We start from the raw sequence: 288,358 nt of genomic DNA on the forward strand, positions 1-288,358 counted from the left end.
GGGGAAACTCAGAGTTCATGCTGATGAGACACACAGGAGACAGTCATCAGCACACAGAACATCAAAATATAAGAAGAACAAGGCCCTTACTAGAATATGGAAATAGGGAACGACAGGCTATGCGGGGTAGCCATGCAGTCTGAGGCGCCTCACAGCTCCCCCCCCCTCGGAGGTTCGAGTCCTTCCTTGGGCTTGGGTGAGTGTGTTGTCCTTCGCATAAGTTATTTTAAGTTAGATTAAGTAGTGTAAGCCTAGGGACCGATGTTCTCAGAAGTTTGGTCCTATAGGACCTTACCACGAATTTCCGAATGGGGAACAACAGCAGTGCTCATAGTGGCCTGGCAATGAACTTTGAATATGAGGAAATGTGGCGCAAAAATCCGAGTTTTTAATTCGAAATACACTATTTAGATGGCCCTATTTTTCATTTGCATGAAGTGGGTGGGCACTGTAGCCCAGCAGTTAAGTGCATTTCTGGAAACTGAAAGGTTTTTGTGACCTTTCAAAGTAATATGTTCGAGAAATCTCAATCAAAAATAAGGACTAATTTTCTTAGCTGGAGTTCACAGCCAAAATTTTGTAAATGACATAGTGATCGTCTTTTGATTGTAAAAATATTTATTTGTAAAACCCAATATCGCAGTTTCAACCATGAGGCTTCTATCAAGTGGAAATAATTGTGTCTTATCACAAGTCAAAACTTAAAATCATTTGACATGAAATGTCACAAAAGCTGGTTACATCATATTGTGTGCCTGATTACGACTCTTTGTGTGTACTGCACTCACTGAGTTGTATTGTCAGTGTGATCCATTATTTTTCCATTTGTCTTTAATACTATGTGAGTAAATGATTATACATTTGTATTTGTTTCATATAAAACAGGAGGTGGCTTCGTCGTAAAGTGGTCTGTGGACGTTGTCTTTTTTTTTTCTACCTACGAATCCTTGTGTGAATCGCTTTATTTAAGGATGAAAACAGGTAAACCAGGAACAAACAGAATATACACTCCTGGAAATTGAAATAAGAACACCGTGAATTCATTGTCCCAGGAAGGGGAAACTTTATTGACACATTCCTGGGGTCAGATACATCACATGATCACACTGACAGAACCACAGGCACATAGACACAGGCAACAGAGCATGCACAATGTCGGCACTAGTACAGTGTATATCCACCTTTCGCAGCAATGCAGGCTGCTATTCTCCCAGGGAGACGATCGTAGAGATGCTGGATGTAGTCCTGTGGAACGGCTTGCTATGCCATTTCCACCTGGCGCCTCAGTTGGACCAGCGTTCGTGCTGGACGTGCAGACCGCGTGAGACGACGCTTCATCCAGTCCCAAACATGCTCAATGGGGGACAGATCCGGAGATCTTGCTGGCCAGGGTAGTTGACTTACACCTTCTAGAGCACGTTGGGTGGCACGGGATACATGCGGACGTGCATTGTCCTGTTCGAACAGCAAGTTCCCTTGCCGGTCTAGGAATGGTAGAACGATGGGTTTGATGACGGTTTGGATGTACCGTGCACTATTCAGTGTCCCCTCGACGATCACCAGTGGTGTACGGCCAGTGTAGGAGATCGCTCCCCACACCATGATGCCGGGTGTTGGCCCTGTGTGCCTCGGTCATATGCAGTCCTGATTGTGGCGCTCACCTGCACGGCGCCAAACACGCATACGACCATCATTGGCACCAAGGCAGAAGCGACTCTCATCGCTGAAGACGACACGTCTCCATTCGTCCCTCCATTCACGCCTGTCGCGACACCACTGGAGGCGGGCTGCACGATGTTGGGGCGTGAGCGGAAGACGGCCTAACGGTGTGTGGGACCGTAGCCCAGCTTCATGGAGACGGTTGCGAATGGTCCTCGCCGATACCCCAGGAGCAACAGTGTCCCTAATTTGCTGGGAAGTGGCGGTGCGGTCCCCTACGGCACTGCGTAGGATCCTATGGTCTTGGCGTGCATCCGTGCGTCGCTGCGGTCCGGTCCCAGGTCGACGGGCACGTGCACCTTCCGCCGACCACTGGCGACAACATCGATGTACTGTGGAGACCTCACGCCCCACGTGTTGAGCAATTCGGCGGTACGTCCACCCGGCCTCCCGCATGCCCACTATACGCCCTCGCTCAAAGTCCGTCAACTGCACATACGGTTCACGTCCACGCTGTCGCGGCATGCTACCAGTGTTAAAGACTGCGATGGAGCTCCGTATGCCACGGCAAACTGGCTGACACTGACGGCGGCGGTGCACAAATGCTGCGCAGCTAGCGCCATTCGACGGCCAACACCGCGGTTCCTGGTGTGTCCGCTGTGCCGTGCGTGTGATCATTGCTTGTACAGCCCTCTCGCAGTGTCCGGAGCAAGTATGGTGGGTCTGACACACCAGTGTCAATGTGTTCTTTTTTCCATTATCAGGAGTGTAGTTAACAACGAATCATAAGTGCAAACATAAGCACTAAACAGTTACACACCATATAACAACAGGTGAAATTATCTCGTACTGTCATATAGCAAACAATATTGTTTGATGTAGAACATTTAGGATTCTAACATGAACGGAAGCCAATGGTTACATGGTTCAGCAGGAAGAAAATGTGACGTCAGAGATGTGTGATGCCCTCTATTGAGGCACCAACGAATAATTGTCTACTTGTTGTCTCCAATGGAGCTGTAATTCACAAAAATTGTATAGAGGTAACTTCTTCGACTCTAGTTTCATCTATGAATATATCTATGTTATCTTCCACTTTTGTAATTGTGAACATCATGAATGGCGTCTTTTCTAGATTTATAATTGAGTCGTGCTTGGGTAGCTCAGTTGGTAGAGCACTTGCCCGCGAAAGGCAAAGGTCCCGAGTTCGAGTCTCGGTTCGGCACACACTTTTAATCTGTCAGGAAGTTTCAAGTTATTCTGTATGAGCCACCGTATATGAGATTCACTCAAGAGGGCCCATATTATGTTCTGTAGAGGGGGAGGGGGGGGCAAGACCTGGGTGTATGGAGCATTTTCAGTAAGTTAGAAGATGAATGGCGACTTTGAGTACCCAAAAAAAATTTCCAGTTCCAACCCTGTTATAACGCTGCATAATGCAGACTTTTAAATAATTTTCTTGAGAGAAAAACTCCTGATTACACTGCAAGAAGTCGGCTTGCCGAAATACTGTATCGCTCCTTTTGAACTACGCCATCCAGCTGAATACCTGATTCAGAAGCTTTGCTTTGACGTGCAACGAAACGTCAAATCTGGAAGTCCGCGTGTCCCTTTGACAGTCGTGCAATGTATGTTATCATATTGACGACTCTAACAAGCCAGCTTATGGCCTTGTAGCTTTTTTAGAGAAGGCCATGGTTTGAGTTTCCGCTGTGTGATTCCATATTTGAAAAGAGAATGAAAATAGACTCTATGAACACTTTTTACTGTTCGGTTTTCTTTGCATCAAGAATTCTATGTACAGAATAGAAGACAGATTTTTTAAACAAATTTTTCATTCCTATATTCTGTGTGCTTATCTTATTTCAAACTGGCTTGCGCTCTGATTCGTTTCCTGACGGAGCTCGGAAGCCAAACAATTTGCTATATAAATATTTTTAAACCATTCTAATTTCGTACCATTTTAATTTAATATGTTGATGTGCGTACCTGACGCGTCGGTATTATTGGGAGAAACTTTGTGTGTGGTGACATGCATCTTTGCTCCGCGTGTTGTTTGGTTCGATGACGGAGTTTGACAGTAAATTGACAATGGATTCTGAATTGCGGAAAGAAGGCATTATGTTACAAATTAGAGAAAAACTGAATGAGGACAAGATAAAATTATGGTTAACTCCATTTTATAGGGAAGACCAGGGATGTGTTGAAGCTGAAGTGCAGGTAAAGCTTTGTTATTGTATACTATTTCTTATCCTTGTAGTTTTGCGCTGTTTTCAGCTGTTGTCCAGGATAAAGAAGAAAAAGGGCGAAGAGGGGAAGACATCCTTAATTACTAATGTTAAGTCTATATAACTATATCGTAACGTCCAAATGCTAGTAATATTTGGCTGCGTCATTGATACTTTGAGAAGATACTGTTTAAAGCCTCTGTACGTGCTTTACGTAGAATTTTGGTGTCTTATTGAAGTTAGTATTAATTTAGTACTGTTAGAGATGTTAAATTAACTACCGACATAAGTTTTAATTTTGGATATGAATTTCATTCCATAAATCTCTAAAACGCAATGAGTTTAGTCAGTTTCCCAGGATTCTTCTGTGTTTCGGTTCTGTATTGCATATTTAAGTTAAATGTGAATGAAATTGGCATTAAGTTGTATTTTTCTAAACAATGTGGATATGATATGACTTTTTCAAACAAAATGTTTTGAGATTGAAAGAAATTTATGAAAAAATTTCCACTGTAATTCGGATAACTTTTGTCCACATTGTGAGTGCTGTGTTAATACATAACTTTTCTGTTCTCGTATAATGTTACTGAGGCTCCATATGTGGCTGAATGTATACTGAAAGGAGAGATTATGTGCCAGTCTCCCAAAAGTTAGCTTTATTGGATAAAGTACAGAAATTTATAGCAAATAACTGCTAAGTGTTAGCTTAGAGAGAAAAGTTAGCATTTACGAAAATTAAGTATAATAATAAACAAATCTCATAGCAGAAAAAGCAGTTGTTAAAAAACTAATTAATCCTTTTTACTCAGCCCACCATTAATATCCAACTAAGATGAATTTGATTCTGATATGCTGTCATTCAACTACAGAGGTGTAACTTTCTGGTTATTTGCTACCATTCACGTACTAAAGAATTTTTCTTTAGTGTGCAATTTCCTGCTTCTTCCAAACTTTCCCACACAGCTTATATCAAGTCCTTTCTTGTCTGAACAATCCCTGCGTTATTTTCTTCGTTATGACAGTGTCACCCGTTTTAACTCTTTCTTCTGTTCTAATGTCAAATACAATTAGAGCCTTTGGCCTAAAGCACAGTGTGTAACATTTTTTTTTTTTGTTGTGCCTGGAAGCAACTCAACATGTTATCTTTCTAGTGAGTAGTAATCTGACCTTATCTAATATTGTTTATATTCCAACCTGGACTTTCTGTTGTCTGATTTAATCTTATAGGTGTTCTAGAAATGCATGCCCTGTGGCATGCATGTAACCTCTTCATACCTCTGAAATTTATCCAGAAGTTCTTATTTATTCAATGAATATGTAGGTTTCATGTAACCTGAAGTAGTTCTGCTCCATATCTGTGAATACATTTTGCCTCCTAAAAGATTTTTTTTCTTTTGTAGTGGGGCTCTACTACACTTGTCCCAGAATTGAGTAGTGGAGAGATTTCTCTTATCAGATGTAGTCTCTATACAGAGAAAGCAGCACATTTCAGCATTGCAAGTGAATCGTCCACAGCCATTGACTTCACACTGCTAATGGATGCTGTCTTCTGGCAAGTGGTGGATTACTTGCACTCTAGTGACTTATTCCCCACATGGATCTACCTGACAGTTACATCAATACATGTCACCAAACCACCAAAACTGATGTTAAAAAAAAGTAGCTGACATTTTACAGCAACTTATATATATTTAAGCATCAGTTCAGCATTCAGGATGTGACAGAATATGTCACTACCAGGGCTGCTGAAATCTCTATCTTAAATCATCTGTTAATCCTGTTGCCAGATAGCCCAGCCCATGGTAGAGCAAAGAGTGCCATTTAGCCATTTTGGAGGGGGGACAGCTCTGTGACAGTTCCATCATACTGATAATTCATTTGCTAACTATCTTGCAGCATTTCACATTGCTTGCGTAAATGTTGATGCATTAGCCCTGTGCCATGCACTTCAGTGGTTTGCAGAGTTTCTATGTCAATAGCAAAAAATAGTTCAGAGGGAATTTTTACAATCTGTTCACACCATCAACTAAGGTATGTAGGTGAATAAAGATCTCTGGGATAGGCAATTCATGCGACACAATACCACACTAGACAGTGCTATTTTAATAACTGCACCAAAAGCTATAGGTCAGATAATGGCGAAGTACTTCAAGCAAATTGTGTCGTGCCATTTGAGAACCTACATTCCAATGCAGATGGAAATGAGCTAAGAGGACATGGCTAGATTTCTTAGAACAAAGCAATCCTGATGCTCTTCTTCAAGCCCAGGAAGGTTCAACCAGCCCAAGTAGTTATCACATTGTAGCACTTAGCATTTCTATGAGGATGAGGACATTGGAACCACAGTGGACAGTGTATTACTTCTGGAAGCAGTGGTGCAAGAGGTATGTCATTATATGACTACTGTGTATGAATCGGGCTTCTGGGGTTGTCTTTCCATCATAGTGCAGTATTTTAGCTTCAAAAGTTGGCAGAGCACTGTCAGACTGACATACCCAAGAGAATTGTTTATTCAGGAGAGTTTGGTGAATGTTGCTCCTTTTGCAGTAGTTATTAACAGTACAGGGTCCACAGTCAGAAGCCCTCCACGATGCTCTCCTTTAGTGAAAGCTGTCTTTTTTTTGCCTTCTACTCTTGGGCCCTATGCTTGACAACTGCAACAAACAAAAAAAGGCTAGAATTATAGTCTAAAATCACAAGCCTCAATTTTTTCCCAGGTGAATGCATGTGCATAAATTTCAATTGTCTGTCATGTGTAACCTACCCAAACTGTAACTGGAGGACACCATTCTTAATTTCAAGGGATCATAAAAGTTCCTGGGCCTCATCTTTGTTGAGGTGCTCCCTTGGTTGCCACATCTTGATGCAGGATCTCTAAAGGCTCTAAACACCTTGAAGTGCCTTAGCGGCAGATACTGGGGGAGGGGGAGGAGAGATAACTTACATGTTGTTATTTTAGAAGGCCTTTGTTCAATCATAGCTGGATTAGGGCTGTGTTGTCTGTGTTTCTGCCCAAACACCCTATTTAAAGACCATGGTCTCTATTCACTGTTAGGACATTAGACTGGTGATGGGAGCCTTCAAGATGAGCCTTACACCCAACTTATATGCTGAGGCTGGGGACCACATCTAACCATCTGAAGACAGTTCCTCATAGTGTGATATGCACATAAGTTCTGGTCAATCCCACAGTCTTGGAACTTTAATCTTCTTGTCCGACAATCAACAGAATATGTATGCAAGCTGTAGAACAACACCAGTGTAGTTTGGGATTAGAGTAAAGGAGCAACTTGCAGTGTAGTGGATCTGAATGTCTTAACACAGGACTGGAGTTAATATTGTCCCTGGCTAGTAGTGAGGCAAAGGTTGTGATTCCCTAAATGCTTTACACAATTGTTTCTGCATCATCGTTTTAAAATTTTGACTATGTTGTCCATTTCTATTCTAAAATCAGGTGTGGCAATTGTCACACCATACAATGGTTACAGAATATGAGTCATGTGGCAAGAATATATTACTGTCACAAGTAAATGTGACGAATAGTGAGAAAATCACAAGGAAGATTCGAACATGAATCTCCCCCGTCACAGTTCTTCAACACCAGCTGTCCAATCACGCTCAATGTAAAGCATTTTGAACTTAGATCATTCACTGTTTCTATTTTTCTTCTTTTTTCACAGTTCAGCACAACCTTTTCCTGTTTTCTTGCTTGATCTGTGTTCAATTTTTGACAGGCTAACCACTGGACCATCTTATCGCTACATTTGGAGGGGGGGGGGGGGAGTGCAATGGGGAGGTTCCCTTGTTAGTATTTTATTTTTATGACTAAATTATTAAAGTGTGAGGAAAGGGTGAGAATGTGCACGTAGGCATGCACACTGTAATATGCGAGTTTTATTAACCTTTTGAATATATTGATAAGTAGTCACTGTCTGTGTTGTCATAGCCAGACAGTCTTTAAAGTCTTTGTGTGCCTTTAGAAAATGGTGTAAGAGGAAAGACATCGTTCATCTCAGTTTTTTAGCTAGTATTCTGCAAGGCCACTGATAACTATGGCATTGAGTGGCGTGAAACATGCGTCATCATCATAATGAAGGGCATTAAGCCCTACACCAAACCTTTTTGATTAGGCTGGCTAACCATCCAACATAAGTTTCTCATGGTGTGACTTGCATATAAGGCCTGGTCAGTCCCCTAATCTTAACTTTATTGTTAATACATAATACAGAAGAAATTTCTATAGTTTGTTTGTCTTTTGGAAATGTCGACCCCGACATATTTCACATCCCTAAAGGCTCATCCTCATAACATGTGATTTACATAGCATGATGTGTAAAGGAATACCCACATGTTTCTTGGTGTTAGTTAAACTGATTTAATATCTTTATGGACATACCTGGTTGATGTTTCACATTATAAAAAAAGAAGAGATAATAAAAAATAAAGGTACATAGTCTGTAGATGTTTTTTGTATTTAGATTTTTGTTTTGTTGCAGAGACTGGCTGAGAAGTACAGCAAATCCACGGGTTTGGATCAAAATACTTGCTTAAGTGTGATAAAAGAACTACAATCCCATGCTTTGCAGAAATTACAAGAGAGAACTCAATTTCAAGAAAGTGGTATAGCCACATTGAAAGTACGTGTTTCAAAAAATAGAAAAATCCATTCTGTTAAAATCCGATTGACAGACACTGGGCACCAGCTTTTGGAAGCTGTTGCAAGTGAACTACAGCAGCCATTGGAAAGGTATTCTGTGATACTGCTGTACTTTATCCTTATTGGTTGACTGACAAGATGTCAGCTTTGACCTATGACATAATGATTTTGTAGCTTGTCATGCCATTTGTGTGCATAGAGAAAAACATAATACTGGTAATATTTATTTTCCTTCAAACAATGGAAAAACTTCACTTTGAAATATAAATAATATAAGGTAAAGAATAGATAGCTACTCACCATAAAGATGACACATTGAGTTGTAGACAGGCACAATGAAAACACTGTTACACATTTAGCTTTTGGGCAAAACCGTCTGCCGGCACACAGCGAGCATGAAGGGATGAGAATAGGGTAGTGGTGATACGACAGAGGGGGGCAGAAACTGTTGCATGGAGGATGTGGGGACAGTGGGTTACTGTATGTTTAGTCTGGTATAATTTCAGGAGTGGAGTATACAGTATGTTGTAAGGATAACTCGCATCTGCACAGTTAAGAAAAGCTGGTGGTGGAGGGGAGGATCCTGGTGGCCCGGGTTGTGAAGCAACCATTTAATGTTCTGTTCAGCTGCGTGTTGTGCCACAGGGAGATCTACTTTGCTCTTGGCCACAGTTTGGTGGTGGGTGTTTATCCTGGTGTACTGTTGGTTGCTAGTCATACCGGTATAAAAAAACTGCAATTATTGTAGCAGAGCTGGTAGATGACACGACCCCTTTTACTGATGACCTGTTTTTGATGAGTTAGGATGAGCCTGGGACAGGACTGGAATAGGAAGTAGAATGAGATTTCCACTCTGCAGCGGAGTGTGCCCTGATATGAAACTTCCTGGCAGATTAAAACTGTGTGCTGGACCGAGACTTGAACTTGGGACCTTTGCCTTTCACGGGCAAGTGCTCTACCAAGACTTGCCCATGAAAGGTCTGTCACACAGTTTTAATCTGCCAGGAAGTTTGGAATAGGAAGTGCTGAGTGGGTGGATTGAGCAGGTCTTGCACATGGGACTTCCACAGAGATATGATCACAACATGCTTGGCGAGGTTCTGGGTCTCTCTTCAAACCAGGCAACACAGGGAGCACATGGTGCTTGAGGAATAACTGCTGTTCAAAGTAGATTATTGTTTGGAATGTTGGTTGTGGTGACAGTTCGATCTGTACTGTTGACCAAGGTCTAGACAAGGTTGATTGTGACAGTTAAGAGTTGGAAAAGTCAACAAATGTGATACTATGACAATTACTAGAACTCCCGTTGTGGAATATATTTAATGCACATTGAATTTCAAAGAGTAGTTTATGTCTACATGGATGGATGTTATTGGTGGATTCAGTATTTCCCTCTATTCTTCTGCTGAACGTCACTTTCTTAATCTATGTAATTGTCAATACTTGTGCAGAATTGACAGCAGTGGTGGGGGGCATGGCATGTGAGAAGTGTCATTGTCCTATTGTAATTTTTCTAATTTAAGAAGGCAGATTCTTTTCTGAGACATTACTATTGTGGTGTCTAGTAGCATTGCCTGTAAAGTATTGAGGTCTTAAATTTGAATGTAATTTAAAGTATTTCTTGCAACAATCTAAAACTATCTTCATCTGCATACAGAATAACATTTTGATAATAGTCCATAAAGAAATAGCAATACTTGCTTGTGTATGACAACATTTATACCAAAATAATCCTCAGCATGGCAGATCATCCAAGAATAATTTAAATTACAAATTTGCTAGAAAAATAACCAGTTACTTAGCACTGTTACTATTTAACTCAAATAAAAACTTGTATTGTGGAAAGCTAAGTTGCACTAAGCCAAAATTGAAGATAAATTGTGGGGAATAGGAATTATTGTGGGGAATAGGAATATCATTTCCTTTTTTTATTTGTACACATTTCAGTCTATCATTGTGGCATGAGTGCTGTAGTTTCTTTGAATGTTGGGACAAAATTGCTGTTGAGTAAAAGATCTTGATTTGATGACATGGATTATTGAATAATTTTAAATGCCATAGATGTTGCTGCTGATGGGGATTCAATGTATAGCAATCATTCCCCTGTTCAAGTACAGCAATGGAAAATCCTGCATTTACTTTATCTGTCTGTCTGTCTATGTAACAATGGAAACTACAGGTAGGAATATAGGAAAAAGACAGATTGCTGCTTACAGTAATGAAGACACGTCAAGTGACAGACAGGCACAATTAAGGTACTCACTTGCAGCTATTAGCCACAGCCAAAGTAAAGCAAACACACACACACACACACACACACACACACACACACACACACACAGCAAGCAAGCACACATCATGCGCACATGGATGCCAACTTCAGCATATTGAGCCACGATGCTGGAGTTGATGGGCGGGCGCACGCACCTCTGTCTCTGTGTGTGTGGTTTTTTTTTTTTTGCCCCCTGATGAAGGCTGTGGCCAAAAGGTATATGTGAGTGTCTTTTAATTGCACCTGTCTGCAACTTGACGTGTCTTCTTTATGGTAAGTAACAATCTGTCTTTTTCCATATTGTTGGTATCTGTCTGTCTATCTTTATTCATCTGCTGATTATTGCACAATGATATGGGATTTGTCAAGGTAACACAGTCCAAATCATTAGGGAAAAATATTCAACACCCAACATACATAACTTCCTTTGAGGATAGGATAAGTGGTTTCCATGGCATTGGCTAAGGACTTGTCCCGGCATTTGTCTTAGTGTTATATACAAAAACCTTAGATAAACCAAATCAGGGTGGTCAGACAGAGTAACGCCATCCTCCCAAGTATGAAGACAGTGTAATACATAAGTATGAGGAAAAGCAGAAACACATGAATAATAGTGTTCTAGGCTATTTGGTAGACAGCTGTGTGTAGAGAGAGAAAGCAAGAGTGTTACTTCTTCATAAATATGCATAACGCTTTTGTTTTTAGGGAATAAACTCCATATTCTGTTAATAGCAATTTTAAGAGAAAATGGTGGCTAACTGAAACTGGGCAGTTTTCGTGAGCAAATTCCACATTAACATGTAACAGTTCAGGCTGTGGATGTGTACACAAAAGCTGTGCTGTGCTGTGCTGTGCTCTCATCCTTGTAAATAATGCATCTGCTGTCAAAGGGAAAATGAAATATTGAATAAATGTATTACCCTAAAAGTTACTGGATTGTATGTCTTAACTACTAACTGGGTAAGAAAAATATTTAGTTTCTGAATATAAAATAAAGATCATATTTGAAATATTATGAGGGAGAATCAAAGGAAAACTTTAAAAATGTAATTAAAAATCGACATTTCGCTTCATTGATCTGTTAATTGGCAGCACTATTACCACTGATGTAAGGTATGCCTTACAGGAGGCAACAGCTAATTCAGCTGTGTGTTAGATTCTAGCTGACATCCATCAAGTCAGCTCAGCACTTGCATGCCCAGGAAATGATGTCACTAACTCCGGCAGCACGGCGACTGCCTAGCTCTAAGCAGTTCTTGCACCGGCTGCAGAATGTTCTCTGCCTCACTCCATATTTTACTATGACCCTTAATGACCCATCTGTGATTTGCATGGTGTTGGTTGTCCTGTGGTTGGTTGATCTCCTCCCTACACCCCCTTGGTAGGTTTCAGCACTCCAGGGCGCGTGCGTGTTGAACAGAAATGTGGACGACAAGAGGCCCTGTTGCTGACTTGCTGTTGGCAACACTCTGCAATATGGTGTTGTTGGAAGACAGTTAGTTTCTATATCGGTAGATGGTAGGTTGGGAGCAGCATGAAGTTCATCCAGTGAAGGCCGTCATCTTGAGTACATTTTCGGCTAGTTCATAGGCTGTGCTGGAGCATGTAGGACATAGACTCATTACAGTTTTGTAATCATGGATTAAAGTGCTATTAGTGTGAATATCATCAATCCCAATGATCAATACAGGACAAGTGCAGGAGTGTTTAAAGGGAGCTAGCACGAGGCTGTGATGCAAAGCTCAATATTTAATGACCAAATGTGTCCTCTTTATTCTGCCACATTCACTTACAGGCTGGTAGCTGCTGTCTGTCTCCCCCTATATGCTCTTATGAAATAGATACAGTTTCTTGCAACATGCCTTACGAGCTGATGAACATGCTTGTCACTTCCTTTGATTTTCCATCCTCTTTTCTGCTGAATTCTTATTCCTTACTTGGCAGACAGTGTCATCAACCTGATCATTTTGTGACATAATGGCTCACTTCCTGCTTGTGCCTCTGTCATGATTTTAATTTGCCTGATGCAATGTGAGAGAGTTTTAATAACCTTTTTTTTCTAATTTCTACCCTTTACTATTCTGTGCTGTAGCATATATTACATTGCCAAGAGCACTGGCAATGTGAACATCACTAATACCATATAATCTCTATTGGAGCTAATACTAATGTCCATTAACAAAGACCAGAGCCCTCCATTAAATCGATCTGTACAGTCAGATATAAAATTTAAAGTATACTTTCACTCCACAAAAATAATACATAGTATATGAATGGGAAGTACTTCGGATGCAAAGTGATATCAAATCATTCTTAGAAGAACATAATAGAGATAGTTCACCGTTCCCCGATTTGTCAGTGGTTTGCTAAGCAGTAGGAGGAACATGTCAGTGACTAATGAGTGTACCTATTAATCTGTGAAATATATCTCTCATGATGGAATCTGCTGAACACATTGTGTGAATGAATTAATGACACCCATGCTGTGTATATTCTTTTTCATTTTACGGAATGACTACTGAATTTGAGAAAGAGAGACTGTCAAATTCAGTGCTGATGCACAAAACATTGCTATAAAAATGTGTCGTAGGGTCTCTTGAATATGTTACCCTCATATGAGCCTTGTTTTACAACCAAAAATGCCACATGTTCTCATTTCATAAAATAATGCAGAATTAGAGTGAAAGTTACGTTGATTCACAGTCTGTGAAGAGAAATGGTACACCACAATTTCTGCTACATGTGTTGGTCAGGTTGCTACGGTGAACATTTCTTCTTTTACTTGAATCTGAAACTTCTATACTTGTCATCACAGTGCCATCAATTAATGACTAAATGAAATGGCACAGTAGGATAATGTGTGTGAATATGTGACCAAGCACAGTGGTGCATTAGTAAAAAACTATACTTGAGTTTAGAAGGCTGACAGATCCCAGTCCTGTTCAGCCATCCAGATTTAGATTTTCTGTGTCTTCTCTTAATCATTTAAGACTAATATCAGAGTGGTTCCTAAGAAAAGGACATAGCCTCTTTCCTTACATATCCTTCCTAATCTGAGCGTGTGCTCAATTTCTAATGAACTCATTGTGTATGGAATATTAAGCCTTAATGTTCTTTCTTACTTCCCTAGGTGTGCAGTTAAGATTCCCTCTTAGAATGTAAAACTGAGGTTTGCCATGGCTTCACTAGATAACTTCAGGGTTAAGCAAGGTTCAGTCTTTACTGTGAAGTATCTGTATATAAGAATCAGTCTGTACCTACCTTCTTATTACATTGAATCAGATGCAGCTCTTAACTCTATAGAGTGGGAATACTTTGTGCACATGTAAATAATAGCTGTCTTTTTTACCAAGGTGAACATATATGATTGCAAAATCACAGAATGTTCAATCTTAGTTTAACTTACATTACATGAGCCAAATCACTGTCTAATTAGCCAGTAATAAAATAAACTTTTCATTATCAGTCTGTTGTTGTATACAAGTGTTACCCCACGATAATGACCCACTCAAAGCATTAGACAACACAGCTGTATCAGATCCCTGCTAACCGTTTGTTTGATTACTAATTATCCCATAGATAACTGCCTCATTGTGAGTGTATGCTGCTAGCTTTGAATCTGGATCATTTTCTTGTATGGATCATAAATTTTCTTCAGTTAGTGTGCTGTCTGTTTTGTATTACTGCTGCTCACTTGGACATATGACGACACAACTAATTACTGTGTTAGTGAAGGAATACATACGGATTCAGAATTGTTAAACATCAATGGAACAGTAAAAGATGGTATTATTTATGATTGCCACATATTGTATATAAAAGTGTCCGCTTGAGCATTAAATATCTTTTCACTTATTTGCAAATTGATTCTCTGTTAACCACTTACAATTACACATGAAACAAATTAATTGTTCCATTTTCCCCATTGTAATTGTTCTGCAAATCAAGAAAGCTTTTTACAACTTGCATTTCACATTATTGATAAGGTTTCCTCGGTGTTGATTACTATGGAGTGAAAAACATGTTTTGCTTCTGACTTGATGTATCTATTAGTTACATAAAGTGTTACTTATGACCATCCAGACATGGCCAACAGCACAAGATCGAGGATATAAAGTCAATACATAGTAAATGTCAAATGTATGTAGGCTACAATATTTGACAATCACTTTCTGATTATAGCAGATGAATTAAATAAAAATGTAGTTTCTACAGGGGATCAGATAACACTCTTAGGAAGTGGATTTTCAAGGTTTCCATCTGAAACTCACCTCTATGATACTGACAAGGGGACAGATTGACTCAATAATTAAACACCTGAAGACTTAAGAACTCTCACAGACTGGATAATGTGTCTAGTAGGAGACTAAAGAACTGTGCTGTAAATGTTAGCCCACTACTTAGCTACATTTATAGTTTTTTCTTTAGGAATGGTCAGATTTCAAATGATGAAAATACTCAGTAGTAAAACTTCATTATAAAAAAGGAGAAAGGGACAATGTAGACAATTTTTAGACCTATTTCTTTATCATCAGTGTTTGCAAACGTTATTGAAAGGCTGTATGTATAAAGGTAATTAACGATTTCAGTTCATATAATTTGCTATTGAACATACTTTGGTTTCAGAAGAGGCTTAATAACTGGAAACACTATCAGAAGTTGGATCATTATGGTATGAGAGGAGTTGCTCACAGCTGCTTCCTCTCATACTTCAAGAACAGGCAGCCAAAGGTTATTTTCCACAGCAATAAGAATGGCATGAGGTGGCATCTGATTGGGGCATATATATGTGGTGCCTCTCCCAAGAATTGTCAGATGTATTTTCTCTGGTCTTTCATTAGATATTTGCAATTTAGTCTTTGCACCATGTAGCTGGAGTCAGCCCAAACAAATAGTGCTCATCACATCTTTCATGTAACACAGTCATTGTATAACATTGGTTTGTTTCCCATTACGAACAAAATGATTTTTAAAGTGAAATTTTACGTGCCCTTTCATTAGTCTTTTCAGAGTAGTCTAGTGCAGTGTTTGTTTTATTGATATGTATTAACAGGGCCAGTGAAACACGAAGAATAACCAGTACTCCAACAGTGACAACACAGTCCTGGTCTGTGCTCACTGATGTCGCCAAGCATGTAGTGCTGCAGAGTTGCTGCTGGATTGCTGTTTATTCTTTGTTTTACAGTCCCTGTTAATACATATCGATAAAACAAGTATTGCATTAGACTAATTGGGGACTGCTCTGTTAATTGGGTGCACAAAATTACACTTTAAAAATCATTTTGTTTGTAATGGGGAAACAAACCAATGTTTTCCAACAACACTAGGCATCTCATGAAAGACATGATGTGCACTATTTGTTTGGGCTGACTCCAACTGTACAATGCAAAGATGAAATTCCAAATATCTCCTGGAAAACCAGAGAAAACGTGCCGGACAACTCTTAGGAGACACACTGTGTGTGTGTGTGTGGGGGGGGGGGGGGGGGGGTGGATAATGATTCTAAAATATTTCTGTTTGCTGATAACACTAGGTTGGTAGTGAAGGATGTTTAGTGCGACATGAGCGTTGTATCATGCACCACAGTTAGAGACTTAAGTTCATGTTTTGTAGAAAATAAATTGATGCTACATCACAGTAAGATTCAGATTCTAACACACAGTTCAACTAAGAACGATATTTTGAGTGTATAGAAAGGGCATATGATTAGTGAGACTGAATAATTCAGATTTTTCGGTATCCAGATACATGATAAATTGTAATGGAAAGCCCATGTTCAGGATCATGTTCAAAAACTGAATGCTGCTATATTTACCATCGGAACTGTATCTGTGATAAGTGAGGGTCCAACGCAAAGTTAGTCTGCTTTGCTTATGATATATGGTATTATATGCTGGAGTCAGTCTTCCCATTCAAAAATTATATTTTTGGCTCAGAAATGGACAACTGGAGCAGTAGGTGGTATAAGTTTGCGAAACTCTTGTTAATCTTTTTGAGGAGTCTGGGAATTTTGAAATTGGCCTCTCAGTATATATTTTCTTTAGTATTATTTAACTGGATAGTTTAAAAAATCTATTCACCAAGCGGCAGCAAAACACACACATAGCCGACTGTTGTGAGCAACAAGCTTTTGGAGCCGGTGGCTCCTCCTTCAGGCAAAAGAGTTGAAGGGTGAAGAAAATGGACTGGAGAGGTCTAGGAAAAGGAGCAATTTTGGGAAAGTCACCCAGAACCGAGGGTCAGGGGAGACTTATCGTACGGGTTGAGAAGGAAAGACTTGCTTCTCATCCCATACAGTAAGTCTCCCTTTCTATTTCTGTGTTCTGCCGCCACTTGGTGAGTAGATTTTTTATCTACCTAGTTAAATAATCTTATCAGAAATTGTTTTGTTTAATATTGCTGTTTGTTAACAATGAGCTTTTTTCCAAGAATTTGCAGCTTTTACTGTGGTAATGCTATGTAGAAATCATATCTGCATGTGGATTACATCATCTAGACACTTATACAGAAAGGCATGCAGTATTCTGCTGCATACATTTTCAGTTGGCTCTACAAAAATTTAAAAAATGTAGTGGTAATCCTTACACATTCAAGTGTAAACTGAAGAATTTTCTTTTAAATCACTCCTATAGTGTCAGGGAGTTCAGAGAAAGAATTAAAGCTAATTACTGTGGTATTTTGTTGATTACGGTAATATACATTTGCAGCTTGTCATCTTCATAGGATTTGTCTGCATTTTATTTTGCCTATTTGTGTTAATTTCACGTACAGATGCGTTTCATGACCAAGTAGATTTACTCTTCAGTTTGTCCTACAGAATTAGAACTTTAAAATGAAATTTAAAAAATGTCATTAAACAAACCATCCATGTAGCTGAGATCTTTGCAAAAATTTTCTCTCTATGGTTATATAGCAGACTTCTTGCTTTGCAAGCTTTGTAATTAAAATATTCTGTATCTGCAGCGAGGCTTGCTCAATTGTCTGATATGAGTAAAGTTGAGATAGAGTAATTGAGGGCCTACGTGTGCACAGTGTCAATTTACTACATAAATGCAAAAGTGTTCAGAGCCATGGTACTTTATCATGTTTCCCTTTCCATATTGGAAAGCTGTTTTGAATTAGAGATTCAGCTGGTGGAAATGGGCAGTCTTTCGTAGAATTATCACATCACTAAGATGATTATCATTACTCATTTAAAAGTAGTGTTTTGAAGTGCAGATTTGTTTTTGAAAGTGATTGACAGCTGTCAGCCACTGTACTAATTGTAGATCCTCTACTGCTTTTCCTACATTTTACTAATCTTCTGGCATTGCTACCTACCTACAGCTATCAGTGTAGTCTGCAATCTGCCTCAGGTGGCATCCGATACTCCCGTTGTGTGGTATTTCATTATTTTCTAATTATATATAATTCATGTCGTCTTTGAACTTCACAATATTCTTTCAGCATCACTTTCATTATAAAGAACTGAAAATTCATGATTGTGCTGAATCAAGTATGCCAGCTGGCAGAAATTCGAAAAATTATAGTAGTCAGTTAAGCAGTATTGCTTCTTAGATGACAGTACAAAGCTGCCATAACTGCTTGAAGCAGGTAAATAATTGCAGTGATCGGTTTGTACATTCATTCATTCATTCATTCATTCATTCATTCATTCACACACATCATTCCATAATTTCCTTTATGAAGGAAAACCTGCAAGGACATGGAACATGTCACAGAGCATGTATTACTTTGTGAACATACAAAATTTTAAAAATATTAAGACACTAACTATAAATTATTTTTTAACTTTGTAATAGAAACTTGTAATATACCTTAACTTCATGATTATTACAGTAGCGCTTTTCCATTTAATGCTTAATAACAGTTCATTCAGGGACATACATACTTGATACTGAATGTTTTCCGTAAATATATTCTTTTGTTATGCATTCACATGTTGCGCCCTGTTAATACCATCATGAACGAGAACCTACAGGGATGGGAAACAAGTCAGGTTACACATTAGCAAGCTGAAGCAGCCATTACCAACTACTTCTATACAGCATATTAACAATAATTTAAATTAATGCTAATATACTCACACAGTTAATTACAGGAACAACTTCGGAATAACTCTTTTTTTTTATTACTACTAAGGAAAACCCACTGCTGTTTGTCTTGAGCTACTCAGCTGCTGTTTTTATTACTTCTTCATACTGAGCATTTATGTAACATCACTGATTTCAGAGAGTGCTATCAGCTGTTTGTGTGTTGGAAATGTTAAAGATCTTGAATTGAATTGAATTTTATTTGATCCTGTAAGATTACATTGTGTACAGTAAATGTATAACGAATAACAATATATACAAATTTAATGGCATAAGCATTCTGCAACACTGTAAAACTCTTTTTCAATGAGATAGTCTTTAAGTTTCTTTGGAAAGACATTGTCAAGTACACTATCATGCAGGCTTTTAGGCAAACTTCTTAGTAGTCTGATACCAGAGTACTGGCGTCCTTTTTCTAGCATTGCCAGTCGATGGGGTCTGCTCAGTACTTCATTCTTCCTTCTAGTATTGTGAGTGTGTACACTAGCATTTGTAATCCAGTCCTCACTGGACCCTTCTGCAGTGCCCCAAAAAATTAACTTGTTGAACAATGTTGAGTGAAAGAATGCAAAATAGGTCAGTATGTCAAAATAGAGAGAGAGAGAGAGAGAGAGAGAGAGAGAGAGAGAGAGAGAGAGAGAGAGAGATGGTTGCACATTATATAGATCTGCCATACAATATACCTGAGTGCAGTGAGCAAGAAGTGAGATTGGCTGCAAGATTTTAGGACCACCTTTCTTCCCATTCTCTGTGTTGCATATGATGAGATGCCATGGGTTACAGCACCTTATAGTGTGATAAGCATTTAAAATTTATGCTGTACCCGAAGTGTCTGCATTTCATATCGTATATTATTTCACTTCTCCCAGTTGGTGGGCAAAAACCCCTATTGTTACTGGCTGTTGTTATTGCTTCACACCAAGTTTGGTATAAATAACAATCTTGTCTTGTTAGGGAACTTAAAATTTTAGGCTTGATGAAATTTAGAAAATAAAGTGCCCCATTATGTTGTGTGCTGATCTTTGTTTACTAATACCAGATGTGCACCAATGTTTCAACATCATGTACTTCCACAAGTTAAAACAATGGTGTCTGATTGGGCTTTTCAGTTGTTTTCCTTGGTGTAGCCTACAGGATCCATTTACCAGGGTTATTCACTGTGTACAATTCTTAGTCATTGGCAATGTCGATAGCACTGCTTATGAAGTGGTGTAACCAAGTAAGAAATTTTGCACATTTTCTGAATCATTTTGTGAGATCCAGTGCTTCTTCAAGTGTACTCAGGCCAGAAAATGGCCTGGGATGTGGAGTACTCCATTCTGTTGTGACAAGAGAAGGGGAGAAATTATGTGACAATTTTCTGGGTACTGAGACAAATGGGTGTATGGGGAAGTAAGGAAGCTGACAAAGCAGTCAAGAAGGACTATTGAGATGACGGGAGTTTAACAGTCTGCCGTTTCCATGCAAGCTTCCATCTCATAGCTGGATCAGAAGGTCATAAAAGATTGGAAGGAAGAGTGACTGCAAGTTATGGACAGCAAGTTGAGGATAGGAAAAACAGTAATCCAGCAGGGATTCTCCTTCCAGTCAAAGTGCTTTAAAGTTGTATACCTCCATGTTGGGCATAGCCTCCATATATGTGGCTTTTTACTCGGGCAGGATGACTTGTTTGTCTGTGGTGCCTGTAGTCTGTGTATTTCAGTAAGCCAGTTGTTAGCAGACACTCTCACATTACGATGAGAGAAAACAGCATTTTTCAGTGGAACGTGCCCTCTGTTTTAACTGGCAATGAGTCTAGTATCACATGCATTTAAAATTTTGAGTGTTGACTAGGCTCGAGACTTTTAGGTTGATGATTCTAATGTGTTTTAAGGCAACTATCTCGTCTATTTTTAGCAGTCAACCAGTCATATGTATTTTCATCAGCATAGCGTAGTTCTTTTCTGTGTTGCCATTTTTCTTGTTTTATCATAGGTTCTGAGAACTGGTAGAAGTAAGTTTTCATTTGTTGCTGTTTGTTTGTTTGTTTGTTTGGTTGTGTGGGTGTGCGTGTGGGTGTGGGTGTGTGTGTGTTTCTGGAATAAGTTTAATATTTACCTTACCTAAAGTTTACCATTTTAATCACTTTTGTTTCTGTGTCTTTTATTGTAGGCAGAATGTTGGGTGTCCTAAAGTTTGTCACCATCCTGTGCTAGGTATTGATAACAAGATCATTTAATCTTTCAATATTGAACATCACTATTCGTTGTTTTGAGGTTCTTTCCTGATGAAGACAATGATATCGGATATAATTGCATTTAGATTTCTGTCATTGGAGCTCACTGTACTAGGCCCTGGTTGTTTAACTTTCCCCTACATTTGATGTTATGGCAGGTTTTTGTTAATGTTATTGTGAAACATTATAATACAGAAAAACTCTTAATATCAAAAACTTGTATTCTGTGATATTCAATTTGTCAGGCAATTGGGAGTAAATAATTATATCTATAAGAACCTGCAGAAGTTCTGCACTAACTTATCTATTTTATTAAATTTTTTTAGATTGAAGCTTATATCCAATGGTCGTATCATACAAGAAAATCGTGTACTGAGTGAACAAAGCCTTCAGAATGGATCCATGTTATTGTGCCTGCTGCTTGAACGGACTCCTGCAGAGATCAAGGTATGACAAAAGATATTTATAAATAATATTTACACTCCTGTTAGTAAAATGTGCAACATGAACTAAATATGTATTGATACGAAATTTGGAAGATGTTGAAGCAAATATTTTCTGAACAACTATGCATGCATGACTGTATGAGGAGTAGATAGCAAAACTTAGGTAGAGTTCAACAGTGTTTATTATTCTGTGGCAGCAGTAAACATAGTTGGATCTGCTAATGGCACTTAATGCTATAAAACCAAGCCACAGACCTTGAATGGTTGCGCTGTTTGAAAGTGAGTCCTTGTATTGTGAATTTGCAACCATACACGTAAAAATCTTGTGTAAATATATCTTAGTTAATTTCTTAACCAGTAGCCATACAACCCTCCTAATACCAAGTATTTTTTGTTACACTGAGTACTGCTAGGATCTCTGGTGACCCCAATACAATATGTTTTCTATTAAGCATAATTTTTAATAAGTGTTGAAAGTAATCACATTCCATTTTCCTCCTTCAAGAACTTGGTGATAGTGGCATGAATGTGAATGAAAATTGCTTTTTATAATTTATTTCAGTAAAAGTTATATACAGTTCTTATGACATTACAGATATTTGTGGTCACATTCCAAAGTGACAATCATAAGGCCTTGCATTTAAGGCAAGAAATTGCTGAGTGGCTTTTACACACATACATACACATTTTGAAGACTTACGGTGTATTTCTATCCACAGATCTTTCGCGGAATGGACACTGGCCTCCTATTTTCGTCTGTGGGGTTGATGGAAGTACTAGGGAACTACTATTGTCTAATTTTTATAAACATATGGGACATAGTGGTGATGACAACAGTAATAAAATATTATATAGAACATTCATCACACTTTTGTTCATTAATGGTTTTAAATAACAGTGTTTTTATGTGGTCAGGAGTGTTCTATTTAATATTTTATTAATGTTGTGTAATTTTCTATCAGTCAGTTGCTTTCAACATCAATGTCTACATCTGCATCTATACTCTGCAAATCACCATGATGTGCATGGCAAAGGGTACATCCCAGTGTACCAGTTATTAAATTTTCTTCGTATTCCATTCACGCATGGAGCATGGGAAGAATGGTTGTTTGAATGCCTCTGCGTGTGCTGTGATTAGAATCTTGTCCTGACAATCCCTTTGTTAGTATTACATAGGAGATTGTAATATATTCCTAGTCATTGTTTTAAGCTGGTTCTTGAAATTTTGTTAGCAGACTTTCTCAGTATAGTTTACAGCTACCTTCGAATCTGCCAGTTCAGTTTATTCAGCATCTCTATGACACACTCTCACGGAGTGACCATTTGTGCTGCCCTTCTCTGTATATGTTAAATATCCCCTGTGAGTTCTATTTGGTATAGGTCCCACACACCTGAGCAGTATTCTAGAATGAGCAAGATGAGTAATTTGTAAGTAGTCTCTTTGTAGACAGATTGCACTTTCCCAGTATTCTACCAATAAACTGAAGCCTACCACCTGTTTTACCCACGACTAAGCCTGTGTGATCATTCCATTTCACATCCCTACAAAGTCTTACACCCAGGTATCTGCACGAGTTGGCTGATTCCAACTATGACTGAGAAGTATTATAGTTTAGGGATACTATGTTTTTTCATCTGTTCTTTACTTCATTATAATCTAGATTCATCATTGGCTTGGTTTCTTCATGACCTCTCACTTCATTGAATGCGTTTGTACTGCATAGAGTTAAAACTTCACCCTCTTTTGAACAATATGAAACCATTGATGCATGCTCTTGGAAACTGAACATGAATGAATATTTGACTCGAGCTTTGGTCTCAGTGAAAACTTCTGGAGTTCTCCTTTATTTCTTCTAATTATTGCTAAAAGTTTAAGATCGATTTTCAAAAGTGCTCCTGCCAAAAGAAGGTTTGTGAAAAAATTGTCAGCTATTAAACTTTTGCAACTGTTTTCTAAGCCTTCCACCGTATCTAAAGCAACTCTCTTGCCTTGACCAACTTCATATGATTCATTTTATTGTCAACTAATGTAAAAGTGAAGATTGAAAATGTAAAATGTTGCACTATCACATACAGTGATAACTTCAGTCCTGGTTTTGAAGGAATATATTACTGAAATGGGCATCTACCACCAAATGTCATAAGTTGTTTATCAATTGTTACATTGCTGTAAAGAACATAAGCATCTGGAATGTCATTACCCACATTTCAGATATTTATTTGATGGGAGCCAGCTTGTTAGAAGCATGGTTGTGACATCTTGCATCCATGTTGTCAAATCACATACATCTTGAAATTTAGGTAAAAATATTTTCAGCCATTTCTTCACTGAAAATGGATCTACCATCATCTTTATTCCGTGGATGCACAATTGCTCCATTATGGGCCTTGGAAGCACCTGTAAGGATCATGGCACTGATAAAGTGCTTCAGTTTGCTGCCGCATCTATTGGATTCTATCTACTACTGTAAACAGGACTTCCTTTGTTAGTCCCCTTTAGTATGTCATCAACCATGTTCTTCCTAAGAAAGAATGTAAAAATTGATTCTATGGTGTCCACATTTTTTACTGTGAATTTTGTTGGGCCTGGCTTAACTCAGATTATGGCACATTATGTTGCATCTTTCCTCTCTTCAATTTCTTCTCAACTTCTGTGTGTCTTTGTTTTTTGTCCTATACCAAACAGACAAAAAGTACATATTTAGCAACACATACTACCACTTTTATATAGTAACTTATGATAAGTACTTACCTTTAAAGTCAGAAGTATGTGCCACTTCCTTTACAGGCTGAACATTTGTACTACCCAAATCTTCTTCTGAACTTCCATCTGACTCAGAAATATTCTCTTCTAAGATGTCTATTTCTGTGTCACTACACGAGACTTCAGAATCTATGTAGCTGATATCACTGTTTTATATTCCAGGGAGAGGATTATCCTGTAGTAATATTTTGAGCACTTCCTCTTTGGAAAGGTATAGCCATTTTCAGTTCAATGCAACAGACACGGTACTAGACTCCACAAGCATGAAATGAATAACTGATAGCATATGAAGCCATATCAGCAATTGTAATTTCCAACATTTCCAAGAATGTAACAAAGCAAATATGGCAACAATTATAGATTATAAAACACCATCAATGTATTATATAACCCCAAGAGAGAAGTGGAGTCGCACATAATCCCTGTGGTATTCAGTGGTTCCATCATAATTTTCCTGTGAAATTAAATATATTCATAAATTGTGTTACTGCATTATGAAATTATTACTTATTCCATGAAAAGTCCGTCTTTCATCATTTTGAGGAATGTAGGACAAGGTGTATTGTAGAGAAAATTATGCTCTGGAATCACTAGAAACCCCATGGTATTAAAGTTGTAAGGAAAATTTGGTCTGCATTGTTAGAAACTAGCTAAGTCTTCCAAAGAAAGGTTGAAAGTGAAACAATTGACCGTGAACCATTTGTGAACTTTGCTTTTTATTATTTCTGTTGAAACCCTCAATACAGTTTCAAATCACCAATTTAAGTCAATCATCAGTCATCAGATCTAGTAAAAGGAACATGAAAGAAATGTTGTATTTCAGACTGGTGTCTAGTCTGATAAAGTACAATCAAAGTCTGAAATATATTGTCCTCCATATTGAATGAAATAACATACTTAAATACCATTTGTTGTGAAAGGTATGAGTTGTTGTGAAAGGTATGAGTCGTCCACTGATTTGAGCAGTTGGTTTCCTAAATTTGTTTGTGCCACAAGAAAACAAAATTACATGTTATGTGCCTGTGTAGCTTCCTTTATAGAATATGGAAATCACTTGGACATGTGGGAAAAAAACTTAGTTTATAAATACAGGAGATGTAATAGCTGTAAGGGAACAGCCACACACAGTAGGTCAGTGCACTTAGAGCTGCAGTAGTGAGACAGCCACATTCCATCTTGTTCGACTCAAGCAGCTGTTCAAAATGAGTACTGGAATTGAAAATCCTTCAAAATGTGAAATCCTTCCTGTAACAGGATTTTACATACAAAATTTTTGTAATTGTTGACATTTTTTGAAATTTGTGCTGTATGCAGACTAAACGTCAGGAGTGAAAATCTTTTTTGTCATCGATGCTATTTCTTTAAAAAGCAAAGATGAATGTTCCTGATGATTGATGTCCATCTGTAGTCAGCAACTAATTGGTTCAGAAAACTGATGATGACATTCTTGAAAGCCAGTGCTTCACAATATCTCAGCTATAGGAAAACTTTCTGCAGATTTCTCATGATCTGATATTGTACATGCCCAATATCATATGTTTTCTTTCTTTGTGTCATAATGCTTTCTCTTGCAAATTTGTCTGTAACATAAATTTTTCCAACCAACAAAAGCTTCATGTGCCGAGCTAGGTGGCGCAGTGGTGAGCACACTGGACTCTCATTCGAGAGGATGATGTTTCAAACCCGCTTCTGGCAACCTGATTTAGGTTTTCTGTGATTTCCCTAAATGCTGGGATGGTTCCCTAATCCAGTGGGACCAATGACCTCGCTGTTTGGCCCCTCCCCCAAAACCAACTACCAACCAAAAGCTTAATACCTGAATTCTTTAGCCATAGTGATTATTTCATGACATATCCTGTGACAACTCAGTAAGACCATAATTTTTCCCCAAGACTATGAAAACTTTCAATATACAGCTGAAATTTCTATGCCTTCTCATTTTATGTGACTGTTTTCTCTTCAGTCAATGAAAATTCACAAGTATAATTTGCTTCATTTCTGATCAGTGCTTGTAGTTTCTCTGATGAATTCTAGGGTTTTACAAGGCAGCCAAAAGAAAACTGGCCTTGCAAACATTTATAATTCAGATTCAGCACGGCTAACTAGCACTGAGATTTTATTGGACTTTTCTTCAGTGTGTATTTCATTTGCGCGGTTTTTTCTGTATTTGAACTCAGCTCTAATTATTTATTTGCTCTTGGAATTGTGTTATCAAATGTCAGAAATGCTTTTTGGGCCACTTGTATTTTGGATGCCCTTAACAACAAAGAGCTACTGTGTACAGTGCCACCACAATTGCTGTTCTCATGTTATTTAGTGCTGGTCTTGTATTGTGGTTGGCATCTTTTGTAAGAACAACCATCACCAATGCTGGTAAACTATTTGGCCACCAAACATTTATTTCACCTGCAGACTCCTTAATCTGATTTTTCATCTAAATGTGCAATTTCAGGAGGCACAAATCGAGAGACTGGAGCAGAACATAATGTGAATACTCCTGCATCAACATTCTTTATGACTCCATTCTTTCTTCCCTGTATCCCTACTCATTTGTGATGACTGTTTCCTACTCTGTGCCTACAAGAAACTGAAAGTGATTTGTTTCCCTGAGCCATGTGTCTGTACTGCTTCTGTGCATCACAGGCAAAATTAAAGATAATGGTCACTTACCCAGCATAATTGTGGAAACCACTGGGAATACGATACAGGCCAGCCATGAACGTAATACAGAGGTCTTCAGCAATATCTTGACACTAAGGAAATTAAATCTAACCTGTTAAAATACTGGAAATAATTTGAAGTGAGCGGGAAGAAAGTAGTTCTTGAGATACGGTTATCAAGTCTTTAAGTGTATTTCACATTGAGAAGTATATTTCATGATTATGTATTTAATGTTACCCATAAAAGGAAGTCAGATTTATTCTTGACCAAGTATGCAGAGTTATATAATTACCCATACAGCAATAAGTGATTAAACATAGTAGTTAACTATATTCTATATGCATGTAAAAAAATTCCATAAAAAAAATCATATAAATGGTCTGTGTGTCTGTTGTAACGAGACTGGAATAGAAGGGAGAACCGATAGAGGTACTCAAAGTACCCTCCGCTACACACTGTCAGGTGGCTTGTGGAGTATGGATGTAGATGTAGTAGATTTATTTTTGTCCTCTGAAAATGTGTACCATTATTGTAAGACTGTGTGGCTTGGTGGATAAGTGGGTAAATGATAAGGTGGCAGACTACAAATCTAAAGGTCTCATGTTTGATCCCCAGTCAATCCTAGGATTTCTGTGTCACTTATCACTTATTTCACCTCTGCCAATGTTTCTTGATGTGAAAAATACAAAGTTGCACTGTGGTTCGGAATTTGTGTAAAACTGTAAATCCCTCTATAATTGGCTGGATAAATCAGTTCAAATTTCAGAGAAAGGCAACAGCTTATCACCTCGAACAGGACCATACTTAGTAAAGCACTGTGGTGTTCAAAACAATCTTTGGATTGATGACAGCTGTCCTTTTTTTATTGTAAAGCCAAATTGTTCCATATCACAAAAGAGGTCATAATTATGATCCATGGAGTATGCAAATGCCTACCCAACTAATATCGCTTACATTATGAGTGTGATATCCAATTACTTGTACTTACAAAGTACTCACAAAAACTTCACTCATTCTTTCATTTTATCTGTGATGTTGATTTCCTGGTAATGAAGACAGTTTTATTTTTCTGTATTAGCCATAGTTTTACGCTTTAGTGAAGTATTACCTCAAATGTGAGTGTGAAACCAACTCTTTGACTTGCAATGATTCTCTCAGAATAATTTTTATGATATTCTCAAATGTTTTAATGATTACTTTTCATTCTTAGGAACTGGAATCAAGACACACATTACTGGAAACAACAAAAGCAGATGCACAGCTCCTTGCTGGCAGAAGTAACGATGAGGACGACTACTATGTTCAGGTAATTCTTCAGGACAATTTATCAGGTTTGAGATCAACAAATCATTGTACAGTTTTGTTTCTAACGTTGGCTTGAGATAACATTTTATTGTATTAATACATATACTGCTTCAAAAGCTTGTGACATTTTTAAACTTTGTGCCAGATTGGGTTAGACAGTGGACATCTGCTACAGACAGTGACAACCCTACTGAGCCATGTGGACATCAGCTTTGTTCTTCAAACAAGTGAGGTGGCATAGTGGTTAGCACACTAAGTTTGGGAGGGAGGGGGGGACAATAGTTCAAGTTCCCCTCTGGCCATCCAGATATTTAGGTTTTATGTCATTTCCATAAATTGCTGCAGGCAAATGCCAGGGTGGTCCCTTTGAAAAGAGTATGCCCAATTTCCTTCCCATTCTTTTTTTAATCTGAGCTTGTGTTCCTTTTGTAATAACCACGCTATTAACGTCACATTAAACTCTTAATCTTCATTCCTTCCTTCGTATTCTTCAGCTTGTCATCACATCTGTTCCAGTCCTAACTTTATCAAGGCTCTCCCGTGAAGATGTGTGAGAAAGGATACAGTGGGGAGCTTAGCTTTGCTATCGTATGCTAGTTGTTATCGAAATAGAATGTTTTTATGTCCTGGTCACTTTGAACATTTGTGGAAAGTTCAACTTGTGCTTGAAATTTACTCAATCTCCATCACAATAGCTCATAATTGTTACTACTAATTTCTCATTACACGTTTTCCAAGTCATTTTCGTAATTGTCAGACCTGTTATCCATTTAAGTCTTCACTATAAAATAAATAATACTGGGTAGTACTTTGTACGATACAAGTTATCAGAGATGTTTTTGACATGTTACATGTGTAATAAACACAGACTATGATCTGAAGATGATTAGGGGTTATTTGATTCCTACTGTTATGAAAGTAACAGAGGGGGATATTGTGATCAAATTTGGTATATGATTATAAAACATTCAGTGTGATACTACTGATTCTTGAGATTCTACTTCTTCACTGTATCCTTTTTTTTCTTGGTGGTGTTAATTCCACAGAATCATTGGAAAGTCTTCGTAGTGACTACAACAAATGAAGAGGAGGTGGTGGCAAGGTGGAACTCTTATTTGAGCGGGGTGTATACGCAGCAGGAAATCCAGGAAAAACCCGAGAATTTTTTCACCAGGGAGAAAACCGGGGATTTTTTTAGAATTCCAGGAAATTTTCATTGTTGTAGACTTTAAATTTTTGTAGTTATGACTGGTAAGAACTGATAAACAGCAAAATCTGTCAAAGGCTTTAGGACGAATACTATGGAATACTTCACACCAATAAATTGTTGCCGATGAGCGTGTCATAACTATTGTTTACATTAAGTTTGTTAAAGCAGTTGCCTGTGGGCTCATGCACAGTTGAGAGCTGTGTATGGGCAGTACCTTCTCCCACTTCTGGCTACTTGAGGTGTGGCTGTTAGCTGTATCAGCAGTAGCAACAAGCAGCCAGATGCTACCTGAAAAATTTTTCTGGTGCACCCAAGCTGCCAGGTTGCTGCATGCGCAAAGCTGCCTGCCGCCGGCTTTAAACGACTAATTTTTTCAGCATATCAAGGGTAGTCTCCACGTGAGCCATATTTGTTTAGTGATTTTGCTGATTCCTCATTTTTATGCTTCTCACATCAAATGAAAACAAAATAGATTTCTGTAGTTGGGAGCAAGTAAATGTATTAAAATACACTCCTGGAAATTGAAATAAGAACACCGTGAATTCATTGTCCCAGGAAGGGGAAACTTTATTGACACATTCCTGGGGTCAGATACATCACATGATCACACTGACAGAACCACAGGCACATAGACACAGGCAACAGAGCATGCACAATGTCGGCACTAGTACAGTGTATATCCACCTTTCGCAGCAATGCAGGCTGCTATTCTCCCATGGAGACAATCGTAGAGATGCTGGATGTAGTCCTGTGGAACGGCTTGCCATGCCATTTCCACCTGGCGCCTCAGTTGGACCAGCGTTCGTGCTGGACGTGCAGACCGCGTGAGACGACGCTTCATCCAGTCCCAAACATGCTCAATGGGGGACAGATCCGGAGATCTTGCTGGCCAGGGTAGTTGACTTACACCTTCTAGAGCACGTTGGGTGGCACGGGATACATGCGGACGTGCATTGTCCTGTTCGAACAGCAAGTTCCCTTGCCGGTCTAGGAATGGTAGAACGATGGGTTCGATGACGGTTTGGATGTACCGTGCACTATTCAGTGTCCCCTCGACGATCACCAGTGGTGTACGGCCAGTGTAGGAGATCTCTCCCCACTCCATGATGCCGGGTGTTGGCCCTGTGTGCCTCGGTCGTATGCAGTCCTGATTGTGGCGCTCACCTGCACGGCGCCAAACACGCATACGACCATCATTGGCACCAAGGCAGAAGCAACTCTCATCGGTGAAGACGACACGTCTCCATTCGTCCCTCCATTCACGCCTGTCGCGACACCACTGGAGGCGGGCTGCACGATGTTGGGGCGTGAGCGGAAGACGGCTTAACGGTGTGCGGGACCGTAGCCCAGCTTCATGGAGACCGTTGCGAATGGTCCTCGCCGATACCCCAAGAGCAACAGTGTCCCTAATTTACTGGGAAGTGGCGGTGCGGTCCCCTACGGCACTGCGTAGGATCCTACGGTCTTGGCGTGCATCCGTGCGTCGCTGCAGTCCGGTCCCAGGTCGACGGGCACGTGCACCTTCCGCCGACCACTGGCGACAACATCGATGTACTGTGGAGACCTCACGCCCCACGTGTTGAGCAATTCGGCGGTACGTCCACCCGGCCTCCCGCATGCCCACTATACGCCCTCGCTCAAAGTCCGTCAACTGCACATACGGTTCACGTCCACGCTGTCGCGGCATGCTACCAGTGTTAAAGACTACGATGGAGCTCCGTATGCCACGGCAAACTGGCTGACACTGACGGCGGCGGTGCACAAATGCTGCGCAGCTAGCGCCATTCGACGGCCAACACCGCGGTTCCTGGTGTGTCCGTTGTGCCGTGCGTGTGATCATTGCTTGTACAGCCCTCTCGCAGTGTCCGGAGCAAGTATAGTGGGTCTGACACACCGGTGTCAATGTGTTCTTTTTTCCATTTCCAGGAGTGTAGATTCACATAATTATGGGAGGCTAACATATATTATTAGTTTCAATTTTCTGATTTTTATTTTATTTCCACAGTTTTGACAGTCAATCGCCTTGCAGAACAATGAAGTTCTTTTTGTTGGTTTGCTAAATAACTGTGGCTTTTATTAATCTTTTCCCCAGAGGTAGTCAATTTATTTGAAACGAATTTTCATTCTGCCCTGTTGGCTAGTTTCAACATTCACTGAAATTCAAGTGCACATTTTCATCTTCTGGTACAAGTGGCAATCTACCCTTGATATGCTGGAAAAATTAATCGTTTAAAGCCGCCGGCAGGCATAAAACGTCATCTGAAATTGCACTGATGCTTTCTCAGAAAATTATTTTGAACAATTAGTTCATGAGCCCACTCGAAGCGTAAATTGTTGTGAAAACATACTTGACTTCTTAGCAACAAATAATCCTGGACAAATAGGGAGTATCATGATGAATACAGGGATTAGCAACCAGAAGGCAGTTGCTGCTATGCTGAATACCATAACACCCACAACCACCAGAAAAGAAATTTGAAGTACATCTATTTTAAAAAAAGGTGATAAAAATGCTCTTAACACCTTTTTAAGAGACAGTCTCCACTCCTGATCTTATCATCTAAGCGTAGAAAATATGTGGAATGCTTTCAAAGAGATAGTATTGACGGCAGTTGAGATATAAATACACCACATAAATTAATAAGTGATGGTACTGATCCCCCATGATACACAAAATGGGTCAGATTGCTGTTGCAGAAGCAATGAAAAAAGCATGCCAAATTTAAAAGAACACAAAATCCCCAAGATTGGCAAAGTTTTGCAAAAGTTTGAAATATAGCACATGCTTCAATGCAAGATCCTTTTAATAATTTCCTCTACAAAACTCTGTCTCAGAATCTGGCAGAAAACCCAAAGAAATTCTGGTCATACATAAAGCACACCAGTGGCAAGAAGCAACCAACACCTTCACTGCGGAATAACAACAGTGAACTCACTGATGAGAGCGCCGCTAAAGCAGAGTTATTAAACACAGTGTTGCGAAGTAAACATCCTAAATTCCAGTCAAAAATTACTGCCAAGATGAGAAACATAGAAGTAGATATCCTCGATGTAGCAAAGCAGCTTGAATCACTTAATAAAGGCAAGGCCTCTGGTCCAGATTGTGTACCAGTCAGGTTCCTTTCAGAGTATGTTGATACAATAGCTCCATATTTAGCAACTATATACAACCACTCTCTCATAGAAAGATCCGTACCTAAAGACTGGAAAATTGCCCAAATCACACAGATACCCAGAAAGGGAAGTAGGAGTAATCCACTGAATTACAGGTTTATATCACTAAGGTCGATTTGCAGTAGGGTTTTGGAATATATACAATGTTTGAACATTAATAATTACCTTGAAGAAAACGATTTGTAGACACATAGTCAGCACGGATTCAGACAACATCGTTCTTGTGAAACACAACTAGCACTTCATACTAATGAAGCAATGAGTGCCCTCAACAGGGGATGTCAAATTGAGTCCATAATTCTAGATTTCCAGGAGGCTTTCGACACCATTCCTCACAAGCATCTTCTAACCAGACTACAAGCCTGTGGAATATTGCCTCAGTTGTGTGACTGGATTCATGATTTCCAGTCAGAATGGTCACAGTTCATAGTAATAGATGGAAAGTCACAAGTAAAACAGAAGTAATATCCGATATTCCCCAAGGAAGTGTTATAGGCCCTCTGTTGTTCCTGATATATATTAACAACATAGGAGACAATCTGAGTAGCCATCTTAGATTGTTTGCAGATGATGCTGTCATTTACTGTGGCTTGTAAAGTCATCAGATGACCAAAACGAATTGCAAAACAATTTAGATAAGATATCTATATGGTGCGAAAAGTGGAAATTGACACTGAATAAAGAAAAGTGTGAAGTTACTCACATGAATACTAAAAGAAGTCTGCTAAATTTCGATTATGCGATAAGTCACACAAATCTGGAGGCTGTAAATTCAGCTAAGTACTTGGGGATTACAATTACAAATAACCTAAATTGGAACAAGCAATTGTGGGTAGAGCAAACCAAAGACTGCGATTCATTGGCAGAACACTTAGAAAGTGCAACAGGTCTACTAAAGAGACTATTTACATCACACTTGTCTGCCCTATCCTGGAGTATTGCTGTGCGGTGTGGGATCTGCATCAGGTGGGACTGATGGATGACATTGAAAAAGTTCAAAGAAGGGCAGTCCGTTTTGTATTTTCTTGAAAGTGGGAGATAGTGTCACAGATCTGGTACGTGGCTTGGAGTGGCAGTCATTAAAACAAAGGTGTTTTTCATTGCAGCATGATCTTCTCATGAAATTTCAATCACCAGTTTTCTCCTCAGATTGCGAAAACATTATGTTGGTACCCACCTACATATGGAGAAATGATCATCACTAAAATGAGAGAAATCGGGGCTCGCACATAAAAACTTAAGTGCTCTTTTTTCCTGCACATCGTTCGAGAGTGGAACAGTAGAGAGACAGCTTGAAAGTGGTTCATTGATCTCTCTGCCGGGCACTTTATTGTGAAGCGCAGAGTAATCACATAGATGTAGATGTATGCAATAATAAAGAACCAAACATGAGATAATACAGTACGGGTACTCGAAGAAAATTTGCACCCCGAAAACCAAACTGAAATCTTAATATCAGATTGGGGCCTTCTTCACTGTGAATCTGGGCATATGACTTTGTACTTTAAGCTGAATTATACATTTTAGTATGGTACACGAAATTCCTCTGCTCCTGTTGACGTATCCTATTTCTTTTATGGTGTTAGATAAGATCTCTTAAAACTATGTTTGTAGGAACCTGTGGGCTTCCCACATTATTATAGCTGCCCACGCATAGTAACGCTTGTTTTCTGGCGCCTCTGGCAACTGCTGAAACAAAGCTATTTCTAATAGGTCTCAGGAAAATATTGCGAATGATGCTTTGAAAAGTGTTAGTTTCAAAGTAAATTTCCTTGTTGCAAGATGAATCATGTTAAGAGTGTGAATGTGCAATGAATTTATTACTTCACAGAGCATTTGACTCTCATTTAAAACTTAACCAGGGTTGCCACAAGTTCTTGAAATCAGGGAATTTCAAACATATCAGGGAAATTTGAAGAAAAAAAACTGTGGAAAAATCTCATTTTTTGTCTCAGTAGCATGAAATTGTTTGTTTACTGAGATGTCGTGCTTTGTCGCTGGCTGGTCACAACTGAGTATGTGCGATGCTTTCTGACTCTCATTCTTATTGCTTCTCCCCTTCCCAACCCTCTCCTCAACTTGGAGTCAGTGCTGGCACCACTGCTTGCTGCTAACCTAGCAGCTGCCAATGAGAGGCAGGGCGGCGTGAGGAATGGTTTGTTTGGATCTGATCCTCAAAGCTTGTTGACACAGTGGCTGGGTACAACGGTCATGTGTGCATGACTTGTGTCTGAGTGATTGTATGAATTTGTGCGTGCTCTTGTTTTCTGACAAAGGCTATGGCCAAAAATTTAGTTGTGAGAGTGTGATTGTCTTTTCTGTGTGCCTGTCTGTGGCTCAGCGATCATCTTTATGGTGAGTTGCTACCTATCCTCATTAGTATTGATTCTCAGAGTATTTGTGAAAGTTATCTATGGGCGATCACCACGGTCTCATTTCAACAACATGGTGTCTGTGACACAGGAATAGCTGACCACATGACCAGAATTCCATGACGGGCCAAAACCACAGGCCATTTCTGTGGGTATCTCTAACGAATCGGCAGGCCAGAGGCCACAGGCGAGGGATTTCAGGAATTGCGACCTTATCACTGCAAGTACATTGTACAGTGCGTCGTTTTATTGACATTTTATTTATTCTAGTACATTTTGGCACTTTGAAAGTAGTTTATATATTAGAAAGGTGGATGGTCGTAGGGGTAGGAGCCAATAGGGTAGAAAGATGGGTGCAGAAGGAGATGCTAGTCTCGTCTTCATTGAAGGCCAGTTACACACTTCTGTCCACATCAAGCCCGCTAATGAACAACAGTACTTCCATTTCGACAGTTGCCATCCTTTCCAAGTCAAACGTGATCTCCCAAACAGCCTTGGTATTCGAGGCATATGTAAATGTTGAGATGTAGGCTCTTTACAGCAATACACCACCACTCTCACTTCAGCATTCACTGGACGTAACTATTCCAACAGCCTGTGGCAGGACAGATCAGTTCGTCCCTCGTATTTCTCATATTAAAATGTCCACCTACCTCAGTACGGCTTCCGCTCCCTTACTTAATAGGCAATGAAAAAGCAGTGTTGGAGAAAAATGCCACCTAATACCTACACTGCTGAGGCCACATAACTCTAGTAGTGAAAAACTGTTCCTGCAAGTTCATATTTATCGAGATTTTGGGCAGTAATATGGGGTATTTTTGACTGAAATAAGCATCTGAAAATTCCAAGACCAGTATTTGTGTTGTTTAGAAAACAGGGAAATGACTACAAAGTCCTTATTTAGTGAAATACAACTCAGTCACAACTACAGGTTTCACACACAAAAGCAGTCATATTCTATATCAGTCTGACCCGATCGAATACTCAATCTCACAGTCACTGATCCACTATTATAAGTGAGTTTCACATTCAGTCTTATCAGTGGGCATTTATAAAAGAAATGCTCGCCAAATATTGCATAATGAAATGCGGAATATGCCACGCAGAATTTTCAATAGAGGCCGAAATCTCACACGCTCACAACTATTCAATCAATAGACTCAAACACATCAAACTTTATTCAAATTGTTCGTAACTGAAATCTCCCCTGTTACGACTAGTCCTAAACGCAACGAACTCACCAATTGTTTATTTTACACATAATTTTCACTGTGACATCTAACATGACCTTTCACGTCCGATGGCTAGCGAGTGACTATTTCGATGCTACCCCACTCTCTGCCTATTTGCTTTCAGTATGCAGGACCCTCTTAATTCTGATTGGTTGATCAGTCTGACTGACCAGCCAGAATGATCCTTCTAGATCATTCTCGTGGCAAAACTTGCCTAAGCCAATTGCTCTTCAGAAAATAATTTGCCTCATTCTAAAATGCAAATATTAATATAATGTTTAATAAAAAGACCGAAAAGAAAAATAATTTCAAGATTAATTTAGAAATCGATTGCACTTCAAAATGATATTCTGGCTGCCTTCTTACAAAAGCAATCCCACCTTGAAATAAGTCATCAGCAATGTGGGTACAATACAACTTTCCCATGATCTGATTGCGTAATGTTTTACAGAAAGTAATATCAGATTTTAGGTATGTCCCACATACACACACACATTCATTCCCATTTATTCCCACCACAACATAATAAACAAATATTAATTTTTCATAAATTTCATACTACGAAATGTGAAGTAATTAAAGTTTTTTGAAAATAAAAATCCCAATTAAATAATTCGACACATTCAGAACTTTGGTATGATTTCAGTTGATAACAAAAGACAAATAGTTATGGTTCCTAACTGAATTTTACACCTTAAGTGTCGGTTTTATGGTTGTTAGGTGATTTTCTCAATCTCCAAAACAAGCTGTAATTTTTATGAGGTCTTCTATTGAATAACAAAAAGTAGTATACCAAGTTTGAAAACAACTGGTTAATATTTACTATGATTTATTTAGATTCATAGGGGGTATGAATATACGGTTGTACTAGGTGACACGGTAGCCAGTTCACACAGCCACAGTGTGTCAGCTGCGCGGTGATTCATAGCTAAGGTGTCTTCCTGCAGCTTCCTCACAGCTACGGGCTCCACATCTACTTATCTTACTGCAGTAAATGTTATCCCATAATAACTTGCAACGTCACAAGCCTGGTCCAAAAGCAGATTCCCAGGTCATCACATCCAATCCTGGTACTGCTGTTCCCTCCAAAAACCAACTTTACAGCACACCACTGCTCACTCACTATTATCCTCATCTGGAATGTATTAATCAGCTACTTCAACAAGGCCATGACTTGCTAAAATCTCGCCCTGAAATGAGATCCATTCCGTCTGAGATTTGCCCACCACACCTAGAATAGCTTTTCGTTTCCCTCTCAATTTCCGCAATATCCTTGTCAGACCCTATCTTCCTCCTGTACTCATCTCCAAACCATATGGCTCCTATCCTTGTGACCATTCCCAGTACGAGACTTGCCCTATGCACTCTCCTACCAACCACCACCTATCCCAGAGAACAGGCAAGACATGTACTATCAAAGGGATAGCCACTTGTGAAACGACACGTCATATACCAGCTGTTATGTAAACACTGTTCAGCCTTTTACATCAGCATGACTACCACTCCTTTAACTGTCAGGCTGAATGGGCATGGACAGAGGGTGTAAACAGGAAACACACAAAATCCTGTTGCAGAGCATGCTATACAACTGACAGTCATCACCTCAGTGCCTGATTCACCACATGCACCATCTGGATTCTTCCCCCAGACACCAGTTTCTCGGAATTCCTCAGGTGGGAACTGGTACTACAACATGTTCTTAGTTCTCACCACCTACCTAGCCTTAATTTATGTTAATTCCTTCTGTCTAAGTATTTATTCACAGTAACTACTCCTGTCTTCACTCCATTTCAGTTTTCTACATCTTTCATTTCCTGACTTGTCTATTTTTTTGCTGTCCCCCTCCTACCTCTGTTACATAAAGTGCACCTAGCTTTTCACTCTTATTAACTCATGCACTGTGTTTTAGCATTTATCTCTGTCTTGCATATTACCCTGTATTCTACCGTTAAGCTCTCAGGTTTTCAAATCTCGTGTGGTGCGGTCCCCAACAATCAGTCCTTCCTTCTCATCCCACCCGGTAAGTCTCCCTTGACCCAGGGTTCTGGGTGACTTTTCTTAACTGTACCGCTTTCCCTAAGCTTCTCCAGTTCTTTCACTTCACCCCTCTTCCTTCCCCTGCAACTCTCCCACCAGGAGGAGGAGAGAGTGGCTCAGAAAGCATGTGAAAGTTAAATCCTTTTGTGTGTGTGTGTGTGTGTGTGTGTGTGTGTGTGTGTGTGTGTGTGTGTGTGTGTGTACTGCTGTTGCTTGGAGAATAGATTTTTTACCTGTCCATTTACATTTTACTATCAATAATTGATTATTTTTGTTGTTACACTTAAGAAATTTGTTAAATCAATACATTAGAATTTTCCTGATGGGTTTGCTTTATGTCACCGTTGCATAGAAGTGTTGAAGTTGTTATGAGATGCACAATTGCATTTGTTATTCATCAAAAAGCAATAACTAATAATTTCATATTACATCTTTTAAACAGATTTATTTATTATCCATAAAAAAATCATCAATACATGGTTTGCATAGATCAATTTATCTGCATCTTGACTTAATATTTTAGATAATACATTGAAACTATATCATATACTATTTTTTTTTTTTAATTGAGTAGTTTTGTGAATGTGTAAACATTATCCAGTTTTCCATTCCAACATTCTCACAACTTTGTCTCCCTCTTTACTTTCTTCAGTCTCAACCCCCCCCCCCCCCCCCCCCACACACACACACACACACAACATTCTTAAACAGTGGCTGTCCCTAATGAACCAAAAGCCAAAAGCTCATATCATTACTCGTATTTTGTTTATATTCAGAAAATAGCACCTTTGTTGTATCTGAAGTTTGACATAACTGCCAAAATGTCTTGGTTTTCTTTTGCTGCATAAAAAGAATGTACAATCTAACAATAATCTTCTAGTTCTTATGGTTATTCTGTGTTTGTTTTTAAAACTGAGATGATGTTTGTTTCAGTCTGTCTGTCCAAGTCTTCTCCAGAATTTTTCCTTTTTTAATAATTGTTCATGTTGTTGCCGCTTTCCTCCTATTAATGATTCCAGATACTGATAAGATACTAATTTCCCAGCATAAGCTGTGGTAAATGCCCATCTTTTGCAACAGATATTACATTATTCAAGCACTTTATTAGTAGTACTTGACAGAAATGAAAAATACAATTTCATCTTCAGCAAACTTGCCGAGCTTTATTACTGCCTTATATATGTTTATTTAAGTCTTCTTCATCTAATATGCAAATGCATCTTCAGCGTTTTGTTAAATTTGTATCACATGCTTGGCTTCGTCCCACACAATTCATGCTGGCCACAACCTACTCACATTTCTTCATACCATTGCATTTCAGGAACTTATATACAGTGGTTCTGCACCCAATGGCTGTGCTGATGTCAGTCCTTCAATTCTGAAGAGAACAGAAACTACTACTTAGATGGTCACCAGTTACACAGCCCTCTTGTGATGTCTCCAGATGACAACTGAAGAATGTCACTGGCGATTGCCTTCAGGTTTAATTTCTGCTGTCATTCATATTTACTATAGGCTCTTGAATCTGAATAGTACAAGGATCATTGTACAAACGAATCTTGCAGGTTTGTCGTTATGCTAGTCATTTATACACTGAAGTGCCAAAGAAACTGTTATAGGCATGCGTATTCAAATACAGAGATGTGAACAGGCAGAATATGGCACTGCGGTCGGCAAAAACTGTATAAGACAAGTGTCTGGCGCTGTTGTTCGATTGGTTACTGCTGTTACAATGGCAGGTTATCAAGATTTAAGCAAGTTTGAACATGGTGTCATAGTCGATGCATGAGCGATGGGTCGCAGCATCTGTGAGGTAGTGATAAAATGGGGATTTTCCCATACCATTTCATGAGTGGAGCATGAATATCAGGAATCCTGTAAAACATCAAATCTCCAACATCACTGCAGCCGGAAAAGATCCTACAAGAACAGGACCAACGACAACTGAAGAGAATCGTTCAGCGTGACAGAAGTGCAACCCTTCCACAAATTGCTGCAGATTTTAGTTCTGGGCCATCAACAAGGGTCAGCGTGAAAACCGTTCAACGAAACATCATGGATATGGGCTTTCGGAGTTGAAGGCCCACTTGTTTTACCTTGATGACCACACAACACAAAGTTTTACGCCTCACATGTGCCAGTCAACACAGACATTGGACTGTTGATGACTGGAAACATGTTGCCTGGTCGGACAAGTCTCATTTCAGATTGTATCAAGCAGATGGACGTTTACGGCTGTGGAGACCACCTCGTGAATCAATGGATCCTGCATGTCAGCAGGGTACTATTCAAGCTGGTGGAGGCTCTGTAATGGTGTGGTTCGGCAGTTGGAGTGATATGGAACTCCTGATACATCTAGATATGACATTGGCAGGTGACACGTATGTAAGTGACCTCTCTGTCACCTGCATCCATTCATGTCCATTGTGCATTCTGACGGACATGGGCAATTCCAGCAGGACAATGTAACACCACACATGTACAGAATTGCTACAGAGTGGCTCCAGGAACACTCTTATAAGTTTAAACACTTCCGCTTGCCACCAAACTCCCCAGACACAAACATTATTGAGCATATCTGGGGTGCCGTGCAGCGTGCTGTTCAGAAGAGATCTCCACCCCCTCATACTCTTACGGATTTGTGGACAGCCCTGCAGGATTCATGGTGTCAGTTCCCTCCAGCACTACTTCAGACATTAGTAGAATCCATGCCACGTCATGTTGCGGCACTTTTGCGTGCTCACGGGGCCCCTACATGATATTAGGCAGGTCTACCAGTTTCTTTGGCTCTTCAATGTAGGTTTGGTGAAGGACGCTCATGGATCAGATGAGATACAACACGTTGTATTCCCTTCTTTCAGCAACATGGAAGCAGTCCCTGATTTATTTATTTATTTTGACATTATGGTAACCTCAGTTCTTTTCAGTTTATGTAGATATGCATAAACCATAAAACATATAACATAGTGTATCATTATTTCAAAGATGCTTGGGAGTATGGTCTAGTAAGATAGAATGAAGTTGCATGTTTATCAGTAGCACAAGAAGTGGGGCAAGTGACAGTAAGAGACAAGGATTTTAACACTTTTATGCTAGTGCTTGTAAAAATAAGGATGCTGATGGCCTGCCTGAAAATTTGACTCTCATAATTTTATGGATATGCTTTATTGATGTTTCCCTTTACTCCTGTGTGTGTTCTTATTTTTGTCTGAGAGTCTGGGCTTCTCACTAGATACTCTAGATGTTTTTATTGACTGCTAGATGGGTTGGGTGCACAGATTAGCATGATGAGCCTGAGGTATAACTGATGATAAAATAGCCTGTTGTCTCATGATTCCAAAGATTTTTCAGAAGATGTTGCAGACAACTCTGTGTTGACTATGCTCAAAATTAAATTTTTGGAGATTTCGGTGAATAATATTGGGAAGGTAACGCTTGATGTTTTTATTGATATTTCGTTGAAAATGCTTTAGTATGCAATTCCAAAGTACTTTTATTTTCAAATATGGCCTTTTGTGATAGAATCGGAAGAGGAAAGTGAACATCAACTCACGTCAAGGGCAAGGAGTGGCATTATTCCTCTGGATATCATGCTTGAAGAGTATAGAAGACAAAGGTTAGGGCAGACTATGAGGAAAGCAGGACAGGCACCGATCATGTTCAGCTACTGCTGTATTTTCAAGACAATCCAGTGCAATTGACGTACAAATGAGAGTAGTTTACCGCAGTGTAGTTACATGTTTCCAAACGAAAAGCACAAATTCCCGTCTCCTTGCTCACAAGAGCAATATGCTCTTAGAGGAGCATGAAAGTTGTTTGAAAATTGTGACACAAAGACACAAACAGCCAGTTTAGGGAGTGCAAAGTTGCACCTTGTAAATTATAGAGCTACAAAATTTAAGCAGAAAATTGTTTCATTAAAGTTCCTCAAAAATGAGCAGTGTACTCAAGACAAGCTGTGTTCACCATTAAGGAGCACTTTCCTGTAAATAAGTGTATAACTTTCTTAAAAGTAGTGTGCATGTATCCTTGACCAATTCTTCTTCTTCCTTAAAAAGCTTTATTATTTAAAAAAATTGCTTCTGGAAGTAGATACTAATTAAAGAGTGAAGTTTTATGCATCAATTTAAATTAGAAAGTAAATTTTTATTACTGGAAATGCTGTTACTATATTGTGAACTTCACAAGAGTTAGTTGAGCTGAAAAAACAGTAAAAAGTCAGATTTTTCGACGTAGGCTACTATTATAGCTCAGGATCCAAAACATTTAACTTCTGGAAAAAAAAATTGAGTTGTATGCAGGTTTGGAGAGCTTTATAACTTGAGCTTACATTTATTTACAATTCACAAGCAGTAGTTCTGAGTTTATGTCTTGGAAAGGAAACTTTCTTGTCTCTTGATTGATCCAGCATCCTGAGGATCCATAGGAGCAGAATAAGAATTGCCTTTCTGATCATATTATGAACATCGAAAGGTCTTGGCAGATCAGGGCCCTTTGTGTAGTCCGTAGTTTGTGCACTATCCTTAAAACAGTTAATTTTGTAATCCACTGTAAACGGGTCCTTGTGGCATAATGTATACCAGACATTTTAATACCTTCTCATCAGTTAAAAGTTTAATTTAAAATAATTTTTGTCGCAGTTACCTGTATCACCATGATGCATGTTGAATCACAATTTAACAGCAAGCCACAAGAAGAGCCTTTCGACAGAGCGCCGTTGAGTGTTCAATCAGCGTACAGTTGAAAATACTGTTATTACAATACAGTTATTACCAAATGTTTTACAGCCACTAGCAGTTGTACCCTGTGCATGTGACTTGGTTGATTACATAGTTTAATTAATATACGTGTGTTTGTTTGTGTATCTATCGACCTGCCAGCCCTTTTGTTTGGTAAGTCTCACATCTTTGTTTTTAGATATATTTTTCCCACGTGCATTGTTCTGCCCCCCCCCCTCCCTCTCTCTCTCTCTCTCTCTCTCTCTCTCTCTCTCTCTCTCTCTCTATATATATATATATATATATATATATATATATATATATATATATATATATATATATATATATATGATGAGACTTACCAAACAAAAGCACTGGCAGGTCGATAGACACACAAACATACACACACAAAATTCTAGCTTTCGCAACCAACGGTTGCCTCGTCAGGAAAGAGGGAAGGAGAGGGAAAGACAAAAGGATATGGGTTTTAAGGGAGAGGGTAAGGAGTCATTCCAATCCCGGGAGCGGAAAGACTTACCTTAGGGGGAAAAAAGGACAGGTATACACTCGCGCGCACACACACACATATCCATCCGCATATACACAGACACAAGCAGACATTTGTAAAGGCAAAGAGTTTGGGCAGAGATGTCAGTCGGGACGGAAGTACAGAGGCAAAGATGATGTTGAAAGACAGGTGAGGTATGAGCGGCGGCAGATTGAAATTAGCGGGGATTGAGGCCTGGCGGATAGCGAGAAGAGAGGATATGCTGAAGGGCAAGTTCCCATCTCCGGAGTTCTGACAGGTTGGTGTTAGTGGGAAGTATCCAGATAACCCAGACGGTGTAACACTGTGCCAAGATGTGCTGGCCGTGCACCAAGGCATGTTTAGCCACAGGGTGATCCTCATTACCAACAAACACTGTCTGCCTGTGTCCATTCATGCGAATGGACAGTTTGTTGCTCGTCATTCCCACATAGAACGCTTCACAGTGTAGGCAGGTCAGTTGGTAAATCACGTGGGTGCTTTCACACGTGGCTCTGCCTTTGATCGTGTACACCTTCCGGGTTACAGGACTGGAATAGGTGGTGGTGGGAGGGTGCATGGGACAGGTTTTACACCGGGGGCGGTTACAGGGGTAGGAGCCAGAGGGTAGGGAAGGTGGTTTGGGGATTTCATAGGGATGAACTAAGAGGTTACGAAGGTTAGGTGGATGGCGGAAAGACACTCTTGGTGGATAACGGGAAGAGAGGATATATTGAAGAACAAGCTCCCATCTCCGGAGTTCGGATAGGTTGGTGTTAGTGGGAAGTATCCAGATAACCCGGACGGTGTAACACTGTGCCAAGATCTCAGGCCTCAATCTCCGCTAATTTCAAGTTGCCGCCACTCACACCTCACCTGTCATTCAACAACATCTTTGCCTCTGCACTTCTGCCTCGACTGACATCTCTGCCCAAACTCTTTGCCTCTGTATATGTCTGCTTGTGTCTGTATATGTGTGGATGGATAGGTCTGAGAAATAACCTATGATTATTGCGAATTGTGCCTCCAGTTGTTGGTTTGATTGGGTAGTGACCATAATTTTGGTGTATCCTTTTATGTACATTCTTCCGACGTAAGGTTTGGCAAGACAAGAAACGTTGCTATTTATGATCATTGAAGGGCCGACATTGGTTTCCGATGTTCCGCACCCAACCATAATCTTGTACCCTGTACCTTGGGTGCTTATTTGGGTTGAGAGAGTTGCCTATTCTGAGGCGCGCCACTCGCTATCTCTGTTGGAACCTGCATTGCTCGATCCCCGGGAACTTGGCCTAGCCCTCCCACTCTCAGTACTACGAGGGTCACTCCAAAAGAAATGCACACTATTTTTTTTTAATCCATATTTTATTCTACATGTTTGAAAGTTTTACAGTGTGTAGATACATTCTTTAGGAACAATATTTTCATTTCTCCACGTAATTTCCATCCCTCTCAACTGCCTTACGCCATCTTGGAACCAGCGCCTGTATACCCGCACGATAAAATTCTGGACCAACCTGTTGGAGCCACTGTTCGGCAGTGTGCACAAGGGAGTCATCATCTTCAAACCTTGTTCCACGAAGAGAGTCTTTTAGTTTTACAAAGAGATGATAGTCACATGGCGCCAGGTCAGGATTGTAAGGTGGGTGCTTCAGTGTTGTCCATCAGAGTTTTGTGATTGCTCCCATGGTTTTTCGACTGACATGTGGCCGTGCATTGTTGTGAAACAGCAAAACATTCTGCTTTTGCCGATGTGGTTGAACATGACTCAGTCGAGCTTGAAGTTTCTTCAGTGTCATCACATATGCCTCAGAATTTATGGTGGTTCCACTTGGCATGATGTCCACAAGCAAGAGTGCTTTGGAATTGAAAAACACCGTAGCCATAACTTTTCCAGCAGAAGGTGTGGTTTGGAATTTTTTTTTTTCTTGGGTGAATTTGCATGATGCCACTCAATTGATTACCTCTTCGTCTCTGCTGAAGTGATGGAGCCATGTTTCATCACCTGTCACAATTCTTCGAAGAAATTCATCTCCACCTTTCTCGTACTGTTCCAAAAGTTTGCTGCATACCGTTTTTATTGTTTCTCTGTGAGCCACTGTCAACATCCTGGGAACCCACCTGGCACAAACCTTTTTTAACACCAACACTTTCAGTATTCTGCAGGCACTTCCTTCCCCTATCCCAGTGTAGCGTGACAATTTGTTCACTGTGATGCATCTGTCAGCAGTCACCAATTCATTAACTCTCTGCACATTGTCAGGAGTGTGTGCAGTATGAGCCTGCCGCTGCGAGGACAATCCTCAATATTGCTGTGCCCACTTTCATCACGTAACCTGCTTGCCCACCGACTAACTGTACTGCAATCGACAGCAGCATCTCCATACACCTTTTCCAACCTCTTGTGGATGTTTCACACTGTCTCGTTTTCACAGCACAGGAATTCTATGACAGCACATTGCTTCTGATGAATGTCAAGTGTAGCAGCCATCTTGAAGACATTCTGTGATGGTGCCACTCACAGGAACAGATTGAACTAAGTTTGAAAACAAGTGGGAAGGATGTATCTATACACTGTAAAACTTTCACATGTGCAGAATGAAAACTGTATTTTTACAAAAATGTGTGCATTTCTTTTGGAGTGACCTTCGTACTTAATGATAAATCCTGACTTGAGTAGGACCATATCAGACCAGCGGACAGGCACCTTTAATACACACCTACTATGGGGTGTATACAATCCGGGACAACCGGGAGATCTGGGAAAAACCCGGGAATTTTTTCATCTGGGAGAAAACCGGGAAAAACCCGGGAATTTTTCATTGTTTTAGTTTTCAGTTAAATTTTTGCAATTTTGACTGGTAAGAATCAATATTCTAACAAAGGGTATTACTGTATCCCGCTACTGCAGAATAATACTGCAACAATAAAAACGAAGATAAAACATCAATTGCAAAGGAAATGTGCCGTATACAACAACAAAACACATTGCTGATACAAGCGTTTGCCAACAGCAAAATGTGTCAAAGGCTTTAGGAAGACTGTGCAATGCTTCATAACAACAAACTGCCTCCGATGGGCGTGACATCACAAATGTTTACTAGATTCATTTTAACAGTTACAAGCAGGCTCATGCACATGCGCAGTTGAGTGACATATGAGTGGTACCTTCTCCCGTTTCTGGCTATATAAATGTGGCTGTTGACTGTGTAAGCAGTTGCAGCAAGTAGCTAGATGCAACTGGGCAAGATTTTATTGCCGCACCTGAGCTGCCAGATTCACGCATGCGCAATGGGCCCGGATCTAGGATCTATGAGGGGCGGGGGGGGGGGGGGGGGGTGCCAAATTCATATTCTTGAGGAGAAAAAACCTTGTTCCACAAAGCGTCTAGCATCCAGCACACATTGGTCTATCGATTACTCGTATGATTTTGATGCGCATCTCTGTTGGTTTTTGAACACACTCTGTAAGTTGATTTCTGTATGAATCATAAGCCGGGCGCGGTAGCCGTGCGGTCTAAGGCGACTTGTCACGGTTTGCGCAGCTCTCCCGATCGGAGGTTCAAATCCTCTCTCGGGCGTGTGTGTGTGTGTGTGTGTGTGTGTGTGTGTGTGTGTGTGTGTGTGTGTGTGTGTGTGTGTGTGTGTGTGTGTCTTTCACGTAAGTTAGATTAAGTAGTGTGTAAGCCTAGGGACCGATGACATCAGAAGTTTGGTCCCACAGGAAAAAAAAAATCATAAGTTGATTTTTGTATGCATGCATAATGTACTTGATGTCTCTGTCAGGGGAATCCTCGTCGCATCTAGAAATAAACTTTCCTGCGGACAAAAGGGGACCAGGCTACACAAGCTGAGCAGAGTAAAGCCGAACAAGTGAATGCCAGTTGCAGTCTGATTATGTCGTCGTTTGGGTTTGCAAATGATCAGCATTGTTATAATTACTAGGGAAATCCGTAGATTCAGACTACAAGAGTGGAAATAAACGACTAGGAGGAACAACAGGTAAGAAAGATTATGTATTATCTTCTCGGTGTATCCAGGAAAATGAAATTTGGACAGAAAAATTTTAGCCAGATCGCTACACTAGTCCCCGTCTAGCAGTTCCTAAAGTTCTATTCTGGAAGTAGCGCAGAAAATGGTTTGTAAGAACATAACACCACCTAACTGGATAATAATCAGGGATAACTAAACCGGTGATTCTGGCAGGGTTAGTAAAAGTCAACTGGCAAATAAGTTTTGGCAAAGGCAGGAATAGTTCCAGAATTAGTCATGACAAGATTGTTAGGTTGAGGAAGAAGAAATGGGGACATCACACAAATTAGGGAAGAATATGACAATTTCAAATTTGTATAAAAATCTCGTACGACTGCTTTCTGATCTCATGCTCTAGGAACTGGAGCGTGTGAATGAAATATGAAACTATTTTCTAACATTAAGCTCTTTGCTTGTGGTAGGCCTAATAGGCGTTTTATGTTGGTCTTTGTGAATTATATTCTGTCATGTTATAAAAATGACTATTAGTGCCAAAACAGTCTCATTTATTTGGTGTGTGTGTTACAATTTCTGCAGTGTTAGAAAGGCCTATTTTGTTTTATCTAGCAGACAGTTACAAAATAGACGTAATCAGATCGAGAAACCACACCAGTCTTGGGTACTATTCGTATTAACAGCTTACACATTATTAGACAACGATATTTTGATTTTTCATGTAGCAAAACATTAGACGAAATTTGATGAGGTAATAGATTCTTTCATAGAAAGGAAAGCACGCCATGTAAAGCTTTAGCAAGATTAGAGAGAAAACAATGCTAGGAGCTAAAGCTTGAAGAAATGTGTACTGTATTGCTTGTCTCTTGTCTTTAGTGGTTTCATGTATCGTATATTTAATTTTATGTCACCCAAAACAGTAAGTTATTAGCTAACAGGCAATAAAGAGTGCAAATTTTCTGAAGAGTTCTTGTTCTCCCGATTACAAATCATCCCATCCATTGCTAGTTTTTTATTTTATTTTTTGTAAAAAAAAAGAGGGGCAGGATGTCAAACCGGGCGACTGAGAGCAGGAGAGGTGCCTCAGGACATTTTAATTTCCACTGTCATGAATATAGTTTGATGACATCCAATACAAAATATACACGTTTCAGTTCCACGGAGCGAAATACAGTGACATGCAATAGAAGAATGCTGTGTGAAATGGGGTGTCGCTGCACTCTGGCACACCTAAGACCAAATAACATGTCTTACATTTCCTCAAACACACGTTTTATGTATCAGACTCACTATTCAGACAGCTGTGCGCTACAAAATGGACATATTTTTGAAAATTCGATTTTTAAAATTTTTTACGTCTTATCTCAAATGCTCGAGGGAGCGGGTTGGTCGAGGTGGGGTGGGGTGGGGGGCACTATCTTAGTATTGCCCTGGTTCGTAAATATCGTAGATCCGAGGCTGATGCACAGAGCAGTCTGAATTATAGTGATAGTGGGGAAGTGTGTAATCTCCAGGTTTACATTTAGTGATTTTGCTGTTTCCTCTTCGTTTACTGCTCTCACGTCAAATGAAAACAAAATGGATTTCTGTGGCCGAGAGCTATCAAGTGAATTAAAATACATTCACATAATTACGGAAGGCTAATGCAGGTTATTAGTTTCAAATTTTATTTTATTTCCACTTCTCTGACAGTCATGCATTAATCGCCTTGTAGAACAATGAAGTTATTTTTGTCAATTTGCTAAAGAAATTTGATTTTTATTAATCTTTTATGCTGAGGCAGTCAATTGTTTGAAACAAAATGTTTAGTTCCACACTATTGGCTAATTTCAACTGCTCGTTGCATTTCAAGTGCACGTTTTCATCTTATAGCATGTATGGCATTATGCCATAATAAAGAATCAAAAATGATTTAATACAGTACTGGTACTCCAAGAAAATTTACATCCCAAAACCAACACTGAAACGCTTAATATCAGGTCAAGGCCTACTTCATTGGGAATCTGGACATACAAATGTTCTTTTAAAGTATACAGTTTAAATGTGCCATTTTAATATGGTTCGCGAAATTCCGATGTTCTTGGAGTATCCTCTGATGTCTTTTTTTTTTTTTTTCTTTTATGACATAATGTAAGATCTTTTAGTGTTTTACACGTACAAACATACTGGCTTCCTGCATCTTAGCAGCTGCCAAAGCGCGGAGGCACCTGTTATCTGGCACTATCTGACTACTACTGAAATGAACCTATTTCTAACAGGTCACGGGAAAATATTGCAAATGGTGGTTTGAAAAGTGTTACTTTCAAAGTAAATTTCCTTTTACGCAAGTTGAACTATGTGCGAGAATGTACAATGAATTTCATAAATCACAGTGTGTTTGATGATGAGCCATTTAGAAGTATTTCGAGCCCAGAAGATCATACGTTCATGTTGCTATTATGAGCAAATTGATGTAGTGCTACGGGAAGCTCTCTCTCCTCTGCGGTAGCTAATTTATTTGTGGAAAACTTGGAGGACAAGTCACTGGACTCGGCTAAAAGTTTTACTGGCACATTTGTGCGATATATCCTAAAGTGTAACATGTGCAAAAAATATCAACATTATATGTGAAAGCTTAGCTTCTCTTGCAGCTTATTAACCCTAGAGACCAATATTATAAATGAAAGCTTTGCTTTTCTTGTAGCAACACTATTTATATTAATTTAAAACATTAACTTTTCCTGTTTGTGTGTCCGCACTACTTAACATTGATGTTGCTATTAGCTGACTACATCACGTGTCCTGTGGTCTGAATATCCGCTGTCTTCGACTAGCGGGCTCACATGACATGAGCTATGACTGGCTTACAAAAGCGCATCGCAATCTTGATTACAATGGTTCAGAAAATAACATGAGGTGTTTGGTGGAATTTGAGTTTATACTTTGGTAAATGAAAATATACAGCGTACATGTTGCTGCATATCAAAAATCTTTCCAAAAGGAGTTCTCTTCCCTGAGTTTCGTTTTCTAAAGGGCCGGGAAATTCTACTCCCATGTATAAAAACATAACCATTCAAAGGATTGATAAGTTTTGCAGTTCCTAGGGAAAATATACTGTCAGTTAATAACACGGAAAAAGTGTGTTTTCATCCGGGAGAAAGTGTATTTTTAACCGGGAAAAATCTGGGAATTTTTTTCTACCATTCTTATTACGCATGTGACAATATATTTACCTCCAAATGATATTTATGGCTAACAGTAAACATGAATTTGGGATAAAATGTGAAATTCACAAGTGCAGTTCCGGAAGTGAGAGTAATTTCCTTATAGGTTGTACGTGTCTGGCTGGGGTTCAGGATTGTTTTATATTGTGGTGCAGAAGTCTATTACAAGGCATTGGAAGACAATAGGTAGGAAATTAGAAATCCCTGCACATTAAAAAAGAAGTAAAAAGTATGTTATTAGTCACTCCTATACAACTGGCATTAAATTTATAACAGGAAAGCAGATAAAGGTATTTTAGATATTGTGCATATGTTAGGAAAAATACATAACATTTTTAGGTGACTTAGTCTGTATGGGAAGTGAAATTTAGTATATCAAGTTGCTATGTCTGCCAGCAGCAGTGAGTCTGATCTGGCTGGGTACAGAGTTGAACTGAGCTAGGGTGATAGGTACAGGTACATCATTCCATGCTGCTTCCACTCTTTCAAAGTTTGATAGTCATAATGGCTTACGAGAGGTGGTGTGCCAGTCTCTCAGCAACCCATGATAAGTTGTTTTTAATGGATTAGGGATGTGGAGATGATGATAGCCAGGACATTGGTTGAACATGCTCTGTACTGAGGTAAGTCAGGGCTGCATGGGTAGCATGCAGTCTTGCATTATGCTGTTGAAGGAGAACATCATGGAGACCTAAAAGGCAGAGATTGGCCACCACCTTTAACGCATCAGAAATGTAATGTCTGCTGGCTGTGTGAACCAGACGAAATCATGTTATGTACCCAGTGGCACTCAACACTGTTGAACTTTCCATGTGAATACTTGTCATTCTCCTAATAAGCATATATATATATGGAATGACTCCTTACCCTCTCCCTTAAAACCCACATCCTTTCGTCTTTCCCTCTCCTTCCCTCTTTCCTGACGAGGCAACAGTTTGTTGCGAAAGCTTGAATTATGTGTGTATGTTTGTGTTCGTTTGTGTGTCTGTCGACCTGCCAGCACTTTCATTTGGTAAGTCACATCGTCTTTGTTTTTAGGTATATATATATATATATATATATATATATATATATATATATATATATAATGATGATGTGACTTACCAAACGAAAGCGCTGGCACGTCGATAGACACACAAACATACACACAAAATTCTAGCTTTCCCAACCAACGGTTGCTTCGTCAGGAAAGAGGGAAGGCGAGGGAAAGACGAAAGGATGTGGGTTTTAAGGGAGAGGGTAAGGAGTCATTCCAATCCCAGGAGCGGAAAGACTTACCTTAGGGGGGAAAAAAGGACGGGTATACACACACACACACACACACACACACACACACACACATATCCATCCACACATATACAGACACAAGCAGACATTTGCCTTTGAATATGTCTGCTTGTGTCTGTATATGTGTGGATGGATATATATATAATAGAGGGAAACATTCCACGTGGGAAAAATATATTTAAAAAGAAAGATGATGAGACTTACCAAACAAAAGCGCTGGCAGGTCGATAGACACACAAACAAACACAAACATACACACAAAAATCTAGCTTTCGCAACCAACGGTTGCCTCGTCAGGAAAGAGGGAAGGAGAAGGGAAGACAAAAGGATATGGGTTTTAAGGGAGAGGGTAAGGAGGAGTCATTCCAATCCCGGGAGCGGAAAGACTTACCTTAGGGGGAAAAAAGGACAGGTATACACTCGCGCACACACACACATATCCATCCGCATATACACAGACACAAGCAGACATTTGTAAAGGCAAAATATATATATATATATATGTGTGTGTGTGTGTGTGTGTGTGTGTGTGTGTGTGTGTGTGTGTGTTCGCGCGCGCGAGTGTGCGAGTGTATACCAGTCCTTTTTTTCCCCCTAAGGTAAGTCTTGCCGCTCCTGGGATTGGAATGACTCCTTACCCTCTCCCTTAAAACCCACATCCCTTCGTCTTTCCCTGTCCTTCCCTCTTTCCTGACGAAGCAACCGTTGGTTGCGAAAGCTAGAATTTTGTGTGTATGTTTGTGTTTGTTTGTGTGTCTATAGACCTGCCAGCGCTTTCGTTTGGTAAGTCACATCATCTTTGTTTTTAGATATATTTTTCCCACATGGAATGTTTCCCTTTCTGCTTGGGTTACCTGACATGGCTGTACAAAACTAGATGGTCGACCGAGTAATGTGCCTGTCCTCTAAGATGCTAGTACTGTGGGGCCACTATGATCCTGCATGACACTGAGTATGCCCTCCTGAACTCATCAGTTCTATGTTCACATGACAGTTGAGAGATCCCGAGGAACATGCGTAGCAGTATTGCAGAATGATAGAAAAAAGTCTCGAGAAGCAACATGTCAAATTTGGATATGTGCTGATAGACATTTCTTGTCGGTATGGAGCACATGGAGTGCTAATCTTCTGCATTTTCAAGCATGTAGTAAACTTCTTGCCAACTTGACATTTTTTGCTCGCCATTATCATTTTGTTGCAGTTTTAATGATCAGGCACCTCTTTTCCAGCCATGATCATCTGAAAAACATAAATCATAAAATATTAATAACAGTGACATGGAGGGTTAAAATTTAGAAATGAAAATCATAGTAAAGTTAACTTTGACTATATTATTAAGGTACATTTTAACATAAATTCATACAGAAAGTCATGACAATGCGCCCGTACCTAATCAGAGCGGGAACAGAACAGAACAAAAACCAGCGGATGCTAGACAAAAGAATTAGACATAAAAATGACTAATGAAATTAAACAGAGGGTGTACGTCAGCAGGTACATCGATAAGTACACACAGGTGAAACTATAAGACAGGATGTAATATGGAATCTCTGACTCTATAAATGTCGGAAATAATTTTAAAAGCAAAATAAATACTATTAATTAAAAAGTAATACTACTAATTTTGGTTAACAATTATGTTCATATTAAACAGGTATTAAACTTTTCCTACCTACAGATAACTGATAACAGTTCCTGAAATCATTAATGACGTGCACGTGCACATGCGCGCGCACACACACCCACTAACGCACGCACACACACTTAGTATGGAGCAGTAGTTAAAAACAGCAACTGAGTGTTGTAAGAGGAACATCAGTCTTCTCTTGATATTATGTGCAAACATAGAAATAATTTCCATAATTGTCAGTGTAACTAATTTAGCACTTGTCATAAATTGTGGCTGTTTATGCCTGTTAAAGCTTGACACATTCCTACTCCCTGTATGTTCCCATTCATGACAAATTTACAGAATACGGTTTCTGAATGTATGTTTGAATGAATGGTTTCCCTTTTATTTTCCTGTTTGATTTGTCTGATCAATTGATTATTAAAAGTTCTGATTCAAAATAGGTTTTAAGCTGTAGCAATGTCAGTCCTATTCTATTACTCATTTTCTGTAAGATAGTGGTAAGTAGATTTCCTCTTCTGTCAAAAATTTAAGTATTTCATTAAGAAACTCGATATTTTAGTCCATGACAGTCCAGTCTGCCACTCGATCACGTCCTGTAAATCCCTTAATATTTCTTCAGGGCAGCTGCCTGATATTGAGAGGTAGTGGGTGCTGATTATTTCTGGCCAAACAACTGTTACTATCTGCACTGCGATGGTCTTCATATGTTGGCCTCATACAAAAGTTGCATATCTGTAATCAAAATGCTTTGACACTGATGATGGTAGCATGTTCTGAGGTCCTTACTGGGAGTCGAGCTGTGGACTTTCACGTATAGACCCAGTCATTGGTGCTGCTGCCTAGTGTCGCTGTGGCCGGGAGCCAAACCAAAATTGATATCTAGATGGATGTTCCACTATGTTGCAGTGGAACTATCAGCAGAAATTCTTATTTTGCTGTATATCACATGGTAGGAAGTGTGGGGTTCCCAACTGTATTGAATTGGAAACATTAGTCCATGTTTATTAGATTATCTTCTGTGTGGATAAGACAAAACTGAGGTCATAATCTTTATCTTATCATATATCATGCAGTGTCTTGTACTAAGCCAGTGCTCTGTTATTGCAGATTTATTTGGATAAATTTAATCAGAAATACTAGAGCTTTGCCTTAGTACAATACACCTCGTGAAGTATGAGAGGACAGATTACATCCTCACTTTCATCATTCTGGGATTCAGCCAGTGCTCTGCTGATGACGACGAGCAGTTTTCTTGAAGAAATTATGTGAGATTTACAGAACATGGTCCAGCTGTACACCCAAGAACCATATATTGTACAAATATTGTGGGAAAGACTGAAGAGTTACAACTTGTCAATGATGGTACGCAACAATGTGTATTGTTTGATACAGTGGGTATGCAATCATATAAATAATGTCATTGAGGGGGATAAAACAGTTTAACTTTAGTAATAAACATTCTTACCTCTGTCTTGAATAAATTGATGGGAAAGTGTAAGCAATATACCTACTGGAAAACACGATAAAGGTAAAGAAAATTCTGCAAGTATCATTCTGTTTAATTTGTTTCATCTCCTGGTAACAGTTTTTCACTTTGGCACCGGTATAATCTTGCACATACTTATAATATATTCTTTACCCACTGTTATTTTGCATTATATTGTAACCCGTTATTGTTTTCTGTATGTAATTTCAGTAACACTTAGTTTTTGTTTCATCAAATACTATCTTAGCTATTACAGTTGAGTGGTTCTCTGTATGCGTAGTATTCCTTGTTTTTATTGAAATGACTTCTGCTTTTGATTGTTTTTCATAATATTTCATTGCTACTATTAAAATGTCCCATTGTTAATTTATCTGTAATTTCAGATAGCTGATCAGTCAGGCAACATGCTTAAATTGCCAGCTTCAGAACAAAAAGCTTTGATTGTAGCAATGTCTCTACATGAGAAAGGTAGAGCTGCATTGAAAGAGTCAAATTATTCATTGGCATTATTGTTACTGCTAGAGGCTGACAGGGAATTTAGGTAATATTGCACCTATTTTAAATTTTTTGTCATGCAACTGCTGTAAAAATGAATAATATTTGTGTGATAACTCACACAATAATAAGGTAATATTATAAATACTGCTTCATTAACTTAAGCTGATGCTTTGGAACATGCCAGTTGTCTTTGTACATAGCTTAAAAGTTATTTTCTTTCCAGCAGTCTGTGTTTGTTTACCTGCTTGCATGTTTGCTCATTTTCACGCATGCTTCCAGGCTTGAGAACATCAGGCTTTAGCTTGCTCTTTGGAGCTCCTTCCGAAAGCAAGGGGCTACATAACTCTGATCGAGAGAGCATCAAACATTATCTCATTCTTCAGAACCTTTTGCTCAGAGGCTTGAAGTTACTTCTCTCCAACATAACATCACAGAAGCATAATTTGTGATGGTAAATGGTGCAGGCAAGAGTGTTTTTGTACTCCAAACCCTGCGTATTCCTAACAATTTGCCATATCACTTTAAATGTGTATAATTCCCAGTGAGCTTACGTTGTGCCATAACCATAAACAAAACACAAGGGCAGACAGTGTGTGTTATGGTTATGGGCCTTGGTGTCAGCTGCTTTTCGCACGGCCAGCTCCACATGCTCTCCTGTGTTAGCGAAGCAGATGAGCTCTTCTTTTGTGTTCCCAATCATCCTGTTTCCAACACTATATACAGAGAAGCTTTAGAAATCAAAAACAAATTCCACACATTTGAAATCTTGTGCATAGTTATAGATAAATAGCCAAGAATTTCTGGGTTTCTCAATCAGTCAGTAATATTTATAGAATGAACGCTGCTTACTTCGTAAACGTGTCTCTGAGGCAGGACAGCTGTATCCCAGTATATATTAACACAGATCAGGTGATAATCAAACAAATTTAAAGGTTGTTGACTCAACTAAATACCTATGGATTACAATTACTGGAATGATCACGTATATAAGTGTTTGGAGAAGGCAAACTAAAGACTGCATTTTATTGACAGAATGCTTAGCAGATGCAACAAATCTATTACACTTGTCTGTGGTGTTCTGAAGTACTGCTGTGCCTTACCATATAGGATTGAGGAAGAACATTGAAAAAGTTCAATAAACGGCAACTTGTTTCATATAATTGTGAAATAAGTGAGGGAGTCTGCCATAGAAAATAAGGCTGCTAAACAAGTAAACTTTTGGCTAAAAGGCATCTTCTACACACACACACACACACACACACACACACACACACACACACACACACATTCATGCAAGAATGACATTCAAACACATGACCACTGTCTGGCAAAAGCGTACTTGTTTAGTAGTTTTTTTGTTGTGCCTGTCTTTGACTCAGCATCTCCACCATATGGTGGGTATGGATCTATCCTTCTCATAATATTATTGGTGTGTTGTAAGCAAGTTACAATGGCAGTCATTAAAACATAGATGTTTATCATTGTGACGAGATATTTTTTCATAATTTTAGTCACCAACTTTCTCATCAGAATGCGAAAATATTTTTTTTTGCTCCCACTGACATGGGAGAAATGACAATTGTGATCAAATAAATCAGAGCTTGCACGGAAAGATTTTCCCCACATGCTGTTAAATAGTGGAACGGTTGAGAAATAGTCTGAAAGTGGTTCTGTGAACCCCCTGCCAAGAACTTAAGTGCAGGGTAGTTGTGTAGATGTAGGAACCAGTTTCAGTATGGACATCCTCATAGAGTCTGTTTGTTGCCATTTGGTCTAATACAGTACCATGATGAGAGGGCTCACGAACTCTCTTCTTTTTAGTTCTCAGAGAAGGTATTTATTAATGTTTCGCAAGACGTCTCATCATGTCCAACAGTTGCAAAAATGTAATTATCCTAATTGATTGTGAGTGATTCAAGTGTCTCTCAATGATGACTGTATGATTGGGAAATGTCCTAATGAACTAAGGTTTTCTCTTAAATTTTCGCATACATCTGAGGGTAATTTTACTCAATAGGAGGATTCACTTATACATGGATACAGTGGAAATCATACCATTTGCACGACAAAAGTTTATTCACGAGACGTAACACATGAGGACGTAGGATATCTAGGTACTGTTGTGCCGTCAGAGGTCCCTCAATCACTACCACCCACCCATGACCGTAGGTCATACCCTGTATCTGTTCACGTCATGACACTAGGAGTAACAATCCTGTGCCTCTCCAAAATGTTGGAGAGTTTCCCCAGGTCACCCCATGAAGGTCATCTAGGATAATGTGAAATCAGCATTCATCACTAAACACAATACGACACCAATCAACCTCAGTCTGTGTTTCTGGCAATGACGCCACTCCAAACCCAACCTACCCATGGGATAGTACCGTATTTACCAGACTATAAGGTTATTTAATTGGTAGATAAAAAATCTATTCTCTTAAATGGCAGCAGAACACACACACACATAAGACTGTTGTGATTAACAAGCTTTTGGAGCCAGTGGATCCTTTTTCAGGCAGAAAGGTTGAAGGGGAAGGAAGAAGGGTGAAGGAAAAGGACTGGGAAGGTCCATGAAAAAGGGTAGATTTCGGGAACGACACCCAGAACCGTGGGTCAAGGGAGACTTACCATACTGGATGAGTCTGACCTGTGGTTCTGGGTGATTTTTCCGAAATCTACCCTTTTCCTAGACCTCTCCATTCCTTTTCCTTCACCCCTCTTCCTTCCCCTTCAATCCTTCTGCCCGAAAAAGTGTGTGTGTTTTGCCACCTCTTGGTGTGTAGCTTTTTTTATCCATCCAATTAAATAATTTTATCAAAAATTGATTGTTTTTGCTGTTTTAGTCTATAAGGTTAGTTTTTTCCCAAATTTGTCATTTGAAAAATGCAGGGCCATCTTTTATTCGGAGATTAAACTATTGCAGCTTATGTCAACATTTTTACATTGTTTAATAGATTGATGTATGACCATCCTGTATTTATAGATTAAGCTTCAGCTATTTGGGTCACATGCAGATTTATTCTGAAGAATTCGTAAGGGTAGGTTGGGCAGACAATACACACACTTGAACAGGCTTCAGATTTCCCAGTAACTGAAGTACTTGATACAGTATTGACCTTTTTTGAACAATCAAGTGACATTTAATTTGCACAGTCTAGTGCAAGGGATGTGCAAGGAACTCTGAACCAGCTACTACAACATTGTATTGCTCTGATTAAAATTCGACAGTTTTTTGAAACAGGAGGACACAGCATTAAATTCTGTCATCTTACCAACTCTAGTTGTATTTTAACATGTGTGCAATGAAAGTTCCATACATATATGGCTATTGTATGCAAACATTTATGCTGCCTTTTAAGGAAAGGTAACATAGAAAGGCAAAAATGTTGTCCCCCCAAACATTACTTGATTCTTAACCCAAGTTAGTATTTTATTTTATTATGAGATACTGTTATGATTTACCAAATTGGTATTGTAAATGAGAAATTCAGTTACTGTTCACGTGTTAGGATACAGAGTAAAAATGTTACCAGTTTTTAATCAGCTTTAGAGCAAGATGGTGACACATGAAAAAAGAAAAAAAATAGAATTAAATGTCTAAAAAATGAAATAAATCATAATAAATTGACTGTAACTGATACCGAGAGAATGAATTACAGTGGCAAGACCCTTTGTGGAAGTAGTACCAGTAATACATGACTAGATCACGGAACAAGTGGAAGTTTCAGAATTGAAATAAATCGTGATAGCAGTCCTTTATTTGTGTGTTAGCTGGTGTTACATATGACCTGCACCATAGAACATACTGCAGCTAATATTTCAGTTATTCAAGCACAGCACTACAGAAGGGTTAGAGGATAACAGTGATTAGAGGAGAATAGTGACACTAGCTTGGCTGAGAATTGGGATGAGTTGGGAGGGGAATAATGGGTGCATGGCATATTTCATCGTGCTACCAACAAAGGGAATCTGTATCACATACTTTGGCTTTTTATGAACATCTACCATGTTTAAACAAGTTTGCCCGAATCCATTTCTGCAGGAGACTGTAAAAGTCTAGATAGAGGCCAATGGTGTACTTACATGTTTTCTGCAGCAGTGTTGTCAATATTCATCACAAGGTATGACAGGAACGAAAGCTGGTGCATCAACTGCTGGTTCTACACAGCCAATGAGTGAGCAGCAGGTAAACAAAATGTTTGGAAGCAAGAAACAGTGTAACATTGTCACGTCAGTTTAGTAGTGAAATCCACTATGTATTTGAACTATATTCTCAGGTCCTATTGTAACTACTCCAGAAATCACAACATATTTGGAAGAGACAGGCAAATATTTGTGACAACAAAGATATAAATTTCACAACTGTGCTATTAGGATGATGATGATTAAAAACAGTGATACCACAAACCACAGACTTAATACACAAAAAAGTTAGTGAAGATAAAAATTAATAAACCACTGCTTTTTGTTTACTATATGTCTCCTCATATCAACAAAATTTAGACAGTCAGTAAATGGGCAAAGTTTAGAACATCATAATATTCACATTTTAGACATATATTTTGTCGGTAATATAGTATGTAATTTTGATTAGTCAGAATATGTTAAAAATAAACTTCTCTCAAGGAGCCTCTTCAGAAAATAAGTGGGTTGTTGTATATCCGTAGTAGTTTTATATTCAGGTAAGTATCATAATTACCTAAGCCAGCTGCTGCTAGTCCCTGGCCAATGTGCAGAATGACACAGAATATTGCTAGGAGTCCATTACTAGTTTTCAGATGGGAGGCACAGATGTGAAGTGATTATGATGTGTCTTGTGCACAGTATGGTGATTCTCCCTTGAAGTGGTCAGAAGTGATTGACAAGAGCCTTGGTGAGAAGTATATCTGCCATCATGCTTCCATGCAGTCCAACATTGGGCCACTGTCACAACCAAATGCAACATGAATCTGGATATTGCATGATTTGGCCATCCGGACAAATGGAGGTCCACAATAATGCCCCTTTCAAAATCTGTCAGATGCTAATAGTGATGTCTTACATGAGTAAATGACATGTCCTTCTCCTTCACAGTGATCGCTCAACGTCTGATGCTGTTCAGCCCACTCATGTATCCTATCCGACCTGCTAACAACATTAAACTTGAACAATACTAATGCACTCTGGTGGCTGTTCCACCTGTCACAGAGAATTAAAATTCTATTTATTTATGTGCTTGCTGAGTGTGTGTGTGTGTGTGTGTGTGTGTGTGTGTGTGTGTGTGTGTGTGTGTGTGTGTGTTATATATGTACAAAAAGATTGTGAGTGAAACATGTAGTTGTTCACTTATTTTCTAATATCTCCGTTGATGCAACTTGTATTGCTGTTGGGCAGTTAACCATTTATTGGCTGTTAGGGCTGAGTGCCTTGCGTCCCAGGCCTGACAGCAGTGGTGAATGTATTGCACACCTGGCTGGTGGGCTGCTGAACCAGCCCAATGACTGTTGTTGGTTGCAGTCATTGTAAGAAAATTGTAGATTTCAGTGCACATAGAACCATTCTTCCATGAAACTTCTTTATAAAATCAGTATCATACTGTGTGGTCAACTGTGCAGTTACAGTGATCGCAGTTTATGATAATTACAAAAGAGGACTTCAGAAATAATCCAAGCTTTCTGTTATAAGTTTATTCTGGAGTGAGAAAAAAATAGAAAAAATAAGAACTCTTTTTATTGATGATTGAAAATTTCTGTAGCTTGAGATTCACACTACCAAATATGTGCTTATAACTTACTAAAGATGCCCGAAACTCAGATCGCCTTGTGTTCTGCACAGCAGTGAGTGCTGCTGAGAAACTGCATGTATTTTGCTGCATTGTTTGCAATATCTGATATGTCAGTTGGATAATTCATGCCCTTTCAGATTATATGTATTGTATTGTGTGTACTTTGTGGATTAGGAAATTTATCGTTGGTGTGATGTCGTGCTGGACTGCTGTTCAAATTGCTTGCCAACATTTTTATGAAGTTTCAGATACTTATTTTAATGATTATTGGTGTTAACATTTGCTGTAAAAGTAATTTGTTAGTGGATTTTCATTCATCACAGTCTTTCTTTTTGTGTTATTGATTTGAGTGGTGTGTTATTTGTGTGTGTGCTTACGTCGTTCATCGAAGTCTCAGCAATGTGGTTATTTTCGCGGCATGCACTTGCAGCTGTAGTGGTTCTAAAGTACTGACAAAGTTTTTATGCACTGTATTCAGTTATTAAATTTGGTCGTTTTAAATTGTTCATCCAAATATTAACAGGTGCAGTCGCAGCTGTAGCAGTTCTAAAGTACTGACAAAGTTGTTTGTGCACTGTCATTTGGTTATTAATATTAGTAGTTTTCAACAGTGTCTCGTGCTGTTTCTGGTGAAATAACAGTTTAATTTATTTAGTATGGTAGTTTCCAGTCAGGATTTCTTATTGTTTCGGGTGAATTATTTCAGTAAAAGCTATTGCTCACTGTGTTCAGTTTTGTTAAGTGTTCCAGTGGAGACGTGAATTTTTTGTTTTAAATACGAAATTGTGTGAAGTTTTTGTGGTGTTAGTATTTGTCTTGGTTTACTAGTATTAATAATAGTAGTTACTCTCTTAGTAGAGAGTGAAATTTGAGATCACTATTGTTAGTGCTTTAAATCATTCTATTATAGTAATTGAACTTACGTAACGTAGACATTTAGTTTTTTCAGTAATTGTTAAGTTTGTTAGTAGTGGGTTGCAGTATGAGATTTGTTCAAAGTATTTTCATTTGGGGGTGCAGTGGGCAAACCAATGAGCATTCTAGCAAGATACTTTCCAAGAAATGCAAGTTTTTTTAACAGAAATAAGTTAATAGAGGAGCAGGAGCATAAGATCTGCACCCTTCAGTTGCAGTTGCAAAATGCAAAGGATGATCTAGGTAGGATGAGGAGGGAGAAGGGGGCTGAGGAATGGGAACTGGCAGTTGGTAAGAACACCAATAGATTTGAGCAACTGTCAAGAGTTTAGTGGCTAGGAGCATCTTTTAGCAATAGGTGTAGGAAAAATGCAGCAGACCTCAGTAGTTGAGGACCCTAAAACAGTTGCAGTTTCAGATAAAAAGGAGGAGGTTCTGCTGTTTGGTGGTTCGCATGGCAAAGGTGTTGGCCAGCAGTTGCAGGAAGTGTTGGGAGTGAGTATCGGGTCACCAGAGTTGTGAAGCCTAGAGCAGGGTTGCGCAGGTGACTGTTAACTTAGGAGAGCTATATAGCAATTTTTATAAAAGAGGATAAGGTAGTGATTGTGGGTGGAGCTGGGATTAGTCTTGATAGGGTTGGAGAGAATGTTGTAGGTGGTGCGTTGGAGTAGATAGCTACTCAAACTGGTGGCACAAATGTGCACTTCATGTAACTGTTTCAGCGTCATAATAGATTTCATCTTGATGCTGCTATTACGAGGTGCATTCAAGTTCTAAGGCCTCCGATTTTGTTTCTCCGGAAAGAGATAGAAACATGCGCATTGTTTTAAAATGAGGCCGCGTTCATTGTCAATACGCGACGTTTTCCTTACTTGAACAGCGTGCAATCATTCGTTTTCTGAATTTGCGTGGTGTGAAACCAATTGAAACTCATCGACAGTTGAAGGAGACATGTGGTGATGGAGTTATGGATGTGTCGAAAGTGCGTTCGTGGGTGCGACAGTTTAATGAAGGCAGAACATCGTGTGACAACAAACCGAAACAACCTCGGGCTCGCACAAGCCGGTCTGACGACATGATCGAGAAAGTGGAGAGAATTGTTTTGGGGGATCGCCAAATGACTGTTGAACAGATCGCCTCCAGAGTTGGCATTTCTGTGCACACAATTCAGCATGACGACCTGAAAATGGAAAAAGTGTCATCCAGGTGGGTGCCACGAATGCTGGCGGACGACCACATGGCTGCCCGTGTGGCATGTTGCCAAGCAGTGTTGACGCGCAACAACAGCATGAATGGGACTTTCTTTTCGTCGGTTGTGACAATGGATGAGACGTGGATGCCATTTTTCAATCCAGAAACAAAGCACCAGTCAGCTCAATGGAAGCACACAGATTCACCGTCACCAAAAAAATTTCGGGTAACTGCCAGTGCTGAAAAAATGATGGTGTCCATGTTCTGGGCGTAATCCTTACCCATTGCGTTCCAAAGGGCACTACGGTAACAGGTGCATCCTACGAAAATGTTTTGAAGAACAAATTCCTTCCTGCACTGCAACAAAAACGTCCGGGAAAGGCTGCGCGTGTGCTGTTTCACAAAGACAACGCACCCGTACATCGAGCTAACGTTACGCATCAGTTTCCTCGTGATAACAACTTTGAAGTGATTACTCATGCTCCCTACTCACCTGACCTGGCTCCTAGTGACTTTTGGCTTTTTCCAACAATGAAAGACACTCTCCGTGGCCGCACATTCACCAGCCATGCTGCTGTTGCCTCAGATATTTTCCAGTGGTCAAAACAGACTCCTAAACAAGCCTTCGCCGCTGCCATGGAATCATGGCATCAGCATTGTGAAAAATGTGTACGTCTGCAGGGCGATTACGTTGAGAAGTAACACCAGTTTCATCGATTTCGGGTGAGTAGTTAATTAGAAAAAAAATCGGAGGCCTTAGAACTTGAATGCACCACGTATCTTTCTTTGCAATTTGTCCAGGAGTTTAGCATAGTATTCTCCAGTAATTGTTTGCCCAGTGGGGAGATAATCTACAAACAGAATCCCCTTTGCATCCCCGAACACTGACGCCATGACCTTCCCCACTGAAGGAATTGTCTTTCCTTTCTTTGATGACGGAGAATAAGCATGTTTCCACTGCTTTACTGTTGTTTTGTCTCTTGCGTATAGTAGTGCACCCAAGTTTCATCTCTGGTCACAAAACGGTGTAAAAAATCTTGTTCGTTTCTCCTAAAATGGGCCAAACGTTGTTCTGATATGTACATTCTCATAAGTTTTTGATCAAGTGTCAAGTCGCAGCACCCATCTTGCAGATAATTTTTTCATTTCTAATTCTTCAGTTAAAATGTGATAAACCCTTTCAGATGACATCTGGCAAGCGTGAGCAATTTCATGCACTTTCAAACGGCGATCCTCCATGGCCATTTTGTGCACTTTTGCAATTATTTCTCGAGTAGTGACACATCTTGGCCATCCACTTTGCGGATCATCATCATCTAAGCTCTCCTGACCAAATTTAAATTCATTTGTCCACTTGGCAACAATTGAATATGAAGAAGCAGAGTCCCCCAGTGTATTCTGGAAATCAGCATGATGTCCTTTGCTTTCATTCCTTTCTTTACAAAGTACTTAATCACTGTTTGAATCTCTATGCAGGAACAACAACAGAGCCATGTCATTGCCACAGCTCTCTTCCAAGAGCAATGACGTGGCATGTGTTTACAGGCAACAGTCCAATGAATATCACGTGAGCAGCTCATTGCGCTAGCGCTGACTTCTCGTGCTGATTCCAAGAACTTTAAAACCACCCTCGTACTTCTAGACACCTTGGGGCTACATGTCAATAGTAATAATTGAAAATGATGGAATTAATTTTAATAAATGCTTCCAAGGGCTACTTACACAAATGAAACAAGACATGTGTTTATGATAGCTCTTGGTTTGAAATGGTGTGTTGTTTTTTACTCCTGTATGCGTATTTTTGAAAATAAGTCCCAATTTTAAATTTGTAGCTCTTTCTGTGTGTTGCTATTGTCACACACAACCTCCAACGTCAACTACCTTCATGGCAGAATACTTGTTTTAAGTGTCCAGATACATTCAGTTCACATTAGGATGAGAATGTGATGATAGAAGCTGGGTCTGAGACCATTCTTAGTTATTTCTCGAGACTGGCGGAAGTAGTGAAGACAGTTAGACTCACTCGTGAGGTCTCTGCACTGGTGCCAATGTGCTGGCATCATTCTCAGGACTAATTGGGGTCGTCTGGTCAGGGGCTGAGTAGAAAGTATAAACCTGAAGCTTCATTGTGTGTATGATATCAGCTGTAGATTCCTTAACCTTCACTACTAATTGGAGACTTGTAAAGTCACCCTGCATAGGTCAACCACTCAGCTGGAAGAGTGTGTGTGGAATGCACTTTTTATTTATTTGACAAATCTTGAAGGCCCCCAGGAGAAAAAAAAAACACATTATTTCAACAGTCTGTATAGCAAATTCAGAGACTGAGAAACTCTCATTAGGAATGAGAGTTAGTTGAAACCGGACATAAAGAATAGAGCAATATTAGACAAAACTTGGAACGTGTATTGGAAAGTTAGATTGGACTCTCCGGGGGGAGGAGGAGGAGGAGGAGGAGGAGGAGGAGGAGGAGGAGGAGTGTTCATAGCGATAAGCATAAGCATTGGGTCTAGTGAGATCCAAAATGAATCCAAATGTGAAGTTGGCAAGAGTAACCATGTTTGGTGGGCTTAAATTGATAATCATATGTTTCCACTAACCTCAGTATTGTGAAATACACCCAGGAGAGGGATACTTCACCTTGGAGCTGATTTGATTGGACACTGTGATCCCTGAGTGGTAAGCCACTGAGCTCTTCCTTGTCAAAATTTGTTTTAACACAAAGCTAACAGTACATATACTGATAATAGAGCAGTACCAGAAGATTTATACGTAAGTAAAGCGTTTCCATCCTAAAAGAGAACGCAAAATAAACACTATTAATATTAGAAAACAGCTGGAATTAAAGCTCTTGTATTAGAAAATACAGTTTCAATTAAATTTGTTCTTACATTGAATTCACCTCAAGCAAATTCAGAGCAATTACTCTTTCCTTAAAGATTTAAGTTAATTAATTCCAGAGAGCAGTCTCAATTATATCTTTAAACAGACATTCCAAACTGTTAGTTTTCCCAAACAGCCATGGCTGACCAGCAGTAAATGGAACAAGATAAATTAAAGTAGTCATTAGTAGCCAAGATGGCCACAGTCAACTCAGATTCTGTTGAGAAAATCTAATTAGTTTCAAAACACAAAAATCTTACTCACCTTTATGAGAGCAACAGTCGGATCTGTTAGTAACAGAAATTTCTTCAGAAAAAGGCTGGGACACAGAAACAGACCAGTAATTTCAACAGAATACAAGGCATAATTTTTCTGAGAGAATGGCTGTGGCCAATTGGTGGTATCAGCTTATAAATATGCAAATTTTTCAATAAGCAAGGATGGCTGTGACTGAAGTAAAAAGATTAAAGTAAGATTAAATATTTAAAAGGGAAGTATAAGATAGCATTAAGCAAGCCACTGTTAGTGTCGAGTAGCTAAGTAAATTAAACTTCTTGGGTAAAACGGCTCTGACCAGCCATTGCCAAAAACACAATAATTTGAGCGACATAAGACTGAAGCTTTAAGCAACAGTGATCGCAATGGTTGGAACAAACTATTGGTTAGACAAATCAGGAAATGTCGGGTACAATTTACTTTCTGAATGATTAGGCTTGATGAAACATTTACTGTTACAGTTAAATACAAATCTTTTACAATCATAAATAAGAGTGGCTGGTAATAAATCAAGGGAGTCCAAAACCAGTTAGTCACTTTTCTTCACGAACACAGCCTTGAACAACCAAGGGAAAACAAAGAGCAACACAGTTAAATGCAAGGCTTGAATTATATTTAAGCAAGTGACAACAGTCTTAATAATATAGAACAACCTCCAGAAAAGACAGATGAGCTTTTCATACAGTTACCCAGCAGTACTCATACATGGCACGCCAAACTGTCAGTCAGCTTGTGCACAGTAAATGGCGCCATTATAATGTAACTTTTGCAACTGCCAGTGCCTCTGCATGCTGTAAAGGTAATTTCAGGAAATAACCAAATAGCACACAATACTATGACAGAGGAATGCAATTATCTCAGCATAAGTTACATCACCCTATTGCCACAAGATGAAATTACCAAATGACACTGCACACAGCTGAACTCGACATAGAAGCTCCCAGTCAGATGGTGTCTTTCAAAATTTCAACAGTTAATTCAAATATGAGAATACAGAGCATACACTCACCTTCATGCTTGCTCCCACAGTCCAAAGTGGAACTTTAAGTCTTAAGCATAGAGCAAAGCTATGGTGAGCTGGGTGAAAAATCAAGGATCTTGTTTATGGAGTTCGGGAATGCCCATCCTAGTTCCACAGGCAAGGTGTAATCAAAGCCAAATGCAATATGAGAGGACATCTTGATTTAATAGTAACTTTTGAGAATGTTGCGGATACAGAGACTACTACTCTCTCACTACAAAAGAGTGCTGGAAAACTGAGAGAAAAAGTTAATATCAACTCAAGCGTCTACAAGAAGGGCCAAATGGGATTTGTACAATGATTTTTCAGTCAGATCCTGATGAAAGATCTATCATAAAGTCTTAAGAAAGTATTGGTCATATGTAAAGTAATGTAGAGATCCAAACTTTCCATTCCATCTCTCATGGATCCATCTGATGTTGAAACTGAAGACAACAGAGAAATAGCAGGAATTTTAAATTCTGATTTAAAAATGTATTTGCGCAAGAGGATACTACTGTACCACTTTTCATCCACTGCACTGACTCATAAATGAGATATCGATATTAGCACCCTGGGTGTTGAAAGCGAATTAAGACTACTTAAAGCAAATAAGTCCTCTAGCCCTGATGGAATTCCAGTTAGATTTTACATTGAATATGATACAGAATTAACTCATTTCATAACTCATATTTATTGAGAATATCCTGCACAACTTTTTGTCTCATGTGACGGGAACAGAGTAGAGGTCACCACTCTTCAAAAAATGGTAAAAGATCAGATGTACAGAATTACACTCCAATATCCAACTGCTGGCAAGAGAAAATTTTAATCAAAGAGGGTGTTGGAGGAAAATAAGCTTCTCTCAGAATATCAGCACAAATTCAACCAAAACCACTCTGGTGAAAACTAGCATGCATTATTTGTACACATCATCTTGTAAACAATAGATGCAGGTTGACAAGTAGATTCCATCTTTGTAGATTTCTAAAAGGCATGAGACATTGTACCACATTGTCAGCTACTAACCAAGATATAGTTGTATTATAGAATACCTTAGCCAGTATTTAATTGGTTCAGTAAATATTTGGTTAAAACGGCCTAGTGTGTTAGTAGATAGAAAATATTCCACAGACAAGAAAGTGACATCAGATGTGCCCTGAGGAAGCATAATATACCTCTAATGTTTTCAGTACGTATAAATGATTTATCAGACAGAATCAGTAGCACTTTGATTCTTTGCTGATGATATATTTGTGTACTGGAAAATATTGTCATTCGATTATTGTAAAAAGAACTGCTGAAAGACTACAACAAAATTTCCACTTTGTGGTGTGAATGGGAGCCCTCTTCATGTGAGTAAATGCAAAATAATGCCTGCAACAAAGGGAGAGAATCTGGTAGTATCTGATTGAGGGATTGGTGGTGAATGTCTTGAGCAGATCTCGTCACATCTAAGTACGAGGGATATTCCATATTGATTTACTTAATTTTTTCCCATCATTCATGTTGCACCATGTGACTTCTCATTACAGCTGCAAGTATGTAGCACTTTGGTCTAACTGTAGATGGCAGTAATAGTCACTAAAAGTGTGATCTCTGTCCAATAATGCCAAATTTCCCAGCTGGTATCATCACAAGAGCAGACAAAATGGAGTGTGGTCATCAAGAATAATGCAGGATGACATGGTTTCTATGGAAAGAACAGTGTGAACACTGCAAACACTGCAAATATTCAGAATGTTGGTGGCAGTGTGTGGAGTGTGTGCACTGTCACGAAAAATGCTCTTGCAAGACAACAGTGCTCATCCGCCACAAGAGTCGGAAAACCATGGTTGCCATCACTGAAATTGTGTTGCATATACTGCCACACCCACCGTATTCTCCTGACTTGTCCCTTCTGATTATCACCTTTTCGGGGCTATGAAAAAACCTCTCTGCAGACCATTTCACAGACTTCCAGGAACTATGAGCAGCTGACCTGTGGTGAGAGTAACAGGCTCCAGAAAAGTGGTTCGAGGAAGGCCTGCAGCAGATAAAGGCCAAATTGGAATACAGTGGGTGAGACAGTGCCTGGAACCCCATTTCAGCAATAGCACTTATGGTTTTTCTGACTCGTACGGGGATGAGCTTTGTCGTAGATGGCAGTAATAGATGGGGGATGAGCACTGTTATGATGTGCACTCTTCGCACACCACCATTGATCACCAGTGAATAACCAGTGTTTACTCTGTTCTAGCACAGAAGCCACTCTATCCTGTGCTATCATGGATGATCACACTCTGTTGTCCACTCATGTAATGGGAGCAGTTGGAAAATTGGGCTGTAATATGCAGGGATTACACTTATAGTGATTTTCCTACCACCTACAGTTCAACCAAAAGTGTTGCATCCTTGCAGCTGTAATGATTAGCCAAATGGCACATTATGAATGATGGGAAAAGACAAAGTGTAAATCAGTATGGAGTGCCCCTCGTATTTAGGAGTAAGTGAAATGAAGTGGGATGATAATGTAAAATCAGTGTTGGGAACATGAATTAAATGATTCTTGGGAAAATTCAATGCATCTGTAAAGGAAATTACATACTGTACACTAGTATGACAAGGTCTAGAGTATTGTTCTAGTGTCTGGAGCCCTTATCGAATAGGCATTGACATGAGCCAGGACAAGGGATAGCAAAGACATGGGTCCGAATGTGGTGAGGGCAGGTTAGCCAAATCTACCTATCTTTCACACATATTACACAGTTTATTTCCTATAGTCATTTTTTCTTTTGTTTGCAAAGAAAATTTGCCATGATGCTAAATTTTGCATTAAAGCAAACCTTCGTAATGTTTCCAGCCTAAGTAATTGAATTAAGAAAAATCTGGTGCCCTTAATGGAAATGGACTGTGCTGAATTTTATACATTCAAAATTTAATCTTACATAAAACTTAAGTGACCAGATAAAATTTAAAAATTTCTTTCAGTTGAACGTTGAAAAAAAAATTACAAACTTCTGATACAATCAGAAAGACTGTAAAAGACATCTACAACATGGCATAAGAACTGGCTTCCATACAAGAGACCTGAATGGCCTCCTGCTGCATGCACCTTAAAAACTTGTCCAGCCTTTAATGGGAGCCAGCTTAATACAGACAACAAATCATTCAAACAACCAAAGTTACCAAAATACCAATCACAGCTCACCACAGATGCTGCACAATTGTGGGAGCCCAACAGATAATAATAATTTTACATGTGCTCTGTACAAATTGATATAAGAAAGGATTATCTGATGCTGAACACATGTTTGGAAACTGCCTGCTTGGAGTACAGTCACATTATACTCAAAACAGAGGAAACTAGTTCCTTGGCTAGCCCTCAGGTGTATACAATACTTTACTGAGATAGGGATTTGCATCAGAAATTGAATAATTAGAGCATGGCCAGGGGCATTACAAGAACTTACAGGTCGGAACACAGTTACAAGGTTTCCTCTGGAACAGTTGCTCACCAGATTTAATTAATGATGTCACAAGTCCAATATGTAATTGTTCGAAACCCTTTCTTGGCAGCGACCGTGCGTGAACAGTAGCATAGCATACACCACACTTAGGAGTGATTTGGTCTGACAAGTTCCATCCAGTCCCACAGCTAATAGTTCACCCCCACATGAAGGAGTGATGCTGCAAGTCATCTGCTGCCTCAGTCACGTCAGTGTACTCAAAAACAGTCCTGCTGTGCTAAAGGCAGTTGAGGATGTCTGCATGTAGGTGCAGCTGGAGTTAAATACTCACTTGCTACTGTGACCCAAGTGCTCTCTTGTGAGCCAGGGAAAACATACAATAGCAAGTACCTTTGAATGCCACTCAATGGCTCAGGCCTGGCAAGAGGCGACGAACAATTTCAGAGGTGACCTAGGATTTTAACAGGTCAGTAAGCCCATACAAAAGTGTAACAAAATGCTCAGGAAACTGAAATTAGAATCCTTGGTAGAAAGAGAACATAGTTCTTTTGAAACCCTGTTGTAAATTGTAATTTAGTACTGTGCAAGTGTTTTACTGTCACTGTTGTACATATCATGTAGGTATCATGAGAGTAAGATAAGAGATGAAGTTGTGTACAGAGGCATATAAACAGTTGCTCAATATCCAAACAGAAAAGAATAATACTGCGACAGTGTATCCTATGCCATGTATTGTACAGTAGCTGGTAGACTATATATGTAGGTAAAGATCTTGAAAGAAAAAAGAAAATATAAATGTTGCATGTCTGCAATGGATGATGGCTTGAAGTTTTATTGAATCCTATACGATGTTTCATTTTTAATTATTTTTTGTGGTCTGCATGCAAAATGCTAAAGCATCTTTAATCAGTGGCACAAGTTCTTGTTAACAGTGACTTTTCCTAAATAAGTCCAAAGCTGAAATATCAAGTTGTCTGAACTCATTTTATGCTTTTTGTGTGTGAAGATACAGCAGAGGTAGGTAGGTAAGTAAGGAAGTAATTCCATGAGAGTATTGCAAAGAAAACTGTTTAATATGTACCACAGTTATGACCACACAATCGAAAGCTTTTATCCATAATGTACATACGAAAAGATTTCACTCCCAGAAAATTGTCATACAGCAGTTGTAACCTATGAAGAAAAAGAGCTACTAGCCGATGCCCAACTGCCTAGAAATATTTCATGATTCTTCAAATAGCAAAATGTGCCCCTTGTATTTCAGCTTTCAAAACTAATATGTTAGGAACAAATGTGATATTACAGTTTTCTGTGACGCATGCGAAATAAGCTCATGATTTCATCTTTGTTGCCATTAGTATCCACTCATAATACTGTTTAACACAGTTCTTTCCTGCTCACATCAAACAAACAATACAGCTCAGATAAGATGACTTAACGTTCATCTTGTGATATTTGGCATTGTGGGCATATCAAATAAGTGTTATATTCACTGTGAATAGAGGCTCACACCTCTGTTTATGACTCGGTCTACTGGCCTACTCCACAAGAGTATGGGTCTGTTTCCTTCAGTTGGAGTGCAGCGGAATCATTATATTCCGGAGAGCCTCACAAGGCATGCTTTACGAGAAGCGCAATGAAAAATTCTTGAATGCCTCTAGACAAGTGCCATCACTTCCCATTCCTACATGCATTAAAAGAAAAGTAATAAATAGAAAAACTGTAAAATGTGGTGGATAGTGTGTATGTGAAATGAAAAGTAAATAAGTTTAAGACAAAAGAAAGTAATCTAAACGAAGAAATGATACACTCATAGAAAGTGACACAGTCTGAACAATATGAGGAATTGTGCAGGGTTATTCAAGATGGTAAGAGGAGCGGAAACGAGGAGGAGGAGGAGATTCAATAGAACAGGATCAACTGAAGTGAGTTTTGGTGTGTATCCTCCAGTGCTATGTGCTACAGTATTAGCCAGTACGCAAATCTGTCCTGTAGTGGACACCAGGTAAAACATTTAGGGCAAGCTAGTTTTGTTATAAGAATAAATGCCTACTTTGAGGACATATGACATACAAGATAATACTCTACTTGAAATTTTGTATGGGTCCCCACATACATTGTGCAGGCATCTGTTTAAGCAGAGCATTTGGGAATGTTAACCACAACCTTTTAGTGTATTTAAAAATTTATTCACCGATGCTTTTTTTTATTTCTTTTTTTCCAACAGTCCACTGAAGTTGAAGAGTAATATAAATATTAAAAAGTACATTCTTAGTAAGGGAAGTAAATGATCTGGGTGTTCCTCTAGGTGTTCCTCTAGTGAAATGGACTTTGGCCCAAGAAAACATGAAATACGAGGGTCACTCCAAAAGAAATGCACACTATTTTTGTAAAAATACAGTTTTCATTCTGCATGTGTGAAAGTCTTACAGTGTTTAGATACATCCTTCCTGCTTGGTTTCAAACTTAGTTCAACATGTTCCCGTGAGTGGGCGCCATCATAGCATGTCTTTAAGATGGCTGCTACACTTCACGTTCGTCAGAAGCAACGTGCTGTCATAGAATTACAGTGCTGTGAAAATGAGACAGTGTGAAACATCCACGAGAGGTTGAGAAAGGTGTATGGAGATGCTGCTGTCGATCACAGTACAGTTAGTCGGTGGGCATGGCAATATTGAGGATTGTCCTCGCAGCGGCAGGCCTCGTACTGCACACACTCCTGACAGTGTGCAGAGAGTTAATGAATTGGTGACTGCTGACAGAAGCATCACAGTGAACAAATTGTTACGCTACGTTGGGATAGGGAAAGGAAGTGTTTGCAGAATACTGAAAGTGTTGGCGTCAAAAAAAGGTTTGTGCCAGGTGGGTTCCCAGGATGTTGATAGTGGCTCACAGAGAAACAAGAAAAACGGTGTGCAGCAAACTTTTGGAACAGTACGAGAATGGTGGAGATGAATTTCTTGGAAGAATTTAACAAGTGATGAAACATGGCTCCATAATTTTTCACCAGAGATGAAGAGGCAATCAGTGGAGTGGCATCATGCAAATTCACCCAAGGAAAAAAAAAATTTCAAACCACACCTTCTGCTGGAAAAGTTATGGCTACGGTGTTTTTCAATTCCAAAGGACTCTTGATTGTGGGCATCATGCCAATTGGAACAACCATAAATTCTGATGCATATGTGACGACACTGAAGAAACTTCAAACTCGACTTAGTCATGTTCGACCACTTTGGCAAAAGCAGGATGTTTTGCTGTTGCACAACAATGCACAGCCACATGTCAGTCAAAAAACCATGGAAGCAATCACAAAACTCAGATGGACAACACTGAAACACCCGCCTTACCGTCCTGACCTGGCTCCATGTTACTATCATGTCTTTGGGAAACTGAAAGACTCTCTTCGTGGAACAAGGTTTGAAGATGATGACTCCCTTGTGCACGCTGCCAAACAGTGGCTCCAACAGGTTGGTCCCGAATTTTACCGTGCGGGTATACAGGCGCTGGTTCCAAGATGGCGTAAGGCAGTTGAGAGGGAAGAAAATTATGTGGAGAAATGAAAATATTGTTCCTAAAGGATGCATCTACACACAGTAAAACTTTCAAACATGTAGAATAAAAGATGGATTTTTTAAAAAAATAGTGTGCATTTCTTTTGGAGTGACCCTCGTACATAGCCATAAAATTCCTTGACAATCTGTCAAGGGAAATAAAATCTCTTGACAGACAGCAGAAGTGTTTTGTAATGTACACACATCAAAACAAGTTTTGCATCATGCCAGTTCCCAGAACTCCTGAAGCTAGACATTGGCTGTGGATATTGTGTCACAGACAAAGTCCCTTTGACTGTTCAGAGATTTCACTAAACCTGCCCAAAGATGAAAACAATCATGCTTGAGCGACACCTATTAAATGGGTGGGGTCTGACAGCTGATCATTTCCTGTCATTCCGCCAGGAAGGAGGTACACGTCTCATGTTGTCTGTAGTTGAACCATGCCTAGATAGTCAATACCATGGTTCTATTGCGACCACATTCGTACTTTGTGCCAGGAAGGGCTCTCAACAAGGGAAGTGTCCAGGCGTCTCGGAGTGAACCAGTGATGTTGTTCAGACATGGAGAATATACAGGGAGACAGGGCTACTACTGCAGTGGATGACTGCTACCTACGGGTTATGGCTCGGAGGAACCCTGACAGCAACGCCACCATGTTGAATAATGCTTTTCGTGCAGCCACACATCACAGGATGTTGTGTTATGACTCAAACTGTATGATGCGCAACTTCTCCCGACGTCCATAGACAGGTCCATATTTGCAACCACAACACCCTGCAGTGCAGTACAGATGGGCCCAACAACATGCTGAATGGACCGCTCAGGATTGGCATCACATTCTCTTCACCAATGAATGTCGCATATGCCTTCTACCACACAGTCGTCGGAGACATGTTTGGAGGCAATTCGGTCAGGCTGAATGCCGTAGACACACTGTCCAGCAATTGCAGCAAGGTGCAGGTTCCCTGCTGTTTTGGGGTGGCATTATGTGGGGCCTATGTACACCGCTGTTGGTCATGGAAGGTGTCGTAACAGCTGTACGATACATGGATGAATGCTATCCTCTGAATGATAGTGTAACCATATCAGCAGCATATTGGCGAGGTATTAGTCTTCATGGATGACAATTCGTGCCCCCATCGTGCACATCTTGTGAATGACTTCCTTCAGGATAACGACATCGCTCAACTAGAGTGGCCAACTTGCTCTAAAGGCATGGACCCTAACGAACATGCCTGGAATGGATTGAAAAGAGCTGTTTATGGACGACGTGACCCACCAACCACTCTGTGGGATCTACACCAAATCGTCTTTGAGGAGTGGTACTGTCTGGACCAACAGTGCCTTGATGAACTTGTGAATAGTATGCCATGACGAATACAGGCGTGCATCAATGCAAGAGGATGTGCTACTGGGTATTAATGGTATCTGTGTGTACAGCAATCTGGATCACCACCACTGAAGGTCTCTCTGTATGGTGGTACAATATGCAATGTGTGATTTTCGTGAGCAATAAAAAGGGTGGAAACAATGTTTATGTTGATCTCTATTCCAATTTTCTGTACAGGTTCCGGAACTCTCAGAACCTAGGTGATGCAAAACTTTTTTGATGTGTGGATGTTAAAGTCGTTTCTCCTTAATAATTCCTCTACCATATAAGTCTTGAATAGTAATCAGTTACATATATATATCGTTCTCTTTCTTCTTCTTCTTCTTCTTCTTCTTCTTCTTTTTCTTTTTCTTTTTCCTCTCTAGTGATGTGCCACAGTGCAAATTTTGTTGTGAATATAATCTGTGGAATATGTAACTAATTCTTTTGAGACTATAAATGATTTTTGTCTGTTATTGATGTTCATACTGGTAAGATATTGGACCCAGCAGTTCCAAGACCAAATCAAAATCTCAACAGTAGTTCCTTCCTTACTGAAACATGACTACAGCTTTCATTTTACGTCTGCATGCAGCAATGTTTGTCTGTAATGCTTTGGACGGATGATGAATGCACTGTTTTTAAGTTCAAATAGCAAAATATTTTTTATGCGTATATTTACAGTTTAACGAGTTTGCAATTTTTTACTTTACGTGTAGTGTGAAACCTTGCACCCTGCCCGAATTTCATGATGTTATGTCAACATGGAGTACCCTATAGATTTTGATGAGTGAGTTTGCAAGTATCAAAATATGTGACACAGTGACCAAATATTTTGATTGCATTGACTTAGAAGCTTAAGTTTTTTACACTGCCTAGTGACTGTAGGCTTAAGTATGTACATAAATTTGAAGTTGATATGATAAATCGTTCCAGAGAAAACGTTGTGAAAGAGACAGACAGATAAAAAATGCAAAGTATTTTTTGTGTAACATAATTATAAATTACCACTTTTCAGATTTTCTTCCCTTTACTTGTACTGTGAAACCTTTCTTCTTGCCAAATTTCATGATTCTACATCAGGGGGAGTACCTTAAAGGTTTTAATGAGTGAGTTCTTGAGTGTCAAAATATGACTTCTGGTGATATCTTTTGATTACATTGACCTAGAAGCCTACAATTTTGACACTGCCAAGGGACCATAGACCTTAGTGTGTGACATAAATTTGAACTTGATGCACCAACCTGTTCCAGATAAAAAGGGTCTTAATAGACAGATAGATAAAAAAAGACAAATAATAGGTTTTCATGTTATATAATCACAAATGAACAGTTTTCATATTTTTTTCCTTTACTTGTGTGAAAATTTGCTGCCTGTCAAATTCCATGGTTCTAGGTCAGTTGGAAGTGCTCCTTATAGGGTTTGATGTGCGAGTTTTTTTTTAGTTTGAAAATATGTGAAATAAATGGTCACATCTTTTGATTGCATTGACTTCGAAGCTTAAAATGGTTACACCACCAAGGGACCATAGACCTCAATATGTAACATAAATTTAAACTTGATACATCTATCAGTTGCTGAGAAAAAGGGTTTTTGACAGATGGACAGACAGGTTGTTTAAAAAGCAACCAATATCTTTGTATTTGATGTAACTACGAATTAAGAATTTTTGGATTTTTTCCTTTGGTTATAGTGCGAAACCTTGCTTCTTGCCAAATTTCATCATTGTAGGTCAATGAGAAATATCCCACCTATTTTGATGAGTGAGTTTTCAAGTATGAAAATATGTGACATAAATGGCAGTACTATCTTTCGACTGCCCATTGTTTTAGAAGCTTACAATTTTTACACTGGCAAAAGACCATAAACTTTAGTATGTGACATAATTTTGAACTTGGCACATGAACGATCTACTGAGGAAAAGTGTTCTTATCGGGCAAATGCCAAGGGACCACAAGACAACTGGGGAACAAAGTGATCCTATAAGGCTTCCCTAAAAATGGAAACAATGAGTATACATATATTATGACCACCCAAAATATCCTCATACTGAGTACAACAGGAAGCATTTTGAAATTAATACATAGCGTTACATTTTCCTTGTTTGGTGGAAGTTGCTAGTTGCTGAAAGTACCAAGAAAGTCAATCCCATGGATTAATATGGAACAGTTCAAAATATTTCTTCCTTATATATAACCCATATGTACCTGATGAATAGGAATTGTGCAGTAATTTATCATTACACAATTTCTAGCTCACTGTGATGACAAGTATCTGATATATCAGATTTCATTTCCTGGGTTCTTGCATGTTGATATTTAGTCACATATTTATGTTGCTCTTTGTTGCAGCTATCAAAGCTTGTATCATGTAATTCTCATAATTTAGTTGTATTACTGTGATATCAACTGAGCTGCCATGAGCTTTGTGTGTCTTTTGATTTTATTTATTCGTTTATTTTCCAGAGTATTGTAAATTCACATTTTTGCTTTCACCTCATCAACCTTCTGTTGTTTACAGCAATTGCCATTCACAGATTTTACAGTCTGTAGATAATTATGCACTGCTGAATCTCGACATAGCTTGGTGCTATTTATGCTTGCAAAATGTCACTCAAATTCCTGATGCTGAAGAAAGACTGAAAAAATGTGAACAAAGCTTCCATAAAAGTTACGGTCCAAATCTTGAACGCTTAATGTTGTTGAAGGGAACAACAGGTAAGCAGTTTTTCTATACCTTTTTATTCTCCCTCTCATCCCACTCCCACACTTCCTTTTTTTATTTTGAAAACCTGAATGTCTCTAAAATTTACATTCAGACTTTCAAAACAATATTTAACATCCAAACTGTAGTTACAAATGCTACAACAAAACTGGTTATTTGCATGGTCATTAAAGAAATGTTTAAAATCAAAAGGAATAATAATAGTATGAAAAGTTACATTCTGACGTGAAGCTTTTTCGCAGAACATGTTGTGTTCTGTTCCATGCATGAATGAAGATAGTCATACTGCCTGAAACATAGCAGCTGCTTTAAAGTAACAGTATTTTCATGCTGTGTTATGTAACAAGTTTGCTATTTTAATTGCTCATGCTTAGGAATAGAAATTTCTGGCTATTAGTGGATGCGAGAAACATTAATTTTATTTTTGAATCTATAATTTTGCAGGAACTGAAGCTGTTCTCTTCATGCGTTTACATTTGCTTCAGGCAATTGTTTTGTATCATAAAAATAAACGAACAGCAGCAGCTGCCCTTCTGAAGAGAGTTGAAAATGAGATCTCAAATTTAAAAATCGATGATGCCAGTCTTGGCACCCTACTTGAATTGGGTATGAAATCATGGTTTTTACATAAATTTCTTTCAAAGAATTTAGTAAGGAAGTGTGCCTTATGTTTAATTTGCTGAATGTTCCCTGGATGTGTGTTGGAAATTGTAATGATGGTTTAGAACCTATACCCTAGAAAATAACTATCTTATAGTTATGTTCTGTTTTGTTGGGAGCCCAGCACTGATAATCTAAGAAGAAATGGCGGAATGAAACTGAATTCTCTTTCAGCACTACCTCCTGTCTTGGTAATTGCTAATCACCATAGCCATGATGGTGTACATTTGTGTATTCGTGGGGAGGGGGAGGGAGGCCTGTTTGTACATTTTCACTGGTGAGAGGTAGCTCACTCAATCTATAGTGCAATTTCTGAGCTGTTACGTGTATTTTTATGCTCCATCAGCCAGTCAACTACAGGTGAGTGGTTACTTACTTCAATAAGGCTGACTCACATGGAAAAGTATCTTTCCCTTTCAGTTCTCCGCAACATGTCCAACTTTCCTTCCAGAGGAAGGGATTAGCAGTTCCAAAAGCTAGAAATGGTTTTTTCCCTATTTGTAATGTGTCTATTTTTCAATGATCAGCATAGTGAACGCTTTATCATAGTTGAGGTAGTCAGCACCCAGCCACACTGTACTACAGGTTTATATGCTTTAAAAGTATGTAGATGGTGAAGAGATTGAAAGAATGTATGATGAGGTAAAAGAAATCATTCGAATTGTTAATGGAGGTGAAAATTTAATTCTGTTGAGAATGAGGAATTCAGTGAGCTAGAGGGGGGGGGGATAATGGCAGAACATGGGTTCCAAATAGATTGTATAATGCTATGACAGATTTCAAAACACAATTGCAGAATATTTCCAGTGCTCAGTGTAGACTCTAACCGTAATTTGTTGGTTTTGAACTACAGATTAATAGCTGATGAAATTGCAGAAAGACGAGAAATTGAGGAAGTGATACCTGAATAAACTGGAAGAACCAGTGGTTGTTGAGAGTTTCAAAGGGGACATCAGGCAACAACGTACTTCAACAGGGCAAAGGAACACAATAGAAGACACAACTTTGAGTGATGCTATACTGAAGGCAGCAGAACCACTGGAGGGGGAGGAGTTGAAATCTATGGATAACATAAAAGCTATTGAATTTAACTGATGAATGGATGAAATGTGAAAACACATTATGTGAAACAGGTGAAAGGATAACAAAGGCATCTAAAAAAAATTAGAGGCACAGGAAGTGCAAAATGTCAAAGCAGCAGTGGCTAAAAGAGAAGAGTGAAAGAGCTAAGCTGTAGAAGCTTACATCATTGTGGGAAACATGGATACGAACTGTAGGAAAATTAAACAAACATTCACAGGAAAGGGAAGTGGCTCTATGAATTTCAAGAACATAGATGGCAAACCAGTACTAAGCAAAGAAGGGAAAGCTGAAAAATGAAGAAATATACTGAAGAAGCCTATAAAGGATACAAATTTGTAGAGAATATTATGGAAAGAGGAGAGAAACTGAATTAATATAGGATTGGAGATACAATTGCTGAGAGTAGAATTTGACACAATACTGAAAGACTTTACTCCCAAATTATTGAGATCCTTGGCAGAACATATAACAAAACTATTCCATCTGATATGCTCGATATGAGACAGGCTAATTACCCTCAGACTTCAGGAGGAATGTAATAATCACAATATCAAAGGAGATACTTGCTGACGAATGTGAATATTATCAAACCACCAGTTTATGGAGTCATGGTTGTAAAATACTGAGGCAAATTATTTCTGAAAGAATGGTAGAAACTGACCTTGGGGAAGACCCAGGCAGTACTGACCCTACGACTTAACTTGCAAGCAAGACTGAAATGAGATAAATCCATATTTATAGCATTTGTAGAGTTGGATAAAAGTTTTTGATTATGTTGACTGGAATATACACTTCGATATTATGAAAGTACCAGATATAAAATATAGGCAGCTTAGGTTATCTACAGAAACCAAACTGCAGGTAGGAGTTAAAGGATATGAAAGGATAGCAGTGGTTGACGAAGGAGTGAAACTGGGTTCTACTGTATCCATTTTGTTGGTTAATCTGCACACTGAGCAAGGTGTGAAGCAAACCAAGGAGAACTTTGGAGAGGGGATTAAAATTCAGGGAGAAGAAATAGAAAAGCTTTGAGTTTTGCCGACCACATTGATATACTGTCAGAGACAACAAAGGACTTTGAAGATCAGCTGAATGGAATGGATAATGCCTTGAAAAGAGATCTTCACTAATATTGGCAAGAGTAAAACAAGGGAAGTGGAATGTAGTTGAATTCTATGAAGTGGCACTGAGTGAAATAGATTAAGAAGTGAAACACTAAAAGTAGGAGATGAGTTTTGTTATTTGGGAAACAAAATATTTCAAATGGCCAAATTAAAGGAATATAAAAGGTAGACTGGCAATAGCAAGAAAAGCATTTCTGCAAAAGAGAAATTTGTAAACTAGAAATATTCCTCCTGTCTATAGTCCTCACAAGTCTAATTCTGCAAAATCATGTCAGTCATGCCCCAACCTCTTTACACTACTTTCTCTTCATCCATGAAATTCTTCTGCTCTGCTGTTCCAAATTCCTGTACCCCATCTCCGAGATACAAACTCTTCTCCTCCAGGAACTAGAGCAGCATGCACCATGCAAAAAAAAAAAAAAAAATAATTTATTCCACTAACCACCACAGCCACCACCACCACAAAAGTGCCATGAAGCCTCTCACACATCCCCTCATAACTGCCAAAACCTACCTTGCAGAACTACTGCAATTACAACCACCCCAGAAATGCCCTCCCACCACTGTACAGAACCCAGAGCCTAAACAGACCTGCAACACAGTAATTAACCTGTCCTCCAAAACGCTGAGTTCCACAGAAATATCAGTCCTTTACAAAGACCTTACCTTGTGCCGCACCCCTAATCCAGTATGATGGGTGTATTAAAGACCTCCTCTCCTTCTCCCGATCTCTACAGTGGAAACACTTTTTCACCTCTTACTCTGCCAGTCAGCCCAACAATCCACCTATCTCGATGTCGACATCCACCTACGGATGGCTACATCAGTACCTGCATCCACATCAAACCTGCTAACCACCAACAATACCTCCACTTTGAAAGCTGCCACCCATTTCACACCAAGAAGTCTCTTCATAGGGCCTAGCCACCCATTGTCATCACATCTGCAGTGATGAGCAGTCCTCCTTCAAATATACCAAGGGTCTCAATGAGGCCTTCTAAGACCAAAATTACCCTCCCAACCTTGTCCAGAAACAAATCTTCCTTTCCTTTCCCACCATTCACCTCCTATCTCCCAAGTGCCCATCATCTGGCCACAAAGCAACACTCTTCTCATGACTCAGTACCAATCAGGATACATTCTCCGTCAGGGTTTCATCTAATCTCGTCCTGCCCTGAAATGTGACATATCCTCCCCACCCCTCTCAGAATGGTATTCCATCATTCACCCAACTTGAGCAATATCCTTGTCTGCCTCTACTCTATGCCTCACGTCGTCCTGCTACCACTTACTCCTGTCCTGTTACCACCTACTCCTGTCCTGTTACCACCTACTCCTACCCCTTACTGGCATCTCCTACCACATCAAAGGCAGGGCCAGTTGTGAAAGCAAGCACGTCACCTTCAAACTCAGCTGCAACCACTTTACTGGATTATGTGTGGGCATGACAACTAACAAACTGCCTGTGTAAATGAGTGGCCACCACTAAACTGTGGCCAAGAGACAGCTGGACCACCCAGCTTCTGAACATGCCAAACAGCAAGATGTGCTTCACTTTAATGATTACTTGAGAGCCAGTGCCATATGGATTCTTCGCACAAACACCAGATTTTCTGACCTGCGTGGGTGGTAACTCTCCCTACAATATATCCTTCATTTCCTGTATCCCCCCTGGCCTCAACCTTCACTAATCCCTGTCCTCCACATGTCTATCCTCTTCCCTGCTTGCACTTCAGCACAAACATTCCTTTTAGCCTGCCAGTGCACCTTCAAGTCCTTTCTTCTATTGTACTTCTCTTCCTTTCCCGCCTCCCCTCACTCCCACTGAACAGCCACCCAATACTGAACCTAGCAGCACTGGCATGTTCCCAATACCTCATTGCATGCTCTCAGAGGCAGTACTGCCATCTTCCCCACCCATGCTGTCGCTCCCCCTCCTTCTCTCTCTCTCATCTTTTGCTTTCCCCTCTTTGGGGAAGTGTGAGGGGGAGTCTGTAGCCTTTAGGCTTTTACTCCCCTGTGAAAGTGTGTGTGTGATTTTTCTGTAGTTTTTGGTGTCTGTGATTTGTGATGATTGTTGTGAGTGTGTCTGGTACTTGCCTGAGGTGGGCGAGAAGTTTGTTGTTATATGGGGAGGAACAGGATGATGGATTTGGTGTAGGGATTTTCTCTTCGACTTAGTCGTCGAAGATCGTCATAGGGCGCTTGTGCTTATCGCGGGACGTGTCATACCGACCTAGGGAGTGGATGAGTGCGTTTCTGGATCTGGAAGAACCCTCATAGAAGGCCCTTGCCAGATCCTGGAAACGCTCTCTCAGGAGTGGGATTTCGGCTGCGGCGTGCAAGTCGTCTGTAGGGAATCCAAGAGGTAAGCGCAGTGCCCTTCTGAGGGCGCGGTTCTGCAGCCTCTGGAGTTTGTCCAGGTGCTGCTTCGCCGCGTATCCCCAGACAGGGCACGCATACTCCATTACTGGCCGGATCAGGGCCTGATACACGTTTAATGCTAGTGGGCTCCCCCTCCTTGCTGCATGCTGCCTCCTTATCCCAATCCCCCACCCCAGCAGATTGCGCTGACATTAGACACAGTCAGAGTTGGGTCTTTGTGCCCAGGAACGGTAGCCATGTGTGCGAGTTGTGTCTGTCTGTCTGTGTGTGTGTGTGTGTGTGTGTGTGTGTGTGTGTGTGTGTGTGTGTGTGTGTGTGTGTGTTTTGTTTTTTTTCTCCTACTTATGAATTATGAGGAAGGACTTTGTCCTAAAGCTGAAGCATTTTTAGTTTCCATTTTCATTGTGCCTGTCTGTGACTCAGTGCTGCCTCTATGTGGTGAGCAGTAGTCTATCCTTCCATATTGTTATAATTATTGCTGTGTATATTATTTCCACCAACATAGTTGAAGAGGGGAAAGTGTTGTATTGCTACTAAACCATCATAAATTGTAGTGCTACAATTTTATTCAAAAGAAGCCATAATTTATAGCTTACTCACTAGTAAATTATAATAACTATATCTCCGAATGGAATTTGACACACAAATAGGTATTAAATGTCCTGTTTTATATCCTGTACTGACTATTTTACTGATCAAAATGTTACTGGAAAAAAGACATAATTTATGTTATGCACTATTTACAAATTATTGTAATTATTAAAACTCCAAGAGTAATGTACAAACAAAATGAGTAGATTATGCTGCTGTAGATACTATTATTACAATCTTAGCAAGACCTAGCTCAATCTTCCATGGTCAGCTGGTATTTTTCTTCAGATTCCTCGTTTTCCTCATTTTCTGCTTCAAAGTCTGGGGTCTACATCACTGTCATCTGTACACACAACCTTATTCAGGAAAACCTGCCTCTCCACTAAATTCACCATTGTCTTGTCTTTATCAGCTTCTTCAAGCAAATCACACATTGCGTGTAGTTGTAGGTATTAGTAGTAACCTCAGACTTTCTGAAGATGACTCAGTTATTTATGATGGAGTACTGTCTTAAAGAAGCTGCATAAATATTCAGTCAGCTTTTGATGAAATTTCAGTATGTTGCAGAGATTGACAACTTGCTGTAAATGTTGAGAAATGGAAAATTTTGCAATTCACAAAACAAAAAAGCATGGTATCCCTATGACTGTAATATCAACAAGTCATTGGCGAAATCGGTCAACTTATACAAATACCTGGTTGTAACACTTTGCGGGGATATGAAGTGGAATGATCACACAGTTTCAGTCTTGGATAAAGTAGTTGGCAGACTTTGGTTTATTGGTAGAATATTGGAGAAGTGCAATAAGCATACGAAAGAGATTGCTTTCAAATCACTTGTGTGACCGATGCTAGAATATTGCTCAAGTGTGTGGAAATTATTTCAAATAGGAGTAACAGGAAATGCTGAATACAAACACAGAAGGGCAGCACAAATGGTCACACATTTGCTTGTTCCATAGTGTGTGTCACAGAGATACTGAAGGAATTGAACTGGCAGACTCTTGAAGATAGTCAAGCACTATCCCAAGAAAGTCTATTAACAAAGTTTCAAGAACTGGCTTTAAGTATTTACTCTAGGAATAGACTACAACCCCCTACATATCACTCACATATGGGTCATGAGGATAAGGTTGGAATAATTACTACATGCACAGAGGCATTCAGATGAGCATTCTTCCCACACTCCATATGTGATTGGAACAGGAAGAAATGCTAATAACTGGTACAGTGGCACAAACCCTCAGCCATGCACTTCATGGTGGTTTGCGGAGTATAGATGTAGATACATTAGTGTCAAAATCAAACTCAGCACCATCCATATTGTGCTAATTTGGGTAGATAAAGACGCGATTAGTACTGAAGAGTGGCAGTGTGATGCAAACTAATTCTTGTCTAATGGTGATTGCTTGATATTTCACCTAAGATGCCATGTTAAGATAATTTCAAAGAGAGTAAACAAACATGCCAACTATTAGAGAAAAAGCACCATTACTAAACATTCGTAATACTTACAACAAGAGCACCAGTTTCACAAATTGCTGGAATTAGGCAATAAGTAATACAGCCATTGTTAACAATGTTTGCTATTAAAGTACTCATGTCGCTCATGATTCCAGATTGGCAGGAGCAGCAAAGGGATACCAGCCACAATCGAAAATTTTATGAAGATTTAGTAATCTAGGTTTAAATAAGTTTCAATTTTCCAGCTACAACTGTTCCATATTTTATTCCTATTAATTAAACCAGTTTATGACATATTGAATAAATTCATAGATTATAATGCTTTTCTTATTGGTACTGTCATAACTCATATGTTTTGCTTTGCTGTTTTAGCCTTCTCTCTCTCTCTCTCTCTCTCTCTCTCTCTCTCTCTCTCTCTCTCTCTCTCTTTTTTTAAGTTGTTGCTGCTTACATGATCACACTAAGCTGTGGGCGTTTCCAGACAGCTATCCAGTCTCCATTTTTACGTTGGCCATATCACTTCAGCCATTTAATCTTGTATAAGATTGTATTATTGCTTTTGTTTTACTGAGACACAGGGTACTGTGTCACTCGCCTTTCATATTAATACTTTGTATCTAGGACATACTTACAAAATACTTTCCCCAGCTGAGAATACATTGTTTTTTGGTTTATTACATCAGCTTAAAAAGCTGATGTGAAACTTGAATAGAAAGAAATTGTCACTGGTTGCACTCACAGACTATTCAGAAAGACATGAGAGAGAAAAATCATGACAAAATATTCTTCTGCATTAGAACTGTATGTAGTTATGTGGAGTGATGATATCAGTTTCTGGGTGTATGTTATTCATGTCACTTTTGTTAATGGCATTTCATATTTATTTATTTATTTTTTGTGACAGGTTATACAAACTATGAGGCTCGCCTTGGGTTGCGAGCCACATGTGGTAATGTTGCTGCTGCAGTGGAGTTTCTTAGTAATCGTAGAACTCAGAAGGAAGAGGTAAAAAAGAAAGAAGCTGCCGAGAGACAGTTAAACAGGTCAGTTATGTGTTGTGCATTTCATGTTAATTTTCATCAAGTGTGAAGAATTTGTATTTGCCTTTTCCCCAGTTTTAATATGTTATCAGATATTTGTGTTGCCTTCTTGTAGGTAATGTATGGTTTTGCAGAATTAAACTTCAATTCTGCAGTAATGTACACCGAAATGTACCTCCCTGGGAGCTGAACACAGTTTGAATCTGTGGAGAAGCTTCATTTTAGTGTACACTAATCTTCAGATTTTATTGTGGTGACACCTAGGCTATAATGGTGACACCTAGGCTGTGACTGTGTTTCTCCATTCTCTCAGGAATGCTGTTATGGCAAGGACTGGAGTTTTGAAAACTAGGAGAGAGATATTGGGTGATATATTTTTACTTTGCATGTGGCAAGGGCCTTATCAACCGTACACCTGCTCTATGAGCCTCTTCTACTTCTGCCTGTCCAATGCGCTGTTTGTCCAGTTGCTGTTGTTGTTCATCCTAGTTGTGTCCTCCCGAATGTTATCCTGCCATCTGATTCTGGGTCTCCCTCTTCCTCTTGTTCCATCTATTGTTCTGCTGAATGCCATTCTAGGTGGTCTATTCTCTGTCATTCTTGCTATATGGCCTGCCCAATTCAGCCTTCTTCTCTTGAGCACTTCGACAATGTTACGGTGTTTGTACAGCCCTCTTAATTCTTCATTTCTTGTCATTCTCCATTCCACCTTATTTTTGTTGTATACAGGTTCAAAAATTTTCCTTAGTACTTTTCTTTCGAATATTAACAGTTTTTCTTCATCTTTCTTTCTAAATAGTAATGTTTCACATCCTTATAATATCACAGGTGTAATGGTTGATTGATACAAGCGGATTTTGAAGTTACTGCTAAGTGATCTTTTTCTTAGAATTTTGATGAAACTAAAAAGTGTCTTGTTTGCTGTTGATAAACGGGCATCTATTTCTATATGTGTTCTGTTGTTATTACTAAAGAGCCTTCCTAGGCACTTGAAGTGGTAAACAGTCTTGAAATTGAATCCATCTACAGTCAGAGGTACATCTTTTCTGGTTTTCTTACATATGGGCAGGTATTCTGTCTTTTCTTCGTTAACATGTAATCCTGTTTTCTCAGCAATTTTGTAGTAATTTTGCATCATTCTGATTAACTCTCTTTTGGAACTACTTATGAGTGCTACATCATCTGCATAGGCAAGTCTTGTAATGTTCACATCCTGTAGCTGGATCCCTTGTGGACTGGTTTTAGAAAATTCTCTATCGATTTTCTCTAGGACAAGGTTAAATAAGATAGGTGAAATGGCATCCCCTTCTCTCAGTCCAGTGTACACATTAAAATCTTTAGTTTCTCCTACCGGTGTCCTTATGCAGCATAAAGTTTCGTCTATACACATTTTAACTAATCTGATAAATTTTGATGGTATTTTAAATTCCTTCCTTATATTTCAGAGTGTCTGTCGGTGTATGCTATCATAGGTGATATAAGGTTTTTTAACTGAATCATGCAGCATATTCAGATGGGTCACCTTGTAGAAAAGTGGCGTTGAAAGGCAAATGTTTGAACTTAAATCTCAGTCTGCACAAAACCATGAAATTTGAGAACATGTTTGTTAAGTTAATGCTTGATTATGATAATAGATATGTAATCACTGCTCTCACCATAAATATTAAAATAACTGATAACTCCAAGTCTGTGCAGTATTTTATATTCAGTTTAAAGTTTTTGTATGTAACTGAGGTCAGTATACAATTATTAAACTATTTGAAATAAAATTGTCATAACTTCTGAACAGTTTCTGTTAGGATGTTCAGACTGCATGGTTGGCTTCGGGACATGGTGGGAATTGTGTATGGTTTGGATTAGCAACAAAGCCCACTTTCATTTGGATGGGTTCATCAATAAGCAAAATTGGTGCATTTGGGGTGACTGAAAATCTGCATTTCATGACCGAGAAGTCTCTTCACCCTCAGTGGGCGACTGTGTGGTGTGCAGTTCCAGTCACAGAATAACTAGTGCGATATTCCTTGGCGGCATGGTGACTACCAAATGGTATGTGAAGGTTTTGAAAGATGATTTCATCCACATCATCCAGAGTGACCCTAATTTTGACAAGTTATGGTTCATGCAAAATGGATCTCGATTGTATTGAAGCAGGAGAGTGTTTGATGTCCTGGTGGAGCACTTTGGGGACCGCATTCTGGCTCTGGTACCCAGAGGCCACTGACATGGGCCTCAGTTGGCCACCGCATTCTCCAAATCTGAACTCTTGTGACTCTATTTTGTGGGGCTACATTAAATACAAGATGTACAGCAATAACCTCAGAACCATTGCTGAGATAAAAACAGCCATTCTGGAGGTCATTGACAGCATCAATTTTCCGACCCTTCAGTGGGTCATGCAGAATTTCACTATTTGTCTGCACCACATCATCGCCAATGATGGCAAGCATATCAAACATGTCATAACCTAAATCTGAATATCTCTAGTGATGTTTACATGAATAAAGTGTGTGCATGCTGTAGTTTGTAACTACTTTTTTTTTCATATAGTTCCATGATTGTCACTCTGTATAATTTTTGTTGCATTTTTGCCGTCTCATTTTCTCATCATCATAAGAAGCAAACAGCCAGCTTTAATAGCATATTATGTTTCATGTTTTTAACAGGAGGATATGTGTATCAGAGTTCCCTGGTTCTTCTTTGATAAACCAATGTAAGATTTAGATGTTATTTATTTTCATTCCATTGTTTTTAAAACTATTGACACCTTTGTTTAACACAACAGAGAGCGACGAAAATTGGGCAAGTGTATTGATGGAGAACAGTTTGTAGATCCTCAGCTTCACAAAAGTTTGATGAGCATGGGATTTGCAAGATCAACGGCACGGGAGGCTTTACGTCAAACAAATAACAACTTAACACTAAGTCTCGACCTGATAAGAGAAAAGCCTCATTTGTTTATGACTCCTTCTCAAGAAGATATACAACAGGTAAATATCCTTTAAGGGGTGCCCTGTTGTATTGTTACTTACATTTACTCATTGTATTATATGTAATTATAGTTTACCTTTCTGTGAAGTGTATAATTGGAGTATATCTCTTTCTCCCTCTTGCTGCTGCCCTCCACCCCCCTTCCTTCTCTCTCTCTCTCTCTCTCTCTCTCTCTCTATGATGTAACTTACCAAACGAAAGCGTTGGCATGTTGATAGCCATACAAACACACACACACACACACACACACACACACACACACACACACACACACGACACAACATTCAAGCTTTCGCAACCAACGGTTGCTTTGTCAGGAAAGAGGGAAAGACGAAAGGATGTGGGTTTTGAAGGGAGAGAGTAAGGAGTCATTCCAATCCCGGGAGTGGAAAGACTTACCTTAGGGGGAAAAAAGGACTGGTATACACTCGCGCGCGCGCACACACACACACACACACACACACACACACACACACACACACACATATTCATCCACGTGTGTGTGTGTGTGTGTGTGTGTGTATACTGTTCCAGGCGGGGTTCAATTTGGATAGTGTCTTGGGGAGTTGGATCATTAGGCGTAGGGTTAGGATCATTTTTCTTCGTGGCAAAGTGATATTTCCAGCAGAGAGCACGGGTGTAGGACTGTAAATCTTTGTCGAGGGCTGTTTGGTTAAATCTGGGAGTGGGGCAGAAGGTGAGGCCTTTGGATAGGACAGAGGTTTCGGATTGGGAGAGAGGTTTCGGATTGGGAGAGAGGTTTGGAGGAAAGGTTAACTACTGAATTGGGGTGTTGTGGTTCCAGATTGTGTTGATTGGAATTTTGAGGTTTTGGAGGGAGTGGAGCTGGAAGTGGGAGATTGAGGAGATGGGAGAGACTGGGTTAGTGTGCAATGAGAGGAGGTTGAGGTTTGCTGGAAAGGTTGTGAAGGGTGAGTGAGTTGCCTTTCCGGAGGTGGGAAACCAGGAGATTGGATAGTTTTTTAAGGTGGAGGGAGGCATGCTGTTCTAATTTGCGGTTGGCGTGTAGGAGGATGCTCTGAACAGCCGGTGTGGATGTGGGAGAGGAAAGATTGAGGACTTTTAATAAGGATAGGAGTTGACGGGTGTGTTGATTGGCTGAGTGGATGTGTAAGTGAAGGATTAGGTGGGTGAGGGCAATGGATTGTTCAGTTTGGAACTGGTATAGGGACTGATGGAAAGAAGGGTTGCAGCCAGAGATGGGAACTTTAAGTGTGAGGCCTTTGGGGGTGATGCCAAATGTCAGACAAGCCTGAGAAAATAAAATATGGGAGTGTAATCTGGCTAGGGCAAAGGCATGTTTGCGGAGGGAATGTAAATAAAACTTAATGGGGTCGTTGTGGAGGTGTTGTGAGGGTGACATGGTACTAGAAGGTGGAAAGTGTAACATGAGGCTGAAATGAAAGTAAATATAAAAATATATGGGGAGAGATAAAGGTGAACTAGAAAGCAAATGGAGATCTGGTGTGAAAAAAGGCGAAAAAGGGTTGGTTAGAGCTGGGCTATGTTGATCCTGTGGTGAACTTGTGTAGGTAGATAACGATGTGCATAAAGGTTAGGTGGTTGTGTTGCTGCCAAAACACGTTAAAGGATGGAGAAATTCGTGAAAATTTCGAAAAAAGATGTGAGGATGTATTAAAAGGAGTGGTTTAGTGGTGGCAGATTATGGAAATGAGGCTAACAATTGCCTGATGAAGAAATAATGATGTTAAAACCTGTGGGAAGCAGCTAAAAATGATCGCTGATGTGAGAAAAATGGAAATAGAAATAAAGCAAAAGTTATTAAAACTAGCCGAAAAGGTTGTTTAATAGCTGAAAGGAACTGTTTGTGAACTAGAAACTGTGGATTTTGTAGCAGCGGTAGTGTTGAAAGTCGATTTTTTTTTTTTTTTTTTTTTTTTTTTTTTTTTTTTTTTTTTTTTTTTTTTTTAATGGTTTGGTACTGGGTTACGTATTACTACGTATTATTGAGTTTATATCGGCGGGATAAAATTGTATAGTGGATTACACAAACAAACACACAAAATTCAAGCTTTTGCAACAAACGGTTGCTTTGTCAGGAAAGAGGGAAGGAGAGGGATTGGAATGACTCCTTACCCTCTCCCTTAAAACCCACATCCTTTTGTCTTTCCCTCTCCTTCCCTCTTTCCTGAAGAAGCAACCGTTTGTTGCGAAAGCTTGAATTTTGTGTGTTTGTTTGTGTGTCTATCGGCCTGCCAGCGCTTTTGTTTGGTAAGTCTCATCATCTTTCTTTTTAGATATATTTTTTCCACGTGGAATGTTTCCCTCTATTATATTCATATCATTAATTTGAACCCAACAATTACGTTTGTTATTGTCACTGTTACATTTCTAAGTCTTTTCTGTCATCTTATTTCCTCCTCCTGTTTTTGCCAGTAGTTTCACTTTGTATTCACCTTCTCCTTTTTACCGTAATCCAATATACAATTGTATCCCGCCGATATATATTCAATAATACGTAATAATACGTAACCCACTTCCAAACCATAACAAAAAAAAAAAAAAAAAATCGCTTTCACCACTACCGCTGCTACAAAATCGACCGTTTCTAGTTCACAAACAGTTCCTTTCCGCTATTAAACAACCTTTTCGGCTAGTTTTAATAACTTTTGCTTTATTTCTATTTCCATTTTTCTCACATCAGCGATCATTTTTAGCTGCTTCCCACAGGTTTTAACATCATTATTTCTTCATCAGACAATTGTTAGCCTCATTTCCATAATCTGCCACCACCAAACCACTCCTTTTAATACATCCTCACGTAGCTTTTTCGAAATTTTCCCGAATTTCTCCACCCTTTAACGTGTTTTGGCAGCAACACAACCACCTAACCTTTATGCACATCGTTATCTACCTACACAAGTTCACCACAGGATCAACATAGCCCAGCTCTAACCAACCCTTTTTCTCCTTTTTACACACCAGCTCTCCATTTGCTTTCTAGTTCACCTTTATCTCTCCCCATATATTTTTATACTTACTTTCATTTCAGCCTCATGTTACACTTTCCACCTTCTAGTACCATGTCACCCTCACAACACCTCCACAACGACCCCATTAAGTTTTATTTACATTCCCTCCGCAAACATGCCTTTGCCCTAGCCAGATTACACTCCCATATTTTATTTTCTCAGGCTTGTCTGACATTTGGCATCACCCCCAAAGGCCTCACACTTAAAGTTCCCATCTCTGGCTGCAACCCTTCTTTCCATCAGTCCCTATACCAGTTCCAAACTGAACAATCCATTGCCCTCACCCACCTAATCCTTCACTTACACATCCACTCAGCCAATCAACACACCCGTCAACTCCTATCCTTATTAAAAGTCCTCAATCTTTCCTCTCCCACATCCACACCGGCTGTTCAGAGCATCCTCCTACAGGCCAACCACAAATTAGAACAGCATGCCACCCTCCACCTTAAAAAACTATCCAATCTCCTGGTTTCCCACCTCCGGAAAGGTAACTCACTCACCCTTCACAACCTTTCCAGCAAACCTCAACCTCCTCTCATTGCACACTAACCCAGTCTCTCCCATCTCCTCAATCTCCCACTTCCAGCTCCACTCCCTCCAAAACCTCAAAATTCCAATCAACACAATCTGGAACCACAACACCCCAATTCAGTAGTTAACCTTTCCTCCAAACCTCTCTCCCAATCCGAAACCTCTGTCCTATCCAAAGGCCTCACCTTCTGCCCCACTCCCAGATTTAACCAAACAGCCCTCATCAAAGATTTACTGTTCTACACCCGTACTCTCTGCTGGAAATATCACTTTGCCACGAAGAAAAATGATCCTAATCCTACTCCTAATGATCCAACTCCCTAAGACACTATCCAAATTGAACCCTGCCTGGAACAGTTACGTCCTCCGTCACAGCGGGACCCACCTCCTCTTCCTCAAAATCACCCTCTCCTAACCTTCCAGGAATTTCTAACTTCCAGCCTTGCCTCTCAATCCTTCTTAAAAAACCTTAATCCTACTCCCAACATCACCACTGCTGAAGCCCAGGCTATCCGTGATCTGAAGGCTGACCAATCCATCGTCATTCTTCCGGCGGACAAGGGTTCCACGACTGTGGTACTTGATCGTCGGGAGTATGTGGCTGAGGGACTGCGTCAGCTTTCAGACAACACCACATACAAAGTTTCCCCAAATAATCCCATTCCTGATGTCCAGGCAGAGCTTCAATGAATCCTCAGAACCTTAGGCCCCCTACAAAACCTTTCACCTGACTCCATCAACCTCCTGACCCCACCAACACCCCGCACCCCCGTCCCATTGTAGCTGGTTACCAAGCCCCCTCAGAACGCATCTCTGCCTACGTAGATCAACACCTTCAACCCATTACATGCAGTCTCCCATCCTTCATCAAAGACACCAACCACTTTCTCGAACGCCTGGAATCCCTACCCCGTCTGTTAACCCCGGAAACCATCCTTGTAACCATTGATGCCACTTCCTTATACACAAATATTCCGCATGTCCAGGGCCTCGCTGCGATGGAGCACTTCCTTTCACGCCGATCACCTGCCACCCTACCTAAAACCTCTTTCCTCATTACCTTAGCCAGCTTCATCCTGACCCACAACTTCTTCACTTTCGAAGGCCAGACATACCAACAATTAAAGGGAACAGCCATGGGTACCAGGATGGCCCCCTCATACGCCAACCTATTCATGGGTCGCTTAGAGGAAGCCTTCTTGGTTACCCAGGCCTGCCAACCCAAAGTTTGGTACAGATTTATTGATGACATTTTCATGATCTGGACTCACAGTGAAGAAGAACTCCAGAATTTCCTCTCCAACCTAAACTCCTTTGGTTCCATCAGATTCACCTGGTCCTACTCTAAATCCCATGCCACTTTCCTTGACGTTGACCTCCACCTGTCCAATGGCCAGCTTCACACGTCCGTCCACATCAAACCCACCAACAAGCAACAGTACCTCCATTATGACAGCTGCCACCCATTCCACATCAAACAGTCCCTTCCCTACAGCCTAGGTCTTCGTGGCAAACGAATCTGCTCCAGTCCGGAATCCTTGACCCATTACACCAACAACCTGAAAACAGCTTTCGCATCCCGTAACTACCCTCCTGACCTGTTACAGAAGCAAATAACCAGAGCCACTTCCTCATCTCCTCAAACCCGGAACCTTCCACAGTAGAACCTCAAAAGTGCCCCACTTGTGACAGGATACTTTCTGGGACTGGATCAGATTCTGAATGTGGCTCTCCAGCAGGGATACGACTTCCTCAAATCCTGCCCTGAAATGAGATCCATCCTTCATGAAATCCTCCCCACTCCACCTAGAGTGTCTTTCCGCCGTCCACCTAACCTTCGTAACCTCTTCGTTCATCCCTATCAAATCCCCAAACCACCTTCCCTACCCTCTGGCTCCTCCCCTTGTAACCGCCCCCGGTGTAAAACCTGTCCCATGCACCCTCCCACCACCACCTACTCCAGTCCTGTAACCTGGAAGGTGTACACGATCAAAGGCAGAGCCATGTGTGAAAGCACCCACGTGATTTACCAACTGACCTGCCTACACTGTGAAGCCTTCTATGTGGGAATGACGAGCAACAAACTGTCCATTCGCATGAATGGACACAGGCAGACAGTGTTTGATGGTAATGAGGATCACCCTGTGCCTAAACATGCCTTGGTGCACGGCCAGCACATCTTGGCACAGTGTTACACCGTCCGGGTTATCTGGATACTTCCCACTAACACCAACCTGTCAGAACTCCGGAGATGGGAACTTGCCCTTCAGCATATCCTCTCTTCTCGCTATCCACCAGGCCTCAATCTCCGCTAATTTCAATTTGCTGCCGCTCATACCTCACCTGACTTTCAACATCATCTTTGCCTCTGTACTTCCACCTCGACTGACATCTCTGTCCAAACTCTTTGCCTTTACAAATGTCTGCTTGTGTCTGTGTATATGCGGATGGATATGTGTGTGTGTGTGTGTGTGTGTGTGTGTGTGTGTGTGTGTGTGTGTGTGTGTGTGTGTGTGTGTGGGGGGGGGGGGGGGGGGGGGGGGGGCGCGCGCGCGCGCGAGTGTATACCTGTCCTTTTTTCCCCCTAAGGTAAGTCTTTCCGCTCTCGGGATTGGAATGACTCCTTACCCTCTCCCTTAAAACCCACATCCTTTCGTCTTTCCCTCTCCTTCCCTCTTTCCTGATGAAGCAACCGTTTGTTGCGAAAGCTTGAATTTTGTGTGTTTGTTTGTGTGTCTATCGACCTGCCAGCGCTTTTGTTTGGTAAGTCTCATCATCTTTCTTTTTAGATAGAGGGAAACATTCCACGTGGGAAAAATATATCTAATTTGTGTGTATGTTTGTGTGTCTATCAACGTGCCAGCGCTTTCATTTGGTAAGTCACATCATCTTTTGTTTCTTTTATACCTCCAATAATACATAAGACGAATCCTCAGACTTTGATTTTCACCCCCTTGAAATTCCACAAAACTAAGAGGCTCCTCAGTTCATATCATTTTTCCACTTGAAATGGATAAATCAGTCGTTCTGATTTCAGAAATATGAAAATTATGTAGCCTGCTCATATTCTGTTGTATGCAAGGCTGGTAAATGTTACCATCTTCCTCTTTGGAATAGTTAAAGATTCCCCTTTTTTAAAATAGATGTCTTTTCCTTAACTAGTAATAATTTTAATTTTAACAATACTGTACATTATTTCTTGTTACAACATATGAAAAGGATAGATGACTACTCAGCTCATAGAAGACACATTGAGTTGTAGGCAGACACAGTGAAAGGACTGGAAGCTTTTGGACAAAAAGTCCTTCTTCCAAATGTTTTATTTTTCAGATGAAGTACTTTTTTGTCTGAAAGCTTAAGTATTTATCAGTGCCTGCTGTTTGTAGTGAGTAGCAATTGATATTTTTCACATTGTTGTTACTCCCTCCTAGGCTTCCCATTGTTTTATTTCTAGTTTCACAGTTTATAATGCTTCCTGCCTATGAATGTTTTTGACTTCATATAAAGGTGCCCTATATATGATATTTAGAAAATTTCTTACTTAACAACCTGTTACTTCTTTGACCAAGTGAGACAGTGTGGTTAAGACAGTTGACTCATTTTCATGGGGAACAGGTTCCAAACCCTCTCCAGTCATCCTGATATAGGTAGTCTGAAATATCCTTAATGCTGAGATGCCTAAGTATGCAACCATTTTCATGATCAATTATTACGTACTCCGAGTTTGTGCTCTGTCTATTATGACAGTGATTGAACATTAAAATCTAATATTTCTTCATTTTTTAATATTTTATTTTTGTCACAATACCAAACTAGGCTGCTCAGTAGTTAGTACATTCAAGTAGCAACTGGATAGGAGTATAGTTCAGATCTTGGTCTAGCCAATCTGAGTTAGATTTCTTGAAATTGAGCGAGGCAAATGTTGGGATGGCTTCAGGGGGGGCATTATCAATTTCTTTCCCCAACCTTTATCCATCTGAGATTGTACTTCAATGTCTAATAACATCATTGTTGATGGTATGTTAAACATTAGTTTACCCTCCTCTTTATTATGTGTATTCTAATCACACACAATTTTGTTTTGTACATCACAGATTTAATCATTATTTGAAGCTGTTTTGCATATCATTATCATTTAGTCACTTGACTTGTAACATTGTCATTATTCATTACTTACATAAACATATAGTTTGAACTGTAATGCAGATTTTAAATAAAATTTTGAAAAGTCTAGAAGCCGTTACTTCAGGCAATCATTGTGCAGGCTGGTGATATTTACTTTTAATAGTAGACATAGTGTGTCCAGATGGTATTAGAAACATTATAACCACACAAATTGTTTCAGATTGTTTCAATGGGTTTTGATGCCAAAAGAGCAAAACTTGCTCTTAAAAAACATCAAGGAGATGTAGAAAAAGCTGTGGCAACATTAGTCTCATCTGATGCAACAGTGAACAGTTCCACAAATAGTAAGTGTTAGAGCATGTTTTGCATAATATGTAAGGAAAATTTATGTATAAATTAAATATCATTAAAAACAGTGATGAATAAAATGCAGTGTGGCAGATAGTGACAAACTGATGTACATGAAAGCTTGTGCTCCAACTCTAGTGTCTCATCATCAGTGAGATGTTAAACCCTAATCTTTCTTCTTCCTAAGGTTGGTCTGGTGCATTTCTTCATTCCAGTCACTTGTCAGCTACCCTTTCAATTGCAACATTATCACTGCATCCCACATCAAATATATGCTCATATCTAGACCAGCACCAGCAATTCTTTCCTTTCACCATCCCTTCAACTCTAGTGTTAAGCAGCAACTCATGTTGTAATATGTTTACAACCCTTCTCTCTGTTCACTTCATTTTCTTATTCTGTTAGCATTCTCATTTTCTCTGACAGCTCCTCAGAGATCTGAATAGGGGACTATTTTGCACAGAAGAAACCCATCATGACATTATTAGCAGGTAAGTGCAGCTGGTATCGTATTGCCTTCCACATATCAGTACTGCAGCAGTTAGTCATTTTGACCACACCTGCAGACAGCATAACAGCTGCCGTACAAATCTCCATGATTTCTGCCAAATATGACAATTGGAGGAACTGCTGCTCTGCTCCCTCCAAGATGAAGCTTCTCTCATGAAGCTTCTCTCCTGTACCAATCCCAACAGAAAGGGCTGCTGCTTCTGCTCTTAGAGCCTTATTGACACTTGTCTCACAGTCCATTGCAGTCTCCATTGTAACAGCGGCAAAGGCCCCTCTGAAGTACTACTAGCCATGCTAGTCAGGCAAAGGTTTTTTTAGGATGTAACTCCTCCATCATACTTCCGACAGACAGAGTCTGGCCTCAGAATAGAGGGGCAGGTTGGTGGGTTTATACTTCTATCTAAGCTTCTGAAACCATAGGTTCCTTTTATTATGAACAGTGGGTGAGAAATGAGTTACTGTCGGTTCTTGTCTGTGGGAAATTTAGAATGGAAGATAATTATATTTGTGAGAATAAATCACCTACTAGCACAATAAAAGAAGATACTAAGAAACATAAAGGCATGGCATTCGTTGGATGACACACACGCGCATGCGCCCCTCACACACACACACACACACACACACACACACACACACCACTATCCTATATAGTTGGGCTGCAGTGCCAAGGGACTACAAAATAAATAAATATGTATAATATATATTGTTATTTACAAGTCAAGTTCCATAGGACCACATTGAGGAGCAAATATCCAAAGTCATGGGACGTGTCAGTATATGAAATTACAACATAAAAGTAATAAAGGATTAAACTTGTGTGTGTGTGTGTGTGTGTGTGTGTGTGTGTGTGTGTGTGTGTGTGTGTCTGCTGCTCAGTGCCTTTTCACATTTGGTGAGTAGTGATTTCCTTCATATACGTAATTATATATAATTGCCTTGCTTTGATCCAATATTCAAAGTAACTTGATCCCAAATAAACAGTATAGTTCTGTCTTAAAGTTTAGTTTATTACTGTGTGTCGTCTGCCTTGCTGTTCTCTCTTTTTTTTATGCTATGTTGACTGTAAAGTCAGTACTGGTTTTCTTTTCAAATGAAGGAAAATGTGATTATGACTTTAAATTCTATGGTTTTAGAGACCCAGGTCGCCACCTCCCCCCCCCCCCCCACCCCACTCCCACCCCAAATGTCACAGCAAACCTATTTTATGAAAAGGTTAGATTGCTACTCACCATATTGCAGAGATATGGATCACAGAATGGCACAACAAAAGATGGTGAAACAAGTAAGCTTGGGCAGAAAGATCATCGTCTGAATTGGACAAAAAAACAAACACACGATCACAGCCTCTGGCTGCCAAGGCCAGACTGTGAGCAGCAGTGTGTGATGGGAAAAGCAATCTGGGATGGATAGGGGGAGAGAGAGCAGGGTAGGAGTGGGGAACAGTGAAGTGCTGCTTGTAGGAACATACAGGGACAAGGTAGAGAGAGGATATGGCAGCAAGGGTCAATCGGAAGGTTAGACAGAGGGCAAGGGGAGGGCAGTGGAAAAGGAGAGAAGTAAAAAGACTGTGGGTGTAGGACAATGACTAACGAAGGTTGAGGCCTGGAGGGTTACAGGAACATAGGCTACATTGCAGGGAGAGTTGCCACCTGTGTAAGAAAGAAAAGCTAGTGTTGCTAGGAAGGATCCAGATGGCATAGGCTCTGAAGCAGTTATGAAAATGAAGAACATTGTGTTGGGCAGCATGCTAAGCAACTGGATGCTCCAACTGTTTCTTGGCCACAGTTTGTCGGTGGCTATTCATGTGTAGAACAGCTTTTTGGTTGTCATACGTGCACAGAATGCAGCACGTTGGTTGCAGCTTAGCTTTTAAATCACGACTGGTTTCACAGGTAGTCCTGCCTTTGGTGGCTTAGATGATGCATATGACCGGACTGGAGTGGCTGGTGGTTGTTGTGATAGTATTTGGAAGGTGTATGGCACAGGTCTTGCACCTAGGTCTATTACAGGGATATGAGCCTTGAGTCAAGGGGTTGGGAGGAGGCATTGTGTAGGGATGGGCGAGGATATTGTATAGGTTCAGTGGGCGGCAGATTATCACTATGGAAGGCATGGAAAGGATAGTGGGTAGAACAATCCTCATTTCAGGGCACAATTAGAGGTAGTTGAAACCCTGGCAGAGAATACAATTCAGTTGTTCCAGGTCTGGCTGGTACTGAGTCATAAGGGGAATGCTCCTCTCTGGCCAGACAGTGTGAATTTTGGAAGTAGTGGGTGACTGGAGAGGTAAGGCAAGAGAAATCAGTTTCTGTACAAGATTGGGAGGGTAATTACAGTCTGAGAAGGCCTCAATGAGATCCTTTGCATATTTTGCGAGGGACTGCTCGTCACCACTGATGCGATGGCCATGGATGGCTAGGCTGTATGGGAGGGACTTCTTCATATGGGACGGACGGCAGCTGTCAAAGTGGAGGTATTGCTGGTAGGTTTGATATGGATGGAGGTATTGCTGCAGCCATCTTTGAGGTGGATGTGAACATCGAGGAAGATGTCTTGTTGGGTTGAGGAGGACCAGTTGAAGCAAATGGAGGAGAAGGTGTTGAGGTTATGGAGGACAGGGTGTCCTCATCTCAATCTATATCACACAGATGTCACTGTTGAATCTGAACCAGATGAGGGGTTTGAAATTCCAGTTACTTAGAAAGGATTCCTCTAGATGGCCCAAGTACAGGTTGACATAGAATGGTGCCGTGTGGGTGCCCATTACTGCTTTGTATTTTTAGGTGATGCCTCCAAAGGAGAAATAGTTGTGTGTGAGAATGTAGTTGGTCATGGTCACTAGGAAAGAGGTTGTAGGTTTGGAATCAGTCGGGCATTGTGAAAGGTAGTGTTCAATAGCGGCAAGGACAGGGCATTAGGAATGTTAGTGTAAAGGGAGGTGACATCAATAGTGACGAGCAGAGCACCATGTGGTAAAGAAACAGGAACTGTGAAGAGTCAGTGGTGGGAATGGTTGGTATCTTGTATATAAGAGGGTAGGTTGGTGCTAAGAGGCTGAAGGTGTTGGTCTATGAGAGCAGAAATTCTCTCAGTGGGGGCACAGTAACTGGCCACAATGGGGTGCCATGGATGGCTGGGTTTATGGACTTTAGGAAACATGTAGAAGGTAGCAGTGCGGGGAATGATAGGGGTGAGGAGGCTTTGTAGGTGGATGCATCTGACAGCGGGTGGAGTCCTTCTGCCAGGTAATCCTTGCATTTCAAAACAACATCGGTGGAGTGTTTGTCAGCAGGTAGGTTTATAAGGTGGGGATCAGTTTTTAGGTTGTGGATTGTATTTCTTTCTATGGATGTAAGGTTAGCTCGCATGTTGAGGGATTTGGGGAATGATGGTGAGGCAAGGTTCAAGGTTAAGAAATTCAGGAAAGTTAATGGAGTGGTTTTGGAGCTGCAGAGGGGGAGGGGGGGCTAATCCACCCACACCCACCTATTCCCTGCCCTGTTCCCACTCCAGCACTATACACAGCCCTCTCTTCCACCAATCCAACCAGTTTTCTTCTTTTCTGCTCCCCCCTCCCCCTACCCCCACCCCTTCCTCCCACAAGCCCTCCGTCTAACCTCCCAACTGCCCCCAGGTGCCCAACCCTTTCTTCACCTCATCCCTGCTCCCCCTCCACACCACAGCATCCTCACCACCACCACCACCACCACCACCACCACCACTACTCAGATTGCTTCTCCCATAATGTGCAGCTGCTTATAGTCTGGCCTCAGTAGTCAGAGACTGTAGTCGCGCCCGCCCGCCCGCCCGCCTGTGTGTGTGTGTGTGTGTGTGTGTGTGTGTGTGTGTTTTGTTTAACTTGGATGAAGGCCTTTCGGCTGAAAGCTTACTTGTTTGACTGTTATTTTTTTGTGCCTATCTGCGACTTAACATCTCTGCTATATGGTGAGGAGGAATCTGTCCTTTTCATAATATTGTCATTATTCCATTCTGGATTTTCCATTTTTCATTTAATAATTTGATGCTCTTCCCAGTGTCTTCTAATCCTTTATGGTTTACTGGTACAGTGGAGGGAAATTCAGCCATCAGAAACTCTAGCTACGTTGTGTGGTTTTGAACGTTGGTATTATGTATAGTGTATTCTCTTTGGAATATGGGGGGAAAAACATTATGTTTAAAGTTGTGGACCAGGGTTTCCCAATTTACATTCTGCAGAATGCTGGTGTTTCACGGGAAGTGAATAAGGTTTTTTTATTTTTTTGAAAAACTACACTGATGGGATGGGGGGGGGAGATGCAACACCCAGAAGGAGTAGTGTGACATGAATAAAAGTTAATATGCACATTTGTACATCTGAACGACGATGTCTCTTCAAATTTCACACCAGTCACATGACAGTGGTGCTAGTGACATCACTATGAAGATGCAAATCAGATTTTCTGTAAGTACGTACTGTAAAGCTCATGAGTGTTAGTTACTTTTGAGACTGGACACGGTGAGTTGATGTTAGTCAAGAATGCCTTTAAGGTGACAAAGATGCCATTGTCAACGCTTCACTGAGTTTGAACGATATCATGCAATAGGGCTATGAGAAGACAGATATTCCGTCTGCGATAATGTGGAAAGACGTGGCTCAAATATAGCCTTTATACATGATCAGTGGCAGTGGTGGTCACTGGAATGTATGGTCGCAACAAGACCGGGCTCCGGACAACCACATGGCACTATCGAGAGTGAAGACCATTGTGTTTGGTATATGGCTCTGGCGCATTGTACTGCATCTGCAGCAGCAGTTTGAACATTAGTTGACACCACAGTGACACAATGAACTGTTACTAATTGGTAACTTCAAGGGCAGCTCCAAGCCAGATGCCCTGTAGCATGCATTCCACTGATCCCAAACCACCACTGGTTTTGACTTCAGTGGTATCAAGTGATAGCTCACTGGAAGGCAGTGTGGAGGTGTGTATTGTATCAAGCAATAGCGCACTGGAGGGCAGGGTGGAGGTGTGTTGTTTTTTCTGATGAAAGGTAGTTCTGCCTCGGTGCCAGTGATGGGTGTGTATTGGTTAGGAGGAGGCCTTTTGAGGACCTGCTTTCCCAGTGGCCACCGAATTCTAGTAGGCACCTTCAGTGCCTGAGAGGGAGGGGGGGGGGGGGGGGTGCGTTGTTGAAGTCAAGAGTTGTGCCTGTGGTAGCATAGCTATTGGTAGGGTTATCTGAGCTGGATTGGTCTCAACTGAGGAGCCAGACGAAGTGTTTCCCACAACATAGGGCAGGAAGGAATCTAGAGATGTAGTGAAGTCAGCTTCCCTGGAGGAGTAAGCGTAATACAAATCCTGGTCCTCCAGTTTGGGGGCTGGGCATGGGGCTAATAACCCCATACTGTTGAAGAAAAGAATAGTCCAGAAATTCAGCAGAAGTCTTGGAAACTGCATGGAAAACATGTATCATGATCCCAGCAAAGAAAACAGATAAAGGACCTCCCAGTAGCATCTTGGAATGTGAGGACAATGCTTCAGCCTGGAAAAATGGAAGAAATAGCCAATAAAATTTTAAAAGTTAAATATGATGCCATAGGACTACAGGAAATAAGATGGCTGGATAATAGGCAGATAGATAAACCTAAGTACTCATTAGTGTATAGTGGACCAGAAGAAAGAACAGGCCAATTCAGACCAGGATTTATAATAACAAGGAAGTTATGAAAAGACTACTAGAATTTGAACCTATAAATGAAAGGATGTGCAGACTCAGGCTAAGAGGGAAATTTGGAAATGTATCAATAGTAAGTGCACATGCACCAACAGAGGAAAGAGGGGATATAATAAAAGAAAAGTGTAGGAAGACTTGGAAAAAGTATGTTGCGCAGTACATAAATATTTCCTGATACTAGTAGTAAGAGATTGTAATGCAATAATAGGGAAGAGTCAACATCAATATGGATTTTCTGGGAAATATTCACTACATGAAGAAAACAACAACAATGGAAAATGGAAACTGACTATGCCAGTTCACAGCAAGGAATAATATGATTATTAAAAGTACCTGCTTCCTACACAAAAGGATCCATCTGGGCACTTGGAAGTCCACAGTCAATGGGGTAGTCAATCAGAATGGCCATATTTTAGTGGTTGCTTGCCACTCCACACCAGTTATAGATGTTCAGAGCTGCAGAGGACTAAACTGTGACTCAGACCACTTTATGATAAAATCAGTCATGAGAGAGAAACTGTCATTAACAAATGGAAGGTGAACTGGTATACGTACAAACTGAAAACCCAGCTGAAGTAAAAAAATACCAAGTAACAATAAGCAGAAAATTGAGCAGTAAACAGACTGCAGTAGGAGTAGACAAAAGATGGAGCAAGATTTAAAAAACCATTAAAGATGCTGTAGAAGAAATAGTAGGTATAAGAACGAACATAAGAAGCCAGAAATGGTTTGACGAAGACTGCAGGTCGGCAACAGAGAAAAAGAACAGGGCAAGAATAAAAGTGCTACAAAGAGAAACCAAAAATAATGTGGCATAATATAGAGAATTAAGGAGAACAGCTAACAGACTATGCAAGACAAAGATAAAAGAGTGGATTAAGAAGAAATTGGAGGGAAAATGTCTATTTTGAAGTATCTGGTGTAATGAAATTATACGGAAAATGTTGAATTACAGGAAAGGAATAAGACATTACCTAACATTTCTTATAAATCAGCAAAATATTGTTGTAGAGACTAGTACAAATGTGTTGCAGTTAGAAAGCAGTCACAAGTGGTTGCATTATATGAAGGTGTTGATTCTGCCAGCAGTGCCCTGCTTCACTACATATGACTCATTGCAGTAATTATTCAAAGGAATGGCAGCAAATTGAAATGGGATAAAATTATTCCTATGAAATGGGATATAGAAAATTTTCTTTCTATGATAATGTGTCATGATAAATGATTCCATATTTCATTCAATACCTGTAACACTAGCAGTCCAATTTTTATGCTGGTTGACACTAGATATGCTTTATTTGTGTGTCTTTTGTACAGAGCAATTATTGTTGTATTATTTTCGTTTTTGTTGTTGTCGTCGTCATCGTCTTCAGTCTTTTGACTGGTTTGATGTAGCTCTCCATTTTACTCTATCCTGTGTAAGCTTCCATCTCCCAGTACTTCCTGCAACCGACATCCTTCTGAATCTGCGTAGTGTATTCATCTCTTGGTCTCCCTCTACGATTTTTACCCTCCACACTGCCCTCCAATACTAAATTGGTGATCCCTCGATGTCTCAGAACATGTCCTACCAACCGATCCCTTCTTCTAGTCAAGTTGTGCCACAAGCTCCTCTTCTCTCCAATTCTGTTCAATACCTCCTCATTAGTTATGTGATCTACCCATCTAATCTTTAGCATTCTTCTGTATCACCACATTTCGAAAGCTTCTATTCTCTTCTTGTCCAAACTATTTATCATCCATGTTTCACTTCCATACATGGCTACACTCCATACAAATACTTTCAGAAATGACTTCCTGACACTTAAATCTATACTCGATGTTAACAAATTTCTCTTCTTCAGAAACGCTTTACTTGCCATTGCCAGTCTACATTTTATATCCTCTCTACTTCGACCATCATCAGTTATTTTGCTCCCCAAATAGCAGAAGTCCTTTACTACTTTAAGTGTCTCATTTCCTAATCTAATTCCTTCAGCATCACCCGACTTAATTCGACTACATTCCATGACCCTCGTTTTGCTTTTGTTGATGTTCATCTTATATCCTCCTGTCCATTCCGTTCAACTGCTCTTCCAAGTCCTTTGCTGTCTCTGACAGAATTACAATGTCATCGGCAAACCTCATAGTTGTTGTTTCTTCTCCATGGATTTTAATACCTACTCCGAACCTGTCCTTTGTTTCCTTGCTCAATATACAAATTGAATAACATCGTGGATAGGCTACAACCCTGTCTCACTCCCTTCCCAACCACTGCTTTCCTTTCATGCCCCTCGACTCTTATAACTGCCATCTGGTTTCTGTACAAATTGTAAATAGCCTTTCGCTCCCTGTACTTTACCCCAGCCACCTTTAGAATTTGAAAGAGAGTATTCCAGTCAACATTGCCAAAAGCTTTCTCTAAGTCTACAAATGCTAGAAACGTAGGTTTGCCTTTCCTTAATCTTTCTTCTAAGATAAGGCGTAAGGTCAGTATTGCCTCACGTGTTCTAACATTTCTACGGAATCCAAATTGATCTTCCCCAAGGTCGACTTCTACCAGTTTTTCCATTCGTCTGTAAAGAATTCGCGTTAGTATTTTGCAGCTGTGACTTATTAAACTGATAGTTCGGTAATTTTCAGATCTGTTAACACCTGCTTTCTTTGGGATTGGAATTGTTATATTGTTCTTGAAGGCTGAGGGTATTTCGCCTGTCTCATACATCTTGCTCACCAGATGGTAGAGTTTTGTCATGACTGGCTCTCCCAAGGCCGTCAGTAGTTCTAATGGATGTTGTCTACTCCCTGGGCCTTGTTTCGACTCAGATCTTTCAGTGCTCTGTCAAACTCTTCACGCAGTATTGTATCTCCCATTTCATCTTCATCTACCTCCTCTTCCATTTCCATAATATTGTCCTCAAGTACATCACCCTTGTATAGACCCTCTTTATACTCCTTCCACCTTTCTGCTTTCCCTTCTTTGCTTAGAACTGGGTTACCATCTGAGCTCTTGATATTCGTACAAGTGGTTCTCTTTTCTCCAAAGGTCTCTTTAATTTTCCTGTAGGCAGTACCTATCTTACCCCTAGTGAGATAAGCTTCTACGTCCTTACATTTGTCCTCTAGTCATCCCTGCTTAGCAGTTTTGCACTTCCTCTCAATCGTATTTTTGAGACGTTTGTATTCCTTTTTGCCTGCTTCATTTACTGCATTTTTATATTTTCTCCTTTCATCAATTAAATTCAGCATTTCTTCTGTTACCCAAGGATTTCTACCAGCCCACGTCTTTTTACCTACTTGATCATATGCTGGCTTCACTACTTCATCCCTCAAAGCTACCCATTCTTCTTCTACTGTATTTCTTTCCCCCATTCCTGTCAATTGTTCCCTTATGCTCTCCCTGAAACACTCTACAACGTCTGGTTTAGTCAGTTTATCAAGGTCCCATCTCCATAAATTCCCACCTTTTTGCAGTTTCTTCAGTTTTAATCTACAGTTAATAAACAATAGATTGTGGTCAGTGTCCACATCTGCCCCTGGAAATGTCTTACAATTTAAAACCTGGTTCCTAAATCTCTGTCTTACCATTATATAATCTATCTGATACCTTTTAGTATCTCCAGGGTTCTTCCATGTATACAACCTTCTTTCATGATTCTTGAACCAAGTGTTAGCTATGATTAATTTATGCTCTGTGCAAAATTCTAGCAGACGGTTTCTCTTTAATTTCTTATCCCAAATCCGTATTCACCTACTATGTTTCCTTCTCTCCCTTTTCCTACACTCGAATATTAAATTTTTGTCTCCCTTCACTACCTGAATAATTTCTTTTATCTCATCATACATTTCATCAATTTCTTCATCATCTGCAGAGCTAGTTGGCATATAAACTTGTACTGCTGTAGTAGGCGCGGGCTTCGTGTCTATCTTGGCCACAATAATACGTTCACTATGCTGTTTGTAGTAGCTTACCCGCACTCCTGTACGTGGGCCTGACCAAAAGTCTTGTTCCTCCTGCCACCAAACTTCGCTAATTCCCACTATATCTAACTTTAACCTATCCATTTCCCTTTTTAAATTTTCTAATCTACCTGCCCGATTAAGGGATCAGACATTCCACGCTCCGATCCATAGAACGCCAGTTTTCTTTCTCCTGATACCGACGTCGTCCTGAGTAATCTCCGCCCGAAGATCCGAATGGGGAACTATTTTACCTCCAGAATATTTTACCCAAGAGGACGCCATCATCATTTAATCATACAGTAAAGCTGCATGCCCTCGGGAAAAATTATGGCTGTAGTTTCCCCTAGATTTCAGCCATTCGCAGTACCAGCACAGCAAGGCCGTTTTGCTTAGTGTTATAAGGCCAGATCAGTCAATCATCCAGACTGTTGCCCCTGCAACTATTGAAAAGGCTGCTGCCCCTCTTCAGGAACCACACATTTGTCTGGCCTCTCAACAGATACCCCTCCGTTGTGGTTGCACATACGGTACGGCCATCTGTATCGCTGAGGCACGCAAGCCTCCCCACCAACGGCAAGGTTCATGGTTCATGGGGGGGAGGGGGGGGGAATAGTAAATTGTATACTATCATAACCACAGGGTCATACACATCAGAATGAGTTGTCTTGGACAACTCAGATGTAATTTGAAAGACAGTATTCACATACGTTAATGTAATAAATGTGAGCATCCTGCTGGAAATCCACAGTTTCCTGACGCTGTAGGGATGGCAACAGTATGGGATGATTAATTTCTTCTGGTTGTAGCCTAGGCTGAACAAATAGCACAGTTGTGTGGTCACCACAGTACGATGCCCAGAGTTGGTTTTGTAGGTCACTGTTGAACTCTAATTGTTGAAACTCTCTTAATTGTGCATACTTTCAAAGTGACAGTCACTGACGTTGAACAGGAGTAGCTGTCATTATTAGTCACAATTTTGTGTCATTCATCCTTTGCTGCGTGATAGGAAGGAGTGCCTTGTGATGACATGTAAGAGAACATATTAGAGGTATGCTGAAAAATCGAATTGGCAGTTTCAGGGAGAGACATTGATCAGTTTATAAAAATCTGTTTGTATAATTGTGTGAACCTGCATTCAGTGAAACTGTTGGGAATGGTGTGCAGTTCCTTGGAACCCACTTCTGTAGGTAATGTGAAAATAGAATTAATTTAAAGGGACACAGAAGTAGTCGCTTTTATTACCTCTCCCACATTTGTGAATGGTAAGGGAATAACATATATTGTAGTAAGAAGTACTCTTTGCCGTGTACCACTATTTGACTCGAGGACATTTGACTAAGCTGTATAAGGCCTATAACATTTAGAGGTGGTAATGGAAGGATTTAATCATCATAATTTCTAAAAAAAATTCTGCTATAGAGAGATCTCCAATTTTAAAAACTTCTCTTCCCATGTTTATCAAAATCATTTTGATACTGTTAAATTTCAAAAACTATACTCCATTCATTGTAACAATAAACCTGATGTAAACAAACACAAATGCGATGATTGGCCAGGCGCCGTAGCATACATACACAGGTGGTATTACGCTCTTGGAGTAGGTCCTACTTATGTGTTAGGTATATTATTACTAAGTTACGTTAAATGAAACTTCAAGATATTCAAATGTATTAACATCAATCAACATTTTTCTTAATTACACTTTGGTTATGTAGTTTTTATTTCAAAAATTGTGTATAGTCACAGCCTCTGCACTGTTGCTCTCTGATTGTGACGCTGTTAATACACAGTATGAAAATGGCTTAGGCTGCTTCCTGTCCTGTAGTAAAACACGTGTGTGGAACACGGTTTAAAAGTGCCAAGAAATAGATTGTTCATAATGTTTCTCATAAATTTAGAGGTAAAATCAGCAGTGAAGTTTTCTGGGAGACTGTATTAGGTACAGTTGCAACATAAATGCAAGTTAATGTACAGCAGAATCGATAGTGTAAGAGCTCAGAAACTTACTGTAGCACATGGTTCCCTGGTCCAAGTCTCGCCCGAATTATTTTTTTTTTTTTTTTTTTTTCCTCCCAGTTTGAATTACCTACATCTCATAATTGTAAAATTCATCATCAATTTAATGAGTAAATCACATCTTTTTGTTTTTAATTACATATTGCATGTGAAATTCCTTTTTTCATTTGAAATATAAATTCTCAATTATTGATATTTTGTGATAGACAGTCAACAAAGGTTGCTTAAATTATGAAGACATAACAATTTAATTTTTTAAGACAAAAATGAAGAACTAAGTACTCTTTATTCGGACTATGTTCATTGTCTTATACCACAGACATGTTGTAGGAACATGAAAAACAATCATTTTCACAGCCTTGAGCACACCATACAAATGCTGCATTTTTATGTTTGCCTCTGTACCAGTACAATGTGAACCCAACAGAACTGATCTGGAGCCAAGTTAAGGGATTTGTCCCAAGAAATAACAAGTTTGTTAAGCTGCCAGACCTACTGCACGAAACACATGCTGCTTTTTCTTGTTACTGCCGAACGTTGTTGGGATATGGAACAACACGTCATAAAAGAAGAGGAGAAAATGCGGCACCTGGGTGGCTTCGTGGATTCTGTTGTTAATCGACTCGTTATTAATGTAACAGATGAAAGTTCCAGTACTGAAATGTATTTCTCAGATTCAGATAAGGAAGGAGTTAAGAGATTACCAGACAACTGACTGTAATTAATACCTTTAGTGGCTTCAGTATTCAGCAGTACGGTGAAATCCCTACAGTGTTCTTTTGCATCACACATGGCTTGCTCAGAACAATTGCACTGTCTTCAACTTAGGAATTTCCATCACTTTTGTTTCTGATTATAATACTATGTCAAATGAGAATGAGAGCATTTTATGCTTTCCGTCTGGTCACCTAAGAAGCCCGCAGTAGTGCTAGAGTTTTGCTGAATATTATTTCATTCTCTTTAAAAAATTAAAGGACATTTGAAGCTATTTTGCTTCTTTGCCCATCTCTTTTTAGACCTGAACTGCAACTGCTCACATCATTGCAGGCTAGTTGGATCGCTGGTTGGTTGGCCATAGCTGTCCAGGTTTAATGTGCTGGTAAAGCTGTTGTCCCACACATTATCACTCAATCTGTGTGCGTGTAACACAGCATGAAACGTATCCTTGTGATCGTACTGGACTGTACTGGTCACAACTTGGCTTCCACTCTACGTGAAAAGAAATCCAATGAGAGGCAAGCAAATGCAGAAGTATACATGGCATAATGTTTACATCAGGTTTATTCTTATTGCTGAACAGAGTATGGTGACTCTTCTTTCCAGACGCTATTTAGTGTGTGCAGGTGCACTGGTGACATGATTGTACAGTATTTGCATTAAAATGTGCTTGTAAAGAGAAGGAATGTGTGTGCTGTGTGACAGATTATTTTAATACATTGGCATTTCCCAGATGTTTCAGATAGTTCGGATGAAAGCAGCAACAGCAATAACAGTAGCAGCAACCCTAGCACAAGTAGCAGCTCTCAAAGCCTTCAGCGTGAGGAAGAATTAAAAGCATATGAACGCCTGTCTGAAGGAATTTCATCCCAGGAACATGATGAATACCTTGACAGCACTCTGGAACAGGAAGAAGCTTTCCTCAGACAGTATAAAGCACTTTTGTCAGATGACAGCTGAACAAAATGTGAATGTTTGTATCTTTGGCTTCTGAAGATATTTTTGTACTTAAATCTAGCCATTATCTTGAGTGATATTGCTGAATTTCTTTTTAACTACCTGTGATACACACATACTTTTGTAGCTGAAATCATGTGATTTTTGTTTTAGATAATAACTACTGAGAAATTGTATTGCAGCTTCCTTTATTTTATATTCTTTCATTGTCTGTAAGACTGTGCTATTGCTTTAAAAAGTCCTGGAAGATTGGTGGTGCAAACTAGAGAATAGGTGAAAGAGTAGGAAGTTATAAACATTTGGTATACAACTATTTATATGAATAACACAGCTGGCATAAAAGTTTAATTATGTTGGCAACTTGACACAGAAAAGACAGTTACCTGGAATTAGTTATTTTTGTCTCATAAATAAGTCTGACTGCGAGCAGCTCCGTCTGCAGTGATTAGTAATCATAGACAAAAGAACGTTCATGCTTATGAATAGACTTACATAACTGTAAATTTTTGTTTGTCTGAGAAAATATAATGGTTACTTTGTAAAAAATGTCTTTTATTGTAATTTGTATTTGTAATAAAAGATCACAAGGGTTTTAATATTTTCATGTTTAATGTTTTCTGCCAGCGAAATACAAACACCTTTATTTCTGATTTCCTTAAAACTTTTTAGCCGTCTTTTATATGCATTTGATGCATTATGAATATCCCAGAAAATGGTATTTATCACAAATTGACAATTAGAGATGCTATTGTGGGAAAGATAGTTAAAATTGGCAACACATTCATTGAGGTGTAGAGGAAACACTTACCAACTTCAGTGTATTATTTTTATAACCTTAGGATTGCATATACAACAATCTATTATTCAGAGGTAAACCATTGCTACATGTAATAACATATTTTCATACAACCTTTAGATTGTGTTTAAAACAAATCAAACTTTTACGCATTTCGGTAATAGAAATACTTCTATGGAATAGGAGAAGTTGTCAAGAAAAAATTTTTTTAGCTTGTTTCAAAATTTTGGTTTGCTACCCATTAGACATTTAACATCACAAGGTAAGTGATCAAAAATTTTAATTGCAGCGTTGTGCACCCCTTTTTGTGCTAAAGACAACCTTAATGTGGAGTAATCAATCTCACTTTTCCTTCTCACCATATATCGGAAATGCTGAGTTGCAGGTAGGCACAACAGAAAGACTGTCACAAATAAAGCTTTGGGCCAGTAAGGCCTTTGTCAAAAATACACACACACACACACACACACACACACACACACACACACACACACACACCTGCAGTCTCATCTAAAAGTAAAAAGAAAAGCAGAAATTTTTGACGAACAGTATTCTATGTGGAAGCTTACCTTTTCATGTAGCCGTACAGTATGTATAAACAATTGACCTTTTGTATTTGTGTGTTCGCACTGCTTAACATCATGATGTTATTGACTGAATGCCTTATGTGCCCTATCTCTGAATATCTGCTGTCATTGGCTGGCGAGATCACGTTATATGAGCTATGGTTGGCTGACAATAGCGCATTGTGCAATGCAATCTTGATTGCAGTGCTCCAGGAGTTCCCATGCTGATGTAGTGGAATCCATATTTCTACTTTTGTAATACCAAAGCATGCATTTACATGTTTCCATGTATCAGAGATCTTTCTAAAATGCATTGTTTTTTTGCTGGGTTTTGTTTCCTAAAGTGCCGGGAAGTTCTACATTGGTGTGTAAAACTTTTACCACTCAAACCTCCGATGGAAAGTATATTGTCAGTTGTTGTGGTTTTCAGTCCAAAGACTGGTTTGATGCAGCTTTCCATGGTACTCTATCGTACGTGAGTCTCTTCATCTCTGAGTAACTACTGCAACCTACGTTCCTCTGAATCTGCTTACTGTATTCTTCTCTTGGTCTGCCTCTTAAGACTTTTACCCCTCATGCTTCCCTCCAGTACTAAATTAGTTATCCCTTGTTGCCTCAGAATGTGTCCTACCAACCAATCCCTTCTTCTAGTCACATGTGCCACAAATTCCTCTTCTCCCCAATTCTATTTAGTACTTCCCCATTAGTTATGTGATCTGCCCATGTAATCTTCAGAAATCATCTGCACCACATTTCTTCTTGTCTAAACTGTTTGTCATCCATGTTTCACTTCCATACATGGCTACACTCCATACAAATACTGTCAGAAAAGACTTCCTGACACACTGTATGTTACCAAATTTCTTCAGAAATGCTTTTCTTGACTTTGCCAGTCCATATTTTATACCCTCTACTTCGACCATCATCAGTTGTTTTGCTGCCCAAATAGCAAATCTCGTCTACTACTTTGAGTGTATCATTTCTTAACCTAATTCTCTCAGCATCACTGATTTAATTCAACTACATTCCATTATCCTTGTTTTGCTTTACATTCCATTATCCTTTTTTTGCTTTCGCTGATGTTCATCTTATAGCCTTCTTTCAAGAAGCTGTCCATTCTGTTCAATTGCTTTTCCAAGTCCTTTGCTGTCTCTGACAGAATTACAATGTCAGCGGCAAACCTCAGAGTTTTTACTTCTTCTCCCTGGACTTCAGTTCCTACTCCAAATTTTTCTTTTGTTTCCTTTACTGCTTGCCCAGTATACAGATTGAATAACACAGGGGATAAGCTACAACCCTATCTCACTCAATTCTCAACAACAGCCTCCCTTTCGTGCCCCTCAACTCTTATAACTGCCATCTGGTATCTGTACAAATTGTAGGTAGCCTTTCACTCCCTGTATTTTACCCCTGCCACCTGTAGAATTTCAGAGTGGGTATTCCAGGCAACATTGTAAAAAGCTTTTTCTAAGTTGACAACTGTTATAAGAGTAGTTTTGCCTCTACAAATGTAGGTTTGCCTTTCCTTAACCTATCTTCTACGAGAAGTCATTCATGTCAGTATCGCCTCGCGTGTTCCTACATTTCTCTGGAATCCGAATGAATCTTCTCCGAGGTCACCTTCTGCTATCTTTTCCATTTTTCTGTAAAGAATTCTTGTTAGTATTTTGCAACTATGACTTACTAAACTGTGTCCACCACACCTAAAATAGCTTTTCTTCACCCTCCCAGTATCCACAATATCCTTGTCAGATCCTATGCTCCTTCTGCACCCATCTCCCTACCCTATGGCTCCTACCCCTGCAACCATCCTCAGTGCAAGACCCATCATATGCACCCTTCTACAAGCATCTGTTCCAGCTTTGTAACTGGCAAAACACGTACTATCAATGGGAGAGCCACCTGTGAAATGACGCATCCTATACCAGCTGTTATGTAAACACTGTTCAGCCCTTTACATCGGCATGACTACCACCCAGTTATCAGTCAGGACGAATGGGCATAGACAGAGGGCGTATATGAGCAACACACAATATCCTGTTGCAGAGCCTGCTGTACAACATGACAGTCAGGACCTCGGTGCCTGTTTCACTACATGCACCATCTGGATTCTTTCCCCAGACACCAGTTTCTCAGAACTCCAGAGGTGGGAACTAGCACTACAACATGTTCTTGGTTCTCGCCACCCACGTGGCCTCAATTTACGTTAATTCCTTCTGTCTCAGAATTTATTCACAATAACTGCCCTTTTCTTCTCTCCATTTCAGTTTTCTACATCTTTCATTTTCTAACTTGTGTATTTTTCGCTGTCCCCCCTATCACCTCTTTTCCATACAGTGCACTTAGCTTTTCCCTCTTAACTCGTGCATGTGCTTTAATAGTTATCTCTGTCTTGCATATTACCCTGCCTTCCACCTTTAAGCTCTCAGGATGTCAAATCTCATCCAGTGCAGTCCCCAAAAACCTGTCTTTTCTTCTCCTCTCGTCCAGTAAGTCTCCCCTGACCCGGGATTCTGGGTGACTTTTCTAAACTGTACCCCTTTCCCTAGAGGACAAATGTAGAGGCTTATCTCACTAGGGGTAAGATAGATACTGCCTACAGGAAAATTAAAGAGACCTTCAGAGAAAAGAGAACCACTTGTATGAATATCAAAAGCTCAGACGGAAACCCAGTTCTAAGCAAAGAAGGGAAAGCAGAAAGGTGGAAGGAGTATATAGAGGTCTATACAAGGGCAATGTCCTTGAGGACAATATTGTGGAAGTGGAAAAGGATGTAGATGAAGATGAAAGGGGAGATATGATACTGCGTGAAGAGTTTGACAGAACACTGAAAGACCTGAGTCGAAACAAGGCTCCGGGAGTAGACAACATTCCATTAGAACTACTGACAGCCTTGGGAGAGCCAGTCCTGACGAAACTCTACCATCTGGTGAGCAACATGTATGAAACAGGCGAAATACCCTCAGACTTCAAGAAGAATATAATAATTCCAATCCCAAAGAAAGCAGGTGTTGACAGATGTGAAAATTACCGAACTATCTGTTTAATAAGTCACAGGTTCAAAATACTAACACGGATTCTCTACAGACAAATGGAAAAACTAGTAGAAGCCGACCTTGGGGAAGATCAGTTTGGATTCTGTAGAAATATTGGAAGACGTGAGGCAATACTGACCCTACGACTTATCTTAGAAGCTAGATTAAGGAAAGGCAAACCTACGTTTCTAGCATTTGTAGACTTAGAGAAAGCTTTTGACAATGTAGAGTGGAATATGCTCTTGTAGCCTCTCCCCAATGTTATTCAGTATGTATATTGAGCAAGCAGTAAAGGAAACAAAAGAAAAATTTGGAGTAGGTATTAAAATCCATGGAGAAGAAATAAAAACTTTGAGGTTCGCCGATGACATTGTAATTCTGTCAGAGACAGCAAAGGACTTGGAAGAGCAGTTGAACGGAATGGACAGTGTCTTGAAAGGAGGGTATAAGATGAACAAAAACAAAAGCAAAACGAGGATAATGGAATGTAGTCGAATTAAGTCGGGTGATGCTGAGGGAATTAGATTAGAAAATGAGACACTTAAAGTAGTAAAGGAATTTTGCTATTTGGGGAGCAAAATAACTGATGATGGTTGAAGTCGAGAGGATATAAAATGTAGACTGGCAATGGCAAGGAAAGCGTTTCTGAAGAAGAGAAATTTGTTAACATCGAGTATACATTTTAGTGTCAGTAATTCATTTCTGAAAGTATTTTTATGGATTGTAGCCATGTATGAAAGTGAAAAATGGACGATAAGTAGTTTGGTCGAGAAGAGAATAGAAGCTTTTGAATTGTGGTGCTACAGAATAATGCTGAAGATTAGATGGGTAGATCACATAACTAATGAGGAAGTATTGAATAGGATTGGGGAGAAGAGAAGTTTGTGGCACAACTTGACTAGAAGAAGGGATCGGTTGGTAGGACATGTGTTGAGGCATTAAGGGATCACCAGTTTAGTATTGGAGGGCAGCGTGGATGGTAAAAATCATAGAGAGAGACCAAGAGATGAAAACACTAAGCAGATTCAGAAGGATGTAGGTTGCAGTAGGTACTGGGAGATGAAGAAGCTTGCACAGGATAGAGTAGCATGGAGAGCTACATCAAACCAGTCTCAGGACTGAAGACCACAACAACAAAAACAACAAGCAGATGTGCTAGCTATTACACCTACAGTCATTGTGGCTGCCACAGCTGCAAGAACTTTTGAAGAACAATGCCCTCCCTAACACAAACTTCAACTCAAACCTTCAATCATGCCAAGCAGCACCTTAAAAATGAGATAACATTGTTTCGTTTTTCAAAATTTTCTTCACTGTATTTAAAGTTTTTCCCGGTTTACTGAAAATTTTCGCCTATGCTCTTGTCCTGCTTTTCCACCTTTCCGTAAGAACCTTGTGAGCTGTTCAAATAAGTCACTGTTGATATCTAATGGTTCTCGGTTGTCAAATCCTTGAAAAGGAGAGCAAACACTACTTGAGTCCCTTCTTATAGTTCCCTCTTTGTGACTTTCATCATGTAAATTGTCACTGTTCACAAAAACCTGCATGTCATCACTGTCCTGTTCTGAATGTGGATACTCGTCTACTTCCTACCCCGAACAACTACTTTGTAAGATGCATTCATTTTCCGTAAGTTACAACAAACCTGAGCAAAAAGGTTATCTCACAACCTAAACACCATACTCTGAGCAGAGTACCAGGTACATTTCATAAATAATGCACAGATTGGTATTACTGTGGATTGTTTGATGCAACAAAAACTGAGCAGAGTACCAGGTACATTTCATAAATAATGCACAGATTGGTATTACTGTGGATTGTTTGATGCAACAAAAACAGATGTTGTTGGGAGCTTGAGAAAGAAGTGTGTGTGTGTGTGTGTGTGTTTTAATACAAAATTGGCATGAGATGGAAATGGATCCTGAAGACTCAGGTAGTGTGACTGCTGAAGACCAAAGGTCATACATCAAGACCAATACTTTATGTGGAAGAAACCTGACAGAAATCCACAGTGCATTAAGTGAAGCCAAAGGTGAGTTTACAGTGGACCTTAGTACACTTTCACACTGGGTTAATCATTTTTGATGATAATCCAGGATCCAGAAGGCCAAAAATGTCAATAGATGAAGGAAGTGTGAAACTTGTTGCAGATGTTGTTGAAGAGGATTGCAGTGCAATTTGTGACAAACTCTTTGAAGCCACAGGAATTCCCATAACAGTTTTCCATATTCTGATAAATGATTTAAAAAGAGAAAAAAAAATTTCTGCGAGATGGGTCCAACATTGTATGATTGCTGAAGAGAAGCAGAAATGCTTGGGCATTGCAATCTTGCTGAAACAATAATTCAACCGTGAAGTCAAGGATTCTTGTGTCAAATTGTCACTATGGATTAAACATAGATTACAAACAGAGTTGAAATCACAGTTCAGTGTGTTAAGAGCTTTAGATTCTTCACTTCCAAATACAAATTTCGACACACTCAGTCAACGCTCAAGCGAATGACAATAACCAAGGAATCTTCACGAGATAGAGTGCCATGTGGAACAAGTGTCACAGCAGAAAATGCGCAAAACCCAGCCTCAGTCGCTCAATGCTGGGCCACGCATTCTCCATGACAGTGCTCGCCTGTATATCAGCAATGTTACAACCCAAAAACTCCATGAATATGGACAGGAAGTGTAGCCGTATCCTCCTCATAGCCCGGACATGAGTCCACCAGACATTGATCTGTTTCCAAAGTTGAAAAAAACTATGCTTGGACATCGTTATCTTCCTCTAGAAGAGCTTTCTTGCACTGTTACCCGACGGATTCAAAGAGGAACAGAAGTGATGTCCTGGAATGAATACTGCAGCTTCCAATATGTTGGGATTCAGTCATAGAGAATCAGGGAGATTATACTGAAGGACTGTAAAGAGATATTGAAAAAAAATAAACAACCAAGTAAAAAAATTAGCGTGCATTATTCATGAAATGCCCCTCATAAATAAAATGGAATTTGAAGAGTACTTATCTTGTTTGTCGTGAAGTCCACATTTTTGATCATCACACATCTGGTTTTGGATCCAAAAATTCAATTTCTGTCCATACGGTTTGGCTTCTGCATTTCATTCCACAGATTTAATTTGTGTTAGTTAGATTCTATTTGTAATTTCATATTCTCATTTTTGTACATTCAGAGTACCTGAAAGCTAAAACAACATTAGCCCTTTGTCCAGTGTTACCACCGGTCACAGCTCCTCCTCCACATTTTTACATTTCTTTTTGCATTTTGGATGGCACTTACATATTCCATTCACTTTGAAATGTAATGAGATCGATAAAGGAAAAAGTCTGTATCGGTAGTGTAACTCAGTAATGAATAACACTTAGCTTAAATGTGCTCATAGTCCAGGAGATCTTGCCAAGAACTGAATTCACATTTTAGGTTTATACTCTGTGTAATGTGAAATAATCTCAGAATGTGTCAAGAAATCTTTAAAAACATTTTATTTCACAATATGACACAGTTCAACATTGCGGAAGTCAGAACAACAGTTGAGTCCCTTCATAACTTGATTGCTTATATACATTTCATGACAATTGGAACATTGTTGATAGCGTTGGTTTTACATGTTAAATTAAAAATCATTCGATCAATACACACAATTGAGTGTGAAAAACAAGTTATGAATTTACATCAAGTATACAACACAAACAATGCTTTTTACAGCTTTGATAATTACACAATAAATAAACTCGGTAGAGAATTCCTACCATATTTTAGACACTGAACAAACCTTTTTATCAGTATTACCAGAAGTTCTGACATTTAAACAAAAAGTAGATTTTAGCCATTTACCTAAGGCTTCTCACTGACAATAACTCATAAAGTTTCATAATCAACCCAAAAATTAGTGAATATCATTAAATATTTAGATCATACAACTGAATAGTAGCTGTGTACAAGATAAGTTAAACCTTGTATTAGGTATTTTGGCTGGCGATTGAAAATGAGCAACTTGTAAAGAGATAATTTCATGGTCTGCTAACTACAATGGAATGTGTCAATGTCAGATGTTACCACAAATTAACCAAGCTCTAGAGACATGGCGCATTGCTGTTTCAATGTCATGTACATTACATAACATTCACAAGGTAGGGATTACCAATACTGTCATTTTATTTACACCATGATTATACTGCTAATTGGAATCTGGATGATTAAATGTCCTAATTTAACTAAAAGTTGTGGTATTGAACAACTCAATTTGCTATTCAGGGTGATCTGTTATGTTTCACATGGCAGTGATGACACAAAAAACAAGAAAGGAAGAACATGAACAGGTTGAGAAAACATGTTTAGACCAAGTACAGCAAGCTTCGGTTAGCTTTGAGATAGCTTTGGCTGGTGTACCCGGCAGATGGCACTACATACATGCAACATCAGATGACATATCATGTGTACAGTCATTGTGGCTGCACTCACTGTGAAGCTTTATTTCACCTGCCAACAGAGCGGAAGGGGATGGCACATTGTACGAACCCAGAGCTCACTGATATACATCTGGCATATGGGGCTGCTGATCACAGTGAGCAAGGCGCATAGCGACTGTATGCCTAATGTTGCTTTCTGAGGCAAACTCCCTGTCACATCATCTTTGCGCACTTGCACAGGAGGTTGTTACAAAGGGAATCCTTCAATGGAGAGAGACAACGTGAGTCAATAGCAACCAATGACGAGGCTTTGCTAGGGCGGATACAGAACTATTTTGGCACCAGTATGTGGGCTATCATCAGTCATGCCAGGATTCCCACAGCAGCATCTTCTGGCAGATCCTGCATGACAATTCCATGCACCCATGTCACATCCAGCATGCACTTACCGGGCAAAAATGATTTTGCTCTGAGAGTGGTCTTTGCGTGGTGGTATTTACAGATGCGCATAACAGATCCTCATTTCCCAGCCTCCATTTTGTTCACCAATGAGGTGACCTCCATGCAAGATAGAATGTCCAACCCACAAACCTATGCATGGAAGGAGGAGAATCCATGCAGGTCAGACATGGTTTTCAGTTAATATATGGGCCAGAATCATTAGGGATCATCTCGCAGGCCATACCTGTCGCTACTATGTTTGACCAGTGCCAGCAAGTATTGCTGTAGCTTTTGGATGACACATGTACCCACTGCAATGCAGTCCTCCTTATGGTTTCATCATGATGGGGTCCCCTCACATTAAAGGCTTTATATGCATCACCATCGAAACACAACATATCATCAACAGTGTATTTACAGATGCGCATAACAGATCCTCATTTCCCAGCCTCCATTTTGTTCACCAATGAGGTGACCTCCATGCAAGATAGAATGTCCAACCCACAAACCCATGCGTGGAAGGAGGAGAATCCATGCAGGTCAGACATGGTTTTCAGTTAATATATGGGCCAGAATCATTAGGGATCACCTCGCAGGCCATACCTGTCGCTCCTATGTTTGACCAGTGCCAGCAAGTATTGCTGTAGCTTTTGGATGACACATGTACCCACTGCAATGCAGTCCTCCTTATGGTTTCATCATGATGGGGTCCCCTCACATTAAAGGCTTTATATGCATCACCATCGAAACACAACATACCATCAACAGTGTATCGGCTGGAGTGGTCATGTGTATTGGCCAGCGATGTTGCCGGACCACACTTAGCTGGTGTATGAAGCCCATATTAAGAGTGGTGAGGAACTTGCACACTCTGTGGCAGCTGCTGAGGAAGTCCAGGACCTGCCTGGTATTTTCGAGAATATCAGATTATCCCTGCAGTGGAGACGTCATAATTTCAGACACCTCCGTTAATGACGATTGTTGTCTGTTTTTGTTCTTATTTCTTAGTTTCTGCTATACTAAGCATAATGAAAGTGTTTTCTCACCCAGTTCGTGTCCCATCTGACTTTTGCATAGCAGCTCCCAACATATGTCTTCATGAGTGTTGCCAGTAAATCACCATTTTAATTCAAATTTTGGAATCCAATTTCAGATGTCGTGCCCATATACTCACTAAAATCAAAGCAAACTGACCTAAGATTATCTTGGGACATAATACTGCTGATTTTGAACTTTTCCACTTGAGAAAGGCCAGGACAAAATGCAACGGAGCAAATAAGTTCTAGTTTTAAAACTGAGGTGGCACTGATTCTGGTGTGTTTATTGTAACACACATATAAAGAAATTGCCTTCATTTACATTTCATGGGTTCTTCTCTCAGAAACATTGTTAAAAATTTCAGAATGCTAGTTAACAATTGAGTCTGAAAGCCATCTCTTCAAAAGCACATCTTTTTTTAATGTTTGCTAATAGTGTTCATTTTGCAAATGTTTCATTCCCACTACTAAACTCTTCAGATTCTGCATGTAATGTAAAGTGGTGCTTAAGTTGTTTCCACCATAAAATAGAAGTTTACTCACCTACTTAGAACACAAGAAAAGGAATGAGAATAATGCTCTGATGGCAATCCTGATTTTAATACAGCACAAAAATGGGGAAAAATGCACTTCAACAACATACCTAGAATTTAAAACATGCAGAACAATAAGAGACATTTGCATGTGCAAGTTGCCAAACTCAGAAGTCAATGAGACAGTGAATTGTTTAGTAGTCTCATAACATACATAACCTGAATTATTTGTTCAGGTACAGGAAACAGGTCAAAATTGTGGAAAAATTTCACCATAAGCATAGAACAACTGGCCAATTTAATCTCAGATCATACAGGTCTAGAGTGAATGTGTCACATCGCTATTTCAAAGTCTGCTGAAAAATATATATGCTAAATTTCCACATGATACCTCTCCAAAAATACAATATTTTGATTTTCGGATGCTCTGTTAAAATGCTACAGACATCTCTAAAAGAGAGTATTTGTGAAAAATGTTGTAATGAAAGAGAAAACTGAAAAAGAGATCTGAATTTAGTTTCAATAAATACTTTGTTCCCAATACTGTGAGACATGATTAATACATACACACTTCTGAGTTGTATTTTTTTAAAATAACTATGAAAATTTGTAACTTTTTGTGAATTTCAGAATTATGTTTTGAAAATATGAATAGTCACAGGATGTTAATTGTCTTGAGAAATGATAAAGTGGAAGGGTTGCTATGACGTTAATGCATTAAATCCTTAAACTTATGTAAAAGTGGAAGAATCTGAAATTTTTTGGTTATTTAGAAATTATTTTCCCCAAAACCCCCATCCTGAATGTTCTAAAAATTTCATAGTATGTTTGTTGGTCATTGTACTTAGGGAATATACAATCAGAGTGGGCAATACTTGTCTGTACAAAATGTGAGAAATTTTTTGGGTTGATCTAGCTCTACTCATTGTTGTTGTGGTCTTCAGCCTTGAGACTGGTTTGATGCAGCTCTCCATGCTACTCTATCCTGTGCAAGCTTCTTCATCTCCCAGTACCTACTGCAACCTACATCCTTCTGAATCTGCTTGGTGTATTCATCTCTTGGTCTCCCTCCATACAGTAGAGCTGCATGCCTCTACTCTCAAAGTCAAAAAATCATGGACACTTAAATATTTAAACTGATCGCTGGTTTTAAGTGAATGTCATGCAAAACAGGTATTTCTGAATCAAAATAATTAATTTACAACATTATAAGTGAGTGGGAAAACAGTTCATAATTTTTTCAAAAGCATTTTATAACAAAAAGAGACGTATAATATTTATACCCATTTTTCTTTTTATGATATTATTCAAAAATTAACAAATTATTATTGTCTTCTGTTATGATTTTACTTCTTCATGACTTTCCACGAATTAAAATTGCCTAAAATGTAACAATCACTGCACTGTTGAAAAAGAGTTCTTTTTTTTTCATTTGCTTCTCATTGAATTTGTATAGCCGAGCTGAATTTGCACACAGACAGGGATGACCCAAAAAGAGCAATACGTGGGAAATGGGAACTGTACACTTATCTTATGACGACGGCCATTTTAAAGTGTTAGCAGGACCATGAGGTGCCATAAAGGAGTGGCTCACTACAAAGTCCTCTGATGTATAATGTGGTCTCTGCATTTCACACACAGTAACAGGCTGCATTTCGTGGAGTACTGTTCTTGCAATGTATGTGCCACTCTGGGATGCAACCCAGTAGTGACTTAATTGAATTTCTACCGCAGGCTTCATAGCAGACCACTCTTATCTCTTTTTTAAATGGAATTCCCTTAATGTATTATCATTTAGAATTAAGTGTTTTATGTTTGTTACTAATATTGATATGGTGTGTACAAATACAGTAGTATCTCTTATAGCATCAACAACTTCATTCTGGAGATTAAATCTTGTTGCAAGATATTTAAAGAGAACTCCCACCCCATCACATTCACTTTTTCCATGACCTGTTGCTGAAAATATCGATTTTTTGTCATAATTCCTGTACTACAGTGCTAACCAAGCTCATAAAGCTGAAAGCAGTTTTTAAAATGAGATGCTGCACTATCAGTCACATACGCATGTTCAGGAAATGTGTGGCCTCTAGATGCTATGTCATCAATTATAGTGCTGACAGTGTAGCATGCATGTGCACTGTCATGAATAAAATCATCACTGACAAAAGCAAAACAGTGTGATGTTCCAAGGGAGTGGGCAACACATGTGAATATTGATACCAGTGATGTGTGCTAGTTGTAACTTTGAATTTCATTCTGCAAAGAAGTAGACTAGTTCTCAGCAAAGCCAAAATGTGTCACTATTCTCAGATGTGGCTGATTTTACTCCTGCTATGGCTGGTCTCTATATGATGGTGAGCTATTACTTTCATGATCCAATGTCTAACCTCTGTAACAAATTTCTCTGCCTCTACTGTCTTCTTCACCAACTCTCCTCCCTCCCACAATGCATAGGTCACATCATTGTCAGTATCCTGAAAGTTTACTGCTTTAGAAGTCATCACTTAAGCACCAGGACAATTGCACACTCCTGCAACCTCCTTTTTCATTAGGAGATATGATTCTCTTATTAATCTTATCGTATATCTTTTTACCTTTTTAATTTTTTGCCATTTTCACTAATATAGATAACATCAGCCTGGTTAGGACTTTGCCTGCTACGGTCTTTGTCATCACTTAGCTAATATTCCAGAGCAACAGTAAGCGTATCGTCTTGCAAAGGATGCCCACAGTAATAATCTTGGTATGCCCAAATAACTTTCTCATTCTTCATTTAACGAGCTCTTGAAATAAAATAATGTGAGGAGGTGGGTATGTATTTCTGTATCTGCTGCTTAGAATAGCTTCCTGGTATCAGTGTCACTTCACAGTATAGGTGGCTGCTGAGATAGCAGTATTTAGATTTTGAAACCACACATCACATTTCATGCACATATCACTATCCTCAGGTCCTGCTCCAAGTGCATCTACATTATACACTTTACAAAGTTTTGGAGATGTTGCTTGTGTAAAACTTTTTTCAATTTCTTCCATTTTTCTTTTTACTTACTGCTTTTTTCTTCTGCTTCTTACCTTTCCTGGACATTTAAGGGGGATATCGTAGGGGCTACAGCAGAAATAATAACATTCAATGCATCAACAACTTAACACACAAGAATATAAATATCTGCACTGTCTTCTTCAGTTTCACATTCAGTTGATGGTGATCATTCAGGTGAGTTGTCATTAAATTTCTTCGTGTAGTGAGTGTTGCAATTCCTGCACAATGGATATGGTGCTAATACCATTACTTGAGTATGAAGATATTTCTGCAATACATCTGACAGATTTCCAACAACTGTGAAGTGTTTTTCACTTTTCTTAAACACTACCTTTTTGTGTCTTTTTTTCATAGTCCACACACCTCATTCTTTCACTACTGTATCTCCCCGCTGAAATTGTATGTAACAAAAAGTTCAAACCAAACTCAAAACTCAATGCAGAATGGTTTATGTGCAAGTTCTCACTTGTTTCTTATAAACAGAAGAGCACTGGAAATAGTGTTGCTAATTTGCATATTTTACACCAAAAGTCCAGTGATGTGAAATATGCAGAATGTTGAAAACTTTTTAATGTTTTACACAGAAAAATATTGCCCAAAGTGTTTGCACTGACTACCAACATATTAACCAAATAATATGTTGTGTAATTCTCAAAAGTTTTTGGAAGCGAGTTTTTGAGTAAATAATTTGTAAAAACTTGTAAAAAAATTTTACATTTTTAGTGATAAAGATTTACATAATACAGACAGCTGGAGCAGAGAAGATACTGGCATCTGGTAATATGACAGAAAATATAGTGTTCTGTGACTATCTAAATTAGAAAAGAAATTAAATGGAAAAAGTAACTTAAATTTTGTATTTTTGTCTTAAATTTGTAAGTTAAAGGAAGCCCATAAGTGTACGGGAGTCAACTAAATTTCAGCACACTCAGAGGGAGCCTTAACGCAAAACATCTGCCAGGTCTTGAGTGCTTTTGGTTTATTAGTTATTTTTGTTGTTGTTGTTCTCTACTGTTTTAAGAGTTATTTACAAAATATACATTTTTCAAAGGGCCATACCATTTACAAAATTTAAGATAAAACGAAAATACTATATTTCTTAACACTTACATCATAGAGATCTAATATATATTTTTTGCAGAGAAATTCATGGTCCCAAGTTGATATGACCTGTATGATTTGAGATGAAACCACTTTGCTGATGATAATAATAATAGCATCATAACAGTTTTGTTTTATATACATACATACAAATTAAAAAATGCCCAAACTATCATTTCATCCTCTATGAATTATTGTAGCAAGCAGAATTATTCCTCCCACAGAGTCTGCTGTATTTTTAGAATGTTCTTGCCTATTAATTTGTTATATATCATCAACCCCATATACTGTGGAGTCCATGTGTGGGTAACATAAAATTCTTTTTTTTTCTCACAGTGTCTCTCTGATTAAATTGGTTCGCCTCAAATAATTTTTGTCTGCTGTGTATGAAGATGATAATTTTGTAAATGTATATGGAGACAACTGTTAGGATTTGCAGTTTCTGAAATAATGACGGACAAGGTTTTTGTTCAAGGTACGCTATTTGAACTTTCCACAAAAATTATACTGTACCTAATGAGATTCAAAATAATTATGATATGGTACTTTTTGTGTACTTGTGTCAGTAGAATTTACTGGTATTTGCACTGCAAATTCAAAACTGCTTAGTTTATTTGACAGGAAGTCAATATGTGTATTCCAGCTTAAATTCTTGTCCACATTTAGTCCAAGGAATTTGATGGTGTCAATTTCTTCCATAAGTTGATTGTTAAGTTGTATTATAAGTTCCACACCCTTCAAATGTTTGGTTTTTAAATGTACCCTATGAGTTTTTGCATGTTCAGTTTCAACCCATTTAACTGGAACCAGTTTTTCAGGGTATCCAGTATATTCATGATAGAGCTTGGAATCTTTTCTGTATCATCTTCAATTAAAATGGAAGTACCATCTGCAAACAAAAAACTGACAAGGAATTATATTGACAGGTAAGTCATTTACGTAGCATAGGAACAGGAATGGCTCTAAAATGGAGCCTTAAAGCACACTTTGTGATACTGTACTCCATTTAGAATAATAATTCACTGCATTTGAAGTGACAGTTACCTTTTGTTGCCTGATCTGCAAGTACAGTGCAAGCCATTTAAAAGCATTGCCATTAATCCCATATTTATCTAATTTGCAGACAAGCAAGGCATGGTTTATGGATCAAAGCTTTTGTACAATAACAGAAGATCTTGCAACTTTATTTCTCTATTCAATGCTTTGCATATCTTTTCAGTAAAGTTTTGCACTGAATCTTGAGTGTTTTTTCCTTGTTGGAATCCAAATTGGTTATTTATAATAGCATTATTTTTTACAATAAAATTTTGGATCTGGTTTTCACCTACTTTCTCTAACACTTTCACTTTGTATGTCTTCCTTCAAACCTTTCTTGAACAGAGGTTTGACTTGTTAATAAATACGTTACAGTATTGGAGGAAATGTATCACAATGTGCGTAAGCATGTCTACAGTGCCTGGAGAACGATGCAGTCCATTTAACATATTCACAAGAGTCAAACGCATTTCAATGCTGTACATACAGTGGATACAACCCAGAGAGACCTTACTAATAGGAACATGAATAAAAATGATAAGTACAGCATTGAAACACATTTCCCTCATTGTAGAATACCTACATATACCTTGTTCTGTTTAAGGTTTTTCTGACATGTTGCTGAAACTACAGTATTCTGATGCAACATTACTTTGTGTAAAACCTGCAGATACATCATATTTCTTGCAATGCCCAAGAGGTTCATTAATGGTTGAATTACTTCTCACGAAATTTTGTTCCATTTGTCAAGGTGTACATAACTTTATTTTATGAAAGATGATTGAGGAGGGAACTAGTACCAAATTATCTGCTCTAAACCAACATTTATTTATTTATTTATTGTTCCGTGGGACCAAATTAAGGAGAAGTCTCCATGGTCATGGAACGAGTCAACACATGAAATTATAACATGAGAGTAGAAACAGATTAAATGAAATATGATAAACATATTCAGGTGACAAGTTGTAAGTTTAAATAAAGAAAATCAACAATGTAACACTGGAATTTGCTTAATTTTTCAGCTCTTCCAGGAGCTCCTCGACAGAATAGAAGGAGCGAGCCATGAGGAAACTCTTCAGGTTAGACTTAAAAGTGTTTGGCTACTGCTAAGATTTTTGAGTTCTTGTGGTAGCTTATTGAAAATGGATGGAGCAGAATACTGCACTACTTTCTGCACAAGAGTCAAGGAAGTGCATTCCACATGCAGATTTGATTTCTGCCTAGTATTAACTGCGTGAAAGCTGCTAACTCTTGGGAATAAGCTAATATTGCTAACACCAAATTACATTAAAGAAAATATATACTGTGAGGGCAATGTCAGAATTCCCAGACTATTGAATAGGGGTCGACAAGAGGTTCTCGAACTTACACCACATACAGCTCGAACAGCCCATTTTTGAGCCAAAAATACCCTTTTTGAATCAGAAGAATTACCCCAAAAAATAATACCATACGACATAAGCATATGAAAATATGCGAAGTAGACTACTTTTCGTGTTGAACTGTCACTTATTTCAGATACTGTTCTAATGGTATATAAAGCAGCATTTAGTTTCTGAACAAGATCCTGAACATGGGCTTTCCACAACGGCTTACTATCTATCCGAATGCCTAGGAACTTGTACTGTTCCGTCTCGCTTATAATATGGCCATTCTGTCTGGTCAAAATGTCGGTTCTTGTTGAATTGTGAGTTGTTGTTGTTGTTGTTGTTGTTGTTGTTGTCTTCAGTCCTGAGACTGGTTTGATGCAGCTCTCCATGCTACTCCATCCTGTGCAAGCTTCTTCATCTCCCAGTACTTACTGCAACCTACATCCTTCTGAATCTGCTTAGTGTATTCATCTCTTGGTCTCCCTCTGAGATTTTTACCCTCCACGCTGCCCTCCAATGCTAAATTTGTGATCCCTTGATGCCTCAGAACATGTCCTACCAACCGGTCCCTTCTTCTTGTCAAGTTGTGCCACAAACTCCTCTTCTGCCCAATTCTATTCAATACCTCCTCATTAGTTATGTGATCTACCCATCTAAACTTCAGCATTCTTCTGTAGCACCACAATTCAAAAGCTTCTATTCTCTTCTCGACCAAACTATTTATTGTCCATGTTTCACTTCCATACATGGCTACACTCCATACAAATACTTTCAGAAATGACTTCCTGACACTTAAATCTATACTCGATGTTAACAAATTTCTCTTCTTCAGAAATGCTTTCCTTGCGATTGCCAGTCTACATTTTATATCCTCTCTACTTCGACCATCATCAGTTATTTTGCTCCCCAAATAGCAAAACTCCTTTACTACTCTAAGTGTCTCATTTCCTAATCTAATTCCCTCAGCATCATCCGACTTAATTTGACTACATTCCATTATCCTCGTTTTGCTTTTGTTGATGTTCATCCTATATCCTCCTTTCCAGACACTGTCCATTCCGTTCAACTGCTCTTCCAAGTCCTTTGCTGTCTCTGACAGAATTACAATGTCATCGGCGAACCTCAACGTTTTTATTTCTTCTCCATGGACTTTAATACCTACTCCAAATTTTTCTTTTGTTTCCTTTACCGCTTGCTCAATATACAGATTGAATAACAGCAGGGACAGGCTACAACCCTGTCTCACTCCCTTCCTAACCGCTGCTTTCCTTTCATGCCCCTCGACTCTTATAACTGCCATCTGGTTTCTGTACAAATTGTAAATAGCCTTTCGCTCCCTGTACTTTACCCCTGCCACCTTTAGAATTTGAAAGAGAGTATTCCAGTCAACATTGTCAAAAGCTTTCTCTAAGTCTACAAATGCTAGAAATGTAGGTTTGCCTTTCCTTAATCTAGCTTCTAAGATAAATCGTAGGGTCAGCATTGCCTCATGTGTTCCAATATTTCTACGGAATCCAAACTGATCTTCCCTGAGGTTGGCTTCTACCAGTTTTTCCATTCATCTGTAGAGAATTCGCGTTAGTATTTTGCATCCGTGACTTATTAAACTGATTGTTCGGTAATTTTCACATCTGTCAGCACCTGCTTTCTTTGGGATTGGAATTATTATATTCTTCTTGAAGTCTGAGGGTATTTCGCCTGTATCATACATCTTGCTCACCAGATTTTAGAGTTTTGTCAGGACTGGCTCTCCCAAGGCTGTCAGTAGTTCCAATGGAATGTTGTCTACTCCGGGGGCCTTGTTTCGACTCAGGTCTTTCAGTGCCCTGTCAAACTCTTCACACAGTATTGTATCTCCCGTTTCATCTTCATCTTTATCCTCTTCCATTTCCATAATATTGTCCTCAAGTACATCGCCCTTGTATAGACCCTCTATATACTCCTTCCACCTTTCTGCTTTCCCTTCTTCGCTTAGAACTGGGTTTCCATCTGAGCTCTTGATATTCATACAAGTGGCTCTCTTTTCTCCAAATGTCTCTTTAATTTTCCTGTACGCAGTATCTATCTTACCCCTAGTGAGATAAGCCTCTACATCCTTACATTTGTCTTCTAGCCATCCCTGCTTATCCATTTTGCACTTCCTGTCAATCTCATTTTTGATACGTTTGTATTCCCTTTTGCCTGCTTCATTTACTGTGTTTTTATATTTTCTCCTTTCATCAATTAAATTCAATATTTCTTCTGTTACCCAAGGATTTCTACTACCCCTCGTCTTTCTACCTACTTGATCCTCTGCTGCTTTCACTACTTCATCCCTCGGAGCTACCCATTCCTCTTCTACTGTATTTCTTTCCCCCATTCCTGTTAATTGTTCCCTTATGCTCTCCCTGAAACTCTGTACAACTTCTGGTTTAGTCAGTTTATCCAGGTCCCATCTCCTTAAATTCCCACCTTTTTGCAGTTTCTTCAGTTTTAATCTACAGTTCATAAACAATAGATTGTGGTCAGTGTCCACATCTGCCCCTGGAAATGTCTTACAATTTAAAACCTGGTTCCTAAATCTCTGTCTTACCATTATATAATCTATCTGATACCTTCTAGTATCTCCAGGATTCTTCCATGTATACAACCTTCTTTTATGATTCTTGAACCAAGTGTTAGCTATGATTAAGTTATGCTCTGTGCAAAATTCTACCAGACGGCTTCCTCTTTCATTTCTCTCCCCCAATCCATATTCACCCACCATGTTTCCTTCTCTCCCTTTTCCTACTCTCGAATTCCAGTCACCCATGACTATTAAATTTTTGTCTCCCTTCACTACCTGAATAATTTCTTTTATCTCATCATACATTTCATCAATTTCTTCATCATCTGCAGAGCTAGTTGGCATATAAACTCGTACTACTGTAGCAGGCATGGGCTTCGTGTGTATCTTGGCCACAATAATGCGTTTGCTATGCTGTTGGTAGTAGCTTACCCGCACTCCTATTTTTTTTATTCATTATTAAACCTACTCCTGCATTACCCCTATTTGATTTTGTATTTATAACCCTGTATTCACCTGACCAAAAGTCTTGTTCCTCATGCCACCGAACTTCACTAATTCCCACTATATCTAACTTCAACCTATCCATTTCCCTTTTTAAATTTGCTAACCTACCTGCCCTATTAAGGAATCTGACATTCCACGCTCCGATCCGTAGACCGCCAGTTTTCTTTCTCCTGATAACGACGTCCTCTTGAGTAGTCCCCGTCCGGAGATCCGAATGGGGGACTATTTTACCTCCAGAATATTTTATCCAAGAGGATGCCATCATCATTTAACCATACAGTAAAGCTGCATGCCCTCGGGAAAAATTACAGCTGCAGTTTCCCCTTGCTTTCAGCCGTTTGCAGTACCAGCACAGCAAGGCCGTTTTGGTTAGTGTTGCAAGGCCATATCAGTCAATCATTCAGACTGTTGCCCCTGCAACTACTGAAAAGGCTGCTGCCCCTCTTCAGGAACCACACGTTTGTCTGGCCTCTCAACAGATATCCCTCCGTTGTGGTTGCACCTATGGTACGGCCATCCATATCACTGAGGCACACAAGCCTCCCCACCAATGGCAAGGTCCATGGTTCATGGGGGTAGGGAGTTAGAAATTGTAAAAACTGAGTCTTACTGTGATTTAGCATCAAATTATTTTCCACAAGCCATGAACTTATTTCATGAACTACATTATTTGATACTGTTTCAATATTATACACAAGATCCTTCACTACCAAGCTGGTGTCATCAGCAAACAGAAATAGTTTTGAATCACCTGTAATACTAGAAGACATATCATTTATATAAATAAGAAACAGCAGTGGCCCCAGCACCGACCCTTGGGGAACGCCCCACTTAACAGTGCCCCATTGGGACTGAACATCACTACCACTCTCACATATTGTGGAGAATTACCTTCTGCTTTCTGTTCTTAAAGTAAGAGGTGAACTAATTGTAAGCTACTCCCCTTACTCCATAATGGTCCAACTTCTGCAGTAATATTTTATGGTCAACACAGTCAAAAGCCTTCGTTAAATCAAAGGAGACACCTAGCGTTCACAACCTTTTATTTAATCCATCCAAAACCTCACAGAAAAAAGAGAATATAGCATTTTCAGTTGTTAAACCATTTCTAAAACCAAACTGTACATTTGACAGCAAATTATGTGCATTTAAATGCTCCAGTAACCTTGTATATACAACCTTCTCGATAACTTTAGCAAACACTGATGGCATAGAAATAGGTCTAAAATTGTCAGCATTATCACTGTCGCCATTTTAATAAAGTGGCTTCACTACCGAGTACTTTAATCGGTCAGGAAACCGACCACTCCTAAAGGAAAAGTTACAGATATGGCTAAGTATTGGGCTAACACACATAGAACAATACTTGAGTATTCTGCTAGATACCCCCTCATATCCATGAGAGTTCTTGGTCTTTAGTGATTTAATTATTAACTCAATCTCCCTCTTGTCAGTATCATGGAGGAGCATTTCAGGTAACAGTCTTGGACACCTGATGGGACTAGGTTTCTACTTAGTTCACCTGCTATATTCAGAAAGTGATTATTAAATACTGTACATATATGCAACTTATCAGTAACATGGACATTCCCACTACGCACTGATTCTATATCCTCGACCTGCCTCTGCAGACCAGCCACTTCCTTTACGACTGACCATATGGTTTTAATTTTATTCTGAGACTTAGCTATTCTATCTGCATACCACATACTTTTTGCCTTCCTAATAACATTTTAAGCACCTTACAATACTGTTTATAATTGGCTGCTACATTTAGATTTTGACTGTTTCTAACGTTTTGATATAATTGCCACTTTGTTCTACAAGATATTCTTATCCTTCTAGTCAGCCACCCAGGTTGCCTGTTTGTGCTAGTACCCTGTTTTGAATATTCTAATGGAAAGCAACTTTCAAAGAGCATGAGAAAAGTCTTGAGGAAAGCATTATATTTATCGTCTACTGTATCAGCACTATAAACATCTTGCATCTGATGATGCAGGTTACTATTCTCATTGAGTGACTCTGTGTGTGTGTGTGTGTGTGTGTGTGTGTGTGTGTGTGTGTGGGTGGGTGGGTGGGTGGGTGTTTTTTGACTTTATGGACACTCAACAGAATGAATGTAGATAAAATCACTAAAGTTGTTGCACACAGTGAGACTGAAACTTACAAAATGTTACTCATGCACTCACTTCCACCTCACTCATAGTCACTCACACATTCAGTTTCTCTCACATGCCTTAAGACAACAGAGACAGTGTGAAAACAGCACAGGGATATGTGACTGGGTAGCCACTTAAAAAAACATGGTTGAGCCACTCACCATGTTAACCCATTAAGAACATCTCCCTAAAATATTTGGGAACAGGTTGGGCAAATCACAAAACCTTAAAAGTTTCACCACATTTGTCTGAACATTCCTTAAAATAGAGGCCAGATCTGCCAGCAAAATTGCTACTGACATTTGGTCTAAAAATGACACACAGTTTAGTAAAATGTAGTGCACAGTAATCTGTACACTACAAGCACCATATATTGAATGGTCATTGTACCAGGGCAAGATGCCATGCGTTAGAGAACTGTTGCCTTTGTGAAGATGAACAAAGAGGACCTCATCCTGTCTCTGTGGCTGAAAGTAGATATGGCACAGCCACATAGTGGGCTTTACTAGATGCACCTTACTATCTGTCCCTTCCAGCACTCACCTTCCCATTGATGCATGACTCTGTACCTAAACAATGATGCCAACAAAAATGAAACAGCGAGTGCTACACGTGATCTTAAACAGTATCTGAGAAACCTCACTCATACAAATGTAGTAATGGTCAATATTCCACACCGCTTTGATCTTGTAAGATGGTCATATGTTAATATGGAAATAAAAGGTGCCAACAATCAGTAAGTAAAAATTTGCAGAAATTTTAGAAACATGAAATGTGTTGATAAAAGCAATATTGGATGTAGATACCACACACGATATGAACTTCATCTGAATGGCTTGGGTAAAGAATATCTGGCAAATCTGATAACCAAGGAAATAAAAAACCACAAAAATAAATTCAAAACCAAAATGATAATCACATCGTCATCGCCAGACTCCATAATGAAAGCACTGCAGAAAGAGGTAAAAGCATTAGAACCACCATCAGCACCAGCAAACCATGTAAAAAAAAGATGAAGTGTTAACAGAAAGAATAGTGGACAGCCATTTGAATGACTAGAGTACTACAGTTCCTCATCATCCAAATATGTTTTAGACAAAAAACGAGAAGACTCCAAGTTCACAAGAAAGCACAGCAGTAGTGGCAGAACCAACATTTGAAGTGCCAGAAATAGCATCACCATCAACGACGACGACAATAACAACAACAAAAACAACAACAACAACAACTGAAATGGCAGTATTAAGTATATTAGCAGTAGCACTAATAGCAGCAACAAGCAACTCACCACAGCCCATTGAACAGGTATGACCCGAGAGGTGAAGGAAACTTGTCCTTCTCAAGAATTTTTGGTATCTCACCAGAACATGGGAACAAATATGACAGCACAAAATGTAAATAAAACTGTAACCAGTTTTCATCCTAGTCACCGGCAGCTTTTAAGCCTAGATATTCAGTGCGTTAGAAATAAATCACTAGAACTTGAGACAGCAATAAATGGTGCAAACACTGTCTGCATGTGCATCATGGAGCATTGGTGCAGAAGTTTTGAACTAAGTAGCATTAATATTCATCCATATAAGTTGGCAAATCATATTGTAGAAAAAATTCCAAAAATGGAGGTGTATGTATCTTTACTAAATCAAGTATCAGGTACAAAAGAAGGTGTGAAGCTGAATCACTGAGTGTGGAGAATCATTTTGAAGCAGCAGCTATACAGTTGCATGAAATATAGGGAAAAGCTATAGTCATAGCAATATACAGACCACCTACTGGGGATACAGATATATTCATTAATCAATTAGGAACACTGCTTAACATTCTTTTTACTGAAAGAGCCACTGTAGTTGTCTGTGAGGATTTCAACATAAATCTTATGAATGAAAGTAGGCTAAAAAATCAATTCCTAAGTCTATTACTTAATTTCAATCTGTTTCCACACATACATGAACCCACAATAATAATATATAATACAAATGGAAATGGAAATGAGCGTTTGGCGCCATTGGCCGGGAGGCCCCTCGTGGGGCAGGTCCGGCCGCCTTGGCGCAGGTCTTATTACATTCGGCGCCACATTGGGCGACCTGCACGCCGGATGGGGATGAAATGATGATGAACACAACACAACACCCAGTCCCTGAGCGGAGAAAATCTCCGACCCAGCCGGGAATCGAACCCGGGCCCGGAGGACGGCAATCCGTCACGCTGACCACTCAGCTACTGGGGCGGACATAATACAAACAGTCTTATAGATAATATATTTTCAAATGTATGATCCACAGAAGTAGAAGTAACAAATACTGATTTGGGATTATCAGACCATAATGCTCTTGTCCTCAAAATTTCTTCAATGCCGCTGCAAAAAAATGTGCTTCATGTATAAAAGAAAATTTTCCACTGAAAACTGTGTAGAATTTACAAATATTCTAACTAGTGATTCCTGGGCAGAAGTGTTGTCCCTAACAAATATAAATGATGCATATAACATCTTTGCTTCAATTTCCATGGGATATTTTGTAATGTGCTTTCCACAGAATATGTCAAGAATCACATCGCATCACAATACAAAGCCAAGTTCTTGGATGACAGCTGGCATCAAAACTTCTCGTGGAACTCTAAAGAGACTAAATTCAAAATTGAAGACATCTACAGGTCCACAGTTCATAGCGACTAACAATATCCCATTGTGCAAGCACTTGACTGACTTTAAAGAGCCACAGATTCCCTTTAAACCCTTTTGGATATAGAAAGGTGAAACCTTCTCAAAACTATGCTCTTTCCACTTGACTATTAAAAACACATTCTGGCCAGCAGCATGTGTTCTGTTACTGCAAACAGCACCATTCTCTGGAAGACCTGAATCAGGAGGACTGGTTATACGAGCCCTCTTGTTTTATTGTTGGTACCTACCAGTGGCCCACTCTTTCCACTGTGTGGAAGAAGAGAAAATTTTGAAGGCTCAATCCCAGTCCCATGAGCAGCTAGGGAATTAAAAGTCCACCTAGGCAGAGCCCCACATGCCTAGGTATGCCTCATACGACAAAGGTGTGTCAGGTTTCTCAGAGGTTGCTCCGTAAAGATTGCTCCACCTCAACAGCTATGCATCTCATCAGTGCACAGCACATCTGGAGATTGACTTTTTTTTTTTAATACACGTTTTTACCATCCTCAAGATCTGGGTAGTCAAGCCGATACCCTCAGTCCCTGTGACTACTGCTGCACTGCATGTTGGTCACTGAAGCATGCCCAGAGCTCGCAATGAAAGAGGGCTGGTGGTTGAGATGTTTATATTTCCCCACCTCCGCATTGCAAATGTTTTGAGTGAAAATGCCCAGTCGATGCGCTGTTGTCTTCACATCAATTCTACCAACATTGAGAGTTGTTTAGTTCTCGGGGTTTTGTAAAATTCCTGGATTCACGTCTCGTCGCTGTGCAGCCTATGAAAAGGATTGCGGAAAACTCCCAAATAAATTCCAAAGTACAGTGCAGTTTTAATACCAATATATTTCCAGGACTCTGGTGTCTGAGCCTGGTGAACTGTACTGGTTACATCACATGTACCCAAAGTTGACATAAAGCAACACACAGTTCACAACAATCAACAAACGAGTGAGCCTACAATACTTATGCTTGCAAACCTAGCCAAAAAACGAGTGCCCCAAGGTGCCTGCGTGACCTCTATTTATACTTTTGTTAACAATTACCTACAATCAAAATTACAATTTTATGTAAAATTACAATTAAAAGTTAAACCGAATATGAGCTACACATTGCTAAAAATTTACAATCTCAGTGCTGAGCAAGGTGAACTTATTTTCAACTTAGTTATGAGTTAATATAACATATTCTGACTAACTATGTTACAGGTAACAATTATATTTTTAAATTTGTTAATAACAAATCAACTAGTGCCTGAATTTTAGTGCTAACATATATCGGAGATTCAATTAACATGCTTTATTTATATGTTCTATTTAATTTGCTGTAGTAATTTTATACTGATAGGTTTACTTGTACATCCTGACCATGTGCTACATTTCTTTGGGTAAGTTACAGTATTAATTTCACATTTATATTATGTTTCTCACATAAGAACAATGTTAATCAGCAAGGCATTGTTTTCAAATTATATGCATACTGAAATTAGTGGTTATTTTTGTATGCAATTTAGAAACAGGTCACTTTACAATTGGACAATTAGGACTGGTGTTTATCTTTAATGCTCTCTGAGGGGTTCTGATAGGTAGCAATGAGATACAGTAATATTTCATGGTGCTTACCAGTCCTCAGCTCAGGAACCCAAAGGTCACCAAGCCCATACCCAGCAAACAAATGTTGATCCCCTTAAGGTGAGTGACTGGGGATACCAAAGCAGAAACTGAGTTTTAAGAGTAGGTTTGTTACAAGACTTTGAGATGACAAACTGAATAGGGACATTATTGTCTTGGATATGTCATTTGGAACAATGTTTCCTAGGATGCACTTTGTCACACACTTAATTCTCGTTCTTGAAACATCGAAATTGCACTTATGGAATACAATGAACAGGGGCTCATGTCAGTGGGTAGGTAGTCTAATGGTGTGTTTATGTTGCCACCTCAATGCTTGCTGGTACGGTCTGGCAGTGACGAAACAAGCCCACATTGTCTTACCAGTGCATTTGACCTGTATCATTACTGCTCACTACGATCCTAGCCAGGCAATGATATCAAGCTGGTTTTCGCGTGTTTCGTGCTGCAGCCATTGATGACCATCCAGAAACTTCAGCCGTGATTGGTAGCTTCAAGGTCGCACTAGCATGCCATATCTGACTGCTCCTCATTACACAGTTTTTCTGCACAGCGTATATCTATTGCGACATCCCCATCTGAACTACTGTGAAGTGCAGGGCAGAGGGTATTTCCCATTGTACCACACATTGAGGTATGGAGCATGGGAAAAATGACTTCATAAGGCCACTGTGCAAGCTGCAATTAAATTAACCCTATCTTAGGGATCACTGCAAGATCTATGGTATAATCCTAGACATCATTTGTGTGTAACCTCCCAGTATCCTACCAATAAAATGACCATATGCAGCCAGTACTGTTGCAAGTACTATGTGACAATTTTTAAATAGGCACTTATTCCGGCTGCAAAGCTACCTGGAACCAGAGGCCTACAGACCATAACTGCTTCATGACAGATAATATTAGGTGTAATAATTTTTACAAATCAGTCTCTCTGTATCACCTAATTCATAGTTTTCTTGTTTTATTAGAATATCAGCAAGAAAATCTGAAGGTGGCAGATGCAATGTATGGAACAAACATTGTTAAAAACTGATAAAATATTACCTCAGAATGAATCATGAGGTGTTGTTCTTGTTGTGAGTTGATTTTTTTAAGTGACCAATATATTGTGATATGCAAAGTCTTTACTCATTCCCTGTAATAAGCGTTACCATCTTTCCTGAATTTCCCAGTCGCTGTTTTGTTTTCTCTTTATGTTGCGGTCATGCTATGGAGTGCCATGTACATGATCACTGACTTCCTTTCCAATTGCAGAGGGTTGAGGATTGTAAGAGGACTTCTACATTTAAACATCTCACTATGAAATCAGAAAGTGACCGAACAAGGTGGCGTAATGGTTAGCACACTGGACTTGCATTCAGATTTTGGTTTTCCATGATTTCCCTAAATTGCTTTAGGCAAATGGTTCTTTTGAAAGGGCATGGCCAACTTCCTTTCCCATCTTTCCCTAATCCGATGGGGCTAATGACCTCATTGTCGGTCCCCTCCCCCAAATCAACCAACCAACCAATAACAAACCACAGTTTCCGTAATGCTTCCATATTCAAATAAGTTCTCAACTCACAACAACTGATAATTAATGAAGCTTTTCAGACATGTTGATGCATGATGCTTCAACATGACCAAAACCATACATTCATACTTAACTCAAGATAGCATGGCACAGACGCTATATAAAAACATTCATTTTTCTAAGTGCTCAACAATTCTCATCAAGCTCCTTTCCTCTTTGGAGTCCACAGCACCCCTAAAGCAAGGCTGCAAAATAAAAGTGAATCCTCACTGGCTGGTCAAAATTACACATCAGTCGTTGCTTTCTGCACTGTGCCCACATTTTTCTTTCTCATATCTGCACATACCAACAAATCTGGGCACAGTATATGCTGTTTATGCTACTACTAATTAAAGCCATATTTTTCACAGGCACATCTTTCATCATTCTAGCAGAAGGAAAGTGAAACATGTTGCTATGCTTCATAACAACATGTACCACCACAGATTGCCCCACTAAGATGAAAGATGTCATGTGAAATAACTTATATGACTAAAGACAGGTGGCTTATCTTACAAGCAATCCCTAACTTAATTTCAATTTTATATTGAGGTCTCATGTGACCTAAATTCAACGCATTCCTTTCAACAGGAAATTGATACACACAATTGTCATCAATTAGTCACCGTGGCTTAAAATCCATTTGGTTTCTGACCATGTTTTTATATGTTTCATTACCATGAGATGCTAAATTGACGCTGCCATTTACCTTAAGGAGTTACATGTTGACATTTTATCTAATCTTACTTTCCACATTGACAAATCTCAGAATTGTTCTCATTCAGTGTGTATTCAAGAAGGAAAAGTCTAAGGAATTGTTCGAGTCCTATTAAGTCCATATGCTTTAACCATTTCAAGAATAATTCTTAAGGCGCTGCAGTCATGGGCTCTGTAGCTGGTCCCGGTGGAGGTTCAAGTTCTACCTTGGGCATGGGTGTGTGTGTTTGTTCTTAGGATAATTTAGGTTAAGTAGTGCGTAAGCTTAGGGACTGATGACCTAAGTCCCATAAGATTTCACACACATTTGATTTTTTTTGAATGATAATTCCCTATCTTCATTTAGTTTACTTTCCTAGCTTTGTATTTTTACATTCACTGCATTCTCATCTAAGTCTCTGGACAGATACCATGAACATCTGTATTGCCTTTTCAAGGTAAGTGCACCTTCATTGTGTGTGTGTGTGTGTGTGTGTGTGTGTGTGTGAGTGTGTGTGTGTGTTTGGGGGGGGGGGGCGCTCCTTCCTTCCTTGGATCAGGTATATGTTCCCTCCTTCATAGGTGAACCTGTCTTCTCCCTTTTTCCTAGGTAAACTTACCTTCTCGTCCTCCTACCTCACTACAAATCTGGATACACTCCACCTTCATGCTTACTATCATATACCCAGTCTCTGCCCATACAGCTTTTAGCATTTCAAACTTTGAAGATTTCTCCTCAGTATAGTGTTCTTACCCAAAATCTATATAAAATATTAATTTCTTAATTCCTTCTTTTCTCTTATCACTTCTGTTCCTCAGTTTAAAAACTATTTATGTGTTGTATAAGTACCTCTGAATACCTTAGCTTGTATTATTAGTACATCACTTTGTAATCTTAACTTGTACCACCTCCTGTCCTACCTCCCCCATCTTCCCTCCACCCTTCCCCCATTCAGATGAAATCACTAATATAAGCTACAACCATTCAACTTACTGGAGAAGACTGATGGGGATCTTAACAACAACGTGGGTACTTGTTCATGCTATATACACCCAACATGTGATGGGTACCACTGTACTTAGAAAAATATAGTACTCATTCCAGGAGTTAACCTCCCATATAAAACATACATAAAATTGAACCTAATCTTTATACGGAAGGAAAAAATACAAAATCCCCCATACAAAATACATAAAAGAATACAAATCATTTTTATAAAGAGTGTACAAATAAATACCTAGTTTTATTGTACTCTAGTATTTTCTTGAAGTATTATAGTAAATCTTTACCTTCCTGCAATGGCTTATGAAGATCATACTATATTTATTTATTCAAAATATATGTACCATAAATGCTCTGAGGTTGATCAGGCATTCTTGAGTTGATCATTTACATTCAATTTCAGATTTTCATGATCTGACATCTATTGGCCGCAGATGGGACTACAAATTCCATGTAGTAGTCTGCGGAAAGAATGTTGTGTTGTTATGGTCTTCAGTACTGAGTCTGGTTTGATGCAGCTCTCCATGCTACTCTATCCTGTGCAAGCTTCTTCATCTCCCAGTACTTACTGCAACCTACATCCTTCTGAATCTGCTTAGTGTATTCATCTCTTTGTCTCCCTCTACGATTTTTACCCTCCATGCTGCCCTCCAATGCTAAATTTGTGATCCCTTGATGCCTCAGAACATGTCTTACCAACCGGTCCCTTCTTCTTGTCAAGTTGTGCCACAAACTCCTGTTCTCCCCAATTCTATTCAATACCTCCTCATTAGTTATCTGATCTACCCATCTAATCTTCAGCATTCTTCTGTATCACCACATTTCAAAAGCTTCTATTCTCATCTTGTCCAAACTATTTATCGTCCATGTTTCACTTCCATACGTGGCTACACTCCATACAAATACTTTAAGAAACGACTTCCTGACACTTAAATCTATACTCGATGTTAACAAATTTCTCTTCTTCAGAAGAAAAGGGGAGACGTACCAGATGGGATGAGAAGGAATCAGTCTTTCCTTCTCATCCCATCTGGTAAGTCTCTCCTGACCTGGGGTTCTGGGTGACTTTTCTGAACTGTACTCCTTTCCCTGAACCTCTCCAGTCCTTTTCCTTCACCCCTCTTCCTTCCCCTTCAGTTCATCTGCCAGAAGGAGGAGCCACTGGGTCCAAAAGCTTGTAAAAATTTAAATCTTTTTGTGCAAGTGTTCACCTGCCACCACTAGGTGAGTAGATTTTTTATCTATTCATTTTTATTGGATTATCTAAATACTTCGACATAGTCATTGGATCTAATACTTCTAGCATTAATTTTTCTTGCGTACTTGTGGACCAATATTTTCTCTTACATTTATCCAGAAAATCCTCTCATGATTTGGATTCCTCTGAATGAGCTGTTCCCCATTCTGCTGCATCAGCTAGTAAATGTCCTAGGGCAAAATTAATTTTTTAATATCATCCCCTTTCCGAGACACTGATTGAGAAAATACTCTTAAGAAATACATTGGTTGTACTTCTCCATCCAGCTTAAACTTTGGAAACTACTTAGCACAACTAACTTCATTTCCTATTTGTAATTCTTCTAATAATTCTGATGATAATCCTATGTTAGATGTAGCTATTTTGCTTCTAAGTTCCTGTTTAGTGTCTTTTAATTTTTTCCACAATTTCTGTAACTCACTCTTATTATTAATAGTATCATCCACAGAATTAGAGATAGAGCTGTTGGTATTTACTTTTTCATGTACTTTTTGCTCTACCATTTCTTCTATGTAGAAACTTCTCCAAAACTGTTAAAGTACTTGGATCACTAGGAACTGCGATAAGTTTTTATTTAGTTCTAATATTTCTACCCTATCTTGAGTCTCTGAGAACTGATTGCATACAGTTTCGTAATTGTTCGAAGATGAGTTCTCTAAGTGTGTCATCTTATTATTTACATTTTTAAACTGTATTTTCAGTTCTTGTCTAACTATATCACAGTGATTGACTATTTTCATTTCAAAGTCATTAGGTAAATTATCTATTTTTGTGGCTAAATCATCTAATTTTTTATTATTTTGAGATAGTTCCTTTAGTTTATCTGATTGGCTTTCGCTGTTTTGAGAGTACATATAATTTTTCTAATGCTTTACGTTTTCTTGAATTTCCTCTTAAGACTGTACTATCCATACTTCTGGTTGCAATAGGCATATAATCTGAATTACTGTACAAGTTAAAGCTTATATCTCTTTAAAAACCTTTGTATTTACACCATCATCCAATGTTTGTTCACAGTCGGATCATTCAGATTAAATAACTACACACAAATTCTGGATGTGGTACACTGTACATGTCACCTAAGTTGCCACGCCAGTTGCTGTAGCCCCTGCCAATGCCATCTTGTATGTAGCGCAATCTCAGACAGTCACTGTGTAGCCACTGCCGTAGTCAGCTGAACTGCTGCCGACTGCTAAGCGATGGAGTGTTGCTATTGGAAGCCGTCACAGCATTCCTCATTGTCATCATCATCAAAACAGCTCACTGAAAATCTTCTGTGAAGTTGGCGGCTTATCTTCTCGTGATTTACATTCCAAGAGGGTACTCTAGCACATTAATAACATTCATTGTTGGTCAAGTTACTATGGCCAACTAATAGATCATGACAAATTGTTTGGATTTAATTGAAGTCACAATACCTTTAGTTTGATTAACATTGCTGTTATTCGTACCTTTACAGTGTATATGGCTACGATACTGTTCTTGATGACTTGTTTACTTCTAACACCCTAGGCAATGATGTATATCTTCCCATTTTCCGTAAAATTTTAGTTTTAATTTCTTGTCATAGCTCTCTTATTTTATTTCGTCTTGCCTGTACCCTCAATTAGTATGTCATATGTGGTATTTTTCTTATTACAGATTTATTTTATGTGATCAATATGTTGCGAGATACCAAGTCTTTACTCATGCCCTGTAATAACAGTTACCTTCTTTTCCAAATTTCCCAGTCACCGTCTTGTTTTCTCTTAATGTTGTAGTCCTCTTATGCAGTGCAATGTATTTGAACTCTGACTTCTTTTCTGATTGCAGAGGTTTGAGGGCTATAAGAGCAATTCTACATTCAACCAACTCACTATGAAATAACAAAACACAGTTTCTGTAATTCTTCTGTATTTGAATAAGTTGGCAGCTCACAATAATTTACAATTAACAAAGCTTTTCAGACAACATGTTCACACATGGTGCTTCAGTGCCTGACCGAAACCAAAAGTTCGTACTTAACTCAAGGTAGCATGGCACAGAATCTATATAACAACATTCATTTTTGTCTGGCACTTGGCCAGTGTCATCAGGCTCCTCTCTTCTTTGGAATCCACAGCACCCCCAAAGCACAACAGCAAAGTGAAAGTGACCCCTCATTGTCCACTCCAAATTACGCATCTGTCGTCTCTTTCTGCGCTGTGTCCACATTTTTCTTTCACGTATCTGCACATAAATTCCAACAAACCTGGGACAGTAAATGCTCGTTACGCTACTACTAATTAAAGTCACATTTTTCACATGCACATCTTTCATCAGTCTACTAAAAGGAAAGTGAAACATGTTGCTATGCTTTAAAGCAGTATGTACCACAACAGTCGCTCAACAAAAAGTGTATAATTCTGAGTCGAATCTTTATATCTTAAGCTATTCTGGTTTAGTATTACTTACAATAAACTGGAAAATTTGTTATGACATTCATAACTGTCTGAAAAAGTGCTCTGGACAATTTATGACTTGTCATTGTGGACGGTCTGCATTCAAATGGCGCATCCATACCTTGTCAATAACAACAATTTGGCATGAACAAACAACTATTATTGTCATCAGACAAAGCATAGAACAAAGTTTTTGCTTCACACAGCAAGTAATCCACTCAAACAGTGATGTGAAAAGCGGCATGGTAAAGAATCCTGGTGGAAAGCAAGACGTGCTGCGAACAGCAAGCAATAATGTGCCAGCAGTGAGGCTGCAGTATAAGCATATTCTAATGATTCTGCTGGTTTGGGTCTATACCATATATAATATGCTGATGAAAACAAAAAGGATGGCTATTTACTAGTAATAATTATCAGTAGTGTGTGTGTGTGTGTGTGTGTGAGAGAGAGAGAGAGAGAGAGAGAGAGAGAGAGAGAGAGAGAGAGAGAGAGAGAGAGTATGGCAGAAATCAGGTATGAAATTCTTATTGACAATGACATCAGTTGGTATAATCCTCTTTAGATGCTTGGGAATAGTGATGAGCAATGTTACCATATTAGAGAAACAATGCCATCCACTTTTACTTTGTTTAAATTCAGACAGGCGTTGAATCTGCCCTCAGCTGTACAGCCCAGTTACACATACGAACATGTAGCACACTGCCAAGCATATCGAACACACTAACTTCAACAGTGTACGATCACAGTACATAAAAGCCACAGAACAGACATTTTTCTGCACTTTTATGAGCACGAGGCAGTGATACTTTTTCATGCACTTGCACTACATGATGTCAGGGTGTGTGAAGTGTTTCTTTGGTGGATAAATTGCCATTATATAATGTCTTAGGATTTATTGATTCTAGTTGTCATTGAATAGTTTTCACATGATTCTAACTAATAAGGAGTTTTGCTCACTCATTTTTCACTACTTTTATTATATCTTTGTGATGTAGTTCCATGTCTACATAATTGGTGACCTCCAGCTAAGGACTTTCAGACTTTTTATCGATCAGCTTAAGGCTACGGCAAACCTAAGAGTTACAACAATGCATGAAGATGGCAATCAGTACTGTCCAATAACAGAAGAAATTTACATGTTTCAGAGTGAAATGGCAACCTTGCAGCTACATCTCTCAGAATATATGAATTTTAAGCATAAGCCAGACCAAGGAAATGATGATGATTCTATGACGCCAGCACAATCCAGTAAGGTAACATCATGAGAAATGGTTATGATTGCTACAGCACAATGACAGAAAGAAACAGAAATGGATCTACCCACTGGTTTAAGCAATTCAGCACTCAACAATTACAATTAAGGACACCTTCATTCATGCCTTCCCAGCCACATACATGGTTGGCAGTAATGGAAAATATGTTTCACCAACAGAGGGTAGTCAACAATCACGAGAAGTTCACTTTGGTGATAAGTAACCTGGACCACCAGGTCTCAATGTTCATATCACCTGTTCTAATGAACCCAGGTACAAAAGAAGCATACAACAGACTTGAAAGCAATACTACATTCTCAGTCTGTGAAGTTAGACAGCATCAGAGTCAGCCAGGTACTGGTGACATATACACAGCCTGGTAGAAAGCTCAATGGTCTCTGACAGGTTCCTGTTACATAGATTACCATCTACAAGACACATGAGACAACTGCAACAACAACAATGATATCAACAGATTCTGCATATGATAATGTCACTGCATGAATATACATTGCCCATCACCTTCCTGCCATCACACCTGTAAAGGTACAGAAGGACTTACACAATTGCTCTCACATAATGTTACGAACAGACATGGCAATCATCCTTACAACCACCATATATTGGCCCTTTTCCACTGCTAGGTAGGGACAAGCACATCGTGGACATATTGTACAATGGCATTTCAGCAAAGGCATTGATTGAATGTGTCAAGCCAGCATGGGTTTTGCCTGCACTGACCTTAGATGCCACACTTGTGCATCTTGACACAGCAAACACAGAACCAACTGAAAGGATGCCTAGCACATCATCTGAGACAGCTCCACAACTGACAGATGCATCAACACCACAATCAACAGATGCACTCAATAGGCAGCCGACAGATTAAATTCAAGTATCAAGGCATCCCAGGGGCTCTGCACTTTAAGGGAGGGGGGCTGCGTGGCAATGATACTTTTTCATGCACTTGCACAATGTGATGTCAGGGTGCGTGAGATGTTTCTTTGGTAGATGATGTTTTTTATATTCATTGTCATGTTACGTAATTTATTAGAATTTATTGATCCTAGTCATTGTTGAATAGTTTTGGCACAATTCTAACTAATAAAATGTTTTGTTCACTCATTATTCACTACACATATTGTCATGTAGAAGAAGGTGTAAATAGATGAATGAGAATCACTAACTTCACTTAACAAAGGTTTCTTCAACACTTGCACATACAAGAGCGCGGAGCAAACTGCCTCCGCCCAGAACACATACAGTATATATACAACTACAGAACATTCCAATACAATGATTCTTGACATTTGTGCATACTACTAGAATGTACTCGAAACAAATATAGAAATTAAAATTGTACAGTCTAGGTGAGTTTTGAACTCATGACCCTCCATGCAACAGTTTTGTATCATAATCATGACACCACAGTGCTACTCAGCTTCTTCTGCGACATTGCTCCCTCCTTAAGAGAACAGCATCTCATTGTTACGTCCTCCTAGTCTGGGAATAAGTCACCAATCCTGCATACTTAAACTCCCGAAGACTGATTCTCACCCTGGCAGTGATCTTCTTAGAACTTCTTTTGCCGCTATGCTCTTCATCACCTTTCCGCTTGTTGCCTGTCGCTGGAGCTTCGAATTTACCCTTGGTTGCAGGATCCTTATAGGGCTTTGTAGACTATATCTCTCATCTTTCGTCATCTTGTGTCAGGGTCAAAATCTTCATCTTCATAAGTAACATCAGACAACTGTCTTAAACCTTATAAGGTCCAAAGTAGCATCTGAGGAGCTTCTCAGAGAGACCAACCTTCCGAACAGGAGTGAAGATCCAGACAAGGTCACCAGGCTGGTAGACAACAGGGTGGTGGCTCGCGCCATACCTTTGGCGATCATTTTCTTGCAGCTGCAGCATGTGGAGTCGAGCTAACTGCCGAGCTTCCTCAGCTCTGGTTAACACCTGGCCAATGTAGTCCAGTCGTCGTCCACGTCATCAGGATGTAACAGAAACACAGTGTCCATCGTCGTAGTCGCCTTACGCCCATGCACCAGGAAAAATGGAGTAAATCCTGTGGCATCCTGTTTGGCAGTGTTGTAGGCAAACGTCACTGATAGCATGTTACCCAAAGTCTTATTAAAACATTCAGTAATCCCGTTAGTTTGTGGATTGTAGGCAGTTGTCATGTGATGAGTAATGTTGCACCGAAGATTTGTCTCTGTCTCAAGATTCAATTGAAAAACTTCCCTCAGTCCGTAATTAACGACCTTGGAGCACCATGTTTTAATACAATGTCTTCCACGGTGAAATTGGCTACCTCGGATGCTTTGGCCATTTTCACGGTTTTTGTGTCAGATAATCAGTGCAAACAATAATCCACCTATTGCCACTAGCGGACATAGGAAATTGTACAAGGAGGTCAATCCCAACATGCCGGAAAGGCGTTTCGGCTGGTGGAATTGGTATGAGTCGGCCAGGTGGTTTCTGAGGAACTGCCTTTCTCCTTGGCACTCTCGACAGTGCGACACATAGTGACGGACACTCCTAAATAAACCTGGCCAGAAAAATCTCTTGCTGATTGTATCGTATGTCTTAATAAATCCTAAATGTCCGGCCTCATGTGTCATGGAATTTCTGTAGAACATCTAAGCGCATGTGTTTAGGAGTCACTGGTAGCCACCTCTTTCGAAATGGATCAAAGTTTTTCTTGCAAAGTAATCCATTAACTACCTTAAATTTTCCTTTCACTTCCTCTGACTGATTTAAGGCAAGCATAATTTGAGATATCTTGGTGTACTACTTCTGCTCAGCAGAGAGATTCTGGAGTGCAGCAAGACAGTCACTATCTTCATCAAAGTCTTGATGGTCTTGCACAGGGTTGCTTGAGAGACAGTCAGCATCCTGATGTTTTCTTCCACTTTTGTACACTATGGTAATGTCATACTCTACAAGACGTAGTGCCCACCTGGCGAGTTGTCCTGTTGGATCCTCAAGACCTGTCAACCAACAAAGTGAATGATGGTCTGTAACAACTGTGAATGGCCTTCCATAGAGATACTGTCGAAATTTGCACATGGTCCAGATCACAGCAAGACATTTTCTTTCTGTAGTTGAGTAGTTTCTCTTGGCTTTTGTAAGAGTCCTAGAAGCATAGGCCATAACCTTCTCTTTTCCATCCGAAATTTGCACCAGAACAGCACCACTCCCATACCCACTGTCATCTGTGTGTAGTTCTGTGGGTGCTCTCTCATCATACAGACCAAGTATAGGGTTACTCATCAGAGCTTTTCACAGCACATTGAAAGTATCTTGTTGAGCACCACCCCAGATATATTTAGCATCAGCTTCTAACAATTCTTGGAGTGGCCTGGCTTTGAACAAAAGTCTTTGATAAAACAACGGTAATACAAACATAATCCAAGGAGTTTCTCACATCTCTAATACTTCTAGGAATAGGAAATTCCGTTATAGATCTCACCTTTCCTGGGTCTGGCCACACACCTTCATTTGACACAAGGTGTCCAAGTTGTTTGATATCTTATGCATCAAAGAGACCCTTTCTTGGATTAAGTTTCAGTCTGCCTTGTTGGAGACACTCAATCTTTTTACATGTTCATCAAATGTCTCTGAGAACACTATAATGTCATCTAAATAACAAAGACACATCACCCACTTCAGGTGACTTACAAGATTATCAATCATGCGTTCAAAAGTTGCTGGTGCATTACACATACCAAACGGCATTACCTTAAATGCATACAGGCCCTCAGGGGTGAAGAGAGCTGTTTTCTGACGATCAGACTCTTCTACTTTGATTTGCCAGTATCCTGAGTACATGTCCATGGTTGAGAAAAATGTAGCCCCCTTCAGACAATCAAGTGTATTCTCAATTCGTGGGAGAGGGTAAACATCCTTTTTAGTTATCTTATTAAGCTTCCTGTAATCGACATAAAAGCGCCAACTGCCATCGTTCTTCCTGACAAGAACCACTGGTGATGACCATGGGCTCTGCGAAGGCTGAATGACGTCATTCTTCATCATTTTCTCTACCTCGTTGCGAATTATTCGATGTTCCATTGCTGACACATGGTATGCTCTCTGGCTTATTGGTTGATGGTCTCCAGTGCTAATCTGTTGCTTCACCGTTGATCTGTCTAATTTGCTCTTCACCTGTTGATTGAAGCATTCAGAGAACTCTTGAAGAATGGCAAGTAGCTTCTTCTGTTGTTCCTTACTGAGATCTGGTGATAGTCGAGCTAGACGATCTTGTCTTGTAGTGGTAGCGCTAATTTCGCCCACAGACACGGCATGGGAGGTTTCTATGATGCTCAGCTGTTCTACAATTAACGGTTCAGCATTTTCTATGAACATGCATCTTGGAAGGATCTGCAGTTCTCGGCGACAGTTAACTATCAGCAAGTCACCAAATCCATTCTTAAATCAGACGACAGAGGCTGGGATGACCAAGTTATTCTTCAGTGGTATACTTCTCTCACATTCCACTATAAGATCCAAGGGTTGATGCATGGCATGACACGTGACAGTTACCTTTCTAGCGCTGACTGCAGGAATGATTACTTCATCCAGCACACATAGTCTCCACACACTCGGATGTGCATCTTCCTGTCTAGCATAATCTTCAAGCGACCACAATCTATAATTGCCTGAGAAGCTTTCAGAAAGTCCCATCTGAGAATGACGTCATGACTACTCTCTTGTAAGAAGGTGAATTCTAAGGGCTCTGTATGGCTATTTATACCCACACAAATGGTACACCTTCCTGTAGGTTTTACATATTTCCTTTAAGCCACCTTCACCAGAGATGTCTTGTTGTCAACCAATACGGTTTTCTGCAACTGGTGACAGTACTCCGAAATGACTGAATATGTTTCTCCAGAGCCCTCAAGAGCTTGGGCTGTTCGGCCATCCATGAGGATGTTGATGCAGTTTCCTATCATTTTTGTAGTGATCGACGGCAGAGGATTTTTCTCTTCGGCAGTCTCACCTCCAAGGAAGGTTGCACCCTTTAGTTTTCCACGTTACAGCAGCTACGTAATCAGCTGGAGCTTCTAAACAGTGATGGCGACCTTGATCGGCGTGTTAGGGAGCATCCTCTCCAGCGGCTAGCTTGCAGTGATGGTGACCTACGTCGTCCTGCACCCACATCTTCTTGTTATTCTTCATCGTCCCAGAGTTGGCATTGACTAAGATCGGTCTGCTGCCTTCTGGTGCAGGCGTCATCAAATATCCACTGCCTTTCTCGACAAAAGCACACCACATGTCCCGGTCGTCCACAGTGGAAACGTACTGGTTGGTTATCCTGGGAATTCCAGACATCAGTCTTCCTTGGTGCCCAAACAGGTTCCTCATGCGGCATTGTAGGAATGTAAATCAGCCTGGGTCTCGACTTTTTCACCATTTTAAAGGGAAATGAAGGACGAGAGATTAGGTTCAATGTCTGTTCCACTTCCTCCCTTATGACCTCTTGAAGCATCTCAATTTTTTGCTCGCCCTGCAATTCAAGTGCCTTCTGAACTTCCTCTCACTATCTGACGAAGAACACTTGTGAAATCAGTTGCTTCCTGCATCACAGACATCCATATGATGTTTGGAAGCTGTTCGAACTTCTTGCATGCAATTCTTTTTTGAAGAATTGTCTCAATATACTGGCACCATTTTATGAAGTTGTCTGCTGTCGAAATCACCTTCAGGAGTAGGGCTTGATACCTGTCCTCAGCAACATCCTTCATGAGATGTGCAACCTTATCTTTCTGCTTCATTCTAGGATCAACTATATTACATAACTCCAAGACGTCTTGAATGTAGGATACTACAGTTTCTGCTGGATGCTGTGCCCTGCACTGTAATTTATCTTCAGCCTTGCACTTCTGTCGTCGTGTGTCGCCGAAATAATTGCGCAGTTTCACCTGGAATACTTCCCAGCTTGTGAACTTCTTCTCGTTGTTCTCATACCATTGCTTGGCAGTGCCCTCTAAATAGAAAAATACGTTAGCCAAACACACGGTGTCATCCCATTAGTTAAATTTGGCTATATGCTCATATACCTTCAGCCACTTGTTTGAGTCTTGGCCATCACCACCAGAGAACCTGGAAAGATGTCTCATGTGGTGGTACGCAATTGCTATCATCATAACATCCTCCTCTTCTTCTGTCTCCGATAGATTGCAATCTGTTGAATATGGCTCAAACTCGGGTTTCTCGCCACTTAAACGGCGGCTCTGTTGTGGCTTGATGGGAGCCACTGTGTCGTCGATAATGTGCGTTATCACGAGATCCAATACCCAGCACCTCCACCAGAATAATGTCACGTAGAAGAAGGTGTAAGTAGATGAATGATGAACACTAACTTCACATACCAAAGATTTCTTCAGCACTTGCACCAACAAGAGCGCAGAGCGAACCGCCTCTGGCCAGAACACGTACGGTACATACACAGCTACAGAACATTCCAACACAATGCTTCTTTACATTTGTGAATACTTCTAGAATGTACTCAAACCAAATGTAGAAATTAAAATTATGCTGTCCAGGTGAGTTTTGAACTCACAACCCTCCATGCAACATTTTAGTATCACAACCACTACACCATGGTGATGCTCAGCTTCTTCTGCGACAATATTCTATCTTTGTGGGGTAGAACCCTGCCTACAAGCATTTCTGCTTGAAAGAGAAAATACCACTAGGTCACCAAATACTGCATCTGGAGCTTCTATACAACACAGTACTGGACATATTTCAGGAGGATTGTCTGTCGTGCTGTTATGTTGGGTTATTTGTAAGGGAAGTGTACTGGAGAAACTATCAACAACATTCTGAATGCATGACCACAGCTAAATATAAAGCCAACACTCACTTAAGCAGTACAAGTTTGGATTCCTACTAGCTCTTGCAGACAAAGACCTAAAAGAAAGAGTGATGATAAATTATTCAGTCTGTTAAGAAATACAAAAATTTAATTCTGATGAGGGACGGGGTTTTGACAGTACAAACCCAGGAAAAGAAAAATGGGAGAACATGGACTGGGGAGAGGAACGAAAGGATAAGCTGCCTGATAGAATTTTGCTAAAAGCACAAGTTAATTATTGCTAAGGTCCGGTTCAAGAATTAAGAAATTGTTTAGTTGGCAGAAAACTGGACAGACTGGTTTTCAGATACTTATATAATGGTAAGACAGATCACAAAACTATACTTTAAACTGCAAAATCTTTTCAGTACCAGATATAGACTCAGACCATAATTTATTGCTTATGAGCTGCAGATTACAATGAAAAATTTATGGAGTTATATGGTATCTGTATAAATTGAAAGAACCAGAAGAGGGTTTCACATGGAATATTGGGCAGTGAATGACTGAAACAGGGTACAGAAATGCAATAGAAGATTAATGGGTAGGTTTGAGAGATGAAATGGTGAAGGCAGCAGAGGATTAGATAGGCAAAAAGACAATGGCCACTAGAAATCATTGTATAAGACACTAGATATTGAATTTAAAAATGGAAGAAGACAGTATAAAAATGTCCAACTATAGGCAACACTTACATCTAAAAAAATGAGATTAACAGAAAATGCAAAATGGCTACACAGGTATGACTAGAGAAAAAATGCAAGGCTGTAGAGCCATGTATAGTTAAGGGACCGATAAATGCCGTCTATACGAAAATTAGAGAGAGCTATGGAGAAGAGAGGAGCAGCTGCATATATATCAGGAACCAGATGGAAAGAAAGCACTAAGCACCTAAGGGAGAGTGAAGGGTGGAAGGAATACATGTTGTTGTTCTCTTCAGTTCAAAGATGTTTGATACAGCTTTCCATGCTACTCTATCCTGTGGAAGCCTCTTCATCTCCGAGTAACTATGCAACCTACGTCCTTCTGAATATGCTTACTGCATTCTTCTCTTGGTCTCCCTTCATGATTTTTACTGCCCATGTTCACCTCCATTTCTAAATTGGTGGTCCCTTGATGCCTCTGAATGTGTCCTACCAAATGATCCCTTCTTCTATTCAGGTTGTGCCACAAATTTCTCTTCTCCCCAATTCTGTTCAATATCTCCTCATTAGTTACATGATATACCCATCCAATCTTCAGTAATCTTCTGTAGTGCCACATTTCAAAAGCTCCTATTCTCTTTTTGTCTAAACTGTTTACCATCCTTGTTTCACTTCCACACATGACCACAATCCATACACTTTCAGAAAAGACTTCCTGACACACTGGATGTTAAAAAATCTCTCTTCCTAGGAAATGCCTTTCTTGACATTGCCAGTCTACATTTTATATCCTCTCTACTTCGACCATCATTAGTTATTTTGCTGCCCAAATAGCAGAACTCACGTACTACTCTGGGTGTCTCATTTCCTAACCTAATTTCCTCAGCAACACCTCATTTAATTCAGTGACATTCCATTACCCTCATTTTGCTTTTGTTGATGTTCAACTTATAACCTCCTTTCATGACACTGTCCATTCCGTTCAGCTGCTGTTCCAAATCCTTTGCTGTCTCTGACAGAGTTACAATGTCATCGGCAAATCTCAAAATTTTTATTTCTTCTCTTTGCGCTTTAATTCCTACTCCAAATTTTTATTTTTATTTCCCTTTACTGCTTGCTCAGTACACAGATTGTATAACATTGGGAATAGGCTACAACCCTGTCTCACTCCCTTCTCAACCACTGCTTCCCTTTCGTGCCCCTTGACTCTTATAACTGCCATCTGGTTTATGTACAAATTGTAAATACCTTTCGCTCCCTGTATTTCACCCCTGCCACTTTTAGAATATGAGAGAGATTATTCCAGTCAGCATTGTCAAACACTTTCTCTCAGTCTACAAATGCATTCTTCTATGAGAAATTGTAGGGTCAATATTTCTTCAAGTGTTCCTACATTTCTTCAGAATCCAAACTGATCTTCCCCGAGGTTGGCTCCTACCAGTTTTTCCATTCTTCTGTAAATAATTCATGTTCGTATTTTGTAACTGTGACTTATTAAACTGATAGTTCAGTAATTTTCACACCTGTCAGCACATGCTTTCTTTGCAATTGGAATTATTACATTCTTCTTCAGGTCTAAGGGTATTTAGTCTGTGTCATATATCTTGGTCAGCAGATGGAAGAGTTTTGTCTTGACTGGTTCTCCAAAGGCTATCAGTAGTTCTAATGGGATGATGTCTACTCCGAGGATCTTGTTTCGACTTAGGTCTTTCAGTGCTTCATCAAATTTTCATGCAGTATCACACCTGCCATCTCATATTCATCTACATCCATTTCCATAATATTGCCCTCAAGTACATCTCCCTTTTATACACTCTCTATACACTGCTTCCACCTTTCTGCTTTCCCTTCTTTGCCTAGGACTGGTTTTCCATCTGAGCTCTTGATGTTCATACAGGTGGTTCTTTTTTCTACAAAGGTCTCTCTAACTTTTCTGTAGGCAGCAGCTATCTTACACCTTGTGATATATGCCTCTACATCCTTACATTTGCCCTCTAACCATTCCTGCTTAACCATTTTGTTCTTCCTATTGATCTAATTTTTTAGACATTTGTATTCACATTCGCCTGCTTCCATTATTGCATTTTTATATTTTCTTGTTTCATCAATTAAATTCAATATCTCTTGTGTTACCCTAGATTTGCACTAGTCCTCATCTTTTTATCTACTTGGTCCTCTGCTGCCTTCACTATGTGTCTCAAAGTTACGCATTCTTCTTCTACTGTATTTCTTTCCTCTGTTCTTGTCAATCATTCCCTAATGCTCCCTCTGGAACTCTTTGCAACCTCTGGTTCTTTCAGTTTATCCAGGTCCCATCTCCTTAAATTCTTGCATTTTAAACTACAGTTAATAACCAATAAATTATTGTCAGAATCCACAAGTGCCCCTGGAAATATCTTACAATTTATAACTGGTTCCAAAATCTTTGTTTTACGGTTATATAATCAATCTGAAACCTTCTGGTGTCTCCAGGTCTCTTCCACATATACAATCTTTTTTCATGCTTCTTAAACCAACTGTTAGTTATGATTAAATTATGCTTTGTGCAAAATTCTGCCAGGCGGCTTCCTCTTTCATTGCTTTCTTCCAATTCATATTCACCTACTACTTTTCCCCCTCTTTCTTTTCCTACTATCAAATTCCAGTCCCCCATGACTATTAAATTTTCATCTCCCTTAAGTATCTAAATAATTTCTCTCATCCCATCATAAGTTTCTTCTATCTCTTTCTCATCTGCGGAGCTAGTTGACATATAAACTTGTACTACTGTGTTGGGTGTGGGCTTTGTGTCTATCTTGACTAAAATAATGCTTTCACTATGCTGCTCATAGTAGCTTACCCACGTTCCTATTTTTTTTTATTTGTTATTAAACCTATTCCTGCATTACCCCCGTTTGATTTTATATTTACAACCCTGTATTCACCTGACCAGAAGTCTTGTTCGTGCTGCCACCAAACTTCGCTAATTACCACTATATCTAACCTTAACCTATCCATTTTCCTTTTTAAATTTTCTAATCTACCTGCACAATTAAGGGATCTGACATTCCATGCTCCAATCTGTAGAATGCCAGTTTTGTTCCTCCTGATACTGATGTCCTCCTGAGTAGTCCCCACCTGGAGATCTGAATGAGGGACTATTTACCTCTGGAATATTTTACCCATCATCATTTAACTATACAGTAGAGCTGCATGCCCTTGGGAAAAATTATGGCTGTAGTTTCCCCTTGCTTTCAACCACTGGCAGTACCAGTGCAGCAAGGCCATTTCGTTTGATGTTACAAGGCCAGATCAGTCAATCATCCAGACTTTTGCCCTTGCAAATACTGAAAAGGCTGCTGTCCCTCTTCAGGAACTACACATTTGTCTGGCCTCTCAACAGATACCCCTCCATTGTGGTTGCACCTACGGTGCGGCTATCTGTATCGCTGAGGCATGCAAGTCTCCCAACCAATGGCAAGGTCCATGGTTCATGGGTGGTGGGGGATGTATAGAGGGACTATATGAGTGAAGTGAACTTTTAAATAATATTTTAGAATGAGAAGAAGTAGTACATGAAGATGATATGGGAGTAGGACACGGTGAGAAGAATTTGACAGAGCTCTGGAAGACCTAAATTGAAACAGGCCCCTGGAGTAGATGGAATTTCCTCAAAATTATTGAGATTAGCCATGAAAAACATTTTTCACCTTGTGTGCAATATATATGTGGCAGGTGTAATACCCTCAGATTTTGAGACTAATACAATAATAATCTCAACTCCAAAGAGGGCATGTGCTGACAGCTATGAATATTACCGAAGTATCAATAAATCAACAAAATAACTTTTTGAAAATATAATTGGATACATAAAAAAATCTACTCACTAAGAGACAGCAGGAGAAAATACATATACAGGTTAAAGAAACATGAAGAGAGGGATGAAGAGTCCCTTCTTCTCATCCTATCTCATTAGTTTCCACTGACCCAAGGTTCTGGGCAACTTTTCTGAACTCTTGATATTTCCTTCATCCTTCTTCCTTCTCGTTCAGTCCACCTGGGAGGAGGAAGAGCCACTGACTCCAAAAGCTTGCACATTTCTTTAACTTTTATCTGTGTTTTCACATGCCACAACTTAGTTGAGTAGATTTGTTTATGTTTCAGGTTATCAGTATGACATGGTTGCAAGATATTGACACAAACTGTATACAGAGAAATGAAAAAATTGGTAATAAGAAATTGGTAAAAACCAATCTCCAGGAGGGCCAGTTTGGGTTTTGAGAAATGGATGAGCATGTGAGACAAAATTGACCGTAAGGCTTCTCTTAGGTGACAGGTTCATGAATAGCAAATTGCATTTATAAGATTTAGGGAAACCATTTGGCAATGCTGACTGGAATAAACGCTGCTATTTTGAAGGTAGCAGGAACAAAATAAAGGGAGCCTAAGGTTATCTACAACTTTTCATAGAAACCAGATTGCAGTTACAAGGACATGAAAGGAAAGCAGTAGTTGGGAAGGGAGTGAGACAGGGTTGCAGCGTATCCTCAGTGACATTTATCTGTGCATTGAGCTATCAGTAAAAGAAACCAAGAGGAAATTTGGAAGGGCAATTAAAGTCCAGGGAGAAGAAATCAAAACATTCAGGTCTGCCAATGATATTTGTATTGTGTAACACAATACAAAGGACATGTGGAAGTAGCTAAATGGAATAGAATGGGTAGTGACTTGAAATGATGATGATGACAATGATGATGATGCTGCTGATGTTTGGTTTGTGGGGCAATCAACTGCACGGTTATCAGCAGCCATACAAATTCCCTACCTTTGCTTAGTCCAAACTCGCCACTTTGATGAATGAAACTTGAAAAGAGGTTATAAGATGTATACCAACAAAAGTAAAACATGCATGCACTGTTAAGTCTAAGTATTAGTCTAACAGGTAAGTACTAGTACTATTGTAAACATTTTTGGATTAAAGGAGACCACTGAATTAAGAATCTGAAAATAATGATAGAATTTTGCTGTATGGGGGGGGGGGGGGGCAAAATAACGGACAATGGGAAAAGTTGGCAAGATATAAAATGCAGACAACAGTAGCAAGAAAAGCATTTCTAAAAAAAAAAGAGAAATTTGTTATCATCAAATATAAAATTAAGTGTCACAACGCCTTTTTCAGAAAGTATTTGTCTTGAATGTAACCACACACAAATGTGAAATGTGGATGATAAACAGTTGAGATGAGAGGAAAACAGGAACTTATGAAATAATATGGTGCTGAGGGTGTCCAGAAATTGTACATTTTGTAATGGAGAGAAGAGTGGTAGTTAAAAATGTAGGGGGAGACAAAGGCTTGAAAGCAATAATCAAGTTTAAATGGATGCAGGTTGCAGTAGTCATGGAGAGAGAATGAGGCTTGCATGGGATAACTGGTGTGCAGCATTGTGTCAAACTAGTCTTCAAACTGAAGACCACAATTACAACAAAGTTTCAATGTCAGTCATTATCAAATGGTTCAAATGGCTCTAAGCACTATGGGACTTAAAATCTGAGGTCATCACTCACTAGTTATGGTACCCATAACCAATGCCATACATGGAAGGAAGATAGTGAAACATCTTCCCTAACCAGAGCAACCTTTCTCAATAAAAACTTGAGAAATCTGGATGGAGGCATCTTAAACAAAATTGCCAAAATATTTATGAAAATGAATCCCACATTGTACAGACCAATGAAATTATAATTACTGGTTTGGTTTATATTGATGATGCGGGCCCAATAAGCTATTCAAGCGAAAACTTCACAAAAATGGTGAGTGAAGAATAAACGGAATACTTTGTCATTAGCTAAACAGACCAAACAAATACTCCATTGTTAGTCATCGATAACGTCACCTTCAACAGAACTGTGTGCTTCAAATATTTAGTAAGTCATTAGCAAAGAGACCTGAGGCACAATCAAAATTACAGCATGCTTAATGGTTACTAACAGAGTAGTCTAGAGAATTTCGGGCATTTTGAAAAAAGGAATGATCAAACAAAAATATTAATATTTCTCATGGTACCCATAACCAATGCCATACATGGAAGGAAGATAGTGAAACATCTTCCGTAACCAGAGCAACCTTTCTCAATAAAATATTCTCTTCTATCCTACTCTGTGTATGTAGAGCACAGTTCATGATCACTTGTACTGGGGGTAATACAGATCAGTAGAATGAAACAGGCATCCCAGAGGTAAATGACAGTGGAGATCACTAGCAGAATGAATAATCAAAACAAGTCCGGAGAGTAGCAAAGTCATCTTAAGCGTTCACAGCAGTCCATGGAGCAATCCAAATCACAAACATAAACCAGGTGACGTTAAAACTCCACTACCCAATTCTGTGTAACTAAAGGCTTCAGCAAGTAGTGAGAGACTGGTTAGCAATAGATGGGCTGCAGTATTTTGCAGTAAACAATTGTCAGACGGCACGCCACCTGACATATTTGCCACAGCTGCTGCAACTCATGCAGGCACCTGACAAGTTTGCTACAGCTGCTGCACCTCACACTGGCACAAGCTGCGGCTGTTGCCTGGAGCCCAAGTATTTCTGATGTACTCTCCCTATCGATACTTGGACTAGGTGGAGAATCCGAATCACCATTGGGTACTGAACCGTTCTCTGTTTAATCGGCATGTACGGCTGAATATGACCCAGCCTGTGCCAACTTCACTTACAAAGGGTGGGGGGAGGGAGAGATACATTAATTCCTGCCAAAGGCTCCCATAGTAGGACCCATAATGATTAGCCATTGTATGTCACCACTTTCCACTGAGGAAACCACAACTGCAGGGAGACAATGCACTAGTACATGTCCTCATTAACTGCAGACATGGCCACGTCTGTCTCCAGCTGGAAAGCCATCACATTCCATTAATATTTAGTTGCACCACGGGACATGGGATCCTGCCTGCTGTCACCATGGACACTAATGAGATAGTGTGTAAAACAGCCAAAGTTGTTGGCACACATGGGCCAACCCAAACACTTGTAAGGTGGTGCAGCTTGTGGCATGCAAAACACATGATGTCACAGAAAGGGCAGTGAAGCTGTTGATGCTGTGCCCCGCAATCTCGATAACATTTGATGACACAAACTTTGTGGGTTCTTTCAATGACAGGGAAGAAAATGTTGTATTAGCCTCTGCTTGCTTGTAGACAAACTGACGGAGAACTAAGTACTTTCATTTGTGTTCTTCCAAAAAAGGATGAGAGCAGACAATCACTAACTATTGCACTAACTACTGTGTCCCGTGTTGCTGGACTGCGGGATGAATGGGTGCTCTGTAAACTGGATGCCAACATTGATTGGAAGTCATCAGTTGATCGTGGAGTGGCTAATATACTAACAATGTTGACAGCAAATCAATAGCGAAATGTAGCTTGTGCTGAAGCAGTCACTTTTTGAGCGTTGGCAACTTTTTAACACATCAATGAAGGTGGGATCAGACGTCTCTTAAAACTTCACACTAATTTCTCTATTAGGGGTGAAACAGATAATAACTTTAAGGATTAAGGGGTCTGCATACCATGTGTCACAATGTTCACAGGAAAAAGCGTACTCGATTGCAAGACTTTGTAAGACAGCAGCCCACACAGAATAGGATTGCTTATGGTGCTTAATACATTGATTAAACTTGAGCCCAGCTGCAATATTCTGTCAGCAAACTGCATACATCAGAAAAAGTCAAACTACTAACATCCGAGAGTGGACATAATTTTACACCACTTTGTGAAGTTCACTACTAGAAGATAGTAAGAGGATACTAAAGTTCCAGGTCAGTTATTCTCTGGTCTTGCAGTGAAGTATAAAACAATGTAGACAGATCTCCCAACTCTCGTTTTCCTCATTGAAACAAATGAATGGTGCAGAGGTAAGCGAGCAAACCGAAGACGCTGACTGTTGTTGGTTTTGCAGAAGTTGTAACAGCTGTCTGCTGTTGTTGCAGCCATGATTTTGATGCAACTGCTGCTGGCCAAACTTGAGATCCATGCCTCACAGGAATAGTTGTACGTTGCAAAAGTTCTGGTTGTCACTCTTTTATCTCACTCTGAATAGGTAGAACACAGTTTACGATAACACATACTGATGGTAACCAGTGGAATGAAACAGGTGGTTCTCGAGGTAAATGACAGCACAGATAACAAACTGAACAAATAACCAAAACAAAGTCAAAGTGTAACAAATCTGTCTTAAGCATATAGAACAATCTAGGGAGCAACCCAAACACAAACGTAAATCAGGCAAGATGAAAACTCTACTGTGCAATGGCATGGAACTCAACACTTCAGTGACTACTGAGAGCTTGCTAGCAACAGCTGGGTGCAGTACTTAGCAGTAAACACTTGTCACCACCTGATGTGCCTGCTGCAGCTGCTGGTTCTCATGTGGTTGCAAACTGCAGCTGTCACCTGGAACACAAGAATCTGTGCGTGTTCTCTCTGTCAACACTTGGGCTAGGTGGGAAATCCGAATCACTGTCCGATACTAAACATTCATCAGTAAGTGAGAGGATATGAACATCAAAAGGCTTCACAAAACATGGTCATATGCGAGATATTAATCTTCCAACAACCAAAGAAACCGCTCACTCTCCAGCTTTCAGCAGGAAGGGCTGCAGTTTGACATGATCCTAAGATCAAACCTCTGAAGCACTAACACAACAAAATGCGATGGCAAACTAATCTTTAGTATATATTACAGAATTTTCTAGTAAAGAAATTAGGACACTGTGAGTAGTATATATTACAGAATTTTCTAGTAAGGAAATTAGGACACTTTGAGTAATGAAGCAATTAGCATAATTGGTATGTGGAATGTGAATAATTCATGAAAAGACGAGTGCATTTAACATATATTAGGATAATTTCATGGCTACATCCTGTTCTCCTAGGGCTGACAATAACTTGTACTCCAGATTATTTACTTCCATTTCTTTTCCTTGTAGAGATGTATCCAATGATTTTTCTAAGACGTAGATGGCAGATAGAGGGAGACCCATTTCAACTCTCAGAACAAAAACAGAAAATTTAACGTGTCAACCTATCCTCATGCTATACTAACACACCTGCTAAAGAAAAATACCACTGAAATGACTATACTAATTTTGTGTGGCTCAATGGCCTGATGCAAACCTTTCATTTGGACATCATTTTGGCGATGTGCATGCTACCCCAGTTATCCAACTGGGAAAAGAAGACTTACATTTTAAAGAGGAATCTGAACAATGTACCATTTATGGCAAATCTTGAGAGATGAAGGCTAGGTTACAGGCAGACTGGGGTGGGGTGGCGGCGGGGGGGGGGGGGGGGGGGGGGGGGGGCAACAACCTGTCGTCTGACCAGGATTCAATCTCGCATCCTTTTGGTTTCTAGATATGTGCTTTGCTGCTAGACCATCAGGCCCAACACTAAAATAACAGGAAGACATCTAACAATATTATTACATAAATCAGTGTTCTAGGCATTAATGATATCTACATTATGTGCAAAAGAAAAAAATGACCCTACGGGTACAGTTTAGAAGATACTTCTGATGTTGTTGTTGTGGTCTTCAGTCCTGAGACTGGTTTGATGCAGCTCTCCATGCTACTCTATCCTGTGCAAGCTTCTTCATCTCCCAGTACCTACTGCAACCTACATCCTTCTGAATCTGCTTAGTGTATTCATCTCTTGGTCTCCCCCTACGATTTTCACCCTCCACGCTGCCCTCCAATACTAAATTGGTGATCCCTTGATGCCTCAGAACATGTCCTACCAACCGATCCCTTCTTCTGGTCAAGTTGTGCCACAAACTTCTCTTCTCCCCAATCCTATTCAATACTTCCTCATTAGTTATGTGATTTACCCATCTAATCTTCAGCATTCTTCTGTAGCACCACATTTCAAAAGCTTCTATTCTCTTCTTGTCCAAACTATTTACCGTCCATGTTTCACTTCCATACATGGCTACACTCCATACAAATACTTTCAGAAATGACTTCCTGACACTTAAATCTATACTCGATGTTAACAAATTTCTCTTCTTCAGAAACGCTTTCCTTACCATTGCCAGTCTACATTTAATATCCTCTCTACTTCGAGCATCATCAGTTATTTTGCTCCCCAAATAGCAAAACTCCTTTACTACTTTAAGTGTCTCATTTCCTAATCTAATACCCTCAACATCACCCGACTTAATTCGACTACATTCCATTATCCTCGTTTTGCTTTTGTTGATGTTCATCTTATATCCTTCCGTTCAACTGCTCTTCCAAGTCCTTTGCTGTCTCTGACAGAATTACAATGTCATCGGCGAACCTCAAAGTTTTTATTTCTTCTCCATGGATTTTAATACCTACTCCAAATTTTTCTTTTGTTTCCTTTACTGCTTGCTCAATATACAGATTGAATAACATCGGGGAGAGGCTACAACCCTGTCTTACTCCCTTCCCAACCACTGCTTCCCTTTCATGTCCCTCGACTCTTATAACTGCCATCTGGTTTTTGTACAAATTGTATATAGCCTTTCGCTCCCTGTATTTTACCCCTGCCACCTTTAGAATTTGAAATAGAGTATTCCAGACAACATTGTCAAAAGCTTTCTCTAAGTCTACAAATGCTAGAAATGTAGGTTTGCCTTTCCTTAATCTTTCTTCTAAGATTAGTCGTAAGGTCAGTATTGCCTCACGTGTTCCAGTATTTCTACGGAATCCGAACTGATCTTCCCCGAGGTCGGCTTCTACTAGTTTTTCCATTCGTCTGTAAAGAATTCGTGTTAGTACTTTGCAGCTGTGGTTTATTAAGCTGATTGTCCGGTAATTTTCACATCTGTCAACACCTGCTTTCTTTGGGATTGGAATTATTATATTCTTCTTGAAGTCTGAGGGTATTTCGCCTGTTTCATACATCTTGCTCACCAGATGGTAGAGTTTTGCCAGGACTGGCTCTCCCAAGGCCGTCAGTAGTTCCAATGGAATGTTGTCTACTCCGGGGGCCTTGTTTCGACTCAGGTCTTTCAGTGCTCTGTCAAACTCTTCACGCAGTATCGTATCTGCCATTTTATCTTCATCTACATCCTCTTCTATTTCCATAATATTGTCCTCAAGTGCATCGCCCTTGTATAGACCCTCTATATACTCCTTCCACCTGTCTGCTTTCCCTTCTTTGCTTAGAACTGGGTTTCCATCTGAGCTCTTGATGTTCTTACAAGTGGTTCTCTTATCTCAAAAGGTCTCTTTAATTTTCCTGTAGGCAGTATCTATCTTGCCCCTAGTGACATAAGCCTCTACATCCTTACATTTGTCCTCTAGCCATCCCTGCTTAGCCATTTTGCACTTCCTGTCGATCTCATTTTTGAGACGTTTTTATTCTCTTTTGCCTGCTTCATTTACTGCATTTTTATATTTTCTCCTTTCATCAATTAAATTCAATATTTCTTCTGTTACCCAAGGATTTCTACTAGCCCTCGTCTTTTTACCAACTTGATCCTCTGCTGCCTTCACTACTTCATCCCTCAAAGCTACCCATTCTTCTTCTACTGTATTTCTTTCCCCCATTCCTGTCAATTGTTCCCTTATGCTCTCCCTGAAACTCTGTACAAACTCCGGTTCTTTCAGTTTATCCAGGTCCCATCTCCTTAAATTCCCACCTTTTTGCAGTTTCTTCAGTTTTAATCTACAGGTCATAACCAATAGATTGTGGTCAGAGTCCACATCTGCCCCTGGAAATGTCTTACAATTTAAAACCTGGTTCCTAAATCTCTGTCTTACCATTATATAATCTATCTGATACCTTTTAGTATCTCCAGGGTTCTTCCATGTATACAACCTTCTATCATGATTCTTACTTCTGATATAACTATAAAAATCCTGGAGGACTTGTTTTTTATGGGAATAAAGATGACAAACATGCACAGACTCCCAAGATTCTTGTGCTCCCAGCAAAATTTAGATTCTTCTTTAACCCAAGTTCCTAAAAATAAATCAAAATGGATATCTGAAAAAAGAAATATATATACAGTTTTTTTGTAATTTATGCAGGAGTTTATGGTTTAATCATACAAAAATTATGTCCATACAAAATAACAATGGTTAAATGTAAAAGCAGAAGTAGAAAAATGACTCCATAATTCTGCACTTCTGGTAATGACATCAAGAAACACTTTTAATTTGATTTCCGAAATAAAATATTTTATGAGATCTGTCACTACACAACATTAAGTACAAACAGTGTAGCAATGTATATTACTTCCAGACAAATGTATTTAATTGCTTTTTACACTGCTTGTATTGATACATTTAGGATGGAATCAAGCCTTTAATTATAATAATGTTTGACACATTCTTAGAACTAAAACCTGTATAACATTTTGTATGTCACAGATTTAACAGGTGTCTGGTCACAATCACATTTCAAGAGTAATAGTTTGCAAGTCACATAATGAAAATATATACATTTCACCTATACAATGAACGGCTTATGCCCATTTTTCTCTCACAAACCACGTTTCTAACATAATTTGTGCTCTAAAATCTTGGTATCCATCCACAGTCTCATAGTTTTCACAACACTATTTATAGACACACATTCAGTTCAGTAAATCAATCTTTTCACACAATTTTTTTTTATATTTTTCCCTTTTTTTTGCTTATTTCCTTTCACACTATGACATTCCATATCACAGGAAGTAAGAGGTACTGCCAAGTCCAATGATAGCTTGGTTTCACAATTGCACAACACTAATGTTTGGACAAATATAAATTATATGCATTTCTATTATTTACATTATACATACACTACATTCACATTTTCAGAAACAATAATCAGTGCAGCGTTAAAATATAAAATCTACATTTGAACATATCAGTTACTTGTTCTTATTTTTGTCTTGATAAAATACAAAGCTGTTCTGAACAGCACTGCACTTCAGAAGGGATACAAAACTCTGCAGCTGCAATGCACTGCACACAAAAATATCTAAAAGTATATAAGTCGAGCATCAGACGGATTCTGCTCCACTGGACAGTATGGACACTTCAATCTAGAAAGGCAAAAAAAAAAAAAAAAAAAAACGAAAACAAGATAAATAAATTTAACTACTAAATGCAATTTGTCAATGTTAATGTCACTTTAAAAATTGTGATCCTTACTGTACTGAATGCAAAACAACTTAAGAGAGATTTTTACTGTCAAGGAAGAATAATTGCTAGTCCTCATTCTCACGATCACTACTACTTCCATTATGTAATTCCATATAATTTTAAAATAGTAATTACAGAAGAAGAAAGACTGCCACGCATCAAACACAATTGCAGACACCTAGTGGTAGGTACGAGCCATTCCAACCAATTTCTCATTGACTATCAAGGATAGTGTATGGCAAAAAATGTATGCTTTATTTTAAACAGGGGAAGTCCATGAAAGATAAACATTACGTAGACTGTCCTGAATATTATTGCAATCACTTTACTTTGACAATTTACCTAGTTCCCCTTACCTTATGATTTTCATAGTGTTTTTTCTCTGACTCACAAACCTAGGAGTGTTGATTCCAATCACTTCTGTTTCGAGTATCTTTCCACTATGGGTATAGCCCCACTCCTCCTCTCACTACTTTTTAAAAACCTCAATAATTTAAAAATTTTAATTTATCTTCTATTGAATACCAGATAACACTTTTTCTCATTACGTAATACTGTCACCGTGAAATCAGTCTATCAATTTATGTGCTAAAGCTCTACTGTTCTCAGAGCATGGATGGATCCCCTTTACGAACTCTTAATCACCTGTCTGTGGAATCTCAACCACTTCTGCATATCCAGAAGTACTCCATTCACCATTTTCGGATCTTTCTGAACTACTGTACAATTATTGTTTATATGGCAAGGTCAGAACAACTACTGGCTTTATGTGTTTCTGGAATTTCATATGGATGTATTCATGATCTTGTCAGAACAAGAACAATACATTATGGCCAAGTAATATGCCAGTTGAAATCCTGACCAAATTCAAATATATAGATACTTAAACTTCTCTATTACATACTTACTTTCTAACAGTATTTGCAAGATAATCAATCTGCTCAACCCTGAAATCTCATCATAAGGATTAACAGCCATGAATGCAGATATTTGGACGGCAAGAGGAAGATAACAATTTGGACAGACTATTCTGATTCGGAAAGGTACAAAAACTTGTTCCCATTCAAAGGTTGGTTTGAATATCACAATATTTTACTAGGCATGGTCCTATCACAGGTGCTACATACTTGCCTTCCCTTGACACTTAACCTGGCTTACAGTTTAATGTGGACTCTGAACACACCGCAAATAGTTAATTTTCTCATACACATAAAACTGCCAAAGGCAAAAGAAGCAACTAATGATAAAAAGTTTTCAGACTGAAAACTAAGCATTGGATTTGTAGTTAGACTTTTACGTACCAGGAAGTAACAAAGAACAACAAAACTTGTCACATTGAGAGAGGGATAGTCATATTCCACAGCCCGCTCTCCCATACCCTCAGAATAGAAAGAGGTTATTTCTTCTCAGCTCTCGTCACCATCAAAAAATCGTTCAATAATACTAGTGGGAAGTCACTAAAATATTTATGTATGTATTATTTTGCACATTATTAAAATAAAAATGGAAGTATGTGCATATGTAAACTGTATGTGCTACAATTTACTTTCAATAAAGCTCTCATTAGTTAGACTTTTTTTTCACTCTGTCCCTCTGAGTTAATTGAACTCCTATTTGAAATTATAAAGCGTCAACTGTATCTGCATAGGGAAGTTAACATGATATCTATTCTAAACTTATGCCATTTATTGACTGTCCACATTTTGGCCAAACAAGGAAAAATAAGATGAACAAAAAGAAATGGTTTGCATTAATTTTCATTGCATTTCACATCTGTATTGATGTGAGAATGTGCCAATAATTTCCTTCATCTCTTGCTTCCAAATATATCATTTACCCACTGCTCATTCACTGGCTGTTTAGAACCAGCAGCTGACACCCCCACTTTCATTCCCATCATATCCCATGGTGAGCATTGAAACACTGCTCATGAAACATGTTACAATGCCACTGCCCTCTATCTAGACTTTTGCCATCTCCAGCAGATGTATATAATAATGGTGAGTATTTGTCCAATTTCTACATCAATCCAGTTCTGACTACAAATGAAAAGTGAGCTTTTTTTTATCACTGCTACAAGTAAGGCAAGTTTGTTCTTTTGTTAACCTATATTATTTTTTGCTAAAATCAATGTTACATTATGCTCAATGGAGCTAATTAAAAGGTATTATTACTTTTGTGGCGACTTTCTCTGATCAAACCCAGAAAAAATAGTTAACAATGATACATTGTTAAAAAAAAAAAGAACAGCATCTATGCAGGCAAGGATGCAGTGCCATGGAGCTCGTCTTCTCAACCTCTTTGTGCTATGTGGCAGGTGTAGCAGTGGTCAATCCACGTTACACAGTGGATGAATAACAGTTTGGCTGTTGTGCTTGCTTGTCTCATATGAAGTTAAATAAATATACAAATAAATAAATAAAATCAAATCCTTGTGAAAGAAGGGATTACATGTATTAAATAACAGTCCACTGAAACATATCACAGCCAAAATGGACATTGCCTGTGAGTACATCAGAAGCAGAAGTACAGACACTAGTGTCAGCACTTTTGTGATGCTATACAACCTATCTGAAGTCTTCAAAATAAATCTTCACATAACCGTAACAGTCACAGCTTTAACTACAAATGCAAGATGTTCCCTATATTATCCTATTACACAACATACAAATGTTGACCTTAGAAATAGCGGTTTAATCTGCGAATGAAAGACGACCCTGTATTTTTTGAGTCACTTATGTGGGAAAAACCTCATTTTATAATCGAACAATGGGAACTCCACGTAGGAATATCAACAACCTGCGGGTGGGGAGAGAGAGACGAATGCTGTGTAGTGGAGTGTGCAGGGACTAGATTGCCAACAGGCGCAGTGTCAGGAGGTTGTGGGGCATGGGGGGGGGGGGGATAGAGAAAGAGAAAGAGAAAGAGAAAGAGAAAGAGAGAGAGAGAGAGAGAGAGAGAGAGAGAGAGAGAGAGAGGAGCAGGGAAGGAGGGGCATATGGGTTGGCGGAGGGTTGCAAATAAACAGGGTGGGAGATGAGAATGGGTTGGAAATGATAGGACAGAGGGGGTGGAAACTGTTGGGTGGAGGATGTGAGGACAGTATGTTACTGTAGGATGAGGCTGGGATAAGTTATGGGAGTGGAGAACCCACAAGTACCAGCCACAAAGGAGTGTTCCCTTTATCACCCAGTACCACCCCAGACTGGAACAACTTAACCACTTCTTTCGCAAGGGGTTCAATTACCTATGATTGTGCCCTGATGTGAGGGACATCCTACCCAAGATACTTTCCAACCCTCCTACAAGTGGTGTTCCATCAACCAACCAAATTTCACAACATACTAGTCCATCCCTATGCCTCTCCCAATCCCAGCCTCTTGCCCCCGGATCCTATCCCTATGGAAAGACCCAGGTGCAAAACCTGCCCAATCCACCCACCCAGCACTTCCTATTCCAGTCCTGTCAAAGGTTTATCCTAAACCATCAGGGGCTGGGCCACCTGTGAAAGCAGCCATGTCATTTACCAGCTCTGTTGCAATCACTGCACAGTTTTTATATTGGTACGACTACCAACCAGCTATCCATCAGGATGAACAGCCACCGCCAAACTGTGGCCAAGAGCAAAGTAGACCACCCTTGCGGCACAGAAAGTAGCTGAACATAATAAACTTTATTTCAATGGCTGCTTCACTACTTGAGCCATCTGGATCCTTCCCTCCACCACCAACTTTTCTGAACTGCGCAGACAGGAGTTATCCTTGCAACACATTCTCCTCTCCCTTAATTAACCCGGCCTCAACCTATGGTAACATACGGTCCCCCCATCCTCCACCTTTCCAACCTCTGCGTTCTATCATCTTCTCTCCATTCTCATCTCCCACCCTGTTTATTTGCATCCCTCTGCCAACACATCTACCCATCTTTCCCCGCTCTGCTCCTTTTTTCCCCCCACCTCTCTGCCCCACAACATCCCATCCTCACACTGTGCCTGTTGGCAGTCTAGTCCCTGCACACTCTATCACACAGCATCTGTCTTTCTCCCCATCTGTACACTACTGTACCTTCCCCTTCTCCTTTACACCCCCTCCAGATTGCTGCTTGCATCCCAAGTGATGCTGCATTCTGTTCTGAGATGCTGGAGTTTGCAGTCATGGTTGCAGGTGCAGGCTTGTGTGTGTGTGTGTGTGTGTGTGTGTGTGTGTGTGTGTGTGTGTGTTTGTGTGTGTTTTACTGACAAAGGCTGTGCCCGAAAACCATATACGAGTGTCTTTTAATTGTGCCTGTCTGCAACTTGACATGTCTTCTTTACAGTAAGTAGCAATCTGTCTTTTCATACATTGTTCATCTTATAATCGGGTACATATAGTTTATCGACATTTTTAAAGCCATCACAAGTGGTGGTTTTCAATCACCTAACTAACTTTAATATATGAGGTGGCATAAATTGGATCAGAAAGCTAGACACTGTTTCACATATTCAACTTGTTGCCATTGTGGCTGTGACAGAAGATCATGTTCTGTTTTCTGTTAAGAAAACTGTTTGTTGCTTTGGCAGCGAGAGAGCATGTAGCCTTCTGCTTTATCATCCAGACAATACTCATCGTCACAGTGTCATGTAATTTTTTATTCAAAAATGAAATGATAACAGTTTCACATCCACCCTATGCACTGGATCTATTCCTTAGAATGGACCTAAAAGGTCAATGTTTTCAGAATGTAGAAGAAGCAGAACAAAACTCATTGGAGGTGCTATGAATAATAACTTTAATGACCTAAGAAATTGTTTCCATCAGATGATGATACACTGCAACAAATTTCTTATGTCCAATGGAAGTCTATTTTTCCAAGGTTTGTCTTACATCTTGACAGAAATGTCAGCACTGAGATTTCTTTAAAAAAATAATACAGAACATCATGTAGTTAACACTTATTTTGATTTCAGTACCAAGCAGTCATAAGAGTGGCTTATATACAGCACAGTAAGGCAATTGATACTGCAATATGGCAGAGACAGGACGCTGGACAATTTATAACTGTACCACAAAGAACTTAGTACCACAAATATCAGAATGATTAAAATAAGACCTCTATAGAATACTTCCCAAATCTACGTATACCACAGTGAATAACTGGGAAGTTTAAGGTGTAGTAATGAATAGCTTTCTCAAATGAGAATGCTATTAACTTATAGTAATCTGGAGTCCGACAGGGGGACGGACTATCCCCAATCCTTTTCAATATTGTTCTAGAAAAGATAATCAGGGAATGGGAACCTCACGTAAAGGGTATCCAAATTGGTATCAAGAAAGAGAACCGAATTAAAGTCAAGTGCCTTGCTTTCGCTGACGATATTGCAATTATCACCAATAACAGAACAGAAGCGATTCACGCAGTGGAAAAAGTACATGAAATTTCACAAAAACCGGACTACAGATATCTTATGAAAAAACCCAATATATGGAAAGGCAGCCAGAAAATAAATCCCCTTTAATAACAAAATATGGTAAAATTGCACAAGTCTGCCATTTTAAATACCTCGGTGAAACTATACAGTCCTCAGGATTAAACCGAATTGCCAATGAACAAAGAATCACCAAGCTCCAGAAGGCCTACAAGCTAACATGGACACATTACAACAAGAAGTGCATTTCGACAGATGCAAAATTAAGGCACTATACAACAGTGATTCTTCCAGAAGCAATCTATGCAGCTGAAACAATGGTGATTGATGGTCATTCAAAAATTAAGGAAATAGAAAAGCAGGAAAGAAAAATTATCAGGAAGATTAACGGTCCAATCAACAAAAATGGCATTTGGATGAAGAGACCACAAAACGAACTCTATAGAAATATCAACATAGTAACAGATGAAATCAGAAACCGCCGAGCCAAATTTTATACACACATCTACAGGATGGAAGACTCCAGAACAGCAAAGAAATTATTCAATATTATAACAAGGAGTAAATGTGGCAAAGAATGGCTGAAAGAAGTCCAGAGGGATCTATAGCAGATCAACATAAAAAATCTCGAAGATCGCACCGAGTGCCGGCATAAAATCACAAGTGTGAAGTTTGGGGAAAGAACATTGTGTCAGCCTGGTAAAAAATGGACAGAGGAACGGAAGAAGGAGCATTCTGAGAGGATGAGGAGGTTTTGGGAAGCAAAGAAGAAAAACATCCAAAGATGAAATTATGAATTCAAGTTCAATCGCTCTCCTAAAGGGGAACAATCGTTATAATAATAATAATAATAATAATAATAATAATAATAATAATAATAATAATAATGGCGTGTGACTAGGGCCTCCCGTCGGGTAGACCGCTTGCCTGGTGCAAGTCTTTCTATTTGACGCCACTTCGGCGACTTGTGCGTCGATGGGGATGAAATGATGATGATTAGGACAACACAACACCCAGTCCCTGAGCGCAGAAAATCTCCGACCCACCCGGGAATCGAACCTGGGCCCTTAGGATTGACAGTCTGTCGCGCTGACCATACAGCTACCGGGTGCAGACGTTTATAGTAATAGTAATGCTGGAAAGGAAAATTTGTAAAAGACAATAGAAATAAAAATACAAATTAATTATCCTCTTTTGTGTCTACATGTAAAGCTGCAGTTCCATCACTTCAACGATTATTGCAATGGATGAGAAACCAGGGCCTGAAGGGGAAATTATGTCAGTGATGTGAAGCAAAGAGGGTATAAAGCAAGAGTAAACTGTGAAGTATGGAAAAAATAAAAGCAAGAGTCCAAGAAAGTGCAAATAACCTCAAAGAAATGTGAAGTCCACCAAACTAAATGGATTTTCTGAAGTATTACAGAAATGGGAAGTCACAAAAGTAAGCAATGGGTAAGCCAAACAGAAGAAATTTACAATATCAATTGCCTCTCTTAATATACATTCAAGGTTACTTTAGCAAGAAATAGATACATGGATTGTAAAGTTTCTGTAATATGCAGATATTGCCCTCATTTTCAAATTAGATGTGCATTTCTTTTCCTCAGCTGAACAGCTAAAACTCAATACTCACTTGTTTCCATTGCTGAGCTTGTTGAGGGCATCACGAGAAATAACATGTCCACATATCAGTCTCATTGGTGGATTTGATTCTGTACTCTGTTGCCTTAGGATAGGGCATGCAAACACAGAATGGTATCGACTCTCTTGCCCCAAGTCTATCTCTATCTGTTGGAAAAAATAATAAAAAAGTAATAAATATTACTTCTGTTTCTCAAACATATTTACTAAAATTTTAAATTGGTACTGCAGATTACTTTAATGTTTTGGGGAATTTCAGGTATCCTTTTTTAAATATTGTAGGCAATATTAAACAATCTCCTCTAACAAACAGCACTGGTTTGAAATATATCACACTTCAGGTATAAGAAATTCATTCGATGGTGGACTTTTCACCAAGGAACTAAGCCCCATCTGATGACATCAAGTTTCTCCAGTTTTGTTTATCTCATTAAAAAACTTACATATAACAATACACCAATTATGTTATGTTTAACATACACTTGTCATATATACTCCACTGTATACACTAAATACAATGTACAAAACTTGGACAAAGCCATTGTAAAAACTAGCCCAATATGGAATTTTGCACGATGGCATTGTGAGAGTTTTGCTGCCAACTGAAGCTGACAGGGACCACCCACACTTTTAAGAACTTGGGGATTCTTTGTTCGAAAACATATTCAATTGATTTTTAGCCAACATTCTAGAAGTGCAGATGTTACAGTACCGGACTGATTTGTAGAGAGATCAAAATATGTTTTTACTAGAAATTATTCCAAAAGAATGTATTACACATATTTGAAAATTATGTCATTCGGTAATGTGTAGAACTGATATTGTAAGTAAGTAGAGCTACTCTATTTTTATTTACTAATCCCTTAGTGAGTAGTATTACAGAATGCTTTTACATGTGTAACATCCTTACATCTAAAATGGAACAGCAAACTGCATTAACCTATTAACATTCGGCAAGCACCTTTACACTGGTAATTACTCCACAGTGCCATAATTACTACTTGGCAGAAACACACCTATCCTCTCTCTCTCTCTCTCTCTCTCTCTCTCTCTCTCTCTCTCTCTCTCTCTCTCTGTGTGTGTGTGTGTGTGTGTGTGTGTGTGTGTGTGTGTGTTTAAAGGAAATATATCATTCTGACTATTTGGATCGGCCCACCACAAATTCCTCTCCTGTGCCAACCTCTTTGTGTCAGAGTAGCTCTTGCACCCAATGCCCACAATTATTTGTTGGATATATTCTAATCCCTGTTTTCCCTTACAGCTTCACCTTCTACAGGTTCCTCAAGTCCCTTGGAAGTTATTGCTTTATGTCTTGACACATGTTCTATCATCTGAACCCTTCATCCTGTCAATTTTTTCCACCGTGTTCCTCTCCTTTCTGATTTTATGGAGAACTACTTCATTTATCTTATCTGTTCAACTAATTTTCAAAATCCTCCTATAACACCATATCTCAACACTTCAATTCTCTACTTTTCCAACTTTCTCAAAGTTCACTACCAGGCAATGCTGTGTTCCAAACGAACATTCTCAAAACTGTCTCTCTCTTATTTAGTCTTGTGTTTAACACTAGTAACTTCTTTTGGCCAGGAATGTCCTCTTTGCCTATGATAAGTCTGCTTCTTATATCCTCCTCGCTTTGTCTGTCATGCATAATTTTCTTCAGTGCATAAGCTGTTAAACCGACTAAACAATAATTATCACACTTATTTGCCCTTTCTGTTTTTGGGATAGTGTGGATCATATTTTTCCGAAAGTCCGATGGAATGTCTCCACTGTCAAGATTATACAAACCCACTTGAATAGTCATTTGATTGTCAGTTCCCCAATGATTTTAGATATTCCAAATGAATATTATCTATGTCTGCCACGTAATTTGACTGCGAGTCTTTCAAAGCTGTACTGAACTCTGTTTCTAATACTAGATCCCCAATTTCTTCCATTTGAGTCTCATTTCTTCTTCTATCAGATTATCAAAAAGTCCCTCCCCCTCATTGTAAATGCCTTCAACTACACACTCTCTTTGTGTTTAACAGTGGGGAATTGTGAATGACAATACGGAAAGGATAGATTGCTACACACCACAGAGGAGGCACATGCTCAATATTTTTAGCTTTAAGACAAAGTCCACACACACACACACACACACACACACACACACACACACACACACACACACACACACACACACGGCCAAAGCATCTGCATGCGAAAGCCCAACTCTGTCGTGCTCGTGAATGTATGTGCATTTTCTACTTCAGGAGGAGGACTTTGTCTGAAAGTTTAACTATTCAGCACTCTTTTTCATTGTGCCTGTCTCCAACTCAATGCCTCACCTTTGTGACAACTAGCAATCTATCCTTTCCATATTATTGTTATTCCACCCTGTACTTTCCACTGTTAGAATTGTTAATAAAACTGTTCAAATAGTGGCACAAATCCAACGAGTTTGGCAAGTGGCGACAAATTGTGTGATCACTTTGTTAATTACTTATATTAGCCATTTATGCTATCCACATTCATAGTGTCAGTTTATTGTAATATCGGCTACATATTTTATTCTGCTATCACATAACTAATGAGGAGGTATTGAATAGAATTGGAGAGAAGAGAAATTTGTGGCACAACTTGACTAGGAGAAGGGATCGGTTGGTGGGGCATATTCTGGGGCATCAAGGGATCACCAGTTTAGTATTGGAGGGCAGCGTGGAGGGTAAAAATCATACAGGGAGACCAAGAGATGAATATACTAAACAGATTCAGAAGGATGTAGGTTGCAGTAGGTACTGGGAGATGATGAAGCTTGCACAGGATAGAGTAGCATGGAGAGCTGCATCAAACCAGACTCAGGACTGAAGACCACAACAACAACAAGAGAAATTTTTAAGCAAAAACTATCAGAGTCATTCTCAAGCATCCATGACACAAACAGATTCAACCACACAATTGGGAACCACAAATATGTTGCCATTATACCACCACCATCACCCCCACCACCATCACCAGTATGACCAACACCACAGCAGCAGCAGCTGCAGCAGCGGGAGGAGGAGGAGGAGGAGGAGGAGGAGGAACCACCTATAAAATCCTATTTTACATACGAATATGTATTATGCCATGCTTGGCCATTCCATGCCAAGTCGTCTAATTTCGGAACAAATTCCTGCGTGACCGTCATGGATTTTGCTGTAATTGTGTGTGAACATTTATATGGGTTCCCACTGAATTGGTAAAGTTTTACTTTGGCCAGTTTAATACTTCCAGAAATACAGTCCTTTGTTTCAGCCCACAGTGCAGCTATCCAATGTGTGCCCATGAGTTTTCAGCAACTTTGAGACAATATCTCTGGTAATATTTTGTAGAAAGAAACAAAACTAGGTCATCTTGTACAAACTTCAGTAGTCTCTTAAGCCAAATAGTAAGAAAGGGTTTCCAGGCTAATTTTCATAAAGATAATTTGAAGCAAAGTCAGCAAACAAAACTGACACCTGAAAAAATGTGAAGTTTAGCTTTTTATATCTCCAAAAGTAACTGTGGGATACACCTAAAACTTTGCATGTAATAACTTAGCAATGTAAAGTCACAGAAAATAAAATTTTATTCTCCTACTATTTTCCAATAGTTTACAGATTGAGGGCAAAGTTAACAATATTTCTAAATATGCCAACAATGACTATTTTTGGCCCACATTTACAAAGAAGTCTTTTTCAAACTCTTTTAAACAGTTTTCATTAGAAAGACCATGTTCTAAACCACCTAAAAACTATATTTGATTTTGCAATGTGAGCATACGTATTTCTAAAAAAAATAACGACAAGGTGGATGTGTACTGAAAATAGACCAATATTCAGCTGGCCCTTATTAAATATGACACCTTTTACAATGTTCTACAATAACTGTTTAATACTCTGTGGAAGATGATATCAAAAGTCCTGATGGCAAGGAAATGAGCTTGAATCAGAAAAATTGTCTCTTTTTTTAAAAAAAACTTCCCTATAGCATTCAGCTCTACAAAATTCTTTTTATAAAACATGAAATAAGATATGGAATCCAATAAAAAGAATAGTTTTCTTTTGTGGCTCTGATAATTTGAGATAATCAGATTTAAAAATTGTAATGTTTTGGGTTCTGTCTTATCAAAATTTCTTCCCAAACCCATCAGTGATATCATCTGGCTGACAGTATAGTTTTCCTCATGACATTCTACAGTGAATTAACAGAATCTATAGAAAATTCAAGCAACCTGACGTAAACATAAGGTTAGGATCCTAAAGGAAATCCCTTCTAGCTTTGGCCTCTGACACTTATAGAAACATATCGTATCAGCAGCTCGCGATCCTGTGTAAAGAAACCCTTATCGGGTTTGGGAACCTGTGGCACAACTATCAGGTGCGGTCACTTTGGTGATGAGGATGCTTGTTTTCTCACTTCAAAAGGATACACCAGTACAGCCATCATAAATCATACCAGCACATTTATACAATTTTTCATGTGTACACTAAGGTTCCACATTAACAACAAACTATGTTAACACAAACGTGTGGTATACCTTAAACCAGAATCACTAGCACAGTAGTAGCATTACACAATAAAAGGACATACTAATAATTCTCTACAATATGAATACCTTCCAAAAAAAATGTCAGGAAGACTGCTGTGAACTTCACAAAAATTTTCACAATGCGACAGTGATGTAAAACCAGCAGGCTATTTATACGACATGTGCTGCAACTGTTATGTAACAATTTTACTATCATACCATGATCCCTGCTGCCTTGGTAACACACAGTTAAATTGCGAAGTTTATAATCAGTTTGTTTCTGTAGCTATAGCAGAAAAAGAGACTAAAATATCTCACAAAGAGACATGGCAAAAGACACCCTTTTTTTCAAGTTTTTCGAGTTATTTGAACTTTATCTCACTTCCTAGTGATGAAGACTTTTGCTGTTGGCTTCTCCAGATAGTACCAAACAATTGTAGAACACAATAAAAGATGTCAGATTTGAGTACCAGCAGAATATGGGACCATTTTCAATACATCTCCACCTTTTCATTGTTTTTTAGGACTTTTGTGCTCACATTTCAAAACCAAATATAGTGTTTAGGTGGTTTAAAGGTTCTTTCTAATAAAAATGGTTAGTTTTCAGAGCGACTTTTTTGTGAAAGAGGGCAAAAACAGCCATTATTTTTTTTTTAAATTGCCAACTTTGCCCTCAATTTACCAGTAGTAGGAAAATGAAATTTTATTTTCGCAGACCTTGTATTGATAAGTTATTATGCAAAATGTTTCAGTTTTATCATACAGTTACTTCCAGATATATAAAAAATGACTAAACTCCATTTTTTTTCCAACTGCGTACTTTTGTGGCCGACTTTGCTTCAAATTATCCTTAAACGAATCCTCCAAGAAATCATCTTTTATTATTTCACTTAAGAAAGTGCAAAAAGTTGCACACACTGACCTAGTTTTCTGATGATCTAGTTTTGCTTCTCTCAAGTAAATATTACTATAAATGACTATACAGTATCTCCAGTAGTATTGAATTAATCATTATGAAACTTTACGAATGTTTGCTGGGAACATGTGCCATTGTTAATACACAATTTTATCAAAATCTGTGACGGTCATGCAGGAACCTTTGGACCACTTGGCATGCAATGACCCAGTTAATACTGAATCTCACATCACTTGTTACACAAAAATTATTTCATCGATTCCATATAACCTTTATTTAAGCCTGTCTATAAAATACGAGATCTTGAAAATATTATGAAAAGGATAAATTGGTACTCACCATATGCTGGAGATGTTGAGTCACAGACAGGCACAACAAAATGACTTCTAAACAAGTAAGCTTTCTCCCATAAGGCCTTCTTCTGAATTAAACACACACACACACACACACACACACACACACACACACACACACACACGACTGCTGTCTCTGGCTGCTGTGGCCATACTGCGAGCAGCAGTGCATGATGGAGAAGTAACCAGGTGGTGGGGGTAAGGAGGAGGCTGGGGCAGGAAGGTGGAGGGATAGCAGGTGACAGTAAAGTGCTTCTCATGAGAACATCATGGGGGTGGTGGATGGTGGAGAGAGGGTGGGCAGCTAGGTGCAATCACGAGATTAGACGGAGGGAAATGGGGGGGAGGAGGAGTGGCAAAAGAGAGAAGTAAAGAGACTGTGGGTGCATTGGTGGAATAGAAGCCTGTGTAATGCTGGAGTGGGAATAGGAAAGGGGACAGGTGGATGAAGGACAGTGACAAACAAATGTTGAAGGATATATTGTGGGGAGAGCTCCCACTACACAGTTCAAAAAAGCTGGTTTTGATAGGAAGGATCTAGATGGCACAGACTGTGAAGCAGTCACTAAAAGGAAGAACTTGTGTCGGACAGCATGCTCAGCAACTGGGTGGTCCAGCTGTTTCTTAGTTAAAGTTTTTCAGTGTCCATTCACGAGGACAAACAGCTTGTTAGTTGTCATGCTTACGTAGAACAAAGCACAGTGGTTGCAACTTAGCTTGTAGATTTTGTAGACTCGTTTCAGAGGCAGTCTTGCCTTTGATGAGATATGAGATGCTTGTTACAGAACTGGACTAAGTGGTGGTGGGAGGATGTACAGGACAGGTCTTGCATTGCAACTTAGCTTGTAGATTTTGTAGACTCGTTTCAGAGGCAGTCTTGCCTTTGATGAGATATGAGATGCTTGTGACAGAACTGGACTAAGTGGTGGTGGGAGGATGTACAGGACAGGTCTTGCATTAAGTCTATTACAAAGATATGAACCATGAGGTAAATGGTTGGGAGCAGGGGTTGCATAGGGATGGAAGAGAATATTGTGTAGGTTGGGTGGCAGCAGAATACCACTGTGGGAGGGGTGCGAAGAATAGTTGGAAGGGCACTCTTCATTCCAGGGCACGACAAGAGGTGGACAAAACCCTGGCAGAGAATGTGATTCAGTGGCTCCAGTCCTGGGTGCTACTGAGTCACAAGTCACATGGTGAGACTTTGGTAGCTGGTGGGTGACTGGAAAGATAAGGCATGGGAGGTCTGTTTTTGAACAAGTTGGGAAGGTAAAGATGGTCCGTGAAGGCCTCAGTGAGACCCTTGCTATATTTCAAGAGGGACTGCTTGTCGCAATAAATGTGACAGCCATGGGTAGCTAGGCTGTCTAGGAGGGACTTCATGTATGGAATGGGTGGCAGTTGTGGAAGTGAAGGTATTGCTGGTGGTTAGGAGGTTTAATATGGATGGAGATACTGATGTAGCCATCTTTGAGGTGGAGATCAACATCAAGCACTTTACCATCTCCCACCTGTGTCCTGCTATCCCTTACCTCCCCAGTGTCCTCCAAAACCCCACCATCCAGATTGCTTCTCCCATCATGCACTGTTGCTCGCAGTTTGACCTCGGCAGCCCGACAGAGTGGTCTCGTGTGTGTGTGTGTGTGTGTGTGTGTGTGTGTGTGTGTGTGTGTGTGTGTGTGTGTGTGTGTTTTGTCCAATTCAAAAGGTCTTTTGGCTGAAAGCTTACTTGTTTAGCAGCCATTTTGTTGTGGCTGTCTGCAGCTCAGCATATCCACTATATGGTGAGTAGTAATTTATCCCTTTCATAATATTGTCTTTATCCCATCCTGGATTTTCCATTGTTTGAAACTGGATATCTTTTCAGTTTCCTGTATGCATCTCACTTCCAATTTAACCCCAACATAGTGTTTGGAAAGAACTTCCTGTCAAATCATTCATCAGCCACAGAAACAATGAAATGCAAGAGAGATGTTGAAAGATATAGAAATTATAATGTATTTTATCAGAGAGGCCTGAAATGCAATGTAAAGAATTAAAAACTCTACTCAAAGGTGTATGGAAATTTATGTCACTTAAATGTGACTCAGATTCACAAATGCTGCATGAATTTCATAAACTTACAGGTAATTCATCTTTTCCATTCCAAATCCCAGTGACCTGTCTCTGCTGCATAACTTGCTTTATGTTGAGTAGAGCTGGCAGTGCTGTACATCCAGCATTCACACTGTTAAGAAGCAACATTAAATAATTGTTAGCATCACTATCAAGATTCAGCAATGTGCATAAAGCTTTCTTTAGGTGTTCAACAAATATTTTACATCAAAATTGGCAATAAAAATGACTTAACTGAAAAACAAGAAACTTGGAAAGAAAGTTTGTATACAAAAGTGTTATTCTAAAGGCAAACACCTTATGTAAAAATTAACTGCAAACTATGTAACTCTCTTTCTGATTTTGTGGTATCCTCTAATTTTTTATGCAAATGTAAAATTTAACTACAGTTCAGAAACACTGTATACATTTCATCAACATTTAACTCACCACACAGATTAAGAACAGCCAAGTGACATGACACCATCCCTGCCTTAGTTTTCATTTTTAGAAATACATACTTTCCAAGCAGTGCCCTTGATTTGTGACAGTATGCACCCATACCAGTACCTCTGATGAATAAAAAAATTGAGGTGTGGCGTGATAAAATTTTACTTTTTACCGGTACAAATGTTGTATTCACCCTTTTAAAATACCCAGGAAAGTGTTAAAACTACATTTTAAGAAGTTTAAATTTCACACCCAACCCCTCTCCCAGAAGGTCAGAGTAATAGAATCCTTAAAAAAATTACAAATCAAGCACTGCTTGGACGCACTCATTCTATTGTTTGATTAGGAGTCTCCAGCTCTGCTTGAAACAGATTTTGCACTAATCACTAGTTTATTGGTAAACAATTCAGTACAGCACACAGCAGAAGCAAACATCATCTGATCTTTATGACACTAAATGTGGTCACAGCATCATACATGTAAACAAAATGCACATATAGGTAACCCATTCTACAATTAAACTGTGTATGGAAGGAGAATTTGTCACCAGGAAAGAATCATTATACTAAAAACTAAGTCTACACTGTTGTTATAATGTAAACATTGAATGCTTGAAATAATACTGTAAATGTATGCAATACAAAAACTTTAATTTTGTTTTGTCAGTTATCTCACTTTTCCGGTTTTATACCAAAGTAAAATATTTTCAATTTTATGTACATCTGTAAGACTCTGAAGCAGCCATTCAATCAGCTGACACCAGACAATTAACAGTCTCATTTGTTTTCATTATTTTCAATATTTGTTTATATAAAAAAACAAAGATGCTGTGACTTACCAAACGATAAAGTGCTTTATCGTTTGGTAAGTCACAGCATCATTGTTTTTTTATATACATTTTTCCCACGTGGAATGTTTCCCTCTATTATATTCAATATTTGTTTAACATCATACATGTAAGTACATGAGAAAAACACAAAAGCAACAGCATTTGTGAAAAAAAAAGTACTGAGTTTTGAACTTTTAATGTCATAATAAAACTGGAGGAAATATTCATCATCCACATTTAATAAGAGTTTTAGTAAATACCACTAGAACAATAACAAATAAAAAATACTGTTTATTCCTCGTTTTGGTACAAGCGCAAAATCCCTTACTGTGAGATACTTCTGCAGAAAATACTGTTTTGTTATGGTTGCTGACTGTGTGTTCCTCAAAAACAATGCAGTTGCCTATTATTGTCAAAACTGTAATTTTTTTCTATTTTTTGCGCAAGTTAGAATTCATAATTGTGCATCTACATCTTCATGGATACTCTGCAAATCACATTTAAGTGCCTGGCAGAGTGTTCATCGAACCACCTTCACAATTCTCTATTATTCCAATCTCGTATAGCACACGGAAAGAATGAACACCTATATCTTTCTGTACGAGCTCTGATTTCCCTTATTTTATTGTGGTGATCGTTCTGCCCTATGTAGGTCAGTGTCAACAAAATATTTTCACATTCGGATGAGAAAGTTGGTGATTAGAATTTCATGAGAAGATTCCGTTGCAACGAAAAACGCCTTTCTTTTAATGATTTTCAGCTCAAATCCTGTATCATTTCTGTGACACACTCTCCCATATTTCGCGATAATACAAAACGTGCTGCCTTTCTGTGAACTTTGTCGATGTACTCCGTCAGTCCTACCTGGTAAGGATCCCACACCACGCAGCAGTATTCTAAAAGACAAACACAGTGCCGGCAGTCTCCTTAGTAGTGTCCTGCCAATAAAACACAGCCTTTGGTTAGCCTTCCCCCACAACATTTTGTATGTGTTCTTTCCAATTTCAGTTGTTCGTAATTGTAATATCTAGGTATTTAGTTGAATTTATGGCTTTTAGATTAGACTGATTTATCATGTAACCAAAGTTTAACGAGTTCCTTTTAGCACTCATGTGGATGACCTCTCACTTTTCGTTATTTAGGGTCAACATTATACATCTCAACAAAAGTGTGGAATATCACAGAGAGTACTACAATGACTTCTCATAGTACACCCACTGAGGTTTGTACAGTACTTTATTAACAAAATAAACATAATTCCTTCTGAAAAAAGAACGATTTTGGTTAGTTACAAAACATCATTACAAAACAAAACTGGCCCTCTCCTATGTGTACATCTTGAAAACAAAAATAGTGAAATCTTTATCTCATGTTGATAATTATCATTATTTAGTAGAGTGTGTAGTGATTTGAGAATTTCTCTGTAAATTCTAGAACCACTCAGTCTTCTACCATCTCGAACACACGATATTCTGGATATGAGTGTGGGATGGTGCAATCCTACCTACTGCACGTTACATGTTTGTGTGTGCAGGTTTAAAATCAGGCGCAGGAAGAAAGTAGACGCGGTGGTCAGACGGCACCAACAAGTACCTGTGAGGCAATTCATAGATGTTTTAGTGAGTCTGTAAGGACGAACCATGGAGATTATATGCAACTCTGCGCTTATTGCATCATTGACTATTGTTATTAAACAAGAATAGTTGAAAAAATACTGTTCCGAACTCTTGATGCAACCTTGTTAGAGGCAAGACTCATTTTATGATTCATGTTAAGAAAGATCATAGTATCCAAGCCAACTTTCTCTTAACTGTAATTCAATTTGTTTTTAACGTCCGACTGTACGAGAGACTTGCAGGAAGTTACATATTCATGTGGAAAGTGAAATTTTTATTGTGTATGGAGGTCAAATACATTGTTAGCTGACAAAAAGTAAAGTTTGTATGTCTACTTATTTCATAAGCAGAAAGAGTCTAAAAACTCCTGTAGCAAGCACTATTCGACGGTGAAGAAGTCAAGAGGGTTTATAGCAGCCGGCTATTCAGTACAGAAGAGTGGCTGCAAATACCAAGTAAGTCATCTCATAAAGAAGTGGAAGGTGGTTTGGGGGAATAAGCACATATAACCCAGATCCACACTCACACTTTAAGTCATCAAAGTTCATCCACTATGTGCATATACTCTGGATGAGACCATCGATCTTGAGGTATAAGGTCCCACTCCTCAATGGCAGCTTCAGTGAAGTCCTGAAGATTGCCAAGGGGATTCGGATGCGGTGCAATGGCCACCTTCGACAGGTCCCATGCATGCTCAACTGCATCATGTCTGGGGACTTTGCTGGCCACCACATTAGGCTGATGTTGCATCTTTGAAGATACCGAGACACTGCTAAAGTACAATGCAGGTCTTGCACTGTCATTGACTAGGATGAAGCAGTCACTGGCTTTACATCTGTAGGGCCTCACAATTGTTTGTAGTACCTCCTGCAGGTATTTGGAAACAGTCAAATCGCTGTAGATCGGAACTGAGGGGTCCGCCATCCCATCGTTATTGTCATCCAGAACATTACACTTCCAACTGCAAACAGACGGACTTCCTGAACTTATCAGCATTCCTAGTGTCATCTAGTTCTTCAAATCTTAACACGTCTAGTGTCCAGTCGAAAACCAATCCTGTTCTCATCAGCAAACATGACATTACTCCACTCTACAATGGTCCACTGTTGATGTGTCAGACTCCAGGTCCTTTGACTGCATTGGTTACATTGGTTCAGTGCAAAACTTCTCACTGATCTTCTGGAATGAAGACCCTGATGCAATCTTCTACAAATTATTTGGTCTGAGATACGAATCCCTGTTGCGCAGGAGTCATCATTTCCAGTATTTCTGGTGGATGGTGTCAGGTGCTGCGAGCTGACAGTTGGAGGCAACGATCCTGCATTGGTGTTGTCGTATGAGGATGACCACTGCGAGGTCTACTGTTCACATTTCCCATCTCTCTGTACTTTCTTCACACCCTAGACAAACCACTTTGAGTGACAAGTAACCAATCAGCAACATCTTACTGTGTATAACCTGCTGAAAGTAAGGCCACTATCCTGACCCTATAAAAGCGTTGTATGCCTCTACGTGGAATGTTACTGCAGTGCTGTATACAAACTGAATGAAGCAGTTCTTGATACTAGACTTCTTGCGATGTGCCACTGTGGTAGTGGTATGTTTGTCATGACTGGGAAATGGCCACACGCATGTCAGTAGTAAATATCATCCAGTACATGGGCTCTAACTGGATAAAACATGAAGTGCCTAGGTTTATGAGATCTCTAGTATCATAGACTACATTTTACGACAGTATTCCAAACTACTGTTGAGCAGGGTATTTTGTACATTATCACAACATTCATCATTTGGAGCAAAGTTCCAAACAACACTAACACTTGTGAAACCTGCATCACCTAGAAAAAACTGCCCCAATGAATCTAAACAGTGTACCAAACAATTGAAGACTGCAGAATGATGGAATACATGTGGTTGTAGCAGTGCTCTCTCTTGAATGATAAGGACGATCAATGTCAAACCCATCATCATCAAGCTCAGTTAATGGACAGTGTTAAAAGTAAAAACATGGAAGCTATCAATCAGTCTTTGAGAAATGGGCTAGTCACAATGTGACAATTTGAATATGTAGAGACAACAGTAAGCATGTGTCAGACTATGATTTGAACCTGGATATTTTGCTTAATACAGTTACCTTAACCATTAGACTATCTTAGCAGGCCACCAGATCCAGCTTAAAGTTTCATTGTCACTAATGTTTCCTCGACATCTGATTTCTGAGCACAATAATAAAATGTTGTCCCACAAGGTATATGGGAAGAGCTCCAATGGGGGAAAGGTGAAAGTGGAGCATCATGGCTTACCCTACCACAAGGAGTACATGTGAAATGAATTAAATACACTGAAATTTAATTCATTCCATAACATTTTGGTACATGCACAGAATGCTGCTATTATAGTGACAAGCATGTGGAACTAGTTGTACACGGAGGCCACATGGGATGATGAGCAGGTACTGAAGCAGGGAATGTGACTATAGCATGGAATAACTGCCATCTTGTCTGTGCAGCCTTAATAAAGTGTACAGATTTCACCACTGTGCTGATTCAGTGTTGAAGCACAACAGTGGATTTGCGCTGTTCAGTAGAGCTTTGACGGGTGGCATAAAGCCTTTGCCCAGAAACTACAAACATATCCAATTCCAACTGTTAAATGAATGCCAACACTCATAAGGCAAAATGTTGTTCTGAATGAGACCTGCATTTTACCAGTTCTACAGTAATAGCGACACATGTTCTGGATTCTATCACAGTATTCACAATCAAACTGTCAGCATTATTGTGCAGCACAATGTATAAGTCCAGAGTGTAATGGGTTTTGGTGTCACTGGCTACAAGTAATCATAATTCCTATGTACTGAGAATAATCCGAGTTGCAACTGCTACGTCAGGGCAATTTTTCAGCCTGAGGAACTGTCTTTCCTTCATGTGATTTTGCAAGTCATATTTCAACACAACAATGCATGATGACATGACAGACTGTTCAAGTCACTTTCAAAAAACAATAGGTATGACAGTTTTCACTGCCTTCGTAATCACTATATTTGTTGCCCATTAAGCATGTCTGGCCTATGGTCAATAAGAAGCTTGTTCATTCTCATCCTTCAGCAATCACCAATGGTTAGTAGACACTCGAACAAACTATGTGGACAGAAATATAGCCAGGCTCACAAACAAGCCATCCGATTCCATGCTGCAATGTACTTAATGTGTTACTGCTGCCTGTGGAGTCTGGATATCATAGTAACTTCTCAGTGTCAAAAATTATGTACAGTTCTATAATGCTAATCATTAGTGTATTATCATGAACCCAATCCAAGACATGTCAATTACTTCAGGGACTAATTCTCTCTTGATGTTGCAGTTTTACAAATGCCAGCTGTATTTCACAATATACATTCCAAAATGTTTAGTCTTTTCTTAAATGTGACCAGTCTGTCAACTGAACTCACTCAAGAACAAATCAAATAATCTTGACTGACATTGTGCAGAATGAATGCCTTAATGTGATAAACATTATTTGTGACTGAAGCAAGTTTTGAAATACTCCCTGTTTAGTAGCCTGTTATTCCTATTAAGAATTTATCAAACTAGAAATACGTCACGTAAAACAAAGGTGCACAAGTGGAGCATGCATGTCTTCCACTGCCCAACAAAAAATCCATCTACAAGGAAACTAGAAAGAGTTGTGTCCTCTGAAAATTACTTACCATACTGTCAAAGGGCTATCAACACTTAAACCAAGCAGGGAACACGCATCTCTTGTGAAAACATCTGCTATTTCGACCCACATATTTGGGTCTAACAGATGGCTATATGGAGATTTATCAATACCATGAGGCAGATACAGAAGCATTCCCATTAAGCTTTGGATTTCTGTTAAAGAGAAAAGTGTGAATCAGCCTTAGGAGCAAATGGTATGTCTCTCTTGGAAACAAGTGCACAATAATCTACATATATTCACACACCACCACTAAAATATCTTTTACACTAGTATTAATAGTCCCACCAACATGAGGCACACAGATTTAACGATTTTTGGTTTTGCTTTAGTAACAATTGAGATCACCATCAGGAAGATAATTAATAATTCATGAACGTAACTCCACACCTTTTATTTTCTCTCTTCTTCTTTACAGGTTTGCTGTAAATTAATACATGTTGAATACATGTTGCAACAATAACACAGGTTTGCCATTAGTACTCTACGGTCGAGTGGACTCACACACTTTGCTGATTTACCTCTGGAGTTTCCTGTGAGGTCTGCAGATATTTGTGTGTGTGTGTGTGTGTGTGTGTGTGTGTGTGTGTGTGTGTGTGTGTTGGAGTTCCATGGTATAGTTGATTATGTCACATGTGAATGCACAACCTTAACACTTTGAAACACCCAATATTTACTGTCAGAGAAAAGCTACATTTTGAAGGGTAAAGAAAGAAGAGTGCAGCGATATCAAAGCTAATGTCCGCTATGTGGAAACTAAATTATTGCAAAAAGAATCACAATGGGTATGAATAAGCAGTCATTATTAATGTGTGTTTCAATCAACACTGACATTAAAAAACAGTGCCACAGTAACCATGTATAACAGTTTTTATTGAGAACATCAATTCATTCAAGTGCATTTGCACACTGCTAATCCCAGAAATAAAGTTAAACTTTATCACTATAAACAATGTAACTGTAATGGGAACTGTTAGAAGAGATAACCAATAAATAGACTGTAATTTAGAATTGATGTCTTTCATGAAACAATCTGGACATTGATTAACAGGCTTTAGATCAGAAAGAACAGGTCCATCTCTGTTATCGGGTGCACAATTTCATAAATTATATATGTACTGTAATTTACCCTTCTGTCAAATTCTGTTTGTGCATGTGCATGTGTGTGTGCATGCAAGCAGGCACATTCTCAAGCATGCGCAGGCTAGGAAGTACAATCGAAGGACTAGATACTGGATGTCTGGCATTTGCTATTTGCTGATGATCTCTCGATAGTATGACATAGAAACCAAGGTAAAGCAAATCTAGGTCTTGAAAGAGAAAGCTGAAGAAGTCAGATTACAGATCATTTTTGAGAAAATGAAATATGTGTCAAACCAAAAAGATGCACCAAAAATGATTACTACAAAATATTGTGAGATCAATAGAATTCATAAATTCAATTGTCTCGCAGAGGTGATACAGACCAATGGGATAGAGTAAGGAGGTCATGAATAGAGAAATCAAAAGATGACCAGAACATCCTAGAAGACTGGAAACATCTTCCATAAATCCACAACTGTCACATGATGTTGAAGTGAGTTATTACAAGGGTTGAATGAAAAGTAATGTCTCCACCTTCGTTCACTGGGTTTAGATGCGAATATTTTAATACATCAAATGCAGAAATAATCCTTAGAATGTGATATTTAGTTACCAATATTCAATTTTCCACATAATCACCAGCCAATTGGGTACATTTCTGCCAATGATGAACAAGTCTTCCGAAGCCGTCATGGAAGAAGTCGACACAGTTTCCGCAACCACAATCTCACAGTTCTCTCAACATCTTCATTAGAAGCATAATGATGTCCCCACAGATCGTCTTTCATTATTGGGAACAGATGGAAGTCAGACGGTGCTAAATCAGGACTGTATGGAGGATGCCATATGGTGGTGAGATTCAGTCTCTAAAGTTCTGCTGTGGTGGCACATGAAGTGTGTGGTTTGGCATTGTCATGCTGCAGGAAAACATTTCCCTTTTCCTTTTGGACCCTTGTTAGCAATCGTTTCAGAGTTCCTAGCGTTGTGATTTAACACTCTGAATTTGTTGTTCCATGATCAAGGAAATCAACATGGATAACACCATCTGTGTCCCAGAACACTGTGGCCATGATTTTTCCAGCTGAGAGCTGCATCTTGAATTTCTTTTTGTGGGGCAAGTCTTTGTGTCGATATTCCATAGAATGAAGTTCGTCTCTGGGTTGTAATGGTGTACCCACGTTTCGCCTCCTGTCACAATTGAATGGAGAAAGGTGTCACCTTCATTGTCATAACGTGAGAGGAGTTCCTGGCAAATTTCAAGTCTGTGATTTCATTTCAGGAGGCAGCATCCAGCATACCCATCATGCACAGATTTTACGATAGCCAAGCAATACAATGAGACGCACGCATTCTTGTGAAATGCTGATTGTGTTATCAATTTCTCTGTGAGTGATACGACGATCGTCCTGAATCAATCTGTCAACATTTTGGTTGTGAAACTCATTGGTTGCTGTCACAGGATGTGTAACTCTTTGTTTGTCATGCAGGTCAGATGTTTCCGCCTCAGCATCTTTAAGCATACTCCCCCAATGATGCACAGTACTCACATCAACACAATCACTATAAACTGCTTTCATTCTCTGATGAATTTCCTTTGGGGTGACACCTCCTGCTGACAAGAATTCAATGACTGCACGTTACTTACATCACATTGACCGACCGTCTGTGCAGGGTTCCATACTTAACACTGTAACAACACAACTGTTCAATGCTAAGACTCCCCGCCAAAAGAAAACCAGAAACCTTATACACATCAGAAACATTGGCCACGGATTGAAAAGGTGCACTAAAAATATCAATCTAGAGAGAAGAATCATAAAAAATATCCTTCTTCCCAATAAGACGGAAGAAAGCCACAGACTGTGCAGTAGACAAGTGACTGACTAGATACCTAACATAGTACACAACACGAAGAAACAAACTGAAATTTTATGGGCTTTCAAGAGAATGCTGGACACTCGACAAACTAAATTGATCTTGGAGTACACAGAAAACATTGAGAACATGAAGTGAATCACTGAAATCAGAAAAGATCTCAATGATGCTGGCTTAACAGATTTTGATATACAAGACAGACAAATATTTAACAACAAAGTACTCAAGTGGAAAGTGAGCCAAGAGGTCAATAAATTCAAGAAAGGACGAACTTGGTCAGTAGAATGTACATAATATTAGGGTACATTGTTGTAACGGCGCGAACGTAAGAAGACAGGCATGGGACGATGTGCAGTGGCAAGGAGCAGTGTTCCATTTGACACTCCAGCCAACAGTGTCATTCAGCAAAGCCTGCCAGTAGCATGCAATTCAGGGTGTGCATAAAAAACTAAGTGTTGATTTTCATGTTAGTTTAGGTACAGTGAGGTTACTTAATTACTATAAAGTTCATTATAGGAGGCATAAAGCAAACACAAGTATTATGTTATGAAGTGACAGTGCTATTTTGCTGAACATATAATTTCTACTAGGTACAGTCAGAAGCAGAAACAGTCATCTGGTGTAGTGCCTGCCCCATCATTACCAGTCACCAGGATAGGTGATGGCTGGAGTGTGGTGCGTGGGACAGACAGAGAGCACTCTGGCCATGCCACAAAATATTCTCCATCTCTCTCTGCACAGAGCACATCATGCTGCAGCCTTCTTACGTGCAAACCACTATACGAGCTCATTAACTATATAGTTCACAAGATACACAGATGAGTCAAAACATTATGACCACCTGCTTAACAGCGTGCTGGTCCAACTCGGGAATGCAGTACAACAGTGATTCTGTGTGGCACGGCTATTTCAGTCCTTGGTAGGTTCAGAAGACACATGGCACCAGATGTCTACACACAGGTCATGAAATTCCCATAAATTGTGAGCTGCAGGTTCGTGGGCACAGAGCTGACACCCTGTAGCACCCCAAATACATTCAGTTGAGTTCAGATCATATGAATTTAGAGACCAATATATCAACATCAGTTCACAACGATGCTCCTCTAACCACTGTAGCATACACAGTTAGCCTACTGCAAAATGCCAGTGCTGTCAGGAAAGACATCAAGCATAAAGAACTGCAATAATGTTCATGCAGTTCATAGCTGTCGTGGTGCCTTTGATCAGCACCACAGGTCCCACAAAAACACAAGTTAGCAAAAAATAAGGAAGTGTGAGAAGAAAGTTGACACTAGAATGAACACACACTAAGGAAGATGCTGCACAGAATAAATCAAATGATACGTGACATATAACAACAGGACCAGTTAATAGTCACATTAAAATAGGGCCAGGAAACAAAACAGAAGGAATAATTACAAAGGTGGGGAAAGACAATGCAAAACTACAAGAATGTACTGTAAAATTAAAAACAAAATTAAGCTATGACTAAATGGAGGAGATAGCTCAGCTAGAACAGTGAGTCAAGAAGTATCACAAACAGCAGTAGGAATCACAGACGAAGTGAAAATATGCTGACAAGGAGAAGCTACAGAATGAAAAATTTCCCAGATATAGCTAGATAGTGAAGACAGCGTAAAAAAGGTAGAACCAAATCTTCATGTCAAAATTGATACTGTTGAGAACAAAATATAAATGAATCACAAAGACATTAAATATATCATATGAATACAAATATTTCCAGGAAGTACCAAAGTCAACAAGGAAGTGACAAATGAAATACAGTGTGATTAGTTAAGTCAAATTTATTAATGGATGTCAATTCAAGAGGTACACTCAGAAATGGCAACTAAGTTCAGGTGTATTACTGAGGAATTTTGAAGGTATCTAACAGTACCTAATTAGAAGTAGAAGTAGAAAAATTTGATTTTGTAATGAATCTTTTTCAAGAGTCCAGCTAGAAATCTCGATTAGAATAGATAAAACTGAGCAACAGGCTGTGTTTTTGTGCAATTCTAGTTTAAAAACAAGTAAGATGCAAGTCTGAACTCAATGTGCTACTGGTACAGCAGAGAAAGTTAGAGATTTCTCATAGCTTTTATTGAAAAAGTACTTGAGATGCATGCATGCCCCAGTATCAGTTCTGGTAGTTGTTGAATCTCTTTGGTTATGTTGTTATGCTATGGCTTCTCATGCATCCTCACTGATGGCAATTTTGCAGCAATTCAAGGACGATTTAAGAGTGTGCACAGCTTGCAGCTTGGCAATCGCTTCAAGAGGCTGTCGGCTGGAGGTTGGCAGGGAGTTGCTCTCTGGACAGAGCCATGCTTAGAATCATGCCTTGTACTGAGGTGTAGTCGTGGGTTGCTCCTTGTGTCAGAATTACTGGTGTGTACATAGTGGTCCAAACCTTTGGCTACTGAAGAGTTAAGGTCTTACTCTGTGTACAAAGAGACAAGGCCACATACTGCAGTTCATTTTGGAGAGTTCCATGCTGCTTTGGTTGATGGTCGTGGCAACCTACACTGTCCTTGAGAGACTTCGACCTATGGCTGGACAAACTTCCACTCTGTTGCCACTAGATGTCATTTATTGTTCTTGTCCAGTCATTCTACTGGTCATAGTTTGGGTGATGCATGAAAGGTGGATCATTCTGAAATCATTAAGCCTAATGCTCATTTGATTGTAATTCTCACTTTGCACTGTTGGTGCTTTATTTCCATGGTGTTTGGGGGATGCCTGTGCAGTCTTTCACTTGCTATCCGAGTGTGTGTTTTAGAATACATACTGGTTGTGCACTGTGTTCAAGAAAGCTGGCAATAATGCCTTTTTGTAGTTTGCAATTTTGTAGTATAGTGTAATGGTCTATTCTGTCTATTTATAGCAAGTCAAACGTTATTTGAACTATTGGTGTATGTATTTGCTAATCAACAAATCAGCTGCACTGAATTTAAATACTTCCTTTGGTTTATTATTTCTGGTGCAAAAACAACTTCTGTTACATTTTCACAATTCACCGTTCTGTTTAAGTGGTCTTAGTACAGTTTGTCATTCACTTGCTAAGTAATCTAATTTGCATTCTGTATGTCCTACAAGCTGCACAAACAAGATATCACCTGGGCTTCTAAAAGTAAAGCTCTTGATAATACCTGAAAAGTTAGTTCTATTACCGCATTCTGCTCCATCTGATTCACAGACTTGTGTAATTTATGTACATTGAAATACTTTTAATAAAACTCTTGTTTTTTTCTACTTCTAACACGAGTACAGTTTGTTTCTTTTTTAAACGCCTCATTTTTTACCCGCTTTAGTATAGATCGTAAAACATTCTACTTTTTCTGCTTCATAGATGTCTGTTGTTTGCAAATTTTGTGTATTAAACTTTGATAAGTTTTGGATATACTGTTGGGTGTGCAATCAGAGCAAAATGCCTCGGACCTTTGGAGGTGACGGAGTCCCACCTCTAACTGACAAACCAGGGACTCCTAAGATACGACTTGGCAAACAAATGGTAATGAGATGGGGAGCTATTAATATCAATGGGGGCTACTCTGGGAAGAAGGTACAGCTGGCAGAGGCTGCAAGTAAGATGGGGCTGGACGTTTTGGCTGTTAGTGACATTCGGGTAAGGGGTGAGAAAGAAGAGGAAGTGGGAGAATACAAGGTCTGCCTGTCAGGAGTCAAAGCAGGAATAGCACAATGGGGTGTAGGGCTTTACATCAGGAAAGAAATGGAACCCAGCGTAGTTGCAATAAGGTATGTAAACGAACGACTGATGTGGATAGATTTGACAGTGTGTAGCAAGAAAATTAGGATTGTGTCAGTATATTCGCATTGTGAAGGGACAGATCAAGATAAGATGGATAGTTTTTATGAGGCACTCAGTGATGTAGTTGTTAGAGTAAAGGACAAGGACAGTGTTCTGCTCATGGGTGATTTTAACGCCAGGATTGGAAATCGAATAGAAGGGTATGAAAAGGTTATGGGTAAATTTGGAGAGGATATGGAGGCCAACAGGAACGGGAAACAACTCTTGTATTTCTGTGCCAGTATGGGCTTAGTAATCACAAACTCCTTTTTTAAACATAAGAACATTCATCGGTATACTTTGGAAGGCAGGGGAACCAGATCTGTCATTGACTATATAATAACAGATCAGGAATTCAGGAAGGCTGTGAGGGACACACATGTATTCAGGGGATTCTTTGATGACACTGATCATTATTTAATCTGCAGTGAAATTGGGATTGTGAGGCCGAAAGTGCAGGAGGTCAGGTCCATATGTAGGAGGATAAGAGTGGAGAAACTTCAGGATAAGGAAATCAGGCACAAGTACGTAACAGCGATCTCAGAAAGGTACCAGTTAGTTGAATGTACAGGGACAGGGACACAGTACTAGAAGTGGCTAAAGAATGTCTTGGAACAGTAGTGTGTAAAAGTAGGATGAAGCAAACAGCTTGGTGGAATGATACAGTCAAGGCAGCCTGTAAAAGGAAAAAGAAGGCGTATCAAAAATGGCTACATACCAGAACCCAGGTAGACAGAGAAAGTTATGTTGAAGAAAGAAACAAAGCCAAACAGATAATTGCAGCATCCAAGAAGAAATCGTGGGAAGACTTTGGAAACAGGTTGGAGACTATGGGTCAAGCTGCTGGAAAACCATTCTGGAGTGCAATTAGCAGTCTTCGAAAGGGAGGTAAGAAGGAAATGACAAGCATTTTGGACAGGTCAGGAAAACTGCTGGTGAATCCTGTGGATGCCTTGGGCAGATGGAGGGAATATTTTGAAGAGTTGCTCAATGTAGGTGAAAATACGATCAGTAATGTTTCAGATTTCTAGGTAGAATGGGATAGGAATGATGATCAAAATAGGATCACATTTGAGGAAGTGGAAAAAATGGTCAGTAGATTGCAGTGCAATAAAGCGGCTGGGGTGGATGAAATTAAGTCGGAACTCATCAAATACAGTGGAATGTCAGGTCTTAAATGGCTACACAGGATAATTGAAATGGCCTGGGAGTCAGGACAGGTTCCATCAGACTGGACAAAAGCAGTAATCACACCAATCTTTAAACATGGAAACAGAAAAGATTGTAACAACTACAGAGGTATCTAATCAGCGTTGTGGGTAAAATCTTCTCAGGTATTGTTGAAAGGAAAGTGCGAGTATTAGTTGAGGACCAGTTGGATGAAAATCAGTGTGGGTTTAGGCCTCTTAGAGGTTGTCAGGACCAGATCTTTAGCTTACTGCAAATAATGGAGAAGTGTTATGAGTGGAACAGGGAATTGTATCTATGCTTTATAGAACTATAAAAGGCATATGATCGGGTTCCTAGGAGGAAGTTATTGTCTGTTCTACAAGATTATGGAATAGGAGGCAAACTTTTGCAAGCAATTAAAGGTCTTTACATGGATAGTCAGGCAGCAGTTAGAGTTGATGGTAAATTGAGTTCATGGTTCAGAGTAGTTTCAGGGGTAAGACAAGGCTGCAACCTGTCTCCACTGTTGTTCGTATTATTTATGGATCATATGTTGAAAACAATAGACTGGCTGGGTGAGATTAAGATATGTGAACACAAAATAAGCAGTCTTGCATATGCGGATGACTTAGTTGTGATGGCAGATTCGATTGAAAGTTTGCAAAGTAATATTTCAGAGCTAGATCAGAAATGTAAGGACTATGGTATGAAGATTAGCATCTCCAAAACGAAAGTAATGTCAGTGGGAAAGAAATATAAATGGATTGAGTGCCAAATAGGAGGAACAAAGTTAGAACAGGTGGACGGTTTCAAGTACTTAGGATGCATATTCTCACAGGATGGCAACATAGTGAAAGAACTGGAAGCGAGGTGTAGCAAAGCTAATGCAGTGAGTGCTCAGCTACGATCTACTCTCTTCTGCAAGAAGGAAGTCAGTACCAAGACTAAGTTATCTGTGCACCGTTCAATCTTTCGACCAACTTTGTTGTATGGGAGCGAAAGCTGGGTGGATTCAGGTTACCTTATCAACAAGGTTGAGGTTACGGATATGAAAGTAGCTAGGATGATTGCAGGTACTAGTAGATGGGAACAATGGCAGGAGGATGTCCACAATGAGGAAATCAAAGAAAAACTGGGAATGAACTCTATAGATGTAGCAGTCAGGGCGAACAGGCTTAGATGGTGGGGTCATGTTACACGCATGGGAGAAGCAAGGTTACCCAAGAGACTCACGGATTCAGCAGTAGAGGGTAGGAGGAGTCGGGGCAGACCAAGGAGAAGGCACCTGGATTCGGTTAAGAATGATTTTGAAGTAATAGGTTTAACATCAGAAGAGGCACCAATGTTAGCACTGAATAGGGGATCATGGAGGAACTGTATAAGGGGGGCTATGCTCCAGACTGAACTCTGAAAGGCATAATCAGTCTTAAATGATGATGATGATGATGATGATGATGATGATGATGATGATGTTGTGTGTGCTTCACAGACAGATGCAATTTGTTGCCCTTAAAATTATTTTGCATTTATGGTTGCATCTGCTTCACAGATGTGTATAGCATTCAAGTGTCAGGTATCTGTTACTGTGGTGAATCAATTTTACTTGTTTTGATACTTGTACGATAGGCCTTTGTGGTTTTTTTTTTTTTTTTTTTTATGCTCTGCGCCATACTACACCCAGACCCTAGCTCCCTACCAGTTCAACGGTAGCAGAGTATGGTTTGACTGAGGGGCACAGTTCTGATCCTGTGTACTGGCAGGGGAAGAAATTTTGTCTTGGCAAAATGTACTGCATGAAACGTCCTGGCAGATTTGGAAACTTTGCCTTGGTGAAGAGTACTACTTGAAACTTCATGACAGATTAAAACTGTAAGTCAGACAAAGACTCAAATTTGGGATCTTTACCTTTCGTAGCAAGTACTCGACCGTCTGAACTACCCAAGTACAGCTGATGCTCCATCCTCACAGATTTACTTCTACCAGCACCTCATCTCCTACCTTCCAAACTTCACAGAATCTCCCCTGCAAAACTTGCAGGACTAGCACTCCTGGAGAGGAGGGAAGAGCCACATTGTGCAGATACAGTTTTGATTCCTTTGTGTGTGATAGACTAGAAACAATTAGTAATTTCCCCATAATTGTTTCCAGGAAACAGATGTGCATATTCCCAGGATTCTAGGATTCCCACAAACAATTCACAAATGAGCACAACAAAGCATTACATAATCTTCTCAATAGGAATATATGGAATAGAATGAAAGGATGCAAAAAGGCATTCTAGAGAATAGAAGATAAAATAAGCTATGTAAATAAAAACTCTCACACTCTGATTGGTCAACGGTATTCCGTAAGGACTCTGAAAGTTTGAAATTTGCAATAATAGTTCATCTGCATTAATGGAATGAGGACCCCACAGAAAAGTTTTTCAAGGTCAAACCAAGGTCAAGTTCATTTTTGCAAGTGGTAACCCCTATTTTTATATTCATATTCTACGGGAAAAAATACGCATTGTTTGAAGGGAACATTTTTTACGAAAAACCAATGGTTTGTTGCCACGGAGCACATCATTGTAACTTTCCCAGGTTACCAGTCTCTGAAGAATGAAGCAAGACTGGGAAAAATTTTCAGTGGAAATCTTGTATGGTTTCTGAACTCTGTCCACTGGTGAAATTTTTGTGAACTTGAAATGGCCTTGAAATTCTATAGTAGGGATTAACCTGAAATCAAATACCATCGGCATTAGTGGAACCCAATGTGCACCACATGGAGGTTGCCAGCGGACTTCGCACATCGTTAACCCTGAAAGGGGTTGATTAACATGGTTCTCATTGGAAATGTAGGATCTCAGATGCTCAATCAACTGTATATTATGCCTAATGCACATTTGCGCGCTGTCAGAAAATAGTCTCAACAACATTCAATGTCTGATGGGCGATTGCCTGGAAAGCCGCCACAATCCTTTCTCTCATATCTTCTGGCATTGTCGGGTGAGCTCCCCTTAAGAAGAAGAAAAATTGCATTAAGTCTGGTGATCTTGGCGGGAACTCATGAACTGGGCTGCCGATACCAATCCATCGATTTGGGTAAGTTGCATTACTGTACCTTCTGACAGATAAGGCCTGATGCGCAGGGGCGTTGTCATGTTGAAATCACATATGTGCTCGTACGTCTAGGGGGATATTTTCTAATAAAGGAAGCACCAGATTCTGGAGAATATGAAGATAGCACAAGCCGTTCAACATTTTGCCAAAAAAACAGGACCTATCATGTAATCACCAACTATGCCCACCCAGACATTGATTGACCACTGCCTCTGTATTCGGTGATCTCATTGCCAGTGAGGATTAGCTTCTGCCAAAAGTGTGCATTATGGAGATTGACTCCTCCCATTTGCCTCGAACGTAAAGAGAGTGTGTGAAGAGAAAGGGATCATGACGTATTTGCGTATCGGCCCATCGACAAAATGCCAGGAATCTCTCAGGATTCCCAGGCTCAATTGCTTGGGCGATATGTAAGCGATATGGGTGGAATTTAAAGATACCGCTGATACCGCTGATCGAGGCACGCCATGCATTCGCTGAATTTGACGATTCAAAAGGTGTGGATCTTTAGCGACAATAGCACAAACTCCCTGCAAGAAAATATTGACGTAGATAATCAAATAATGAAATACCCCATGGTAATCTGTCCTTTTCAAATATGGAGAGAAGGCAGAAATGAAAGACCGGCCCAAGAAAGTCGACTGCAAGACAAAGTGACTCAGATAAATTTTTCTCTTATGGGCTCCAAACATTGATGGTGAGAATAATTTTGCTTGTATGGATTTGGAAAATTTTCACTTTGGAACTCATTAGAGTCTCACGTGGCGAGATTGTTCTGAGTCCCACGAGTCGAAATTCATCAGAATTCAACGAGGTGCAATTTTTCTAAATCCCTTAACACACCTTTTTTTTTTTTTTTTTTTAACAACATAAGAGAAAAAGTTATGAAAGTCACGCCAGTCAAGAATCATTCTAAGTCAGCAAAGCCAAGAAATTTTCAGAGTCTCCAAAGGTAAAATTTCTCTGAACCTCCAAGTCATGATTTCAAAATCCCCAACAATGATGCTTATTAGTTAGCCTCAAAGCTCCACCCTCCTCTTCTCTGATTGTGCTGGCACAAGTACAATGCTAGTCTCTGATTTGGCACCCCCAAGTAGTGCACACCGGGTTCTGCTAATGCCGACGGTATTTACTTTCAGGTTAATTCCTACTGAAGAATTTCAAGGCCATTTCAAGTTCACGGAAATTTCACCAGTGGACGAAGTTCAGAAACCGTACAAAATTTTCATTCAAATGTTTTCCTGATCTCGCTTCGTTCTTGAGATACTGGTAACCTCAGAAAGTTACAATGAAGTGCCCCCTGGCGACAGAACATTGGTTTTTCTAAAAAACGTTCCCTACAAACAATATGGTTTTTTTTTGAGGTAGAACATGAACATAAAATAAAAAATTGGGATTACCTTTTGCAAAAATGAACTTGACCTTGGTTTGACCTTGAAAACATGGTTCAAAGTCATTTTGAGGTAATCATTCCACGGCTCCGTTCAAACCTTACAACTTTTACTAGAGATCTTTTTAGCAGAATTGTGCCGCTCCAAAGATATCGACCGGTATATTTTAAATTGGGACTATTTGTAAACCAAGGTACTGACAGACAGTGGCAGCTGTTGCGTAAGAGCACAAGAGCATGTGAACACCGTAACTTTTGACACCTAGCGGATTTATTGGTTAATTTTCTTTGAATGCTGTTCAATGTATTGTAGACGCAGTAATCTGAAATACATGGCACTGAATCTACCGCAATGTACTAAATTGCTGTTCTAGACTCGGTGAAACTTGGCATCAGGGTCATGAGCACACTTTCACTTGTTCACATTTTAAGGAGCTTCTGCACGTGGGCAATGGCATGAGATAATTGCCTTATGAGCCAAATACATGAGAATTGGATAAGCAATGTGCACAGTCCACAGCGTGCACTGCTAGCCCTTGCCACTCAACTACAAGTTCATGTCAATGCCATCAGGTGGTAGCACACAGCAGCAGACTTTGATCTATGTTCACTTGGCATAAATCCCGCTAGGCGGTAGCACACTCCACCGATAAGCAATTCAATTCACTATACACTAAAATTATATTGGACATCAGTATATTTTATACTTATACTAATAGAAAAACCTATTTTGTGGGGTTCTGAATGAGATGTAGTACATTAAGTTTTGGATATTATCATACATTAATCCATTTGAGCTGCGAGAACCATAAAGCATATCATCATCAATTGTGAGATTGTAGCAATTATTCAAACTTCTGACATCTGTTGATCTTACAGTGGGTCATGTTTATCTGTACTGTATGTTCACATTGTAAGTATACATGAACATTCAGGGAAAGCTGTTTCACTGGTTTTCTCTGATATTCACTTAAATGTGGGGTCGAAGACGATGTGCTTTTGGCTCTTACTGTTCTCAGCACCTCATTTGTATTCTAGTCAAGTGACCTTGTTGGTAGATGGTACTACCTGAATTTAATAATTTCCACAAACAGCAGTTTGTGTTTGGAGTTTGCTGTCTACTGTGAAGGAATCACCTTTCCTGTGCAATGTCAACATGAACGCTGTTGAATCTGTATTAAGCACTAACGGAAAAGAAAATTACCAGGATAAGTTAGCTGCAAAGGAAGTAGGGCCTCCCAGACCAGATCTAGTTGTGAGAAAGTGACGAAATCAAATTAGTGTGACTACAAACAAAAATTTAACAAAGACACATATAATAAGTGTAAGTTGTTATGTGGACGTAACAGAAGAATGCCTGGTTTTCAGCCCAAAAGTTAATTCATTAACTAACACATCAATCAGGGATCTTGTACATTTGCCCGAAAAAACAAAACAGCACAAAAATTCTCACTTACACAAAAATGCGAAACGTAGAGGAGCAAAAGCTTAAACATTATTTCGGTCTTGCTGTAAACTGTTCTTAATTATGTACAAAACAACAAAAGTCCAGAAAAAATTTCTCCTTTTTTTCAGGCAAATTATGCATATTATTTATCATTATTACTGTTAACAACAGCTGAAGTTGTATAAATACGTTATTACGCATAATTGTTATACAGCAGACGCTATTAATTTTGCACTCTCATATTTATCTGAGTTTAAAAATTTGTGAACTCCCAGGATGTATACCTATGAGTAGCAACTGCTCAGAGACAAGCTCACATTCACTCTTATTAGTGAGCAGCAAGTTTCACAATGGCAAGCTAATGAAGTAGAATTTGGTTTTGAAGAGGAATACATGACCAGCAATCAGAGTATCACTGTAAATGCGCTATTACAGAAGCCCATGGGATTAAAGTACAACAGAACTCAAGGTTACAGAATTAAACGTACAGGTGATAGATGGAGCAGCACACAAAGAATATTTTAAAATAAATGCTATGAAATACTCAGAGATCAGAAGAGTCATAAATTTCTACATTTGGTTAATTGAATGTGTGAGTGTGCTACAGAAAAGTGGTTAGGGAAGTATTATTTTTTGTACAACAGATTTCCATAAATAACAACTAACATACAAGTAGCAGAATGGAAGTTACGTATTCGAGAACAAGAAACACAAAAGCCAATTTGGTGTATTTTACCACAGCAAACAAAATTTTGAGATAAAGAATACTCAAATAAGGTGAGGAGAGCTTACCATAAGAAAGCCAGTTCTATCAAATGACTAAGATGCCAAAGTAAAATAATGATTTCATGTATCAGGTATTATCAAAGAAACAAAGGAAATGGTAGTGGTTGATTTGTTAGCAACAGTATCAAGGGGAAAAAAAGAGCTATGCTGGTGTTGCTCGCATTGGAATTTGTCCCAATATTTACACATCCCACGAGGCAAATGGTCAGATTACACCCTACAGAATGCAGAAGGATTACTTCAAAACAAAGAGTATCCCAACTAAAATTCTCATCAAGAATGATGGGCTATTTACCAACAATGCAAGAATAGAAATCCTAATCTGAAGTGATACAGAGCTACTATTAATCTCATTACAATGACCTAGCTCTTATCCCACAGAATGCTCCATGATGGTGATTAACAGACAGTAATAGACTGTATCACAACTATAGTAAAATATTTTTATGTGGGGACATTTCCCTTGAAACATCAAATCAAATACACACAGGAATGAGCGCATTATACCTACAAAGTGTTAATATCATGCTGTAGCTTAAATAAAACAAAATGTGCACTTGCAGTAGTATACTTCAATATAGTACCCGACAGCATCTTCTTGCCAGCATGTGACAACCTGGGAAGTGGTGACCCAATAAAGACAATCCAACTTAGTACAAAGAGCTTAGTCATGCAACAGAATGGTGCACCCTAAAGTTTGTAATGTAGGGGACATGGTGTGGACAAACAGTCATGTGAAACTGCAAAAGATGAGATATACGAAATTTCAGAAGGTAGGTGCCAAGATTAAGACAATATAAAATTATCAACAAGAAGCATCACATGGCAAGGGACATGTTGACAAGCTGAATAAATCCACCTTGGAAGAAATGCCAGGAGGTCATCAAATGAAGACAGTGATAACTGACTGTGTATGCAACAATATAAGGCTGCTGTGATCAAACACTGAACAATAATGGGTGTTCTTGCAGGTAGCAGTCAGCAGATACTGTGGCTGAAATAAAGAACTGCTTTTATTTGTGCATGACATACAAAAAGTAAACATACACAATAAACAGCAGCATTCTGTTGCACAATGCAATGCAAGATGACAGACACCAGCTGCCACCATATCTTCAGAGATGTCTTCAAATACTGCCCAAGAATTTCATGGCCACAGAGCATGGTCTGTCTGCAGACTGGCCACTGGCATCACAACATTGCCACAAAAGAGTGGGAAATAAGATGTTAAGCTAACATAAACTAGCAGCTGTGTAAAAGCAAATGCCACAGTACTGGGAATCACTGAATGTGGTGCCAGATGAAAACACAGGGAGGGAAGGGGGAGAGAGAGAGGGGGAGGAGGAGAGGGAGGGAGTGGCAGGGGGAGAGGGAGGAAGGAGGGAGAGGCAGGGGGAGAGGGAGGGAGTGGCAGGGGGAGAGGGAGGGAGAGGCAGGGGGGAGAGGGAGGGGGGAGAGGGAGGGGGGAGAGGGAGGCAGGGGGGAGAGGGAGGCAGGGGGGAGAGGGAGGCAGGGGGAGAGGGAGGCAGGGGGGAGAGGGAGGCAGGGGGGAGAGGGAGGCAGGGGGGAGAGGGAGGCAGACACGCAGGGGGGATAGAGAGGCAGGGGGAAGGGAGGCAGACAGGCAGGGGGAGGGGTAGGGAGAGGGAGAGGGAGCGGGAGGGAGGCAGGGAGCGGGAGGGAGGCAGGGAGCGGGAGGGAGGCAGGGAGCGGGAGGGAGGCAGGGAGCGGGAGGGAGGCAGGGAGCGGGAGGGAGGCAGGGAGCGGGAGGGAGGCAGGGAGCGGGAGGGAGACAGGGAGCGGGAGCGAGACAGGGAGCGGGAGCGAGACAGGGAGCGGGAGCGAGACAGGGAGCGGGAGCGAGACAGGGAGCGGGAGCGAGACAGGGAGCGGGAGCGAGACAGGGAGCGGGAGCGGGAGCGAGACAGGGAGCGGGAGCGGGAGCGAGACAGGGAGCGGGAGCGGGAGCGAGACAGGGAGCGGGAGCGAGACAGGGAGCGGGAGCGAGACAGGGAGCGGGAGCGAGAGGGAGACAGGGAGAGTCTGGCTAGCTGCTTGGAGAGAGGGAGCTGGTCAGTAGGCCTGGAATGTGGGAGGGAGGAAGCTAGTTTGTAGGCCTGGAATGTGAGAGGGAGGAAGCCTGTTTGTAGGCCTGGAATGCAGGAGGGAGAAAGCTGGTTTGTAGGCCTGGAATGTGGGAGCGAGTGGTGGCAGGTATAAGGCCTGGCACGACTGTAGGGGACAGTGGGTAGCAGCAAATGCGACTTGGGGACGTAAATTGGGAGGGTGTGACAGGACGAAGGAAGGGGAAACTGTTGGGTGGCAGATGTTGGCACAGTGTTTTACCAGAGACTGCTTACACTCTTGTCTGCCCTCTTCTGGAGTACTGCAGTGCAGTGTGGGATCTGCATCAGATAGAACAGATAGAGGACAGCAGAAAAGTTCAAAGAATGGCAGCTTAACATGAAATATGGGAGAGAGTACTGCAGATATGATACACGAACTGGGGCGGCAGTCATTGAAACAAAGGAATTTTTCACTGCAGCAGGGCCTTCTCATGAAATTTCAATCAATAACTTAGAGCAATTAATAATTTAGAGCACGAAAATATTCTGTTGGCACCCACCTACATAGTGAGACATTACAATCATAATAAAATAAGACAAATCAGAGCTTGCACATAAATATTAAACTGTTCATTTTTCCTGCACACTGAAGTGGAATGGTAGAGATACAGCTTAAAGGTGGTTTGATGAACCCTCTACCAGACACTTAATTGTGAACTGCAGAGTAATCATGTACATGTAGATAAGGCCAGAATTATTAAGAAAGCGGAGGTGGTGTTGTAAGGATAACTCCCATCTGCATAGTTTAGAGACGCTGGTGGTGGATGGAAAGCTTGGGTTGTGAAGTAGCTATTAAAATTGAGCACATTGTGCTCAGTTGCATGTTGTTCCACCAGGTTGTCAACTTCGTTTTTCACATTTTGGCAGCAGCCATTCATCCTGGTGGACAGCTGGGTTGGTAATCATACCAACACAAAAGCCTGTGCAGTACCTGCAGCAGAGTTTCACAGGTGGCCTGGTTGGTGATTGTGTAGGATAAGCCTGTGAGGGGATTGGAGTAGGTGGTGTTGGGTGGATGGATTGTGTAAAGTGGTGTTCCATTGTCCACCAAACCTACACATCATCATAGTTCATCCCTATGCTGCTCCCACCTCTAACCCCTTGCCACAGGGATCATGTCCCTGTGGCAGACCAAGGTGCAAGATCTGCCCAACCCATACACCCAGCAACTCCTGTATTCCAGTCTTGTCATAGGCTTATCCTACCCAATCAGTGCTAAGCCACCTGTGAAAGCAGCCATGTCATGTACAAACTCTGCTGCAAACACTGCAGTGTTTTATACTGGTACTGGTACTGTCCACCAGGATGAATGGCCACCTCCAAGCTGCTGTTAAGAACAAAGTTCACCATCCGGTGGCAAAACAAACAGATGGGCACAATACGCTCAATTTCAATGGCTGCTTCATGACCTGAGACATCTGGATCCTTCCCTCCACCAAACTTCTCTGAACTTCATGCATAGGAGTTACCCTTACAACACCTCTTCCATTCCCATAATCATCCTGTTCTCAATTCAGGTGACCCATTGTCTCCGCATCTCCACCCAACAATTTCTCCTTCCTCTGTCCTATCACTCCCTCCTAATTCATGTCCCCACATGTGCCACTTCCCAGCATCTGCTACAACTGTGCCACCCCTTATACCTGCAACCTCTCCCTCCTGCATTCCTGGCCAACAAACGAGCTGCCTCCCTCTGAGCCACCAGTCATCCCTTCCCCCCCCCCTCCAAACCCTCCCCCCACATCCCTCTCCCTCTAAGCACTGCACCTGACATTATCTACACCATAACGGTCCACCAGATGAAAAATAGCTTTGCCATTGTCACTGTGTGTATAATTTACCCTAGCTCATCAAAGGATAACTCTGAACACTAGCAATTAATTTTTCTTTTGTGTATGCCTATCAACAACTCAACACTTCTGCTTTTTGGTGAGTGGTCTCCTTTAATTCTAAAGTATCTACATGGATCATTACATGTGCCTTTTTGAGAACACACTTCATTTCAATCTAGTACTGTAAAACACAGTTGACCAAGTGTGAGGACATGGCATTAAACTCATAATGCAAGGAAACATGAAATTTCATATTTGCCCTGAAATAGATAATAAAATGAAGACATGAAAAACTTTAAATAAAATTATGTATTTAATATTGATATAACACAGGGCTACAAGCATAAACTTTGGCCATGTTTCATAACAACAATGGTACAAAATTATCAATGATATAAACTTTTTGTGAAAGCAGGATTATGGCATATAAACAAGGTTGTAAGAATACATACGGTATATGAACTTAAACTACATACCTTTTTCATGTCGATTTACAAATTGTTGGAAATGAGTTCTTGCATATCGTATAGCATCTTTCTGTCCACCTGGACCCCTCTGGATTAAATCAATAAACCGGAGGCGATGTAACTTGAATTCCAATGATGAATTCTGAAATCACAAGAAAATGTGAAAAGAGTTTGATTTATGTAAAATAAACAAAACTTTCTTTCTTCTTTTGCATATCTCTCTCTCTCCATTGCAGTCATCCCACAATTTCCATACCAGTTGATGTATAAGACTCATAGTGATATTACAAAATTATAGGATATAATGAGTATTTTGTATTATCACGAAACATAAGCTTATGGACGAAGGATCTGTAGGAAATGAAATAGAATATGACAGTTTTAAAACAGCCCTTTTTTAAATAAAATAGAGTAACCTTATTCTGATAAATCATTCTCTTTTTAACTATGTAAATCAGATAAAGAGCACTGGCTAAAATCTGAGAGAGATGGAAACAGGTATTTATCATGGCCTTCTTGTAAGACCAACTGCACTTCGTACTCTGGAAAGAGAAAAGATAGCCAGTCACCAGCATTGAGCAGTAGACAAACACGTAAGAAAGATCTGCAAAATCTGAAGCAGCCAATGTGCTCCTTAAGAGCAAACAAAGAAACATGCACAGATATCATTGTTTGAGTGTAGCAGTCCCAATGGGGTGAGAGGCTAAATAAGATGGAGAAGAACAAAAGGAGGATGGAGGGGGAGGGGGGGGGGGAAGAGTGTGGAAAGGAGGGCAAAGACAGGGCAGAGAGGGGCAATGAAGAAAAAGGTTACACATTTAGCACCAATATTTGATTCTATTGACAGATGAAATACAGAGGAGAGTTAAGTAGGGGACAGAACAGAAGTAGATCGAGAATGTGGAACGACAGTCTGGGTTTAGATTAAGAGATGGATGAACCTAACAAAAGTTATGTGGGGAAGATGTTGAGCTGAGGGACGGGGGGTTGAGGGGAGGGGGGGGGGGCACATATCTAAAATACACACAAATAGGTGCACTGGTGTGTGTGAGGTAGGACCTAATGGAGTTTGAGGCTGATGTGGATGAGGGATAAATAAGGACAATTCCGATGTATGCAATTCAGAGAAGGTTGTATTGGTAATGATAAAATCCAAATGGCGCAGATTGTGAAGCCAGTGAAAGAAATTTGGCATGTTGCACTCAGTGGTGTGCTCTACTACTGGGTCATAAAGTTGGTCATACTTCAGCAGAGGCTACTCATTCGGGTGGACAGGTAGCACGTGAAAGGCTGCATATGATGCAGATAATTTGATACATGACACAGCTAGTTTCTAAGGAATGGGGTATACTTGTTATGGGACAGAAATAGAATGCTGGCCATTAAAACTGCAACACCAGAAAGGATAACAAATAATGAATTTTATTTATTGAGTGTAAATACCATAACATGATTAATATGTAGGCAACTTTGGGAAATACAGGGTGCAAAATTTTGCCCCTACCTGTGTAGCAATAATGGTTCTAATTTGACTGAGCACTGAATCAAAGTTAGCTTGGATGACATACAGGTACACCATTCCACACTGCTTTAACTCTATGCCAGAATTCATCAACCATACTGGCTGGTGAGTGGTGACATGCCATTCTTTCGGCAACCTATGACAAGACGAATTCAATAGTTGAGATATCTGGAGAATGTGAACCAGTGGTGATTGTGTTGTGTATCCAATGGCACGCCATACCATCATGCAAGGTGCTAGGCCCATATGACGATGAGAAATACAATCTGGCAACATTCATTTATATAGGACATGGAAAATCCCTTGTGATAATGTATGCAGAACTGAGATTCATCTGAAAAGACAGTGTGATTCCACTTCTGTGTCCAGTGTTTGTCACCGGCTGTGTCACTGTCAGTGTGTCTCCCTTGCTGCCACATCAAGGGAAGCCACAACACTGGTAACCAGGCTGACAGTCTGTGGTGCTCTAGATACCATCATACTGTCCAAGGGGATTCTTCTCCAACTGCAAAAAGGCCCATTTCCTGATTCAAGATAGAATCCATCAAAGCTGAGCAAATGATCTATATGACCTCTCAGTCACTCATAACACGGGACCACAGAGACACTGCAAGGAATTGAGTACGACCCTCCCGAATGCAGAGATTTCATTCTGTATGATAGTTATGAGGTCCAAACCAATACAAACAGAAATATCAGAGAAAGATAAATCTGGGTATTGATAGGCCACAACCATGTTCTAGTAATTCAACAAGTGTTGCTAGGTGCTTCTCCGTATTACACGAGACATAACGAAGTTGTATCCCAATGTGGCAGTTTCTGAGAAAGAATGGAAAGAACCATCTTTAGACAAAAGTTGGGGAGAAGTTGAGCAGGCGCAGAGGTTGACGAAAGACAAACAACAAGTGTCCTTGGCGAGATGTTCACAATGGCAACATGAAGTGGACATGTGAACAACAAGCAAACAAATCCTAAAAAGTGACCAAGTGAAAAACCAAGATGCTGCAATAACATAGTAAAGACAATTCATAGTTAGGCATGATGGTGACTATACACAACAGATGCGAATACAGTATGATGTCACTGATCATGCGGCCGTATTTATACTGGCCATGACAAGAGCTATTTGCTGGAGTACGCACATGGCATTAATGGGTGGCACTATCTTGGTGATTGCAGTGCTTCACAGGTAGTCACCATGTATCTTTCCTCCACGTCTATTTACCAGTGTGCATTCAAATTCCTCGCACTGGAATACCAGAAAAGTGGCCTTCTCATAAATAATACTCAAATGCAATCTCTGAATTAGAAACCTTATGCATAATCTCTCTTCATATACAAAATGTTGTTACCCCTATACCTCTTCTGTGCTGAGATGCGAATCATTTGTGTAACCAAGTATGTAGTACAATTCAGGGCAATTTACTTTTGTTGCATGGTGTCTTCACTGTTTGCAGTTTTTAATAGCCAACAGTGTCATATACATTGTTTGTCTCCATGATAGTATTTCACCTGCATTTTTCACATCCTGAAAATATCTATACGGCAACAGGTTGGAATTAGGCACAGCATAAAGATGAAGCATAATATTTTGTGGATTGGGTAGGCAGCTGTATTCAGCTTTGGAAGAGGTGGGACAGATGCTCAATATTTCAGAATAAATTTAAAAGCTCAGGAAGACATGGTAGAAGATGAGGTCAAGCTGATTCAGACTATGTCAGTACTGGGTAGTAAGGGGACGTTTCTTTACAGCTAGTTAGTGAGTGTGGCTGGAGTATTAGGAATATCTATCCCACAACATCTCCAGCAAATCTGTCACTACTTCAGTACATCTACCTTTGTGATTCTTAAAATCTACAAATCTAACCACCATTGATGCCACAATGTAACTGGTTAACGTTTTTCCATTGTGAGATGACCTACCTGCAAACCCTTATTCTATCCTAGGTGTATCACCAAAGAAAATTCATTGACGTGTTGTAAATCTGATGATATGGGAAATATTCCAATTATGTACACCATAAAATTTTAAATTAATGTGACTATTCCTATATTTATCATCACTACACTGAGGTGACAAAATTTAGGGTGATAGCAACAATATCATGTACGCATTATATAAAAGGGAGCACACTGGTGGAACTATTATTTGCACTCAGGTAATAATAATAATAATAATAATAATAATAATAATAATGGCATGTGACAAGGGCCTCCCGTCGGGTAGACCGCTCGCCTGGTGCAAGTCCCTCGATCTGACGCCACTTCGGCGACTTGCACGTCGATGGGGATGAAATGATGATGACAGCCTATGCACCCCAAGCGGGATGTTCGGAGGACGAGAAGGAAAAATTTTGGAGAGATTTGGATGGAGTAATGGTCGGAATACCAGAGAATGAAAGAGTGATAGTCAGAGGGGATCTAAATGGTCATGTTGGCAGAAGTAAAGGTGGGAAAGAGACATGGCATGGAGGATGGGGGTATGGCGAGAGAAATGAGGAAGGAAAAAAGATAGTGGAGTTTGCAGTGACTTTTGATCTAGTGATTACGAATACCTACTTCCAAAGAAAAAGAGAAAAACTAATAACATACAGGAGTGGTGAAAATAAAAGCCAAATTGATTACATATTATGGAGATGGAAAAATAGTGGGGAGGTGCGAAATACTAAGGTCATATAAGGTAAAGGAATAGCAACACAACATAAGTTGATTGTAGCGGATTGTGAGATGAAAGTATGTAAAAGTCAATGGCACATAAATCAATGTGAAAGGAAAATTAAGTGGTGGAGATTAAAGGATAAAAATTTGAGAGAGGAGTTTAGTGAAAAAGTACTGGGAAAGGTAAAATTGGCAGAATGTGTGCAGGAGTGGTGGAAAATAAATAGTGCTGTTATAAGCAAGACCGGGGAGGAAGTGTTTGGGTTAACATCTGGGAAAGGGGTGCCAAAAGATAAGGAAGCATGGTGGTGGAATGAAGAGGTGCAGAAGGTTGTGAAGGAAAAGAAAGACACTAAGAGGAAGTGGGATATGTCCGGAAGTGCTGAGGATGGGCAAGCATACAAAAGTGCAAAGAAGGAGGCAAAATGAGCCGCGGCTAAAGCTAGAGCTGAATCAGTAAGGGAGGCATACAAACACCTACAGAAAAATCAGGATACGAGACAACTGATACGGATAGGCAAATCAAGAGATAAAGCTTCTAAGGATCCAACAGCAATAAAACAGGAATAATTCTGCATGACCATGGAAAAATAATCCAAAGGTGGTTGAATTATTTTGAGAAATTGCTGAATGAAGAAAATGTAAGAGTGAAAACTGAGGAAGGAGGGGCAAACGAAGGATATAAGTAGAGATGAAGTCGAACGGGCAGTTGAAAAGATGAAAAATGGGAAGGCAGTTGGCCGAGACCAGATCCCTGTTGAGGTATGGAAGTGTATCTGTAAAAAGGGAATTGAGCTCCTTTGGGATTTAATGAAAAAGATTTGGCGACAGGAGGAGATGCCAGACAAGTGGAGAACTAGTGTACTGATCCCAATATTTAAGGGGACAGGTGATGTGCAGGACTGCAGTAACTATAGAGGTTTAAACTGATGGCACACACAATGAAAATTTGGGAAAGAGTTATTGAAGCAAGATTACACAAGGAGACTGTGGTGTGTGAAGAACAGTTTGGGTTCATGCCTGGAAGAGGAACGACTGATGCAGTACATGCTTTAAGGTGGATAGTGGAGAGACACGGGGAGCTACAAGCCGATCTACATATGGCTTTCATTGATTTGGAGAAAGCATATGACAGAGTCCCAAGGGACGAAATATGGAGAAGCATGAGAGAGCAGTGCATTCCAGAGAAGTATGTGAGGTTAGTGAAGTAAAGGTACAGAGGAGCAATGACACAGGTGAGAAGTAGTGTGGGCATGAAAAAAGGAGTTTCCAGTAAAAGTAGGGATACATCATGGGTCTGCGATTAGTCCCTACCTCTTTGACCTGATTATGGATGTGCTGGTGAAAGATGTGAAGAAGGAAGCACCATGGAATATGATGTTTGCGGATGATGTGGTTCTTTGTGAGCAGAGCATCGACAGACTTGAGGAAAAGCTGGAGGATTGGAGGAAGGCACTAGAAGAAATAGGGATGAAAATTAGCAGGACAAAGTCAAAATATTTAGCACTGAAGGATGTGCAGATGAGGTCTTGCAGGATCCAGGATGAGCTGAAATCGGTCTGAAAATTTAAACACCTGGGGTCGTACATACAGAGGGATGGAGGACTGGAAAGTGAGATACAACACCGAATAAATTGCGGTTGGAACAACAGGAGGAAAATGAGTGGAGTGTTGTGTGACAAGAAGGTGAGCATTGGGTTGAAAGGGAAAGTGTACAAGTCGGTGGTAAGGCCTGCTATGATATATGGGGCAGAGACATGGCTAATCACAGAAGCCCAGGAAAGGAAGATGGAAGTGGCGGAAATGAGGATGCTGAGGTGGATGTGTGGGGTAACAAGGAAGGACAGAATTAGAAATGAATTTGTTAGAGGAGCTGTGAAAGTGGGACTGATGGGGAAAAAGATACAAGAGAGCAGACTAAGGTGGTACAGACACTTACAGAGAAAAGGGGAAGAGTATATCGGAAACAGAGTTGAAGATATAAAGATTGAAGGAGCGAAAAGGAGAGGAAGACCGAAGATGAGGTGGAAGGATAAGATATCCGGGGACCTAAGGGAGAAAGGATGGAAGAAGGAAGAGGCAATGGATAGAGAACTATGGAGGAGAAGGATCCAGAAGAGCAACGTCGACCCTACATGACGTGAGACAAGGCGACGATGAAGAAGAAGAAGAAGAAGAAGAAGAAGAAGAAGAAGGTCCATAAGTAAGGGTATAGGACTGTGCCATGTGAGTACCCATGGCAATACCATGGATTTGTTTGTAGATTTAGTCTTCGAAAGTGAAATAATTGTGAGTCAGGTTATGGTTGGCTAGGAAGATTAGAAAAGAGGTGGTGGGTTTGGTAAGGAGGGCATTGGAAAGGCAGTGCTCCATGGCCACTAGGTCGTTGGCATAATATTATACTAGCTAATTCACTACTGTGTGTCAAGCGATTAGTATGTGCTGGGACATCAGCACAACATGATATACGAGGGCTGTTCAATAAAGAATGATCATAATTTTTTTTTGACAACATACCTTTGCTCATCCTCATAATTTTGATGGTCCTTCTCAAAAAGTAGTCTCCTATGAATGCAATGCACTTGTCCCAGTGTTTCTGCCAGTCTTAAAATACATGCTGGAAACCATTTTTTGAGAGGTCCTTCAAAATCATCTCTGCAGCCTTCACCACTGCTTCTGATGATTGATAATGCCTTCCACAAAGGTGTTTCTCCATGTTAAGAAATAGAAAAAGTCACATGGATCTAAATCTGGACTATAGGGAGGATGAGGGATGCACTTCACATTGATTTTTGCAAGATGTTCAGCAACAACATTGGCAATATGCGGCTGTGATATTATCTTGGTGCAGCATCCAGCCTGCTTCACGGAAATGTGGCCTTTTGCGCCTGATATGGACTTGCAATGTTTTCAGGACATCCCTGTAGTATTGTCCAGTTACTGATGTGTGTGTGTGCAGGTACAGCACACTGATAAACCATTCCATGAATATCGAAGAATGAGATGACCATAACTTTGCCAGCAGAGCAACCACTTTTGCTTTTCTGGGGTTGAAGGAGATTTCCACACTGAGCTTTGCTGTTTGCTCTCAGGATCAAAATGATGTAGCCAAGTTTCATCAGCAATGGTTACATTTGAGAGAAACTCCAAATCTTCTTCTAACATCAACTTGAACTGCATCCAGACCTGCACGCGAATGTCCTTTTGTTCAGGAATCAACAGTCTTAGGACCTATCGTGCACAAACACATGTCGTGTAATTTTTCTGTCACCTATGTGATCTTAAGGTAATTCGTCGATCCTCTCTCATAATGGCAGCAGCAGTGTTGATGTTTTCTTCCATAAGAGCAGTAACTGGAGCACCAGGTCCACCTTCCTTTAAAATTGATTGTCTCCCCTCTTTAAACGTTTTAAACCACCTTCAAGTTGGGCTGTAGGGAAGAACAGACTCTCCGTAGGCCTCCTGTAACACTGTATAGGCCTCAGCTGAAGGTTTGTTGAGATGTAAGCAGAATTTCAAAGCCGCATATTGTTCCTCGCATGTGACCTCCATTGCAGTAGTAGGCAATACTGAACATGTCTGACCTTGCCTGCCTCTCACAGTTGGGTTAACCAGAAGTCACAACAATGAAACTACTACAGTGTGTTTGTTGAACATTAAGCTAACAGAATATCATAAGATTAAATTTTAGCATGAGAAATTATGACCATAAAAAAATTATGATCATTCTTTATTGAACCTCCCTTGTATGTTATTTTATTTCTGACATGATACTGTTCCCTGCCACATTTTATTGGGCGCAACATCACTATGTGACTTTCATTATTGTGATAAGCTTGTACAATTAACAGAGTTACAAGATCTGATGATCACACCATATATGTGTCAAAACCAGTCATAGTAATAAAAAAAAAAATTCTAGCGATCTTTGCAAACTTGATTCTTCAAGAATAATAAAAAAATATTGATGTTGTGGCCAACATCTTTACACTGTTTAACACAGGGGATAGGCAAAATAATGTGAACATCTGTACTCACATGGGAATGGTTTATTAATAAGGGGTTGGACCCCCAATTGCCTGTAATACAGCTGTGATTCTTCCTGGAATACTGACATATAATGATTCTATAGTCTCCACTGGAATGTTGTGCCACTCTTCAATCAGAACCTCTCCTAATTGCTGTAGTGATGAGGGAGGCAGAAATCTGCTCCGGAGTATGTGCAAGGGTTTAATAATGTTCAAGTCCGGGGACTGTGCTGGCCAGGGAAGACGCTGTAGTTCAGTTGCACGTTCCGCATACCACGATTGTACTGTGCTGGCTGCGTGAATGGGTGCATTATCGTCCTGAAATAAGGCATCATTGTTGGGGAACATCATTCGGGATGGGGTGCACCTAGGTCACCTAAAATGTTCACATAATCGTTGACTGTAACATGGCCTTTCACAGTAATTATAGGACCAGCAGAATACCATGATATGGCTGCCCACACTATCATACTTCCACCTCCATGCTTAACCATTGGAACCAAGCAATGAGGAGTGTAGGCTTCTTTTGGCATTCTCCAGATGTAAACCCGGCCCGATGTTGGAAATAACGAAAATGTTGACTCGTCAGACCATGTGACATGTTTCCTTGAACAGCCATCCAGGATTTATGCTCTTGACATCATGTTTTACGCTTCTTTGCATTGGTTGTCGTCACTAATGGTTTCAATATAGCAGCTCATCCATGAATATTCGTTTTATGGAGTTCTCGGCGGACAGTGTCGATAGATACAGGGTCTCGAAGATGGCTACTGAGCTCTGCAGTCACTTTAGCTGCCGTAGTTTTGTGTTGTTTTTAAACAATTCATGTTAGTGTACTACGATCTCTATCATTTAGTTTTGATTTGTGCCAACTATTATGTTTACACGATGATTTCTTTCCATGTTTTTATATGCTGTAATGACTATTGACAGAGTTGCTCTTGAAACATTGCCACAATCTGCCCTCTTTGGAACCCTGTTGGGTCTTTCATTGCACATCGACCTCAGCCTTTGAAGGCTAATACTAAGTGTGTACTACTCATAAACAACCTGCACTGATGCCTAGTCCATACTGAACATGCACAGTCCAGTGTGACACGTGCCTTATCTGTGTTGTTGACTGTCAAACACAACCATCCTATTACTAACACTGTTCACATTATTTTACTTATCCCCTGTAGATTAATATGGGCATTGTCTTACATTTACAGATGAAGCTTTGACAACTGAGGTCACATGCAGACTTATTTTGAAGAATTTGGAAGGGTTGGATGGGGGGACAGTGATATTAGTTGGCTGGTAACTATAATGAACCTGAGGAGGAGAATAGTGAGTGGATGGCAAATTTTGTCATGCTGGCAACATGGGAATGTATACAGTGTACCGTAGTTTTTATGACTATCTACCATGTTTAAATTGCGTTTTCCTGTATCCATTTATAGTCAGATTTGAACTGACTTTAAAATAGGACACATACTCAAGAATAGTATGCATTTCTGAACAATATGATGTCAATTTTCACAATGAGGCATCATGGAAACTAAAGGGGTCATGTCAGCTACTGGTTCTATGCAGCCCTTGACAGAGGAATGGGCAGACAACGTGTTTGGAAGCAAACGATAAATGAATACTGTCACATTTCCATGTCAATATAAATGCAAAATCCACTACACATTTGCAAAAAAGCAGCTGTATTCTCAGATTCCACTGTAACCACAACCTCAGGAATCATGACATATTCAGAAGAAACAGCCAAATATTTGTGACAACCAAGATTATAAGTTTCATTGCTGCTTATATATTGAAATGCATTGCCTCTTTTCTCTCCTCTTGTTAATTAGGTGAATCTATCATCCCAGATGATGATTCCAGTGATGATGACAATAAATAATTATACAACAGATGACTGGCTTAGCAGGTAACCAAAAAAAGGCAGTGAAGATAGAAATTAATGTAAACTGTTTCTTTTTGTGTGTCTTATTTCTCTTTGTATTATCGGAATGTAAACAACCTAAAAACAGCATTACTTTTAGATGAGGTATAATGTTACATTTTTTCACAAGCACATCATATCAATGTAGTTTGTAATTTTGATTAGTCAGAATATGTTAAAAAGAAAATCTTCTCAGGGAGACACTTAGGAGAAAAAAAGGAGAGAGTTGTGCTATATTCAGGGTCACCTTGTACTCAGGTAAATATGGTAAGATCAAAATCGTTTCCAATATTCCATTTTTGCTGTTATGAAATTACCTGTGCATCCAAACTTTCTCTATGCGCTTGGGCCCATTCTAAAGCAGGTTGAAGATCCTGACCTTTTAAAGAATCTAATATTCTGTTCAATTCTGAAAATGGTTCTTTGCCTCCATCTTCAGCTTTTAAGCCAGCTTCCTACAAAATGAAAATATAGGAGTTAAAAATACTGTCATGTTAGCCTTTTTGCTTATGAATAATAAATATTTTAAAATAACTGATAATTTAAGAAAGCATTTGGCTGCACTGGAATACACGAAATAAAGTAAATACCTAATTGCAATGTAAATGTTTTACATATTACCCATCAAACTACACTCCTGGAAATTGAAATAAGAACACCGTGAATTCATTGTCCCAGGAAGGGGAAACTTTATTGACACATTCCTGGGGTCAGATACATCACATGATCACACTGACAGAACCACAGGCACATAGACACAGGCGACAGAGCATGCACAATGTCGGCACTAGTACAGTGTATATCCACCTTTCGCAGCAATGCAGGCTGCTATTCTCCCATGGAGACGATCGTAGAGATGCTGGATGTAGTCCTGTGGAACGGCTTGCCATGCCATTTCCACCTGGCGCCTCAGTTGGACCAGCGTTCGTGCTGGACGTGCAGACCGCGTGAGACGACGCTTCATCCAGTCCCAAACATGCTCAATGGGGGACAGATCCGGAGATCTTGCTGGCCAGGGTAGTTGACTTACACCTTCTAGAGCACGTTGGGTGGCACGGGATACATGCGGACGTGCATTGTCCTGTTGGAACAGCAAGTTCCCTTGCCAGTCTAGGAATGGTAGAACGATGGGTTCGATGACGGTTTGGATGTACCGTGCACTATTCAGTGTCCCCTAGACGATCACCAGTGGTGTACGGCCAGTGTAGGAGATCGCTCCCCACACCATGATGCCGGGTGTTGGCCCTGTGTGCCTCAGTCGTATGCAGTCCTGATTGTGGCGCTCACCTGCACGGCGCCAAACACGCATACGACCATCATTGGCACCAAGGCAGAAGCGACTCTCATCGCTGAAGACGACACGTCTCCATTCGTCCCTCCATTCATGCCTGTCGCGACGCCACTGGAGGCGGGCTGCACGATGTTGGGGCGTGAGCGGAAGACGGCCTAACGGTGTGCGGGACCGTATCCCAGCTTCATGGAGACGGTTGCGAATGGTCCTCGCCGATACCCCAGGAGCAACAGTGTCCCTAATTTGCTGGGAAGTGGCGGTGCGGTCCCCTACGGCACTGCGTAGGATCCTACGGCCTTGGCGTGCATCCATGCGTCGCTGCGGTCCGGTCCCAGGTCGACGGGCACGTGCACCTTCCGCCGACCACTGGCGACAACATCGATGTACTGTGGAGACCTCACGCCCCACATGTTGAGCAATTCGGCGGTACGTCCACCCGGCCTCCCGCATGCCCACTATACGCCTCGCTCAAAGTCCGTCCACTGCACATACGGTTCACGTCCATGCTGTCGCGGCATGCTACCAGTGTTAAAGACTGCGATGGAGCTCCGTATGCCACGGCAAACTGGCTGACACTGACGGCGGCGGTGCACAAATGCTACGCAGCTAGCGCCGTTCGACGGCCATCACCGCGGTTCCTGGTGTGTCCGCTGTGCCGTGCGTGTGATCATTGCTTGTACAGCCCTCTCGCAGTGTCCGGAGCAAGTATGGTGGGTCTGACACACCGGTGTCAATGTGTTCTTTTTTCAATTTCCAGGAGTGTATTACTGAATCATGAACTAATCCCCCCCCCCTCCCTCTCTCTCTCTCTCTCTCTCTCTCTCTCTCTCTCTCTCTCTCTCTCCCCCCCCCCCCCTCCCTTCACCCCTCCAGCATAATATGCTACATCCTTACCGAAAGTCATACAAAGAAGTGAAAAATGTATACACATATTTTGTGTACACCCTTTTCCTATCATAATGTCTAAGGATGAAAGGAATTTTACACTTAAATTCTGTTGTTTTGTCACATTATCTGTTGAACAAGCATGAATATTGTGCATAGTAAAAAAAGCCATTGCTTATGCTTTTGTCAATGTAACCATCTGAAGGAGTACATATAGTTCTCACGCTCTGCAGGCACAACTTTCAAGCCTGGACAACACTGGGAGAGCACTACAGTCTCTCATATAAAGTATCTGTGGATGAAATTCAATAATTCCTTGTGCGAGTCTGTTCAAAGAACTGCTTATCACTGCGTTCATTCCCCAATTAAAGGTGTAACCCTCTTTCAAACCAACAGCGAAGTCCACAGAATTAATGAATGAATATACTGTTACATCTGGATCAGAATAACTTGTTTAGAGGGCAACTACTGTAACAACAACCAATCGGAGCATGAGTTTCAGCACACAACCTGTGCCATGCACAGTTGTCCTATCACTCTTCTACCTCAGTGTGGGTTACCAAAACCCAGTCAGCTACTGAGAACAATTGTGTATCTGTAACATTATTGCTGATTTGCTCTTATACACTTTGTTTCTGTTTGCAGTATGTTTCTTTTACAGAATTGTGAAGCTAACTGTGAAATAGCTACAGAAAGTGATAAGACTATTAACATCCTGCAAACAAACTAAATACCACACGCTAACAGGGAAAGTATAAATGTACTCAGTACAGAACTGCACAGCTGCTGTCATCGGAGCCATATTGTGCTTGAGCAAACTGTCAACATCCATTCTTTCCATGCTCAGTTGTCAATCACTTTACTATTCTGACTCAAGTATAGCTATATCACGTACCATGAATGCTATATAATACCAGACATTGGCACAGCTTCAGAGCAGTACTGAGATCTGTGTATGTAACCAAGACAAACAGTACTTATTTTGATTGTGCTTTGTTACAACAGCCTAGGAATATTTAATAAATTTTAATTCAGCATGTATACATTTAAATGCTTGCAGTAATATTTTTCATCAATGGGTAAAAGAAAAATTAATTATTTTTTATATTTTTTCACAGCCTTGAGAACAATCCCACTTATGATCTGCTGGAAGAACTTTATCATATCATTTCTTCTGGGGGGGGGGGGGGGGGGGGGGGGGGGGGGAAGAAGCATGTATCTAACCTAACTTCCTTTCTCTATTTTTCTGGAATGACAACACTATAATGAACTGCCATTCCACAATCACTCAATGTAACAAAATTCTAATAATTTCTCTTTCTAGGCTACTCGTTGTATCAAATGTTTTGAATCTCTCTCTCTAATGGCTGAACTGACTTTCCAAATGTATGATACTCACTATTTCAGAATTTTTGAGGTATTTATAAGTTGGTACACACACGAACACCATTCTCACAACCTACTCAAAATATCACATCAGAGATTGCGACATTAGTCATGTCTACCCGAGAAAAAACTTATAAAGACACTGTCAATCAGATTTAGGCTACCATAGTTATGCAGTTATTACCAAAATCCTACACACGTAACATTCAAAACTACTGCTATTTTTGTCCTATTAAATTAGTTAATACCTTAAACATGCATCACAAGAAGTTTAATTATTACTCACTGCATACTGACCTTAGCCAGCTCTTCAGCAATGTCTAGCATTCCTTGTCGATAGAAATGCTGACAAATTACTTGATTTAACAACTGCACTTTATCCGATCCGCTAAACACATCATCTCTGCTTGTTGAAGCAAAATCAGAAACAAAGTTCTGAAACAAGAAGAAAACTTATTAGATGACACTCAATAGCCTACTGACTAAAAACTTACAATCATTCAGTGCAATAACATACCAGAATGACCACATTACCTTGGAGGTTCAGAATGTAGATGTACATCTGCATATATGCTCTACAAATCTTCATACAACACATAGAATGATAGAAAAATGGTAATATGTAATATCTGAGACAGCCTTTATCATGTTTAACTTATTCTCATAGTCCTTTACATAAAAGACATGATGGAATCACAAGCATTGCTGGACAGCCTCCTAGCAATAAATTATGAAACAGAATTACTGGGTAACACTTACCTTCAGGAGGGACACATGTAGGACTACTGATAGACATGCATAAAAGTGAAAGTTACACACCTTTCTAGCTTTTGGAATTAACAGTTCCCTCCTGGGAGAGGATACAAGGATAGGTGGAGAAGCTTACAAAGGAATAGGGGGAGGAGTTACCCAGGCCTTAAGATCAGAAGGACCTAAGGACCTACATGTAGTGAGGACATCGGTAGACAATGATCTTAACATGTTACAATAAAGATTGCAGTATTTTCAAGCTCACCATGACTTGCTTTACCATCCTTCTGACATCTATTACCGTTTCATCACATCATTCCATCTGCAACCCCTTCACATCAATAATAGGATGGCAATAGACCAAACCTTTCCTGAGGGTCAGGGAACTGAACTATGGCTGAAGTTAACTTTTGTCATTTAAGAAACCAATCTACATGCTTAACAGTTGCATCTCAATAAATAACACCTTATTTTGAGAATGTATGCTTTCCCGGCGTATACAGCTGGCGAAGAGTTCTCGGGCTTCCAGCCGGGTGGCGGTGTCTTCAAACTGCGACGTTTCGACGAGTGACATACTCATCATCTTCTGGCGAAGTGCCGAGACTTTGCAGATGCCAGTCCCTTTATACCTGCGATGTGCCCCCCACCACCTGGCCGCGGGAGGCTGGGTCCAGAGGAGCCGGCGGGCGGGGTGGAGGGGAAGCGGGTGCGCCGTTCGTGTCTCCGTCAGAGCATTCTGATCGTATCTCGTGAGCTGGACGGTTCTTGTTGCGTTCCTGGCGTATTGCAGCTAATGCTGGATTCCAGGCTGCGCTCAGTTGATAGCCTTCGTCCCTGTTCACAAGATTCTCGTGGACCCGTATTTCTATTGATTCTTTAATGACGCTATCCCAATAGCTCCCAGCTCGGCATAGCACTCTGGTGTTTTCGAAATCAAAGGTGTGGTTTCCTTTGATGCTATGTTCAGCTATAGCAGATTTCTCTATCTGTCCAAGTGGAACATGCCTGATGTGTTCTTCGCACCTTTTAGAGATGCAGCGCTGCTGGCGACACTATTGAAACCACTGGTGGGACACTGCAGTCATCATGTGAAAAACTCCGCAGATTTCGTTAGAATACTGAAGGACATCCGAATACAGAGTGATGACCTACTCGTGAGCTTCGACGTCACCTCCTTGTTCACGAAAGTGCCGCTACAAGACGCCTTGTCGCTCCTTAATCAGCACTTCGAGCCTGAAACAGTGAAGCTCTTTGAATATGCACTTACGACCACCTACTTCAAGTGCAATGGAGAGCATTATGAGCAAGTGGATGGAGTGGCCATGGGATCTCCCCTTGCTCCAGGGATCGCGAATCTTTATATGGAACACTTTGAGGAGGTGGCACTACAAACTGCTCACCGTAAACCCAGGCACTTCTTCCACTATGTGGACGACACTTTCGTGATTTGGCAGCATGGCAGGCAGGCACTGGAGGAGTTTATGGACCACCTAAACGGCGTACATGAGAATATCACCTTCACGATGGAAGTAGAAGAGAATGGCTGTATTCCACTCCTGGACATACTGATCAGGAAGAAAGCGGATGGCACGCTGGGCCATTCAGTATATAGAAAAAAGACGCACACAGACCTGTACCTCCATGCAACCAGATGCCACCATCCGGCGCAACACCAGTCAGTACTGACCACCTTAGTACATAGTGCGCACGTCATTTATGACAAAGAAAGCCTCTCAGACGAATTACACCACCTAAGAGAGGTATTTCGGAAAAACGGGTACAGTGAAACACAGATTGGCAGGGCCTTCAAGAGGAGACAGGCTGACAAATTTCAGGAAGAGGAAGTTAACAAGAGACTCGCCTTTCTTCCATATTTGGGGCCCACATCAGCCAAAATCGGGAAGCTATTAAGAAAATCTAACATAAATACCGTCTTCCGACCACCGCCGAAGACGAAAGAGCTGCTGGGCTCAGCTAAAGACCCACTCAAACTAAACACACCTGGTATATACAGCATTGCCTGCGAATGTGGTGTGCAGTACATTGGTCAAACGCAGCGCTGCATCTCTAAAAGGTGCGAGGAACACATCAGGCATGTTCGACTTGGACAGATAGAGAAATCTGCTATAGCTGAACATAGCATCAAAGGAAACCACACCTTTGATTTCGAAAACACCGGAGTGCTATGCCGAGCCGGGAGCTATTGGGATAGCGTCATTAAAGAATCAATAGAAATACGGGTCCACGAGAATCTTGTGAACAGGGACGAAGGCTATAAACTGAGCGCAGCCTGGAATACAACATTAGCCGCAATACGCCAGGAACGCAACAAGAACTGTCCAGCTCACGAGATGCGATCAGAATGCTCTGACGGAGACAGGAACGGCGCACCCACTTCCCCCTCCACCCCGCCCGCCGGCTCCTCTGGACCCAGCCTCCCGCGGCCAGGTGGTGGGGGGCACATCGCAGGTATAAAGGGACCGGCATCCGCAAAGTCTCGGCACTTTGCCAGAAGATGATGAGTATGTCACTCGTCGAAACGTCACAGTTTGAAGACACTGCCACCCAGCTGGAAGCCTGAGAACTCTTCGCCACCTTATTTTGAAGTTATCTAACTAATTTTAGGTGTGTAGTTACACATTCTTGAACTTTTAAATGTGGGAAGACGACACCTTGTTCTGAGTACTTCCTCCCTATAATCCAGTTTCTGAAAATTCCAACAACCAGAAGGACACTTGTGATTTATTACTCATGAATTTTATTCCATAGGTTATGGAGAAAAAATACACACATTGCTAGAATCACAGAACTGTACATGAAATTTGACCATGAGAATACATCAAGCTAAGCAGTCACCATGTGCTGTGATCAGTGCCTCTGGACATCACAGTGTGGAACTGAAGAGATGCTGGATTCACTGTGGAGAACACACAGTCACGAGGTTTGTAGGCACACCCACAAAGCATAAACAATAATTACAGGAAGACTAGGATGAACTAGTTGCTGACTGACCATATCCCAGGTATGTTCAAAGCACGACATGTCAGGCAAATGTGCAGGCCAGGGAAGCAGTGGTACCCATCATTCTTAGAAGAAGGCTTGCACAGTCCTTGCTACATGTTGCCATGCATAGTGCTGGTGAAATATGACATATGGAACAGCCCGTAGGAGGGACAGTGCCTCGATTATAAAATATCTCAGATGTAGTGGTTGCTATTCAGATTGCCTTCAATACATAGAAAGCAAGATCACATGTTATAGCCAACAGCACTACAAACCATTACACACAGCATTTGTCCCCTCTGTGCTGTTCAACAATGCAGTGTGATTGCATCCACCATGATAGCATCTAACATGCACATAGCCATCACTGCAGGACAAGTTTGGACTTGTCCAAAAACACAACATTTCGCTATTCAGCACACCAGTGAAGGCATTCACATGCCTGTTTTAGTCCGAGATATTGGTGGTTCCTCGTCAGTGAAACACGATGCAATGGCACGCGTACCACAGTCCAGCCTTCAGCATACATCATCAAACCATCAGTGCAGATATGTCTATGGCTATTGCAGTGGTCTAACACCACACCAACAATGTAGATGAAGTTCTGTCGGTTAAGGCCACATGGACAAGCTGGTGGTCATCTCACACTGTCGTCACATTACAAGGTCCAGTACCTGCTCACTGCTGTGTATGAGCATTTTCTATCCAGTGGTTCCACACATGCCACACAGTCATAGCAGCAAGTCCTGTTCAAGCTGCAATGTCATGCTACAACTAGCTTGTTTCCCAGAGATCAATCATTTTGCCCCATTCAAACTCACTTGCACACTAATATTGCTCACTGTAATGCTGACAAGGCATACCAAAGTTTGCTGGCACATTTCCAGTTTGTTTAATGGTTTCGCACCAATTGAGTATCAGACACTCATTTCTCTGGAGAACTAAACAGTCAAGATGTCCACTCAATCAAATGGAGGATTTTAGGTTCTGAGAAAAAGGCTAGGCTGCAAGTTAGGCAGCACATAGCTCTGGTGCCCTGAAATGGTACACTGTCTGCCTTTCACACGACAGAGTATGCTGCTTTTTTTGTGACTAGTCTGTGCTCGTAGCTGTGGAGTTGATGTCGACCTTAATACTGTCAATAGGGCAATATAACTGCCTTACTGTATGTCTCGTGCTGTTTCCCAAGATCTCAAAAGGAGCCTTGTCTGTAAGGAGAGGAAAAAACAGGAGATAGTGGAGCCCATTCTTTTAAATAATGAAGTGCAAAGACTATCAACACTGTGTTTGAATTTAATTTTGTTGATGAATGGGGAAAGGGCAGGAATTCAGAGCTGATGCAAAACTATACAAAATGAATCCTTGAATATTGTGGACCCCATTTAACATGGAATCAACCAAACTGTTTAATGGGGTATCCAGTCTACAGTGTCCCTATGAACCAGAGAGAACAAAGAGATAACACATTACATAACTAATGGTACACAGACAATAATGCCATACACTGTGATGGAATGGCAACAGAGACTGCCTGCACAGGTCCTACAACTGATGTAGGCTGACTTTACAAAGCATCCATGTATTCTTTCATTTCAATTACAAATTTTTCGTCAATATTAACAACAGATCTTTTATGGATTTGAAACGAGAGGAGGAGGACATGAAATATAGCATGAAAAACTCAAGTAATGCTGAATTAACATTGTGAAATACACCTTAACATTATTTAGCTGTGTATTTTTTTCTCAATGGTAATAAATGATCATTATGTTTATTTGAATAAGAAACACGACACAACCAAACCACATTGCCACTTATTGGAGAAAGCTTTTTATGGCATCAACATGTACATTATAATATGAGACTATGAGTAATATGCATTTCCGTGGCACCTAAGCAGTGCACTCCCCATGGACTATATAACCCTACAAACACGGTAATATTACAATCGTTAGACAAATTGCATTGTTGAGTTTTGTTGGAAACAGCATCTATAGATATATTCTGGATTGTATACGTTTTAAAATAAAGTAACAGAATTGAGTTCTTATGAGGCTTTTCTTTCCTGATTTGAGTGGATGATTAAAGTGCTCTGTCCATGCTTGGGAAAATAAGTGAGTTGGAGAATTTGACTACATATGATTTTAATACTTTGTTACTGAGTGCAACTGGAACTGAAGGGAATTTTGCATTACCAATTTTTAAAAATCTTTATAAACTGAGTAGAGTGATTTTAACAAAGTGTTGTAAAGTCAACTGTTCATAAGACAGAAGAAATTAATATAATAGATAATTACAATACTACGAAAACAATAGATTGCTACTCACCATATAGCGGAGAGGTTGAGTCGCAGATAGGCACAACAAAAAGACTGTCAAACAAGTAAGCTTTCAGCCAAAAAGGCCTTCATCAGGATTAGACAAAACACACAAAACACACACACACACAAAAGCAACTCATTTACACATGACCAAAGTCTCTGGCTGCCAGAGGCAGTGGTCATGTGTGTTTTGTGCGCGCGCGCGTTTTTGTGTGTGTGTGTGTGTGTGTGTGTGTGTGTGTAGGTAGGTAGGTATATTATCTAATTCTAATGAAGATCTTTTTGGCCAGAACATTACTTGTTTGACAGTCTTTATGTTGTGCCTATCTGTGACTCAATATCTCCGCTATATGGTGAGTAGCAGCCTATCCTTTTCATAATATTGTTATTATTCCATCCTAGATTTTCCATTGCTTCATAATAGATAATTCTACCACAAACTCTCATCACTCAGCCATATGAGTTCACACCATCTGAGAAAATCAAACATGCATGCAGCAACATGACATATTAACTCAAAAGTAGTGACCAACGACATAATGAAACTACCGTAGCAATGACTGGCAACAAGAAAAGCTTCTACATATGCACTCCATGGCAAAAAAGAGTTTACAACACTTCGAGACATGTCTCCTCTGTTCACTGGACTTGAGCAATCTCCAATGCAGCCCAAATAGCCCTTTAAAAAAATGGCAACAAGGTAATTTTTCTAGGATCTTGAAACAAACAAGAGAGGCACAAATATATGATTTTAAATCATAAATGTTGAAGTGCAACATTTCACAAACTGGTTAAAGACTTACTGACTTAATGACTGAAGATAATGTTTGAGTTTTATTTAATACGTAAGGAATACAGAGCTCACTATGTTCCTTAACAGAAAAATAAATTATCTTCATCAGTCGAATAGGCTATGCATTATTTATTAAAATAACTTGCAGGAATGCTGCCCTGTAATGTCCTTGATGTAAGTTATTTGAACTTTCAATAAGCTGTAAGGAGATCAAGTTTCATTTTGTGTTATTTGTTTTTGTGAATTTAAAACTGAGTGCCAAACTTTCACTCCGAAATGAAGATCTGCCTTTCACACGGATTGTTCTTTTGACTTGTCGCAAATCACCAAGGACAATGTTCTGTCAAGATTAAAAGAATTTAACCTACTTTAACAGTCCTGGAAGCTGCAGTTAAAACAAATTCTCGGCTGTATTCATTTTTCTAGGGGAGCTCATCTCGAGTATTGCTTGACAGCCTCCGAGGAGGTGGAAAGACAGCTCCAATAAAAGAACACATACAATGCCAAAACAATAAGAGAACAGCTTATATGGCACCCGGCAGTAGAGTCAGTATTAATGCTTTGTGAACATTTTGAGGTGTTCGAGTGATTAGTACACCTATGTCCACAAGTTAAAGGTCCATTTGAAAAATATTGTGTCATGGCAGCACTGTGCCGATTGAACAGGGATGGGACAACACAAAACCAAATGACAAATGTGGTAATATTATACAGTGCTGGAACAGTCCTTGGGGGACACAGATCCTGGCGAAAGAGTTCTGACTGTGTACTATGCACTTTCAGCATTTGAGATGCAGAAAAGCTGAATGCTAAACACATTTGGATGACTTCATCAACAGTCAAGTCATTGTTAGCACATTAAAGACTAGTCATAGACGTTCCCAGGTAGGCCGAGAGATGAAAGTCACCTATAGTTCCACCTCACAGCTGTGCAGAAGATTCTAAGAGGGAAGAAACTTTCAACGACAAGATGGGCATGCCATAACTGGGAACAAAGATTATTATCTTGCCTCGGGATTCTGAAAAAACTAACCATCAAAAGCTCCTGCCCTGGCTAATGATCTCATGGCAGCCTGTGTGTTAGGTAACGTCTATCAGACTCTGTGTAGTAACTCTGAAGATTGATTCTCATCACTTGCTCAACTGGAGCACTCCTGATACAAATTGATTCTCACCACATGCTCAATTGGCACACTCCTGTTGATATTGTGGAAAGAGACTGGTAATACAGTGCCACTGTTCCTTCTGGGATGACATCTTACTATGAGTACATACATCATTGTACTTGGTTTCTTTGGGGCACTGTGAACATCCAGTTGACAGAGATTGTATTCTGTAATAGTATTTGCATCCTTCCCATGACACTTGTTGACTTGGTTTCACGTTATAGATGATGTGCAACTTTTCCGTGGTAAATATGGACCTGGTTTCGCCTGACACTTGATCATGTCGGCCACATAAGTTTGGTCTGAAGGATGAGTACCTGCAATGTGAGGACATAAATCACCATCCAATTACAAATTTAACTGATCATGAACAGGTCACTTTAGACTGAGGGACTGTAGCCATAAAAATGCCAATCATGAGCCTCAGATGTCCAGCAATGAAAGACTTCACCACAAGCCATACTCATCTGTGTGATCCAATGTATGGAAAGCTATGTGATGATGATACTGTGATTTCTGTGATGACTAAACTATTTCATGAGATATATATGTAAAATGGTAAAAAGCAAAAAAAGTGGGGCCCAAACTATACAAGTAAGTCTAAGAGTTTGAAGGAGGGCATGGCAGTAGTTGTAACACGATACGTAAAAGAAAATAGAGTTAACCCAGACAGCATCTTACGCAAGAGGGTCTAAAGGCACAAGAAGGTGAGGGGAAAAAGAAAGTACCCTGCAGTTGCATGGGGGGAGGGGGGGGGGGTTACCTGTATCCACCACCGCAAGAGGCAGCTGTCCCCCCCCCCCTCCCCCACACAACCACCCCTAACACTGAAAGTGGAAGACTATTGTAGTTTAGTGTAAAATCTGCTTTCCCTCAAAAAAGGCAACATTTTGATAGTGGCTATCTCATCATCAGAAAACATCTGAGGCAGTGAGGTAGGCAAGCTGAGAGCATGCCACAAACCAGCCAGCAGGGTGCATTCAACAAGAACATGCACTGTCATCAGTAGACTCTGAAGCTGCAGTGATGATGATCCTCTCAATGCAGAAGGAACGCATGGGCGAGTCTCGCGTGGCTGATGCACAGTCAGTGTAGCAGAATGGCCTCTTTTCAAGTCATGGAAAAATGTTGCCACACCTTGGTGGACCCCTTCATCCCTCTAACTTATTGTGGGCCATAACAGCCTGCCATTCCAATTCCCAGAGCCTCAAAACATTGTGTCGACACTGTAATCATAACTCAGTGCCCAGTATTGTGACATCAAGTTGATCTCCTGTAATAGCATCTTTATGTAGATGTTGACGAGTTCATTTCCTGGAATGCCTATGTGGCTCGGCGTCTGTCTTTCCAGAGCCATAGAGGTCAACCAGTAGGTCCTGGATGTTGGCGACCAAAAGATATTTGAGATGGTTAAGCTATTCACGGAATCACTACAGATCAGAAAGTTCATCATAGCCACGGATTTGACATACCATAAAACCTCAGATATGGCAAACAAGTCTGCAGCGTAAACACTGCAGGCACTCGGCAGAGTGTGCTTCTCGTGTCCCCTTGCATGTGCAGAAGCAAAACCAACCCTGTCTTTGACTTTTGATCCATCTGTGTAAATGCATACTGAATTAGAATAATCATGAAGGATTGCATGAAACAGGTGTCAGAGAAGGGTAGGATCAGGATCCTTCTTGGGGCCACAAAAAAGGGCCATCAGTATCACAGGAGAGGGTATAGAACATGTGGGGTGTTGAGAGGGAGCTCTAGGAACACAGACTAAAGGAGGCTGCTGGAGGTCCTTTAGCAGAGTATCAAGTCAGATCCCAGCTGATCTACCCAGTTTTGGGTGATGCACAAACAGTCTGAACTGTTGGTTGTGGGGACAGATTGTGACTAACCTGCATAGCTGGGACACGGGCTTCTGCCAGGAGGCTGTCAATAGGGCTCATACAGAAGGCCCCCATTGCCAACCACACGCCAGTGTAGTGAACAGGATCCAGCATCTCAGTACGGACAGTGCTGCTGACCCATGGGCAACAAATTCATAGTCCAAGAGGGATAAATCAGTGCTTTGTAAAATCTCAGAAGAGCTATGCAGCCCACACCCCACTAGGAGTTATTAAGAAAACAGAGAGCATTTAGCTTCTTCATGCCAGTTGCCTTGAACCAGCAGACACATGGCAGCCATTTAGCTTGTTGTCAAATAAAATATGTAAGAATTGGAAAGTTTAAACAACGTCAAGTAACTAGTCAAAAAGATAAATTTCTGTGTGCGAATGCACAGTCCAGGGTCACCAAAAAATGCACAACTCATGATTTTGCAGGAGAAAACTGAGAGCCGTGATTCAGGAGTCAATAATATACTCTCCAGACAGTCCCCTGAAGTTGGTGCTCAGTGGCGCACAATGATGCAGTGGCACAGTACAGACAAAGATCATCCACATACAGTGACGGAGAGAACAGAGAGATTGTGGGGCCCACTGCAGTTACAATACCATTGAAGATGGCAGCCTACATGATTAGACTCAGAACCAATCCCTGAGGGACTCCAGTTTCTTGTACATATTGGTTGCTGAGGGTCACACCTATCCTGACCCGATAAAGATGGACAGATAGGAAATTCTGGATAAAAGTGGATAAACTGCCCTGGAACTCTCACTCATGCAGTGTTAATAGGATGTGATGTCACCAGGTGGTATCGTATGCCTTCTGTAGGTCAAAGAACACAGCAATCAGATGTTGGGACGCACAAAAGCATTGTGCACTGCAGATACCAGACAAACCGGATGGTCTGTGGTAGACCACAATGCCCAAAAGTCACTCTGGAATCATGGCATATGCCCTCTGGCTTCACAGCACCAACAAAGACAGGGGTTAACCACTCATTCGAATAGCTTAGATAGCCCATTTGTCACAGAGAATGGCCGGTAGTGAGATAAAAGATGTGGATCCTTCACCAGTTTCTGGACAGGAATAATATTAGGTCTACAACTCTGTTTTCGCCATTTTGCAATAAAAGGCAGTAGCGGCAAGTGGGGTTCAGGTGGTTGGTCATAGGTGTTAATACAATAACCTTAGGCATCTGTAAACATAATGCCACAAAAATATTAGTCGATTTGTGATTGCATCCTAAGGTTATTCTTGATTAAGTATGTCAAATTATGTATCCATTTCTCGCCAGTTGCGGGAAGTTTCAGTTTTCTGCTTTACTATGAAGAAATCTGTGGCTGTGGCACTTAAAATGTTGGGTAAGACCAATGGTGAGGGAACTATTAGTGGAAGAACGTGGAGAGAATGTTTTCAATGCCTTAAGAACAATGATTTTTATGTCCAAGTCCAGCATGGCGGGGGAAGACAGAACATTTTCATAGCTACTGAAATAGACGAAGACAGTCATAGGACAACATTATCAAAAGCAAATGACGCATTTGAGCCCAGCACTGGAACACAAATGGCCACAATACAGTGATAGACACGTAAAGGTAATTTTGTAATTTTGCAGCAAGTCAGTGCTCAACCCCATGTCGCAAAAGCTGCCAAAATATACATGGAAACGTTGAAATGAGAAGTCCTATCCCTCCCGCCGTATTCTCCATACGTTGCTTCTTCTGACTACCACCTTTTTCAATCAGTGGCATACAGTCTGGCTAACCAGCACTTCCGATCATATGAACAAGTGCAAAACTGAATCGATTCACAGATCCCCACACTAGACGCCCAGTTCTTCTGCAACGGGATTTATATGCTATCCGAAAGATGGTTGAATGTAGTGGCTAGCGATGGGCAATACTATGAATCAAATTTTTTGTAAATTTTTCACAATAAAGCCCTGAACTTCGAGAAAAAATGGTGGAAGCAAAGTTGTAGACCTAGTACCATCTTCCCACCATTGAGAGGGAAATTGCACTTCCTGCCAAATACGATTAAAAAGCCCGAGGATATGTCTCGTGACATCAGCATGAAGAAGTTTGTGCATTTGGTTGTGGTTTTTGTTCAGTCCAGGGGCAGTATCTTGACACTCTGCCAAAGCACTGTGAGCTCACATTCACTAAAAGGGATGCTGTATGATAGAGAGCCATGTGCATGGAAGGATAGCGGGCGGCACTCAATAAGGTGTTTATGGGTCAGGAAATGAGGATGATAATTACTGCAAGGAGACACTTCTGTGAAGTGTGCTGCAAAACAATTTGATAAGTACCACGGGATCAGTGCAGATGTTAACACTGATAAGGATGGCACGAACTGCTGTGGGTGGTGGATGGCCGCAAATGTGGCAGAGTTTAGTCCATACTTGGGACAATGATGTGTGGGATCGCATGATGATACGTATTGCTCCCACACTCCTGCTTACTTTTCTTTAGCAAAAAGCGTATATTGGCCTAGAGTCTCTTGAATGATATTAAATTATCAATAAAGGGATGGTGCTTGTGCCGTTGAAGTGCCATGTGGTGTTCCAAAAGCCTGCCAGTCAGCTTTCTGAAGTGACCAACTTGGAGTAAGTTCCAGATGGCTGTGAGTGGAGACTGAGAGAATGTAGGAAAATGGTCACCGTCACAAAGATCACCATGGACACGCCACTTAATGAGGGGCAAGATACTCAGGCTGCAAATTGTGAGACCAATAGCTGAGTATGTTCCGTGGGCAGCACTGAAATGTGCTGCAGTTCCAGTGATGAGAATGGCAGATGTCCAATCCCAAAAGGAATTGACCCAAAGAGGTGTATGAGCTTTCTAGTCCCCCAATAAGAGGAAGGGGTGAGGTAGCTGTTCTACTAACTCTAATAGATCATGACTTTGGTAAGGTCCATCTGGGGTAGATAAACATTACATATTGTAATCCAAACCAACAGGTAGACACTAATGGCCATTGCTTCTAGTGCAGTGGTAATGGGCACCTACTCACTGGAAATATCAGAGCATATGAAGGTACAGACGCTAGTGGATGCTTTCTCAACATTAACACGATTGGTACAATATGGTTTGTAGTTTTTCAGAGTAGGGAGGTGTGTTGCCATTAGATGACGGAGTTCTGTTAGATGGTGATAGTAGCTGTTACAGATCCATTGAAGGAGCATTGGAGTCAGGTCTGAGAGAGACAGTGGTGAATACAAAAAATGAGTGTGATTACTTTGCTACCACGTCATAGAACATCCAATTTTGTGTGATTCGTTAATCTTTCTGTTTATCCTTCTTATCCTTGTGAGTCTTTGATTTCTGTGATTTCCCAATTCTATCTTCTGGGAGTGAAGAGAAGTATACCATTCTTCGGCCCACAGCCTTGTGGCTGCTGGTCCTTGTCTTGAGAGGGGTCACTCTGACAGGTGTACTCATCCCTGATGACGCCAGAGGATGAGTAGGCATCTGTGGCTGGACTCATGATGTGGGAACGACTGGTGCTATAGGTTTTGGGGGCAAGGAAGCTGACATTCCCTCCCCCAATTGCAGCACAACCCTGAAATATGACCAGGACCAGGAGGTGTCTTGCAAGACCTTATTGCATGAAACCTCGGATTGAGGTTTCCTTTCCCCTGCAGTGTCGGGGGCTAGAATAGACCCACAGCAATTCCTTTCCTGTCGTAAGAGACAACTAATAAGAGTTTTTTTTTTTATTTGACCACATTTTTACATTGGTGTTTTGACTATTCTTTGGACTTCTCAAGATTTTTGCTCTTTTCATCTTTTTAATACTCCCCCCCCCCCCTCACCTTTTATGACTTTTTAAATTCTGTCCCCATTTTGGGTTAGGCCTCCACTCTCCAAATTTTACAGAACTGCGGGCCATTTGGGAAAGGGTGCCTTACAGTGATGTGTTAACTGTCAGCTGTGCACTGTTATCTTTTGTACTTACCAATCAAGTGGATTTATCTTTCCACCTGAAATCCAGTGTGTTAGCCAGTCCGTTGTTTTGGGGTCATCATGTACCTTCTCGCACTGTGGATGCCTGAGCTGTAACTTCCCCATGTCAGCCACAGAGTAGGTGTCTATCCACTTCAGGGTACTAGGACTCCTGGCAACAACTGCTGTGCCAGGTGGCCTTTGCCTGGTGAGGTGGCATCCATGGGGAGCACCTCCAATAGGAGTGATTAGCACAGAGGTGGATGATCCACAATGAATGGATCAAACTTAATGGTGGTCTTGCCGACACGGCTCTGACACAACAGTCACATCATTTGAGACCACATCAGTCAGATGAAGTCTTTCAAACTTTTTCTTTGCATCTTGATAAGACATGTGGTCAAGCATTTTGTACCCTTGAATTTTTTTTCTCCTTCCTGAAGACTGAGCATTGTGGTGAAAGAGGAGGGTACGATTCTGGACAGTTGACTGTATGAGGGGGTTGCTTAAGAAGGCTGCTCTCATGGGATGCCTGTCCATATGCCCTACAGATTAGAACAGCGGGAGGACATGTGTCTGAACCTTTGGCACCTAAAACATCTCATCAGAATAGGAAAATAAGGACTGACATGACACCTATAAACCATGACCTTAAGCTTCCAAGACAAAATGTTGCCTTTGAAGGCTAGGACAAAAGCTTCAGTGGTACCCAGAAGTGGATAGACACCAACTCCTTGGTTGACACGGGGAGGTTACGGCTCAGGCATCCACAGTGCGATCCCTGCATTGTCAGGGGGCTACCACCGAGAATGTACATGATGACCCCAAAACAACGGACTGGCTAACACACTGGATTTCAGTTGGAAAGATAAATCCACTTGATTGGTAGGTACAAAAGATAACAGTGCACAGTGAACAGCTGACAGTTAACACATCACTGTAAGGCACCCTTTCCCAAATGGCCCGCAGTTCTGTAAAATTTGGAGAGTGGAGGCCTAACCCAAAATGGGGACAGAATTTGAAGTCAAAAAAGGTGAGGGGGGGGGGAGTATTAAAAAGGTGAAAAGAGCAAAAATCTTGAGAAGTCCAAAGAATAGTCAAAACACCAATGTAAAAATGTGTCAATTAAAACAAACTCTTATTAGTTGTCTCTTACGACAGGAAAGGAATTGCTGTGGGTCTATTCTAGCCCCCGACACTGCAGGAGAGAGGGGGAGGGGGAGAATTATGTGAATACTGTATTGCCACGGAAGAGCATCATTCTCCTATCAATATTCCATATGCCACCTGCGGAACGCAACACACGGAGTAACTGCCACCTGCAGCTCATGGCTAGTTTTCCAGTGCATCTTGTGTCTACATGACTGTGCCACATGCCAACAATTCACTGCCAATGCACTTCTTAGGGCACACACAATCATAGTGTCACATTGTACTGAAAACTCAAAACTTGGAGGTTTGAGTGTAGCTACCCGATAGCATTCCATCTTCCCCTGCACCGAGGCAGGGGAACAATATTCTGGGCACTATAGACTATTTCATTTGCTGAATCATCTACAAAGTACTGAACAAACTGGAAGATGGGAGGAAATTCAGAGCAACACGATGTCTCATCTATCTCAGTGCTATCAATATATCCTGTAATTCAACTCAATAGGCTGAATATTATAAAAATTGGAAATTTGTGGTAAGATCTTATGGGACCAAACTGCTGAGGTCATCAGTCCCTTATTAATCTAACTTAAAACTAACTTACGCTAAGGACAATACACACACACACACACACACACACACTCATGCCCGAGGGAGGACTCAAGCCTCCAACAGGGAGAAACCTCAATCTGAGGAGATGAACATTCAACTGAAAACCACTGAACCCAAACACTAGTTCAATATCTTTAACCATTGTACCACTTCACTTTGTAGCACCTCGTAGACAGGATACATTGCTGAAGTTATATGTTAAGATTCAGTTGCCAGTCCTTCACAAAGATTAAGCAGGAGGGTTAATTTGAGTGTACACTATGCAACCAAGCGAATGTTACAGTCTGGAAGTCTAAAAGTATGTAAATCCTAAGAGAAATGCACAGTAATCATCTTGTGCGTTATAAAACTGTGGTACTGTATTAGCAACCACCAACTAGCAAGTAAATCTACTAGAAATGTATTATTTTTTGGATGCTCAGTAACAAAGATCGCTGGCAGCCACAGAGTGGAAAGCAGTAAGGAGAGGGAATGTTTCCCAGGAGCATCCCTCAGTTCTCAAAGACATTCCCTTGTGGTGACAATAACAGAATGTATGGGTCAGCTGTAGCCTAATGGGTCCATCAGTTACATTCACTAGCTGTATGTTGTTGTTAAGAATGGAAGATTTGCAGTCAAGTGTTAGATATCTTCAAAAGGAGGGTATCATTCATGAGTACTACAAATGTCATATGTGGTGAAAATACACATCTGACTGAAGTGTCTGCTAGTCATTTTTCAGATATGTGGGTGAGTTGGGAGGGCTCAGTCCACTGCAGGATCTGGTTTGAGAGACTGAGGTTCAATTTGCTGACTTACTTTCATTTGTATTAATTTCATATTACGTGTCCTATACAAGAAATGGGTGATAGCAAATGTATCAGTGGTTGTTAGGTTTTTGTTTTGTCATGAAATATGTGGGGAATTATTAAATAGATGGATCTTTTGGGGGTAGGAGCAGAAACTAATGAATTTTGTTTTGGTAAGTAGATTGGGGAAGAGTCTGTAGTTTTGGGTGGGGGGTTGTTCAGATGATGTACATCAGTAGCCGGAAAATAAGTCTAAGAGGATTTTGGTATCACTTATGGAGGAATTCATTGCAGAGGACTGTTAAATAGATTTGGATGGCATTTCTTTTTAAGTGGGGTGGAGGAGGCAGGTTACAACCATCTTGTGATTTATCATAGAGTGGAGTTAAAAAATTATGAGACTCAGATTTGTACTAATGATAGTGAGGGATACTGGGAAAAAAGGGAGGTTGGGGGGGGGGGGGGGGGGGGGCACACATATCTGTTGTGTGGAAGGGTAAAAGACACTCTTCCATCTTACAGGCACGAATAGGCCCCTGTTCATTATCTACGTCGGAGTAGGTGCATTTTAGCTGCAATCTCTTTCCACTTACTTGTTTATTATTATTATTATCTTCTTTCCTTTCTCAGACCTTAGGTCTGGTTAAACATGGAACGTGACGCGGACCTTGATCAAGCGTGACTTCCTTTTAACTGTATGGTATATGTTACATTGTATTTAGGAACTTTCGGGCTATTGAACATGTATCAATAATTACGGATTTCTGTAGTTGTATATATATGTTTGGATGTAGCTGCATTGCATTGATGTACTGGTGGATATTGTGTGGTATGACTCCTGTAGTTGATAGTATAATCGGTATAATGTCAACTTTATCCTGATGCCACATGTCCTTGACTTCCTCCGCCAGTTGGATGTATTTTTCAATTTTTTCTCCTGTTTTCTTCTGTATATTTGTTGTATTGGGTATGGATATTTCGATTAGTTGTGTTAATTACTTCTTTTTATTGTTGAGTATGATGTCAGGTTTGTTATGTGGTGTTGTTTTATCTGTTATAATGGTTCTGTTCCAGTATAATTTGTATTCATCATTCTCCAGTACATTTTGTGGTGCATACTTGTATGTGGGAACGTGTTGTTTTATTAGTTTATGTTTTATGGCAAGTTGTTGATGTATTATTTTTGCTACATTGTCATGTCTTCTGGTGTATTCTGTATTTGCTAGTATTGTACATCCACTTGTGATGTGATCTACTGTTTCTATTTGTTGTTTAGAAAGTCTGCATTTATCTGTTGTGGCATTGGGATCTTTAATAAAATGCTTGCTGCAATATCTGGTGTTTATTGTTTGATCCTGTATTGCAATCATGAATCCTTCCGTCTCACTGTATATATTGCCTTTTCTTAGCCATGTGTTGGATGCGTCTTGATCGATGTGTGGCTGTGTTAGATGATACGGGTGCTTGCCATGTAGTGTTTTCTTTTTCCAATTTACTTTCTTCGTATCTGTTGATGTTATGTGATCTAAAGGGTTGTAGAAGTGGTTATGAAATTGCAGTGGTGTAGCCGATGTATTTATATGAGTGATTGCTTTGTGTATTTTGCTAGTTTCTGCTCGTTCTAGAAAGAATTTTCTTAAATTGTCTACCTGTCCATAATGTAGGTTTTTTATGTCGATGAATCCCCTTCCTCCTTCCTTTCTGCTTAATGTGAATCTTTCTGTTGCTGAATGTATGTGATGTATTCTATATTTGTGGCATTGTGATCATGTAAGTGTATTGAGTGTTTCTAGGTCCGTGTTACTCCATTTCATTACTCCAAATGAGTGGGTCAATATTGGTATAGCATAAGTATTTATAGCTTTTGTCTTGTTTCTTGCTGTCAATTCTGTTTTCAGTATTTTTGTTAGCGTTTGTCTATATTTTTCTTTTAGTTCTTCTTTAATATTTGTATTATCTATTCCTATTTTTTGTCTGTATCCTAGATATTTATAGGCATCTGTTTTTTCCATCGCTTCTATGGAATCACTGTGGTTATTCAATATGTAATCTTCTTGTTTAGTGTGTTTTCCCTTGACTATGCTATTTTTCTTACATTTGTCTGTTCCAAAAGCCATATTTATATCATTGCTGAATACTTCTGTTATCTTTAGTAATTGGTTGAGTTGTTGATTGGTTGCTGCCAGTAGTTTTAGATCATCCATGTAAAGCAAATGTGTGATTTTGTGTGGGTATGTTCCAGTAATATTATATCCATAATTTATACCTAAAAACAAAGATGATGTGACTTACCAAATGAAGGTGCTGGCAGGTCGACAGACACACAAACGAACACAAACATACACACAAAATTCAAGCTTTCGCAACAAACTGTTGCCTCTTCAGGAAAGAGTGAAGGAGAGGGAAAGACAAAAGGATGTGGGTTTTAAGGGAGAGGGTAAGGAGTCATTCCAGTCCCGGGAGCGGAAAGACTTACCTTAGGGGGAAAAAAGGACGGGTATACACTCGCGCACACACACACACATATCCATCCACACATATACAGACACAAGCAGACATATTTAAAGACAAAGAGTTTGGGCAGAGATGTCAGTCGAGGCAGAAGTGCAGAGGCAAAGATGTTGTTGAATGACAGGTGAGGTATGAGTGGCGGCAACTTGAAATTAGCGGAGATTGAGGCCTGGTGGATAACGGGAAGAGAGGATATATTGAAGAGCAAGTTCTCATCTCCGGAGTTCGGATAGGTTGGTGTTAGTGGGAAGTACCCAGATAACCCGGACGGTGTAACACTGCGCCAAGATGTGCTGGCCGTGCACCAAGGCATGTTTAGCCACAGGGTGATCCTCATTACCAACAAACACTGTCTGCCTGTGTCCATTCATGCGAATGGACAGTTTGTTGCTGGTCAGGCAGAGCTTCAAGGAATCCTCAGAACCTTAGGCCCCCTACAAAACCTTTCACCTGACTCCATCAACCTCCTGACCCCACCGACACCCCGCACCCCTACCTTCTACCTTCTTCCTAAAATTCACAAACCTAATCATCCCGGCCGCCCCATTGTAGCTGGTTACCAAGCCCCCACAGAACGTATCTCTGCCTACGTAGATCAACACCTTCAACCCATTACATGCAGTCTCCCATCCTTCATCAAAGACACCAACCACTTTCTCGAACGCCTGGAATCCTTACCCAATCCGTTACCCCCAGAAACCATCCTTGTAACCATTGATGCCACTTCCTTATACACAAATATCCCGCACATCCAGGGCCTCACTGCGATGGAGCACTTCCTTTCACGCCGACCACCTGCCACCCTACCTAAAACCTCTTTCCTCATTACCATAGCCAGCTTCATCCTGACCCACAACTTCTTCACTTTTGAAGACCAGACATACCAACAATTAAAGGGAACAGCCATGGGTACCAGGATGGTCCCTTCGTATGCCAACCTATTCATGGGTCGCTTAGAGGAAGCCTTCTTGATTACCCAGGCATGCCAACCCAAAGTTTGGTACAGATTTATTGATGACATCTTCATGATCTGGACTCACAGTGAAGAAGAACTCCAGAATTTGGTTCCATCAGATTCACCTGGTCCTACTCCAAATCCCATGCCACTTTCCTTGATGTTGACCTTCACCTGTCCAATGGCCAGCTTCACACGTCCGTCCACATCAAACCCACCAACAAGCAACAGTACCTCCATTACGACAGCTGCCACCCATTCCACATCAAACGGTCCCTTCCCTACAGCCTAGGTCTTCGTGGCAAACGAATCTGCTCCAGTCCGGAATCCCTGAAGCATTACACCAACAACCTGACAACAGCTTTCGCATCCCGCAACTACCCTCCTGACCTGGTACAGAAGCAAATAACCAGAGCCACTTCCTCATCCTCTCAAACCCAGAACCTCCCACAGAAGAACCACAAAAGTGCCCCACTTGTGACAGGATACTTTCCGGGACTGGATCAGATTCTGAATGTGGCTCTCCAGCAGGGATACAACTTCCTCAAATCCTGCCCTGAAATGAGATCCATCCTTCATGAAATCTTCCCCACTCCACCAAGAGTGTCTTTCCGCCGTCCACCTAACCTTCGTAACCTCTTAGTTCATCCCTATGAAATCCCCAAACCACCTTCCCTACCCTCTGGCTCCTACCCTTGTAACCGCCCCCGGTGTAAAACCTGTCCCATGCACCCTCCCACCACCACCTACTCCAGTCCTGTAACCCGGAAGGTGTACACAATCAAAGGCAGAGCCACGTGTGAAAGCACCCACGTGATCTACCAACTGACCTGCCTACACTGTGGTGCATTCTATGTGGGAATGACCAGCAACAAACTGTCCATTCACATGAATGGACACAGGCAAACAGTGTTTGTTGGTAATGAGGATCACCCTGTGGCTAAACATGCCTTGGTGCACGGCCAGCACATCTTGCCGCAGTGTTACACCGTCCGGGTTATCTGGATACTTCCCACTAACACCAACCTATCCGAACTCCGGAGATGGGAACTTGCTCTTCAATATATCCTCTCTTCCCGTTATCCACCAGGCCTCAATCTCCGCTAATTTCAAGTTGCCGCCACTCATACCTCACCTGTCATTCAACAACATCTTTGCCTCTGCACTTCTGCCTCGACTGACATCTCTGCCCAAACTCTTTGTCTTTAAATATGTCTACTTGTGTCTGTATATGTGTGGATGGATATGTGTGTGTGTGTGTGTGTGTGTGTGTGTGCGCGCGCAAGTGTATACCCGTCCTTTTTTCCCCCTAAGGTAAGTCTTTCCGCTCCCGGGACTGGAATGACTCCTTACCCTCTCCCTTAAAACCCACATCCTTTTGTCTTTCCCTCTCCTTCCCTCTTTCCTGAAGAGGCAACAGTTTGTTGCGAAAGCTTGAATTTTGTGTGTATGTTTGTGTTCGTTTGTGTGTCTGTCGACCTGCCAGCACCTTCATTTGGTAAGTCACATCATCTTTGTTTTTAGGTATATTTTTCCTACGTGGAATGTTTCCTTCTATTATAACTATATCCATAATTTGTATTATTTAGCATGTTGGATAGTGGGTTCAGAGCAAGACAGAACCAGAAAGGACTTAATGAGTCTCCTTGGTATATTCCACGCTTAATCTGTATTGGCTGTGATGTGATATTATCTGAATTTGTTTGGATATTAAGTGTGGTTTTCCAGTTTTTCATTACTATGTTTAGGAACTGTATCAATTTAGGATCTACTTTGTATATTTCCAATATCTGTAGTAACCATGAGTGGGGTACACTATCAAAAGCTTTTTGGTAATCAATGTATGCGTAGTGTAGCGACCTTTGTTTAGTTTTAGCTTGATATGTCACCTCTGTATCTATTATCAGTTGCTCTTTATATCCTCGTGCTCCATTGCAGCAGCCTTTTTTTTCTTTATTTATAAATTTGTTCTGTGTTGTATGTGCCATTAATTTCTGTGTAATGACTGAAGTTAATATTTTGTAGATTGTTGGTGGGCATGTTATGGGGCGATATTTAGCTGGGTTTGCTGTGTCTGCTTGATCTTTAGGTTTCAGATAGGTTATTCCATGTGTAAGTGTATCAGGGAATGTGTATGGGTCTGCAATGTAACTGTTAAATAATTTAGTTAGATGTGAATGTGTTGAGGTGAACTTCTTTAGCCAGAAATTTGCTATTTTATCATTTCCAGGGGCTTTCCAATTGTGCATAGAATTAATTGCTCGGGTGACTTCATGTTGCAAAATTATCACTTCAGGCATTTGTGATATCATATTGTATGAGTCTGTTTCTGCTTGTATCCACCGTGCATGTTGTACCGGGTTTGACCATATGTTGCTCCAGAAGTGTTCCATGTCTGTTATGTTTGGTGGATTGTCTATTTTAATGTGTGTGTTATCTATTATTTGGTAAAATCTCTTTTGGTTTGTGTTGAATGTTTGGTTTTGTTTCCTTCTATTTTCACTTTTTTTTTTTTATCTTCTAAGCCGTTTGGCCAATGCTTGTAATTTCTGCTTCTTTTCATCTAATTGCTCTATTGCTTCTTGTTGTGAGATTTTACCTAACCTTTTTCGTTTTTTGTCTGATATTTCATTTCTTATAAATTGTGTTAGCTGTTCGATGTCTTTTCTCAGTTTTTCTATTCTGATCTGTAGCCTGTGTTGCCATGCTGGTTTTGTGGGTTTCTTCTGTGTGTTGGTTGGTTCTGATCTCTGCCTAGTGTGTATATTTAGTGTAGTCAGTGCTCCTATATAAACCAGTAGTTGTAACTCTTCCATAGTTGTGTTTTCATTTATTTTGTTTTGTATAATTGTATGGATAGTTTTTACTGTTGTTTCGACTTGTGGGTTATTTGGCGGTCTATGCAAGAATGGTCTAATGTCTGTATTTGTGTCTTTGTATTCTATATATGTCAGGTGAAATTTCTCTTCTATATCTAACATGTGTGTCACTTCGTGTTCTATTTGTGCTTGTTCTTATTATTATTATTATTATTATTTTAACCATATTTGGTTTTTTATAATTTAAATGTAGTTTAGTTGTTACTTTATTGATTTTTGTTGTTTGTTTATTGGGGTTCAGACTTCTGACTGGTTTGAAGCAGCCCACTATAAACTCCTCTCCCATTCCAATCTCTTCGTGTCAGAGTAGCACGTGCAACAGATGTTCTAAGTTGTCAACTGGATATATTCCAATCTCTGTCTTCCCCTACAGTTTTTATTCTCTCTAGTTCCATCAAGTACCATGGAAGTTATTCCCTGATGTCTTAGCACACATGCTATCATCCTGCCCCCCCTTTTTTTGTCAGTTTTTTCCCACATCTTCCTTTCCTCCCCGATTCTGCCTAACTTATCAGTCCACTTAATTTTCAACATCCAATAACACTACATTTGAAATGCCTCAATTCTCTCCTGTTCTCGTTTTCACATAGTCCGTAACTCACTCCCACACAATTCAGCGCTCCAAATGTGCATTCTTCTGCAGGTTAATGCCAATGTTTGATGGTTGTCAACTTCTTTGACTTTGCTAGTTTGCTTTTTAGATCTACCTTGCTTCATCTATTAGGTATTATTTTGCTCCCAAAATAACAGAATTCTTTCATTTCATGGTCCCCAATTTTGATGTTACATTTATTGTTAATGTCATTCTTGCTACTCTTCATTACTTTATTCTTACTTTGGTTTACTCTAAATCGACAGTGTGATCATTAGACCATTCACTCTGTTCAGCAGGTCCTCCAATACTTCCTCAATTTCACCAAAGATACCAATGTCATCAGCAATTCTTGTCATTGATGTCCCAATGAATTTCAAATCCACTCCTGGTTTTTTTTCCCCCCCATCATTGCTTCTTCAATGAACAGTGGTGCAAGACTACATCCCCATCTTATACCTTTTGGTTCTGGTCTTCCATTCTTTACTTTCAATCCTTGTTCTTTAACACACTGAATGTTATGCATCTTCCTCCACAGCCTACATCTATTTTCCATTTATATTGCCGAACATTTTTTCTAGATCAACAAACCATATAAATGTGTCTCGAGTTTTCCTAAGTCTTGCTTCCATTATCTAGCGTGTCATCAGTACTGCCTCTCTTGAGTGCATGAGGTTTAAAGCTGATTGTCCAAACACTGAAAACATTTACCTGCCTTTGCTGTCTTCGAGATTGTCTGTTGGTATCTATCCATCGTAACTGACTCTGCAAAGCAACTTCAATACTCCTTTAGTTTTAACCCCCCAAACGATTTTAGAAATTCGAGAGAATGTTTTTTATTGTTTCCACTTTATTTAATCACAAGTCTTTGACAGCTCTGTTGAACTATAATACCAGAACATCTTTGTCATTCATATTGACTCTTTACATCAGACAATTCAGCCCTCTCAGAGGTCCTGAATGTACCCCTTCCAACAACCCACTACCTCTTCTGCACGTTACAGTGGAACTCCTCTTGCACTTGATGTTGAAGCCTTTGCTTTTAATTTTGCCACAGGTTTTCACTTTTCTATACACTGAACCAGTCCTCCATATGACCATTCCTTTCCAATACCTTCATATTTTTCCTGCAAACATTTCATCTTGGTTTCCCAGTACTTCGTACTTATTTCATTCTTGCTGTAAGCCTGTCTTTTCCTGAGCATTTGTGTACTTGCTGTTTTTTGTACATTAACTGAAGTATTTCTTCCATTACCCAAGGTTTCTTTGCAGTTACCTTCCTTCTACCGGTATTTGTTGGTCCAACTTCTGTGATTGTCCTTTTTAGCACCACTGCAAGACGACCTGTCATGAACTTGCAAAAAACATACTGAGAAAATCAGCTGACAGCAAATGGGAACAAGACCAAAGATACTGAGAACCACAACCAAGGCACTGTGCTTCCTTACAACAAAATATGCGTGCCTGGTATATGCTGAGAAGGTTGGCTTAAGCCTAAATGAAACATACTCACTAATGACCAGTTGCACAAAAATCAATGCTGCTTGATAAACTACAGAAGGCAGCCAGATTTACAGACCTCAACTCCTGAAGAGCTGGTCAGAACACAATGGGAAGCTTATCTGCACCCCTGATGCATACCATTCCTTGTTTGAGTGAGCCTAGAAGATTTGAATTTGCAATAGATTCTTGTATATTGAACTTATCAAGTCTCCTGATGATTTCTCTACCCTACTCGAAGTGCCCAGTGGTGAGAAATTGCGATGCAAGACTTGTGATAGCCTCTCAAACACATCAGAATGGGTGAAACACTAGTGAAGGCGAACCTGCTCAAGTTGGGCCTCATAAATGAATATGACAGGATATGGATGACAGGATACAGAACATCTCTTGACCTGTCCTAAATACCACAGTAAATTTACCCTCAACGATTTGAGAAGAAAGGAGATATTGAAAGTAGAGCAATTTTGGGCTGGAAAACCTTTATCATCAGGGACGAAAATTTGAAGTGCTCATTTTCTTCAACTGAACACCTGTTGTGGCATTCATTATAGCGTGATCTAAACAAGGGGGTCAAGCAAGTAATTTTTGATGGGGTCCAGATGCTTTTGAAAATTTTTATTGAGGTAAAGGAGGAAAACCCTCAATATTCCTCACTAATTTTTTATTTCAATTTTCACTCACAAAATATGAAATACAATAGATATGCAAATTTGTATTAAAATCAGTGGGAGAAATTATATTCTCAGTCTTGAGCCAGTTTCTTAAAGTTAGGTTCATGTGGGGAGCAACTAAAGTGAATAGTATCTTCTAGGTGGGCAGCCGTTAGTCTTGAGCAATACACGTTCTTCAAAAAAATTTGAAAATGAAATTTCACAACTGTATGTGGAGCCAAACATAAGGTACATGACTAATTTTTCGCAATTTTCATATTTTTCTGGGACATGTGTACTCCAAAATTCTTCAGCGGATGCAGTTTTATACGTTTGTAAGGAAATGCCTTCCTGCAAGTCTGTTATCTTCATTTGGAGTATAGACTTTAAAAGGCACGACAACGTTGCAGCCACATCCATCCATTCTGATCCTGGAGAAACTTCAAAAGGCGATTTTAAGAATTGTGACAGCTTCTCTATCTCAGAAAAGTCTTGGATCTAAATTCAAATTCCTTGTTAAGATCTGGAAAAAAAAGCACTTGAGAATACTGAAATGTTTATTCCAGAACTACACTCATGCTCATAAATTAAGGATAATGCTGATAAATGGTGAAACAATGCGCTGGTGGGGCAGTTTGCAGGTTTAAATCACCTCGGGGTATGACCATGCAGCGCATTTGACCTGCGGTCATCGCACAGTGACGCTGGCAGCAGTCCACATACGCAGAGGTGTGTTGGTGCATGTCAGAGTACGGTGCAGCGAGTAAGTGTGCAGACGTTTTCAGAAGTGCTAATGGTGACTGTGTGTTGGAAAGGGCTCAAAGAACACACATTGATGACATTATGAGGGGTAGCGACTGGAGGCTGGTCAAACACAGCAGGTTATAGCACAGGCCCTTCGTGTACCACAAAGTGTGAGCTCAAGATTATGGCAACGATTCCAGCAGACAGGAAATGTGTCCAGGCACTACAGTATGAGACGTCCACAGTGTACAACACCACAAGAAGACCGATATCTCACCATCAGTGCCCGCAGACGGCCACGGAGTACTGCAGGTAGCCTTGCTCAGGACCTTACCGCAGCCACTGGAACAGTCGTCTCCACACATACAGTCGACTGAACAGACATGGTTTATTCACCTGGGGACCTGAAAGGTGCATTCCACTGACCCCGTAAAGCCTGGTGTCAAGAACACAGTACATGGTCATCGGAACAATGGTCCCAGATTATGTTCACAGACGAGTCCAAGTATAGTCTGAACAGTGATTCTTGCCGGGTTTTCATCTGACGTGAACCAGGAACCAGATACCAACCCCTTAATGTCCTTGAGAGGTACCTGCATGGAGGTCGTGGTTTGATGGTGTGGAGTGGGATTATGATCGGTGCACGTACAACCCTGCAGAGGAACTATAACAGGTCAGTTGTATCGGGACATCATTTTGCACCAGTATGTTCACATTTTCAGAGGTACAGTGGGTCCCACCTTCCTCCTACTGGATGATAACACACGGCCCCACCGAGCTGCCATCGTGGAGGAGTACCTTGAAACAGAAGATATCAGGCGAATGGAGTGACCTGCCTGTTCTCCAGACCTAAATCCCATCAAGCACATCTGGGATGCTCTCAGTCGACGTATCGCTGCACGTCTTCAAATCCCTAGGACACTTCAGGAGCTCCAACAGGCAATGGTGCAAGAATGGGAGGCTATACCCCAGTATCTGCTCAACCACCTGATCCAGAGTATGCCAACCTGTTGTACAGTCTGTGTATGTGTGCGTGGTGATCATATCCCATATTGATGTCGGGGTACATGCACAGGAAACAGTGGTGTTTTGTAGCACATATGTTTCGGGACGGTTTTCTCAACTTATCGCCAATACCGTGGACTTACATATCTGTGTTGTGTGTGTTCCCTATGTGCCTATGCTATTAGCACCAGTTTTGTGTAGTGCCACGTTGTGTGGCACCACATTCTGCAATTATCCTTAATTTATTAGCATTTTATTTTTATACACAAAAACTGTTGGAAAGTGATAATATTCTTAATGTGCAATGCCTGTTTCATAGATACCCAGCTTGCGACTGAAAGAACACACACTTTGTATCAAATCACATATTAATTTCCCATTTCCTTGTAGCACGGGTATCGACTGTATTTAAATGTTTCAGAACATATTCCTAGAAAGCTGTAGTTAGCATACTGCGTTCGTCTGCTAGGAAATCTCAACAGTTTCTTGCTTCTTGTGAATCCAGGTTTTCTAAGAAAGATGTTACTTTGCCTTTTATTTGCTAAAACGTTCAATAACTTGACCTTAACTTAGTCAACATATGTTGTGGTACTGCAGTACGTCAGAATGCACCAAATCACACTCATAAAGAAACTCCTAAACTGTCTGTGCTGAAGGGCACATCGAGACCTCATAAAATTAATCAACTTGTCCATTACTTCTTTCAGAGTCACACTAAGTTTTCCACAAACAGCTGCCTGGTGAGTTATTCACTGATAAGATAGCAGCCCAGCACTTTTATCTTTGGTTCTCTTTATTAGTCTTTTTTCTTTGCCGATCATGGCTGTGGCCCTGACAGTTGAAACAGACACCGTTTTATCAAACAGACACCGTCTGATTTCATCACAAAGTCATGAGAAGTCTTAACTAAATCTTCTTCAGGAGTCTTGTCTTTCAACAGAAATATTGTTAGCAATTCTTTCCTAAATTCATCACTTTCAACATCCAAAAACTGCAAGAAATTGGAAATTTGTTCTTCATCAACAACGTCGCATGACTCATCTAGTGCTATGGGGTAACAAGGTGCCTTCTGCAGAAGTTCAAGGAAACAACAGTCAAATTTTGGTTCTTCTTGTATTACTTCTTGTCAATAATGGAATACCTTGAACTGTGGAAACAACATAATACTTCTCTTCAAAAAGTGCCACAACCACTTCCAAAATACATTTTTTTACCATCTCAGAGCCTGAAAACAGCTTCTGGTGATAATTAAGCACCCAACACACATGCATCACTGCTTCTTCAGATTTTGCTTCCTAGCTCACAGAGCAAACTAGGAAAGTTGTGCTTTTTTCTGTAAGAAGCTAGATATGGCTGGAGATCTCCTTGATGTGCTTCACTGCCCAGAGGAAAATTGTTATGGAACTGCTGACGAGTTGTTTTGTAGTGTTGCTCTAAATTGGCACTTTCAACAAGACTGACAGTTCTGCTGTATATGAGACAAATTGGAACAGCTCCAGGCCTTTTCACTGTTCACTATTTACTAGGAACCATATCAATGCAAAAGAAATGTTATAAGCTTTGATAATAACAAAATGCTCTGTACAAGATAGCAACAACTACTGATGAAGTGGCAATAAAATTTGTGTACTGTATTTAGAGTCATTCATCACAAAAATACTGGTGCCCAGCACACAGCACGTGCCAACGAACTGCAAAGGAGCTACTTCCTTGTCAAAGTGTATGCTGCCGCACACCCAAGGAGTTGCACTGCAAAGGAGGTGCTTTGCTATCAAAGATTGCCACCACAGAGTGAACTAGTCCGAAGTTCCATTTAAAGTAGCTTTAAGCTATCATTCCAGTTACTAGCACAAAAAATGGTGTTTAAATGAATATGCCTTCTCCCATGTAATAGACGTTTCAGAGGTTGCCAGAGTAGGAAATCTATTTATAAAATTTCCTTGTTCATCAAATAAAATTCTTGTGTTGCATTCGTGTGTCCAGAGCTATTATGTGGATTGACACAACATGCTGTGCTGGTGGGCCAGCTTGCTCCCTTTCATCCCCAATCTTCAGTGTACTCCCCTGCACTGCACAGCATAGCAACTACGTATTTAATCCACCTATACGTACCTATTAAGAGATCTAATTATTCAGCAGTTAATTGTACCAGAAAAAATTATAAGGGTGCAATCAAACAAAGTGCTATCTAATTGAAAATATTTTTTAAAATAATTTCAATACATAATTAGTACCTTCAAAATATTTTTGGTGGGCCAGTTTTTGACCTGCCACAGTCCGGACCTGGACCACGGTCCGCCAGTTGCTGACCGCTGATCTAGAGCCTTGGAGAACTTCAAACACATCTCATCACACCTCAATATTTCACTATCCCACTTCTTTCCTCATTGATTCATCTGGAAGAGTCTCTTAAAATTTCACCCTACTCTTCATTACTAAATTGTGATCTGAGTCTACATCTCCTCCAGGACATGCCTTACAATCCAATATCTAATTTCAGAATATCTGTCTGGCCATTATGTAACTCAGCTAGAATCATCCCATGACTCAAATCGTAACTGGACTATTTTTAGCTATACACTATATGTAAAATATTGAAATAGCATTTAGTAAGGCCCCTTCTATGTATTCCTCCTCCTCTTGTGATTTCTAACAGTGCATTCCTGCGATTTTTGGACAGTGTATTCGCTATTACTAGGTGAAAATTAATACAAAACTCCACCAATCTTTTAATCTCTCATTCTTACCACCGAGATGATATTTGTCCGTAGCTCTGTCTTGTGAGCCTGCCCCTATTACAGGGTTCCAACCACTCCCAATTATTAGATTTTCACCGCCATTTGCATACTGTGATATGAGTGCATCAACATGTCCAAAAGAACAGACACAACATGAAACGCACAGCTATGATGGATATTTTGTAAATTAAATGTGTGGAGGGAGGGGAGGGAGAAAGGAAAGGAAGTGAACTAATTATATCAGCTGCACAGGAACATTTTGCATAATCAGTGACGGAGAGTGAAAATGCATGCTAGACTGGGACATGTCCAAAAGAACAGATGCCACAGGAAATCAGGAAATGAGATAAATTTTGTATACACTGAAGGTGGAGGGAGAGGGGGGGGGGGGGGAGAAAGGAAAGGAAAGAATTAATGATATCAGCTGCAGCTCTCCCCATCCACCTTCAGTTGATACAACATCTAACCGCAGCTGCAGATTTCACCTGGTGCCTGGTCTTGTGGACATGTCCGAAAGAACAGATACCATGCGAAATCCACAGCTGTCATAAATATTATGTACACTGAAGGTGGGTGGGGTAAAAAGGAAAGAGGCACTGAATCCACAACCCTCAGTGCAGATGCAAATTTATGTTCCACCTCAGTGGGAATCTAAAATTAGTGAGCACAAACAACATAAGACAGGGAGTGAGGATAGGTGGCACTGGGTGGGAGCGAGAGTCAGCCATGGAGTGTGCCGAGCTAGTTGTGCATTTGCAATAAACACTATGACCAGATGATGCAATGGTGAATGCAACCAGTAAGCAGGACATCTAGCTTCAGGTCCTGGTCTGGCGTGAATTTTCCCTCATCACTGCTGATTCTGCAAAAAGTTCAGATGTAGCTGATACTATTAGTTACTCTCCTTTCTCCCCCCTTAGTTTACATACTCAACTGCACATTCAATATCCTCGTACACTTTCCATAGTTCTTAATCTGCTGTTTGTGGTGTTGCCCATGTATAACTGTATTATTGTTCTTGGTGCTGGTTTGACACTGAGTCTTATTAAAATCCTATAATTGAACTATTTATAGTAACTCACTCTCTGCTGTATCTACCTACTCCCATTACACCATTTTCTGGTGTTACTGATATTACGTTACTTTTGTCTGACTGTAAATCCTACCATAGATCTAAATGGCGGCTTAAGATGCAATCTTCTGCTAATGGAGAAATTATCATGACACTTTTTTCATTATTACAGAACATATGTCATGTGGCTACACCTTATGAGTGTTCAGTGCAGTGATTTGTATTACCTTCTGCACATTCGTGCTATAGATTATTGGTGATTTTTCTACCTATTAGTTACAGCATTCCCACTTCAATGGTATGAGTAAGACCTGAGCCTTTGTCTACTCCTCAGTCCCCTTTGACAAAGGAGTGGCTCCTTGTACCGGAAGTCTTTGGGCGCCACTCCTGACCATTTTGATTCAGAATTTCGGTAATGTCTGGGACTGAACCAGAGACATCTTGATTACTAGTCAAACATGCTACCCCTACATCTAGGAAAGATTTGGGATGGGTTTGTTTGATGTATGGTACCAGCTTATTGTCATTATAGAGGGCTTTAATTATTTTTGGTTTTTTTAATTAAGCCTTCTTTTGCTTTGACGAATTTTTTTATTCTTCAGTTATATTCTATTTCTGAGTTACAATCTCTGTTTTATGGTGAAACATGTTTATGGCAAGTTTAGCTTTGCCCTTTTGTTGAACTCCTCTGTGTTATGTAAATACTATTTTTTAGAGTTATTTGGGTATTAGTGCTGGTAGAATATATTGCTTCATTGTGGATAGTTTGCTCTATGTTATTGTGTCACCAATTTATTTAGTTAGGTAAATTATGTGTGTGATATTAAGTGGAGTTAGGTGCCACGATGTTTAATTTTTGTGTTGGTAACAGACATTTCAGTATAACTGGGAATCAACTGTACTTACTGATACTCATTGTTAGCTCTGTCCTATAACATAATGGTGATGTAGCATGTGAGGTCAAGTTGGTGCAAACAGAAAAGGAACAGACCACCGACCGTATTTCTTTTCGAGTTTTTATTAGTTTTTTAGGATCTGCAGTGTAGCCTGAAATCTACTTTAGGTTGGGAGGTGACAGTTTGGTTGTGAGTTGGCAAAGCAGTTAAAACTAATTTTTAATATTACAGCTCTAAACAATCCCATTCATATACTTCTACCTGATATGAGTTTCAGTCATACGTAAGTCAACTTATGAGATTTGTATGTAACATAAGCATAAAAATTATCAGTGTGATAAAATTTCAATTAAAACTGAAACACAAATGTATGTAAGGCACTCTAGGATTCCCTACAAACATATATACGTAAGTCAATCCATATATCAATATTACATGCACTGCACAAATCCACTTTATTCAACGACAGAATAAGTTCTTTATGAATTTGGCAATGACTCCAGACAAAGGTTGAAATTTACGTTCCTGACATGACAAAGAAAACACAACAAAATACCATCCAGTAAAGAAAGTGTATTACGAAATAATTAATAATACATTCTACTATGATACGTTCATCAGCGTGCAGCTTTAGTCGAAGCTTGAGTAATACAATAAACAAGTTTCGATTTCATAACACCACACACATTGACAGCATACTTCGTTAACACGGTTGTATGTATTTAGTCATCCCCAGTCGAATTCGTAACAAAATAGCACAAGTGAAGCATTTATGTCTACTCTAAATGAGTTACATTACAGATCCATACTAGCAAATCTGATGATAAATCAAGTTCTCACTTACTCTGTCAATTGCTTTCCCTACTTTCGAGACGGTGCTGTGCAGATCGCGGTGATCCGAAGCCAGTCGCTGAACTGTTTCTCGGACTTTATCCAGAGTTTGCTTTAGAATGACAATTTGCGCAGTTGTCAATTCATAATCTACGGGTCCTGAAAATAATGAACTGCACTCAGTACTGACAAACCGTTCAAACGTAGCACTAATGCGGCCACTGTGACACAATGCGTACACAGAAAAATTGACACAAACTTTTAAAAGTTCATTTACCTTCAGCAAACTCTTTCTTTAGGTCTTCTAAGTTGTCTGTTATTTCTCTCAAAACACGATCAGCATGCTCACTGATTCCTCCAAACTTCGATAATACTTTGTCAACTTCTCTTTCAACCGCATTACATGCATCCATTGTCAAATACTCAACTTGTTTTCTGCAACTAAGCTAAGATAAATAAAAACATTCGACAAAACAAAGCTACCGAGGACACATAGGTATTACATCTTTGGAATCGCTGGAACAACTAGAAGGCGAAGAAAAGGGATTCCAAAAAATTTGGCCGTTTACAAGGGTAAATATCTTTACCGTAGTGGCGCGTGTCGAATGGAAGCAAAGTATTCACTTCTTATCCAGCACAAACTGGAAACAACAGCGAATTTAATGGAAACATGCACTGACAAATGCTATATTATAAAATGTTTTTGGATAAGCGCTGCCGAATTTTCAGGATTCTCTGCAAAATTGGCAACTTTGCACTCACAAGGCATCACAATTCAGGCAAGGACCAAACTTCTCTGAACGGGCAGTACACTACAAATGGCAGCCACCTGCTGCCTAAGCTCAGCAGGTGCCGCGGTGAGACGACTTCAGGCCTCGAGGCCTTGGTGTAAGGTAACAACAAATGAAAGTCGTAATTTCTCTTCTGGTGCTATGAAAAAACCTACTCGTAGTTAAGACGAATGACTAATTATTCATGTAGTATATAGTGTTATGTTACTTTAACACCATAAATAGTATTAGCAGTTTGTATTAATTATCGCATAAATGTACTGCTGGAGGCAGAAAGGTAAGCAACCAAGCTCGTTGCATATAGTACCGCCGAGTGGCAAAAAGCATGAAAATCCAAGGAGGGTAGCGCCACTGTGAATGTGGGACTCAGCCATGCAACGTTGCTGCCTGCAGTTTCCAAGTAGAGGGTAACACAATACATCCGGGTAGACTTACAATGGAAACAATGAGAATCAAATTTAATGAGTACTTCCTTGCAGTGGCAGCAGATGTCGCACCACTGTAAACGACCAAATAGAAATGCACCAGCAACAGCAGTTAATTTCAAAAATACAGCTCTAAGAAAGAAACAAAATTCATCAGATCACTAAAAGGAGTAATTTTCTGTGGGTGATACTTCTGGCTTAATACTAAAATCTTGTACTGATTTGATAGTATTACCCTGACATATTTTTGTAATCAGTCAGTGATTTACAGGATATTTCCAGGCAGATTTAAATATACTGCAGTAATATCTATTAATAAGCCACCTCCTCTAATTACAGACCTATTTCCTTCCAGTCTTTTCAAAATTGTTTGCGAAAGTGGCCTATGATAGAATATTGACTCACTTAACCCAGCACAACTTGTTAACTTCCTCCCAGTTTGACTTTCATTAAGGTTTCCCCACTGTCAACACATTACAGAAACTTATAAATGAAGTGTCAATGGAGATAAACAGGATGGTGTGGAATATATGATTCTATTTGAGATCGAAAATTTTATGGCATTAGTAGTAGGCGTCTTATGGATTCTCCCCTTCATGATAGAAAGGAGACTTGAAGCTTACAATTGCTCGAGCTGTTTTTGTAATGTGCTCTTGATGTGAGCAATGTATGGCCTAGACTATTGGCTTGGCTCACATCAGTATCATAGGGGTCTATTGTATGCTGGCACTTTGAAGCCCATGCATCTTTTAAAGAACTGACCCTTGTATCCTTATAATGTTGTAGACTGGTTAGCGAAATAACTTAGAAATAAATAAACTGCATAGATAAATCATGTGGTGTTTGTCGAAAAAGAATACCTTTTGCTTAAACCCATTGAATGTTTATTCGAAACATTTCACAAATTTGTGAATCGTGGCCTTATACAACAGTGAATTCAAATTAAAACAATGATAAAAATAATTAATGAATGCACCAGAGCAACCTCAACAGAAGATATGTATGCAAAGTTCTTTTAACAGATGATTAATTACCCAATTCGAAGGTGAACACACAATTTCTCACAGTACAGTTTCTATTATTAACTATGACCAAAAACTGTGTTCATTATCCTAAACAATCACCCCAAAAACTAGCACAAATACATCACATGAAAGTCTCAATATTATCTGCAGCAATACAGTTCCTAGCTGCCCCACGCCTCACTAATGAAGTTGAAGTTTCAGTCACCAAAACAACAATCAAATATCTCAATTCCAGTGAAATTAAATATGGCTTACTCTCACCAAAATTGTTCTAAAGAGACTCAGCATTTAAATAAAGATAGACATTTTAACTAGTGCAGCTGCTTCATCACCTAGACAATTTCGACTGCAACCATCAATACAGCTTCCAGTGGCGATAGACTACCCACCAAGCATAAATTTTATCAAGCTCCTGACCTGCAATAATGGGTCCAAGTTTACAAGGCAAGCCGAGTTTAGGCGGGAAATGCCAATATCAGTGATTCTGACATGGCGCTCATCACGAAATCAGCTTGACCACTACAGCCTGCGACTATACTGTATGGTCACTGAATGAATATCTAAATACACTGAAGTTGCAAAGGGAAGTTCTTTTAGTATGCATATTGTATTACATATAGGAGAGTGCAGTACCTAGGTACACTTTTCAGACTTTTGTCTCTAGCAAGCCCTTTTATAGAAGTTTAATGTTGTTGTTGTTGTTGTGGTCTTCAGTCCTGAGACTAGTTTGATGCAGCTCTCCATGATACTCTATCCTGTGCAAGCTTCCCAGTACCTACTGCAACCTACATCCTTCTGACTCTATTTAGTGTATTCATCTCTTGGTCTCCTTCTGACTCTATTTAGTGTGTTCATCTCTTGGTCTCCCTCTACGATTTTTACCCTCCACACTGCCCTCCAATACTAAATTGGTGATCCCTCGATGTCTCAGAACATGTCCTACCAACCGATCCCTTCTTCTAGTCAACTTGTGCCACAAGCTCCGCTTCTCACCAATTCTATTCAATACCTCCTCATTAGTTATGTGATCAACCCATCTAATCTTCAGCATTCTTCTGTAGCACCACATTTCGAAAGCTTCTATTCTCTTCTTGTCTAAGCTATTTATTGTCCACGTTTGACTTCCATACATGGCTACACTCCATACAAATACTTTCAGAAACTACTTCCTGACACTTAAATCAATACTCGATGTTAACAAATTTCTCTTCTTAAGAAATGCTTTCCTTGCCATTACCAGTCTACATTTTATATCCTCTCTACTTCGACCATCATCACTTATTTTGCTCCCCAAATAGCAAAACTCCTTTACTACTTTAAGTGTGTCATTTCCTAATCTAATTCCCTCAGCATCACCCGACTTAATTCGACTACATTCCATTATCCTCGTTTTGCTTTTGTTGATGTTCATCTTATACCCTCCTTTCAAGACACTGTCCATTCCGTTTAACTGCTCTTCCAAGTCCTTTGCTGTCTCTGACAGAATTACAATGTTATCGGCGAACCTCAAAGTTTTTATTTCTCCTCCATGTATTTTAATACCTACTTCGAATTTTTCTTTTGTTTCCTTTGCTGCTTGCTCAATATAGAGATCGAATAACATTGGGGATAGGCTACAACCCTGCCTCACTCCCTTCCCAATCACTGCTTCCCTTTCACACCCCTCGACTCTTATAACTGCCATCTGCTTTCTGCACAAATTGTAAATAGCCTTTCGCTCTCTTTATTTTACTCCTGCCACATTCAGAATTTGAAAGAGAGTATTCCAATCAACATTGTCAAAAGCTTTCTCTAAGTCTACAAATGCTAGAAACATTGGTTTCCCTTTCCTTAATCTTTCTTCAAAGATAAGTCGTAGGGTCAGTATTGCCTCACGTGTTCCAACATTTCTACGGAATCCAAACTGATCTTCCCCGAGGTCGGCTTCTATCAGTTTTTCCATTCGTCTGTAAAGAATTCGCGTTAGTATTTTGCAGCTGTGACTTATTAAACTGATAGTTCAGTAATTTTCACATCTGTCAACACCTGCTTTCTTTGGGATTGGGGTTATTATATTCTTCTTGAAGTCTGAGGGTATTTCGCCTGTCTCATACATCTTGCTCACCAGATGGTAGAGTTTTGTCAGGACTGGCTCTCCCAAAGTTGTCAGTAGTACTAATGGAATGTTGTCTACTCCGGGTGCCTTGTTTCAACTCAGGTCTTTCAGTGCTCTGTCAAAGTCTTCACGCAATATCATATCTCTCATTTTATCTTCATCTACATCCTCTTCCATTTCCATAATATTGTCCTCAAGTACATCGCCCTTGTATAGGCCCTCTATATACTCCTTCCACCTTTCTGCTTTGCCTTCTTTGCTTACAAGGGAACCTCCCCATCGCACACCCCTCAGATTTAGTTATAAGTTGGCACAGTGGATAGCCCTTGAGAAACTAAACACAGATCACTCGAGAAAACAGGAAGAAGTTGCGTGTACCTATGAAAAAATAAGCAAAATATACAAACTGAGTAGTCCATGTGCAAGATATACAACATCAAGGAGAGTGTGAACTCAGGAGCGCTGTGATCCCGTGGTTAGCGTGAGCAGCTGCGGAATGAGAGGTCTTTCGTTCAATTCTGCCCTCGGGTGAAAAGTTTACCTTCTTTATTTTTGCAAAGTTATGATCCGTCCGTTCGTTCATTGACGTTTCTGTTCACTGTAATAAGTTTAGTGTCTGTGTTTTGCGACCGCACCACAAAACTGTGCGATTAGTAGACGAAAGGATGTGTCTCTCCAATGGGAACCGAAAACATTTGATCGCAAGGTCATAGGTCAACCGATTCCTCCACAGGAAAACACGTCTGATATATTCTATACAACACTGGTGACAGCATGTCAACCCACCTAACTTGTACACTTGGCGAATGGGTAAAAAGATTCTTCTACCTTGCCCGATTTAGGTTTTCTAGTGGATGTGATAATCACCCCCAAAAAAGTAATGAAAACATAAGCGTTTGTCACATAAACTGAAAAAAAAGTTAAATTTGTCACCTGAGGGAAGGCTTGAACCCAGGACCTCTCTGTCCGCAGCTACTGACGCTAACCACAGGACCACGGCACTCTTGAGCTTGTTCTTTCCTTGTTGTTGCCTATCTTGCGCATGGACTACTCAGTTTGTATATTTTGCATATTTTTTCATATTTCCACACAACTTCTTCCTGTTTTCTCGATTGATCTGTGTTTAGTTTTACAAGGCCTATCCACTGTGCCAACTTATAACTAAATCTGAGGGGGGTGCGATGGGGAGGTTCCCTTGTTAGAACTGGGTTTCCATCAAAGCTCTTGATATTCATGCAAGTGGTTCTGTTGTGGATTGGCAAGAGAGCCAACCCGGTATGAGAGGAAGCCGAAAGGCACGCGTTTTAGCTCATGCAGGCTGGCGTGAGGTCTGGAACAGGTCAAGGAAATTAGACTAGCAAAAAACGTACATAGCTGCTGGAATACTTAACTTTAATCCATAATTGGTGAACATCGCTCTTGACGGTACATGTTTTACAGCATCAATAGTAACCGGTAATGGCGCCTTGCTAGGTCGTAGCAAATGACGTAGCTGAAGGCTATGCTAACTATCGTCTCGGCAAATGAGAGCGTATTTTGTCAGTGAACCATCGCCAGCAAATTCGGTTGTACAAAATGGTGCGAGTGCTAGGAAGTCTCTCTAGACCTGCCGTGTGGCGGCGTTCGGTCTGCAATCACTGATAGTGGCGACACCCGGGTCTGACGTATACTAACGGACCGCGGCTGATTTAAAGGCTACCACCTAGCAAGTGTGGTGTCTGGCGGTGACACCACAGTTCTCCTTTCTCCAAAGGTCTCTTTAATTTTCCTGTAGGCAGTATCTATCTTACCCCTAGTGAAATAAGCCTCTACATCCTTACATTTGTCCTCTAGCCATCCCTGGTTATCCATTTTGCACTTCCTGTCGATCTCATTTTTGAGACGTTTGTATTCCTTTTTGCCTGCTTCATTTACTGCATTTTTATATTTTCTCCTTTCATCAATTAAATGCAATATTTCTTCTGTTACCCAAGGGTTTCTACTAGCTCTCGTCTTGTTACCTATTTGATCCTCTGCTGCCTTCACTATGTCATCCCTCAAAGCTACCCATTCTTCATGTACTGTATTTCTTTCCCCCATTCCTGTCAATTGTTCCCTTATGCTCTCCCTGAAACTCTGTACAATCTCTGGTTCTTTCGGTTTATCCAGGTCCCATCTCCTTAAATTCCCACCTTTTTGCAGTTACTTCAGTTTTAATCTATATTTCATAACCAATAGATTGTGGTCAGAGTCCACATCTGCCCCTGGAAATGTCTTACAATTTAAAACCTGCTTCCTAAATCTCTGTCTTACCATTATATAATCTATCTGATACCTTTTAGTATCTCCAGGGTTCTTCCATGTATACAACCTTCTTTTATGATTCTTAAACCAAGTATTAGCTATGATTAAGTTATGCTCTGCGCAAAATTCTACCAGGCGGCTTCCTCTTTCATTTCTTAGCCCCAATCCATATTCACCTACTGTGTTTCCTTCTCTCTCTTCTCCTACTGATGAATTCCAGTCACCCATGACTATTAAATGTTCGTCTCCCTTCACTACCTGAATAATTTCTTTTATCTCATCATACATTTCATCAATTTCTTCGTCATCTGCAGAGCTAGTTGGCATATAAACTTGTACTACTGTAGTAGGTGTGGGCTTCGTGTCTATCTTGGCCACAATAATGCGTTCACTATGCTGTTTGTAGTAGCATACCCGTACACCTATTTTTTTTATTCATTATTAAACCCACTCCTGCATTACCCCTATTTGATTTTGTATTTATAACCCTGTATTCACCTGACCAGAAGTCTTGTTCCACCTGCCACCGGACTTCACTAATTCCCACTATATCTAACTTTAACCTATCCATTTCCCTTTTTAAATTTTCTAACCTACCTGCCCGATTAAGGGATCTGACAGTCCACACCCCGATCCATAGAATGCCAGTTTTCTTTCTCTTGATAACAATATATTTTCTTATTTCATTTCCAAATGATGGTTTGGTTCTCATTTGCTGCGGACTCTACCAAAATTACGAAAATTATTCAACAAAATTAAGATTTTACATATGTGGATACATGTTTTAAGCTACAACATGGGCATGTACTCAGAAATAAGTACTGGACTGAAATTTAAAAGCATTGCAATTGAGAAAAAGTTTAAATATTGTATTTAATACTCCACCTGTTACATTATCCCTCTACTTCACACCAGTAATCAGTAAGAAAAATGGCTCTGAGCACGATGCGACTTAACTTTTGAGGTCATCAGTCGCCTAGAACTTAGAACTAATTAAACCTAACTAACCTAAGGACATCACACACATCCATGTCCAAGGCAGGATTCGAACCTGTGACCGTAGCAGTCACTCAGCTCCAGACTGTAGCGCCTAGAACCGCACGGCCACTCTGGCTGGCTATCATTAAGAGAAAACAAATTAAGCAGAAGTATTGTCAAAAACCAATAACCAGTTAAATACATTATGAAACATAAGGTACTGGAAACTATCAAAAATTCACATTTTAAAGACAGGTAAAATTATTAAGATGTTAGAGAAGCTCAGTCCATTTGCAAGTAATATGTGTTCCATTGTAAGAGACATCCTTCTGTCTCATGGTACAATGTAGTGTATGACTGACAAACTATGACTAAAATGACCACATTTTACATGAATAGTGCTAAAATAATGTATATAGCATTTTACTGTACCTGAAGAATTAACAATATATTCCAAATAGCTTTAATATATTATACAGCACTTAAACAAGTAGGACACAAAATACCTACAAATGCTGTGCAAAACTCAACCTGATGTCCAAAAACAACGAAAACTCTAGAAAATGGCGGAAAATGCTTATGGTGATTTCTAGTGTGCATTCGTTCATGTAATTCAAAAATAGATCACTAGACTGAAGTATCGACCAAAAAACATTGTGTGTTCCTAGGTGTACTACCATCTATGTACAATCCTCCCCCTACTCATTCTCTACTGATGGCAGGAGCTGCTTCCGAAATTATACTACGCAAAGTCCCTCCTTGCATATCACTGGCACTCAGATCATTTAAGATAATTTTTTGCAAGGAAAACATTGTCTCATGTTGTGAAGCACAAGAATCTTAATTAATTCAAAACCATAAACATTGGTTTTATCGATGCAAATACAGTTACTCTGACACTTTTTCCACATCTCATCTTGAGCACTATTCATAATACCGAGAGCCAATTCTTTTTGTCTTAGAAGTGAATGAGTTAGGCTGCTCACGTCTTGTGGCTTGACACACATGGATTATCACTAGTGATTTTGTTAATCCACACTCCTGCTTTGGTACCATCGTTTACATTTAAATTTACATTTATATTCTGCAAACCACCTTACGATGTGTGGCGGAATGTACTTTATGTACCAATGTCAATTACTCTTTCCCATTCCAGTCACGAATGGTTCATGAGAATAACGATTGCTAGTAAGCCTCCATCTAGACTCGAATGACTCTAATTAAACCTTCATGGTCTTTTTGCGAGACTTACATGGGAAGAAACAATATTTCGGTTGACTCTTCTAAGAGTTTATGCTCTAGGAATTTAAACACTAAACCACATCATGGTGCAGAATCCTTCTCTCACAGCATCTACAGCTGAATTTTACTGATCATCTATATGCCATTTTCATAGTTACTAAATTAACCTGTAACCAGATGCACTGGACTTCCTTGGATCTTCTCTACTTCCTCTGTTAATCCTATCTGGTACAGATCCCAGACTGACAAACAGTTTTCCATTACTGGTCAAATGAGGGTTTGTAAGCTACCCCCTATGTGAGTGTATTATTTTCCCTGGGGATTCTTCCAATGAATGGCATCTGCCTTACTTGTGGTTATTTTTATGTGCCAGATCCATCAATGCTATCTGGAGCACGTTAGCATTTAATTTTTAGAATCCTATACCAGTTACTTTTCTATGAGGTAATAATTTTACTTTATTGATTACGGCATGATGGTCAAAGAAGCTGATAGGTATGCCATCATAACCTTGCACATTAGTTCTCATTCAGGTATAGATTGTATCAAGTCTTGATGCTGCTACTGCCGAAAATACACATAATAGTAAGTTGCTCTCAGCCACGTCTTTCATCTTCAGACCACCATTTTTTTCTTTTTGCAGTGGACACAGAAGGGTTCAGTGCATTTTGAATCTAACGCCCTTAAAATGCATTTTAGATGTTTTCCCTCTCAATATAGATTTTCGATGTGTATTACATCAATTTAATCAAGTCCTGGATTGAGAAAAATATATTTGTCCCAGCTTTAGTATAACTGTTACATATAATACATATGTCATCTTTTCTGGAGTCAATGTTAACAAAGATCATCTGCAATACACCTCTCAGCCCTATTTTTTTAGTGAAGTATAAGTTATATTATGTACAGCTGTCAGTCACCTTTCTATATTTAAATAGAATATTGCTGTGCTTGGTACTAAATCCCACCATTATCAAATATTACGCTACTACACCTTTCTACAGTGTATACATCTCCTCCTGATATTGAAACACAATTTGTTTGTGAAGAATAGTCAGTACTTCAGCAGAGCAATGGAATCAGGAGCATAACACAGATTTCTGCAACTTTCAACAAGCGAAAGATCACCAACACGTTTTTCAGGAAAAACGAGATATATAAGTTTATATGGACTGCTAGGGGCTATAGATCTTTAATAGACTACATAATTGCAAATGACAGGATATACATTCTAGTTCAAGATGTACACTGACACCAAGGAAGTGATATTTGTTGTGATCATTCTTTAGTCATTGCCACAGTTACACTGACAGCAAAGTAACTAACAAGGAAGTATTCGAAAATTTTATCAAAGCTGGCCACAGAAATACCTGCTAGGCACTCCAGCTGTTCAGGATACACAACAAGAACGGCAAGATATTAAAGAAGACATGGAAAGAGCGGCACATAAGGCACTGGAAAAAATAAGAAATTAAGGAAAAAGAAAGGATGAAGGGTTTGGATTGAAAATATCGCGAAGGCCATGAAGAAAAAGATAGAGCTCACAGAAAACTCCTCGAGAATAAAACACCAGAAACTGAAGTATAAGAGTCTTGGGATCATTTTATAACTAAAGTAGAATAAGATATACACAGAAGGCAAACTTTTCCCTATAAACTATTAAATACTTAAATAAAATGGAGAAAGATACTGTAGAACTAAATATAACTGGCGAAGATCATTGGAAAGAATTTTATAAAAAGTAGTTGCAAATAGAAAAGGCAGAACTGAAGAAGGAGGAGGGCATCACAATACATAATAATACAGTAGATACTAACACAACAGAAGAACTGCAATTAGTTTTACAAAGTACAAAAATGAGGAATGCACATGGACCAGATGACATTAACACAGAACTTTTAAAATATGCTGGACACTTTAGTGGTTTTACTGTATTACACTTATTTAAGGAATGATGGCACTGGTTTAAAATCCCAAACTCTTAAAAAATATCAAAAGTTATATCAATTTTTTAAAAAGGTCAAAGAAACAACTGTGAAAATTGTAAAGAAATTAGCATTCTAAACTCAGCCTAGAAAATATTTGCAAAAATATTTTTGCAAACTATAACAGAGACTCTCCTATTAGAAGAACAGTGTGGATTCTGGAAAGGCCATGAATGCAGGGATAATATATGAATCATAAAATGAATTTTAGGGAAAATACGGTATTTCGATTTGGAGTCTTATTTAGACAAAGTGGAACTGTCTGAAATTTTTAAAAAAGGGTATTCTAGTGGTTTGACAGCTTGAAACAATACTATCAAATATTTGGATGTAACCAAATTATGGTTGTCTGGTTTCTAGCATAAAACATATATGAAGCACTACTGTCATTCTGCAGTTTTGCTACTGGGATGACACATGTGTTGAAGTATACTCTCCAGATGGTCAGGACCAATGAAAGGTTATAGACAACACTCATTGCACCTACAATTTTCATTATTTCCGTGTTAACTATGTGAAAATCTGTTACACATCCAGCTCCATTGATCTGCTGGAGTGTTGGCAATTTACGTAAGCAATTTGCAATTCAAAATTGGGATAGGTTGTGTGACTCATAGAAGACTGCAGTTTTTAATGGAATATTTTTTAATAGTGGGAGGCAGTACTACACATAGAGAGTCACAGGGTGACTACCAAGCATGTTTATAGACTACCTCAGTAGTAGGACAGTGGGCACTATAGATGACCTTTGAATGACATTTCGGTTCATATTAAAGCAGAGCTTTCAACTACCATACTCAGGCCACTGTGCTTTTCATATTCTGCTGGCATAAGCATCAGCACTTCCTTAGTTCCAAGGCCATTCCAGAAATCATGACACCTTACTATGTGCCAAAGGAGGGGAAAGGAGGGAAGAGCAGGGCCCTTCACCACACCCCCTGCATTCTGTAATTTGCATGAAGCAGCCCCAGCACTGAGTGCTCCCAATTTTCAGGCAATTAGGTAAAGTATCTGAACTGTCCAAAAATTTGTCACCTACGTTTGTATGACTGACTTAAAAAAAATCTTATGAGGACTGCCTCGCCAGTCACATTAACCCATAAATCACTTGCCATAGAATACTGGAACAAGTAGACAGCATATTTCTCTATAAATGAATAAACACCAACATATGCTTATAAAATATACTTGTAAATAATGAAATAGAAATTCATATTTGTTGAAAATGAGTTATACTTTAAATACTATCCTACAAGTCCTGAAAATCAGAAATAAAATGAAGTCCTACTTCACATCCCAGGTTCTCCTGTCATCAGTAGATGGCTCCACTAAAAACTCGATATTTCTCTAAAATAATTAAAAACCAACATTTACTCATAAAATATAAATAACTTTATAGACACCTATATTTGTTGAACATGAGTTGTACGTTAAAGACTGTACCACAAACCCAGAAACCGTGAAATAAAAGCAAGTCATGCTTCATATTCCGGCTCCTCATGCAACCAGCAGATGGCTGCATTGAAAAATCGAGTGTAGTTCGAGCTTTGTAACACACCAATAGATTGCTCAACTCCTTTAGGAAAGATAAAAGCTCCAGAGAGGCAGTTCTGAAGTTGCAGTTGATAATGGAAGCAAGACCGAAGGAAAATCAAAACATATTCATTGGCTTTGTCGAACTGAAAAAGCGGCGACAAAGTAATATGGTGCAAGATGCTCGAAATACTGAAAAAAACCGTTGTAAGCCATAGAGAATGGCTGGTAATATACAATATGTACAAGAGCCAAGAAGGAACAATAAAACAGGAGACCAAGAACGAAATGCTCAGATTAATAGAAGTGTTAGGGAGGGGTGTAGTTTTTCGCCCCTACTGTTCAGTCTACACATCGAAGTAGCAATGAGAGAAATAAGAGAGACGTTCACATGCGTGTTTCAAATTAAGGGCAAAAGAATATCAATGAAAAAATTCGCTGACGTCATTCTAATTCTCATTGAAAATGAAGATGAATTACAGGATGTGTTGAATGGAATGAACAGTCTAATGAGTACAGAATATGGACTGAGAGTCAGTCGAAGAAATGTGAAGGTAATGAGAAGTATCAGAAATGAGAGCAGCGAGAAACTTAACATCAGAATTCGAGATCACAAAGTAGATGAAATTAAGGAGTTCTGCTACTTAGGGACCAAAATAACGCATGATGGACAGAGCAAGGAGGACATAAAACATTCGAGCACTGTCAAATAGGGCATTCCTAGACAAGGGAAGTCGGCTAATTATCAAATTCCTGAGCATGTACGCTTCGAGCAGAGCACTGTACGGTAATGAGACATGGACTGTGGGAAAACCAGAACAGAAGAGGATCGAAGCCTTTGAGATGTGGAGCTACAGAAGAACGCTGAACATTAGATGGACAGCTAAGGTAAGGAATGAGGAGGGTATTCGCAGAATTGGCGAAGAAACCAACAAAGGACAACACTTACCACAAGGAGGAACAGGGTGATAGGACATCAGGAAGTAACTTCCATGTATTAGAGGCAGTTGTAGAAGGATTTCCAATAAGATTAGGTTAGATTAGATTTACTTTCATTCCAATTGATCCGTAGTGAGGAGGTTCTCCAGGATGTAGAACATGTCAGAAAAACAACAATACGTGACAAATATTTACAACTCGAACAGATAAGCTAATGTACCATTCCACAGGTCCCAAGTGGCATGGTCATCATTTTTTTAATGAACGCTATATGAAAGAATCGTTTTACAAATACTGATGCAATGAATTTAAAATAAAAAGTTTTTATTTATTTATAAGGTAATAAACGTGTAATACAACTACTAAATACTTATTCACAATGAACACATTACTGCACTGAACTGGTGCAGAAATTAGATTGTACTTACACACACACACTTATTTACAATGAACACATTACTGCACTGAAATTGTGCAGAAGTTATATTGTACTTATATATATATATATATATATATATATATATATATATATATATATATATATATATATATATATATATATATACAAATCAGTTAGTTCTACTGAGAAATTCATCGATGGAGTTGAAGGAGTTGGCTACCAATAAATCCTTTAGGCTTCTCTTAAACTGAATTTCATTGGTTGTTAACCTTTTTATGGCTGCTGGCAAGTTATTGAAAATGTGTGTTCAATAACTTGCCAGCAGCCATAAAAAGCTTAAACGAAATTACGAGGTATGTTACCTCAACATTGCAGTGTGACAGCATGACAGCGCCGATTTACAGCAGCGAAGACATCGACGAAAAGCAGAGACAGAATACAGAAATGCAGGTGTAGATATGGAACTAGTTGTGGTATAAAGTTTAGTGTGTCACCACAGGAAATGACAGGAGAGATTCTACCATCCCATTATGCTGCCTCATCTGAAATATTCGCTTAACATCAAGGCCTCAACCACATCGTTCATTTTCGGACCTGCAACAAGCAAGACTTAAACAAAATGACTATAAATATTACGAGGTATGATACGTCAACATTGCAGTGTGACAGCATGATAGTGCTGGTTTGCAGAGCGAAGACATCGACGTCATAATACACGGCAAACGGTGACGGAATATTGTGATTACAGAAGCAATAGCGGTGAGATTTTGCCAGCTTTTGTTAAGTGATATAATTATATTCCATAACGGAGTGGTTGAAAAGAAAGATACGAATCTTTGTGTACATACCAAAAACATTCTTGCACAGGCAGCATACACACAATCTATTATCTGATGGTCTCTAGGCGAGTAGTACTATTTAGCCAAGGAAGACGTAAGGAGTTTCCAGTAATCACTTGTCTGGATACTCTATAATATCTATAAGGTGGTTACCAATAACTTTGCCTACTCCAGGGCTTGTGATTTGAAATATACACCACTGAGCCAAAACTTCATGACCACCTACTTAATGGTATACGGAATGAGTTTTTCGATGAAAAAATCGATTTTTGGGTAAATGCATTTTCGAAAAATTTAGACTCTCCCCTTTAATACTATGTATGAAATATTTGGATGACGTGAATAGAACTATTTTAAATAATTTTTTAAAATAATTTCGACACACGATGTTCCGCACCTAGTATATGAGACGTGAAATATACCTGATATAGACAGCCTTGCCAGAGATATAATTGAGCACAAGAGAGTTAGCTTTTCTGTTGGCTACTCTGCTAGACAGTTGACAATAGATTCTGCACCATTTGTATTGTTTCCTTTGTGAGTACATCCATATCATTGTTGTGAAAGTCGTATGTGGAGAAGTCATTGAGTTTTCTTTCCTTCAACATGCCAAGACCTAGTCTGAAGGTATTTAGAAAGCGTGTACATTGGCGCAAGAAAGTAAAGTGTACTAAAAATTCGTCTGATTCATCTTCATCAGTATCTGATGTCCCAGTAGCGACTAACCTCAACACTGGTAGTGATACATTGAGTGATGCTGCTGCCACTACACCGGAAAGTGCTTCAAGAAGAAAACTAGCTGGAATTGAAGAAGAATACAAGAAACTAAATGCTGGGACTACAAAATATGAGGTAATTAACGTCTCTTTATTATCAGACGTTTTGGAGAACAATGTGTACTGCAAAAAATGTGGAAAATGTGGTGTTTCATTGAAAACAAACTTACATGTAGGACGTGCTTGTGAGTTAGAGTTGATGTGCAGTTATTGCAAACACAGTGTTACTTTCTTCAATTCCTCACATGTTACTGCAGATACAGGTAAACTATACGATATAAACATTAGACTGGTTTATGGATTACGGTGTATAGGAAAGGGCAGGGCTGCAGGTGCCATGTTGTGTGGTGTGATGATCCTCCCTCCTCCACCTTCAAAATTTAACAAACATATAATTGCAATAGGCTCTGCTGTAGAAGATGTGGCACAGGAAAACATGAAAGATGCTGTTGAGGAAGCAGTTGTTGAAAATAATAATAGCAGAGACTTGTCCATAGCTTTTGATGGCAGCTGGCAGAAGAGGGGCCACACATCTATGAATGGTGTAGTAACAGCTACAAGTGTGGACACTGGTAAGGTAGTTGATGTGGCAATACTTTCCAGGCATTGCAGATGCAAGGAGAAAATGAAAAATAAACATGAAGAGGAGTGCATGGCAAATTACTTTGGGTCAAGTGGTGGTATGGAAGTTGCTAGTGTAAGAAGTATTTATCAATGTTCAGTAAAATGGTACAACGTTAGATACATAAATTATCTTGGAGATGGTGACTCAAAGGCTTTCAAAGAAATTGAGGAACTGAGACCCTATGGTAACGATGTGAAAATTTCCAAACTGGAGTGTGTTGGCCATGTTCAGAAAAGGATGGGATCGAGACTTCGACGGCTCAAGGCTAGCATGAAAGGCAAGAAACTGAGCGATGGAAAAACTTTAGATGGGAAAAATAGACTGACAGATGCTACAATAGATCATATTCAAAAGTGCTATGGTCTAGCATGAAGACAGAATACAGCAGATGCAGAATTAATGAGAAGAGCAGTCTGGGCTCTGTTTTTTCATACAGCTTCAAACAATGAGAATCCCCAACATGGGCTATGTCCAAAAGGAGCCGATATTTGGTGCAAGTACAACAGAGGCAAGGTAACTAAGAAACAATACAATCACCCTCATCACCTGCCACCTGCCATAATGGATGAAATAAGACCAATATTCCGAGACCTAGCAGATATTAGTCTACTAAAGAAATGTCTTCATGGCCGGACTCAAAATCCAAATGAGTGTGTGAACCATGTGATATGGAATAGACTACCTGAAACTGTGTTTGTGGGTATAAACACACTTACTTTGGCGTTTATGATGCTGTTTCATCATTCAATCAGGGCAATACAACAAAGTGCAAAGTTCTGCAGAAGTTGGGGCTCTGTGTAGGACTACGAACTGCCTCAGCTATGCTTTGTTTGGACAAGGAATGGCTCAGGTCTTCAGATAATGCCATAAACGTATATTCAAAGATGGGAATACAGCATAGCAGAGCCATCAAGACGAAGCTGTTGGACGATTCTGATTATACAAGCTATGGAGCAGGCTTGTACTGAAGTAAAAACTTTGAAGCTAATTTCCCGTAACTTTAGTTTTTTGTGTATAAGGTACATTTTCTCAGGGCCTTTTCATAGTAGAAAGATGAAATTTTCTGTAGTTGTTCCTTAAGACCTTCTAATATATCTGAATTAAAAGATATGTGGAATTATTTTGTATTAATGGATGTAATTTTAAAATACTTGTTAAAATGTATAGCTTTTTTTAACATTAACAAAAATTAAAATATCTGAAAAACTATAATTATTTTTTCAAAATTAGTAATTCAGCATAAAAGCAGAACATATCTCTGCGTTCTATAAAAAAATCAAGAGTATCGTCCAAATAACAAATGAGAAAATGTTCCTAACTTTTAGCTCAATTTAACATTGTAAGCATAGGGCGTTCCGTATACCCTTAAAAGCGTGTTGGACCATTCTGGAACGAAATTCAGCAGCAATTTTGCGTATCATGGATTCGACAAGCACTTGATAGGTTTCCAGAGGTTTGTGGCACCAAATACCTGAGCACAGGTCACACACTTTCCGCAATTTATGGGCGGTTGGTTCGTGGGCGTTGTGCTGGCGCCCAGTATCGTAACAGTAGGTTTTCATCGGATACAATAAGCCTAATTTGGTGGCCAAGACATTAACGTGATTTCACTATCTTGCTTCTCAAACCACTGCCGCACGCTGGCCTTGTGGCATGGACAGTCATCCTGCTGGAAGATGCCCATTGCTGTTGAGGACATCAGGTATAACCGATTATAGGCGGTTCGTAATAATGTTCACGTAGACGACAGCTGTCATGATGCTTTCAACTACTACCGCAGGTCCCACGGAAGCCCAGATGAATGTCCTCCATTACATAATACTGCCCCATCGGCATACGTCCTTGGCGCACTGCATGGTGTGAGCAGCCGTTTTTCTGTTATGATGGCATGTACACGACCATCAACATAGTTTAACAATAAACAAGATTCATCCGACCAGGCGACACGAGTTCATTGATCTGCGGTCCAATGTCGATGATCCTGTGTGCACTGTAATCATAATTAACGATGCTGTTAGGTCAACATGGGGACACATAGGGGTCCTCTGCTGTGGAACACCATGTTCAACGCTGTGTGCCGAATAATGCGCTCAAAAACATTAGTGCCTGCAAAAGCATTGTGATACACTATGTGGTCAAAAGTATCTGGACACCTGGCTAAAAATGACTTACAAGTTCGTGGCGCCATCCATGGGTAATGCTGCAATTCAATATGGTGTTGGTCCACACTCAGATTAGATTAGATTCATTATTCATTCCATAGACCCATAAAAGAGGGAATCCTCCTGGGTGTGGAACATTCCAGATAAACACATTACAAAAAAGTAATTAGAAAAACTTGAGTTTCATTAATTGTAACGATCCTGAGTCAATAAACAGTAAAATTATGTACATGAATAAAATTTAAACTTCTAATATTTACAGGTTTAATACTTACATCTGCTTTCATTAAATCCATCATTCAGACATTTGCTAGTTTCTTGGCTATTACAACAAACTATTGTCAAAAATTGATTCATTTCAGTGATCCTCAGTTAAGAACAGTCTGATTATGTACAAGATTTAAAATTAAACTTCCAGTATTTACAGACTTAAGACTCACAGCTTCTTTCTGTACATCCATCATTCACACAGTAGCTAATTACTTGGCTGTTACAACCTTGTATTGTCAAAAATTAAAGTATAATAAATTTTCATTAAAATGGTCTACTGCACTTGTTGAGAAACTCAGGGATGGAATAGAAGGAGTTAACCCCCAAAAATTCTTTTAAATTATGTTTAAATTGTGCCTTGTCTGAAACTAAACTCTTAATGGTTGGTGGTAACCTCTTGAAAACATGTGTTGCTGAATACTGGACTCCTTTCTGGGAAAGGGTAAGTGATTTTAAACCTTCATGTATATTGTTCTTATTTCTAGTATTGATACTGTGTACTAAGCAGTTAGTTGGAAAAAGAGATGTATTATTACAACAAACTTTACTAAGGAATAAATATACTGAGAATCTGTGGTTAATATGCTCAATTCTTTGAATAGGTTTCGACATGATGTTCTTGGATTTACACTACTCATTACTCCTATTATATGCTTCTGCACTCTAAAAATTTTTTCTCTGTTCGTAGAGTTACGCGAGAATACGATACCATATTACATAATGGAGTGAAAATAAGCGAAATATGTCAGTTTTTTTATATTTATATCTCCTATGTCTGTCATCATACGCATTGCAAACACAGACTTATTTAGGCGCTTTAGCAGTTCGTTAGTATGTTGCTCCCAACTGAATTTATTATCAGGTTGTAATCCCAAGAATCTTACACTCTCAACTTCTATTTTCATGTCATCATATTTTATACACGCACCAGAAGGAAATCTCTTGGAAGTTCTGAACTGCATATAGTGGGTCTTTTCAAAGTTTAATGACAGTAGATTGGCTATGAATCACTTACTAATGTCAGTAAAAATTTGATTAGCTGCCCTTCCTAAATTTATATTTGATTTACTATTTATTGCAATGTTTGTATCATCTGCAAGTAAGACAAACTTAGCATCTGGTAATGTAACAGATAACAGGTCATTAATATACACATAAAACAGTAGTGGACCTAGTATGGAACCTTGGGGAACACCACATGTAATTTCTTCCCAGTCAGATGATATCTGATTGCCTACTGCTGAAGTGTTATGACACCCTTTGTTTTCTGTTAGTAAGATATGACTGAAACCACTTTGCAGCACTACCAGTGACGCCATAATATTTTAATTTACTTAAAAGAATGCTGTAATTCACACATTCAAACATCTTTGACAGGTCATAGAATATGCCAGTTGCCTCTAATTTGTTGTCCAATGAATTAAGGACATTTTCGCTGCAAGTGTAAATAGCTTTCTCTCTATCAGAACCTTTAAGAAATCCAAACTGTGACTTTGATAGTATGGCAGTATGTTACTTTCACTAAGGTGCTTAAGTAGATACTTGAACATAACCTTTTCAAAGATTTTTGAAAAAGCTGGCAAAAGTGAGATCGGTCAGTAATTTGATGGCATTTGTTTGTCCCTTTTCTTGTGGAGAGGTATAACTTCAGCATATTTAAGCCAGTCCAGGAATGTTCCTGTGACAAGTGATTGATTACACAAGATATGACTAAGCTCACATGAACACTCTTTTATTAATTTTGATGACATGTTATCATAACCACTAGAATGCTTTGATTTCAAGGACTTTATGATGGATTCTATTTCTTTGGGTGAAGTAAGTGTCAATGCCATTTTACTGAGATTGCTTGTGTGCTCTGGTCTCAGATATTCCATTGCATTATTTGCTGAACCTGACAACCCCATGCTATCAGTAACAGAGACAAAATACTTGTTTAAATGGATTGCAACGCAACATGCGTTTGTTACCAGGGTTTCATTTATTTTTAGAGCTATTTGTTCCTCCTCATTTCTGGCCATACCTGCCTCTGACTTAACTATATAACATATTGTTTTTATTTTATTGCTGGATATATTTATCTTCTTCTCATAATGCAGGTGTTTAGATTTCTGGATAACTTTCTTCAATATTTTGCAGCGTTGACGACAGCTTCTACTCTCGCAGGCATACCTTCAGTCAGGTGCTTCAAGGTTTCTTGTGGGAATGGCAGCCCCTTCTTCACGAAGTGCTGCATTAAGGGGAGGTATCGATCTTGATCAGTGAGGCCTGGCACGAAGTCGGCGTTCCAAAACATCCTAAAGGTGTTACATAGGATTCAGGTCAGGACTCTGTGCAGGCCAGTGTATTACAGGGATGCTAATGTCGTGTAAGCACCCTGCCACAGGCTGTGCATTATGAACAGGCGCTCGGTCTCGTGGAAAGATGCAATCGCCATCCCCAAATTGCTCTTCAACCGTGGGAAGCAAGAAGGTGCTTAAAACAACAAAAAATGGCTCTGAGCATTATGGAATTTAACTTCTGAGGTCATCAGTCCCCTAGAACTTAGAACTACTTAAACCTAACTAACCTAAGGACATCACACACATCCATGCCCGAGGCAGGATTCGAACCTTAAAACAACAATGTAGGCCTGTGCTGTGATAGTGCCATGCAAAAGAACAAGGGGTGCAAGCCCCGTCCATGAAAAACCAGACCACACCATAACACCACAGCCTCCGAGTTTTACTGTTGGCACTACACACACTGGCAGATGACAACCACCGGGCATTCGCCATACCACACACCCTGCCATCGGATCGCTACATTGTGTACCGTGATTCGTCAGTCCACACAACGTTTTTCCACTGTTCAATCGTCCAATTTATACATTCCTTACACCAAGCAGGCATTGTTTGGCATTTACTGGCGTGATGTGTGGCTTATGAGCAACCGCTCGACAATGAAATCCAAGTTTTCTCACCTCCCGCCTAACTGTCATAGTACTTACAGTGGATCCTGATGAAGTTTGGAATTCCTGTGTGATGGTCTGGACAGATGTCTGGCTATTACACATTACGACCCTCTTCAACTGTCGGCGGTCTCTATCAATCAACAGATGAGGTCAGCCTGTACGCTTTTGTGCTGTACGTGTTTCTTCACGTTTCCACTTCACTATCACATCGGAAACAGTGGACCTATGATGTTTAGGAATGAGGAAATCTCGTGTACAGTCATGTGACACAAGTAACACCCAATCACCTGATCTAATTCGAAGACCGTGAGTTCTGCAGAGCACCCCATTCTGCACTCTCACGATGTCTAATGATTACTGAGGTCGCTGTTTAGATTAGATTAGATTTACTTTCATTCCAATTGATCCGTAGTGAGGAGGTCGTCCAGGATGTGGAACATGTCAGAGAAACAACAATACATGACAAATATTTACAACTAAAACAAATAAGCTAATGTACCATTCCACAGGTCCCAAGTGGAATGATCGTCATTTTTTAATGAACACTAAGAGTCATTTTACAAATACTAATGCACTGAATTTAAAATAAAAAAGTTTTTTATTTATTTATAAGGTAATAAACATGTAATACAACTACTGTAATACTTATTTACAATGAACACATTACTGCACTGAAATGGTGCAGAAGTTAGATTATACTTACACACTTACACACACACAAGCCACACACACACACACACACACACACACACACACACACAAATTTTCAGTGAACACATTACTGCACTGGAATTGTGCAGAAGTTATGTTGTACTTATATACAAATCAGTTGGTTTTACTAAGAAATTCATCAATGGAGTAGAAGGAGTTGGCCACCAATAAATCCTTTAGGCTTCTCTTAAACTGAATTTCATTGGTTGTTAAGCTTTTTATGGCTGCTGGCAAGTTATTGAAAATGTGTGTTCCTGAATAATGCACACCTTTTTGTACAAGACTAAGTGACTTTAAATCCTTGTGAAGATTATTCTTATTTCTAGTATTGATTCCATGAATTGAGCTGTTGGATTGAAAAAGTGATATATTTTTAATGACAAATTTCATTAAGGAATAAATATATTGGGAAGCTGTAGTTAGTATCTCTAGTTCCCTAAACAGGCTTCTGCAGGATGTTCTTGAGTTCACACCACATATAATTCTTACTGCACGTTTTTGTGCCAGGAAAACTTTAGCTTGGCTTGATGAATTACCCCAAAAAATAATCCCATATGACATTATGGAATGAAAGTAAGCATAGTATGCCAGCTTTTTCATTTTTATATCCCCTATGTCTGACAAAATTCGCATTGCAAACAGAGATTTGTTAAGACGCTTCAGCAGTTCTGTGGTGTGCTCCTCCCAGTTGAATTTATTATCAAGCTGTAATCCCAAGAATTTAACACTGTCCATTTCTTCTATCTTCTTGTTATCGTATGTTAGACATATACTCTTGGGACATCCCTTACAAGTTCTGAACTGCATGTAGTGTGTTTTTTCAAAGTTTAGTGACAAAGAATTGGCTAGGAACCAGTGATTAATGTCCACAAATATTTTATTGGCTGATCTTTCTAAGACTACACTTGATTTGCTATTTATTGCAATGTTTGTATCATCGGCAAACAAAACAAACTTGGCATCTGGTAATGTTACTGATGAAAGGTCATTGATATACACAAGGAAAAGTAAGGGCCCCAAAATGGAACCTTGTGGGACCCCACATGTAATTAGTTCCCAGTTGGATGATGCCTGGTAGCTTGATACATGTCTCTTTCCTAATAACACCCTTTGTTTCCTGCCAGAGATATAGGATTTGAACCATTTTGCAGCATTTCCTGTTACACTATAATATTCTAGTTTACTTAAAAGGATATTGTGATTTACACAGTCAAATGCCTTTGACAGATCACAAAATATACCAGTTGCCTGCAATTTTTTGTCTAATGAATTAAGCACATTTTCACTGTAAATGAAGATAGCCTTCTCAATATCAGAACCTTTTAGAAATCCAAACTGTGACTGTGACAGTATGTTATTTGAGATAAGATGGTTATAAAGACGACTGTACATTACTTTTTCGAAAATTTTTGAGAATGCTGGCAATAGTGAAATTGGACAGAAATTTGATGCTATTTCTTCATCTCCCTTCTTAAACAGTGGCTTAACTTTTATGTTATGGAGTAACTGGCAGTAGGTGGCAGCACACTGCACCTAATATGAAAAACGTATGTTTTTGGGGTTGTCTTGATACTTTTGATCACATAGTTTATATCGTCAGATATGCCATAGGTGGCCAGTTATCCTGCTTGAGAGATCGGGCAAACCTCCGATCCCTACGTTCTGTGATGAGGTATGGACATCAACTTTTTGTAGACTACTCGTGGTTTCAGCATTTTTCAACCTCTTTCCATAGATTCTCACGGCAGTAGCAAGCGAACGGGTGACTAGTTTCGCCATTTCCAAAGTGCTCGCTCCGAGGCGCTGGGTCACAACAATCTGGCTTTTGTCAGAGTCACTTAAGTCGGCGTTTGTGCCGCTTATCGTCACTAGAATGATTCCCCATTCGTCTCTGTCTGCTCACATACTTCACTTACATTATGTTTTAGCTCATAAGTGTATAATATGTCGTATAGGTTTTACTTTACAATTATATAGAGGTCATCCACGTTAACCAGTCAACCCCAACTGTCGTATCGTACAGTATACCGTAACCTAAGTGTCGTTGTGTATGCGGAATGTTACCTCAAAGCGAGCTTTAAGCTCCACCTAGGAGAAACTTCATAGAACTACCAAAGCAGCTGATTCTGTTAATATAGATTTTTAGTGTAGCTTCGTAAGGAAGAGTCGTATTTGAATCCCACGTGAGCTGTGTATAAAACAGTGGTGTCCTAGCATATAATTGTAATTAAATGGCAAATTTTGCGATTTGTGTCTAACAGTGTACCAAATCGCGATTTAGAGACTGTACCGCTGACTGTACTGTGGAGAACAATGCTTCCCCTGTTGTAATATAGCACTTCTGCGCCGTATTTAGCTCATTAGAGTCGTAATAGACAAGCAGCAGAAATGTTGTTAAACATCATACAGCGATCGTTCAGTAAGTTATTCGTTGATTGACACCACGGGGAAGCAATTGGCACAGAGTAGTGGTACTCCTATTGAGTACTCGCCCCTATCAAGTTGCAAAATAGTATTGCCTGAACCATCATAGAGCAAGGGGCTTCCGACCCATTTCCTAGCAGAACTGATGGGGTCACAATATACAGCTGTAGGCGAGACTTTACCGGATTGGGTACTCCAATAGAGTGATTACAAACTGCTATAATTGAGTGATAGTAAATTGTCATCTGTCAACTTGTTCTCATATGCTATAAATCTGACAGATAGCCATATAGCATTTCTGAATGGCAACTCCTTCTACTCATTAGATGACTTTTTGGATATAGTAAGTGGGTAATTTCCCCACCCCCCACCCCAAAAAAATTAAGTGTCATGTAATATTTTGTGTAATGTAATATCCTGTATAGACACCTTTTATCAACCTGACAAATTCCACATCATTACAAAGTGTCGTATTCATGATCTATGGAACAAGTACTAATCTAACCTAATCTAATCTTGACTGTAGGAGGAACTGTAGAAGGAAGGTGGATTTGCAGCAGTGCTAATGATCAACAACAACACGAAATTTGCTGACGAGTGCTCTCAGTCTATGCCATTCCATACATAATACTCAGGGCGTAAATGACGTAACCTGCCAAAATTATACAGATGGCACATCTCGGGGTGCTTTACAATAAAGGTCTGATGAAATGTCGTTGAATCTCGTTCTTTATTTTTGTATTCCTAAGAGACAGATATTTGTAGGTTTGATAGTAAAAGCATTCCTGTTTACATTGTCAGCTGATGGCACACAACCTTGCTTGTGTATTACCGATATCGACGCGGCGGTCAGAGAAAGGCAACGGATGGACCAGAGAAATGTAAACATTACATATGTACAACGATGTGGTGCGTTGGCTAGGTACTACCGACATAAACAATATAAACGGTCACTGGACTGTCAAGAACGTGTAATTCGTTTTACGTAATCAGTGAATGAAGTACAATCAGACGTTTTCTCGTTTACAACATTACCATAACGAAGGCCGCGGTAATAAAAAGAAGTTAACAGCAAATAAAATGTGTTTCTCGCAGCACAAAATCAATCAATTAATACGTATTTTGTTGTGCTTAATTACAATAATCTGTTTCCTCTTTTTACAACAATACCACAACGAAAATTAAATTCAGATTATTTACCTTTTTTACAACAGTACAGTAACGAAAATGAAACCAACATTGCTTTGTTTCTTGTTACACCAGTACTACAGTAACTGTTGAAAATGGCTACCATTCATTTCGACATACGCTTCATTACGGCTAACCCAGTTTCGTCGCACTCATTCACACACACGCATATTTGTCTTTTGGTATTGGCAGCATAGAAAATCCTCTGCGTAAGTTCGTCCACATTATTTACTTACTGAGCATAAACAAGTTCCTTCATATGGCTCCAAAAGTAAAAATCCAGTTGAGTTAAATCAGGACTCGCCAGCGACATGGACCAAAACGTCCTATCACCATCCTGGAAATCGTCTGTTCAAAGATCTTCGTTCTCTGTGATCAATGTGGGGTGGAGCACCATCGTGGAGCAAGCACATGTTGTGACGTACGGCTAACAGAATATTTTCTAATAAAGTTGGTACCAATATTTCCTCTAGAAAGGATGGATAATTGTTACAGTCAATCGTGCAAGTAAAACGTAAGGCCCCATACTGTAGCCATCGATTATAACCGCCCATACATTTAGGGAAAAGCGGCGCTGAAAATGTGTTGCTACTACTTTGAGAGGATTTTGTACACTCCACATGTGTGTGTTATCGAAATTGGTTATTCTGTCTCGAGTGAAACACGTTTTATCAATGACGAGTATTTTGTTTACGAACTCATGCTGTACACTTTGTAACAAAAACCACTGTGGGAATTCTCGTCCCAGAGGGAAATCTCGTTCTTCCAACGTTTGCATGGTTGAATGTGGCAAGGCTGCAGAAGCTCCTCTTTCAAAGTGTGATGAACGGCAGTGTGCGATAGACACACTTGACGGCTGATGCTTCTACTACTCTGAGTAGGATCTTCGTGGATGTGGTCCAGAATTTGTTCCTCAGCTTCCGACATACGATCTTCATGTAGTGGACTTCTGCCTTCCGCGCAGGGTAGTAAAGAGCCAGTATCTCTGAATCTATGCAAACTGAATACGTACTCGCAAGCTGTGTGCTGTCGTAATTTATTTAATAATAAAACGAAAGCATATCAGAATTAATTGCGTTTCGCATACAGAATTAAAGGTAAAGATAACTACTGTACTTTGTTATGAATGAATCGCAACATAATGGAGTACAAGTAGAGAGTTATGATGATACAAAACTTTGGTGAACAGCAACAAATGTCGATCGTGCAGGAGGTCTTCGTTGTGGGAAGGGTTCTCGGTAAATTCGTACAGCTGCTGTCGCAACACCTTTTGCCTCATCATAAATAAAATAAATACTGCGTAGTTCAGTGATAGTATGTCTCCTTGCTATCCTAACGATGAAAGTTATTGTAATAACGTCTGCACTGGTTACTCGACGACTGTTGACTATCGGCGTATTACAAGGACTTAACCAAGCAAGCCGTTGTGACCTGTGTGTTTGCGACTCACGCTCGCGACGTCAAAACGCGAACTGGTAACGTCTACCTTTCCAAAAACATTGTCCCGAGACGAACTGCTTTTTCGAACAACCGTCGGAAATGGACAGTATTGTTATTAGACGTTTCAAATCAATTACTTGTATTCTATTAACAGGATTTTTTGGTAGCCTATGTCATTTACACCCTGTATGTATACATATATACAGGCACACTCCCAGAAAAAAATAGTACATCTGGAAAGATGCTGTCGATTTTAATCCAATGACGACATGTGCCACCTGGGAGATAATAGATGTACTGATAAAGAATTAAAAGTATTTCACAAACAGATAGCGTAGTGGCACAGCTACAAGGGCTGTGTTAGTTCTGTTGGTCGATTGTTGGAATAACCATGCTGGGAGGCAGCCCAACAGCTAACACAAAGAGTATGAATCGACATGAAATTTATGTAATGAGAGATAATTATTATTTGCAGTACTGGAATTAAAGCATGAATTCTTGTTGTAACTAAACTGGTGCCATGAACAGTCTTCCTCGCAGATTAAGGAAAATGCAACACAACATACCAATACTGATGTCACACAAACCGTAGTTTGCAGAAAACTTGGTGCTTAGCAAAATGTAAATTGTTCGATTATTACACACACACACACACACACACACACACACACACACACACACACACACACACACACACATATATATATATATATATATATATATATATATATATATATATATATAACAGAAGTCACTATAGAGTTAAGCTGACATCATTGAATTACCTCTAATTTTCTGTGGTTGCCGATCATACAGTCCATCCACTGAATCTTGATAATTGGCACATATAAATTGTATGATGTCTTGCGGTATGGAAGAAATTACTGCCTCTTCTTATGATTGCAGGCGAAAGTCATGCATGTGAAGGAACATTGGAGTAATAAATAAAAATATTCTTGCATTAGTATAATTCTTAATATATATAGCTTCTTGCATTTTTGTATCACACATATCATTTACTGCACATATTGTTGATGCACGAGTAAAAATTACACGTCCTTCTTGTGTAAGATCTAAAACATAACTACTCTCAAGCGAGCTTGAAACAAAAGTAGTTAAAAAATTGAATGTTCTCCTGAAAATGCTCTTTTGTTAAAAAGATAAACTTAAAAGACTATTTTTGCCGTGTTCTGCAGCAATGTATAAATTTCTTATTACTAATGAGGAAAAGAAAACATTCATAAAAATTAATATTGGGAGCTAGTTTTTTAGGTATTACACAATTGCCCCCCACTATACATTGACGCTGTATGGTGTTGTACAGTGTTAGGCAGTAACATATTATTAATCAGTTGCTACCTATTACCCATGTGAGTGGGTCAAAGCCCTTTATTTCTCGATCTTTTAGACAGACTTACGTCATGTTAAGTGGAGATGTCAGCTTTTCCTTATTACATCTAAATATACTAATACAGATAATTAAAAGAAAAACAAGTTATAAAAAGGGGTACAAATATCAAATACTATGCATATTCAACAACACCTGGTCAAGTCTCTTTCATTATTGCGGCCACGCCCTTGGCAAGTAGTTGGCAGCCTGGCAGTGGGACTTCAACGGTTCCATCTTTGTCGAATATCTTTAACTCGTGGATGTCCATTTCAAGTGGAGTGAAACAGCGAAGCCGTCGTGTGTTGGACCGTGGATTCCCCCACAAATATTTGTTCATTTCTCGTAAATGGTGTGCGTGCTTGTGGTAATTTCGATACTGTGACAGAAGTCCTCCAATTTTATGGTCTGGGGCCCATTGTTTACCTGTCGTAACGCGCTTATTCAACGGAGCGGAAATTTGTCGAACAGCACCTGCTGATAAGGTAAGTTCCTTATGAAACACTTCTCCCTTTATTCAGAGTTGAATGTAGTTCAGTAAAAATTTTTGTAGATTTGCCCACGTGTACTAAGCATGAACACACTTCACGTTTGAAAACAAAAAAGTCGTTTTTACATAGGTTCCTTGCCATCCAACTCTATTAATCACTTATTTTGCATAAAGTGTCTCCTTTCGTATGCTGTTACTCTTTAAACGAACTGTTACTTACATAGTTACAATTTCAATACATCATATATTACATATTATTGCTAACATTCCACTCGCACTTACTTCATATTGAATTTCAATATGATTATTTTTATAAACAGTCATATCACTTTCGTTTGTAAACAATAGATTCATTTACTTTCATATTATAGAATAAACATGTGTAGCCAGCCAGGGTGGCCGTGCAGCTCTAGGCGCTACAGTCTGGAACTGCGTGACCGCTACGGTCGCAGGTTCGAATCCTGCCTCGGGCATGGATGTGTGTGATGTCCTTAGGTTAGTTAGGTTTAAGTAGTACTAAGTTCTGGGAGACTGATGACCTCAGAAGTTAAGTCCCATAGTGCTCAGAGCCATTTAAAAGAAAAAAAAAACATATGTAACCCCAGTTACATCGATCATCCTTGTACACACACACACACATATATACGGGGTGTTTCGAAAAGAATATACATATTTCGAATGCATATATTTATTAAACTTTAAGAAATATGAATATGAAACTTTACACATATATTTACGAACCTCTCAATCTCAGATTACAGATGTTCAATATGTCCTCCATCAGCGACAAGGACAATATCACATCGATCCCCAAATTCCTACGATACTCGGGCAAGCATGTCCTTCATCACTGACGATATGGCAGTATGGATCTGTTTCTTCAACTCTTCCAGGTTCTGTGGGAGTGATGGTTCATAAATGTTGTCTTTAACGAAACCCCACAGGAAGAAGTCAGAGGGTGTCAAATCCGGTGACCATGGAGCCCAGCTGACACGTGCTAAGTCACCAGCTCCTTGACGACCAGTCTAACTGTTCAGTAGAGTTTCATTTAGATATTCACACACTTGGCGACTCCATTGAGTGGGTGCTCCGTCCTGTTGAAAAATGAAGTTGTCTTCGTGCAGCCTCGGAAACAACTAGTATTGTAACATAGCGAGATATTGCTGACTGTTAACCGTGTTTCTATCAAAGAAGAATGGGCTGTAAACAGATGATCAGGATATCGCACAAAACACATTGACTTTGGGCGAATCTTGTACATGTTCAATGGCTGCATTTGTGTTCTGTAGGCCCCAAATTCGAACATTGTGTTTGTTTACCTCATCACTAACATGGAAAGTCGCTTCATCACTGAAAAGATGCGTTCAGCGAAACTGCTGTCATTCTCAATAGCATCAAGAATCTCGTTAGAAAATGCCACACGTTTGCGTTTGTCATCAGGACACAGAGCTTGTAACAGCTGTAACTTCTACAGCTTCATAACCAACCGAGGTCTCAAAACACGCCAAATAATTGTTGCAGACAGTTGTAACTCCCGACTGGCACGAAGAGTTGATTTTGAAGGATTATGTTGGAAAATTTGTGCAACATTTTCTTCAGGAACACGAGGGCGGCCAGGACTCTTTCCTTTACATACACGTCCTGTATCTAGAAACTATCTATACCATCTGTGAATGTTCCACTAATTTGGAGGATCAATTTGGTGCCTCAACCTGAAATGTCTCTTCACTGTTATCACGGAATTGCACTTTGCGAGCAAAATGATAACTGCTGCATAGTAGCCATTTTAAACATATGACGGGTACCAAGAAACAGAAGGCAACTGACATCTAGCGGCTATTAATATAAACTAGACTATACATTCGTTTCTCCAATAGCCGAGCTGTGGTGCAGAGATCGATAGTTTGGACAAAATAATACTTTGTAAAACGTATATTCTTTTTTAAACACCTTGTATATCCGTGTGCTTTGGTATCAAAAATCTTTACAGAAGAAATATTACACATAATACCTTCCGCAATAGTTATGGGAGCTTGTTACTTATTTATGGAGCAGGTGGGAAACCATCGACATCTACAGGAAATACATTACGCACTGCATGCCAAACTACGCTTAGCGTCAGCTCTAAGAATGAAGGAAGGAATCTATTTGACTACAGGCCCTCAGATTACCAAGGAAAGGACGTATAACTCATATATCATGTTACAAGGAGACTCTCAATCAGCATTATTCATGGCAGATTCTTGTTATGTTCCTACCACAAGAAATAGACATTGTTTACTTCAGACGACATGTAACTTAAGTACTTAGTACATGTGTTTAATTTCCATAAATTTTGTTGTCATTTGACATGTAGAAATAATAAGCCTGTTTATAATAGTCACATACATATACATATATACATGTGGGTTTTACGTGGTGTAGAACCTTAATAACACATTTTCAGAGTCAAGATGAACATTTATTTTGGCACTGTACAGAGTAAATGCAGAAAAGTATATCCTACATGGCGCGAGAACACAAAGAACTAAAGACAAAACCAAAGAGCGAAAGCAAAGAACTGTCACTTTGCGTCAGAGACGCCACATAGCGCCCCCCCTCCCCCCAGCAGTTCGGAACACGGTGGGGCTGAGCTAGCACACGTCCACAACAAAGTCCTCGTGCCAGTGCGTTAGGTGTGGGTGGCATCTGGCACGCGGGTATGCATCTCGAGCGCGTCGTCGTCAGGGTCCCGCACGTCGGACAATCGAAGGGGGCCTCGGTGGCGGCGGGCGAGGGGTCGGCAATGCAGACCGGCAGGGAGCGGTGTGGAGTGGCTCTGGGAGGAACCACACAGGCTTTATTCATTGAAAAGAAACCATACTTGCTCGTAGCAATTTCGAAGGGTTAAGACATCGAGCTTTGTGATGTACGGGCAGACCATCCATGGTGCGGATTCGATGACCAGTACCATTGCTGACTACGAAGACCCGCGAAGGGAGGCATGTGTGGAGGGGCGAGAGGGGGGGCACGAGCAGCGGTCACCTTGGAGTGCCAGGATGGCGTGTGCAGAGTGTCGGCAACAGGCGATGACTAAGGATGTGCTGTGGTAGCCACGAAATGCGAGGGATCCCGCAAAGTGAGAACATGAGAATCCATGTTCTGGAGTGAAGTGGGCGGGGTATCAACGGCAGACGACGACAGAGGGCGTGGCGCAGCAGCCATGTGATGCGAAGGGTCCTGCGAAGTGAGAACAGGAGCAGCCTGCCAGTCCAATTATGTCGGCACGGAACCGGCAGCAGGAAAGTGCAGCTTGACACAGGAGTGAAGCAGAGTGCAGACACAGTAGGAGAGGGAGGCAGCATCAAAAGAAGCGGCTCTGTAGCGAGACTGAGTAAGGTACTCCAGGTGTGAGCCAATTCAGTGGAGGCAGTAGCAATGTGGGAGTGGAACTCCATGTTATGTGTGCAGAGCCTGTCAATCTGTTTGCGGACGTCTGGTAAATTGTAAAGATGTGCCATAATACCTTCGAGCAGAGACGCACAAGTGGATAGTGTAGCCAAGGAGGCAGAGAGCAGAGATGTGTCAAGTTCATTCAAGCACGGGATGGTAGAACCAGACTCATGACAGAGTGTAGCGGCCTGCAGGTCTGGCGAAAGTTAGTAATGGTGTAGAAAGTCTAACCCAAGCACAGGTTCGTACATGTCGGCGACGTGGAAAGTCCAAGGAAACATCATGCTTGGTGATAGACAAAGCGACATCTTGATGGAGCCAAGGACCATGATAGGAGAGTGATGTGCAGCGATCAAATCGAGGTTAGCAGGAGAAAGCATGTTGACCACGTGCTTGGCCGTGATAACGCTAATGTCGGCGCCAGTGTCGACGAGAAAGCGGGGGCCTGATGATAAGTCAGTGACGTAGAAGTGTCGCACCGCTAGATCAAGTTGTGCGGCATCAGACGGTAGGCACTGTGAAGAACCGTGGCGGGACATGGTGCCTAAGTGTGTCTGCCAGTCTTGGTTGGAAAGGCGCAAGGCGCGTGACAGTTGCAAGAGGCATCCCTGTACTTAGGTTGGAACCAGCACAGTGCAGCTGACTGCATTGGGGCAGGAAGCTGATAAGGTTGCTGCTCGGGCGAGGTTGGCGGCTGTCATGTGGGTGCAGGCAGTACCTCCTGTAGGCCGCTAGGTGGCAACTCATGACAGGCAGCTAAGGTGCTGAGGTGAACATGCTGGTCTCTGTTGGCAGAGTGCAGTACCAAAGATGCAGGCATGCCAACTGGTGGTGACGGGGATGTCATCTGTGACAGTTGGCGTCAGTGACGAATGACTGCATATGCCCGATCGGCCATGCGTAGGCAAACCTTAAGAGGGTCAGTGAAGTGAGATAACAGGTGAAGTTGCAGGTCCGATGGCAGTTTGACCAACCACAAAGTCCAAAGCACAGTGTCTGGTAGTTTTTGATCATCAATTATTGCACGAATGTGCCACCAAAGCTTCGAAGGTGTGCTGTCATTGAAGTGCTCTTCATGGATAATATGGGGCATAGCCTCTGCCAGAGAGTGAGAAAGGCG

At 39.9% G+C, this 288,358-nt stretch overlaps 2 protein-coding genes across 2 annotated transcripts; one reads left to right on the forward strand and one right to left on the reverse strand.

Moving 5' to 3' along the window:
* Positions 1–3,678: 3,678 nt before the first annotated feature.
* On the forward strand, positions 3,679–112,601 carry LOC126091801 (NEDD8 ultimate buster 1-like). Its single transcript, XM_049907094.1, has 11 exons — positions 3,679–3,879; positions 8,384–8,634; positions 21,451–21,571; positions 28,206–28,301; positions 55,548–55,705; positions 78,584–78,780; positions 79,232–79,393; positions 86,999–87,137; positions 89,917–90,121; positions 98,016–98,139; positions 111,780–112,601. Exons 1-11 carry the CDS (start codon positions 3,724–3,726, stop codon positions 112,004–112,006), a joined length of 1,836 nt encoding a protein of 611 aa, XP_049763051.1. The 5' UTR covers positions 3,679–3,723; the 3' UTR covers positions 112,007–112,601.
* A 54,557-nt stretch (positions 112,602–167,158) lies between these two features.
* LOC126091818 (E3 ubiquitin-protein ligase RMND5A) lies at positions 167,159–255,357 on the reverse strand. The gene is made up of 9 exons (XM_049907095.1): positions 255,123–255,357; positions 254,859–255,004; positions 222,357–222,494; positions 218,815–218,952; positions 208,366–208,498; positions 189,261–189,426; positions 182,687–182,789; positions 174,746–174,900; positions 167,159–167,608 (listed from the first exon to the last, which is right to left on the reverse strand). The coding sequence occupies exons 1-9, from the start codon at positions 255,256–255,258 to the stop codon at positions 167,545–167,547; spliced, it is 1,179 nt and encodes a 392-aa protein (XP_049763052.1). The 5' UTR covers positions 255,259–255,357; the 3' UTR covers positions 167,159–167,544.
* Positions 255,358–288,358: the final 33,001 nt, after the last annotated feature.

Source organism: Schistocerca cancellata, chromosome 1, assembly GCF_023864275.1.
Source record: "Schistocerca cancellata isolate TAMUIC-IGC-003103 chromosome 1, iqSchCanc2.1, whole genome shotgun sequence".
Taxonomy (NCBI): domain Eukaryota; kingdom Metazoa; phylum Arthropoda; class Insecta; order Orthoptera; family Acrididae; genus Schistocerca; species Schistocerca cancellata.

Bases quoted from the DNA above. Each gene is read 5' to 3' on its own strand.
- LOC126091801 (XM_049907094.1), top strand. From the start codon at position 3,724: ATGACGGAGTTTGACAGTAAATTGACAATGGATTCTGAATTGCGGAAA. The intron at 78,781-79,231 runs GTAAGCAGTTTT...ATAATTTTGCAG, and splicing joins GTTGTTGAAGGGAACAACAG to GAACTGAAGCTGTTCTCTTC. The intron at 87,138-89,916 runs GTCAGTTATGTG...TTAACACAACAG, and splicing joins GCCGAGAGACAGTTAAACAG to AGAGCGACGAAAATTGGGCA.
- LOC126091818 (XM_049907095.1), bottom strand. From the start codon at position 255,258: ATGGATGCATGTAATGCGGTTGAAAGAGAAGTTGACAAAGTATTATCG. The intron at 222,495-254,858 runs GTAAGTGAGAAC...TTCTTGTTTCAG, and splicing joins TAGGGAAAGCAATTGACAGA to AACTTTGTTTCTGATTTTGC. The intron at 218,953-222,356 runs GTCAGTATGCAG...TTCATTTTGTAG, and splicing joins TTGCTGAAGAGCTGGCTAAG to GAAGCTGGCTTAAAAGCTGA.